The sequence below is a fragment of the Felis catus genome, chromosome A1 (genome assembly GCF_018350175.1).
Source record: "Felis catus isolate Fca126 chromosome A1, F.catus_Fca126_mat1.0, whole genome shotgun sequence".
NCBI classification, from domain to species: Eukaryota; Metazoa; Chordata; class Mammalia; order Carnivora; family Felidae; genus Felis; species Felis catus.
The window spans coordinates 56,530,948-56,819,305 of record NC_058368.1 but is presented as its reverse complement, the minus strand read 5'-3'; the positions used below and the strand labels follow the sequence as shown (position 1 = coordinate 56,819,305).

Genomic DNA, 288,358 nt, shown 5'->3' with positions numbered 1-288,358 from the left:
AGTGGAAAACTTTAAGCAGAAAATGCAGTGATAACATATCAGAAATTAACCAATACATACTTGTTGAATGTATGGAATATATATTCAAAATTTAAGAGAAATGGACAAGATTATGCAATAAAATATGTATCTGCTCATCATTATGAGAAAATAAGACTCAAGCAAAACCGTTTAAAAAAACACTAAAGAATAGTTAATGAGACTCTTTAATGGAATACAATTATATTACAAAAAATACAAAATTATTTTGTAATCAGTAATTACAAAAATACTACTAAGCTTTGCTATAATGGTGAAGAATCTTAATTATCACTCCCACAGTACATAGCTATGGGGTGGCTGCAGCTTTGCTCCAGGCAGTTGCTGGGCTTCAGGCTAAGATTGTTTCAGACTGCAGTTTTGTTCCATTTTGGGTATGATTGGCATGTCTCTTTATTCCAGAACACAGGAAAAGAAGTAGCACCTATATAGTACGTGAAAATTCTTCAGGAAGTGGAAGAGTAAGAACTGATATAAATGTGTCATACTTAATACTGTCTGTGGATGCTGTATAACCATGTTTTTTCACATTGGCCAAAACTAGTCACGTGGTCTGTCTAAAGTTAGTAAAACCGGGAATTATGCTGTACCTCCAGAAGGCATTGCAAATCACCTACCCCCAAAAGGGGTGCATACTTTCAGGTCTCTTACAAAGAAAAAGAGTGTGAATTATGAATAACAATCTACCACAGATGTATTATGACATACACATTAAGCCATTTTAACTTAAATAAAACATATCAAGTGACTGAATTTTTATCCATGACAAGATCTATGGAGATTTTTTTAACAAGATATATCTTTGCTAATAATTTTCTGTTATTTTGTATGAACAGAAGTTGTACGCAGTTACTTTGAATAAAATGCTTAGAACAATGATTTAGATTTATTTATGGTTAATATTTTGTCAAAAAACAGATATTCTCTTTTTGTACGTAGTGGAAAGGTAATTGCCTACGAGTTTAATGTGTAGGATTGAATTGGACATCTTCCACAGGCTGACTGGGAAGAATAAAGAAAGGCCCTTTTCTTTACCTGTCTGTAAAAACGGAATTTCCCAACTCATAATATTCTCGACGCTATGTTGTATAATTCCTAAATTATATAAATATTATTAATTTGTGGATCCACCTTTTTACTGAAATACAAAAGCAACCTTCAAAACTCACTTATAAAATCAATCTCTGGATTTAGTGCCTATTTCAGTTTGGGAAAGTTTAAGATGTCAGTGTCTATAATTATAATGTATAAATAAAGAAAAAATATATAAAGATCATATATATATATACATGGAAAAGAAAAAAAATTGGATACTTAGGCAGGTATTTTTCTCTCTCATTCATAAACAATCATCATGGATGTCACAGCTCCTCAATCCCTGCCTCAATTCATCTTTGTGAACTTGACTTCTTTTTTCTAGAGAGAGACAGCATGCTCACAAATGTGGGAGATGGGCAGGAGAGAGAAGCAGGTTCTACACCCCGAGCAGAGCTGGTCATGGGGCTTGATCTCATGAACTGTGAGATCCTGACCTGAGCCAAAATCAAGAGTCGGATGCTTAACCAACTGAGCCACCAAGGTGCCCTTAATTTGACTTCCTGGACAATAAAAGGTCACTCCATTTTGTGGATGTACTATAATTTAACCCATCAGACCCCCATTGATGGAAAACTGAATTCTTTCACATCCATTGCTATCATAGGTATTGCTGCTGTAAATAGCCTCGTGCCCTCATTTTGCACGACGTGTTTGGTATAGCTTCTTAGAAGTGGAGTTGCTAGGTCAGATGGTAGATTTGCAAGATTTTCCTCCACTATGGTAGTATTTTGCATCTTTATTAGTAGTGAATGAAAGAAATGATTTTCTTATGCCCCTTTCAAGGACATACTGTACATGTTTAGATTTTTATATCTAACAAGTAAAAAAAAATAGTAGCCCAATTTTTTTAATTTTCTGATTAAAAAAATTATTTTTAAAAATTTTTGATTTCTGATTTTCAGAAGCCAGATTGAACATCTTTTCCTATGGTTAAGAGCCACTTACATGTATTTTTCTCCGAACTCTTTATGTATATCTATAGCCCCCTTTTACAGAGCTGTTGGCTTTTTTCCATTCTGTTGTGTAGAATCCCTTTAAACATTAGTTATCTTCTGTAAGATATGAATTTGGAAATTCCTTGTTATAGAATTTGAATCTGTGTTGGACCTGAAACATAGCTCACAGGACTGAAAGTATTCACTTTTTTTATGTAGATACAGTATTGAACTTATCTACTAACATTTTGCCTCTGGGATTGTGAGCAATGATGAAACATATCTTGCTGGTGCCCTTTGCCATGAGCTTCCTCCAAGCCCATGATGAAAGTCAAGGTTCCCACCTTTCTGTCAGCAGTTCTTAGGCCATATGCCATTTTCTGCCTCCCCTCCAGAGAACCACTCAAGCCTGTGCTGCTCCTCCCTCTCTGGGGATGGAGGCAGTAACACTGAGTGCCCCACCTGTTCCCTTTCTCCATTCACCTGCTGGCAGGGTAATCCTCTCATATTGCACATGTACCATTACTGTCCATTTGTGTCTTGCTTTTGTTTAGAATATTTTGTAAATGTTTTTGATTTATTAAACTGTTCTTTTATGGTTTCTGGATGGTAAGTCACAGCTGGGAAGACCTTCCTACTCCAAGGTTATAGAGAAATTTATTCATGTTTTCTTCTAGTACGTCTAGAACATCATTTTGACATTAAAATTTTGATCCAGTTATAGTTTGCATCAATGTATTTTTGGTGTACTTTTTTCCTTCACTTACGATATAACTAATTCTTTTTCTTTCATAGCTTTCTCAGGTTTTTGATAGTTCCAATTGACACACTAGTCTCACAGACCATCTCTTCTCTGTGTTCCTATATTTCTGGACTTTCTGCTGTTCTTATCTTCTTTCTTTAAAACATCAAATACTTTATTACATATATTTTAGTTGATGTTGCAATATTTAATTATAATTTTCACCAATGATGTGACAAAAGTTAAACTTTTTCATCTTTTTCCTTAATACATTCATATTTAGAGGTGAGATTTGTTCTTATTTTGCTGGTCACATTTGTAGCCAATGAGTTTTCATTGACTATTATTGTAGATTCCTGGACAGCAATAATAGGATTGATTCAGAGTGGCTTTCCAAGCTTCCTGAGTTAAAAGATTTCCTTTTTGTTTCTGCAAAGAACTTAAAAATACAGCATCTCTGGCTCTCAGGGATCTCTTAAAAAAATCTTGTACTAATAGTCCTGGCTTTCCTACATCTCACAGTTTTTGCTTTACAAGATATGCCTTCAGTTATAGAAGTTCTATTTGCTGAAACTGCTATCTCAGGGAAATAATCCTCACCACAATTTTTAAGTCTCCCCTCTCTGCTTCTTTAGAAATTCTACTATATTCAATATTGGTTCTAATTCCAATGCTTATCTTCTGCTGGGACCCTCTCTTTCTGGAAGTCAATGTGGTGAAATCTTATAATAATTTGCTCTGATTAAAAAATAAGCTCTGGTAATGCAAATTGTATTCAATGAGAAATTAGCTCCTGTTCTCTGTTAAAACTTATTCTTTTTTTTTTTTAAGTTTACTTATTTATTTTGAGAGAGAGTGACAGAGTGGGCACACAAGCTGGGGAGGACAGAGATCCAGAGAGAGAGAATCCCAAGCAGACTCCATGCTGTCAGGACAGAGCCCAAATTGGAGCTTGATCTCAGGAACTGTGAGATTAGTGGAGCCACCCAAGCACCCAAGAATAGGTTTTAACAGGGGCACCTGGGTGGCTCAGTCAGTTAAGGATGTGACTTTTGATTTCGGCAGGTCATGATCTCACAGTTCATGAGATTGAGCTCTGTGTCAGGTTCTCTTCTGACAGCATGGAGCCTGCTTGGAATTCTCTCTCTCCCTATCTCTCTGCCTCCTGTCCTGATTATGCACATACTCTGTCTCCAAATAAATAAAGGAACTTAATAAAAAAACCACTCTACCCTTAAGTGGGGGTAAACTAACATTTCATCTCCTCTCAGGTAAGCTGGAAGATAATACTGCAGACAGACAGAACCATGGGGCAACTGGTATCATTCCCACCTCAAATTGGGAAGTGGATAATTGAGTAGCCATAATTCCAGTATTCTCCTAGTTTTGGGTCAGCTTGGATATACAGAACGGATATCAACTAACTGGAAATATTTCTGGAATAATAAATAATCTGGAACTTTCTACATTGATATTTAAACCAAACTAGAGAGATGCCATCACATGACTTCAGAAACCAAATATACCAGGGGTGCCTGGGTGGCTCAGTCAGTTAAGCATCTGACTTCAGCTCAGGTCATGATCTCACGGTTTGTGGGCTTGAGCCCCGCGTTGGGCTCCATGCTGACAGCTCAGAGCCTGGAACATGCTTTGGATTCTGTGTGTTCCTCTCTCTCTGCCTCTCCCCATCTCATGCTCTCTCTCTGTCTCTCAAAAATAAATAAATGTTAAAAAAAAGTCTAATAAAAAAAAAGAAAAAAATAAAAAGAAACCAATTATGCCAGATAAGATTTAAATTGAGCTCAGGCTCTGGAATTCCCCACCAGTCACTGTGTAGTCTCATCTTAATAATTGCATTAATCTCTATTAATGGAGTCCAATATCATATGTGATTTAATATTTTACATCTCATTGGGTTAGGTATTATCTCTAGCAATTTCTGAGTTTCCAATTTCTACATTTCTGATATAGATCTTTGCTCACTTCCTGGCACATTCCCATGGAACTACCCCCTGACTTGCTGTGGACCTCTGCTTTTGGCAACATTTGAACAAATTTGTTGCCTGTGGATTTTTTTTCCTGATCCTAGTTTCCTTTTTTAACTGTGGCTATGGTTCTTCTTAATATTCTGTATGATTACCTGCATGCTCCCACCAGAACTGGAATTCTTCTCAGGGAATTGGAGAAGATACTTTACATTCCCTGAATATTATTTCTTCTCTCTAAAATTAGGAAGCTCAAGCTTCATAAAATAGAATTTAAGATTCACTAGTAGATTCTAATAAGATTCAATAGTATAAGCAGTTCATCTAAATATTTTTTATTCATTTTACATTCTTCTTTTCCAGAGAATAGTTATTTTTTAATATATTTCTCCAAAGTTCACCATTGGAATAGATAATAAAAATTATACATACCTTAGTTTCAAAAAAGCATAAAGGTAACCATATTACCTTTGACCTTGTGAATAACAAAGATGAACATACATAAGCTGCTTCACAAGAAAAAAATTCAATGTAGATTCATTTATGCACTATAAAGAAATTTACGAGGGTATCTAATACAGATATATTTTGACAATGTTTGCAAATAATAGTATTTTGTCTTTGAAGAAAGATGTAATTACTTTAAGAAGTGTTGCACAGATCCTAAGCACTTTTTCAACGATGAACATGCTTGGCTTGAAGAGTAAGATAAGATCAGATCAAATATTTTTTGTTCTGCTTTGACTCACACTTGTTTCTTCTCAAATTAAACCTAATTTTAGTTGGCAGGATCCTAGCTATTACTGTGTCATCTACTGTGACCATTTCCATCATGATTTGCAGAGGTCATTTGTATGATATTTGACTCTACTGATTCTAAAGTTATAAAATTCAACACCACATGGACACTTTACAGTCCACGATAAAAATGGAATTTGGAACTCCTGATGTGTGGCAAAGGGCAGCTAAAAAAAAAAAAGGAAAGGAAAAGAAATATGCCATCCTAGGAAATAAATTTTTATAGGGAGATAGCATTTTTGAATATATACTGGTAGGTAGAAGAGAATGAGATTAAGACTAAAAAGTAACAAAATGAAAGCATAGTAAAAACTAAAAGAAATATGGTGTAAAAATTGGTATAAAATAGTCCATCTGGAAATGAAATCCCCCCCAACCCCCATTTCCTGAAGAGCTGTGAAAAGGGGTGTGAGGAAGGTGAATGGAATAGATCAGCAGGAGTCTACAGGTGACCTGCAGGGTCTTCAGGATGGGGTGGAATCCCAGTGGGTAGTGAGTGAATGGTATCACCAGCAAGGGCGGAATGTGTCATTGACAGCTTCAAAAGAAACCTGGAGGAAAATCATATGAATTGTGAATTTGTGTAGTGGCCTTATGTCATGTCTTTTGGCCACCCAGCACATTTTTTACGTACTTCCTGTGCTTGAGAATCTTCTTCTCTGATGAGCCCTGGATACCCAAGACAGAAACCAGAAAATGTACTTGCCCAGTGTGATTGCCATTTTGGTGTGTCCCTAATTACCCAAACACTAGGCGCTGCTGAGAAGGTATTTTGTAGATGTAATTAAATTCCATAATTAGTTGACTTTAAGTAAGAGAGATTATCCTAGATAATTTGTATGGTCTGATTCAAAAAGGTCTAAAAGCCAATCAGAGGCTTACTTGAAGAGGGAAATTCCACCTATGAACAGCTGTTTCATCTTGTACTCTAGAGTTTTAGCCTGTACCCTCTGACCATCCATCCTTTAGATTTTGGACTTTCCCTGTCAGCCATCACAATCTTGCAAGCCAATTTTTTGCAATATGTCTATATTTTTAAGATTTGGGGTAGTTTGTCATGCATCAATACTGCCCCCGTTTAAGAAAAGCATTGCCTAACTTTCCTCATAGATTGACTGTCTTAGGGCAGTCACTCAGGAATAAAAAACAATTGAAGAGTATTCTCTCAAAAAGCACTCTGGATTTGGAAAGGTATCTCAGAGTACAGTTGTAGAAAAGACAGATACTTTTATTGGGCTGCCCAGTTTAAAAAAAAAAATCTAAATAAGAAAAGGCATCCTCTTAGGATAATTGCTCACCTATTACTATCATTGAAAAATTAGAAATAATTATCCTCCACAAAAATAGCACTCCAGATGAGGATAAATTCTTTAATAAGGAGTTTCAGAGAAGTCTATTGTTCCTTTCTAGCTGGTTTCTAAATCTGCCATTCTTGGGGTTTCTAGATCTGCCATTCTTAGCAATATAAACCTAACTCAGTATTTGGTGTCTCTTGTTGTACAGTAATTTTTAATCTAATTTTGGTGAAAAATCATTTAAGAATGTAAAATCTTTTCCTGATAAATACAAACGGCAACAGTGAATTTACAAATTCCCTGCTCATTTTGGAAAATATTTCCTACCTAATAATTGTACATTTAAACCTGAGAAATTCTAGTAGAATATAAGTTTTATATGTATAATGTATATAATGTATATATGTGTGTGTATTTATATATATATATATAAATATGTATATATATGTGTGTGTATTTATATTTATATATATAAATTTATATATATATATATATATATAAATACACACACATATATATATATATATATACACACACATATATATGTGTGTGTGTGTGTGTATTTCAAATAATCTTTTTCAAATAATCCATTGATGAATATTTAGGTTGTTTCTAAACCTCGGCTATTGTCAACAATGCTTCAAAGAACATAAATAAGCAGCTATGTCTTCAAGATCCCATTTGTCATTTCCCTTGGATATATACCCAGAGTGAGGTTCCCATATACTGTTTTCCATTGTGGCTGCACTGATTAAGATTCATACCAATAGTGCACAAGGGTTCCCACTTGTTAGTTTTTTTGCTTTTGTTTGTTGCCTTTGCTTTTGGTCTCAAACCTAAAAAAAAATCACTGCCAACACTAATAATATCAAGTAGTTTATGTTTAAACTCCTGATGTTTTCTGTCAGGAGTTTTATGGTTTCTAACTTCAAGTCTTTGATCTATTTTGAGTTGATTTTTGTATGTGGTATAAGACAAGAATCCAGTTTCATTCATTTATATGTAGTTATCCAGTTTCCCTAACATTTAATAAAGAGACTATCATTTCTCCACTTTATATTCTTGGCTCTTTTGTCAAAAATTAATTGACCATATAGGAGTGGGCTTATTTTGGGGGTCTCTAGTCTGTTTCATTGATTTATGTGTCTGTTTTTATACTATACTGTTTTGATTACTATAGCTTGGTAATATAGCTTGAAATCAGAACTTTTATTGTCTCTAGCTTGTTTCTTCTTTCTGAAGATATTTTTGGCTTTTTGGGGTCATGTGTGGCTCCATACAAATTTTAGTATTATTTTTCTTCTGTGAAAAATGCCAATGGAATTTTGATAGGGATTCCATTAAATCTGTAGATGGCTTTGGGTAATATGGTTATTTTAACAATATTAATTTTCCAATCTATAAGCATGGAATATCCTTCCACTTATTTGTATCTTCTTCAAGTTCTTTCATCAAAGTATCATAGTTTTCAGTATACAGATCTTTCACCTCATTGATCAAATTTATTCCTAAGTATTTTTTTAATGTTTATTCATTTATTTTGAGAGACAGAGCAATAGAGAGTGAGCAGGGGAGGGGCTCGAATCAAAGAACCATGAGATCATGACCTGAGCCAAAACAAAGTCGGAGGCCTAACCAACTAAGCCACTTTTCTTTGTTAGTGCATGGAAATGCAACTGATTTTTGTATATTGATTTTGTATCCTAAAACTTTACTGAACTCATGTCTTGGTTTTAATATTTGTATTTTTATTTAGTGGAGTCTTTAGTGTTTTCTATATATAATACGTCATCTGCAAATGGAGACAATTTTATTTCTTCCTTTCTGGTATGTGCATTTTTTTTCTTGCCTAATTTCTCTGGCTAGAACTTCCAATAACATGTTCAATAAAAGTGGTGAAAAGGGACAGCATTGTCTTCTTCCTGATCTTACAGGAAAAGCTTCTAGCTTTTTACACCTGAGTATGTTGTTAGGTGTGACCTTGTCATATAGGGTCTTTATTATGGTGAGCTTACTTCTAGCTATAGTCAGTTTTTGAGAGTTTTTATCATGAAAAAAATGTTGAAATTCTCAAATGCTTTTTCTGCATCTATTGAGATAAACAGAGGCTGGTAGAATTGTGAAGAGAATAATAACAAGAACTTAAATTGTCTATAAGAGATTGTTTGTAGAAATAGCAATCTTAATGTCTCTGCTACTGAGTACTCAGGAATTTTGAAGCATGGTAAATAAAGTCTAAATCACCTTGTCAAATATCTATATAACTATGAACAGATTGTTAGTGAACTGTGGAGGTTAAAGGTGTTATTGTGAAAAACACAGAAGGAAATGAGAGACATATTATTGAAAACTGAGGGGAAAAGGATCCTCATGGTGGCAGAAAGGTTGGCAGAACTGTGCCTTTAGTTATGGGGAAAGCAGAACCTGTAAGTGTTGAACCTGAGTATTTAGTTGAAGAAATTCCCAAACAATGTGTTGAAAATATGAGCTGGTTCTTCTTGCTTTTTATAATAAAATTTGAGATGAACGGATAATCTTAAGAACTTGTAAACAAAAAGGAACTAGGACTGTTATTTGGAGGGTCTCAGCCTAGCTTTATTACAATGGTTGCTAAGATTAAGGGACTTATTATCTAGAAGAAGAAGGAAAAATGAATGTAGGGCTGGTCATTGACAAGATTAAGTATGTGACTCATACAGCCAATCATTCATCATAGTGAATCAAAATTATAGGTGAAAGGATCTTGGAATGGCCTCTGGAGGAGACTCTTGCCTAATAGCATGTACACATTTGTGCATACATGCATGCATGAACACATACATCCACATATTCATATATAGCATTATGTTATACATGAAACATAACATACTAGAGAGAATCACAAGGCTCTTAAGAATATTGTATGAAAAACACAGCTATATTTCATTAAAAGGAGCTAAAAGAGGACAAAATAAAAGAAGGATGTTGGACTCCCTGAATTCTACATGCAAGAAACAGGCTAAATAAAACTATTCAGCTGCAAGCACATTGTACCGCTGATTAACTAGGAAGAATGATTCAGAGGATAGAGTTAAGAATCAAAGAAGATTATTTCCAGGCTTTGAAACTAGATGGAATTTGCCTAACTGGATTTTGAAATAGTTTTGAACTGGTAATTCCATTTGCCTTTCATTTTCTCCCATTTCAAACAGGAATGTCTTTGTTATCCTATGCCTATCCCACCACTGCCTTGGAATATGGTAAATGTATATTTTACGTGAGAAGGACATGAAGTTTGGTGACCAAAGGGTGAACTGTGGTAAGCAGAACAATGACTGCCCAAAGATATAAAAATTCTAATCCTTAGAAATGTGAAAATGTCCGATTACACGAAAAAAGGTAATTAAGGTTGCAGAAGGAATGCAAATTGCAAATCAGCTGAAATACTGATAATAGCCTGGATTATACATTATACATTTACCTAGCGTAATCACAAGGTTCTTTTAAAGTGGAAGAAGAAATTGGAAAAAGAATGAGAGATGGAAATATTAGGAGGATTTCAGGCCCAACTTGCTTGTTTTGAAGATGGAGAAAGAGGATAACAAGTCAAAAAATAAGTATGGTCCCTAGAAGCTGGAAGGACAAGGAAATAGATTCTCTCTTAAAACATACAAAAAGAATGGAGCTCTACGAACACCTTAATTTAAGTTTTTTAAATATTTATTTATTTTTGAGAGAGAGAACATGAGTGGGGTAGGGGCAGAAAGAGAGGGAGAGAGAGAATCCCAATCAGGCTTCATGCTGTCAGCACAGAGCCTGATATGGGGCTCAATCTCACGTGTAGTCATGACCTGAGCCAAAATCAAGAGTCAGCCACTTAACCAACTAATCTATCTAGGCGCCCCCACAAACACCTTAATTTTGGAAAAGAATGACCCTTTTGGACATCTTACCTCCATGACTATAAGATAACAAATTTCGTTGTTAAGCCATTTAAATTTGTGCTTTCTTTTATTTGGTTTGGTTTTGTTTTTACAGCAGCCATAGAAAATCAGCATATACAGCGCTGCAGCTAGGGGTCAGACACATGGTGTATGTAGCCTCCAGCATACAGATTAGCTTCCTTTACACTTCAGTTTGAAGGTAAGCAAGGTGAGGGGGTGGGAAGTATTCAGAACCTGCCTGTGGTAAGGTTAGAAGGCAGGCTTTGGTCTTTAGAAACAGGAGCGATTGAAGGCTATGGTGTCAAGCCCAGCTCCCGTGTTTGGAGACAGTGTCTATGCCCAGTTGTGGGTCATTGTGGTCTTCATGGAACAGTCTTCTGGTGACATTTGGGCATTGAATCTGGCTGTGGAGCGCTGAAAGCCCAAAAGCTCAACTTGCTATCTCCCTAGAGATTCCTTGACCTATTTAATATCCTTTAAAAATCATTTTTTGAACTAGCTAGTGTGCTGTTTTTATCCAATTAAGAATTTTGACATACACAATTTATCAAGGCAGAAGCTTCATTGGATTTTTGAGAAAGAAACTATATTTTAGGATTAATGTGGAAATAAATGCTAAAGAATTGGAGAAACAGGGTAGAGAGCACTTTGTTTAATAATCTGTGCCCTTCTGTTATTAACTCCTGAGACATGGAGAGTGCCAAATCAGTGTTGCAGTGAATGAACTAGGACCTTTATTTCCTCTCTGGGCAAATGAAATGCTAATTATCTTGGTGTTTTAAATTCAAGCAGCTTATTTTTTCATTCACATGTGGGAATTTAGGCAAGTATAATGTCATGTAGGGAAATCCTCTATATTTTATAAAAGAGGAAACATACTAATGTCTCCTTTACAAGAATAGACAACAGAAATCTTTCTGATTATGAAACTCTACAGAAGTATCTGGTTTTACCCATAAATTTATTCACTTATTAAATTACTTATTTTTGCAGCTGATATTTATTGGAAATCTACTGCCTACTTGACTATGATGATATAGACTAGTGGTAAGGAAGGCCTCTGCCTTCTAAGAAGTCTACACTGAGAGGAAAAGGCAGGCATAATGAAAATAGTATGGAATACATGCTAATATATAGTATTGAAGGGGCACAGGAGAATGTTTGGTTAAATCTAACTCCAAGATATGGATGGAAATTCTTTAAAACAAAGATGATATTCAGTCTTAGCTTTACTGGATAGAGAAGACAAGAGGAGGAAATCAGAATAGGATGCATTTCTAAAAGAGAAGTTGCCATGTGCAAAGCAGGAGAGATAACAGTGAGGTATAATATATTCACAAATGATGAGCAGGCCTACATGGATGAAGAGAAGGATATGCATTTGTATGTATATGAATGTGTGTGTCCCTGTGTATGTGTATTGTGGGTTGAGTTTATGAAAACATTACACAGGTCTGTTAAAATAAGATTGTCAAAGAACTTGTATCTCATGCAGTATCATTTAGATTTGAAAACATTTAATCATAGGAGTAAAGAGATAACAATTGTGCCTGCTGGAAATGTGGAGAATATAGTGAAGAGGAGAAAGAATGAAGGCAGGCAAGTAACTAAATAAAGCATTAGCTCTAGTTAGAAATAAGTAACTAAAACTAGACAGTGGCATAGAAAGAATATGTTAAATTTCTAGGCCTTGAACAATTAGATAGGGAAAGGTGATTAGGAAATGAATTGTGGTAATTTCTTACTGGAAGATAGTGCATTTAACTGAGGGAACTTCATGTGTGTTTTCATTAACACTCAAATAAAATAACACAATTTCTCTGTCCTGTTTGCATGGAGTAAGTTGAGGATTCTCTTGAAAAATTCTGAGCATTCTGAAGGAGTGTTTTCATGTACTGTGTGTCATTTTTTACCTCTCATAGTGATGTGAATTCTGGTTTCTCTTTAATCACCATTGGCCACATCATTACTATCTCTCCACACTGATCCACAATTTGGATTCATTCTATCCCTCACTATTATTTAGTAAAATTCAATCAAAGCAGACCCTAATCTGATGTTTCTAATAAATAACTGAAAACACTTATATACCATAATCATTATTCAGAACAAAATCCTCAATGCTTCCAAAATCTGCCATTATGAATATTTCCTACCCAGAACTATATCTTATTTCCCATCTGAATGGACCCCATCCCTAGTTGTGTCCCTGCGTGATTTTTTTCAGAGAAATAAAATATTCCTGTAAAATTTAAACCTTCTTGCAGATGTATTTTCTAAAACTGAAGCAGATATTATAAAAGATAATCCCAGTGTAAAGTATTTGCATTTCATCAATTTCCAGGCCACCAAAAGGCAAGAATGATGAGGTATAACTTGATTTCCATCTATGAAAAAGTAAGAGCTTTCACTGAGTTTAATATTCTTACAACAAAGAAAGGGTAAGACAAATACAGATTACTGATTCCATTTCTGGAGACTGAGAAAATGTTTCCTAACGTTTCAAAAACAGACATTTTGTTTCTCTTGAAACTCAGAATTCAGAAATATTGAAATCTAGTATATACATTCTCCCCACTAAGAAAAGGAAAAGAAAATAAGAAGTAGGTAAATAATGGAGATGCTGTTTCATCCCTTGTCTGATGGGCCACCAGGTGTAGATAACCAACTAGTTAAAAATATAAGTGAAGAGATTAGTAAAGGAAAGATATATATTTGGTAATTACTAATAATATATACAGAATTAGAAGGTGTGGATCCAGACAAATTCATCAAGTTAAAGGCAGATTTAGTGTGAAATTAAAAACAAACAAACATGAACTTAAGAAAACTCTAAAATTTAAGAGGACCCAGTTAAAAACAAAAACAAAAACTAGACAATTAAAGTGGCTTAGAATGAGCATACAGACCATTGCAAGAGAAAACAGCGGAGTAGATTCATGTAGGAGATATTCTGGGAAGCAATTCATAATACAAGTACTCTAGAAAATTTTACTAGGATAGGCCCAGGAGAAGTGTAATTATGTTTGATAATTAAGAGCCATCAATGGTCTTAGAATGCCATGTGGAATGGACAATGATGGACAAGATAAGATCAAATGAGAACATTTAGATAACCAGGAAATATGAACCAGAAAGGAGGGATTTAGAGTGATAATCCCATTAAGATATTCTTATGAAGGGATGCTGATCAGTCTTTGAGCCACATCTTAGCTGAAATTTCATCTAGAACTGATCGCTTCAAATTCTTGGGTTTAATAAACATGAATGATTCTTTATTTGGAGGTTTTAATAAGTAAAAAAAGAGGAAGGAGGAGGAGGAGGGAAAAATATAACTGAGAAAAATAGTTCCATCAAGTAGAATCAATTTGAGAAAAAAAATGAGAATATATCATCTAATACATAGGTAGTATGCATATTCACAAGTCTTATGCAGAGTTCTACTAATCCTATCTCTACATTAAGATAAATGTTTTAGCAGGAATGCTCTATCCTGGGCAATGTTTTATAGATGGCTCTTAGCACTAATTGCAGAAGATTCTTAGCCTTTCTGAGTACAACTAACTCTTCCAAGTTCTTGAGTTGAAGGTTAGGCAAATAATCAGTTATAGATCATAATTTTAACAAACCTAATCTGCTGGTGCTCAAATATATATAAATAAAAGCATTTGATAGGTATTTTTATGATAAACTTCCTATATTATTGTTCCATTAGAAACAATTAGATTATTTCTATGTATGGAACTGATATGTTTTGCTTTACTATGATGTTAGAAGAACTAAATACAAATTTTAATTTTTTGAAAATAATTTTTAGGAGATGTGATCAATATATTGGTATGCTTTCTTCACAGTGTACAGATAAGTGAAGTTCTGCTAGTCCTTTTTGGTACTATTAAACTTCCATATATTTTATAGTTAATTAATCTTGCTTGTATTTATGGATGACTATAGTTGTGATTGGGAAACTGAATTATACAAAACAATTTAATTTAATTTAATTACATATTTCTTTTAAAAATTTAGTATGAGGCTGACTTGAACTTGGTTGTAGGTTCAGAATAATGACGCAAATGTAGAGAGAAAAATTCAAAATACATGAAAAAGAGCTTTTTTCAAGATGGAGGCAAGTAGATTAAGAGAGGTCAACATTAAAAAGTATTTCTACTTTGTACACAGATTCAACAAGGGATAGGAAAATGGACTTATCTAAGAATGCACCAATACTTCATTCATTTTCTGATTTTACAAAGATAAGGGCGGAAAAATACCAAAATGAAATCTTGCACGCTTTAGTCCTGTTACTTCCTAGGAAGTGAGGCACCATGATCTCTCCATTTCTCCCCAATTCCAAAATTTTTATGGTTAATATTAATATTAATGTGATTAAATATTCCCTCTTTCTTTGGTGGATAATACTAAGAAAGTGGTAGTTTGTGTATTGGGACAATATAAGTTATATTTTTATGAAAAGTCAGTGTCTTCTCAATTTCTTCCATTTGCAAGAAGTTTTAAACACCAGGAATGACCCAACTGCTAAAGAAAAAAAAAAAAAAAAAAAAAAAGTCAAGGTGTGTCAGGGCAGCTCAGTTGGTTAAGTGTCTGACTTCAGCTCCAGTCATGATCTCACAGTTTGTGAGTTCAAGCCCCGCGTGGGGCTATGTGCTGACAGCTCAGAGCCTGGAGCCTGCTTCTGACTCTGTATCTCCCTCTCTCTCTCTGCCCTCCCCATCCACCGCCCCCCACTCACACTGTCTCTGTCTCTCAAAAATAAATACACATAAAATTTTTTTTTAAAAATCAATATGTTATTTAAGTTTAGCCTCTTAATTACATTTCTGTAAGTACTTTAAAGTACTTGGTTTGAATATGAAAGACAAATATCATAATTTAAAAAATTATTAATGGTATATGACCCTTTCTGTGGATGAAAACCAGATCCATTAACAACCTTTTATCATTCAAGAAAATGTTTCCTTTTCTTGAAGTTCTCCTTTCTTAATCAGTCTGAAATTTGTTATGAGTAAAATCTCCAAAAGCTGACCATGTGAAAAAAAACCACTTGAAGAGCTCCTTGGCAAATCAGTACAAAAGCTCAAAATCATCACTTAGCATTCAGGACATCAATTTATTGTCCAGATTTTTTTGTGACTTCACCACCAGGTAATTTCTATGTTCCAAAATAAACTTTTTTTTTTTCTTGGTAATCCTATGCACTTTCCCCTTTCCTACATCTCTGTTGCTATGCTTAAGAAACAACAACAAAAACAACAACTGCAAAACAATTTCAAATTTAAATTTTTTATCAAGTTTGAATTTAAAAAAAATCAATTTTTTATATTCTTAGGGAGTTTTTATTTATGAATAATATTGTTTTTACTATATATTATTAAAAACTTCTTAGTGTTTTTATTGACCATAGATTCTATCTCTATTTCTCTATCACACAGAGAACATAACTCAGTGTTTCCTGATGACCATTCAACAAATATCTGTTGAATAGATTTCAAAAGACTTCATTTGGAAGAGAGGATATTTCAAAACTACTAAAATATTTTAAAAGCAGTTATAAAATATCAGTAAAAATCTATTGTGTATAATATATATCATATTTATAATATAGATATTTATAAACTTTTATAAGCATTCATTTTATTTTTACCTCAAGGAAATATAGCTCATAGTTTAATGTTGGGTGACCTGAATTAGTAAGTAATAAAGAAATAAATAACCAGGAAAACAATAATCATTTATTTCAGGTGGTGTGTTTTTCTGAGTCCATGGCCAAGGGCCATATCTAAACACGGCTGTAAGATTGGAATATAACAAAAAGTTGGAAGATTGGAATATAACAAAAAATTGTTGTTCAAGCAACCTCCAAGCAACTGAGAGTTCCAACATATATTAAATCTATTCTACCTTATGATTAATCATATGAAATTGAATCAGAAATGATAGTTTAAATTTGTTTTTTAAGGCTTCCTATTCATATCAATATCTATATGTAGATGTTAAAAATGTAATGAGGGGGCGCCTGGGTGGCGCAGTCGGTTAAGCGTCCGACTTCAGCCAGGTCACGATCTCGCAGTCTGTGAGTTCGAGCCCCACGTCAGGCTCTGGGCTGATGGCTCAGAGCCTGGAGCCTGCTTCCGATTCTGTGTCTCCCTCTCTCTCTGCCCCTCCCCGTTCATGCTCTGTCTCTCTCTGTCCCAAAAATAAATAAAAGTTGAAAAAAAAATGTAATGAGGACTACTGCAATGTTTAATATTTAATTTGCTGACGAGTTGCATTAAGCACATAAAATCACATTGCATTATACTGTTCTAGAGCATACCATATACCTGTCAGAAGTATATGGAGGCTACCTATTTCAAAGTATGTATATATGTATATATAGGTACATATATATTTAAAGTATGGGATGATTTTCTCTTAGGCTAAACACATACATATTACTAGATTTATTGGTTCATGAGAAGTTTAAAAAAATATATTAATGATTTGTGATCATCGTAAGTCTTAAGAATGCAACTAAAATATTTATAATACCTTATTCCACAGAAAGCATAAATGACCAGGACTGATAAACCTAAGCAATATATTAACAAAAAGTAAGTATCCTGTATTTAAAAAAAAATGACCTAATTTACTCATTATCTACTTGATATATACATTACATTCCATGTGTTCTGTAATAATCAGGTAATTTGTAAACTGAAGAAGCAGAAGTTGATTGCAATTTTCCATATTTCAAAAAGAAAAAAAATGGGGGTAGGAAATCACCAGCAGAAATGTTATTAGAAATTAGCATTGTTATCATGATCTTATGAACACAAAGAGAATAATTTTTTTAATAGCTAGATCCTTAGAACATCTAAATGAAAATAGAGGACTTGTCATTTTGACACGGAAAACTTTTTGTCAGAAATAGGTTACTGACAGAAGACTTCTTCCCTGGAGAGCCCTAAGAATAAAGCAGACATTTATCTGAGAAGATCTCATTTTCCCAAGGCAAACAGGCAGGAATCAGATGATTTCTTAATATTCCTTTCAGGGCCTCATTTTCTCTTTTGTAAGGAAAGACAGGATCTGATGGGGAGATAACAAATGAAAAGATACCTTTAAACTACATCCTTAGAGGCACATGGAAATGTTTAAATAGTCAGAAACTGTATCTATAAGGCCCTATAAAAGTGGAAATGCAATGTATATACAATGAGTTTAAAAGTTGCATTCCCTTAAGTCAACTTTGTCAACATGTTCAAATTAATATGTTTTGAAAGTAATTTAACATGTAACTAGCAAAGTCATAGAATTGCTTTTAAAAAGTGCTTCTATGTATGGAACCTATGCAAAGTATCTTTCAGTGGAGAGATTTTATTCTTAGACCACATAAATAAACTATGTTGTAATTACCCAAGGACAGTAGAGAGAAATCTATCAATATTTTGGTGGCAAATGGCATATATAGCAAACAGAATGAATGTCAGAGAAAATCTGATTCACTAAGAAAAGAATTATGAGTCCAAGAGAAAGAGTCAAAATGTATTTAAAGTCTTTGTAACTGAAGAGTTAAGAGATTAAGATAATTTGGAAAGAATGGATATTAATCTGGAAAAGTAATTTATTACTATTTATAGCAAAATGATGTAGAGTAAATGTATAATATGTAGACTCCATTATATATATATATATATATATATATATATATAGAGAGAGAGAGAGAGAGAGAGAGAGAGAGAGAGAGAGAGAGAGAGAATATATGTGCAGTTTCCTCTCTCTGTAAGTACATATGTAGATATTCAAATATTTTTGGACTATTGGTAAATATTTTTGACTATTGATAAAAGGTCACCTCATGTCTTTTCTTAAAATGTTTTATTTATTTTTGAGAGACACAGAGAGAGAGAGAGTGAGAGAGAGCAAATGGGAGAGGGGTAGAGACACAAAATCCGAAGCAGGCTCCAGGCTCTGAGCTGTCAGCATAGAGCCCGACATGGGGCTCAAACTCAGGAACGGTGAGATCATGACCTAAGCCAAAGTCAAGCATCTGAGCCACCCAGGCACCCAGGCTACATCATGTCTTACTTCTTTTTCCTAATTCTGTTCTATTTTAAAGACAAGAGTTAGTGGTTTAAAAAAAGTCAACTATAAATGTTTAATTGGGTAATTCTGATACTAATCTGTTGAAACATGAGAAAGTAATTCCCTGTGGAATTAAAAAAAATACTCCTAAATCTAATTATATTGATTTCAGTTTTTTTCTTATCTCTCTAAATGCAGCATACCCTCCTTTTGACTACAGAACTCTTTGGTGGCATTGCATGCCTTACAAATGCAGCATTATTAAGAATTTAATTTCAGTTGGGAAACAATTCATAGACCTGTTAGGAAAATATAATTATATCTAACCATTTACAGAGAAGTTTATGAATGATATTTGTTTCAGAATCCATGTTCTATTATAAAGGAATAGTTTGCATTTTATCATTCAAAAATGAGCAAAGATTGCAATAACATTACTAAATCCATAATTGGTATTCAGGAAAAGACATGCAGAGGACATTTGCTACAAGGTCAGTTGAGTCAAAGAGAAGCATATTATAGAAAAGTTAAATGTATTAAAGGATTGACATGTCTTAGTAATGAGGAATGATTTCATTAATCTCTCCATTACAGTAAGCAGAAAGTTCAATCGCATATTCTGCATGAATTGTTTTGGGATTTTGTAGAAAATATTATCCTTTTTCTCCCCCTCACTTTATTTATGAGTTTAATTTTCAAAGCCATCTGGGGGGAAGAATAAAAACATCTTTCCACTTATTTGTTCATAGGAAAAATGGTTAATGCAAGATTATTTCTATCTCTCTGGACTGAAGGTATCATAGTCCTAGGATATGGCTTCCACTATTATTTAAGCATAAGGCCAAAACCTGCTTCACTGAAGTCTCTAAAAGGGGATATGTCATTACTAGAAGCCCAGTGATTAAGAATTAATATGATTTTCACTTACTAAAATGTGACATATACTTACAGGAAAAAAAAGGCTATCAGTAATTATGTCAACAGTTATTTTCAAAGGATTTAGATAAACCAAAAAAGACCCATTTGAGATAAGGATATTAATTGCAAAAAACATAAAAATAATTTACTCATCACCCTTAAAAGATCCTTGATGAGGAGAACTTATGAGATAGAACAATATAGAAACTATAGGTTTAGGAGGAACAAATGACCATGGCATAACGTACGGGCTGGAGTATGTGATTAATTTATATTCAGCTTATCTAAAAGAGTATGATAACTTCAAAATAATGACTGTTATTCACTGTGACTCCATTTCTACAATGCCAAAAGATGATATAAATGAGTACAACATCACATAACATTTTAAATATGAATACTAAGTTACTTCCTTATTTTGAAATCTCTACCTATGTATTTACAAATAGTTTTAGTGATCAATATTTTTATCAAAATATATCTTTGGAATGCCTATCTAGGTACTTTGGCCATCTCCACATTGTAAAATTTGACAGTATTACAAGATGTTGTAGAGAATAAAATGTTCTTACTGTTGTACTAGAGGGACTCCATAAACTAATCATAGTTCAATTTTCTCTTTCCTTCTTCCTTCTTTTTCACTGAACTCAATGTTTTATTTTTATTTATTTTTATTTTTTTAAAATTTTTTTTAATGTTTATTTATGTTTGGGACAGAGAGAGACAGAGCATGAATGGGGGAGGGGCAGAGAGAGAGGGAGACACAGAATCGGAAACAGGCTCCAGGCTCTGAGCCATCATCAGCCCAGAGCCCGACGTGGGGCTCGAACTCCCGGACCGCGAGATCGTGACCTGAGCTGAAGTCGGGCGCTTAACCGACTGTGCCAACCAGGCGCCCCTGAACTCAATGTTTTAAACAAACTTACTTACGCTATAGATCACTATCATATTATGTTTTCCTTGTTCAACTTTGCTTATATTGTTTCTTCATAATTACATGTGTATTTGCCTTACTTCCATATATTCTAAACAAATGCCAAACAGTTTTCAAAATCATGCCCATATGTCAACTCCTTCTGACTTTCTTTTATTTTTACTGGTGAGTATCCTTTCACCAGATACATACTTAGAAAGAAAAGGTCAGCAGGACAAGAAAGATGTCATTAGTTCATCCCAACTCATTTAACGGCAGGAAGCCTCAGAATATATCATGTAGCTGGTCCAATTTTTTCAGCAACATTTTTCAAAGAGACTTTTTCCTATTATTTAGTCTTGCTTCCTTTTTGTAGATTAATTAACCATATACTCGGGTTTATTTCTGGGCTTTCTATTCTGTGCCATTCATCTTTATGTTTAATTTTAAGCCAGTACCATACTGATTACTATAATTTGTAAAAAAAAAAAAAATTAAACTTGACCACTTTCTTTTATCATACACAAAAATAAAATTCAGAATGGATTGAAAACCTAATGTATGACCTGAAACCATAAAACTCTTAAAAGGAAAACAAACAAACAAACATAGGCAGTAGACCCTCAGAATGGCCTTAGCAATATTTTTCTGGATCTGTCTCCTCAGGCAAGGAAGACAAAAGTAAAAATAAAGTATTGGGACTACATAAAAAGAAAAAGCTTTTGCAGAGCAAAGGAAATTGTCAACAAAATTAAAAGGCAAGCTACTGAATGCAAGAAGATATTTGCAAATGATATATTTGATAAGTTAATAACCAAAATACATAAAGAACTCATACGCTCAAAAACAAACAACAAATAATCCAATTAAAAATGGGCAGAAAGTCTTAATATACATTTCTCCTAAGAAGTCATACAGATGGCCAACAGATACATGAAACAGTGCTCAACACTACTAGCCATCAGGAAACTGAAGCCACAATGAGTTATCACCTCATATCGGTCAGAATGGCTCATCAAAAAGACACAAAATAATAATAGTAGGCAAGGATGTGGAGAAAAGGGAACCCTAGTGCAGTGTTGGTGGGAATAGAAGTTGAAATATGGCATGGAGGTTCCTCAAGAACTATCATGTCATCCAGCCATTCCACTGAGGTTATTTATAGAAAGAAAATGAAAGTGCTAACTCAAAAAGACATCTGCACCCCCCATGTTCATGGCAGCATTATTTACAATAACCAATATTTGGAAGCAACCAAGCCAAAGTGTCCATAATAGATTAATGAATAAAGGTGTATATATATATATATATATATATATATATATATATATATATATATATATCTCATATATATAAGATACATAAGATATATAAGAAATATATAAGATATATGTGTGTGTATCATATATATATGATATATATATATATATATATATATATATGATATATATATAAGATACACACACACACACACACACACACACAATGGAGTATTAATCAACCATAAAAAGCATTTTTACCATTCATGACAATATGGATGGACCTAGAGGATATTATGTTAAGTGAAATAAATCAGAGAGAAAGACAAATACCATATAATTTCACTTATATGTATCATCTAAAAACAAACAAAAACAAAAAACAGAAAAGGACTCAAATACAGAGAAGAAACTGGTGGTTACCAGAGGGTTAAGTGAGTGGGGGAATGGGTAAATAGGTAAAGATTAAGAGATACAAACTTCGAGTTATATAAAGAAGTTATGGGGACAGCATAAGGAATATAGTCAACAATATCGTAATAATTTTGTGTGGTGACAGATGGTAGCCACACTTACCATGGTGAGCATTTCATAATGTATGTAAGTGTCAAATCACTATGTTGTATACCTGAAAGCAATGTAGCATCGTATGTCAATTATCCTCCAATAATAATAAATAAATACAAAAATAATGACTTAGTGAATTAGTTAATTTTTAAAAAGGTATAATTTAATTCATTAAATTCACCAAAGTCCAAGATTTGGCTTTGTAGGTTCAGAAACACAAACTCGCAAGTATTTCAGAGTTAATTAGATTCAGGCATATCATGTCATACTAACAAAGCTTATAAAAATGGTTAGAAAAGTCAGGGTTTCAGTTTGATTTACTATGTGAAATGCAGTTTTAGAGTAGACTGAATACTTATGTGAATTTGAACATACTCCACCGCTGTTGTAATGGCAACTGAAGGCAATGGTCTGAAGGATGCCTAGCAAGCAAGTAATCAAAGTAAAGAAAATTTTATTAGTTGAAAAGTCTGACAGTAGCACTTTCTAAAATACTACAACAGTCATTATAATAAGAGATATATGTGTCAGGCTAATTGAGTACTCACCAGCCTGACTGGGTAGTCTGCCGTTAAAGGACTTAGATGGGTCTACCACTGTTCCTCTCTAAGGCTCTCCTTCTTTGTTTCTCTGGATAACAATCTCCTTTTTAATGTCTACTTATTGTTTTCAGAGAAAGAGAGAAAGAGAGAGAGTGAACATGAGTGGGGGAGGGGCAGAGAGGGAGACACAGAATCTGAAGTAGGCTCCATGCTCTGTTTAATACTGGACTCTAATTCATGAACCTTGAGTTCATGATCTGAGCCAAAGTCAGACGCATACCAATTGAGACACTCAGGCACCCCAACCATCTCCTTTTTAAATGAATATATTATTTCTTTAGAGGGTTTAAAACAGTTTCTCTCAACCTTTCTCTATAAATTACTAGAATGCAGGAGAATAATGAGTAGATCTCTGAGTTCTTCCCCAAACCTGCTTAACCAGACTCTTTGATTATTGGGCTTCAAAACTGCTGTTTAAGTAAACAACCCCAAAATACTCTTAATTCTTACTGAAGACTGGAAAATATAAGGCTTACAAAATTACTTGTTGGCTTTGTACATTTTTATGTATATATCTTGTATCTCCCCAAATCATAGGCTCAATGAATGTAGGAAGAACTATCTTAAATCTTCCCATTTCTGATTACTAAAAAAAACAAAAACAAAAAAGAATTATGGATTTATGATTTGTTTATCAAATGTCTACTGACTCAAAATACACTGAACCTTAAATCTATTGAATACTAATTGTAAGCTATTTTCAAAAATTTTCAAAGTCCCTTTCTTTGGATCTAAATGTGCATGAAAATAAATGAAGTTAGTTTTAATTTAAACTGACTGGTTAAAAAAAAGTCATAAAACAAAACAAACAAAATCCAACCCAACTACAGCAAGAAAAGACTAGGAAAAATATCCAATATTGTATTATATCTTATTATATTCTCAATTTTAATGTTTTATATGTGTTCTTTTTGTACCTTTATTTTTTTCTGGTTATATATGGTCAAAGAATTTTAGCTGTCTTTTACTAAATTCTCCTTTCATCTTGTTTTCTACACCCCAATTTACTGTCAAATTCTGTACAACCATAAACATAATACTTGTCATTTGTAGAGCAGTCCAGACAATTAAATTATATATAATTTATTACATAATAAACATAAAGTTTAAAGTCACTGGGGAAATTTATAACTATACATTGGCAGAAGCTTAAAAAAGCTAGATTCTAACTGGAGGAGAATATGAATATTTATTTATTGAATTAGGGATGTTGATTTTAATCACTTTTAAAAAATATTTGTATGCTTATCAAATTGATTTTATTTACCTGCTTATTACTTACTTATTTTTTCCCTTTCAAGGTAGAAGTATACTAAAACAAACACATGCACACACACACACACACACACACACACACACACACACACACACGAACAATCAAACAAACATGTAGTGAAAAAGAAAATTCAGTTGTTCTGCCTCTATCTTGTCCTGCCTCCAGAATCAGGCATCTAAAACATAAAAACATTTTTAACCTGTTGCTTTTACAGGATTTCCTTTACATTTTTAAAACTTTATCCTATGTTGGACACCTGGGTGGCTCAGTCAGTTGGGCATCTGACTTCAGCTCAGGTCATGATCTCACAGCTAGTGAGGTCAAGCCCCTGAGCCTGCTTCTGATTCTGTGTCTCCCTCTCTGTCCCTCCCCCACTCACACAGTATTTCTCTCTCTCTCTGAAAAATAAATAAACATTAAGAAAAATAAACCTTTATGCTATGCTACTAAATATTGATATACTTTTTATTAGTTATAATATACAAATATTTTATATCTCTTTCTTCTGCTTTCTGCACCCATTCTTCTAATATTATTATGTCACAATTTTTGGTTAAATTAATAGTAATTTTAACTAGGACAACTGTAAATATTTTTCAGTGTGATTATATTTCCTTTTTCATCCAAAGTCTAATTTCCTTTATAATTAATATCTGGCTTTCTAAAAAAACAAAAAACAAAAACAAAAAACAAAACAAACAAACCAACAAAAAACTTAACTGAGTTGTATAGAATCTCTGAGTTTCTCACACACTGATCAAGAGTACTGCCAATTAACTCTCATTATGTAAATTACACACAGTCAGTAAGTCAAATAACTGGTCATCTTTATTTATGTTTAATCCTATTTTCCTCCTGTATGTCATTATATTGTTCAAGTATATTTTCTAGCAGTTTCCTGATATCAATTTTTCAGGAGAAAAAATTTTAAAACTTCGCACATCTGAAAATATCTTTACTTTAACCTTGTATGTTATCATTGGACTGTGTCCAGAATTCAAAGGTGAAAATTATTTTCTCTCAGATTTTGAAAGCATTGATCTATATTGTCTTCTAAATTCCAGTATTTTTATCTAAAAGCACGATCACATTTGAGCACTGATGAACTTTATATCAACATTTTCCAGCGGGAAATTTAAGGATATTCATTTTGCCCAGTTGGGTTAAAATGCCCTGTTACTACACCCTTCTACACATCTATTTTTATTTCATTGTATTTGCCCTTCATTAAGAAAAACATCCTTTCTGGGGCGCCTGGGTGGCTCAGTCGGTTGAGCATCTAACTTTGGCTCAGGTCATGATTTCAAGGTTCGTGGGTTCGAGCCCTGCATTGGGCTCTGTGCTGACAGTCTGGAGCCTGCAGCCTGTTTTGGATTCTGTGTCTTCCTCTCTCTCTGCTCCACCCCCACTCGCGCTCTGTCTCCCTCTGTGTCAAAAATAAACATTAAAAAAATTTTTTTTAAAGAAAAATATCCTTTCTAGGAAATTATCTTTCCTGCCACTTTGATAATTTCCTCTTCTCTGTTTCCCATGTTTTCCTCTCGATACTGTACTATTTGGCTGTTAGATATCCTCCAGTAACCCTTGGATACTCATCTTTTTCTGTTACTGGCCCATTATCTCTATATTTGCTGGACATAATTTCCAAAAGCTCTTTTAATGTTTTCTGGTTGATGTTATCTGTAACATTTTCTTGTTTTAATGACACAATATGATCTCCTGTGGCTGATTATATTAATTAAACTTCATAGGAAGATTTCTTTTGTTTTCTGTGACCTCTTTGACTTCATCCAGAGCAACTTCTTGCTAGACATGTCTCCAGAGGCAAGGGAAACAGAAGCAAAAATGAACTGTTGGGACTTCATCAAGATAAAAAGCTTTTGTAAGTGAGGGAAACAACAAACTAAACTAAAATTAACCTATGGAATGGGAGAAGATATTTGCAAATGAAATATCTGATAAAAGGTTAGTATCCAAAATCTATAAAGAACTTATCAAACTCAATACCCAAAAACAAATAATACAGTTAAGAAATGAGCAGAGTACACAAATAGACATTTTTCCAAAGAAGACATCCAGATGGCTGACAGATATACAGAAAGATGCTCAACATCACTCATCATCAGGGAAACAGAAATCAAAACCATGATGAGATACCACCTTACACCTGTCAGAATGGCTAGAATTAATAACACAGGAAATAACAGATTTTGGCGAGCATGCTGGGAAAGAGAAACCCTCTTATAGTGTTGGTACGATTGCAAACTGGTACAGCCACTCTGGAAGACAGTAGGGAGGCTCCTCAAAATGTTAAAAATAGAACTATCCTACAATCCAGAAATTTCACTAGTAGGTATTCGCCCAAAGGATACAAAAATACTGATTCAAAGGGGCATATGCACCATGATATTTATAACAGCAGCATTATCAACAATAGCCAAATTATGGAAAGAGCTCAAATGTCCATGGACTGATGAATAAAGAAGATGTGGTATATATGTGTGTATACACACACACACACACACACACACACACACACACACACACACAGGAATATTACTTAGCCACGAAAAAGAATGAAATCTTGTCATGTGCAACAACATGGATGGAGCTAGACAGTGTTACGCTAAGCAAAATAAGTCAGCCAGAGAAAGACAAATACCATATGATTTCACTCATATGTGGAATTTAAGAAACAAAAGACATGAACATAGGGGAAGGGAAAAAAAAGAGAGAGGGAGGCAAACCATAAGAGACTGTTAACTGTAGAGAACAAACTGAGGGTTTCTGGAGGGGAGGTGGGTGGGGGATGGTCTAAATGGGTGATAGGTATTAAGGAGAGCACTTGAAATGAGCACTGGGCATTATATGTAAGTGATGAATCACAATTCTGCTGAAACTGATGTTACACTATTTGTTAACTAACTAGAATTTAAATAAGAACTTAAAAAATAACCAGGATACCAATACTAAAACTATATAATTTTATTTAGTTAGGTTGTAGAACTTAGATATTTATTATATTATTATTTTAAAATAATTGTTGAGTAGACAATGGTTGGAAAATAAAACAAGAAGGGAATGCAAGCACTATTTCTCAAATAGAAAACAAACAATTTGCACCTGAATTATGTTTGTTCCACATAAAAATGTACATGGCTTGGTTCTACTTCAAAGAAATTAAATCAGCATCTATGGGGGAATAAGCTTATTAAAAAGAACTCTTATGTGCACATACACAACACACATATATAAAACATCATCTCTGAGATGTGTTCTGTGTGTGTGTGTGTATGTGCTGCATATTACATTTTAAGAACCATTGCTCTGAAAGAACAGTCATTGAACTCCCAGGAACCAAAGAAAGAATAAATATCTCCCCAAGTATTTCTTGGATTATCTATCCAATTGAGCATAATTAATAAAAATAAAATGATATGAAGAGAACAAATAAAACCCAACACGTCTTAAACATAAAGTATAATAATAATAAAACAAAACTCTGATGGGATAATCTTAAAAAGCAGAACTGATTCCATCCAGTGACCAAAGGTCTGAAATAAATACTTCCTTAGTGTACAATTATTCAACTAAATATTGCATTAAAGAATATGGAAATCTGTCCAATAGTGAATTTAAAAGTCACCACTGAAACTGCTGGCAGTGGCTTAACTTGGAAATTAAACATTTTAGCATTATCTATAATAATAATGCCCTGTGAACCTCTGAATTTCTGAAGAGAGCTACATTAATAGCTTGAGTATCTTTTAATTGTAACTGTCTGCTTTTAAATTTTAATAATGCAATCTCTTTAAGCACAGCCTTCAAGTGTCCCCTTGCTTAAGGATGATGTTAAAGTTTCTTTTGTCCTTCACTTAATATAACTTGGATAATGCTTTGTGAAAAGGGTTAATCTAATTTTAATTAAGTTTATTTAATTAAGCTTCAACGCGTTATAAATAATTGAATATCTAATGGAAGTCAGAGCTGCAGAGAACCAAATCATTTTTGTGACATGCAATACTTAATTGGAAATGATATAGCGTTCAGGAAATGAATTGTTGTTTGAGAGATGACATGAAATGCTGTATAAAACACCTTTAGATCAGATCTCAAAGGTATTTTTTTTAATTCTAAAGTTCAAACTAAGTGGTTCCTGAAAAAATAATTGGTTTTATTAGGATATATTTTAATCATTTAAATTTTTGTTTCAGAAAGAAGCAAAGAGAGACAGGTGAGGTGAAAGCCAGATCACTTAACAATTAAGTGACGCTATCATAATGCATCTAATTCAATATATATAGTTGAGATATGTTACTGAGCATTTTAAATCAAAATGTATTTTAATGTGTTGTTGTTGTTGTTATTTTAATGTTTTAACAAGGGTAACAGTTGCCAATTAAGATCAACTTTTCTACAATTACCTCTAAGCTCAGTTTCTAAATATGCATATTTATTCAGCCATCCCGAAAAATCCGTGGATCTAAAACTAAAACAGAGTCGCATATGTCGGGGACAAATTGGGAGTTGGCCAACATAGGTGCATTAAAGAAAATGAAACTTAACCTTACCTAATACAAGTTGCAGGAATTTACAGCTTTTCTCAGAAATCAGCACAGGACCCAAGCCAATCGCCAAATGCCAAATCTGTTCACTTCATCTCTAGGCCTTGCCTGTTCCCTCAGCCGCCCTGAACCAAATAAGGAAGACCACCGGGCAAAACAATTACCTGAACACGCCAAATGACTTTCACATTAACCCCATAAAAACTTTCTGGTCACTGAGCAGCTCAGAACTCATTGTTCCTGCAATGTTAAGTTTTCCAGCTTGCAGGATGAAACCTTTGCAATGAACTCTGAACTCTTTATGTATGTATGTATGTATGTATGTATGTATGTATTTAGCTTTGTTTTACTTGGTGAGCAGGGTTCGGTTTTTGACAAAACAAATATTGACTTGATTCATCATAGCACTTTAGAATGATAAAGCCCAACAACTGATATCTCAACAGCTAGACAATTATTTGTGTATGGGTTTTGCATACCTGAATATATTCCATTTCATCTGGTCTACTAAAACAAATTTTAATAACTGGTTAACTGTAAAGCAGCTGTTCAGTAGGTAAAATTTTGAGAATTTCTTTTTAATTAGAAAACATTTTGAGTTTTGTGATACACTTTTACTTTAAAAGTGGATGTATTTATAATAATGCAATCATTATGAACAACTTTCCTTGAGAAAAATAATAATTATAAAATTTCTTGACTTAAAAAAAAACTTTGTCATAATTCACCTGACCAATAAAGAATTTACAATAAAAAAATTTCATTAAAAATGTTAGAATTAGCGGTACCTGGGTAGCTCAGCCAGTTAAGCTTCTGACTTTGACTCAGATCATGAGTGAGTTTGAGCCCCACATCAAGAATCCCAAGTAAGCTCTGCTGACAGTGCAGAGCTTACTTGGGATTCTCTCACTCTGCCTCTCTCTCTCTCCCCCTCCCCTACTTGCACTTGCTCATGCGTTCTCTCTCTCTGTCCCTCTCTCTCTCAAAAATGAATAAATGACCTTTAAAAATGTTAGAATTAATTCTGTAGAACACAGATTTTATATTTATAAAATATATAAATGCATAGTTAATCTGGATGTTATATATGAATTTCAATATTCTATGTGAATTTAGTACCAACCTGGACAATTTCAGTGTTAATGCCATCACTATTTCCATATTTAACAATTTTAATTGGCAATTTTTAAAGGAAAATTACAAACTTTCAAAGGAATACTGGGTAGTCAATATTTGTCAAATAAATCAATTTGTATTTTTTTAATTAATACATTTAGCTAATAATCAAGAAAAACAAATATACTATTAACTGTTTAACTGTTTGCTATTAGTGATTGACAGAATACTGAAATTAAGTTGAAATGTCAAATTAATAATAGTTGTTTATTTGAATAGGATAGAAATTTATGTAAAATAATCTGTACTGCATTTTGGAAAGGATTTTTTTTAAGAAAAATCATTCTTTTTCATGAAGACATAGTGACCATTTAAAAATTATTTTTCTACTTACAAATTATGTGCAATATTTTTATAATGTTGCTGTGTTTGTTTTTACAGAGCCTATCTCTTTACGGTGCATATTTACTACAGGGCATATGTACTCTAGTATTTCCAAGAAGGATACTATCATTTTAATACTAGTGACCATTTTAAAACATCAAAGGTTAGAGTGGTTAATTGAATTTCGTTTAGCTAGATGAGATTTTATTCATTATTGAATGCAATCTCTTTAATTTATGCATTAAAAGGATACTCTGACAGGATGTGACCTGTTAATGAAAAAGAAAAGAACTAGGTAAAATCCAGATTGAAGATAACACTCAAAGTCCTGAAATACCAGGCCATTGCTCCTTTCTTAAACACTTTAGCTTTCTTATGGTGTCAATCAATTAAAACCTAATAACTGATATAGAAGTCAGAATACTATATTTTAAATGTTCTATTCAAGTTTCATCAAATCCCACATAGCTTTCACGTGAAAAAGCTAACTTTCATTGAGAAATACACAAGGACTTCAATCTAATAGAATTTGGCGTAAAATAAATTGTTATAATTTGAAAGATTCTTCTGTTACTGATTTAACTAATTTTCTATGAACGTGATTAAAAGTTACTGTTACCACACAATACTATTTATTCCTTAGTAAAGATACTAAAGGCTCTCTTTTCTTTATTTTTTACCATGCAATCTGAAAAATAAATGAGAAAATGACTGTACTTTCCAGACCAACAGGACTTCTCATCAATGTTTCAGTTGCTCTATGCAGCACTATAAATATCCTCACAGCAGAGATTAAATTAAGAATCTGAAAAATGCAAGCTAAAAGGACATCAATAGTTTTGAGAAAGAAATTTCAAATCCTAATAACAAAAATATGCAGTACCACCAGAGTAAGGAAAACTATAAAAACAAAAACAACAAAAAACTATTTTAATGAAAATTTTATAAAATACACAATGTTTTATGTATTGTGAATTTGAGAGACTATGGTCAATAAACAAAAGCTGGACACAAGTAAGTGAGTTAAGAGGCCAATTCCCAGTCTGCAAATTGCCTACTAGTATAAAAAGGGGATGCCATTTTATATGGATAATATAGAACATTATTTATATCCTATAAAATAACATATAAATATATAGGAACATATATAGGTACAAATCAACCAATTATCCACATTTAAAATTTAAAATAAGCCAAGAATCACATATAACTTCATAGTCACTGGTCATGCTTCTAATATATTATAGAGTCAGAAATAAATATACCTTTCGACATTAAATTGCTACACTACCATTATTAGAAAATGACAGAATTGATATTCCATTGTTTGACCATGAAACTCGCTTTTATAATCATTTTCTTTTTGATCAATACTTTCCTCTCAATCACATGGATGCATTAAATCAGACAAAAATAAGAGTATATTGGCTTGCACTTAAGTGCTTTATTTATTATATTATTCAGGTTACACTAGGGATTTTCAAATCTGATTGGTCATCAGAATAAATAGACATTTTATTCCAAATTAAATTGATAATATTCTACTTTAACATATTAATATTAGAATAGCATAATATGTAAATATTTTTTAGAATGTTGTGTTCAGGTTTATGAAGTTATATAAAAAAGCTTTCATTGAGAAATACACTAGAATTAATTTAATCAATCCAAATATATGTACATACATACATGCATTTAACTTTCTACCAATATTTAATTTATTTCAAAAATATTCTCTTCTGCTTTAAGCAAGGAATACTCTGCTATATTAAATGAATATTCATATGTATCTGAATTTGCTTAAATATAGAATAATGTGGAAAATTACAGAACTATATGGAGTTTGTCATTATATGGATTTATCATTATAATTTAGCTTAAATGTAAATATTTTAGTCTTTTTAAATAATCTCTAATGATTGAGACTATCTAGGAAAGAAAACATGTAACATTAATCTTTTAGATTAAAGAGCTGTTCCCAAATTTTCAGTGTTACTCTTTCAGGATATTAAAAATATTTTATTTTTCATTTGTGATATAATTTTTTCCTTCATATACAGTCTTCTAGTTCATATGGACCTGGATGAAAAAGTAGAGAGATGGGCCAATCTGGCACAAATATGGTACCCAGTCAATCATTCAACCATCTGGGCCCAATGCAGTCCTAACTGAGTTTCTGTACCTTGAACCAAAGGGGACCAGCTCATAGATTATAATTAACAGTGGGAAGAGAAATTCTTATTTCCCATGTTGCTTCCTAGTCTGGGCTATTGGCCATGAACCTAAAGCACGGGCTTCTTATTCTGCTCATTTAAAATGTGGAACTTCTAGCTTTTTTCAGATATTAATATAGTTTAGTTTAAGAAAATTATGTTCCTATACTTTGGTTGTATTATTCAATTTTGACCTCCATAGAACATGAAATCTACTTTATATATGCAAATATGTTTTCTTCAATTGTGAATTTCATGTTCATTTTCTTTTAAGAGGGAAATCCTTTTAGATTTTGGCAGCCACCAACCAAGACTTAATATAGTAAAGATATTCTAGAGTTGTAGCTTCATATATTCCAGAACAGGTACTAGCTGGAAAGCAACCAGGTCCATCCTTGCCATCTGTGCATATTACAATCCTCCTATGGATGTACTCCTCAATTTTCATTTTAATGTGACTTCAGCATGTGGCTTGTCCAATTTTTATATTGATCAGGATATTTACTGACAATTCCTCACACAAATCTGCTCATATTTCTTTAGTATTTAGCTTACTGGGGAAGAAAAATGATTCATTAAAAAATTATACATATGTATATAGTGAACATTTCATTGACCTTGAAATGATGAAGGCCGAGAATCTCACAGAACAGGAAACCTACTTTACATATGCAAATGTAGTTTTTGAATTGTATATTTCATGTTTATTTTAAAGATGAGAGACATATGCCTACTGCTATTTGAGTTTAAGTGATCTAATGGTACCCAAATATCAGGCAAAACAATACTGACTTCTACAGGGTTAATTATTTTCTTACAGTTATTGTAAGAAATATGATGGTAATAATCAAATTAAGAATTTTCCCCTTACTTTGCATTTCTATATCAGGTTCAGTATTTTTGTAATGTTCATTTATTTTTGAAATAGAGAGGCAGAGAGTAAGAGGTAGAGAGAGAGAGTCCCAAGCAGGCTCTGCGCTGTCAGCACAGAGCCTGATGTGGGGCTCAAACTCACGAACCGTGAAATCATGATTTGAGCCAAAGTCAAGAGTTAGATGTTTAATGGACTGAGCCACTCGGGTGCCCCTCAGATTATTTAATTAGAGCTCAATAATTATAAGCTTCCATACTTACTGAGGTCATAGAAAGGCATATGTAAATAAAAATACATTCTATTTAATAAATTATGAGAGCATACATAGTGGAGACAGTCTGCTTAGTTTTAAATCTCGTGTCAGCTACTTACTAGTTCTGTGAATTAGACAAGTCTCATCACTGTGCCTTGATTTACCTTTCTATAAAAATGAGAATTATAATAATAAACACTCAAAGGGTTGTTACAAGAATTAAAGTAACAACATATAAGGCCATTACACTAGATGTTTATTAGTACACAGCCAGTAAATACTTATTGGTCATCGTCCTCATAAATTCCTGTAGGGGAATACTATGAGGGTGTTGAAATTTCAAAAAACAGTCTAAGATTTATAACAAATTAGACATTTCCCAAAGGAATAATGAATGGGTATGGTGCAGAAAGAGGCAAGACCACTTTTCAGAGGTGCCCTGGGGCTTGATTCTACCTTAAAAATGAGGTAACATTGCTTTGCTTTTAAAAATCCTACAGACGCCAAGATGTAATAAAACACACAAAACAAAACAAAATAAAAATGTAACTTGTCTCTTGTGGATCTTTTTAACCAACTGCCTTTTTATTCTTTGCGCTGTATTTTCAGATAGAACTACTTCAGTGCTTTGATCTATGTGTCTGTTCAATCATATATTTCCAAATATATAGCTTTATCTTTTTACCAAGTTTTAAATATTGTAGCATGACAACAATTTGACCATTATGTTAAGAAATAAATGCTAATATCTTAGTTTACATTCAAGTAACTAAATATTCCCTTAATTAGTGCTTATATCAACCAGTAGCATTCATAGATTTTTATTGTTTCTTTTAATATTTGCTGAAGTTGAAGCTCTTCTGACATTTGCTGAATGTGCACTTTTCCTGATTTACATTTACCATGCAAAGTAAACTGAAATCACTATTTTCATGTGGGTATTCAAACAACACTATTATGTACTTTTATTTGAGATAAGCACTCTGGTTGTTTCTGGTTATGTCTCTCTGATGACTGCAGGGAAATGAACTTGAAATTGTGCCAGTATCTTACTGGTATAATTTTTAAAAGGCAACACATTTGAGTAATAGGCACATGGCCATGAAACTAAACCTAATTAAAGTCTTGTCAGTTACAACAAGTCCTGGCTTGATCTATAAAGTCAGATAACACCAGATTTGCAAACCTGTACAATGTCAGGCAGGTGTTAAATCCTGACTCAATATTGACCGAGATTGAGAAAGTGGTTTTTCATTGTCTCTAAGCGCTTATTTATTTTTTTAATTATGTGAAATGTCTAATATAGAAAATATGTAATAATATGTATAATTCTATGATGTAGTTTTGAAAAATTTAGATAGGTATCCTTGATGACTATTTTATAAATTGAAGCTAGAAACTAGGGATAGTGTTACAGATATTTTACTTATAAAGGAGAAGTAAAAACATAAAGAAGAGCAATGTATATTCAGTGGGGAAAATGGGCAGGACTGTTTTGTTTCTTAAAGATATAAAAATCTAGGGGCATCTAGGTGGCTCAGTTGGTTGAGCCTCCTACTCTTGATTTCAGCTCAGGTCATGATCCCAAGGTCACGGGATTGAGTCCTGCATTGGGTTCATGCTGAGTATGGATCCTGCTTAAGACTCTCTCTCTCTCTCTCTCTCTCTCTCTCTCTCTCTCTCTCTCCCCCTCTCCCCCACTCACTCTCTTGCTCTCAAAAAAAAAAAAAAAAGAAGTAAAGATCTCTACATATTTCCTTTGTGAATTTTTTAGAGAAATAAACATAAAATATTATTTAAGTATTTGCTTCAAAACTAACACAACTAAATGAGTTTTAGGAGCGCCTGGGTGGCTCAGTTGGTTAAACCTCCTACTTTGGTTCAGGTCATGATCTCACATTTTGAGGGTTCAAGCCCTGCTTCGGGCTCTGTGCTGACAGCTCAGAGCCTGGAGCCGGCTTTGGATTCTGTGTCTCCCTCTTTCTCTCTTTGTGTGTCAAAAATAAATAAACATTACAAAATTTTTTTAAATACATACATATATATATATATATATATATATATATATATATAATGTATGTACGTACTTTTGCTGCCAGATTCCTAGAAGAAAATGAAACACTACTTAGAAATGATATCAATTTTAAGAGATAAACAATATAACTTTTTCTAGCATTTTAAGACATATTTTTAGCTGTTAATGTAAGAATGAGTAAAAACTGTTTCCAACATTTCTTACGTGCTATATTGTCATACAGAAATAGCTTCTAAAGTGTATATGTTGCTTTTCTTTGGCATCTTAATTCCTTATTACTAATATGATTCTTTTAGAAACTCAGGTTCATAAGAAAAGAAACCCAGATTCATGAGTGAATTAAGTAATATTTATTATTGTGTATGTACTATGAACATAAGCACTCAGAAATTATTCTGAATATACAAAAATGGAATATTTTCCTCTTGCTTGTTTGGAATCAAGGTCATAACAAATAAAATGAATACTGTAAAGTCTTAAATTTCCACAGACAACAGTCCAGATGATGACAGGATGTTTGTCAGACTGGGCACCTATGAATCCACAATGCCCGCCCAAGTGCCCAGCCCAACTGTGGTACTTAATGTAAAGTTGTTGTATAAATGGATTATATACAGTCTTTAATATATTCTTAAGACAAGTGTTATGGACTGAATGTGCCTTTTCCAAATTCATATGTTGAAGCCTAATCCCCAATATGATGGTACTTGGAGGCAGGGCCTTTGAGAAGTACCTGGGACATGAGGATGGAGCCCTTATGAATGGGATTAGTGCCTTTATTAGAAAAGAGAGGGGAGGTTGCTTTCCTCTCTCCTCTCTGCCATGTGAAGATCTAGGGAGAAGACGGCTGTCTGCAAATCAGTAAGAAGGCCTTTGCCAGAACTTAATCACGTGGACACCCTGCTTTCAGACCTCCAGCCTCCAGAACTGTGAGGAATAAATTTCTGAATGAAAGCCTTTCAACCTAGGGCATTTGTTATAACAGTCTAAACTAATGCAGACAACGTGAGAATAACAATAATTCTTGGGATATGAAAGTGTTACAATAATATTCATTTTTGAATATTGGAAATCTACTCTCAAAAGAAGAAGAAATAATTTGGGGGGAGGTGGAGATGTTGCTATAGTCATCTGTGATAGTCACTTTGGAGTAATATCCAAGGATAATAAAAATAATAAATTGGAAACAGATGAACAACAAAATTGTCCAATCTGAACTAATGCAGAGTATAAATAATTAGTATAGCTGTGCATTTGGATATCTGTTAAATTTCAGTCCCAGTAGTCTGTAAGTCTTCAGAAGTCTTCAATCACAATTTTTAATGTTTAAAGTTTAAATTTTAAGCCATTTACAAAATTGCAAATGTAAGCTGTTTAGCTAAAATATTAGGCTATTTTCTAATTTTATTGACAATTAATTTTATGATAAACTGACATAGACAAGTATTGAGATGAAAAATAAGCCATCTAATATATCTATTTTTCTACTTTAAGCATACATTTTTTTAGTCTTTAAACAATCGGTTTAAGATATATTTTTGTGTAGCTGACTAGTCAAATACATAATTGACATTTCAGATCTATTATGAAGAAAGAACTCTTATCTTTCTACTAAAACAGAGCATATAAGGAAAGTAAAGTTTAATTTTAATTACTTCTGAAATGAACAATGTTTTCATGATTAGTGGTTCAATAGTGTATTTTGGTAATTTCTTTGTTTCCACCATAACATTTGCCTATTTTTCCATATCGGTAGTGATGTTTCTTTTATTATTTTTTTGAGATTTGGAATTTTTGTCTTAGCAGGTTAACCTTCTTACCTTTTATGAAACCTTTTTTTCCTATATTGTGTTTATAAATACTGTTCTCATAGAAAATGCACTGTGGTAGTCAGTCTTTAAAATGATTCTCAAAGGCCTTTCTCTGCTTTGTGTTACACATGAGTTTGTATACTTTTCTCTTTGATGATGAACTGTATCTAAGGTCTCATTTATAAAGTGTAGGGCAAATAATAAAGTCTCACTTCTGAGATTAGGTTACAAGAAGACAATTCCTTTTCTTCTCTGTCTCTATCTCTCTCCCTCCTCTCTCTCTCTCTCTCTCTCTCTCTCTCTCTCTCTCTCTCTCTCTTAATCATTCCTTTGTGGAAGAAGGCTTCCACAATGGAGAATCCCCCATATAAAGGAACTGGGGATGTCTCCTGCTAAGACCTAAGACCTGCTAAAAGCCAGCATCTTGAAAGGATATTTTCCACCAATTGAGTTTGATCTGACAGTTCACCTGATAACTTCTCTGCAACCTTTTGGGAGGCCCTAAGACAGAGACATCCAACTAAGCAGCACCCAGAAATTCTGTGATAATAAATGTTAGGTGTTTTTAAGTCACTAAAATTAGGGGAAGTTTATTATATAGAAATCGATAGCTAATACAACTAACATCCTGTAGAATAAGTTCAGAACCTTATTAAATGAACAAACAACATGTAACTTGTGGTACATTACATTTCTTTTTTTTTTTTCTCCAATGTTTTTTATTTATTTTTGGGACAGAGAGAGACAGAGCATGAACGGGGGAGGGGCAGAGAGAGAGGGAGACACAGAATCGGAAACAGGCTCCAGGCTCCGAGCCATCAGCCCAGAGCCTGATGCGGGGCTCGAACTCACGGACCGCAAGATCGTGACCTGGTTGAAGTCGGACGCTTAACCGACTGCGCCACCCAGGCGCCCCAATACATTACATTTCTATAGATATTTTAGAATCAGCTTTTCAATTTCTATAAAAATATTAGGTTTGAGTTAAATCTATACATAAATTTGGCAAAATTTGACATCTAAACAAATATTTCAGTCACTCATTATTTTACTATCTCTTCAGCAATTTTATAAGATTTCAACACAGAAGTCTTACATATTTCAATTTAGATTTATTTACAACATGTTGGTGATATTGCAAAAGCAAATATTTTGTTTACATGTTCTGTCTACTGTTAGTATATAAAATTGATTTTTGGGGTGCCTGGGTTAAGTGTCCAACTTTGACTCAAGGCGTGATCTCATGGTTTGTGATTTCGAGCCCCATGTCAGGCTCTGTGCTGACAGCTCAGAGCCTAGAGCATGCCTAGGATTCTGTGTCTCCATCTCTTTCTGTCCCTCCCCAGGTTGTGCTCTCTCGCTCTCTCTCTCTCAAAAATAAATAAACATTAAAAAAAATTTTACTTGATTTTTATGCATTAACTTTGTTCTTTGGCCTTGCTAAGGAATGCTTTATTTTTCTGATATTCGTGTCTTATGACATTTATTCCTATGAGTGTTACATTTACCATACATTAATTTTTTGGGGAAGATATTTTTTCCTAACAGTATTTAAAATGAGTAGAATTTTATCTGATGTATTATCCTCTTTAAACTCTTTGGATTGTATCTTTATAATCCTCTTTCAGGCTTTCTGATAAAACTTTTACACTTTTTTGGGGCGCCTGGGTGGCTCAGTCGATTGAGCGTCCGACTTCGGCTCAGGTCAAGATCTTGCGGTGTGTGAGCTCGGGCCCTGCGTCCGGCTCTGTGCTGACAGCTCGGAGCTCGGAGCCTGGAGCCTGCTTCCGATTCTGTGTCTCCCTCTCTCTTTGCCTCTCCCCCACTTGTGCTCTGTCTCTCTCTATCAAAAATAATTACAATGTAATAAAAAAAAATTTAAAACTTTTAACCCTTTCTTTTTGCATTTATCTACCATCCCCGTAACAGTGAGAAGGAAAAAGTAAAAATACAATACAATACAATACAATACAATACAATACAATACAATACAATAAATAATAACTGAATCTTTTCCTCTTTAGGGCGGAGGAGTATAATAAATATTTAGGGTGTTTGTTTTGTTTTGTTGAGAGAGAGAGAGAGAGAGACAGCACAAGTGGAGGAGGGTCAAAAGGAAAGAGAGGGAGATAATCTCAAGCAAGGCTCCATGCTCAGTGCAGAGCCCGAGGTGGGGCTCTATCCTATGACCCTGAGATCACGACCTGAGCCGAAAGAGTCAGACACTCAGCTGACTAGGTCACTCTGGAGCCCCTATGAGCATTTTTAATATAAATTCTTTGTGGACCAGAGTAGAACAGAATTCAAATTTATTCTGCACGTTTTTTCATCACCTATGTCTCCCACTAAAAAAGTGAAACTTAAAATAATATGAACTATTAGTAATTCACTTTTGTGTCCCTAAGCATCTAATGTATTCCTATGTAATTAGCCTTTCTCCTATGTTCATACAACATATACATAACAGGAAGGCAATCTGGTACCATGCTGTTCATATCTTTTTACTAGTTTTTATTACTATTTTCTCCTTCAGCTATACTGGCCTATTGAAAATTGTCACTTATTCATTTGCAGACATCTATCTTTCAATAACAGAAAAAAAAATTACATGGCAAAATTCATTTTGATAATAGTTTCACTATTTTGAAAATTTTAGCAGTTTTTATATTCTTGTGGTTTGCAGTTCCTTTTGAGTTTGGTCATATTGTTTAAGAAAGGCTTATTCCTCTACCTGCACTTTGCAACTTCTGCTTTAATCCTGAGGTATAAATAATGGGAAAATGTAACAAAAACCATAACAGTTAGCTACTTTATGGTGGCAGTATCTAAGTTTTTACAAAAGGCACTGAGATCTTGTATATTTTGAAATTCTTTTTTTACCCCCAGATCATTCTCTTATACTTTTGGTTCTGGAATTAAAATTGTACCAGTTCCTCTTATAATCAGGGACTGCAGACCTACAAGGTCAAAGTACATTTGTGTGCAAGCCATGCTGGACACACCAGAAAGGCAAAGACAGATCAACACACTTCATTCTTGGCTCATCAAGATAAAGGTTAAATTTATACTGTATAAAATTAGAGAACTCCTTGGTGTGAGAGAGGAAAACACAGAATAAACTCTGAGCTCTTACTACAAAGAAGAAATGACACAGTCAATAATTGGGCATATTGCAAATAAACTTTAGAAGAGGAAAATGGCTGGGAGTTATTGTTACACATCTGGCAACAGAGAGAATGGGGAAAATATATCAAAGATACACTGAAGAAATGCAATAATTGTAGAATTCTGATGCTGGATGATATTGTAAGAAAACATGTCTGACTAACACATAAGCTTAAAATATATGTTGCACATAAAACAAATCTCTTTATCTCAAAGGGTAATCCTTGACTTAAACTTTTATTTTCAGTTAAGTATTCTTTTGCATTTATATGTTTTATAAGTTTGTACATAACATGCACATTCGCTTGAGTTTCATATTTCTATAAGAGCTATAAACATAGGCAACTTATGGCAGAACTTTTCTATTCATGTAACAACATCATTCAAAAATTGTGTCAATAATGGGAGATCAACAGAACTTCTCTTTAAAAGATGTCCATAAATAAGAAGGAATGGAAATGATTGCATAGAAACAATCATCAATACATAAAACTGATGACTAAGAATTAGGACAGCATAATAAAAAATGTTATGACTTCAAATTTAACAGCATGCAAATTTTAAATAATATTTTACTAAACAAAAAAAGTTCACATTTAATACTTTATCTTCAGGAAAAAATATGTATATATTTCATTACATACATAAATGTATAATGATGTATTTCAAAGCCTCTCTTATGATTATATTTAGTGTGACTAAAGATGGGCTACTTTTATCCAGGTTCTTAGCCAAAATCTTATAATGTAATCTTGTAATCTTTGCTCATTACAAAATATTGTGAAGCCCTAATCTTAAAATAATGTATATACACATATTTTTACACAGTAGATTACTGTAATGACTCAAAACTGGTAAGAAAATATTAAAGAAGATGTAAGAAGGAAAATACGTTTGAGACAATATGTTTACGACTTTCCATTTGGCTGATTCACTTTCTTTAAAATGGATGGTTTTCTATTATTATTTGAATTGATTTAAAAAAAATTTACTTATAGGATGTGTCTAGTATATTTTGAATAACTGGCCAGATGACGGAGTTGAAAGATTTTATAAGGTTTTTACATTAAACTTTACAGCAGAGAGGAAACATTTTCATTAATGCATCTGTATGCGCGCTTGCCACTTGAAAACATCCCAAGATGAGGCTTCAGTACTGCTTGAAATTTGCACACTTCTCTGAGAGGAGTAATACAATGCCTAGAGGAATGACCTATTAGGTGATGAAATAGGTCAAGCCATTATTCATACCACAAATATTAGTAGTTCAAGAAAAAAAAATCCCAATATTTTTATTCCAGATAAGGTGAAGTAATATATGCTGAACTTATTTTTTTATTAATTTCAGTTTGTTTTATAGAAAATAAATTTTGTGGATTTCTATCATTATAGAAATAAAAGACTTCAAGTTATTATAAAAATATAGATACTAAATGTTAAAAAAAAGTCATCACTAATTGTTAGGGACTTTTTAATTCCTCCTTCTTTTAGTGATTTTACAAGATCCTTTTGTAAAAATCACAAAAAATATGTACTTATTCTGCTTTATTTTACCACAGTACTCAAACTAAAACTACTTAAATGAGTTTTTAGCACATTGTTTTACGTGATCTTGCATAAGGATAATATATAGTACTATAAAAATAGTTCATTTTTATCCTTCTAACTAGCTCTAAAATGTGTAAAGTGTCATAGTAAGAATTAAATGGGAAGGAGCATAGATTCTAAAATTAAAGGATGTGATATTACTTTCATATGGTTGGCTCTGATTTTGATGCTGGTCATGGGCCAGAGAACCAACCAGTTGAAAAAAGTATGAGAGACACAAATTCTCAACTTTTGACTGAGACTATCAAGAATACCACTATAGATTTATAGTTGGAGTCATGTTTGTAGGAGTGTGACATAAAAAGGAACATTTTTACTATGAGGACAAAGATACTTCTCATATTGGTCTCTTAAAAACATACTCTCGGGGCGCCTGGGTGGCTCAGTAGGTTAAGTATCCGACTTTGTCTCTGTCCATGGTCTTCCAGTTCGTGAGTTCAAGATGCGCGCTGGGCTGGGTGCTCACAGCTCAGAGCCTGGAGCCTGCTTCAGATCCTGTGTCTCCCCCTCTCTCTCTGCCCCTTCCCTGCTCATGCTTTTTCTCTCAAACATGAATAAATGTTAAAAATATTTTTTTTAGTTAAAAAACATTCTCTTGACTTTTTTTTTTACTTCTCATTTAGTTGTCCACTATTCAAATGCTATTGTTAACTCTGTTTTTGAAAGCACCAAATATCGATTATGTTAATTCAAGCCATCATTGTTACATGCTTCTATGAGCATAATACACCTTTCTCTATATTTCTAAGAATTTTGTGCTTTACTCATAACTTATTTTAGGCAATGTGTTTAATAATGCTAATGAAAGACATGGGTCACATTGGGAAGCCAGTGGGACCTAATGATTTCCTCAGAAATCTGAATTTAAAATTTCCTACTAGGTTTTCTTTTGATGGCTATTTCTACATCAAATTTTAATAAGGATGGACTAGCATAGTTAAGCTTTTCATGTGGAATTATTTTACTGATTTTAAAAATGTCAGTTAAGAGTTATAAAATAAGAATTATAGAAGCGTCTCTAAAATTTGAACATAAAGATTATAATTTTTTCAGATTTTTTTATATTTCTTTGTTTTGCTGTAAATGATTCAAATTATAGCTGGGGCTTTGAAGTTTGAATTATCACTGACACATTTTGGAATATGTATATATCCCTAGACTCTAAAATGAAAATTGAATTTACTCATGGATGTAGTACTCAATAGTTCTTGAAATACATTTGAAATTCCCATGAATGTGGCCTCATTTCTAGTGCTACATTTGAATGAAGGCTTTAAAGACAAAGTTTTATTATGAGAATTGTCTTTATTTCTTTGTTCATAGTGATTTGGCTAGAGAAAGTGGGACAGACTTTTTTCTCTCACCATGTCTAAAGAAAAAAGTGCAGAAGGATCTGTCCTCACATGTGAATTTATAGGAATGTTCTCTCAGAATTTTCCACAACCCTGAATCAAATAAGTCAGCAAACTCAAGTTTTCAATTATTACCATGGGTGAATTTCCTTGCAAGAATTGAGTCCTATGCTAGTTTGACTATACAAATCAATTCTGACAGTATTATAGTATTATGTTTCTGAACACTTTTAAGTTCTTATTGTAGTGATGTCAAGGAAAATTGTTCAGATATTTTATTCTTTTCATAAAGTAAATTGATGATACAAGGGCTCCCCCCCTTGCCTAGGGAAATTCCACTGACAATATTTAACCTTGATGTATTATTAATTTATCAAGATCCATCTCCTTTTCTTAAAAAAAAAATTAAAAAAATTAATCAGTAGATAACAATTGCCCACTAGCCATGATCTTTGTAGCATTTCTCTGTGTTTTTGGAGCTCTTCCTAGATTACTAAACCCAGGAAAATTGGCTGTTTCTCAGATGTAGGTCACAACAGTGCTGTGAAATCATCCCAAGATTTGTGATCTCACTAGCGTCACAATGGGTTCAAAAGGGAATACTGAGTCCACTCAGTGGTCTCCTATAACATACCTTAGTTTTAGAAATAATAAGAAGTAACAACAGCAAAATGGTCTTAAATCCTGATTAAAACCCTATATATAATACAAAGAACAAAAAAAAAACACCAAGTCTTCTACGTATAAAAGTCCTTTTCACCTTTTAATACTGTTTGTAAAATTCTTGATGACAAATGGCTATATATTTGATGTTTTCATTTTTTGATGGCACAGCTATCAGAACAAAAATAATTCTCTTAAACACATAACATTTTTGCAAATACATAGTTTGCCTTGGCATCTACAAGCAAAATATTTAAACTGAGGCAAAATACTACAGTCATTTCAATGGAGCATACTATACTGCATGTTGCTGAAATCTCCCCCTAAATCTTGCTGATAGAAGACTCGAATGATATGAATATGAGATCTCTTTTCAGGTACTTGGACTTTTATGATGTATGTTTTCTGTACAAAATATTATTAGCTGTGGTTTGTTAACTTTTTCTCAACACATGAAATGTTGTCTAGAAATAAACCTTCTTAGTAATGATATATATTGAAATGATACCAAAATTAATGAAGTAAGATTAGATGATAGCAATATCTTAAAAGGAATAGACATTTAGTAAAATTTATTTGGGAACTGAAATTGCTTATTAGCCTAGTTATTTAACTAAACTTAGCAAAGCAACCCAACACAATCATGCAAAAATCAATGCTATAATTGTGAATTTGGGATATTGTCATTCTGTGATTTTCCCTCCTATGACTATTTCTACCTAAGTGCCGATGTGAGTAAGTAAAAAAAATATATAATTAGCTCCCATGATTTCAAGAGTAATTGAGAGTTTGTCATTTGGAGGTCTGTGTTCTTGAATGAAAAAAAAAAAAGAAGGAAGAAACAAAGGAAAGAAAGAAAGAGAGAAAGAGAGATATAGAGAGAGAAAATATTTGTTAGTACTTTGAATCTGCTATGACACAGATCCACTCTTTCTTGTCTAGGTTTAGTTAACAGCCTAAATATCACTGAAGGCACAAACACTTCTACAAAAAATGATCTTTATGTATAGAGAGGAAATGAGAAGAATCTTAGACAAACATAAATGTAAGTTGCTAGGTGTCTTAACCCTTAGTTACATTGTTTTAGCATTGGTATCTAAAGAAATTCATTGTTTTCTATTACTAAAATTACATATATGCATGTATTTAAAGATATATATATATGTTTAATAAGAAAATATGTAATACTTTTCACGAATAATTTTTATTTTAATGCATATAACTAAGTTAGAAATCCTTTCTGCTTGAAACTTTTAATTTTTTTAAATGTTAATTTATTTTTGAGAGAGAGAGACAGAGTGCAAGGGGAGAGAGGCAGAGAGAGAGGGAGACACAGAATCCCAAGCAGTGTCCAGCTCCAAGCTATCAGCACAGACCCCCATGCAGGGCTTGAACCCACAAACTGTGAGATCATGACGTGAGCTGAAGTTGGATACTTAACCAACTGACCCACACAGGTGACCACTGCTTGTATACTTGAATATAAATAAATGTAAACAAAGGAGACTAATCAAGAAGTTGTGGTAGTGATGCCATAGTTTTAACTATTTAGATCATTAATGACTTTCTACTACTGATGATTGGTTGAAAAGTAGGAAAATGCATAGAACTAAAACTAAACCTTTCAATTTCACTTTAAGTTTCTTCTACATCCAGTTACTCAAGTAATAAATAGCAGACATTTCAGAATTTTCCATGTCCTTTGAGTTACAGATTGCTTCAGTTTTTGTGATATCTCACAAGGTTGTAATTTTCATGATGCAACATACATGGGTTTATGTATAGGAAAAAAGAAACAAGGAAATAGGGAGTAACATCTTTTTAAATACTTAATATTTTGAAAAAGTCTTTTGAATTCATTGCTGTTTTACTGTTAAAGCATATATGGCTCTCTTCATGAAACATCATGATCATTGAGATCTTTCAAAAATAACTCCAAATTATATATTTAATTACTTCATGCATTGCTTATTATTTTAGTGAGCTTTAACACAGCTAACTCTGAAGTAAAAAAGAAATTTGGTTTAATACCTGGAGTAGTATAGCCAGATGACACACATACAAGGAAGATCCCCCTTAACAGATTTAAAATCTGCCTTGGTAGCTTGTTTTCGGATTGAGGAAGGAATCTTATAGGAGATTTATGTTGGTAGCAGTGCTATATTTGATTAAATGTGAAACCCTAATATTCATATTGGGCAACATTTATATTTGATTAGATGCTCAAATATTGCTTTTCATGTCTTGCTATTATTTATGCTATCATTTTTATGATATTCAATGAACTGATCAACATGGAGGGAGACATTACTTAGTGAATGACTAAGTATGTAAGAAAAGCATGGGGTACAAGTAGCAAAAACAAACAAACCAACAACCAAAAACAAACAGATTTTATCCAAAAGGCTTTACTTTTCTCACCTGACAAGAAGATGACATTAGATAATTGCTAACATTAGGTGAGGGATCTGAAAATTGTGGCTCTGTGGGTCTCCTGGTTTTCCCCTTATGGTCACAAAACAGCTATGTGGGTGTAGCAACTTTAAGTATTACATATTTATTCCACATTTAACATACAGAGGGGGTCTTGGTGACAGTGGAAGTACTTTGTGTGATGTTCCCTACTCTTTTCAGGAAGTAAAAGGTTTCTCAAGAACTTCTAATCAATATCTGCTTGTATTTTATTGGCAAGAACTGCATCAAAGTCACACTCCTACAGTATGGTCTGGCCTTTCTAAGACCAAAGGAACTCTTCACAATACCTCAATAAAATCTCAGCCCTAATATCACTGAATAAGGAAAATAATTCTGTGGCTGGACAGAGATACTCTCTGTGCTGATGTGTATGTGTATGGAGGTGTGGGGGTTGGGGAAGTGAGGGTGTGGGAGTGGGTGCACATACACCTTTATTAATCATTTTAGGAATTTTGAGATTTTATTAAATTAATGAGTTCTCCAGTAAGTCTTTAACTTCGTTTTTAATGCATAAAGTTTATGACATATATTATTGGCTCTTGACTTCATAGGTCACAGATTGGACCCAAAGAGATAAAAAAGCATAAAGCCCAGAGAAGTGGCAAGAATGTGCTAAATTTAAGAATGAAGTGACAACATAGATAAATGTAGATTATAGGAGCAATCACTTATTTTTTGCTCCATGAAACAGTAAAATCTATTTTACTAGGTGGTCACATTAGGAAATTACCTATAATTCATTATTCATGTGCACTTTGGAAGGAACTTTTGTTACTTTCACCATTTTAATGCAATTGGATTAATTTGACTATAGAAATTTTGCTTGTGAAATATCACTTAATTTCATAATTTTACTGCTCCATCCTAAATAGGCGTATGTCTAATAAATTATTCATCCTTCCATATAGAGAGAAGAGAAATCAAAAATTAAACTCTTCATAAATAAGTGTTTTTCTATTGTCTTGAATGCTTTTCTCTCTAACTCTAAAACTTACATGGATGTAAACATTAGTAGACTCTGCATAGATGTTTTAAAGATTCTTTAAATTATGAAAATATAATTTCCCAAATGATATTTTTTCTTTAGTCCAGATATTATCAGATCTGTGGAGGCAGAAGAGACTGTTCTGAAGAGATGAAAGGCTGCATTTATAAATGCTTTATTTTAAAGTCAAATACAAATTTGAAATGTGAATACCAATACTACTTATGACAGTCTGGTGAATTGAATTTATTGATTTCTTCATATGCTGGTCCTTTTTTTTAACTAGAATATAATAACCACCTTGTACTTACATTCTACTTTTAGTGTGACAATTGAGACTTGATCTAAGCACTTAGCATATAGTAATTGCTAAATCTGTTTCCTTCATCATAATTTTGAAGTCCTTAAGATAAAATGGATTTAGTTGACCTAAGCTTTGTAGAAGTGGAGGGGCACCACTCGTAAGTGTGCTTTCTACTCAGATTTCTTTCCTTTTTAGAGCTCTATTCTTGACATTCATCTTTTCATGCTATATATATTATTAGGCAAAACCTCTTCCCTCCTTCTATGCATCCATTCCTATCCGAATGAATTGGGATAGAAGATTTCGAAAGCTACATGTATATGAACATTGTATTTCAATTATATAGAGTTTAAAGAGGTCTAATCCTCTCTTTCCTATGAGATAATTTTAATATCGATATTTATGCTTATTATCTTGAATGCAAACACATGTTTTCTATAGTAAATATCAGAGTTTATTTTATAATAATAATACATTGGTTTCCCTTTTCCTTAATTATTCCCTCATGTGAAGTGAAGCAATGACATCAGATGTCACCCTATGTCCTAATGTAATATAGAAAAGGAATCACAATTATACAATGATGGGGGCTTATGTATACATTTTCCCTCCTGTCCCGAGAAAGGAAGAGAAACAAAATCTTCTTAAAGTAATTGTTCTCCTGGGGTAGAAAAGGGAAGAACGCTGGGTTCTTTATATAAATAAATGTCTCCATGGGGAAAGTTTACCATCAGCTTTTTTAGCTCCTTTGAAATATACACCTAATTGATACGTATATACCTAATATAGCCTAAATATATATATATACCTATATTACCTAGAGTGAGGCAAACTCTTCTGAAGGTCTCTTAATATCTAATCATTCATTAACATTTTAGGTATGTCCTTTGACTCAAGTCTCCTATTTCTCAGAAAGCTCTGACCTTGCAAAAATATTAAATCCTTTTCTCTACTCCCCAAAACTCTACTCTTTCCCAAATTGGACCAGCTTGTCACTCTTACCCAATTGTGTTTACTTAGAAAAAGGCATCCATACACTAATGAGTAAACAAGTATACATTAAGAAAAACAACCTGGACACCAGAATCACAGATAGTCAAAATTCTTGAAAGTATTAAAAGAAAGCAAAGAAATAAAACATTGTAGCCTCAAACCATCCATAATCCTACAAATACTAAAACAGCAAAAATATTTTCTAGTATATAAAATTCTTTTACATCTTCTAAAAAATATAAGAATTCTTATTAGTCTTGTGTTTTCCAAAATAAAGCAAGAAAAAAAAAACAGAAAATGGCACCTACTCTTTCACATGATAGGTCTATTCCATTATTCTAATCTGTTCCAATCTATACAGGCAACATTGCTTTCCATTATATGATGAGTTTCATCACTTTTTTTTCTTCTTAAGTTACCAAAAGGAAAGATGAGTCATCATGTTCTAAACGAGAATTCAGCAAAATAAGGCACTGTGGTGGAAATATGATTAGCTGTGAAAGCAACAAGATGAAAATAGGAGACAGAGGCAAAGAGAGAAGAGAGAATATTAAGTAACACTATCAAGTAATATTTTGATACTAATTTATATGTAATGGCCCTTAATTGATGATGTATATAACCTGCATTCCAATGATATAGATCTCAGAAAGTGATATTCAAGAAATGTAAGAAAGATTACATAGCACAGAAGTTCCCCAAATCAACCCTGACCCCTTTCAGTCCCAAATGTTGTTTTAAATTCTGAAAATTTCTCTACCTCCAACTAGGGAGCAAAGCAAACTCAAATGTTTAGTAATCTCTTCCCATTTTGTGGGAATATTGAAAACAATTTCTGAGGAGTAATGGATTAAATTTGGGTCTGGGAAAATGAGATGCTTCATTCTGTTTGCTATATGAATGGATCAGTGTATTTTGTATTCTTATGGATAGCATTACATCCAACAATTAGGTGGAGTAAAGAGGTATTCAGGCACCTAGGAAGTGAGGGCAAAGTGCAATTATTCTAAAGAAGGACACCTACCAACTAAGCTGTGGTTTCCTTTCTCCACTCAGTATATCTAGAAAAGTATTATGTCTAAAATATGAAACATAGCAAAAAGTAGCTCTTAATACTAAAAGCTAAGTGGTTAAAGTAGTTGGGTATTTAAGAAATGTTCCCACCAGGGCGCCTGGGTGGCTCAGTTGGTTAGGCGCCCTACTTCGGCTCAGGTCATGTTCTCACGGTTCGTGGGTTTGAGCCCCACGTCAGGCTCTGTGCTGACAGCTCAGAGCCTGGAGCCTGTTTCTGATTCTGTTTCTCCCTCTCTCTGGCCCTTCCCCGCTCATTCTCTGTCTTATTCTCTCTCTCAAAAATAAATAAACATTAAAAAAAGAAAGAAATGTTCCCACCATATCAGCAAATTGGAGGTCTGGAAAAAGCTGTTTAATATGAGTGAAATGAAAAGAAATTCTATGCAAATAGATTATAAGAAAAAGGAGATGATCAGGGAAAGGAAGAAGAAGAAAAATAAGCAATTTTGGATGCAAGTAACATAAAGAATCAGAAAGAAATTTCTCTCAAATTCTTTAAATTATAGGGCAAGTTGGTAACAATGTGAAATCAAAGCTACAAGTTCAAGATGAGAAAACAACAGAATGAGATAAAAATGAACATTAGGGGCGCCTGGGTGGCTCAGTCAGTTGAGTGGCCGAACTTCGGCTCAGGTCATGATCTCGCGGTCCGTGAGTTCGAGCCCCGCGTTGGGCTCTGTGCTGACAGCTCAGAGCCTGAAGCCTGTTTCAGATTCTGTGTCTCCCTCTCTCTGACCCTCCCCCGTTCATGCTCTGTCTCTCTCTGTCTCAAAAATAAATAAACGTTAAAAAAATTTAAAAAAATAAAAAAAAATGAACATTAAAACAAAACAAACTACATTGAGAAACAAAGTGCCATGCTAGGATTAAGAAAATAAGTAGAAAGAACAAAGCACTGAAAATATATGGATGGAAATAACATTACTTATATAAAGAAATAGCTGAGGGGCGCCTGAGTGGCTCGGCCCATTGGGTGGCCGACTTAGTCTAAGGTCATGATCTTACCATTTGGGAGTTCAAGCCCCACGTGGGGCTCTGTGCTGACAGCTCAGAGCCAGAAGCCTGCTTCGGATTGTGTGTCTCTCTCTTTCTCTGCCCCTCCCCTTCTCGTGCTCTGTCTTTCCCTCTCTCTCAAAATAAACATTAAAAAAATTAAAAAAAAGAAAAGAAAGAAGCTGAGATAATAACTTTAGTGAATGCAGTAAAAAAGATAAAGCAATCAGAGAAAAGCTAATAGTTATGAGGAGCAAAGAGGATCCAAAATAAGGATTATCACTGGTAACTCTGAAGTAGAGATCTCAACACATACTTCAGAACAAATTATCAAATAAACTTTTACCTGAAGAGCACAGAAAATTATGAGTTTATGTTAAATAATCCTAAAGAGAATGACATATTCTCTGTTAAATTATTTAACTTCAGAGATTGAGACATACTTCTTAATCCATCATGGTATAATAAGTAAATCAAATACAAGGAGGAAATATTAGACTGATTTCAAAATTGGTCATTGGCAGAAGATAATAAAAAATGCCCACAAAGCTCTGAGGAAGGTCTCCAATCCAAGAGAATTGTATGTAACCAAAATGACATTGAAGTATAAAGGCCATAAACCCTAATGTTAAGTGTGAAAAAATTCATGAATTCTTGTTTAAAGATATATTGGTAACATGATCCTGTTGATTAAACATTGAATCAAAATAAATAATTTAGAAATAAGTAAATGAAATGGTAATAAGAAGTCACTCCATTTAATTCTTGAACTAAAGCTAAAACACACTGCTTGAATTGGTGTTACAGAAAGGATGTTAAGTGATGTACTCTGGCATATAAAAGTATAGCAAATAGTAATTGGAAAGGGATATTGAGAGAGTTAATACCTTTGTCTTTCATAGAAAGAAGTCAAATGATAGTCTAAATTTTAAAAAATTATTTAAAATAAACATGATTCTGGACTCTTGTTCTATATGGTCAGTTTCTTAATCTTAGAAGAATCTTTAAACATTTATATTTGTTACCACACTTCAGAAAAATTATTTAAATTATTCTTAACAGTTTTAATTCCTTGACATTTTGGGTTTTAGCTAAATATGTAAATTCTTTTAAGTGAAAAATAAGAAAATATTTAAGTTTAATTACTTTAATTGAAAGGGAAATATTTTATTTTATTTTTTTTAATTTTTTTTTACATTTATTTATTTTTGAGAGTCAGAGAGAGACAGAGCACAAGTTGGGGGAGGGCCAGAGAGAGAAGAAGACACAGAATCCGAAGCAGGCTCCAGGCTCTGAGCCATCAGCACAGAGCCTGATGCGGGACTTGAACTCACAAACCGTGAGATCAGGACCTGAGCTGAAGTCGGACACTTAACCGACTGAACCATCCAGATGCCCCAGAAAGGGAAATATTTTAAATGGAAGGTTAAGTAATGCATGCATTGATGAACAAATTGTTCATGTGTTTATCATATATGCTTTCACTAATTTCCTCTTATATGTCCTTCAGACATATTTATAATTTCAATTATTATAACATTAAAACATAAACTTCCTTTCACTATTCTATTCTGCTCTTCATGGAGTAAGTAATTTGAATAATTATATATGTATAATTATAATCATGTATATTATATATAACTATATAACATATATATTTCTATCATTTATATTTGATTTGTATTATTTCAAGTTGCACTATTTGTATTTATTTTCTAAGAGAAGCACAATTATTATTTTATTTTACTTTTTATTTTACTTCCTATGATTTGCTATTAAATCTATCCTCGGGGTGCCTGGGTGGCTCAGTTGGTTAAGTGTCTGAATTCAGCTCAGGTCATGATCTTACACTCCATGAGATCGAGCCCCACGTTGGGTTCTGTGCTGACAGCTCAGAGCTTGGAGCCCGCTTCGGATTCTGTGTCTCCCCCTCTCTCTGCCCCTCCCCTGCTCATGCTCTGTCTCTCTCTGTTTCAAAAATAATTAAAAAAAATTTAAAAAATCTATCCTCTACTTATCATTGAAATACATTAGTAAATTTCTCTAAAGAACTTCACATTTTCATATTTAGTCTTTAGAAGTGTAAGATTTGGAAACATATTATTTTATTTCATCAATAAATACTTGAACACTATTATATGGCAAGCATTGGGAGATCAAGGATGAGAAAGCATGACATGTCCTTAAGTTGCAAATGTCTAAATGGTGGCGCATACAACCATAAAAGAAAAATCACAATGTAGTGTGAAAGCTAAGAACATGTGTGGAATGGTGATCAAATAGAGGATGCAGTAATTAATCTGATGAGAAAGGTTAAAGAAATCTTCCCTAACTAGTTTATCCTTGATTTGCCTTATGAAGACAAGAAAGGAAAGAAGATCCAAATTAGTAGAAAGATATGGAAAACATGGCTATTATCATGGAAATGGACCTAATTCAGAATTATGAGAGGTGAGTGGTAGAAAGGGGACACTTAGGCAAGGCCAAATGATAAAGCTTCTGGAATAATATGACAAAGAGTTCAGTGTTTCCCGGATAGGCTCTGATGAGCAAAAGTTGTATTTAGCCAAGGTAACGACATGGGCAAACTGGATTTTAGAACTCTCAGTGGAGAGTGCCTTCAAGAAGAGAAGAAATGAGAGAAATGTGGGAGGCTGCTCCAATAATCTAAGTGAATTACAATCAGAGTCTGGATTAATGATGTAACAACGAAGGAAAAAAATTCATCGTATCAGCACTCAAGAATATGGAATTCAACGATGCTAATTGGTGTAGGGGGGTGAAAGCAACGAGAAAACACAAGAAGTTTTGTGATCTATGGGTGGAAGGATTATTAAATACAGAATTTACAGAGTTTGAAAAACCAATGAGACAAAAGAACGACAAATAAGTAGTTCACTTAAGACCACTTAGTACGGGTATAAAGCTTGAATCCCTAAGGAGATATAAGGTAATTATGTATGTAGTAACATGAAAAAGAGCCACATATGTAGTAACATGAAAAAAAATATGAGAAGAAAAGGTAAGCAGCAATTAACAATTTACACTATAGAATTTTATGGGACACAAAACAGAAATACAACCCCTGGCAAAGTTTGCGTAGCATTTGTCATTAATACTGGAGAAAAAGCTGACAATGCTTTTTGAGGTAAGAAGTGGGAACAGTTATAAGGAAGTAAAAATCGATAGTCTTAAGTATTATAGCAAATTCAAGTAAGATAATAGTAAGATAATAGTGATATATAGCCTCACTTGATCAAAGCAGTTCACTGAGGATCTTTAGCAGAGAAAATGTTCCGAGTTCTGGGACAGGTATTCGTATGATTTGAGTAGTGAATGTTGCATTGAAAAGGAGACACAGCTTGCATAGAATATTTAGCAGACTGATTCTAAAGGAAAAGGAAAATAAATTTTTGTAGATAAAGGATGATATAGTGTATATCTGTGTGTGTGTAAAGGGAATGAGTGCTTTTGGTTGGTTTGTTTAAAAATGAGTGAAGCGTAAGCTCATTTATAGGCAGGAGGAGAGAAAGTATCTAATAAGTATGCTAATATTTATCAAAAGTAGATTATTAAGAAACTAGAGAAAAACATCTGTACACATTGATAAAGTAAGCAAAAATTCAGCAATATGTTATTTTATAGTTAAGGGAAAATTAAAGAATTTTATGTACATGATATATTTTTAGGTTTTAAATGTACAAGGTATGCTGATCTAACTCTCTTGATGAATTCAATAATGGACATATTTCCTGGTATATTGAGAGAGGAAACAGAAGCAATATTCTACCGCCTCTGTAATTGTGACAACATACCAAAGTGTTTATTAGTTCTTGGATGCAAGTTGCTGCAGATTTTTGCTTTTGTGAGCTTTCAGCAAGGTAGACCTACCTTAGTGAGTATTTAAATACCATATGGTATTATAATGTTAAAACTACTTCATTGTTTTAATCCCTGTATATCTAAGGAATCATACTAGTATATAAAGTGAGTGAATTAGATGTTTCACATTTATTTAAAGTAAAGGAAAATAGCTTATTTGACAATTCTATGTACAAACGACAAACAAAATACAGTTGATCCTTGAACAATAAGGGTTTGAACTGCATGGGTCCAGTTACATGTTGTTTTTTTTTTCCCCCATAAATACAGTATAGTACTACAAATGTATTTTCTCTTCCTTATGATTTTCTAGTAATATTTTCTTTTTTCTAGCTTACTTTATTGTAAGAATACAGTATATAATACATATAACATACAAAGTATATATTAACAGACTATTATGCTACCAGTAAAGCTTCCAGTCAACAGTAGGCTATTAGTGGTTAAGCTTTTGGGAAGTCAAAAGTTATACACAGATTTTCAACTGTGCATGGGGTCAGCATCTCTAAACCTAGCATCATTCAAGGGTCAACTATCTACATATTGTCATGAAGCTATTTTATGTCAGTTATTTATGTATAAAATTTTAAAGAATTGTACTCCAAGGACCTATATGATTTCTCCTTTTAATTTTATGGAAAATTAGAATGTTAAAATGAAGTAGATTTTTATTTATTGTGTAATATATTCTGTTGATATCAGAAAATTCATTTACTTTTTATTCATGAAACTTTAATGCTTAATCTAATCTAAATATGCATAACCATACTATATACATCAAAAACATGCAATCCCTTTTAAACAGTATCTAGCATTATGATTCTAACACTACCTTGTAATGAACATATGTCATAACTCTAAAAATAACTGAATTGGAATCAATAATAAAAAAGCAAAAATAAAATAGAATACTTTAATTTAAAATTTATAGCAAGAAGGCACATAATAGAAATGCATATAGACTTCATATATGTGTGTGTGTGTATGTATATGTGTGTGTGTGTGTGTGTGTGTGTATGTGTCCCCAATTAATCCCACTCCATCAAGACTAAGAATAAAATGCACCACATTTTAGAAAGGCATACTGCACATATAAAGGTAAAAACTGTTGTTGGATCTTACATCTCAAAAGCAACATAATTACCAAAACAGAAAAATATGTAAAGATAGGCAATTTATTTTAATGATAGTAAATTCTGGAACAATTATAGAAGCTTCCTGGTAAATACAGCAGCAGAAAAACACAAAGAAACTAGATATTGGCACCAATTATGCCTCACAGGAATATGAGTAGGTACACCATCAAATGTACACAATTTTTAGAAATTTCTATTAACAAAAAGGGGATTTTTGTGTAAACAACTATATTATTCACTTTATTGTATAAAGCGAAGGGCCAATATGACTGTTTCTATTGAGAAAAACTGCCAAGATACCAAGTCCCCAAAAAGATAATTGCATGTTCATACTATAAATAGTGGTATCAGCCTGTCCTGAAAGAGCATTTCTTCTTTCAGGACAGGAAGAAGAAAAACATAAGCCATTCCCTTTCCTACAGATTCCACTTTATATATAAATATATATTATATATATATATATATATATATATACACACATATATATATTTATGTATATACGTGTGTGTATATATATATATATATATATATATATATATATATGTAGTCATTCTAAAAACTAGTATTGTAGAACTTGTCTTCATGCTCATTTTAGAATTCAATCACATACGATTTTTGAGGAACTTTTCTCAGAAGGTATATGTGTTCATTCCTTATTTCATCTAATTTCTCAAGGAAATGATCACATTTGTATCTCTCACTTCAGAAAATACAGGAATGTGTGCAAATTAGTTTTCTATACAGAAGCATACATTATCTCATCCTTGTATTTAAAGGATATATTCTTATACCCAAATAGAGAAGAGCCTTACATAAAACAATTTCATTGAGCTTTTTGTTCTGTGAATAAAGCCCTGTGGGGCAAAAATCATCAAGATCTGTTCACATTCATTCAAATATTTATTACTCATCTTGTTTACTTTTTAAGGTAGAAGAATATGGTGGATATTAAAATAGTATCAAAATGTGGCTCAAGTCCTGCGATTCCAACATTATGATTTAAATGAAAAGCAAAGTCCAGGAAACTATTTGGTTTTGTGATATTTCATATCATTTTATGTGGGAAAGGAAGCATGAAAAGAATGCTGTTTGGCTTCAGAATTTCTAGAAGAAATGTTTATGTTCATTGCAGATTGATAGAGGCTAAATATAATAGAATATGGTAGACAGTTGTGGGAATTTTTTTCTCTGCAGATGCATTATGTCTCGAAATATTTTTGTAAGACAACTGTCTGGAGAAGCCGGAACAGACATCAGCAAGTCTAAAACCTAACAAAACATTTTTTTAAGTTTATTTATTTATTTTGTGTGTGTGTGTGTGTGTGTGTGTGAGAGAGAGAGAGAGAGAGAGAGAGAGAGAGAGAGAGAGAGAGAGAGAAAATACGAACAGGGGAGGGGCAGAGAGACACAGAAAGAATCCCAAGCAGGCTCTGTGCTCTCAGCACACAGCTCAACACAGGGCTGGATCCCAGGAACGGTGAGATCATGAGCTGAGCTGAAACCAAGAGTTGGACGCTTCCCCGACTGAGCCAACCAAAATTTTAATTTTAATTTTAAAGGAAATAGAAGAGAGAATAAAACTCAAGATACCAGGGCAGTATCAAATGGTTAGTAGCAACAAAGTGAAACAAAAGCAGAATGTAAGTCACATTCGTTTTGCGATTCTGTTTCAGTGCACCACTAACCATCAATTGTATATGAGGAACTAAATATTGAAGTAAAACTGACTAACTCTTTGGATACTGTTTCAATTATACAGGTACACCTGTATCAAGGTACACCTGGCCTGACATACATTTGTGATACCTTTTTTATGCTACATTTTGGAAAAAAATATTATAAAAATGCATCTGGAACTTTTAAGGAATATTATACACATTCTGCATTAATGTTAGCTTTTCTTATAACTCAATAATGAGATTTTTCAATGTGAAAAATCAATGCAATGTGAAAAATCAAGTCCTATGTATATTAACCACACATAATCTAGGGCATCTTACTGCTTTAGATATAGTATTACATTAGTAAGGACTGTAAAGGATAGAAGTATTTACTGCTATAGTTTCTGTGTTATGAAATATGCAATAACTAATAAGGACTTTCACACCATAATTAACATCTATGAGTAGATCTTAAGTTTGTTATGTTTAATGAGACTCACTCTAAATTCTCCTCTTTCCTTTCTTAAAGTATGATTATACAATAAAAAAATACACAGTTAAGCTCCAATGCCCACATGCTACACTCACACACAAATCATATATATGTGTGCATGTGAACATGCACACACACACACACACACACAAAGTATGAAATTGAGTGAACCTCATTTACAGCAAAACCATGAGATTCCACATCAAATGAAAAATTTCTCAGCTCTGTATGAGAGAAAACTATAAGTGGAACTCCCTATAGGCTTTATTAACTCAATTCATGTCTGGATCTACTCCTTTGCTGTTTTCTCTCTCCATGGAGCTGCTTAGATGGGGCGTTTCATTTACATAATCAACAATTCCTATGGCTCACTCTTACACTCAGAGCAGCTCTGTGGGGATGTGCTAGAGGTGCTGAGCCTACGAACAGAGGAATAAATAAGAGAAAAACAAGTCTAAAGTCTGCCTTTATCACTAATTGGAAAGAACGTGTGCCTGCACACACACATACACACACACAGCACTCTTTCCCTTTCATGCCACGAGCACACTGTTCTGTGGCTTCTTAGGTAGCAAGTATGACCTAACACAGTGAAGCTGGTTCTGAGTCTTGGGTTTCAGATACTGGCCCTGCCTTTTGCTAACTGCATGATCAAAAAGAAATCTCTAAAAATAGTCTTTCAGTAACATTTTGTTTTTCATTTGATCCTCAGAGAAATTTGCGTTTGGTATTACCTCACACTTCCACATTTGAGGAAACCAAATTTCAAATCACTTATGAAAACTGACCATGGCTCTACATCAAACAAGTGACATAACTAGTGGTGAGACTTAACTTATCCATATTCCTTAATACTCCAACTCAGCTTTTGTATAAACTTGATTTTGTAATGACATTTTTCACATACAGTGAAGGAGGTTTAGAGTTTTATAAAGCTTCGTTAAGTTTTTAGTGTGAGAAAATATTGACAGATCATGATCAATAACATTTAGCAACTCCATATCACTGATTATGTTTATTAGCTTTCAGAGGAAAGTGCCTACTAATGAGTATCAGCAGTGCCTCCAAACGAAAAACTGCAATCTTTTGCTAATGATGATCCTATGCACGAGTATTTCCTTATAATGTTAAGTAAGATTTATCAAAGAACAAAATTACTTCCCTTAGCCCTTCCTTCTGCCCACCGATGAACCATTTTGGGAATGACTGCCTGACCTGTATGAATCATAAGCACAGAAGGATAGGAAAAGAAAGAAAAGAAAAGAAAAGAAAAGAAAAGAAAAGAAAAGAAAAGAAAAGAAAAGAAAAGAAAAGAAAAGAAAAGAAAAGAAAAACCAAAGTGGGTGAGAGAGTTGAGTGAAGCAACCAGGTGCAGAGCCGCGTCCATTCCCCCAGCTGTGTGTGTCATCTTCATCAGTCCCCACGGGCCGCCTGGCTTGCAGAGACCTTTCTTCAGTACCAAAAGTACAATGGAATAATACAAAGTTTGGTTTTGCTTTTATTAAAAGAATAGAGAGCATCATAATATGAAAGAAGACATATTGGATCCGGTTCGTGTTTCCATAATAAAGGTGCTGAATAAGAGGGCTCCTAACCTTCAGCATTTTACTTTTTCAGCATGAAAGAACACTTGCACGGAAACAGCTTGTGTCGTGTTGTTGATTTTGTGCCAGAGGAGTTGAGATTGATCTCAGCACACTCTGTGCCTTTCTCTTAACCAGCGGCAATGATCTTTGAAAACCCCAGAACATGTCTACTTTACTGTGAGTCCTAAGCTTTATTCTATTAACCTTTAATGAAATCAATGAATCATAAACTTCTGAAATTATTGTCACAAGGAAACCATTGTGTAACTAAAGCCATTATGGATCCGTGCATTATTCTTGTTGGCACAAAAAATAAAATTGTGCTTTTGTATATCCTTAGCATCTGAATATTTAATAGATGCACAGAAGGATAGTTTATCTTTAAGCCATCTGAGTCTCAAATGTGACCCCAAATTTTTTTTTCAGAAGGCCTCTCTCCCATTTAAGTTTTCTAAATATCTCATAATCCATTTTCTCAAGACATACTCTAAAAATGCTGATTTGAATAAATCTTATGACACAAATGGAACAAAAATTAATCTACACTTAATATTTAAAATGAATTACTGAAGTAATTTTTTAACATTTATTTCTTCATTTTGAGACAGACAGAGCATAGGGGGAGGGGCAGAGACAGAGAGGGATAGAGAGAATCCCAAGCAGGCTCTGTGGTGTCAGCCCAGATCCCGACACGAGGCTCAGTCTCACGAACCGTGACATCATGACCTGAGCTGAAATGAAGAGTGGGACACTTAAATGAAGAGTGGGGCACCCAGGTGCCCCCCAAATGGATTTTTCAATGTAAGTCTAAAAAATACTCTCAGAAATTTGAGAATATATTCCAATAATTATTGAGTTCATCCATTTATCTTGTTGGGGATTCCTTATTTAATGTGGAGATAAACCGACATGGCCCCCTGCTGTGTTTGTCTCGATAGGTAACTTTCTTAAGATTAGACCCTATATATTTCAGTTTTATTGCCTTCTATATGTGCTTTCTTTATCTATACATGAAGATAATCTTACCATCTTCTTTAATTGGGAGGAGGTTTCTATGTATTAAATGAGATATATATGAAAACTAAAATGCACTGAAAGCTCTCTAGGTGTGTCAATTTAGTTTAGTGTGATTTCCATCCTTGCATTTATTTAAAAGTTGAAAAGAAGCAGAGACAAATATGTTATGCAGTGTTCAAAGTTTCTTCCTCCCCATTCCTCTAGCACTTAAAACTGCCAGGAAACCCTGCTAGCATTCATTTTCTTTGTTTCATGACATTTGTGGAGTGACACTGCCTGTTAATAACAAGATTTTTTTTCTTTTTTTTTTTTGATTTGAGTAGTTTTCATTTTCTGAAAAGTTTACTCTTAGTTTCTATGCTAGGTATTATAAGAATAGAGAAAAATAATTTATTGTTTCTAATAGCTTATATGATATAGTACTCAAATTAGGAATACCATGTTAAAACTTTATTTTACACATTAATTTAGAGATTTCCTTGTGACAACTGCCATGGGAGGTAACTTTCATCATCACAACTATAGATAAAAAGAAGAGGGTGGAAAAAAATGACACTTGTCACTAGAGTTACAATAGGGTTTTTAGTTCAACTTGTAAAAAATAACCCTGTTACAATGTATTCATACTTCCACAAAAGTTACAGTTTTCTAAGTCATCATCAGTGCCTCAGCCAAGCTGTGATAGGAAAGCAGAGGCGATATATGTGATAAAATAATTATTATAGAAATTAAACCTTGCAGAACAATGAAGAAGCTGTGAGAATAAAGATCCACTAGGAATAGTTGGACCTGAAGTTGTCCTGAAGCCTTGGCATACAGGAGTGGGTTAGTCTATGCATACTGGAGAATCTGAAACCAAGTACATCAAGCACACTTTACCTGGCCCATTTCCTATTATCACCTCTTCAGGCAACTGTTTCTTGGTAATACTATCTAGCACTGATCCCCTCATAGTCACCATTTTCCCCCATATTTAGACTTTTTTTTTAAAGGCACTATTGCCATCTAAAATTATATTACATATTTATTTCATTGCTTGTTGCTAAACTCCACAGTCATTAAGCTCTTTATAAGAGAGGATTCCTTATGCTAATTTCTCTGTTGTATATCTGGTGCCTAGAACTGTACTTGTAACTATTAGAGCATAATACTAAATATTAAGTATATACAAATATGAGTATATATATATATAGAGAGAGAGAGAGGTTTCCAAGCTTGTACATACACATTTTTCACCATAAAATCAACCTCATAAATTATATTTGGTTTTCAAGAAGACTTAATAACAATTATTTTCTAATATTTCTCTTTAATTTTAATAACCATATTTTTGAATTTTGACAATATGGAAAACTAGTTATTTTGAAAAAGTTCTACTTATCCCACATCAAAAAACCCTGGAAAGGTTAATAGAATATTTTTTAAAAAATCTCTATATATCTAGTAAGTGCTTATCACTAAAATCAAGAATTTATCTATGCTATTTGTAATTAACAAGATTTTGTAAACCATTCATTAAACTACAGTATCATGGACACTGAGGTTGCCTCCTCTTGCCAGTGATACCCCTGATTAAAAGGTTACTACTGAAAACAAAAATAATTTTGTAGAGAAATTTGATGACAAATTTAAATAAGTGTGTTCTAAAACACAATATCAATGTATACCTAATCAATTAAAAAAATAAAAAAAATTTAAAATATGCAGAGAATACATGTAACATTTACCTTATATTGAGCCATAAAGCATGTTTCGAATTATTTACAAACATGTATCATACAGACCACATTATCTAAACATAGTTCAATTAAGTTCAAAGTCAGTAATAGTAAAATGATCAAATAATAACATTTCGATTTGTTTAAAAAGTGTCTTTTTGGGGGTGTTTGTGTGCTGTTCTAGGAGATTATGACCACAATACCATTTATGTGGAAAAATAACCTATGTTTTTAAAGTCAAAGGAAAAAAATAACCTTTTATATATTTAAATGAAATGGTTATAAAACATTTAAAGTAAAACAGTTTCAACTTACATCCTTATTTAGTGTTTGATACGGTGATTAATTACTGGTGCCAGCGCAAAACAACATGTAGGCATTAATTAACAGAGGAATGTTTCTTCACCATCTCTTCTTTCATGTTTGTATAATTTAGAGGCAAACAGCTTGACCTGATTTTCAATAAAACTTTGTCATCTACTCTTCAAGAAAATATATTGAATTCTTACTATGTAACAACACTGTGTCATACACTGAGGAAACTGAGATGAAACAAAGCTTTGACTTTCAAGAAGCATAGTGTCTTACTGCAGCTTGGGCAACTCTATAAGGAATAAGAACAATGCGATCATCATCATAATAAAATAACAATAAATGTCAGTAGCTACTATGATGGATGTAAACCCACAATACTGTGGTATTTTACAGAATGGGCTCCAAACAAGTATGTTGAATAACGATTGTCTTCCGTCAGTAACACTTAAATGAATGTGGGTGGGAAATAGAGTATGAGTAATAACGTAAATATATAAAATATTTCTCTTTCTCTTTTCCTTTTTTATAGATAACTTACCAAGCAGAAAGAGGAAAACAAGGCCCTAGTACAGACAGGGTTTTGTTTTGTTGTGTTGGTTCTTTTTCTCATCAGTTTTTCTTTGTTTTCCGCCATGATTCCCCTTATAGTTCCCTTGACTAGTATGTAAACATGTATTCCACACAAGATATGATGAAATTATTACGTGTTAGGTGTACAAGTTGGGTGGGATAATATAGGTTAAATAAATGAGGTTTTCCTTTCTTTTGTTTTATTTTGTTTTTGAGGGTGAAGTGAATGTGGGGCATCAAAATAGCCGCTTTTGATGCACTGAAGGTATCGGTGAAAGATTTCACCAATGTGATACTGTTCAGTCTCACAGCACATTTCAGATCATTTTTTTAAAAACGTATCTTTCTGAATGTTTTTTTTTCACACTGAAATATTTTTAGGTCAGAGAGAGTGATGGACATCATTTCTTTAATTATAGATAGCACTGTTTCCTGGACCCAGGAAATGACTTGGATATCAAAAACATCTTTAGTACAAAGTTCAGCATTTCTGTCTGCTTCTTCCTGTACATTTTTAAAGCTGATTTTTGGGTTCCAAGAATAAAATAAAAATATGTCAAGACAATAAAATACTGACAAGGAAACTGAAATAGGCGTCAGGTTACCTCACTGAGCTAATACTGGTAAGATTTACTTACACCTACACAATAAATATGGATTGGATATGTGTTTGCGCTTTTCAATTAGATTTACAACTTGAAATACAAATAGTACAACCAAACACTAATATGATGTCTGTGATCCCTTTTTACTTTAGAATTGTCAGTAAAAATAATTTTAACTATATCTGCGTCTTGAAAGCTGAAAAAAATATTTCACAAAAAAACATTAGTAGAACCTCACTCCAAAGACATTGTACATAATGAGAACTTCAGCCAGCCCAATTTTAATTTTAAGTGATTACCCAACAAATATATCACATTATTGAGATGCTTTCATACATTCTTGTTAAAAGGGCACACACTTAAGCATGGACTTTGCAAAAAATCCAACCTTTCCCACTTAGTTTTTAAGCAAATTCCTTCCAACTACATTACATTAACTCATAATTATGGTGATGGCTTTTTTTTTAATGTGTATTCTGAGAGATGGGGGAGGGGCAGAGAGAGAGGGAGGCACAGAATCTGAAGCAGGCTCCAGACTCTGAGCTGTTCGCACAGAGCCCAACACAGGGCTCAAACTCAGGAGCAGTAAGATCATGACCTGAACCAAAGTTGGACACTCAATCGACTGAACCACCAGGTGCCCCTATGGTTATAGTTTTATTGCTTAAACTCAACATCATTTTTATCACAGAATGACGAGGATACAAAGATGCAGTTTCATGATATCAGCAAGGAAGAAAGAATAGCACAATGATCTTCAGATGAGACATGTTTCTGATTTTGTATTTATCTAAGAAGGATAAGTACAAAATACCTTTGGTGGAAGCATTAGGGAACCTACAGATTAACAGACTGGGAAATTATTAGAGGTTAGAAAATGAAAGGTAGACCAGAAGACTCATGAGATAATAAAGGGTAAAAAATGGACTGTAAGCCAGCAAAGGCAGCGAGGATTTCATGGCTTAATATTATAGAGACAAAAAGAAAAAAAAAGTGCCAGAGAGAAGTGAACTATCCATTCTTTGCCTCTTTTATGTGCAATCATTTCTGCACTTATAATCATCCCAGAAGTTGTAGCTAAGAAACCTACAAGGAAACGCAGTGGGTGGGGTTTGGAAGTCTTACATTGCTAGAGAAGAGAATTGGAATACAAAAACGTCTAAATAATAAGGGTAAACACCATAAATTGTCTATTGAGTCTCTTAGAGGATTGCATTGTATCAGTGGAGACTAATCAGAAAAACAACGATCCTAAAAAAATTGAAACACACGAAGTGCTCAGTCTCTGATCAAATTGAGGATATCTAACTACTGTTCCACATGCCTGTTAGAGAATAGGATAAGTTTTACCTCAGGGAAGATATCTAGAACTTCTATAATTCCTTGTGGAAAGTATACGGTAATCCATGGAAAATTTCCAGGGATCAGTACCTACAATTATAGGTTATATATAGGCAATATAACCAGAGTCATAGAAAACCCAGATCTAGGAGTTTCCAGATTATGGACTAACATAGACAGCTATGATAAATATATTCAGGAAAATAGAAGAAAATTTCACCAGAGAGTAGGGAGTTAGAGATAAATGAGAATCCTACAAATCCTAGAAATTAAAAATAAGATGATTGTAATAAATTAACAAAATATTTTATACCACCGAAGAGAGTGCTTGTTGACTGGAAAATAGATCAACAGACTAAAGTAAAGCGAGGAAGAAATTCTTAAAAGATATAAAACATGGAGTAATGCAGTATCTGTTAACTAGAGTCCCAGAAGAGTAAATAAAAAGAGTAAGGCACAAAAAGCATTTGAGAAAGTAACTGATGAGCTTTCAAAACTGATGAGCGATCTTAAGTCAAATACAGAGAAGTGCTATGACCCCACCACAAATAAGATAAATAAAAGAAAAATCTTACTCAGACACTGCAATATAACTAATAAAAACCAAAGCCAAGATAAAATGCTAAAAAGTGCAAGAGAAAAAGATTTATTACCTACAAAGGAATAACAATAAGACTGACATTTAACTTTTCAACAGTATCATGGAATCAAAATATACTGAATGATATTACCAGAGTGATTTACAAAACTACAATGAGATACCATCACCTCACAACAGTCAGAATGGCTAAAATGCATACAGGTTTCCACCTAGAATACTATGAACATTGAATATACTCAAGATGGAAATTGAACTAAACACAGGAACTAAACACAGGAAGAGCAATATAAAGGTAATTCTACAGATTAAAGATCATAACATTATACTATGAAGTACTTTCTATCAGTACATTTAAAAGTTTAAAATAAGTGGAAAATATTAGTGAAACATAATTCAACAATAATGTCACTAGAAGAAATACAGATTTATTAGATATATAAATTTAATATGTAATCAATTTTTTCTGGTATTTATTTTCCCCCCTCTGGCACATAGTTGTTAACACAATATACACAGAGTAGTGTCTCCTTCATGCTCACCAGCTCCAATCAGTTTAGTATCATAAATCTAATAGACCACGGGGGCATTCTGTGGAAGGAAAGACATTCAAAGTTCCAAATGGACTCAATTACAACCTACAACTAGAGAACTGATATATTGCTAAGGAGGACAGTGAAGGTATAATGCTGGACTTGCCAGCTAAAGTAAACTGCTTTTGGTGGTCTTTTAAAAAAGGCATAGAGAAAAGGTATGCCCCAGGTGAAGAAACAAATGTCACAAGATACACTGATTTGCCTCAGCAATGAAACGTAACTGGAACAGTAACTTCACTTGGAATCACCACCAGATAAAGTTGACAATAACCTACTGTCATTTCTAAGGCCCAGCTGTCTTCTGCAAAGGCCAAAATAAGTGAGTTCAATCAGAATGTGATGGGAATCACCACTCCTGCCTCTGACAAATTCTTGATGGTGGCAATAATCTCTGAATTCCTTCCATGAAAATGATATTACTCTGTTTTAACTCTTTTCTGAGTAGAAGTAGTTCCTGTGGCTTTCATTTAGCCCTTCCTGTTGGGACTAGAGTGAGGCAAGCAAGAAACTTAGTGCACAAAATTTAAAATAACACTCATTCTCAGAATGATGCATATTTCTCCTTAAATATTGTTTCCTAGGCTGCTTATTTATCTTGCTCTAGTTCCTGGCCCTGCATCAAGCCTTCATTCCACTGCCCAGAAGAAGACTGTGCAGATTCTGTCAGTGGCTAAGCATGCTTATTGTAAGTAGGCATTTTGCAACAGTGGGTCCTGACACCAAATTATTCCCTATGAGAGAGTTGAGTGAAAACTGTATTGTTCACCTGATGTCCACAAGGTTCTGTTCTGACTTGTGGAGCAGTAACTATTTGGATCTCTACAATTAGTGTCAGTTCAGAGTCCGTGTCCAGAAATATACTGATTATTTTCCCTTCCCGAATGTGCCAAGTGAGGTACCACCTTGGGAAATGGCTGTATATGCATTTTTAAAGTTGTGCAAGGAAGATAGTATAAATTGCTGTCAGTGTAGAAGGTTCTTTTCTTTTTTTTTTTATTTTTTTTTCAACTTTTATTTATTTTTGGGACAGAGAGAGACAGAGCATGAACGGGGGAGGGGCAGAGAGAGAGGGAGACACAGAATCGGAAACAGGCTCCAGGCTCTGAGCCATCAGCCCAGAGCCTGATGCGGGGCTCGAACCCACGGACCGGGAGATCGTGACCTGGCTGAAGTTGGACGCTTAACCGACTGTGCCACCCAGGCGCCCCTAGAAGGTTCTTTTCTTAAGGGGACATGGCCTCCCCTTCATCAAGAGGCTTGAGGTCTATCAATTAAGCCTGGAAAATGAGAGATGTGACTCCCTATTTTGATGATTCAAGTGAGACCCCCTTCTCAGTAGACCTAGAGATTTCCTGCTTCCACAGATCAAATAAAACTTCAACAGACTAGCATTTCAGTTCTTCAGACACTATGATCAGATAGCTCATACCAAACATCTCCAAGTCAGAGGGATTTTTCCACTCCTTTGAATCAGTTATCCATTACAGTAACCATGTCCACCTTAACTTTAGGGATCATGTGACAACAATCAATCCCTTTTACCCAATGACCATATCATCCCAATAATAATTATTATGAAAAATAATAGTTATTAACTTTACTAAAATATTAGGGTCAGATTAAAGCTTTCAAGTTATCAGCCACCACTGTTCCTTTTATTCACATCAAATTCTGAATTTGTCTACAACAGAGAATACAAAAGAAATACAACACATTTAGTATTTAAGCAAAAGCTCACCAACCTATATCAATCTGGAAAAGTTCAATGTGTGTTAGTGTACAACCTGAATTGGGAATCCTTTGGGAAGTAAGCCTGTTCCATTGTTTTACCTCACATTAAACAACTACATACTACTCTGCTGACTTCTATCAATCCATGGGTGTCTTGTTTTTATTTAGATCAACATGTTTATTTTCTCACTATTACAGTAATTTTTTATGTTATTTTATTGTATTTTTTTAAATTACTGATTTTATAAATTACACTGTGCGCACACACACACACACACACACACACACACACACACACAGATGCTTAAAACACTACAGGTGCATAGAGTTTACAAGAACGGCCACTCTGACTGCAGCTGAGGTACACATGCCTACATACCTTTATAAATTACGGAAGCATAAAAATCCTCCCAACTATAATGAAACATATGGAAATGTTTTCCTTAGCGTGAAAATTTCTACTGAAGCTATTCTCCTGCCAGCCCCTTTTTCATGATATAATTTTTGTCAGAGTTTGTTAAATGAACATTTTATTAAAATGAATTATATAAGTAACTTTTAACTGAATCTTATGGCTTTTAAAACTCTCCTAATAAAGTTTGTCACTCAAATTTTTTAAAAGATCTGGAATTGTGTAAAAGTATTAAACTACATACATTTATACTGTAAGTGCATCAGGTTGTAAAATTTACCCATTAAATATATTACATATAATATTGGGTACAAATTTATTATTAAGAATTTTTTTGTGTAAAAACATTTAAATAATACTCATACAACTACTCATAACTTCAAAATAATCAGAACATTGATATTATATAAGCAAAACTTTCTGATGACAATAAAGCCTTTATCAATGAATCCATGCATGCAATTCATATATTCACAAAGTCAAATGGTACATTTAAAGGTTTTACACCATTTAAACATCTGTTTAATATAACTGAGGCATGAATCCCATATAAATATAACTGAGGCATAAACCCCATTTGGTCTATCCTACCCAATATTAAAAAATAAATATATATTACATAATATACAATATAATGCAAATTATATAATACATATTATATAATATATTATATGTTACATATAACATATATTATAGATTGTATATACTAAAGAAAGAATATGTATTCTATATTAAAGAAACAAAGAAAGAAAGAGAAAACAAAAAAAGAGAAGAGAATGGGAAAGAAGAGGGAGGAAGGAAGAGAAAAGGAGGGAAGGCAGAAAGAAAACAGTATTTACTCTTGCAGTTCAGAACCTAAGTTCTGATAACAATACTGGCTCCATTTTCTCAGATTTTATCTAAAGCTCTTGAATTACAGGATATGCACAATTCTCTTTGTAGTATATCAAATTAAAAAGAAAAAAATCCTGTGGAGATTTAAATTGAAATTGAAATGCAAACATAAATATACATTTTAAAATAAAGTACTTTGAAACCATTTAAGAAAAAACAAATTCCCATTTTTTTCTCATTCAGTGACAATATATTTTAATGTGTTCAATGAAATAAATAATCACAAATCCACATACTTAATATTAACTTACTCCCTCAGTGAAATAAAATATACCCCAGTCAAAATGTTAACGCAAGTAAAATACCTCAACTATGACAGAAAACCAAACAATTTGTGTATTTTGAATTGCTGAAGTAACAAACTGAAAACCAAAAGAAGATACAGATCGATCTCTCTCTCTTTCTCTCTCTCACACACACATACACACATCTGTGCACACGCACATGCACACATCTGATAGGCAGGACCTGTAACTGACTAATTAACTAGCTATATAGTAATATCACCTCCAGATCTTCCTAATTCACTGTTGTAAAATCAGTTCTCTGTTTTTGTTATTTCGGTGAAATTCTCATGTATTAAATAAAAATAACTCTATATAATAAAATACACAATTTTTAAGGTTATTTATTTATTTTGAGAGAGAGAGAGAGAGAGAGAGAAAGAGTGCAAGCAGAGGAAGAACAGCGAAGCTCCGCACCAGCAGCAAGGACCCCAACATGGGGCTTGAACTCAAGAACTGTGAGATCATGACCTGAGCCAAACCAAGAGTCAGATGCTTAACCGACGGAGCCATCCAGGTGCTCCTAAAATATACAACTTTAATTTTGTAAATACTGCAAACTTCAAATTTTTTTCTTGTTCATTACCACAAGTGATTGTGACCATTTCAAAAGAAAAAGAGATTAGAAGTTGATAAATGTAAGTTAAAGGCCTGCTTCTACTTTGTCAGCTGTATCATCCTTAAGAAGTCATTTTGCATCTTGAAATTCAATTTTCTCAATTAAAAATAGGAATCACAGTAATTCTTTAAAATGCCTACTTCAAAGGGTTACTGTGGAACTTAATTATTAACACTCACTAATACTCCCTCACTTACTAGTACTAAACTGATTTCCTGACCTATATCGTGTTAGGGCCTGGAACAGTTTCAGGTGCTGCTCTGAGAACATCTGTGCATACCCCGGTCACATTATTGTTATCTTCTCTCCCTGCTTTGTAATGAAACCCTTCCTAGGTACCCAAAACCATTGTTTTTGTTTGTTTGTTTGCTTGTTTGTTTGTTTGTTTTAAATACTGTGTTTCCTTAGCACCAACTTGGGCAACATGTTTGACACTTGATTGCAGTTTCATCAATAGGATATTCAGGGAACTTTTTTTTAAACCTCTTAACAGAATTTGGACGTATCTTATATTCATTTTGTGCTCCTTGTAACACTGAGGGCCTAATAGGCACTCACTAAACATAAAAATGGGCAAAACTGAAATAAGTAAATTTCCAATAGTATAGTATATAATATTTTACACAATACAAATTCTGACACTAGTTTATATTGAAAGTTATTCCATGTACTTTGTACTAATTAAAAGCTATTCTATGTACTAACATACTAATAATATTATACCATGATATACCATTATACCAAAGAAGCTTTTTAAAGCTTCTTTGAAGACCATTCTCTACAAGTCTCTTGCATTTTTGCATGTCTTGTCAACAGAATCACTGACTGCCTTTTTCGGCACAAGTTTTCCAATGATGTTTGTAGAGTGAAAGCCTTTGAAGACGAAAATAAAGTCTCTCTCCAGAGAAGTATATTTAACTGCTGATTATAAAAAAAAAAATCAGGTGTTCTAAGCTTAGGTTTCCTCTCTTCATCTCACCCAAGAGATGCATGAGAAATGAACTATTCTCATTTCTATCCTAAATCTCTTGCATTCTGCCACCACCTACAGACTACCTTGTTATCTTGTCATTAGGTAAAATTCTCCAACTTTCACAGTCCTTGATAAAGTCTATGTTCAATATGCTATTTTTCAATAAGCAGAAGCATAAAGTCAATCATAGAATTTTAAAATGAGATAACATGGAGATCAGTTTTCCAACTCCCTTATATTACAAGTGAAAAACTTGAATTTTAAAAAATAATTGGCTTTCTTAAGTTCATGGTGTGCTAATAGGAAGGTAGAGACTAAATCCTAGATTTCATAATTCCTGTCAATGATATTTTTCTGCATAATTACAGACTGACATCTAATACACATTTAAACTTGCTTACTATAACTCTGAAGTGTAGCTTGTTTCTGTCCACTTTTTCTGAATGAGTTTATGAGCCCTGTATTAACCTTCACTAATTGATACTGTACAACAATCTTATCTCAGTGCTTTAAAACAGTTTGGTTTTGTGTTGTTTTATCCCGTAAAACTCATGAGTATAGTGGAAGTGCTTTGACTCCGATGGGTTGTCCAGACCTTGGGTCTGGTAAGGGTTGGCTCAGCCTCATGGGAGGCTTAGATTTGTTCCCAATGGATTGGGTTTGACTTCAGTTTGCTTACCTAGGCTAACCTTTATGTCTCTTCTCATTTTCATTTCATAATCCAGGCTGAAAGGGATTTACCATGTGGGACATGCCATTACAGAAAAGGACTAAGCAAGAATAATCAGAAAAAAACTTTTAAATGCACTCATATTAGCAATGGTCACATGTGCTCAAATTCCATTGTCCAACACAGTTCATACAACCAAGACGAAAAGTTCATAAGCAAAGACAATAGAATGAGAAAGCACAGAAAGGGTAGGAGGAAATAAATGATTGCAACAATTGGGTAAAATTTTAAAAAATACCATATACACACCCAAGATTTTAACTATGATTTTACAATTCATACAGAGGAATACATCCTTTTTAGATGTAAATTTAAATGAGCTTTGACCACACAGAGCAGTGAATAAACTAAAAGCATTGGAAGTTCATTTGACTGAGTTGCAAGCATATGCCTCTCATGTATCTGCATGCCTATGAGTGGAGGCAGTGACTCTCTTTATTCCAAACTATTTTTACAAGGATAGTTAAATAGCAAACAGTGTTGGAAAATAAGAGACAGTGTCTGAGACCCAAGCTGGTTTGTATGTTTTCTAGTATAACAAAGATAACCACCCTCTGGGCAAAGGTCAGGCCAATTACCTATTATAAAAGAGTCATCTCCCCAGAATACATGGTTCCTCCCCTTTAATTCAACCCACTGCATGTGCAGGCATCAGGCAGTCCCATCTGCGTCACCCCGTGGAATTGGAACATACAAGAACAGGCCCAAGTACAGATATTCTGACCATTGATGTACTATGATTAATAATCTATTGTCTACAACTCAAGTTTCTCAGGTTTTCTACTGTCATCCATGAAAATGCAATAGGCTACCTTGTCAGTGAGAAAGTAGAGTAAAATCTCATACACTTCACTGTTGTTGACAACTGTAAGTGCCTCTATAAATTCAAGGTTGTTCTCAGCTACAGAAAACGTCAGCACAGCGCTGGTCATGTTAGTTTCTGAGATGCTGCACTCTCCACACAGGCATGGATTCTTTGTTTTTCCTCATGTTCACTCTGTACATAAGCTCACCATCCAATTTTAGAAAATATAAACCACTGAGAGAAGGAATCACTTTGCTTCCCATGACTAAATGTATAAATCCAAACTTTTCTCCTTCCCTTATGTTTCCCTTTTACCTCATGTTCAAATGAAAGAAATATTCCATTTTCTGTGTCTTTCAGTTCCTCTCCCTGATCTTTCTCAAAAGCATTTGCACATTTTATTAGGATGCTCTAGCCATTTAAAACAACAAGAAAAAACTCCTTTACTGAATTTTCCATCCTAACCACAATCCTTAACTATACAATGTACCTTCACACAGGTATATATTTTAAAAAGGTTGGTTAATTAGCCTTCTGAATTTTATCATCTTTTGATGATTCTTGAATCCACCCTCAGCCATGCAACAAAAATCTTCTCTGTTAACATTAATAACTTATAGGACAACATAACCAATTCATATCACATGATTTCTAAATTGTATTTCTCATAAACACTGACCACTTAAAACTTGACTCCTCCCTCTTAAGACAGTTTCTACTTTTTGTATTATGACCTTATACTATCCTGGTATTTCTGCTACTTCATTCACTGCTCTGTTTCATTCATTGTTTCCTCTTCATTTACTAGACCATTTAAGAGGAAGATCTTTAATACATAATCATATGAACGCTTCCAACTCTATCTTTTCTTATTTATTGAAGTCACCAACTGTTATGCCTTCATATTACATTCTCATAAACAATAAAGGAGTGATCCAGCTAGTTTCTCTATATCCTTACCTGCATTTGGTGTTATCCCTGTTTCTTACTTTATCCATTCTGATAAATTTTTAAAAATTTATCTATTTTTAGATAGAAATCCTTTGCTGTATATATGGATTGCAAATGTTTTCTCTTAGTATGTAGCTTGTGCTTTCATTCTCTACACAGGGTCTTTTACAGGTAACAGTTTTGAATTTTGATGAAAAACAACTTGTCAATTTTCTTTTTATCCACCATTCTTTTGGTGTCAAGTCAAAGAACTGTTGACTAGCTATAGTTCCCAACCATTGTCTCTGAAATTTTTGGCAAAAATTATTATTTTATATTTTATATCAGTGAAATGAACAAGACAGAGTGGGCTGGGGCTAGACAGCATCTCACTTCTCCTATCATTTTTGTTGTTCCCATCTGGAAGCTGAGCCTACCTGCCTACACTACAGCAAGGTGGCAGTGTGAGCTACCCTGTCCTCCCCGCTCCAGTGCTGTCAATTAGATCCAATGGCAAGCTGACCCTACATCCATTGGGAGGCAAAGAATTGGTGCCTGTGGTGCCTCATTTTGGGGAGGGAAGTGGAGAAACCAAAGAAATTCCACTCTACCCATTTGCAGCCAGGCATTTTGAGTCAGCACTGAGGTGGAGTCAAATGGAACCAGCTTCCTGCTGAAAATGCATATGCACCCAGCCCTCAACTAAACCTTAATAGTAAGACTACTCATTAAAAAATAAGAATACCTCAGATAAAGAGAGAGGAAATACTTATGGCAATTATATTTTATTTTATTTTTTAAGTTTTTAGGTTTATTTATTTTTGAGAGGGAGAGAGAAAGAGACAAAGAGAGCGAGCAGGGGAGGCAAAGAGAGAAAGGTAGAGAAAGAGAATCCCAACCAGACTCCATGCTGTCAGCACAGACCCCAATGCAGGGCTCGAACTTATGAATCACGAGATCATGACCTGAGACAAAAACCAAGAGTCGGATGCTTAACCAACTGAGCCACCCAGGTGCACCAAGGCAATTCTGTTTTAAAAGTAAGGATAATAGTGCTTGCATTGTTAGCACATATACTAAAACTGGAATGACACAGAGAAGATTAGCATAGCCTGTTTACAAGAAAAAAAAAGTGAGAATAATAAAGGTAACTGAATGTAAATAAAATTTCTACACTTCACTCTAAGTAGTAAAATGTTTTTTTGTTTTGTTTTGTTTGAGAGAGAGATGGAGAGAGCATGAGCAGAGGAAGGGCAAAGAGAAAGGGAGAATCTCAAGCAGGCTATGGACTGTTGGCAAAGAGCCTGACAAGGGGCTCGATCTCATGAAACATGAAATCATGACCTGAGCTGAAACCAGAGTGGGACACTTAACTGACTAAGCCACCCAGGTGCCCCAGAAGTAAAATTTTTCTATCAGTGGATTGTGATAAGTTTTATCTGTCTGTTTTAATAACCAAAGGAGCCAGTAAGAAAATGATATAAAACAATATACTCAATACTATAAATAAATCGAGATAGAGTTCTACCAAAAATACTCAAGTAACTCACAGTAAGGCAATAAAAGGGAAACAGAACTGAGAACTAGAAAAAAAACAAACAGAAAGCAACTAATAAAATGACAGATTTAAGTCCTAGCATATTAATAATTACATTGAATATGATGGTTAAATATAGATCCAACTATATTTCATCTACCAAAAACTCATTTCAAATACAATGATACAGTTATACTGAAAGCAAAAGGATAGAAAATGATCCATCATTCGGGTATTACTTTGGAAAACAAAGTAAGGCAGGGATGGCTATATGTGATCAGATAATACAGACTTCAGACCAAAGAAAATTATTAGGGATAAAGAGGGACTTCATATGTTGATAGAAGTATCAATTCATCAGCACAGCATTATGATCCTAAATATATATACACCAAATAACAAAGCTTTAAAGTACATTAAGCAAAATCTGTTACAGCTGAAAGGAGAAATTAAGAAATCCACACATATACTTGTGAATGTCAACACAATCCTTTCAGTGATTATGGAAGTATAAGACAGCATATTAGGAAGGATATACAATAAATGAACAGCACAATAAATACTAGTAATCACTTTCTTATGATATTACTTAAGAAAAAAATGTGTATTTAATAAAAATACAATTCACCAGTATAATTATATATGATGTACCTTTAAAAAATAATGATGCTGAAAGTATTCTCTGAGAGGTAAGAACCAGAATGAGAAAAAATACTTGTAAACAAATAATCTTCAGACATGTAGGTAAATATAAAATAAACCCTGTTTCTATAAATGATAAAGATGATGATGATGATGATACATTAAAGCAAAGTGCAATACAGTATACACATCCATGTATGTGAATGTCTGTAATATTTATGTGTATGTGTACATACATATGGTAGAAATCTGCATAACTCCTCTTAGAAATTAGCCAATTTTCATCACATTGAGCACTTTAAATATACTTTTTTGGGGGCATCTGGCTGATTTAGTCAGTTAAGCATCAACTGTTGGTTTTGGTTCAAGTCATGGCCTCACAGTTGGTCAGTTCAAGACCCACATCGGGCTCTGTGCTGACAATAGACAGCCTGCTTGGAATTCTCTCTCTCCTTCTGTCTCTGCACCTCCCCTGCTTGCTCCTTCTCTCTCTAAATAAATAAATAAATAAACTTAAAATTTTTTAAAAATATATACTTTTCTCAATTTTTGATAGATAAAACAGACAAAAATGTAGTAATAGAGAAAATTTCAACATCATAATAAATAAATTTATTAATCTTTTATGGAACACTTCAATTAACAATTAGAAAGGAATCTTTTACGTTTTATTTTCTCTTGAATACGATGTTTCAAAAATTGAAATTTTTGAAATTTTGAAAACTGACTCCACAACAACTCAAAAAAGAATTGCAAAGATTTGGTATCATGCATATATTTTTAAAGCACTGCAATTAAATTAGAATTACTTATTAATTATTTTTTTCTTTTTCAAATTTTTATTTAGATTTTATTTAGTTAACTTATAGTATAATATTGATTTCAGAAGTAGAATTTAGTGATTCATCACTTACATATAACACCCAGTGCTCAACACAAGTGCCATCCTTTTTTTTTTTAATTTTTTTTTTTTAGTGTTTATTTAATTTGAGAGAGAGAGAGACAGAGAGACAGAGTTCCAGCTGGGGAGAGGCAGAGAGAGAGGGAGACACAGAATCTGAAGCAGGCTCCAGGCTCTGAGCTGTCAGCACAGAGCCCACTGTGGGGCTGGAACTGACAAACTGTGAGATCATGACCTGAGCCGAATTCAGACACTTAACCAATGGAGCCACCCAGGTGCCCTACAAGTGCCATCCTTAATACCAATCACACATTTAGACCATTCCCCTCCCAGATCCTCCCCAACAATCATTTGTTCTCTATAGTTAAGAGTTTCTTCTGGTTTGCTTCCCTCTCTTTTTTTCCTTTTCCCCTATGTTCATCTGTTTGTTTCTTAAATTACACATACGGGCGAAATCATATGGTATTTGTCTTTCTTTGACTGACTTCTTTTGCTTAGCATAATACATTCCAGCTACATCCCCATTGTTGCAAATGACAAGATTTCATTCTTTTTGATGGCTGAGTAATATTTCATTGTGTATATATACCACATCTTCTTTATCCATTCATCAGTCAATGGAAATTTTGGCTCTTTCCATAATTTGGCTATTTTTGATAGTGCTGCTATAAACATTGGCTACATGTGTTCCTTAAAATCAGTATTTTTATATCTTTTGGGTGAATACCTAGTAGTGCAATTGCTGGGTCATAGGGTAGTTCTATTTTTAACTTTCTGAGGAACCTCCATACTGTTTTCCAGAGTGGCTTCACCAGTTTACATTCCCACCAACAGTGCAAGAAGGTTCCCCTTTCTCCACATCCTTGCCAACATTTGTTGTTTCCTATGTTGTTAATTTTAGCCATTCTGATTTGTGTGAGGTGGTATCTCCATGTAGTTTTGATTTGTGTTTCCCTGATGATGAGTGATGTTGAGTATCTTTTCATGTGTCTGTTGGCCATCTGGATGTTTTCTTTGGAAAATTTTTATTCATGTCCTTTGCTCAATAAATTGGAATTTGCTTTGGGGCTCCTGGGTGGCTCAGTTGCTTAAGCGTCTGACTCTTGATTTTGGCTCAGATCATGATCTCACATTTCATGGGATGGAGCCTTGCATTCGGCTGTAAGCTGAAAGCATGGAGCCAGCTTGGAATTCTCTCTCTCCCTCTCTCTCTGCCCCTTCCCCATTCACATTCTCTCACTCTCTCTTTCAAAATAAATAAACAAAATTTTAAAAATAAATAAATTAGAATTTCTTTTGAAGATAGTACAAATCATAACCATATGTTGTGAGTTAAATTGTGTCCCCCTCACCCAAAAGACATGTTGAAATCCTAATGCCAAAATATCTACGCATATGACCTAATTAAGTTAAAACAATGTTATTCTGGATTAGGGTAAACCCTAATCCGATGACTAGTCTTCTTATTAGAGGAGGGAAATTTGGACACAAACATGCAGAAGGTTGGACAACATGAAGACACAGACACACAAAGAAGAATGGCATGTGAAGAAAAAGGCAGAGATTAAAGAGATGCATCTATAAGCTAAGGATCACCAAAAATTTCCAGCACCCACCAGGAGTTAGGAGGAAGAATGGAACAGATTCTCTCACAGAAACTCCAGGGTGAACCAATCCTGCTGACACCTGGATTTTAGTTGCCAGTACTGTGAGATAATCTTTTTTGTTGTTTTAAGCCCCCCAGTTTATGGTGACTTATTATGACAGCTCTGGAAAACTAACACCATACTTTTGGATATGGTAAACACATGATGGATTGAACAAAAAGTTGTAATGAAAGTTTAAAAACACTAAAACCAACAGCTTCTTAATAAAATTCAACTGCACATGGGAAATTCACCAAGACAATATACTAGATCATAAACAGATTTTCAATTAATTTTAAGGGATTATACATACATACATATATGCTCTAACTGCAACTATATTACATTAAAAGCCTATTAAATACCTAGGGGGCACCTGGGTGTTTCAGTCACTTAAGTGTCTGACTTTGGCTCAGGTCATGATCTCACAGTTTGTGGGTTCAAGCTCTGTGTCAGGCTCTGTGCTGACAGCTCAGTGCCTGGAGCCTGCTTCAGATTCTGTGTTTTTCTTTCTCTCACTGCCCTCCCTGCCCCCTTGTACTCACTCATTCTCTCTCTCTCTCTCTCTCTCTCTCTCTCTCAAAAATAAATAACATTAAAAAAGAAGATACACAGGATAACCCTAAATATTTGGAAATTAAGCAAACATTTTCTAAAGAATCTGTTTGTCAAAAAGTCACATGAAGTATTTTTAAATAAATCGTAATGAAAATATAGCATATCAGAACTTATACTGCACCTAAAGCATTCTAGGGAGGGAAATGTATAATTATAAAAAGTCAAATCACTTATTGCAAACAGTTTAAAATTATATATCTAAATTTTACGGTTAAAAATAGAATAAGAAGAATAAATGAAATTAGAAGTAAGCAATAGAAAGGAGACAATATACCTGAAGTAAGCAATAGAAAGGAAACAATATACCTTTGCTTCCCCTTACTGAACTTCTGAAACTCTAACTGCTCACAACAAGCCCTCCAGGATCTCTTTATCACTTGCCTCCTGAAAACATAGCCACTAATGCATAAATCTTTTTACCACCCATCCTACCTTCCTGAGTGCTGATTATGAGCCTCTCGGGAGGAGCCTTCTGCAGAGTGTGTAGAACTCTTCTGTTTCTGGAGGTGGAATGAGACCAGGAAGTCTTCTTCCCTGTGGGGAAACAGGTTCAATAATTCCTTATATTTACATAAATGGATTAAGAAAGCTTAGGGCAGAAAGCCGCCACCACAGGACAAAAGCGCCCAAGGTTAGTTAGGAAGATAGTATAATGGGATCCTGAGTAACTTGTTATGTCATGTGCAGGGAATTACTTTCCATCTGGCACCAATATACTTTGATCACAAACCCCACTTGCCCCCCCAGACCCTTTGTTTCTTACACACAAGTTAACAATTACTTTCTGATTGTCTTCTTCATGTTCACTACATGTGTTAAGATCTTGTTTTCTTCACGTTCACCACATGTGAAGGATCTTAAGTGCTCAATAAGAGCTCTCCTGTTTGGGACTCTCATCTCCTTCTGTACGTTAGCCTCTCTCATATTCAATTCTGTGTCTACTCTCTTGCTGGACAAGAGAGAACTCCAGACTCCGTCTGCAACACTTCCCTTGTGGGTCAACAGAAAGATTTATAAAATTGAGGCAACACAGAGCTCATGGCCAGGGCTGAGAGAGATGGCATTCCTGAAACCATCTGTCAAAGAATATGAAGCTAGAAGGGAGAAAGTTAAAACTTTACAGATTTCTCTACATTGAAAAAAAAAACCTGGGGGTGCCTGTGTGGTTCAGTGAGTTAAGCATCTGACTTCAGCTCAAGTCATGATCTTACGGTTTATGGGTTCGAGCCCCGAGTCAGGCTCTGTGTGACAGTTCAGAGCCTGGAACCTCCTTTGGGTTGTGTTTGTGTGTCTTTCTCTGCCTCTCCCCCCACTCACACTCTGTCTCTCTCTCTCTCTCTCTTTAAAAAATAAATAGACATTTAAAAAATCTGTGCAGCATACCACTGAAATCCAAGGGAAGAGCAGACATGGCAGTGGACATGAACAGAGTGACATTTGCATGCTGTCTCTTTTTTCATCTCCAAATATTTAATTTTATTGATATTAAAAATATGTATTTTGAGAGTTTTTAAATTAAATATCCATAATAATACAGTTATTTTGGAAATTATACCAAACTACTTATTGAGAAACATCATTGTTATTTTATCTTGTGTGATAAATCTATCATCTTAGTTTGGTTGTAATATTTAAAGCCAACAGAACATGTGTATCCTGCACAGTGCTGAATAGTGGTGGTCAATAAATGTCCACCACTATTAATTAAATGATGGCGTAAGCTTAGAAGAGATTTGTTTCTCAGGAAATAAATTGTTTATGTTTTGTTTTTATAGAGAAACAAATTATTTGTTTCTCTATAAAAAATGAATTCACTCTTTTCCATTCTCTGATCTACTGATCTACTGTCAGGGTTCCTTGTGTCTAAAATAAATGAAATCAGAAAGCACTGAATACCTGTTACCTTAGCCCATTCTTCTTAGAACCCTAGAACAAAGAGGAGGTGGAATGGATTTATAGGACAATAGGAAGATATTTAGTACAGTTCACTATGTAAAATTTCAGGATCTACTCTTGGATTTTTTTCTATATTGAAAGTCTTTTTCTACATTGAAAAGCCTAACTCAGAGGAAGTACCAAGTTCCAAACACAACTATATTAAGTGTTGATATTAGTTCAGCTAAGACCCTATCTGAAAATTAAATGTCAGTCACACATAGTGGTTTTTATATAAGATTGTGAAGTAAAACAGGGATGATGATAACAAGAGAGTAATATGGAATATAGTTCCCATATTGTTCCTACCTCTGATGCTGACATAATTACTAATAATGTCTGCCTTTTTCCATTGCACGTTCAAATGTCCCCTTAGTATCTAACATTTTATAACATCTACTTTACTTGATCATGTGTTCCATGCCTTTATTCATATAGCATACAATTCCTTGTGTTCTTGTATTTATTGGATTTCTGAAGTTTTTCTTTGACTAATATCAGGCAAAAGAATAATAAGGAGCACCCAAATTAATCTCATTTTGTTACAAACACTTTGCTCCACATTAAAGTGCAAAAATGTTCACAATCCTCCACTTTACCCCAAATGCACACATCTTTGCATTGTAATGTCGCAGCTCCTTTCAGCAATAAAATGAATCTTTTCTTTATCCTTTTACTATGGGCTAGACTTTGGATTTGTTTTGGCAATACATATATGAGAATTAATATTGTGTGAGGTTTGAATCCAGGCCTCAAAATACCATACAAAAATTGTATGTTTCTTCCCTTGTTCCAGAAATTTTGTTGTCATTGGAACAAGGCTTCACTAGCCTAGTAGAGGATGAAAAACTATGTGGAGAAACAGATACTCAGCCAAAAGCCAGTCAACCCTACAGAAGCAGAGCTTTCTTGCTGAGAAGTCAACATCGAAGCTGATTTCTAAAGACACATGAATGAGCTCAGCTGACATCAGAATTACCCAGTTGAGACCAACTGCTGATCATGTGAACAGTGAGTTTAAAATTAGAATTTTTAAGCTTGTAAGCTAATAACAGTATGATATTATTTCATTTTCTCTTATTTTATAGCTTATTTCTCAGCCACATGTCTCCAGCTAGCACCATAACTCATTCTTCAGCATCAGTAAATCATTCTATTAAGCCCAGTCTTTATGGGTAAGGGAACACAAAATATGACAAATGAACTCCATACCATGAGTGCATTGCTATACTTCTTTGGTCAGATATGATATGTGTGAAATATGTTGATGGATAAAGGATGGCAAAGTTTCATGTGTGGTGGTGTTAGAAGAGCCTTTGAGGGCAAAAATGGCAAATCCATACTCAGAATGTGATTCAATATGTGTGAGAAGAGATACCTTTCATTTGTATTGTGTTTGGAGTCCAATGTAATTGACCTGCCACCTGGTAGTTAGCGGGAATCCCACTGAGATAATGCCATATCAAGTAAAATGATGGCCAATGATGGCCAAGAAGTGTAACATTTACATTAACCAGTGAAGTTTGCATCAGCCAAGTAAACAAGTTAAAAGATGTAGAAATCAGCACCCATGCATCTCAAAAGACTTCAGTTGGCATGCTGACTTCTGCCATTCTCTCTATAAATATGGCATTGTTTTTGTTTTATATTTGTGGCTGAAAGAAAGACTCAAATATAATGCTTTCAACTTGAGCATTTTTTTGCCATAATGTCTCTCACTCCATGGTTTAGGAAACCAAAATGGAAATTCTGCCATGTAGTAAACGTATAAATTTTGACTATTCATTTCAGAATTGAGGAAATAATTTGAAGAGGAAGCCATAGTCCCACTGAAATTACTTGGACTCAGGCCAAGATTCCATTTATCAGATGACTGCCACAAATCTTTGCACTGAATGAAAAACTATAGTAGCTTTTGAGGTGGCCAAAGGTCAGCTCACATTCAAAGTCTATATCTAACAACTCCTAAAAGGTTATTAGAATAACCATTACTGTGGACAGGTTAGTGTTCTGCTCAGCAGACCTCAACAGACCTAGGACCGTTCTTGCTATATATGTCAAGCAGTGCTTTTAGAAGCTGAATTTCTATTTAATTTCTAGGTGCCCTGAGATCATTTAACCATTGTCACAAATCCTTGAGCTTAAAACACCTAATTAACTTTATGCCAGTGTAGTTTAATTGTGGTAATTGCATTCATGCTGTCCCTCATGGTTTACTGTTGCCAACTGGCCTGTGTCCCTAGGTTCTATTATCATCATGACATCAGGATGCCTGTGTCTCGTGTAGTATCACCCTTAGTCAACACTGATGTACAGAGAGCTTTTCAAGGGTAAGGGAGTATCTCTCAATAAACAGTGGTCTTAATATTTGGTTATGGAAGGTCCAGCAGGGAGTTATTTTTAGATGCAGCTGAGAAATGTGCACTCAATTGATCCACTTCAACATCCCCATATTCACATATTCCTAACTCTTTAGACTGCATTCACTTCAATATCACAAGGAAATTACAGCGTTTTCATATTATTAATTAATGTCATCATTGAGCCTGCCTTTGAATAGCCCATCTAATATACTATTACTTCCTGTTAATCAAATCAGCACTTTAAAGCTTAAATGCTTTTCAATATATTTGACCAAATCAAGTCTTTGTTATGTTTCCTTTGGTCTATTACACTAGAATCACTTCCACAATTGCTCCCAGTCTTATGCCAATAGAGATCCTAGAAATCTTATAATTTTTTCAATGTCAAGGTGATTTTCTCCTGGATCAGGACTTGTGCTTCTTTAGCAGGATTTTATTAGGTTTGATTGTCATTAGGGACTTGAAGACAATGAAAGGAATAAAAGGTAATGTGGGTGCACCTAAGAATAACTGACCTCAGTTTGTAAAGATAATGCCTTGCATGTAACCATCAAAATGCTGGCATGCAGAGATCAGATTCCTGGGTAGGAGTGGGGGCAAAGGAAATTTAGGAAAAACTGGACATACAAGGTCCTTAAACTCATTATAATTCAGGAGCTGAGGGACCTCTTCAAAGATTTTGGAAATATCTCTGGTTTCTATGCATATTAACTGTATATTGATAACTGCTAAATTTTTGTTCTCTGTGTTTGTTCTCTAGAACTGTACGAAGAAATCAGGTGAATCTGCTATCTTTATAATCACTGTAGTTGCCATAGCAACTAAGTACCACAATGACTTGTTCTCTAAATATTATCCCTTCTACCTATAATTCATCCCAAGTTACCACTGGTGATAATTTGAGCAATTCTGAGATCGCTTCTACTACAGATTAATCCTGTTTGTTCCAGTAATATGGCTTGAATATGTGTTTGCCTTCAATATTTGAACAACCTGACACAAATACATGCTTCCTGGGCTATTTGTAATACCAATTTTTATATCAAGTGCAATAAAGATAGCCCTACCAAATAAGAATTATTACAAAGGATTAATTTACAAAGATGTGGGTGGGGTGAGGGTAAATGCAAGGATTAATGCACGAACCCAAATCTAGCAAATTGTAGTTATCACTGCCTACAAGTATGAAGGAACAAAGACAAGGTGGAGATATCAGAATTTAGAACAAGAGTGTAAAACAGGGTAAGGTATCTTGAGAGGAGCAGTGACCTCTGCCCAAGGAACACAAGAAATTCAAGTCAAACTCACAAGGGGAATTAGGGAAATAACTACTTAGATCCAACTGGAAGACCAGTTGCACAGGAGCACATTGATATAACTAATCATGGAGAGTACCTACTGAGGCAGAGAAAAGAAGGAAATAGGTGGAGAATGAATCTAGAAGAGCAAATGAAAGGCATCGCCTATGCCTTTATAATACCTTTATTCAAAATAAATACAGTTGGAGCTGTTAATAACTGAGATCTTAGGGGAAATTTTGGAGGACTACAGTAAATGGTACTTGAAATAAGAATGCACGGTCGGTATTTTTCACACATCCTATGGAGGTATCGTTACAAATATGCATACAGAAAAATCATCAAACACATGCACACACACACACACACACACACACACACACACAGAGTCTAGAAAAGAGGTATATTCAACACCCCCAAATAGGATCAAGGCCTAGAGTTGTAACATCATTTATTGCAACCTTATTTCAACATTAAAGATATGTTCATATTGTTTCTTTAAACCTATTTCCAGATTATCAATTGGTATCGATTGGTATTGATGGCCAATCGTTTTCAGAGGCATAGGATTACCCAAAGACACGAGTAATACCAGAAATAATGGGAATGTGGGAAATGTTTAAGTACACATGCATTCCATTTCTAGAGCTTCTATACCACCTTCCTGTGAGGCATGATTCTCCTCTTACACTCAAACAAGACTCAACTCTTTTAGGGCATTTTCATTAATGGGGTGTGTTATATCCCACTGTTTTCTTTGGGCCAGCAACCCTTTTAAGAACTGGCAATTGTTTAAAAACCTTAGGCTTAGTCACTTTTTATTTAGGCTTACTACTCTAAGTCTAGAATTATATCTTTAAACAGATGGACATTTATTCACTCAAAATATTTAAGATAGCCATGAGTTATTCATTTTTAATTCTTAACTAGAGTTTAAAAAATAATGAATAGTTCTGCTTTCAAGGCAGAACAAAACATGTATTTGTAAATTCTGGTAATTGCTTAATTAAGTTGAAACATTTGCTGAATATATACATGGTGTCAGGCACTCCTCTTACCAGCAATGATATAATGGTGATCAAAACAGTTAAAATCCCTGCCCTCATAAAGCATCAGTTGTCATGGATACCTGCATTCTGATGAAATGCAAGAGCATCTGGTACCAAAATGGATCCACATACTTTGTCAGTTCTTTCACATGAAGAAGGTATTATACAAAGAAGTAAGTGGGTATGGGTGTTGGGTATTGTGTGGAATGGAAAAGAGGATTCGATGGCATAATTAAGCTTCTATGCAAAGAGAACATAGAAACTACGGAAATAATACGTAACGATGGTAAATGATTAGAAGATTACAATAAAATATTTTTAAAATAACTTATGTGTCCATACTCAGAAAGAAGTTAATTTTTTTGATATCTAGAAACATATATTTATATATCTACATATACATATATAAGTAGCTAGGAAGACAGATATCCAATCATCTATATGTGCAATACAGATAAATATTTTTTCCAAAGTATGACATACTATGAAAAACCATTTACAATAGGATGATTTTACCTTGTAACAATAGCTAATAAATGTTTTTATCTATTTACTTATTATAAACTGTTCTGATTAATATACTTTTTATATGCACATTTACTTCCAGACTCAATTAGCTTCTTCAGCTAAATTCCTAAAATTTAGAATGCATTGTAAATACTACATACTGTAAAACTGCCCACCATAGGTGGATTTTGAGGCACTTCCCAGTGTGGAAGTAATTGGCATTTTTATACTTTTGATTCTTTACAATCAAGGAAAGTTTATATTTCAATTTGCTCACTTTTTCTCATTTGTTTCATAGAAGTTTGTTAGTTTTGTTATATGCCATTTCCTTTCTCATAAAGCCTGTTAAGATATTTTCCACAGACACCTTTTATGATTATATTATTCTTAATATTGTATTTTAATGACACTGTATTAAATAACATAGATTATTTTTTATTCTGTATTAAGTATCCACTTACCAATTAATATTTTTAAATTCTATGTAAATTCTATTTGACCTTAATCATTCATCTAGGGAAAAGTTTATATTAACTGTATATAAAAGTTTTCACCAGCCAGTTGAGTATACTAATTCGCATCAACAGATGGCAAATAGATGTCAGGATATGAACAAAGAGTATAGAAACAGCAATATCGAACCTGCCCTGGCCTTTACTTTCAATATCACATGGGAAAATTCACTTTTTAATTAATGCTCACTCTTAGAGTGGATCTTTTATTGTTTTTCTGGATGCTTCTAGTTATTGCACTGAACTTTCTGTGGGTCACTGAGTTATCCTCCGAACATTATACCTTAAATGACATCAAGAAAATGCTGAATCAGCACTTAAATTTGATCTCTCAATTGAGATAATAACTTAGTAACAAACACTTATTGAACACCTACCTGGAGGAAGCACTATACTAAGTGCTTTATATTTTTATGCATCATTCCAATTTGGTGCTAAAATAATCCACTTTGGTGATACAGAAAATAAGGGCCAGAAATTTAAATAACTTACTCAAATCATACTCTCACTAAAGAAAAGTGAAAGCCTGGCTTTTTTGGATTCTAGTCCTTCTGTTCAGACCTCTTTACTGCACTGTGTGTGTTTAATAACATGGCTTAAGGAGGCAAAAGAAAATCTATATTTAGTAATGTGAATAATAAGTAAAATCTTACTTTTTCATGCCAGGGCTATGCACTACATAAAAGTAGAAATGTTGTAATTTGACCATCTCTACAGAACCTTGAACACTACCTGGTACTTATTACTGGCCAACTTGAATCACAGCTATACACTGAAATTGACTATGTTGTAGGGCTTTGCAAAAGTAATGCAGAGTTTTATTCAGAACACTGGGGTTTAAATGTGTATGTGCCCAGGGGTGCATATGTATGCCTATGTAAATGGTACATAATTTCGTTCAGAAGTCCTGAGTTAAAGCTACAGCACTCATCATCTTCTAACTGTATGACCTCGGATGAATAATAATGCTTCTCAAACTTAACAATAAATCATTTAAAAGGATAGTTGAGAATAACAAAGGTGACAATGGAAAAGAAAGTGGTTTATAAAATGCAAATTAATCTGCAATTACTTGCTGTAATTATTATAACATCTTTGTTGTTTTAAATAGTTTAAAAATTGTAGCCAGGGAATCATCCCAAAGGTGGCAGGAGATACATTTGTTAGGAACAAAAGGCCTTTGAAAAGGGAATAAGATGAGACTCTTCTGTAGGGAGTTTCCAGCAGTGCTAGAAGATAACATCTGTCTAATATTCATAAGAGTCATACAGCCTGGCAAAGAACAGCAAAATGAATGAGTTTGCTAATGAGCACTAATTAACCTGTTTGGGTGGAAAATTTGGTTTAATTCAGCGGATCTACCACATGCTGACAGACTGAATTTAACACTAAGTGACTTTCACTAATTTAATTGATCAGTTTGAATCTCTAAGCATTTTTTGGATCATATGCATACAGATTCCATAACTGGCTACAACCCTAAAAATTTTTGGAAGAAAGATGTTTTCTTGTTGCTTTTGTTATTGTTAATATACATTATAACAGCATTTTTATTTTTCAACTTACAGGGAAAAATACAAAATGCAATTCAAGTAATGCTTGGGGAATGACAATTGTCTACAATTCTATGCTTACAGAGATAAATTGTATTTAATACATATTTCAGATATTTCAGAAGACAAACACCTTTGGTACAAAATGGATTATTTATTCATCTTTGTGATTTTTTTTTTTATTATAAAAAATACATTGCATGAATTTGGTCCATTTGAACTGTAGTATTCTCCAAACTCTGGGTTTTACTGTATCATCTTGTATATTTGCTTCCCTGGAAGGTATACTCAGGATCAGCTATCTCTACAATTTCTGGTATCTTCTAGTGAGAAAAAGCATTTCAAGACTATAGTCTGGGTGTTCAGATGCTCATTGCTCCTGGATGAGTAATTGCCTCCAGGCCTTTTCAAGACAACTTTCACGAGTTCATATGGGTAATTCCAATCCAAATTAAAGACAACAGTCTTTAATGAGTTTTACAAAAACTCATTCCTATTACATGTGTCTCTCTTTCACACCAGCATTGCTGATTATGAAGGATATAGGAGATGATAAAATTATATCATTCCATAATTGCTATTTTTTTTCCTCGTCTTTAATGATCACTTAGTCAGAAGTCACAGATTCTGTGTCAAAGTCTCTCTAGTATCTTTTGTTTATTTGAATTGTATTTCCTGGTAAATTCCTCAGGAAGAACTCGCAGTCAAAGCTTGCACTCTTTTACTTGAAAGTTTTGATGATTATATAATTTTTGCCTTTATTTTATAATCACATGTTCTTCCTAGATGCCCAAGAGATATATTTTTCTTTCAACTATTGAACTATTAGCATTTATGAACCAATATTCTCAGGAACGTGGTATACTATTTCAATAGTACTTTCAAAGTTTTCAGGGAGTTGCATTCTGTTTTATTTTTCTTCATGGAATCCTATCATATGTATGCTACTTATTAACCAGAAACAGTTGTTTATCATCTTTATTATTTGCTGCTTTCTCTCAAATGATTTTTATCTCAATAACTTCTCTTTTCTAAAAAAATATTTGTTTTGCCTTTCAAAATAAGGATTATTACCTATTAAGTTATATTTTATATACATTTTTGTAGAGGTCAAAGTCATTTTTTAATATATCAAATGGAATACTACAGAGAAGTGTGAAGGAATAATCTACAAAACAGATTTCAATGGTAACTAATGCTGAAAATATTTTGGAATATCTTCCTTTTTTACAAAACAACCACATTGTAAACAAATCTCCAGTGGATTATTCAGCATAAAAACACCAAGGTTTCAGCATCATAGCAAAACAGCTGCTAAGTTTAATGTAGTTGGTTTGCTTAGTGGGTTAAAGAAACTATGGTCATTGGAACCGTGAGGGACCTAAACTGATAAAGGATCACCCATTTCCAATAAGCATCTAACAAAAATTTCCTGGAAGCCTAACAAAATAGAACAGCACAGACCTGGAAAAACTGACTATATAAACATTTGTTTGATCAGCTAGTGACATTTATTATTCCTGTCATGTTTCATTGGTTATAATTCAGTCCTGTGGCTAAAACAAGACAGTCTGAGAAATTTAGTCCAACAGCAAGCCCAAGAATAAAAGGATGCAGATTTAATAAATAGTCAATGTATAACTTTCTGGAGCTGACAGAGGAATTACCACCAATTTGGTGACTTACAAAACAGAAATTTATTCTTTCACAGTTCTGGAGGCCAGAAGTCAGAAATCAAATTGTCAGAAAGACTATGCTCAATCCACAACACTAGATAAAATCCTTCCTTGCCTCTTCTAGTTTATGGTGGGTGCTAGTAATTCTTGGCATTCCTTGGTTTGTGCCAGCATAAATCCCATCTCTGCTCCTGTCCTCACATGGCCTTCTGTTTTGTGTGTCTTTCCTTTTAAATACAGTATCCATTGGAATTAGGGCCCACACTAATGCAGGATAAGAGCACCGTAACTTTATTCACTCTGCAAAGTCCTTGTTTCAAAATAAGATCATATTCACAGGTACCAGCGTTTAGGAATTCAACATGTCTTTCTGGGAGACACAATTCAACCCACAATAGTATGATAATCTCTGCCACCTTCAATTGCAACTTTAACCTTGAAATCCTTTCTCGTGAATAACCATAAACTCTCTTTTACTCAAAAGAAGGTATCAAAGATGTTATTTGAATAAAAAATATTCTCAGTTATGAATATTCTCTTCATATACTGGAGTTCCAATTTTATCTTCCTATAAAGATCATATTGTTACATTTTTCAATCTAATGATTACTACAGAGGATGTGATAAGTTCTTTTCCTTACCCATTAATGCCCTGCCAAGAGCATGCGAATATTTTCAGAAGTTTAAAATTAAAATATAAATCAATAAAGCAGTATATTTTTCAATGATAAAATAGTGACATCACCAAATTACATGTTAAAGTCTGGCATCACACTTTCAAGTTGAATTTTGAATTTGAATAAAGAAAGTAAAAACATTTCTGATAGCAAACAAGAGTTAGTCTGGCTAGTTGAGAAACAGTATTATTGAAACTAATTTCACTTGGCAGCTTCTCAGGGATGATTCTTCCCTGTTTGGAAATGAAACCTTAATACTATGACACCATTCTTATTGTGTATAGCTTTTACTTAGTCTCTCTAGATTTAACAGAGTTAACGCTTTGTCTTTACTTCTAAAATGTATCCAGCATTTGTCTTACTACTCATGGGCAATTTGCAGATGACAAATAAGCAGCAGTCATTATTAATTTGAGTGTATATGAAGATTTTCCAAGTAACCCATAGACAGAAAGATTTAAAGTAAATCAATTTCCAAATCCTCAATTTGTGCATATATTATATATTACACATTATATCTCAAAATCTGTATGCCAAATAATAGATAAGTATTTAAGACTTTATGGTGGCTCATTCCTCACCTCTCCTTGTACAAATAAGCATCTCCTATTTTACAAGACAAAATTCTCAACTATTCTGAATCTCACTGATGTGCATTGTACTTGGTGAATGGTAAAACAAGAATATGTGTCATGTTTAAAATGTTACAGTACTAATTGATAGGATAAACACATCTATTTCAATTTCTTGTGTTTTCCAGCTCACTTGCTTGCTTTCTTCTTCTTCTTCTTCTTCTTCTTCTTCTTCTTCTTCTTCTTCTTCTTTTTGCTTTCAAAAATGCTAGAGGAGGATATCCAATTGTAAAATGATACCTAATTTTTAAAACTCATCATTCACTACATAATTTTTCCCAGGGCTTGAAAAATGTTCAAACGAATAAGTGGTATTGTTATAAGAACGTATCTTTCATTCTTAGAGCCTTAATTCTTTCAGCAAGGGTTTCCAGTATTTATAGCTATGAAAACTAAAAATGAAGAATGCATTCATACTGAACACTGTCTCATTCTAAAATTTAAAGACTATTATTTATAGGGTCTCAAATTAAAAAAAAATACATAGGCATAATAAAGCAAACCTGGAAGTTTCATCTAATGAGGGTGTGGGCTGCAGGTAAGAAAAAGGAATGTCTAATGTTCGTGTTTATTTGGCAGGCTGTATCACTATAACCTGATCTAGATTTATTATCTATAAAGTTGAGATGACACTTACATTAATATGACATCACTGAAAATAGTGGGGTAAAAAATTCCAAACATCTACCTCTTTATGAAAGCAATGGAAAAAAAAAAAAAACTAGTAAAAAAAAGTATAGGCATCAAACTTTTTGGAACTCTAGAAACCAACCAATAGTGTACAGTAACCATATGAACAATCGTTTAGGAAAAAAACAGTTGAACCTTGGGGAAAAAAACAGTGTTTTGTGGAATTTTAACTTAACATAGCCCATTCCTTGCTCTTCAGTTCAGTGGTGACCTTGGAAATTCTGCCTGCGTTTCCAGTAACAGCACCAGAAGGAACATAATGGATCTCATTTTCAAAGAACTGTAATTATTTATTTTGTTTGGTGCTTCCTTGAAAGACTGGCTCAAAAGGATTCCCTTTATTTTGACTAAATTGAACAAGCCCAATGTGAAAGCTGAAACTTAGGGCAAGTATGAAGAAACACATATAGACAAATGTTTTAATCAGTTTCCTTTGAGGCAATGGATCAAATTTCAAGTTAACAGCAGAATAAGCACATCTTATTCAGGGAATAAGGGCTTTGAAAGCTCTGACACATTTTGGGAATGTATAAGGCCATGTACATGTCTAGGATTGTGTGCATCCTCAAGACAGTCTTGAGGAAGCCCTACTCCCTTACCTCTTGCTAACTTTGAAGCTATATGAAAGCAGGAATTGAAGGATAAGGCAGAGTTATAAGTGGACTGGCTGTGTGTTGAAGGCATTCCCAACACACACAGAGCCACTCTGATATTTCTTTTGTTCCAAGTATTTAAGTATTTGGCCTGCTCAATCATTAGAATGCCACTAAGCAAATGGAAGCAAGATTTCTTTAGCCACATGTAAACTTTTACAAATTTAGTTCAGAAAAATCATTAAACATATAAAATAACTACAACAGAGGTAAGATAATCTGATTTCACCACATTATAATTTTCAAAATGACCATTTCTCAAAAGAATTACAACACATGAAAGAAATAAGGAAATATGGCCCAGACACCAGAAAAAGTCAAAAGAAACTAAACTGATCCTGAGGAATCACAGATGTTGGGCTTAGTTTTCAGATACTTTATATTTTATTTTTTACTTTAAATTTTTTAACATTTATTTATTTTTGAGAGAGCACAAGAAGGGGAGGGGCAGAGAGAGAAGGGGACAGAGGATCCAAAGGGAACACCATGCTGACAGCAGAGAGCTTGAGGGCTTGAACTCACAAACCATGAGATCATGACCTGAGCCAAAGTTGGACACTTAAGCAACTTAGCCACCCAGGAGCCCCTGTTTTCAAATACTTTAAATCAGCTATTTTATTTTATTTAAATGTTTATTTATTTATTTTGAGAGATAGAGGGCAGGTGTCAGTAGGGGAGAGACAGAGAGAGAGGGAGAGAGAGAATCCCTAACAGGCTCTACTGCTGTCATCTCAGAGCCCATGTGGGCTCCGTCTCAGGAACCATGAGATAATGACCTGAGTCAAAATCAAGAGTCAGAAGCTTAACTTACTGAGCCACCCAAGCACCCCTAAATCAGCCATTTTAAATATATCCAAATAGCTGATGAAAACCTACCTAAGAAGTAATAGAATACATGTCTCACCAATATGTTATGAATTATAAATAATTAATTTTGTCTCACCAAATAGAGAATCACAATAAAAAGATAAAAATTATAAAAAGGAGACAAATACAAATTCTAGAGTTGAAAAGTATAAAAACCAAAATTTGGAAAAAAAAATAACTAGAGTTCAATAGTACATTTAAACAGATTAGGGCAGAAGAACCATTGAACTTGAAAATAGGTCAATCAGGATTACCCAGTCTAAAAAAAAAAAAAAAAAAAAAAAAAAACGGATCTTATGGGACCTATGAAATACTATCAAGCATGCTAACATATGAAGAAAGAATATTTGAAGAGAAAGTAGCTGAAAACTCCTCAAATACGATGAAAAACATTAATGCACACATGCAAGAAGCTGAAAGAACTCTTAAGTAGGAAAAGCTCATTTATCCACAAAGAGACGCATCATAATCAGATTATAAAATGACAAAGAGGGAATCTGGAAAGCAGCAAGAGACAAGTGATTCATCACACACAAGGGACCCACAATAAGACTGACAGCTAACTTCTCATATCAAAGCCATGTAGGTCAATCGGCAGGCATTGTGCAGAAAGAAAACTGTCAATAATAACTCTTTATCCGGCAAAATTTTTTTCAAATTTGAAAGAGATAATCCCCTTCCCTTTGATTATGTCTGCAACTTGGGAAAATGATATTACTCCTTTGTTTAGGTTACACTATATTGTAAATTGACTTTAATCAAGAAAGATTATCAGAGTGCACCTATTCTATTCACAAGGGTTCTTTAAGAGCATAGAATTTTCAGGGCGCCTGTGTGGCTCAGTAGGTTAAGTGTCTGATTTCAGCTCAGGTCATGATCTCGCTGTTCCTGAGTTTGAGCCCTGCATCAGGCTCTGTGCTGACAGCATAGAATCTGGAGCCTGTTTCAGATTCTGTGTCTCCCTCTCTCTGCCCTTCCCCTGCTCATGCTCGCTTGCTCGCTCTCTGTCTCTCTCAAAAGTAAAAATAAACATTAGATAATTTTTTTTAAAAAAAGCACAGCATTTTCTCCAGGATTTGCAGAAGGGACATCAGAGGCATTTAAATCATGAGTAAATTTGATGCAATGCATGCTCTCCATTGCTGAGATGGACGAGGCCATGCCAGTAGGACCTAAAAGCAATTCATAGGAGTGGAGAGTTAGCAACAAAATGAGTGCTGCAGGGGCACCTGGGTGGCTCAGTTGGTTGAGCGTCCGACTTCAGCTCAGGTCATGATCTCACAGCTTGTGAGTTTGAGCCCCGTGTCAGGCTCTGGGCTGACAGCTCAGAGCCTGGAGCCTGCTTCAGATTCTGTGCCTCCCTCTCTCTCTGCCCCAACCCACTTGCATTTTGTCTCTGTCTCTCTCAAAAAATAAGTAAAACATTAAAAAAATGAGTACTTCAGTGCTACAACTGCAAGGAGTTGAATTCTTCCAATAACCCAGTGAGCTTATGAATGGATCTTTCCAGCTGAGAACCTGCCCATAATTATATAGCCAGGCAACTTCTTGAGTTTAGCATTATGAGACTCTGAGCAGAGGACCCAGATAAAGCATGCCAAAATTCTAACACAAGGAAATGTGGTAAAAATTTGGGTTATTTTCAACTGCTGTTTGTTGTACTTGTTATACAACAATAGAAAACAAATGCACTCTGTGTTATACCTTCTTATTACCAAGTCATTAAAAACGATGGAACTATTATTAGCTCACTGAGCTCCATGACATGGACTCCTTATGTGATGCTCTAACCCAAACATGGACACAAGACCCTCCTTGCTTCTTACCAAAGCTGAGACTGCCTGGAACATAATTTTTTCTTCTTTTATTTATTAACCTTTAGGGAACAGATTTTTAATTACCCTATTTATCATAAATAGGTAATACATATGGGTCACAAATCAAAATGTATAACAAGATACATTACGAAAACTTTCCAACCAATGTTACCCTCATGTACACTGTTCTCACTTCTTCTTCACAGATAACCATTGCAATTAATTTTCTGATACTCTTCTAAAGTTGTTCCAAAATGCATATCTGTATAAAAGACTGTTAATCACTAACAATTTCCATTCTCCTGTTCTTGAATAATACTAGAATGTTTGGTTGGGCACATGGCTACAAATAACCTGGAGAAACTTCCTCTTCCAAGAAGGGAAACCTTATGTTCCCTTTGAGGTGTCCTTTCTCATGGCTATTGACAACAGTACTGAAGTCCTAATACACCAAGTTGGAAATCTTGATGCCAGTATAGTTCTTCACTGTCTTTCTGTACTCAAGTATTTACTACACCCTCTAGATTTCGTGTACAAATACCTTTTTCCTTTTTGGCTTACTATCTCGGTCAGGAACTGAAATTTTGCAAGAGTATCTTAATATGTCTTCTTGCTTCTAGTGTTAATGCTTTTGTTCCTTAGACTATTTTGTAGTCATGGTGAATAAAAACACAAATTTCATCTGACTCTCTCGATTCAGTTTAAAAGCCTCCAGTGACTCAAAATTGCTCAGATCAAGTTTTAAAAGGCTTCACAATGCACTCGTGGCTATAATTCGTTTCTTGTCACAACCCACTTCAAACTATTCTCTCTCTCATTTACCTCATGTGCTACTACCACATGGAATCCTATTCTCTATTCTACATCAAAGTCTTTTTTGTCAGTTTTTATATCAGGAAATATATTTTTATTATGCCTGAAATGACTTTTTTATTTATTTTTGTCTTACTAACTGTAAGAAAGGCCATATTTATTCATTCATACAGAAGGGGAGAACATTAAATATAAATTATAACAGTATATGAATCAAAAACCCATATAATGCCCTCCCAGATCAAGAAATAAAATAGACAGTATCCCAGAAGTTCCCAATATTTAGTTTCCTTTTTACAAACTTTCAGCTCTCTCCCACATGTAAAAACTATCTCGGTGCTTTAAAACATTTTGACATATATGTAAACACCCCTAAACAATACAGCTGAATATTATTTGCTCCTCAACATTATATAAGTAAAATTACATTGTATGCATCACTTTGTCAAATGCCTTTGTCACCCAATTATATGTGAGATTTATCTGTATTGTTATATGAAGCTGCTGTTCATTTATTTGTTATATAATATTCAGTCACTATGAATATGTCTTAATTTATCCATCTATTCCAATCTTGCTGAGCACTTGATTTGTTTCTCCTTATTGGATATAATAAACCTTGCTGATATCAACTTCTTGATTGAATATATTCTGTGGAATTGCTGGGCCAAAATATGCATATATTCAAAGATTTTCCAAAGTGGGTGAACAGGTTCTATACTACAGACTAAAATAAATGAAAGCTCCCATTGTTGTTTTCATTTCTATGAGAGTTGTTGTTGGTAGTCATTACAATTTTTCAGTCTTGTGGATTCGTAGTAGCAATGCTTTGTGCTCTTCTAACAATTTGAGATATAATTCACATACCATAAACATAGCCCATTTAAATTATAAAATTAAATCAAGGTTAGTATTTCAACAGATTTACACAACTGTCACCACAATTTTATTATTCTTTTCTGGCTGTCTCACTTTTTAAAAATTATTTTTTAATTATTATTTTTATTTATTTATTAATTTTTCACATTTATTCATTTTTGAGAGACAGAGAGAACCGAGTGTGAGCAGAGAAGAGACAGAGAGAGAGGGAGACAGAATCCAAACCAGGTTCCATGTTCTGAGCTGTCAGCACAGAGCCTGAAGTGGGCTCGAACTAATGAGCCGTGAGATCATGACCTGGGCCGAAGTTGGACGCTCAACCAACTGAGCCACCAGGCGCCCTGATCTTTATGCATTTTAAAGCTACATTTATTTCTTGCAGAGTAGGCTTCCTCCCTAAGTGCCTTGGCTAATTTTTTTTTTCATTTTTAAAGCTTATTAATACAATTTGCATTAAATTATTTATATTTATAAATTATACAATATTACTTTTAAGTTCTAATTTTAAGGTATTTATAATTTTCTATTAAATTTCTGCTCCCTTTTACCTGAAATCATAGGTTTTTTTCAATTCATGAATTTGTTTTTACCATCATTAAAAATGCTATATTTTCTATTCCACAATACAATTTTAAACATTACAAAAAGTTATATCCAAGATTTCTTCTTTACACTATTGTTTTGTAGATTACATATCTACAATACTTGACTCTGTAGCATGATGAACTGAGAATTAACACTTCTTTCCATGTAGAAAAAACAAAACATCTCAACTCTTGTACTGTGCAATTTAATGCAAATATTAAATTCACAAAAGTAAATGGACTAAGCATCAAGATAACATGATTTAAGGTACTAAGGTTCACAGAATCTATTGATTTCCTAGTATATTAAAAATGATTTGTATTAAAATGTTGAGTTCATTTTCTTCAGAAAAATCTAGACCATACAATAACCCTTTAAATAATTGTTCTTTTTTAAATATAAAACATTCATTCACTCCTCTACAGAGAAATGAGTTTTGAGCACAAGGTTGTACTAAGAAATAGCCAGTATTATAATATTGATTTTAATTAGACTAGATTTTGCAAAGATTCACCCAATAAAGTTCTACATTGTTTTCTTGGAAAACTTATGAAAACTGCCATATCTCATCATCAAAAAGAGGAATATATAAAATAGAATTGGAAAAGAAGATGTAACTTAATTTAGCAGTATCTTAAGCAACTATATAGAAAATTTTGGGAAATTTATGATCAGTTAAGAGATTTATTCTCTGAGGGGTTCCTGGTGGCTCAATGGGTTAAGCATCTGACTCTTGATTTCAACTCAGGTCACGATCTCACGGTTTGTGAAGTTGAGCCCCACATTAGGCTCTGTGCTGGCAGTGTGGAGCCTGTTTGTGATTCTCTCTCCCTCTCTTGCCCTTCCCCCACTCTCCATCTCTCTCCCTCTCTCTCTCAAAATAAATAAATAAACTTTAAAAAATTACTAAGAGATTTATTCAGTATTGGGAAAAGAAAGTGGAATATATATTAGTTGACTTTCTGAATTCTTCCTTTCATGAGATACTACACATTTATTAGAATGGCTAAAATTTAAAAAAAATGAATATTGACAATTCTGTTTGTTTCTAAGGATGTGGAGCAATAGGAACTCTCATTCGTTCACTGTTAGTGGAAACGCAAAACTGTACAGCAATTTTGGAAGAGCATAGCAGTTTCAAACAAGGCTAAGCATACAGCTGAACAGTCAGGCATATATATATATATATATATATATATATATATATATATACATACACACATATATATACACACACACATATATATACACACACATATATACACACACATATACATATATATACACACACACATATATATACACACACATATAATACACACACACACACACATATATATATGCACACATATATATTTATGCCTGACTGTTCAGCTGTATGCTTAGACTTGTTTGAAACTGCTATACTCTTCCAAAATTGCTGTGCAATATATATATATATATATATATATATATATATATATATATATATATATATCCAAGTGATTGGAAAACTTATTTCTACACAAAAACCTGGACATTAACATTTATTGTAACTTTATTCATAATCATTCAAGACTGTGATCAACCAAGATGTTCTTCAATAGGTAAATGCATAAACAAACTGTGGTACATGTATAGAATTGATTTTATTCAGTAATTAAAAGGAGCAAACTGTTAAGCCATGCAAAGACATGCATAAATGCTTGCACATGCTAAGTGAGAGTAATTATATGAAAAAGTTACATTCTGCATGGTTCCAATTATATAGCATTCTGGAAAAGGCAAAGATATAAATATGGCAAACTGGATGGTGGTATCTGGGTGATAATGTGTGTTGAGGGAAAGAGGCTGAGTACGTAAAAAACAGTGGATTTTTATGGCGGTAAAATTATTTTATATGATTCTGCAATGGTGAATATGTGACACTCTACATTTGTCAAAACCCATTAGACTTCATAACACAAAGAGTAAATTGTATACAAATTTAAAACATCATTTTTGGAGACCAAGGGATCCTGGGATAGAATACAGATTAACAAAAGAATCTAACTGTATTATAAATGAATAAAATAACTTCACTGAAGGAAGAGAAGGAGAAAAATGTTGGTCTGAGTAACTTTGAAAATGAGTGGAATCTATAAGATTAAAGGTAAGAAGGTCCACAAATTATGTATTTTTGTTGATAAGTTTCCCACAGAGGTATGGTTAACAGTTATGATACAGTACATAATTAACTGAATGGATTATTGGTGGTGAGAGTCAGTCTGTCATATTTGTAGTTGGAGGTGACAGTTCATCAAGGAGAGGGGGAATAATCCATGTGGTAATGGATTAGACTTGGAAATATCAGTATGAAGTCATTTTCAGTTTAATGTAGATATAGATGATTTCATACAGAAATATTTATAGATATGTGTGCATACACAGGTCAATATACACAGATGTACTTCCTGTCTGTTAGTTGGGAGGGTGTACAAACAATGACGACTATTAGCAAAGAGCACATGTGGCTCCCAGACCTTGGTTTTGAATACATTTCTCTTTGGAGAAATAGTTCAATCTAGAACAGAGGAAACAAATCTACAGCATGAGCTTGAAGTAACCTACAGTAGTAAAAGTTAATGGAGTGCTCAAAACACACATATACACACATACTCAAATATCATTGAGGGTATATCAAAAGAACAATGGGGGTCAACCAAAAAAGTCTCCGGTGCCCAAATCTGGAACAATTTGAGCAAGAAAATAAATAATTTAGCACTGAATATAACCCAAAGTATAAAATATCCACGAATCCATATAGATATAAAGACATGACTAAATAAGTAAATAAGTGGAACAGAAGTGAGGCGCCTAGGTGCTTCAGTCAGTTAGATATCTGATTCTTGATTTCGGCTCAGGTCATGATCTTACAGTTTGTGAAATAGAGTCTTGCATCAAGCTTTGTGCTGACAGTGCAGAGCCTGCTTGGAATTCTCCCTCTCTCTGTCCCTTTCCTGCACATGTGCTCTCTCTCGCTCAAAATAAATAGACTTAAAAAAAATGGTGTCAAAGAAGAGACAAATATCCTGTGCAAAATTCCAAATAATTTATAGATTCTCCTCTCTCAAGGAGATTGAACACAACTCCCCCTTCTTAAGTGTAGCAGCAACCATAATGGCTTACTTCCAAAAACTATAGTATAGGAAGCAGAATGATGAAAGAGTAGATTTATAGTGGAGATTCCTGACAAACACTATTTCAATCAAGTGATCAAGTTTAAAATGTAGTTATGTCATGTTGATACTAGGTGCTGTTGATATTATATGATAAGAATGACACTTCTCTGTAGTATCTCTGACTTCCAAAAGATAAACACAGCAAAATTATGAGGAAAAATATCACTCAAATCACAATTGATGGACATTATACAGTATTCATCAAAACTTGTCAAAGTAATAAAAAATGAGAAAGTCTAAAAACCTGTCACAGACAAGAGAATCCTAAGGTATGACAACTAAATTTATATATGTATGTATCTTGTGCCTGTGTGTGCATGTGTGAAGGTATACATAGATAATCACTGTAATAGTGGTGTTCTTATAGTAACCCTTTCATTTAGATTTGGTGACTGTGTATATTTGTGTACTTAGGTAATATAATAGCATAAAAGAAATTTTTAAAAATGAAGTAAGTACCTCACAATATATACATTTTTTGGTTTTATTTGAATTCACACACTGCTTATCACTGCTTTAGTCAGTAACAAAATATCTGGCAATTTTCAAAAACATCTTTGCCTCCATTGCATGAAAGTTGGAATTCTATGACTGACCGTACATTGACTTTCTGTTTAAATCCTACTTTCCATAATGTTCAAAAGATGCTTAAAACATTCCATTTATCTTCCATCCCACCATTATTAAATAGAAAACCCAATAGCAGGGGTGCCTGGGTGGCTCAGTCAGTAAGCGTCCGACTTCAGCTCAGGTTATGATCTCACGGTTCATGAGTTGAACCCTCATGTTGAGCTCTATGCTGACAGCTTGGAGCCTGGAGCCTGCTTCCGATTCTGTCTCCATCTCTTTCTGCCCCTTCCCTTCTCAAGCTCTGTCTCTCTCTCAAATATAAATAAAAAAACATTAAAAAAATAATAATAAAAAGAAAACACAACAGCAGTTATGAGAAAATTTGCCCAACTTATTTTTGTCTTAGTCCTTTTTGTCTTTACCTGTCAGAGGAGATGAAAAAGGAAGGATGGAAGGGAGGGAAGGAGGGAAGGAAGAAAAGAAGAGAAGGAAGGGAAGGGAAGGGAAGGGAAGGGAGGGGAAGGGAAGGGAAGGGAAGGGGAGGGGAGGGGAGGGGAGGGGAAGGGGAGGGGAGGGGAAGGGGAAGGGAGGGGAGGGAAGGGAAGGAGGAAGAAACAGAGGGAGGGAGAAAGAAAGGAAAGATGGGAGGAGAAAGGGAGGGAGTGAGGAAAAAAAATCATGATCTTTCCTATTTAAGTCTTCTAAACACTGGTGTTCCTTTATGTCTGCTGTATTATTATAAAAATATTTCAATGAATTATTCATGTTTGTTAAAAAGAAAATGAGATATTGTCATATAGGTGACATGTATAGAACCATTTGACAGATCTCCCCCCCCCCCTTAGGGAGTTAAATGGTGATATCTTATGTATATAATACAGCTTACTTTTGAAGACAACATTAAAATGTTAAACATTCAAACACGGCAAAGTAAATAAATTACAAACTTTTAATGCCTCCATAGTACAGTGCTCCCAAAATAATTTATAAAAAATTGAAGAGTATTTTCTCAATTTTTTGCCTTTTTCATGCCTGAGTTCTTCAAGGTTCAGCCACTATTTTAACAGTTATAAAATCTCTTGACTTTAAATGTACCTGAACATTCATGATCTTTACACAGACAGAAGTAAAACAAATTGTAAGCACTTTTTCGTCTTTCCTGATCTATCAAAGTCAAGCAATAACTGTCAAAAATCAATCCACACTGTTCTAACTAATCTTCGTATGATTAATTGCTTCTAACTCATTGAATATATTTATGTTCCTAAGTCAGCATAAAAATAGAAGTTTTATAATAGAAAAAAAAATTGACCTACCCTTTTGTGTCCTAATGAAAATACCAGTCTTTTGAAAAATATATTAAATCCTATAGGTGAAGAGAGCTCATATGGATTTCTAAAACATAAATATTGTCACTTTGTTCTATGAAAATACGTACCCTGTCACAAATATTCTACAAGGTCACATAGTTAATGTTCTTTCTGATAGAAGAACATGTTTCTGGACTGCCAGTCTAATGTTCTATTCACTGTATTAAATTGCCATTGTATTATTTGCATTAGTATACCTACATTAGATTTCACTGTATCATCACATTTTCTGATTGTATATTTCTTTTTTTTAAAGTTTTTTTTTCAACGTTTATTTATTTTTGGGACAGAGAGAGACAGAGCATGAACGGGGGAGGGGCAGAGAGAGAGGGAGACACAGAATCGGAAACAGGCTCCAGGCTCTGAGCCATCAGCCCAGAGCCCGATGCGGGGCTCGAACTCACGGACCGCGAGATCGTGACCTGGCTGAAGTCAGACGCTTAACCGACTGCGCCACCCAGGCGCCCCAAGATTGTATATTTCTTAGAGGAGGAAAGAACATGTGGGTTATTTGTCTGCCCAGGCAAATATCAGCTTAGTTGTGTCTTTCCAGGAAATGATAAATCAAGGTTTTGGATCCACATGGAGAATAAATATCTAAAATCAAGTCTTGTGACTTACATTACATTGCTGGCATTCTAATATATGGTTTTGAAATGTAATAAAATAAAACATGATTTTATAATTGGCATATGTAAATTTCCATCATAAGAATTATAAATATTATAGACATGCTTTTAAAAGGATGTATCTGTATCATTGTCATCCTGCATGTGTTGAGAATCCAAACACTTTACACTGGTGTTCCCTTCCCTATCATTTTTCTGTGATTTAGCTCATCAATCTCTCCTATAGCAGGTCTGATCTCTTTCACATATGCTGCCTTTCTGATTTTGACATGAATCTTATTTTACCTGTCTACAGTGCACTAAAAGCCTTTTTTTCTGATGTATTGCTAAAAAAAGGTTAACTCCAATAAACATCTCTATCCAAATTAATAAGCATATTTATATATGCACACACTGGGTCACTTTCACAAGACAACATTTACACAATATGGCTTTTATCTCATGCAAGTGTCCCTTCACATTAGAATAAATAATATCTGTTTAATATATTAAGAGAGATAGGTTGGATAAGAATTAAATGTATGGGGAATATCAGTAGATAAGAGCTAAATGAGAATTTTTAATGATTCTATTTTTTAAGCGTATAAACACAAAGTCTTTATAAAGAAAGAGTAATTTCTCCGGTTATTTTTTTTTTTCAGTCACAGAAAATGTAGTACTTTAATAGAAAATAAAAATGAAATTGATACTTTTTTTCTTTCTATCCTATGGTTATTTTCTTTATTTTCTTTCTAAGAATATTACACAGAAGTACTGAAATGGAACTATTGTTGATTTAACCCTTGGGGAAAGAAAAACAAGATACAATGAGTACAAGTGAAACTCAGTATATACTGAAAGCAATTCTAAAATGATGTATTTTTATAATAATTTTTTCAAATACTTTTTCACAACTGGGTAATCAGACTTTTTTTAATTTTTTAACATTTATTCATTTTTTGTAGAGACAGAGCGTGAGTGGGGGGAGAGAGAGTGGGGGGAGTGAGGGGGGGCAGAGAGAGAGGGAGACACAGAATCCGAAGCAAGCGCCAGGGTCTGAACTGACAGCACAGAGCCCGACACAGGGCTCAAACTCACGGACCATGAGATCATGACCTGAGCTGAAGTCGGACGCTTAACTGACTGAGACACCCAGGTGCCCCAAATGTTTCCTAAAGAAATAAGTGAAATTAAGGCATAGAGTCTCAAAAATTGACAGTTTTTAAAGACAAATGTATAGAGAAATAAGACCTCATCTATCTCACTTGTCAATTTTCATATAGAACTGATATTCTATTATTCAAATAACTAATACATATTCACTGAATTCTCTCACTGTGGCTAACATCATGGGAAGCTACAAATATGCTAGAACATAATTTCTGAAGTCATATTCTAACAACTTTTAATATTCTATAATCTCACTATTAAATTTTTATGGCTACCTCATCGGCAAGGTACAATGGATATATGTACTCAAATTAGTTTAAAGATTATTAATAAGATTTATTTTGGAAATAATAAAATATTCAATGCTATATAAGAAATAAGATTTGTAAAAGCAAAGTTCATTATCTAGCACAGTTGGAAATGTACTTTCCGTTAATTCCATGGTTCAAGGAATGGTGCTGATTTGCCACATTGGGATTTGGTGATTGCAAATACTGTCTTGATGGACACAAAGACTAAAGCCCTGTCATTTGCATGTTGACTTCTTTAGCTGCATTTTTGTGCTGGTTTAATCTATGAATTATAATGATCAGCCATTGACCATAGTTGATGCAGATTTGAGAACTGTGTTTACAAGTTGAATAAGACTGTGGTAAAAATAAATTACAACAGCAAAAATACCACATTCTTTTTCATAGTCTGATATTGTGCAGACGAAAATCCATTTTATTAGATGGTGACATTTAAAAATATTATTATAGTAACAAAATGAATGCTTGTCTCCTTTGCAGTCACATATTCATGATGTTTTGTAGTCTTACTATATCATGAAATGAGAAAATAAATCCTAACTTCAAGTAAAACAATATACTTTCTATAACATATGTACTGGCATCTGTTTAGTTTTGTCTTTTATCGCAGAAGTTTATAGTTATGTTTCTGTTCATAATTTTTGGATAAAAATAAAAGACTAACATTCTATTATGTAAAATATTCTATAGTTTAGGCTGTATCCTTATAAAAATAGAAGGACTATAAATTTATAATTACAGTAATATCTGTTAAGTATCAAATAGATAAATGAAGGTCAAACTATTATTTCCTTTCCATAGCTAAGAAACAAATGTGATCATTTAGGAATGTCTAATCATAGAAAATTTGGTATATAGTATTATCCATCAATTTTTCACAATCAATGCTTATTTTTAATACATCCTGTCTTGAAATAGTTTTAACACTATTTATCAGGTCCAGGAAATTTCTGTCTCCTCACTTCACTTTAGCTTTGGTGTGTTTTAATGCCATCTTTTTTTCTCTAATACTTTCAGTCAAATCGGTTATATTATCTCTATCAATTGAACCAATTGCCAGAGTCAACTGTGGAGTCAACATAATAAGTTCAATCTAACAATTAATTAGCAACTATTTTCTGACTGGTCATTTAGTTTAAAATGATACTTAGTTAAAAATGATACAGCTAGTTTTTGTGTTGACATAATATTTTTCTGAGAATAAGGTAGAAAACATAATCTAAATTTAAACACTTTAATGTGTACTCTTAAAATCTAAATAAAGAGGTTCAAGGTTAATTCCATTTCGCATTAAAGTTCTGACTTAAGAAGTGTTTGAGACCACAACATTTTCCTCTATTATTCACTCCAAGAATACATTCAGAGTCAAGTTTCCAGAAGAACAAATGCTATTTCTGAACACTAGTAATGCCACACAGGAAAACATAAAAGGGAAATCATATGGTATATAAAATTTTAAAAAGGAGGGCACAACATAATCCAGAATGGATCCATTCAACTTTCTCTTTCTATCTCCTCCCTCACAATATTAGGAAACAGATCAGCTATGTTCTTGATATCATTTGCTGTGTTTGTATGCCATCTTTTGCTGTGTTCAAAGGTAAACATAAAAACACATTTCTTAGATATTCCCTTAGGTTTTCCAAAAATAGCATGTAAAACACACTTTTTTTAGGGCTTGCTTTTCTCATCCAGCAATACATTATGGAAATACTCCCAAGTGTCCTATTAATAATAATGACTAGTAATAAACCAGTCTGCTTAATGATTGTAATAGTCCAAGGAATAGAAGTAGCATATTTTATCAACTTTTCCCATATTGACTCTGTTTTTGACTTTATGAAAAAAAGGCTTCAATAAATTCTATGTATGTATTCTAGTTTAAAAAATAACAACTTGCTATAAATTACATTGTCTGGAATGGAAATGAAGGGTTGTTTTATTATTAATTATATTTTCCACATTGCTTTCTAAAACAGCTACTAACTCTTCACCCTTCACCCAGCAACACCTCTCCTTTCACTCCTGCCAAAACAAGGTATTATACAGAAGTATATATATATCGTTGTTGCTCTAATTTCCACCCCTATTATCAGTAAATTTGAATATGATTCCATTTTCCTGTTGGCTATTTGGGTTTGCTGTACAGTCAAATTCCTCTTCGTGTACCTTGCCCAATTGTCTATTGGATTTAGTTATTTTCTTCTCGTCAGTATTAAAGTGTTCTTTGTGGAGTATATATGCCAAAACTTTGTCCGCTTTTTTACAACAGAACTTTAACATTTATTTCTTGGCATTTTAATGTACACACTGAGTTTTAAATTGCATGCATTTCTTATTTATAGTTAACAATCAATATAATGTTGATTAATCAATATAATCAATATAATGTTGGTTAATCAATATAATGGCTCTTTCAGCTTTTCCACCACTCTTTACATATTTTGAAAATAATAGAGAAAACAAGTCCTTATACAAGGTCTTTTCACACCAAGATATAATGCTTGCCACATATCCTGAAGCCTTTACTATTTGTTCACTCCAGGAATATATCTTAAGGTCAAACAGATGTTGACTCTAATTGAACTTGTCATTAGATAGATTAGACCATTTTCTGCATCAGAGATAAGAAAAATAAATTATTAAATGTGTCTCTGATTACTGGTCTTTCCATCAATCACAAAAATATCTTGGCCATCTGATCTTACTCTACCCTCAATCTAGAGGATAGCTCTGAGAATCTCATATTAGTCCATGGAATTCTTGTCTCCTCCATCAACCTGCTTCTTCATTTTCAAAACGTCAGTTGAATGATCTCAAAGATGATACAAATGTATTAAAAGAATGTCAATTAAAATATAATTTTTGAAAGAATTTTTAAATTATTTTTAGTACCAAACATAAGTTTGCTAAAATATACATGATTATTATTTCTCACAGAAAGGCTCATCTTAACAGCATATAGATATTCATTTTCTAAATTTGCACAATAAAATTTGAATTTTTACATTTGGTTTTTATCAATCATTGCAGATTATTATTAGGCCAAATATACCTAAAGTACATGGGTGTACTTCCAATAAAGAAATACAGGCATAATGTAAAAGTAAATAATATATCAACACATCCCACCATGAGCAGGATGTCATGTTTAAGACAGAACTGTGTATGAGGGTCTAGTCATACACAGTGCTCCACTGAGAAGTATCATAAAATATGTTATTTACATTAAATTTGGAAATACCAAAATCCAGAGAAATAACAAAGAGTCTTAAGTTATAAAGAAAATATACTTAAATATGATATGATATATTATTTGACATATTCAGATAAAAGCAATATTATGGGTAAGAAGTAAGAATGGCTGAATATCTTAATGCATATATACAAAATATACACAGACATGTTATATGTACACATCTAATGTATATTATATACACAACATATAAAACTGTATACGTTAATATATTACTTACATATAAGCTAATATATTATTACCAGTAATCAACTTATTAAAATTTTACTATATGAATTATATCATAATTGTATTATATATTGATTACATGTCTAGTACATCTTATGTATATTAGATAATAAACATAAAAATATGTTATTTATTGCTTAAACAACATATAAATTGAACATACATCACAGATTTATGTATATAAAGTATAAACTGAACATAAATCACAGTATTTTAAGATTTATACTAATTGTTTCTTGAATTTCATTAGTGTGATAATATTAATAAGAGACAAAAAAGGCATCCAAAATTATTTTTAGTCATGAGCATATATGGCACATGAGAATATATGGCATATTTCTATCAGAGTATAGCAATTTTATTTTTAATCTAACAGATTAGTCATGAAAATCAATTCATGTGAATAAGTAAAAATTAGTGAATTATTTAATGGCTCCTTATTATAAAGACAGTTCTTATACAGAATCTAAAATAATGAAAATGCATTCAGATACCTAAACATGTAACATTTAAATGAATCTTTATTTGAAGAAATTTGAAATAAATGTCATAACTGTTTCATAAAGCTTCAAGGCATGTTCATTTTGGAAGAGGATGCACAAAGTAAATACTGTGTAAGTAGTAAGTAGTAAGTAGTAAGTAATACTACTATTAAATAGTTGTAAAAATGGACATTTAACCTGCTTCATAATTATGTTTTATCAAGAAGTTATTATATCAAGAATAAGTACCATAAAAGAGACTCTTAACTATAAAGTACAAACTGAGATTTGCCTGGAGGGGAAGTGGGTGGAGGTGGGGGTTGGGGGGATGGATTAAATAGATGATAGGTATTATTAAGTAGGGCACTTGTGATGAGCATTGAGTATTGCATGCAAGTAATGAATCACTAAATTCTACACCTGAAACTAATATTACACTGTATGTTAACTAACTGGAATTAGAATAAAAACTTGAAACTAAAAAAAAATAATAATAAAATAAAATAAAAATAAAATTTTATCCTACTTTTTCACAAAACAAGAGACTCATAAAAAAATGAAAACAGAGTATTTCAAAACTAATAAAATATTTCTCTCAGATATCTGGACCAGAAACAAAGTAGAGGACATTGGTATCACTCTGGAAACAGTTCTTTCAAACTGAAAAGAAAGGTGAAAAGAGCTAATGCCAGTGACAGTCGAGTTTAATCTTATGCAAGCAGAATTTAATTGGATCAACACATTATGTTTCAAAAATTATCTCTCAGGTAAATTCTCTAAATTAAAATTAAATTGAGATACTCAAATAGACTCCTGGTGATGATAATTACATTTTATATGAATATTTAGCTTTCAATGCACAGATATACTTTTCAGTAAATAAAAATGCTTTTATATATCATGTATGTGGAAACCATTTTTGAATGGCTCTAAGAACCTGAGAATCAAGGTTTGCTAAACACATCCATATTGTTCAGATTTCATATATACCTAAGTTTATTGAATACTTATTACTGACATTATGCTCTATGTCTTTGTGTCATATTATCATAGCTAATCCACATTACTACATTCTATTTCTCTTTATTTAAACAGATGAGGAGTCCATGGCTCAGAGAGTTGAAGTAACTTTCCCAATGTCACATAGTTTATAAGACTCAGGATAAGAATCTAAATCCTTCCAAAAAAAAAAAAATCTAAATCTTTCTATCTACCTGCAAGAAAAAGTTGTTCTAGCTTTTTTTCTTTGCCAAGAAAACCCCAAAAGCCTAATTAAAAAGAGGATATAAAAAAGGTCACCGCAATCTTGAGAAAGAACAAAGCAGGAGATATCACATTCCCTGCTTTCAAACTATACTACAATATACAATAGTCAAAATAGAAAGGTACTGGAACAAAAGAAACATACACATCAATGGAACAGAACAGAAAGCTCAGAAAAAAATCCTGCACATATATGGTCAATTAATCTATGAAAAATAAGGCAAGGTATATAATGGGGGAAAAGATAGTCTGTTTAATAAATGGTGCTGGGAAAACTGGACAGCTATGTGCAAAAGAATGAAACTGAACCATTACCTTATACTATATACAAAAATACATTTAAAAATGGATTAAACATTTGAATGTAAAACCTCAAATCATAAAACCCCTAGAAGGAAACAGGTAGTAAGCTCTCTGATAATATTTTTTGGACCAGTCTCCTCAGGCAAGGGCAACAAAAGCTAAGATAACCATATGGGATTACATCAAAGTAAAAAGCTTTTGCACAGCACAAGAAACCTAAACAAAATGAAAACTATACATACTGGATGGGACAAAATATTTTCAAATCATACATCTGATAAAGGGTTAATATCTAAAATATATAAAGAACTTATACAACTTAATGTCAAAAACAGAACAAAAAAATAACCCAATTAGAAAATGGGCAGAGGACTTGAACAGGTATTTTTCCAAAGACATACAAATGGCCAACAAGCACATGAAAAGATGTTAAATATCACTATTCACCAGGAAAATGCACATCAAAACTACAATGAATTATCATGTCACACCTATAAGATTGGCTATTATTGAAAAGTCAAAAAATAATAAGTGTTGATGAGGATATGGAAAAAGGTAAACCTCATACACTGTTCATGAGACTGTAAATTGATGCAACCACCATGAAAAACAGTATGAAGTTTTCTCAAAAAGTTAAAAATAGAACTATCGTGTGATCCAGCAATTCCACTTCCAGGTTTCTATATGAAAAAACAAAACAACAATCCCAAGAGATATATGTACCCCCATGTTCACTGCAGCATTATTTACAATAGCAAAGATATTAAAGTAACCAAATTGTTCATCTATAGAAGAATGGATAAAAATAAGTTTAATATATATATTAAATATCACTCCCCCATAAAAAAAAAGAATGAAATCTTGCCATCTGTGATAACATTGGTGGAGTCAGAGAGTATTATGTAAGTGAAATAAGTCAGACAGAGAAAGATAAACACCTAATGATTTCACAGATACATGGAATCTAAAAAACAGAACAAATGAACAAACAAAACAACAGAAACAGACCCACAGACACAGGAAACACACTATTCATTACCAAAGCAGGAAGGATTGGGGACAGGCAAAATAGGTAAAGGAGATTAAAGAAGCCCAAACTTCTTGGGGCACCTGGGTAGCTCAGTCATTTAAGCCAGTGACTTTGTCTCAGGTCATGATCCCACAGTTTGCGGGTTCAAGACCCGTGTTGGGCTGTGTGCTGACAGCTTAGAGCCTGAAGCCTGCTTTTAGATTCTGTGTCTCCTCTCTCTGCCTCTCCCCTGCTCACACTCTGTCCCTTTCTCTCTCTCTCTCTCTCTCTCTCTCTCTCTCTCTCTCTCTCAAAAATGAATAAGCATTAAAAAAATAATTTAAAAAATAGGCACAAATTTTCAATTATATAATAGGTTAGTCATGGTGATGTAATATACAGTTTACAGAATATAGTCATTAATATTGTAATAACTATATGGTGACAAATGGTAACTATTCTTATTGTGGGGATTATTTTGTAATGTATAAAATATTGAATCACTATGATGTACACCTGAAATTAATAGGATATTGTATTTCAATTACACCTCAATTATAAAGAAAGAAACAAACAAACATTATTCAGCTTTCGTATGTTTCTGATCCTCTCTCCTTTTTCTTCTATTAAAGCTCTTACTACATATATTTAAGTTCTATGGTATTTTTCTTTCTTTCTTTTATATCTGTCCAGGAAATTTTCTGGATACACACACACACACACACACACACACACAAATAATTTAGATGATTTAGAAACCATAGGTAAGGTATCCAAAAAATAATGTAATGCAGGGGCACCTGGGTGGCTCAGTAGGTTAAGAGCCGACTCTTGGTTTTAGCTCAGGTCATGATCTCATGTTTCATGGGTTCATGTCCCACACGTTTGGGATTCTCTCTCTCTCTCTGCCCCTCCTCTGCTCTCTCTCTCTCTCTCTCTCTCTCTCTCTCTCTGTCTCTCTCTGTCTCTCTCAAAAATAAACTTCAAAAAAAATAATGTAATGCACACATTACTTCTAAAATAAATTCCAACAGAAGAAAGTATCTTTCATTTATGAAATCTTCAAGCTTTCCATGTGTGGTATTTTAAAATACCCACATCTTGAAATGACTACAATAAAAAAACAAGACTTAAATATAGAGCACTAGTAATTTGCCTAAAAGGCAAAACACAGTATATAGCATTAGGATGAGGAGATGGGAGTTAAAATACAGTGATGTTTTTGGAGAGGCTGATAAATCTGCTCTGATGTCTCATTACAGTTTATCTGAGAGATTACGGAGTTACTAGGTCATTTCTGAGGTCCTCCCAGGAACTTTCATATATCTACACCATATATTATTCTTTCATCTGCTATAACAAATTTTACTCCATTTACTCCTTTACTTTCTTTCATTTCCAAACTATTTATCTTTTTTTTTTTAGTTTATTATTTTGAAAGAGAGAGAGTGAGAGCATGGGGCAGAGTGAGAGAGGGATACAGAGAGTCTCAAGTAAGCTCCATGCTGTCAGTGCAGAACCAGACACTGGACTTGAGCTCTTGAACTGTGAGATCATGCCCTGAGCTGAATACAAGAGCCATACACTTAAACTTATTGACCTACCCAGGAACCCCCAAACTATTTCTAAAAAGAAAGAACTAGTAACTAAAAGTGAGAAATGAAATCATTAAAACTTGTTGACACTATGGACTATTGTCCATATTATTTTTTCTTACACAGCTTAAATTCTAAAGTGCAAATATTATATTAAAATTACAAATTTTATATTACTAATGGTAAAGCTTTTGTTATCACTTTAGATAAATTAAAAACTATTTAAACAGAAATACTAATATCAACATTCAACAAATACACTGCTTTAATTTTTTCTCAGGAATGTGGTTATGACTTTTTTCACTGACAAAGTAATATTTATCTTCAAGAAGGTAAATTTACAAAGCACACAAATGCTACTTATGAAGGATGAATGAACTACTTAAGTAACTGAACAAAGAGATTGTGATTGTGAAATTCATTTGAAACAAAGTTATTTTATAATGAGTGATTGTAAGAGTCAAGAAGCATCTATAGTTGTGCCAATTCTTTCCATCATATCTGTAGCCTCTCTCAGTGTCCTTAAGAGTCTTATGAGAATTAGATTAGATTACATGTCTGATGTGGTAGAAACTCAGTGCCTTTGGGGCTCCACTAGAGAGATTGCACAAGAGGCCATGGAATCATCATGTTAGAGTACAGCTAACCCTTGAACAGCCTTATGATTCTCTTAACATTTTTTCCTCTGGCTTACTTTTATGGTAAGAGTGCAGTATATAATACATATACAAAATACGTGTTAACTGTTCATGCTTTCATAAGGCCTTCTGGACAATAGAAGTTAAGTTAAGTTTTGGGGGGAGTCAAAAAGTTATATGCAGATTTTCAGGTATATAGGGGTTGGCACCCCTAACCCCTACATTGTTTCAAAGTCTATTGTATTTTATTTCTACTGATCATTTGAGGATTCATTCACAGGTTTTGACTGTTTCATTTTATATTTACCTGGTCTGTATCATGGGAGAAAGAAATCAAGAACATCTTATTTTCTTGTTCACATATATTACCAAGTAAGACACAAAGAATAAGTCATTCATAGTAACTATGAGTGGAATGCATTTGCAGGAACTATAAACCTAACACAAAATACTGACACTTAAAAAATAAAAAAAACTAAATTATATCAAATCAATAATAAAATTTCTCCCATGGTTCCCTGGACATATTTTGAATAAATAAAATCATTGAAAGTTAACAGCCATAATGATGCCATCAACACAAATTCTGCAATGCAGGATCCATCTAGTTATTAATGGACAATATTTGTTGTATTGATCAGGCCATTAAAAGAGTAATAAATGCCAGTTTCCAACATGTGTATTATCTTGGACTTAATTTATAAGCCCCTCAAATCTATCATTGTAATACTTTACCATCAGTTAAGCAAGCAAAATCAAAATATAAAAACTAAAATCACTAAAGGTTTAGGTTTATTGTTAAGGTAATATAGTTCATTCTAGGAAAAGAAAGAATTCAAAAACTTGCAATCAATGAGAGTAGGGTTTCCCAATTCAGGTTTAAATCCAAATTTAATGGGCATTAATTGCATACTTCAAGAGTAAATGCAATTGTTATATGTAAATCTGAAACTGACAATTTTGAAAATACCCAAAGCATCATTCCAGTCTCCTGGGTAAAATCTCAGAAAAGTAGAACTGAAATGGGATGGCAACTTACTTAACCGAAACCTAATTATTGTGTTTTTGCTTCTCTGAATACTGTGAAGTGAATGAGGTGGCAGGAAGTGAAGCTAGTAAAATGAATCTGCGAAGCCCCAAGTTAGCACTAGGTCTCCAACTCTATTAAGGAAGAAATTTCCTGGCCCATGTACTCAATAATGATAGTCTCTGGAGTGACAACATTTCTTTGCAGAAAAGAAAGTGTCAGGATATTATAACTTGATATATTAGCAGCCTGGCACTTACTAAGAAAGAAGAATTAGTCTAAGCAGCTTTAACCTCTGTAACAACCCTGAAGGTAGGTACTATTATAATCACCATTGTACAGGCAAATAAAACGAAATCACTAAGCAGTTAAATGATCTTCTCAAAGTGACACAGGTAGACAGTGTCAGAGTCAAGACTTGAATTCACTGTAACCTGCTCCAAGACTTTCAACCATCATGATTTTTGTCTCTATAAGCATCCCTCCTGTTTTGAATCACACTGTTCTTGTCGCATTTTAAATTTATAGTTAACTAGCACATTTCTGACCCCAGTTTGACTTCCTATAAAGATGTAGCTGTGATGTACCTATAATTCTGATTTAAATGTTCTCATTCATGTGCTATTCACCTTTATTTAATTTATAATTTGGATATATGGTAATAAATACCATTATTTATTTACCACACCAATAAATTAAATATTTCAAATTTCCTGGCTATCTCAAGAGTAAATTAAGTAATGAATCTTTGTGTGGAATAAACATAAAACAAAAAGAATGTCATAACTGGCCACAGATTTCTTATAAGAAATCTCCAGTTTCTTATAAATTGATTTTTACCTAGTAGGTACAAAGAGTATATTTATTAAGTTAAATATTCTTTCAAATGAAAAAAAATTGCCTGATTCAACTAGTTACCTCCAAAGACTTTATATCTTCTTGTTCTGAGTCACATTTCTATGCTGATAATATATTTCCCATCAAAATGTAAGATGGCACCACTCTATGGAATTTTTTTTATTAAATTTTTTGCCTCTTCCCAATGGGGAACAGCTGACTGATGGTAATTTTGATACTCCATTCCACTAGGGCCATCACAAAGAGAGATTATGGTTATACAGATTCAAGCACAGATATGGTGGCTTTCTCATCCTTCTATTTCCTGGAGTCCAATATATCAAAACCAGGATAAAGAAAAGAAAACAGAGGAAACATCTGAGGTTTTCTGAGCATGGGAACTAGAAAAAAAATAGAGTTCAACTGTAGCATCACAATACTAGAATGGGATTGAAAGGATTGAAAACAGAAGCAAATGAATGATAAACCATATTTAATTATTATTTAAAAAAACTTTTTAAAATGTTTATTTTTGAGAGAGAGGCAGAACATGAGTAGGAGAGGGGCAGAGAGAGAGGGAGACACAGAATCTGAAGCTGGCTTCAAGCTCTGACCTGTTAACACAGAGCCTAATGTGGGGCTCACACTCACAAATTGTGAGATCATGACCTGAGGCGAAGTTGGATGCTTAACCAACTGAGCCACCCAGGCATCCCTCATATTTAATTGTTTAGAAGAGATTATCTCAAAGGAGAGAAAAATGGAGATTTGAAAGAGGAATGGAAAGGTCAGAGAAAGGGAAATTTGATTTCTTGAAGACCTCTCCAGAAAGCAGCTTTATGAAGGCAGCAACTCCTTGAGGTTAAAGGCCTAATAGCAAAGGAGGAGTTGGGGTAAACAGGGAGACACAACTACTTCCTTAAACCTCATCCTCTTGTGGAACCTGCAATGTTTAGAAGCTAATTAAGACCTTGAACTCAAAGACAATTTTGTGCATTTTCCTGAATGTGTGTGTGTGTGTTTATGTGTGTGTCTATCTTACAGTAAGATCATTTATGATCATGGGGCCATACCCCTCTTCCATTACATTAGGTTACATTACTTTTCTGTGCTATTAGTGAAAAGAATCTGGGTTTTTGCCACAGAAGTATTAATGGCACAAATAATCAGCAAATTTTTCATATTTGGATGTATTTCCAATACATTTCATGATTTTTCAAGATAAAAAAGAATTAGTAATGTAGTAAAGAATAGTCTATTCTCAAAGTTAGTAGTTTTTATAATGAAAGGCCTGAAATACAGAGTTTGAATGACATTGTTTTGAAGGTATAGGCATGTCTCTGAAGAAAACTCTTTAATTCTCTTTTTTATCCAACTTCTACTATGGTCTCACATAGAGACCATGACCCATTTTTCTCCTTAATTGACAATTTATATCATTATTATAGGCTGGTCATATTCCCTACAGCATGAAATTGCAAAGGGCTTGACCCAGACTCTCTGAGCATGTTTACTTTCTTTCTTTCTTTTTTTTTCCTACTCTTACTACTACCCAAATTAAGTGTTTTCCAAATACTCAAGTTTTTGTATTGTTGGGAGATTTAATTTCCACTTCGAGCTATTTTTGTATATCTGTGATTCTGCAAGAGAAAGGATGAACTTGTGTAAAAATTATGTATTGTCAACTTTTTCAAACTAATATTTTTTGGGAAAAAGGGAAAACAGGGAGCTCTGAAAAGGCTTAATGTTATTTTCTTTTGTCCTCTTTCTTTTCCTCCACCAATATCACCTGTCTTTTTCTAATTTAAAAACATAAAAGGAAAGCTGGAAATTAACTCAGCATGGCTCCATGTTTAGTGATACATTTGAGAGAGAGAATACATCTACATTAATTGTAATAAGTGGACTTCTACATTATCCGAGCCATTAGAATAGCTTATGTATCTATTCCTTTTTTTTTTTCTATTTCATGCTGCTGGCAATTGAAGATAAAGAGGATTTTGAGACGTGGGTCAGCCATCACTTCTGTACTTTTTTTCTATAAAATAATATGACCCTGTTACAGCCATGGATGAAGGCTAGATAACTTTAGTTAACTGGAGGATAAGTAGGAGGGGCACATTTGCTCATTCTTGTCACTTGATTAGTTCCTTTTTCTCTGACACTGCTGCACTGTCTTTGACAAACAGTTACTCTCAATGCAATGGTAGTCCCAAAAATCTGATTTTTAAAAAGAAAGAAATTCCTATTAGAAAGAGATATCGCTACCGCAAGAAGTCTCTGCCATATGTAATTCGTTTTAAGATCAAGTGTTAAGTAAACAACAAGAACTACTATTGCGAACAAAGGCACTACGAAACATTTGCATAGACAGTGGGTCTAGTTTGGCTTTATTGACACAAAAGGCATTGTGTATTAAGGAAAGAATCACGTTTCAGTGTCACATTATCTATCAGAGAACATAAAATGGGTATAAATAGAAAATTCTTCCCTTCCATTAGGAAGTACTTATGGACTGAAGAAAGTAAAGACAGGTATCCTTCCCTTGGAGACTAAGAAAAATAGACTTCTAGAGCCACAGAAGATTTAGCTCAAAACCGGATTTCTCTGAAACATACCTACAAATCAGGAAGATTTAACAACATCTCTTAATACTGAACAATATCTAACAAAATTTGTTTACTTTATTTTGTTTCCCTGTCTGACAAAGGTAGAAAATTAAACCATCTATTGAATACAAAGTCATGTACTACCACTTGAGTGCTATAGTAAAAAACAGAGTTCGAGAAATTAAAATATGAGGAAATAATTGTCTTCATAAAGATTTTATGGACACAGATTGTTGTTCTCATTGTGCTGTAGAAGGCACAGACTTGGGAAAAGTCAATGGCCTCAATTAGGTTTTCCCAGAGTATAGAAAAAGCTGATAATAACAGCATAATTAATTTCTTTAGAAGAGATTTTTTTCAACTGAGTTTTAGGTTATTGAATATATTCACAATGTGAGCTAGTAGCTATACACAGATTCCAAAGTCAATATTGGAAAAATATAAACCACAGAATAATTGGGATTGATTACTTAATCCTTCAGAGAAGATATGTTTATTTAAGACAGACAGTAATGGGGTGGCTGGGTGGCTCAGGTAAGAGACCAGCTCTTGAGCTTGGCTCAGGTCATGATCTCACAGTTCCCGAGTTTGAATCCTGTGTCAGGCTCTGAGCTGACAGTGCGGAGCCTGCTTGGGATCCTCTCCTTCTCTCTCTCTGCCCTTCCCCATTCATGCTCTCTCTCTCTCTCTTTCTTTCTCTCTCTTTCAAAATAAATAAACATTAAAATATTATGAAAAGAGACAGTAATAAATTAAGGATTTGTGCTGTAATGCCTAGAGCAAAGACTAGCAATTAAAATAATAAAAATGGCAATGATAAAAATAAAATAGATACAGCTAAAAAAACAATAGAAGACATAAAAGGAAACACTACAATTATTCAGTGTATTCAAATGAAGGTAGAAAAAATAAACAAAGAGAATGAAACATTTCAAAGTAAATAGGAAGATAACATACCAAAACCTCACTGTATTGATAATCACATTAGTGTAATCAAGGTAAACATTTAAATTAAAAGCTGACATCTTGATTAGATATTAAATACGTAATGTTTCCAGCAGATGACATACAAACATAAAGTGACTTAAAAGTCAAATGACAAGAAGAGATGTATCACACAAATGTTAATCCTAAGAAAGCTGGAGTGGTTAAATTAATATTAGAAATAGTATAATTAAAGGTAAGATACAATATAAGACACAAAAGAGAATGTTTCATTATAGTAAAAAGTTTAATTCATCAGTAGGACAAAATAATCCTCGATATGTATATGTATGTATTTAATAACAAAACTCCCAAAGTACTTAAGGCTTATTTTACCATATCTAAAAGTATAAAAATACAAATCTACAATTACAGTTATAAATTTCATCATCAGTAATTGATAGAGCCCACAGGTTCACATACATACACACACATTTGTACATGTATACCTAAGTATACATATATAAAATAGATGCATACACATATATGTGTACATAATCAATAATACAAAAGATTTGGACATCATCAAACATCTTAACCTAATGATAATAGTAATTAATATTATGAAACACTACCATTCAACTGCAACATACATTTTTATAATAAAATGAAAAAATAATTATTGAGGATACATATTCTTTGTAAGGCATATTAAGTATAAAACAGAATACAGCACACACTACACATAAACCAAGTGTCAATACACTCTAAAGTATGGAATTATACACAGTTTATTTTCTGATCACCACAAATTTGAATTAAAGAAGGTCAGAGGATATCTAAAAATAGGTAAGTTTGAAGCTGGCTTGAGTTTGGTATTTCTACCTTCATTAATCCTTTTTATATGGGCACTGCTCGGAAAGAGATAGGTACTCACTTTTGCTTTCAGTTCTGAAACACATGTTCAAAACAAATTACAGAACTCTTCCCTTATCTGTGGGATAGCAAGACTCCCTGTGAATGCCTGAAACTGCAGACAGTACCAAACCCTCTATATACTAAGACTTTCCTACACATACATATGATAAAGTGTAATCTATAAATTAGGCACAGTAAAAGATTAACAACAATGACTAATGATAAAATAGAATGATTTTAATAATGTACTGTAATAAAAGTTGTGAATGTGGTCTCTCCCTCTCTCTCAAAATATCTTATGTACTGCATTTACCCTTCTTGTGATGATGTGAAATGATGAACTGTCTTGTGTGATGGGATGAAGTGAGGTGAATGATGCAGATACTCTGACTTCTGACCACAATTGAATGTGGGTGACTGAAACCATGAAAAGCGGAACCATGGATAAGGAGGACTACTATGCCAAATATATACTACTGTGCTCCAATGCTAAATGAGCAGCCGTTTGCCAAAGAGCAAATAAAGTTTCATTTTTAATTTAGTGATTGATATTCATGTGCACAGACCTCTAAGCTAGAAAACTGGGAAGATGGAATGGGGTAGAGTAGGATTCAGGTATGAAAACCATTCAGAATTCCCTATAAGATATTGCTACCAAATGAAGGAGATTTAAAACATTTCAAAAGTAATCTTAAATTTTATTGAATACAGGAAAGAAAGGTAAACGTTGATGTTAGTCATTCTTTGAATATAAATTTTTCCCCTTCAATTTACTTTTCATCTTTCTAAGTCCTTAAACAAACCACTAAATAATTCTATACCAACTTTATAATTTATATAACTGGATAATAATACTTAATTTCTTTATCTGGCTATGATTTTATTATTTAATATTCCTTAAAGTTATGATAATGGCTATTTCTAAATAATTCTAATGTTAAAGAAAATATTTCCTTATTAATACCAGAGAAAAATATCCATTAGATTTTTTATGCCTGCAGAAAAATACAAGGCATTATATTAGAAATAAACAAAATTTCTGGACATATTTATTTAGTAGTTAATAGATTTAAACTTTTTTTGAAAAAAAATTATTAAACAACATTATAAGGACCATCCAGAGAACATAAAAAATATTATTATTATTATTATTATTTATAAATCTTTTAACAAGCTGGTTTGAATTTTTTGCCAGTTCAAAGTCTAGATAAAGTCACATGGTCTGATTATAAGGTATCATTATTAAAATCTCTTTTTATGAAACCATTATTTTTGGAAAATTTAATAAAAATAGCTTTATGAAATCCGTAGGCAGAGAAGAAAAACTGCGGATTGTTTATATACTTTTTGAATCTTCATCCATATGTTGAAATATTTAGCCCTGGTCATACTTTCCTGGTTATTGTGAAATAGTCCCATCAGTACATTTAGCCATAGTATTTTCTAGAAAAGCTACTGGCCATTTCCCTATCTCAATATTTAGAAAGCCCCACTTAATTCTGTGTTTGTTAGAATGGTAGTCTCTAACTTCATCTGAGCTGAATGAAATGAAAATTTCCTCCAAATTTACATGAAATGCTTTGTGCTTAATTATAGTGGGGATATAGAAAATTACTTTCATGGAAGAGAACAGTAGTGGCCGAGAATACCAGTGCATTTGGGCATCCCAAACTGGATGACATCCAATTGCACACAAAGAATCACAATTACAGACCGGCATAAACCAAAAGCTAATGTGAGCCAGAACCCTGTATCTAGTTTGACTGACTTTGTTTTATTCAAATTAAAATTTGTTTTATTCAATTTGAAAATGTTCTCAAACCACTGAATGACTGAGTATAATTACTCATTTTAAAAACACATCTGAGGGTAAAGCACACATTTGCTTTTCACATGTTTTATATTTCAAGATATAAATTTTGTATTAAATGAGTATAATTTAGGAATAGAACATGATGAGTGATAGGTATTAAGGAGGGCACTTGAGATGAGCACTGGGTGTTAGAGATAAGTAACAAAGCACTAAATTCTACACCTGAAACTAATATTAGAATATATGGTAACTAAAATTTATTTAATTTATTTTATTTTATTTTTTAGTTTATTTATTCTGAGAGAGAGAGAGAGAAACAGAGAGAGAGAGAGAGAGAGAGACTGAGAGAGAGAGAGAGAGTGAGAGAGAGAGAGAGAGAGAGAGAGAAAATGAGCCTGGGAGGGACAGAGAGACAGGGAGAGAGAGAATCCCAAGCAGGCTCCACACAGACAGTGCATACCCCAATGTGGGGCTCAAACTCATGAGCTTGTGAGATCATGACCTGAGCTGAGATCAAGCAACAGATGCTTAACCAATTGAGCCATCCAGGTGCCCCCACTAACTAAAATTTAAATAGAACTTGAAACATTAAAAATAATAAAAAATAAAATAATTATGACAGATAAGGACAAGACAGAATATGATACAAAATTACAACAGGTGAAAGAGAACTATTTGTAAGTGAGGAATACAGGCAATAGGGAGATGGAAAGGTATGACATTTACCTAGTGGAAGAAGAAAGATTTGAAGAAATTGGTGCAGATCAACAAGACAGAGATAAGGCAGGGGGTACAGATCAGGGGATGGTGGGGTTTGTGAAGAGAATAAAGAGGCAAAAATGTGGGGTAGTATGGATTATTTTAACTGCAGAAGAGTGGCTTAGCAAGATTTCAGTGTTATTTCTGTTTGATAATTAGAGTCTGGGTCAAGCCTGCTACATTCTACTCCTCATTGTTTCGGTCATGGTACATCAATCCTCCTTTGGAGTAATGAGATTACAAAGAGAAAAAACTTCATGCAAATAGAAAAGAACTGTATTTGAGCAATAGCAACATAAGGCATATTTAGTTGCACCTTTGGAGAAGGAATGAAGGAAAGTTTGGATGGAGTTTTCCACATAAAAAAACTGCCATTCATAGGTCAAGAATATGACCTACATTCCTAAATGTGTTGACAGAACATGTGGGCTATGGGAGAGTTTCTGTCTTGTCTTCTTGCTTCTCCTGAATGGGAAGATTTTAGTCACTGTAATGTTAAGTAATCCATCATGTATTTGTGTAACCAGATTTTCTTACTTAGGGTTTTCATGCATCACTCTTCATATGTGACACTTCAAATATTAGAAATGTAGAGTTGGGAAAACATGGATGCTCTCTTTGTCAATACTCTCTTTGGAATTCAGAGTAATCTAGGTAGCCTTTAACTCAGAAGATCCTCCCCACTCTTATCTTTACTTTGAAGGATTGGGACCACTTATAGAGGAGGACTGCGTACAGAATCAATAGCTTGGGATACTGAACAAATAGGTGGTGATCCAGGGTCTATGGATTTAGAAAATGAACATACACTGATGGGGTATAGATGAACTCAAAGCCCCACATGCTGGCCTGAGGTGTGGTTTCATTAGAGACTGTGCACCTAGATACATGCATTCTTAGTTTATTGCAGGGGTGGGTGTTTTAGGAATGGTAGAGATACTAGTTCCCTTTTTCCCTCAAGGGAATATTAAGTAGTGCCCGTTTAGGGGAGGAGAAAATGTTTTTCATCAGAGGAGAAAAGCAAGGCTTCAATCAGAGAAGAAACCCAAAAGTATGAGTATTACAAAAATGTTTCCTTACCCAACATCAAGATGTCCAAGAAGATGAAGACTAAGAAAATAGGCAATGGGACAGAAGCAACATCTGTAAGATATGACTAAGGTATAGCCAGGGACTGAGAGATAGAATAAAGCCATTTTTAACAGTTGTTGTATCTCTAGCATCTAGAATACTTGCAAGAATATAGGAGGCTATTAACAAGTATTTGTACTTGAAATGATGAATGAGGGGGAAAAAAAACCCTCGTATGTTTCTCTCTATTCTTCCCTAAATGTATAATTTATTAAATTATGTATGTGGTATTTTTATTGACTGTGTGTTTAATTTGTGATTTTCCTCATTATAACGTAATTATAGTAAGTCAGCTAAATTGACCACTTTCTGATTTTATTTCTTAAATATTTTTACTATTAACTAAAACTTTATGCCTTTTTCCTCTTTCTATACAATAGAATGTCTCACTTTCCTTTTTTAAGATTTTTATCCCTGCTATATCAAGAATAATGAGAAACTATATTACAAGACACTAGTATTCCTAGTAGAAATAATATCATATATTCAAAGGTTCTTTTTATTTATAATAATGTTTATATAATATTTATTTATATAATGTTTGTAGTGTAAAGCACACATATATTAAGTACACAGCTCAGAAAATTTTTATAAAAACACCTGTGTACCTACTTCTACTCACCCTATGCATATTGACTTGTCCCTAATCTATCATTACCTCTTTACTAATTACCATCTTATTTTGAACACTTTATAGACATAGTAATCTCAATATGTTCTCTTTTCTGTCTGGCTTTATTCAAGTAATATTACTTTGTTGAGATTCATCTATGATGTTACTTTATATTTCAGAATCACGTTTAATTGTATGAATAAAGCTCAATTATTGTTTTAATCTACTCTACTGTTGATAGGGTTAAAATTAAATAAAAATGTTCATTGGACTTGAGAATTCCCTGAGCAGACAAAACCCATTAAGCCAGTCAAGCAAAACTAACTCTAGCTTATTTCATCAATATAGCATAACTTAGGTTATTTCTTGTAAATGTCTCTAATTATCATAAAATAAACTTAAGTCATCCTTTTTAAAAATGATATGAGAGTGTGCCTCGGTGGGTCAGTTGTTAAGCACCTGACTTCCACTCAGGTTATAATCTCATGGTTGGTGAGCTCGTGTCCCGCATCAGGTGAGCCCTTTCTCCCTCTCCTTCTGCCTCTCCCTCTCTCTCTCTCTCTCTCTCTCTCTCTCTCCTCTCTCTCCTCTCTCTCCCCTCTCTCTCTCCTTCTCTCTCTCTCTTTCTGCCCTTCCTGGGATTCTCTCTCTCTCCGCATCTCCCTCACTTGTGCTCCCTCTCTCTCTCAAAAATGATATGAGATAATCGCTTTAACCAATCCCCTGTCATATGGAAACCCCATTGTAATAACTAACCAATCATTGTAAAAGTTAAGCAACTTCCTCATTTCTACTTTATAAGCCTTTCTGTAACATCATGTCTCTAAGCTTCCTTTCAGATTTGGGTTTGAATGTTCCCAGTTCACGAACTGTTCTTACATGCATAATAAACTCTTACTAAATATTGTTTTATTGATCTAGTGATCTTCATTTTGCTATTTCTAAATAGCAATATGACAATAGGAAAAGCAATATGACAATAGGAATTTGAATATTTCCATTTTGAAGCTTTATGAATGTTGTTTTGAACATTCTAATACATGTGTTTTAGTGTATATATTTATGTATTTCTCTTAGAGATATATCTGGGAGTAAATGTTTTTTAAGCCATAGGTTATACATATATTGGTCTTTAATAGTTATTCACAAATGGGTTTCCAAAGGGCTTGCAACAATTTATATTCTTAGAACAATTACATATGTAGTGCACATACTGAACATATTTTACAACACTTATTATTAAGAGTTTTGTTTTTGGGGCGCCTGGGTGGCGCAGTCGGTTAAGCGTCCGACTTCAGCCAGGTCACGATCTCGCGGTCCGGGAGTTCGAGCCCCGCGTCAGGCTCTGGGCTGATGGCTCAGAGCCTGGAGCCTGTTTCCAATTCTGTGTCTTCCTCTCTCTCTGCCCCTCCCCCATTCATGCTCTGTCTCTCTCTGTCCCAAAAATAAATAAACGTTGAAAAAAAAAATTAAAAAAAAAAGTTTTGTTTTGTTTGAATTCTAGCCATTGTAGTGGGTTTTCTTGATAATAAATTATGAAGCTTGAAAAAACGAAAGGTATCTGAGAAACAAGCAGTCCTTGCATTCTAGAATGGAAATAGCAATTTGTTTTCAAGGCAGATTTTGGTTTTCCCCTGTGGAATGTCATTTGCTGGGCCACTAATCACTAAAAGCAGTTCTTATGGAAATACTTTATATGGAAAAATGAGAAAATTTGGTGCTTCAGAATCAGTTATTTGATAATTATTCTATTTTGAAGTGTAATTTGAAAAGCAAAATAACAGCAACATACTCTGTAAAATAGCGCAACTTAGGTTATTTTGAAGCTTAGGTTATATTGAAGCTCTTCAGCTTCAAAAACTCTGATTTACTATATATACTTTGCCCATTTCCCTATGGTTGCTCAAGAATTTACATGTATATATTAACTTATCAAAATCTACTTCAAGTTTCTATTGATTTAATTCCAGTGAGATTCAGAAACATTACTCTTGCATGGCTCTACTTCTCCCCTCTTCGTTTTGGGCTATTAATATTATAAATATTGCAACATTTAATAAACCCAACATAATGTTTTTACTATTATTTTATAATCATGTTTTTTAAATTGTTATTATTAGAGTGCAGTTGACATACCATTTTACATTAGTTTCCCATCTACAAAATAGTGATTAGGCAAAAGACATCACAAGAAGAAAAGAGAGTAATATATACTTTTGGTGTTTGTACCAATGACCTTCTTATTTATCATTTGTAGTTACCACCATTTATTCCTACGAATCCAAGTTACCCTTTGCTGTCATTTACAGAGCCCAATACACCTTTGCTCTCATTGCCTTCTTTGGGCTATGACTGGCCCAACAATTACATCTATCTATCTATCTATCTATCTATCTATCTATCTATCTATCTATACCACACATATATTTATATTTATTAAATTGGTTTTAATTCAATTTAGAGAAATATATGCAGGTATATATACTGTCTCTCATAATTTCATAATTGCCTTTACTAGTTCTGTTTTTATGTGTGTCTGTAGATTTGAATATCTGTCTGGATTTACTTTTGTTCAGCCTGAAGACCTTCTTTTAGTATTTCTTGTAATGTTTCTCTGCTAGATGCAGGATACTTCATTGACAGGTTTTTTTTTTGTTTTGTTTTGTTTTTGCAGGACTTTGAATATACTTTCTAATTACTTCCACTACTTTTTTTTAATGTTTACTTTGAGAGAGAGAGAGAGAGAGAGAGAGAGAGAGAGAGCGCAGGGTAGGAGCAGATAGATAATCCCAGCATAGAGCCCAACATTGTGCTTGATCCCATGAATCGTGAGATCATGAGTTAAGCTGAAATCAAAAGTCAGATGCTTAATCAACTCAGCCACCCAGGCACACCAACTTCCCCTACTTTTGACAAGAGTTAGCTGCTGTCTTTATTGGGGATCATTTGTAAGTAGAGAGTCATTTTTCACTGGCTACTTTCATATGTTTTGCTTTATTATGGCTTTTCACAACTTTTAACATGATGTGTTTGCTTTATTCTACTTGGATTTGTCGATCTACTTGGAAGTGTAGACTAACATTTTTCCTCAAATTTGGGTCTAGAATATGCACTGTCCAGTCATTCTCACATGGTCTTCCTTAGATGTTATCTATTCTAAAGAAATCATTAACTCTGGTCCTTTACAAGGAGGACATATTCTAACTGCATTATGGGGCATATGTAAAGTGGGGCGGACATGCAGGTCCTAGCAAAAACAGAAGAAAAAAAGAAACACAAATCAGATTCTTACGGAGTCCTTCAGTTTCCCATTCTCAAAATGGTCTCTTCTAGTATGCAGTCTCCACGTAAAGAATGAGCCAGCCTTAGCGGCTTTAATTTTCTGCTTCTATAGGTTTGACTACTTCAGACACCTGATATAAGTGGAGTCGTGCATCAAAAAGAGTAAAATATTCAAGAATAAACCTAATCAAGGAGGTGAAAGACTTCTACATTGAAAAGTGTAAAAATAGTGATGAAAAATTAAAACAGACACGAATAAATAGAAGGATGTCATCAAATTATGTTTTCAAAATAACTTTGACCGGGGTGCCATTGTGGCTCAGTGGGTTAAGTGTCCAACTCAACTCAGGCCATGATCTGATTCATGAGTTGCAGCTCCACATTGGGCTTGCTGTTGTCAGCACAGAGCCCACTTCAGATCCTCTATTCCCTTCTCTCTGCCCCTCCCAAGGTCACATTCACTCTCTCTCTCAAAAATAAAATAAAACATTAAAATAAATAAATAAATAAATAAATAAATAAACAAATAAATAAACAAATAAATAAATAAATATTGACCAGTTTCACTGGGAATTAGGTCTGTGAAGCTCTTAAAAAATGTCATTCTGTTAAAAAAAATTAAAAACCCTTATATTCACTATGCCCGAATGTTTTTATTATTACCAAAGATGTAATTATTCCCATTTAAGAACTTCTATTTTATTTGGTTACTGGCAGGATAAGACAACAGCAGGTGAGAACTAATTTTTTTTTCACTTTCTACTAAAGAAAAATGTCAAAAAACGTGGCCCAATCTTTGCTCATCAAATATGTTATGGAAGGGTGAATTTATACATTAGTATGTTATTTAGGAGCATATTAACTAGACTTTGGGGAATCCAACATGTATTCTTAGAGCCTTTGTATATGCTACTAAGTCAGAAAGTCTTTTGCTTATATGGAGGGATTTTCATTGAAAGGAAAGTTAGGTTTCACTCTCAAATATCCTAAAAAGTCTACAATTTTAAATAATGAAACAAGACAAACTATGAACAATAAGAAGGAATGAGCTCTACCATTTTCAAGGGGTTGGATGTGAATAGCCTTTGAGAAGTTTGAAAAACAGTGAAAAAATTGATACACAGGGAAATTAATATTTAAAAAGTTTAGCTGGACACAATCACATAGAAACTTACTAGAACCAAGAAGAGATCCAGTTTGAGTTCATTGTCTCAGTATACGACCTCTTCTAATAAATTATTTGTTGCTATTACATGTAAGTGTTGGTGATGTTTTGTTAAAAAGAGTGCTAAGGCCCAGAGTGAAGTATAGTCTGTCTGCTGACTTTTGTATACAAAGTGGGAGGAATAGGAATGAATTGAGATTATCCTTGAAAGGATCCCACAACATTAGGATGATAAGAGGAGAAAACTATAGCTGAACAATCTGAAACTTGCTCTGGAGCATCATCAGCAGACTGACCATAAACTCACAATTCAGACACTGTCAGATGAAAATAAATGAATATGATGATTTCTTTTTTTTTTTTTTTTATTTTTTTTTAACGTTTTTATTTATTTTTGGGACAGAGAGAGACAGAGCATGAACGGGGGAGGGGCAGAGAGAGAGGGAGACACAGAATCGGAAACAGGCTCCAGGCTCCGAGCCATCAGCCCAGAGCCTGACGCGGGGCTCGAACTCACGGACCGCGAGATCGTGACCTGGCTGAAGTCGGACGCTTAACCGACTGCGCCACCCAGGCGCCCCGATGATTTCTTAATAAAGACTTTGATAATTGATGCTCCAACCCTGCCTACATAACAAAACAATAACAACATAATCAAGGGAGTCACCATATAGATTATTGAGGTATTAAATATATAAGGGGAGGGGCACCTGGGTGGCTCAGTCGTTAAGCATCTGACTCTTGATTTCAGCTGAGATCATTATCTCACCATTCTTGGGATCCAGCTCCACATCAGGCTCTGCACCGACAATGCAGAGGCTACTTGGGATTCTTTGTCTCCCTCTCTCTGTCCTTCCCCCATCTCTCTCTATCTCTCAAAAATAAGTAAACAAACATTATATATATGCATATAAAAGATCATCATAACCATTGTAGTTCTTAGCATCTCATATCATTAATACAGTATTTTACATTGTTATATTCACAATAAAGTAAAAGTCTACCTTTTACTTCTGGTAAGTAGGAATATGAGAGTCTTTTAAAAATATAATTTGTGTTCCTATACATTATTCCAAGGTATTAGGGTAATTATTGAGGCAATATATGTAACTAGCATACAAAGTAAAACCTCTATAAACTATTTTCCACTTGTTTTCCTCCTCTTTCATTTTAAGAAGGCAACACTGAAAACATCAAAGTAAAAGTTTTTTTTAATATATACTTATATTTTACATCATAAAGGATCTCCAAAAGCATCAGATGAATCTGAAAACCATGTATTTTACTTAAAGATGATAATTACTTATTCAAAGTTTGAATAAGAATTCTAAGGGCTAGTTTATTTCCAACAATGATGATGCTGACTAAGCATTCAGAGAGAGGAAGAGCAAATTATAGAAAAATCAGTTACAGATTAGAGTAAGTGTTAACATTAGTAATATAGAAGACACAAGTGTTACATAAAAGAACAAAATTTGAGAAGAAATTCAAAAAGGAGATTTTCTCCAAATTAGATGAATGGATGGAATTGCTCTATGTCTGGCTTATCTTTGCAACTATTTCATGCTAACTACATGAAAGTTAGTCTCGGATTCTTGTCATACTATACAAATTTCTGTTACCATCCATATGGTGTTTTGTGAAAAAAATGCATTATTTATATTATTTATTTACTATATTTTGACTAACAAAAATGTAAATCACCTGAACTTTTTGCATAATTGCTGAGTAGGCAGCAATTGATTTTGAATTTGGGGGAAAATGTGCTGTCATTTTGACAAAAACACTGATTAGTTTTAAAGGAGTTTTTTTTTTTTTTTTTTGCCTTAGTGCCTACCACATACATCTCTATAAACAATTGCTTAGCTTAAGAAATAAAACAGTAAGAGTAAAAACATTACTTTATTATTTTTCCACTCATATGAATAAAAGACATATATTGTTTACATTGTGATTTATTGAAAGGAAGAAAAAAAATAATAGGAAAAAAAAAAGTCCATTGAGTCTACTGACTTCAACAATAACCTAATTGGAATATGTAGTCCCTTAACATTTAATTCCACTATTGCTATGGTTTGATATAGGTCTATCTTTGCATTGTTTGTTTTCTATTTATCCTCTCTAGCTTTTCTTCTTCTGTTTCTCCTTATGTATCTTTTTAAATTTCCTGAATTTCTTAGAATTCGATTTTAATATATCCATTGATTTTAGTTATGTATTCTTACATATTTCTGTGGTGTTCTAGATAGCATGGTATGCATCTCTAAATTTTACGGTCAACTGAGAGGTAACATACTACTTCACAGAAAACAGAAATTTTCAATCATACAGATATATTTCCATCCTTCATGGTCCTTTTATGTTATTTCTATGTCATAGTTGGCATATGTATTAAATCTACAATATTATAAATCAACAAGACAATGTCATAATTTTTTATTTAATAGCTATGTAGTTTTTAAAGAAAATAGGAGAAAAATCTACTCTTTTCATATGTACCTGGCAATTTATCTTTGATATGCTGTTCATTCATTTTTAAAAATATGAGTTTACCATGGTAATATTTCCATTCACAGTTGAAAATGTCCTTCACTATAAGTTTAGGTATAGTAACAAAAATAATCTTAGATTAACCTTATGGGAAAATATATTAATTTCATTTTCATTATTGAAGGATATTTTACTGGATATAGAATTATGCAATGAGTTTTTTTGTCATTTTTCTTTCAGTGTTAGAGTTCTGCAGTTTTCTAGGCTAAGTAGATTTTTTTTAAGTTTATTTATTTTTACTTTGAGAGAGCGAGAGAGCATAAGAGGGAGCATGCGTGCACGAGTGAAGGAGAGGCAGAGAGAGAGGAAGAGAGAGAATCCCAAGCAGGCTGTGCTAATCTACGTGGTTTTTGATTACTAGTTGCAGTCACTGGAAGATTATACCCCTGGTATAATGATATATATTTTTTTCTGCTTGATTTCAAGATTTTCTATTTATCATTGTTTTTCAAGAGTTTGTCTGTTGTGTGCCTACATTTAGTTCTTTGAATTTGTCCCATTTAGGGGTTGCTGAGCTTCTCAAATTTGTATAATTACACATTGCACCAAATTTTGGAATTTTAGTGATTATCTTAAACTTTTTCCTAATTTATAGAAGAAATACATATAATTTATTAAACTTCTTGCCACTATACCTGATATTCAGGAATGAATTCTCATCTCCTATTTGATCCTGGAATCCATGTTTTCCAGATTTTTTGTTATTTTTATAATTTCATTCTCTCTGTTTCTTGTTTCTCTCTCTCTATGCCTTTCTCTCTTCCTCCTGTATCTTTAAAATATCTAACTATTGGGGCGCCTGGGTGGTGCAGTCGATTGAGCGTCCGACTTCAGCCAGGTCACGATCTCGCGGTCCGTTAGTTCGAGCCCCGCGTCAGGCTCTGGGCTGATGGCTCAGAGCCTGGAGCCTGTTTCCGATTCTGTGTCTCCCTCTCTCTCTGCCCCTCCCCCGTTTATGCTCTGTCTCTCTCTGTCCCAAAAATAAATAAACGTTGAAAAAATTTTTTTTTAAAAAATAAAATATCTAACTATTAAAAATGTCTATGATATTGGAGGCATCAAATATTCATTAATAGTTCAAATTTTCATTTTAATAGTTTAATCTCTTATTACATCATCCTTAAAATTAGTATTTTAACCCAAATAAGTTTTCCATCTAATATTTTATCATTAAAAATAACTTCAGCTAGCACCTGTTCTTTTTTAAAAAACTTTTAAAACAATACAGCATATATATGCAAAACAGAGTTTAAGCTTATAGCTTGATGATTTAAAACAAATTGAACAAACCTATGTAACTATTACTCCAACAAAGAAATGAAATACTAATTGCATTCCATAAACGTCTTTTAAGCTTCTTCCCAATTGTTGCTGCCTGTGGCGGATGCAAAGGAATACACTTTCTTTCTTCTTCTTCCATTAAATGTCTCTTTTCTTTTAGATTGGGAGGTCTCTATCATTACTTTGGCCAATATTATATGGCAGAAATAAAGCTGGCGTCAGCTTCTGCACAAGGCCTTAAGAGAGCTGCAGCTTACAGCTTTAATCTTTTCGAAGACTTATTCTTGGAGGCCAGCTATCATGTAAAAAGTCTGACAATTCTGACACATGCATATTATGACAAGTCAAAGCCATGTAATAAAACCCTGGAGAATGAGACTTAATGGGAGTGGGGATGGGCCCAAAGAAAACTGAGTAAAGCAATCAATTGAAAAGTAAACCTTCCATCCCTAGCCAACCCTGCGGAGGCCATGTCAGTGAAAGTTGCACCACCTACTCAAGTCATTTCTGAACTCCTGACCCAAAAAATTATGAAAAAAATAAGAGGCACCTTGAGCCACGTTTACTATGTAGCAACAAATAACTGGATTAAGATGACAAGTACTGGAACATTCCTTGATCCTTATTTCTCACTATCCTGAATTCTATCATCATAGCCTAATCTGGGCTGTTTTTCACTTGTATGTAGTTGAATTATATAAATATGTTTGTGGGTAGGGTTTATTTAATTCTTTTTAGTTATGACATGCACCTGTGTAAGTGTGGGTATGTATGTGTGTAGGAGCACTTTTTTTCATTGCCTAAAATGAACTATATAAACCTAGTAAACATAGTACTATCTACATAATGTGTGTGCATGTATATACATATACACATATATATGAAATGAATATATAAAATGTAATGTCAATTTCCATATGATGAACATTTTAGTTATTCCACATTATGGATTATTATAAATAACACTTCCATAAATATGTTTGTGAATGTCTTTTATTGCAACTTTACATGGATTTCTGTTGGTTATAAATAAGAGTAAAATTGATGAGTCATAATAAATTTGCATTTTCAATTCTAGTAGGCAACAATAACATTTCTTTTTTGTACCAGTTACATTTGTACCAATGTATACTCCCACCAGCAGTGTTTGAGAATGCCAGTTACTGCAAATCCATGCCAAAATTTAAGATTGTTAACTTTATAAAACTGTATCTATTCTGGTATCTCAGTGTGACTAAATTGTTTTTCACTCACAACAAATGAGAATGGTTATCTTTTCATATTTTTATTGGCCACTAGGATATTATCTTTGCAGAGTGATTGCTTAACATCTATCTTTTTTCTATTTGTTCTCTACCTTTTATGTATGAATTCTTTCATATAGGGATTCTTTTAAAAATACATTAGCATTTGGGGCGCTTAGGTGGCTCAGTCAGTTAAGCATCTGACTTCGGCTCAGGTCATGATCTCACAGTTCGTGGGTTCAAGCCCCGCTTTGGGTTCTGTGCTGACAGCTCAGAGCCTGGGGCCTGCTTTGGATTCTGTGTCTCTCTTTGTCTCTGCCCCTCCACCACTCACACTCTGCTCTCTAAAATAAATAAACATTAAAGAAATAATAAAAAAATAAAAAATATATAGTAGACATAAGCCTCTTGTTGGTTATATATATGTGTTGCAAATATCTTCTCTCACTCTACAACTTATCTTTTCATTATGCTAATGGTATCTTTTGATTTTAAATATTTTTAATTTTAATAGGTTGAACAATCATGTCATGTTTGGTATTTTTTGTGTCCTATTTAATTTCTTACCATGAATATAATTAATGTGTCTTCATACATTATCATCCACATATTTTATTTCTTTTGGTTTCACATATAAATCTAAAGACCAGCTTACTGTTTTTTATTTTGTGGTAAACCAAATGTCAGTTTTTACATGCTTTTCATATGGATATCCTTTATTGAACATTTATTGGACCAGAACATTTTATTGAAAAGAATAATCCTAACGATTCTGCAAGGCTAGCTCATTTTAAATAATACAGCCATATGTACTTGGTTCCATTTCAGGACTCTATTCTGTTTCATCGATCTATTTGTTTATTCTTGTGTCAATACCAATTCTCTGAACTACTTTAACTTTAATACATGTATTAAAATCCAGCAGAGTACATTCAACCACTGTGTACTTTTTCAAGATTGCCTTCGCTATATTTGGCTCTTGTATTTCCATATTTTTTAAGAACCAACTTGTACATTTTCACAAAAACACCTGCTTAAATTTTGATTGGGGTTGCATCATAATTTCAGGAGGGGACAGATATCAACTTTATAATATTAATGCTGCTAATCAACAAATAGGATGTGTGTCTGCATTTTAGTTTGGCATTTTCTATCTACTCTCAAAAGCTTTGTATCTTTCTGTAAAGAAATCTTACCCAAATTTTGATTTATTTTTAGCGATGTTGTGATTATGGTGTGACTCTACATGTCACATTTTTAAACTACATTTTTGAATTGTTTATACTTGCTTTTTAAAAATAAAATTGAAATTGCACGGTGACCTTGCATCCAGGATACTTGCTAAGTTCCCTTAAATTCTAACAGTTTAATTGTAATCTTATTAAATTTGTTCATTTTAATTAATAAGTAACAATTACAAATTGCTATTGATTCTACTATCCCACTTGCCTGATATATTTGTCATCATCCCTGTGACATCATTCCAGTTAAAACCACCTACATTTTATCTTGCCTGTTTCAATAGTTTGCCATTAGTATTCTATATTCTCCCTTATTTCCTCTAGTTTCTCTGAACATAGCAACCAGGCTTATTCCTTCAAATTTCAAATCTGAATTTCTCTTTCTCTTGTTTTAAAAAAGTAATGACATAATACTGTTCTTCAGCTTAACACCTTTCCTTTCTGAATTTGTCCCTGAACAACTTCATAGTCTGGTACATGAGTTAATGACAGCTTTGCCTCTCATGCCATATGAGTAGGGTTGCTGTAATATATACAGGATGCCAAGTGTAATTTGAATTTGAGGTAAACAAAAATTATTTTTCATAGTTATTTCATGAGTCATGCTTGAATTTATTTTTTTTAATTTTTTAATGTTTTATTTTATTTTTTGAGAGACAGAACATGAGCAAGGGAGGGACAGAGATAGAGGGAGGTACAGAATCCAAAGCAAGCTCCAGGCTCTGAGTTGTCAGCACAGAGCCCAACGTGGGGCTGAAAACCCACAAATGCAAGATCATGACCTGAGCCAAAGTTGGACACTCAAACCAATTGAGCCACCCAGGTGCCCCAAGTCACACTTGCATTTATAAAAAGTGTTTGTTGTTTACTTAAAATTCAAATGAAACCAGGCATCATTTTATTTCCTATAGTAATCCAACACAGAAGTAACCTTATGAACCCCAGTAACAAATCACCTGCTTGGAAACTATTGTTGGTTCAGGAATGGACCTGTGTGCTAAAATGAGACTGTGATCACCCTGGACATGTTTTTGTGTCTGTCTTTAGATAAATAATTAGTGTTTATCTGTGATTTGTATCTGTAGGGTGATATTAGCCTTGATACTAGCTTGTTTGTGGACAGCTTGGTCTTGTGAAAGTAGAAGAAAGTTGACCAGAGAGATGGAAAAATAAGGAGAGAACAAAAAGGGAGATTACTGTCAGTTCTGTCAGTACCTGAATCCAGGTGAAAATAAATTAAGGTCAGCCAAATAAGAGCAAGCAAAAGCTATTTACTCAGATTTGCTATAGCAAGGAAGTCAGTCACCATCACTTGAGCTCTGGCAGAGACTCAAAGGCAGGCAATGAAGTGAGACAACTTCATATTGGAAGGAAGGGAAATCTTTAGGTTTGTTCTGACTGGAGGATGCTGAAAGAAGCAATTGTAGATCGGCTAATTGGAATGGTTAGAGGTGCACATTTGGCTTTCTGTGGTCAGTCCTAAATTGCACATGGCGACAACAATTAGGGAAACTTCTAGTGATTCATCAAGTCCTCACCATTTTGGGCTAATTATTATAGGATTACTGGATTAGCAGTAGAGATAGCAATCTGGCCTCCTGCTAGTCTGATTTACGGCAGGCTGACTTCCTGGGCTGGTTACTACAGGTGATGGGTTGGTTTACTGGGCAGATTGCTGCAGACTGTGGGTCAGTTTTATTTTGCATATGGTCTATCTATTGTCCAGTTGTGTAATTCAGTCTTTCATAGTCACGTAGGAATCATAGATTTTTCAGTAATGTGAATCAATAAATTCCCCTTAATGTCTAATTTAGTTTAAGTGTAGATAAGACAGAAGTGCCTCAAGAAAAATTCTGATAAATATGAACCTTTAGATGTTTTCTGTTCATCGTTCTTAACATAAAGAGACAAATTACTAACCTGGCTTACAATTCCCTAAATAATTGGCTTCTCCTTCTCTTCTATTCCAGCATCAATCTATCAGTAATTTATAGACTTTCAACCACCCTATTGCCTTTTTTTCAATTCCTGTAATGGATGCAGTATTTTCCTCCCTCAGGTATTTTGTCCTCACATTTCTTTTTTTTTATTTTTATCTTTAATGTTTATTTTTATTTTTGAGCAGAGAGAGAGAGAGACAGAGCATGAGCTGGGGAGAGGCAGAGAAAGAGGGAGACACAGAATCAGAAGCAGGCTCCAGGCTCTGAGCTGTCAGCACAGAGCCCGATGCAGGGCTCGAACTCGTCAACTGAGAGATCATGACCCAAGCTGAAGTCGGACGCTCAACTGACTAGCCACCCAGGCGCCCCTCCTCACATTTCTTCTTCCTGTATTGTTTTACATGCAGCCTCGTGCCTGCCCCAATATTTTTGAGCTCTCAACTAAAACTGTACTTCAGGGAACTTTTTACTGACCATCAGGACAACTTCAGATCCTTATTATACACTATTTTATATACCTGAACTTCTTTTATTAAATACCACACCACACATGTAATTAATACATAAACTGTTTAATTTATTGTTAAATATCTATCCATCCTGTTAGGGATGAGGGCCTAAACTTTTGGTTGACTGTTAACCCTTCCAGATAATTTGCCCCAAATCAGTGATCAATGTATATACATTGAATAAATCAATGGAAGATTTTCCTTACTTCTTTTTAAGTAAATGGATTACATTATGTCTCAAAATGTTTACCTATTTACTGGATCAAAACAGGTATAATTATAATGAAAAATAAATTAAATTGGACTAATAGCTAAAAAACACATTTTCCAAACAAAATAACTTAATAAAATAACAATGTGAATAGCTTTATTAAAAATATGAAAGAACACTAACCACAGAATTGAAGCATATTCTTCCGACTTTGGCTTTTCTATAATACTTACATGGTGTTACCCTGTAATAAGTCATCAACAATTGTGTCTCTTCGTATATCAATATAATAAGGCTACATATTCTATTTTTCATATTCACATATTTGATTTTAAATCAAAACTTTTCTCCAGATTATCAAATATGTCAAAATAACTGTCTAAGCCCAAGGTGGAGTCACTACTGCTGGTGGTGCCATGTCATCAAATTGAAACTTAGATAATTTAGATGACGCTGTAAATGCTGCACTTGACCATGAACACAGTCAAACAGCCAATCCCCAAATGCCAAACCAACACTGGGTCTTCTTATTCCAAACAAGGTTGACTATATATATGGCCCAAGAAAATAGTTTTCTTTGTTTTGTTTTGTTTTGTTTTACTATTTTTCTCTTCCTGTTCTTTTTTCTTTATCCTATAAAAGAGCTTCCTGCCTACTGCCCCATTTGGAAGTCTGTGAAAAGAGACTATTCACGTAATAAAGTATTAAATAAAGTTTCTTTGAATCACCTGAACTGTCTTCTTTAATCATTTTTAACAGTTTTTGGAGATGAGAAATGGGGTCCGAAGCTGACCACTAATGGCCTTCAGGAGGAGACACATAGGAAAGGTGCCTATACACACACAAATATATAGATAATATTTATACATATTTAAAGTTTATATAACTTTATATATATAACTTTATATATATGTATAGCTTTATATATACATATATATAAAGTTATATATGTATATACATAAAGTTACATATATATATAAACTAGATATATAAACTATACATATATAAACTATACATATAAGCTATATATATAAACTATATATATATGTAAACTATATAAAACTATATATGAAATATATATATTATTCCCAGAAAAGTTCTGGGGTCCTGGGAAGGGTCTGGGGTTTAATAAAATTCCCAGAAAAGTTTCTGGAACCTGCAAGGTGGTTACACTGGGAGCCCACATGGGTTGCAACCACTAGAGGACACAAGAAGAAGGAATTCCAATGTCCATAGTGCATGGCAGTTGTTACAGGACTCACAAAGCCTCAAGGACTCACAAAGCTTATGCTGTGTTAAGCGCACAGCATAAGCTGCTGGGGGACCTGGGGAAATACATTAATACAAAAAAATATCAGACTGTTTTGACCATCAAAATCAAAATCTAAGTAGGCACAAGTCAGACTACTAAAAGTCAATATGGTATCTGCCACTAGAAAGAAATCCTCAAGTGAAAGGAATAATAAATCTATTGCTAATGGGAATCTTGGAAGCCAAAACTGCAAACTTGGTGGACATGGGTCAAGCACTTAAAAACTGTGAGAATGCTCTCGACCTAACTCCTACACCCCATGCTAGGATAAGTTGGTCATGAAATGAGTTAGATTTACAATGGGTCACCCACCAATCTCAAGAAAATTTATTCTGTGCAATAAGATACACTTTTAAATGCCACAAAATCCTCATCACAATGGCACATCATCTTAGATATTATTCTGGCTCCAAGAGATCCAAAGATTTAGTTAAAGAGATGAGACCCTCAGTTTTAATGAATTGAATGCTCAACCTTTCAGCATACCTGCTTATCACAGTTTAACAACTGTGACCCTAGAAGCTGTAGATATCTATAAAAATGGTAAAATCTTACTAAAACAATGGTGATGATAGAGAATGTTTCAATTAGAAAAGATCATTCACTTGAGAAGTTCACTTGAAAGCAAGGTTTTCAAATCAAACAAAATGGGACACTTATTTTAATTGGCATGCAGAAGGCTCCAAAAGTTTTCAAGATTCCAAAATAGCTTTATTAAAATATTTATTACAAAAGCTAATGAAATATCAAATACACAAAGTACTACCTAAAACAAAAGACTATAAGACTGATGTGAGTTCTACTATTCCCCTTTATCCTTAACCTGAGTACTCACAGTCTATTAATCCTTACCTGAATTGTCTCTTCACTCTGACAAGATTACAATTACCTGAATTATTTCTTTACTCTGAAGAGACTACAAGGCCATAAATAAAAGTCCCCTAAGTTAGTGCCCTACAACTACAACAGCTCCAAGGCCAGAAACCTAAAATATGTGGGCCTCCCTCTCTGCACCCTCCTAGGGGTCATAATCAAAACACTGACCCCAGAATCAGGGTCTCATTTGCAGTCAACATGAACACTGGTAAAGAAGATTATCCTCCAAGATTTTTTCAAGTCATTTGACACCAAATTGAATGCACCCACATCTACCCTCAAAGGAGGCCCCCATATGGGCCCTTCCGAGGATTGATAGGACTCTGAGGAATTCTCTGGTAACTGCTACCACTTATTCTCTTAAATAATCAACAGGAAACTAAAAGTAAAAATCACAAAAAACTTTGACAATTTCTATTAGATATCAGACCCAAACTGTCTTCTTTAAACCCTACTCACTTCAGAGCTTACAGAAAGGATCCTGGGAAAACTGGCAGAAGCCAGTAAAGTGAGAGAATTCTTACTAAAGTCAATTCCCTTGATATCTGTAGTGCCTGATAGAGAAAGGAAGGTAAAATTTCATGTTATCCTTTCCTTTCTGCATCTAGACTCTTGTGAGTTATGGTTCTGAGGTGCCCATTTGTTGCTGATTATTTCTCTCCCAGGGACAGTTACTACCTTCTTGTTTGTTTTATTTTGTATCCTGAGAATTTGACTTGGTTTTCTGCCTGCCTGGACACATGGGTTGTCAGTTCTTGTATATTCAGGCAACTGAACCATCAGTTTGGGGGCCCAAAGATATAATCAGACAGAAATGTGGGTTCAACTCCACTTGCAGCTAGATATGGCCAACAGAAATGCATATTGCACTTCACTCGAAGCTAGAATTTGACTGATTGTTGGCAGCTCTCAGAATTGTCTGCTTTTCTTTCTTTTGACAATTTTTGAGAGTGGTTCTGGAACTTGGGAGGGTAGTACTTTTTGCATCCTCTTTGGGGATGCCTCTTGCATCTAAGGTGTCATTCAATACTTCTAGGGATATTTACTGTTTGTCTTTGCTAAAACTTGACAAGACACTTAAAAGGATTTTTTTTTAAGTAACTCTATGGTCAGAAGTTGGCCAAGTTGTAAGTTGATATTCAGAGCCTGATAGAAACATTTTAGGTCTTTTTCCCTGGCTACAATGAAATTATGTACCCAGAGGGAAAGAAAACATTTCAAAGACAAACAATTCTAAATCTAGAACATGGAAATATTTTGATTTCTATTTTAGTTAAAGATCTTCTCCTGAGACAAATAAGGAAATTGAAGATAATATATTTGTTTGGTGACCCTTGATATCATTCAGGTTATAATCCAATCTTTGAGGAATTACAAACACTCTTACAAACTGAGAACAACCTGTACAACTTGTCTTATAAATTGAGTCTTTACAACAATGGAAACAAAAATAATCAAAAAATAAAAAAAATACTTATCCTTTTTACCAATTCTCAAACTTCCCCTATTCATTTCAGAAGGCTTGCAGGTACTGCAAAAATTCTGGCCTTTGAAAACAAAAGTCCTTCTTGGAAGAACTTGTATGCTTTCTCTGTGCCTTTGAGACATAAATGTTCTTCCTGGTCCTCTCCGGGAAATTAGCTAATTCTTACCAAAGGGAACAAAAAGAAGAGTCTATTTGGAAGCTAGGCAAATGAAAGAAATCATAAAAGTCTTCTCCATAAATAATAGTAAAACATTTAAGCTTTTTTTTTTAAAGTTTATTTGTTTATCTTGAGAGAGAGACAGAGAGAGAGGATGGAAGGTGCAGAGAGAGAATCCCAAGCAGTCTCTGCCCTAGTCAGTGCAGAGCCTGATGCAGGGGTATGAACCCACAAACAATGAGATCATGACATGAGCTGAACCCAAGAGTTAGACGCTTAACCAACTGAGTCAGCCAGGCACCCCAAAACTATAAGGTATCTTATGAGTTAACCTTAACTTATTCCATTGCCAGAAACATAATCTGGATCAAACTGTTCTTTTATCAACTAGCGAGTTTTGCATTATAACATTTGTGTCATGGCTAAGTTTTTAAAACAAAAACCATACGATTTCTAATTTTTTTTATGTTTTTACTTTATTTTTGAGAGAGAGACAGAGTTTGAGTGGGGGAGGGGCAGAGAGATTGGGAGACAGAATCTGAAGCAGGCAACAGGCTCTGAGCTGTCAGCACAGAGCCCAATGTAGGGCTTGAACTCATGGACTGTGAGATCATAACCTGAGCCAAAGTCGGACACGGAACTGACTGAGCCACCAAGACTCCCCAAAACTGTAAGATTTCTGTTTGTATTTGCATGCTTATCTATGTCTATGGATGTATGTTATAAACGTGTGATATTGTTCCACCTCTGGATGGCACTGCTGAAATTAATTTGTAGAGAGCTCTATTTACTTTGCTTAAAGAAAATTAAGCATTTATATAAATTAAACATAGTCTTAGAAATATAAACACTAACTCAGATATTTTTCAAATTCATGTGATCTGGGGTAATATTTTTTTAAGTTCATTTATTTTTTTATTTTGAGAACAGAGAGCACAAGCAGAAGACAGGCAGAGAGAGAGGGAGAGAGAGAATCCCAAGCAGGCTTTGCACTGTCAGCACAGAGCCCAATGAGGGGCTTGAGCTCAGGAACCATGAGATCATGACCTGAACTGAAATCAACAGTCGATGCTTAACTGACTGAACCACTCAGGCACGCTAGAATAATTTTCAGTAAATAAAAGCTGGTTTAAATTTGTTGGTTTAATTAAACCAGGAATGTCTTTAGAGTCATCATCACTAAATATAATGTGGCCATACAGCTTTTATTCTACCTAGGTTTACTAGAAGTCAAATAAGCTCTTATTACCTCTGTTACAGAATTTATCAGCAAGAAAGATTAAGTTAAGATGATGCCTGTATAAGGTCTTATGAAATTTCCATGAATAATCTAAACATGATTGCTATGATTAAGTATATAAATAGATATAAGTGGATAAAGTTTATAAATGAACTAGTCAACAATGATTATGCTTTATAGTATATCTATTTAAACATCGTTTCTGAAATCTTTTTGGTAAGTTGAACCATTAAAGTTACACTGAGATAAGTTAAGTGATGTATATTCATTTAACATCTAAATCATTTCCAAGAGATAAAGTACAGAAACACTAATTATTGAACACAGGTTTATCCAAATTTGGCTTTCTTTCACAGAGGAACTAAAAATATTTGGGTCTATTAGGAAATATATTTTTCATCGCATTTCTCCACTTTGTCACTAAATTAAATAAATCAGAAGTTTTTAATATTATACTGTAATAGGAACATAAGCATAAGCAGAAAGAGAAAGGAGAAAAGAAAGAAAGAAAGAAAGAAAGAAAGAAAGAAAGAAAGAAAGAAAGAAAAAGAAAGAAAGAAAGAAAGAAAGAAGAAAAGGGAAGAAAAAAAGAAAAAGTTCTATAGTTTTGTAAAAGATTACTTTGAATTATAATTTACATGGATCTAGGGAATATATTCAATTATGAAGTGGAGAAAGATAATATATATCTTGCTTATTCAATTTCTTGTCTGTTATTTAGTTCTTCTGTTTTAGATTTATTGTGCTGGTTTATGAACCACAATTATGTGGGCAACCACATAAGTAGATTTCATTAATATAAATTTGGGGATATCGGACTGAGGCGAAAAAGATATACAACTTGGGCATGTTATAGTTTCTTTTTTTATAAAACTGGGAAAATCTATTTACTTGAATCAGAATTTGCACTGATTTGGAGTCTTAAGAAGTGATGTCATGCCAAAAGGCAAAACACAGTTGTTGCTTCTTCAATTTCCTAGTTGTTATCCTTAGCCATACTTAAAGTAGTTCACAAACTAATTGAAACAGAGAGCAATGGTAGCAACAATTGTAATTTATATGAAACTATAGACTTCTCTTGAAGTATTCCTTTTGATGAGTTAAAAAAAAAAACTACTTGACATTTTGCCACACAAAAGTTAATTGCTCTCCAGTTCCAATTAGAATGACACATAATTTGAATTGAGTTGCTTAATGTGTTGTTCTAAAGAAAAAAAATAAAAAGAAGAAGACATATAACCTGAGGTGACCGTGATTTAGTAGTTCATTGCCACAATTCACACAGAGAGCAATAAAACTAGAAATTCCCTGCCTAATGATGACTAGAGATGTCATTCAGGGTAAATTATTAATTTTTTTGATGCCAAAGTTCAAGAAGCACCATGTGTTCTAATATTGACTAATATTAGCTTTGGGGGAAGTTTCCTAATTAAAGGCTCATAACAGTGAGCCTTAACATTTAACAATAATAATAGTGAAAAATTTGAGTGAGAAGAGGAAAATTTATGCAAAATAAAATGAAAAATAAAAATGTCATTATATTTCAGATTGACTTATTTTCTAATGATTCTTACCTTAGCTTAGCTAATTACAACATATATTGAAAGACAGTAACACACAATTAATCAGCCAGTGCTATAAGAGACTAGCAAAAGAGAGATCAATGTAGGCGGAAGCAGCAAGGGAATGGTAAGGATTAAACTAGACATCAAAAGATTAAACGAAGGCAAAGGCACAGCAAGCCTTTGTGAGTAAGAATACAAATGGAGGAAAACAATAGCAGACTGAACCTGAGCAACAATTGTAAAAATTAGTTACATAAAGAAAGCTTTATAATTTTTTTTAAAACAGAGTTATTCTCTTCAAAGAAAAGCAACACTTTATTAAAGATTTTACTTCAAAAAATATATTTATAGATTTATCTTTCCTTCCTCTCCCCACATAGTCCGTCAGCAACATTACGGAAAATGGCTGAAAACAGCTGGTATCATTAAAGAGTGAGGTAGAGATTCAGACAAAATGACCATAAATGGAGACCCTAGAGTTTAACCTGTACAAAACGATAGAGTAGGTGGCCCTAAGACCTGTGAGGACACTGGCCCAGCTGCTAAGGACCTGATGAGGCAGAAGGTGACAGTGGGGGGAAAGAAGCCCCCACCTTCCAAGCTTGCTCCTCAAAAGGCAGTGTCAGGGCTCTTTTCACCCAACCCACTGTGCTGGGTGACCTTGGATCAGCAGGGAAGCTAGGGAAAGTATCCCAAAGAGCTTCATCTAGGAATAACATAGGCACCTTTCCATCAGAGAGCATGTGTGTAGGAAGCTGGGACAAGACCTACTGAGCAAAACTACTACTCAAGACAAGCATGGAATCAAGCTGGGTTTGCTGGGGGGAGGGCAGCCCCATCGTCTGTGGAAACTGGACACAAAATTGGAAATAGGCAAAGTGAGTGAGAACAAGAGTGGCAAGCAGGCACATTTCTTTAGTGACAGGATTCAAAGTACTGGCTGCTCAGTCTTTCTTGTGACCTCCTTCCTGTAGTTCATCAACATGCGTGTAAGGAAAACCAGAAAGGGCAATACAAAATAAAAATACACCATCCCATAAAAAACATATATATACACACACACATACATACACACACACAATGGAATATTACTGGGTGACCAAAAAGAATGAAATCTTGCCATGTGCAACAACATGGTTAGAACTAGAGTATATATGCTAAGTGAAATAAGTCAGTGAGAGAAAGATTATCATATGATTTCACTCCTATGTGGAATTTAAGAAACAAAACAGATGAACATAGAGTAAGTGAAGGAAAAATAAGATAAAAACAGGGAGGGAGGCAAACCATAAGAGACTCTTAAATACAGAGAACTGAGGGTTGCTGAAAGGGAGGTGGGCAGGGGATAAGAATGCGTGATGTGCATTAAGGAGGGCATTTGTTGGGATGAGCACTGGGTATTATATGCAATTGATGAATCACTAGGTTTTACTCCTGAAACTAATACTATATGCTATGTTAACTAACTTGAATTTAAATAAATAATTTTTTTTTAAAAAGTACCATCATCCCTGTTCCATCTGCCTAAGGGTTGGGGAAGATCTGTCACTGCTGTCTGTGCTGTGCAACTTTTTTAAAAGTAGAGTTTAATTCTATTTTTATTTTTTTCAGTATATTTTAATTTACTGTATCTGATTCATTATGTAATTAATCTGAGAAAAAGATGATTAGATATAATATGTGGCAAGTATAATCTTTGTGTTTCATGTTTCACAGAAAGTATAATATACATACAAAGAAAAATGCATCCCAACATTAAAAGTTCATATGTTTCAAAAATGTTTAAGCAGTCAAATTATGTCATTCTCTTTGGAGTTATTGTCCATGAGAAAATTATTACTAAGATAATCATCTTATTGGTAAAACTCAAACTTAACTCCGTAAGTACTGAATGAATTTTTATTTTACAAGAAATTAGAAATGTTTTTGCTTGTACATTTGCACTATTTTAGGAAACTAATTTATAAAAATGAAGGTGAATATTCTCAAAGACAGTTTTGATTAATTTATAACTTAAATAAATAATCTTTGAACAGTGGCAAAAATAAATAGTCCATTTCTTAAACCATAAATAGTTACTTTTGCTTAGATTGAATAAATTGCACTATGGAGTTTCAAATCACATTTCAGAGATCATGGTACAGAAACAACCATACACAAATGTTTTCCTTTCACATAATTTTCCGTTTGTAAGTGTTTGTTTAAAGGAAAAAAAAACCACAGGCTGCAGTTAAATTTAATTATATTCAAGTCAATTCAAATGCATTATATTCTTCTAATAAGGTTATCATTCTTCTAGGAAATACAGGATGGGGATTTCTAATTGATAAATTTAATCTCTATCTCTATAAAGAAGGAAGGTAATATTATAATGTTGGCAAAAAAATAATTCTTAAATATTAAACATAGGTCAAGGTAAAGAAAGAACTATGAAAAATAAATAACTTTACTGCCTAGTCCATGAATATTATTCACGTGTTTGAATTACCATTCTACCATGGTATCATTTCCAAAAGAATGCAACACTTTTAAGGACATAATTTATTTTAGTTGTATGCGCTCAAATGATAAATTTTCAATCAAAACACCACTGCATTTGTCTTCTTCATATCTCTCAACTCTGGCAATTCTAGCAAAACTAGTAAGTTAAAACAAATGCACAGAAATATATAGTTTATAATATGTCAGCTTTTAATCACTTATTTTCTTGATTTCAGAGGAGCAAATTCTGAATTAACCAAGAGTAATAACACAGATTTAAAGAGAAAACAATATACTGTACATGTATTTTGAGGTTAAAGACATATTCAATATCAGCCTTGTCCAACGCTACTCTTTAAAACCAACCTGAAAAAAATAAGGTACTAACACGTACAGAAGGAATGAATAAAGGGAAGTCCTTTTTGCTTTTTGAGGTCTGGCTGCTTATAGGTGAGCATTTTTCATCAAGTGTAATCATGTTAGCTATAAAGATGGCAATTGGCATAAAGCTATTAGACTCACTGAAATGTGGGAGTGTGTGTGTGTGCGTGTGTGTCTCTATAAATTACCAAATCATCGTCAGTGTCTTAAAGATGTAATTTTCAAACTGTACTGTTACTATACCTCATTAATGTGAGGAGAGAAGAGAGAAACATGAAGAGAAAAGAAAGGAAAGGAAGTATCAGAACACATCTTAGAAAAGGTTACTGTGTGTGTGTGTGTGTGTGTGTGTGTGTGTGTGTGTGTGTGTTTGAGTGTGTGTGTGCATGTGAGAAAGAGAGAGAGAGGCAGGTGTGGAGGAAAGGAGGGAGGGGGAGAGAAGTTTAAAAAGAGGAATTACAGAAACTTCTCAGGGATTGTTCTTTGGGGATTTTGTTTGCTTATGTAATATTCTTCTCTGGAGATGTTTCCCTTAAGAGAATGTAAATAAATATATGCCCAGATTGGTGAGGAGGCCAAATAATTTGAAACAGGCAGATAAATTTGGTGAACTCTCAAAGGCTTTTTAAGCCATTTTTTTCTATGATTCTAATTCTACGCTTACATTAGAAGGGTAACGTACATTCAGAAAATTAAATACTTAAAATTAGGTCCTGTTGGCAGAAATATCAAGAAAACTGTGCTTTCATTTTCAGTATGAATGATACGAAAGAGCTGGAAAACACGTTAACATTTTGAAAGCAAAAATTTTACTCACATTTGGGAGTATGTTTGGATCCCAATGGTCTCATTTCAGCCAAATGTCACCACAGTAAAATCACCCTGGAAAGACATTTGCAGTGAGGAGCAGAGAACTTTGCTGTATTTTAAATGATTGAATTCCACAGGTGGATAGCTCTGGATTTTGTCTTTTTTTTAGAACACATAATAATCTGGTGAAAATTATTCATCACCTAAATATAGGCTTTAACACTGGGAATATCTGTCTGCAATATGCCTTTCTGCCCCCCGCCCAAGAAAATCTATAAATGTTTTCTTCTATTGTCTAGTTCGGAATGATCTATATATTGAGAATCTTTACGAATATTTTAGCTTATACCCTAGGAAACCATTAATGTGTTGCAGCTTTTAAATATTACTATATTTTTATAATATTTTGTGATGTTTAAAAGAACAAGGTAAATTCTGCAAAAATATGGTTAAATAGGTGGAATGATGCTCATTGTTATGAGTAATTAAGCAATTAAAAACCAGAAAACAAGAGCAATACAAAGGAATACAGCAGAATATGAAGGATATACAAAGCTAAAAAACTATTTGCTGAAAATCAGATCCGAATTAGACTGATATGGCTGATACGGTTAAGAGCAGCCATGAAAACAATCAGAACTCTTCCAAACCAACAAAATGAGGCTTAGTGCATTTAGAAGAAACCAAGGAGAACGGCTAGTCTGCCAAATCACACTTTTTGTGAGAGAGCTTTCTCCATGAAGCATTAGATCTAAATGTTAGAGTAGTGAAAATTTTAAGAGCACTGCAGTCTGACAGACTTTTCAAATCCTGGCCTGTATAAAAGTGAGAATATAAATATATTAATTGTTCCTTCCATGACAGTTAAACGATATGCTTAAAAAGTCCAGAAAAACTACTGACATAAAGTTAAGAACTTGTCTGAGGCTCGTATATGTCCCTGCAATGTATCTCCATTGTTGATACTCCTATTCCTTGCCATTAAATCCCTCATGAAATCAAGGTATTATACTAGTAATATTCCACCCAGTTGTTAGTGTTACTCCCTTTCCTTCTTGAAACATTCCCAAGACATGATATTATTACCAGAAATAACCAGATACAATTAGAAATCTGTCCACTTCCTGTTTACTGTCATGTGACACATAAAAATATTTAGGGAATTTCTACACACAAGTTGAACCGAATGCATTCATCAAAGAAACTGAAGAGTGAAAGTGTTTTCATAAAGGTTTATCCCAGGATTATATTTTTTGACAAACATTACCACCACTGATGCTGTTCTGGGAGTTTAAAAATATGATTGATCTTTATGTAAAATATGGGAAATGTAAAAAAATGACTGGAAACCTGGACAGATAAATAAAAAGATTGTTTTCCTTGAAAGTTAAAGAGAAATGTCTCTCTTCTAGCCTATGACAATATTTAAACTCTATTTTCTTAATTCATTTATTTTTGCCTCCCAACATGTGGCTTCACAGTATGCTTGTTAGTGTTGAAAGATGTCTTTGCTAAACCTTTTTAGGGGTGTGAGGAAGAAAGTCTTTAATTAGGAACCAATATAAACAGACTGTCTGTCAATACTTGAGGTGCGCTATTCAGAATAGCTCATAATTAGGTCCTTAGAGAACATGAAGCATTATACCATTATTTTCCAGAAACGATAACACTCACTTTTTTCTGTCCACTTTCAATGTTTTCATTACTTTGCACAACATAGCACTGAACTATTAACATTTTCACATCTATTCAAGCCTTTGCCTTTTGTCTTTCCCCTCTTCATTCCAAGTGTCCCCCTGGTAACAAATTTATAATCCTCTCCAGTTAGTAAATGAACAACTCTTATCTAGTTTTCTGGATTAAAGAGAAAGCTGAGGAGCCTTAGCATAAACTACTCATACATTTTCCTCACAATTCTTGGTCGCACTTAATATGGGTTAAAGCCACAAATAAAGACACCAATCTTCACTAAAGTAACATGTGAACATATGTCCAAAATGAACCCATTCTTTTTTTAAAAAGCAGTTTCTATTAGGAATTCAAAAAGTTGAGCTATACAGAATGAAATTATCATTCAATCTGTCTATTTTGAATCTAGTGAGGTGGTTTTTTTTTAATTGTATGGGTGTCACTGCCAATATAATGCTTGAAAAGGTTGTTGCTTCTGGGAAGAACACTATAAGTGCTGACAACTGAGGCCTGTAACTCCTTAAGCCATTACTTCAAGACAGCTGTTGCTAGTTCAGCAGAGCATTCAAAACATGTTTCTATCAGTGCAATTCTACATTTGTTTACATCATAGGCTTGTGGACGCTAGCTAGGATAACCCTTCTGTGACTAACACGTTTCTGTGTTGAGACTATAAAACCAAAAGCCATCAAGTGTCTGACACATACATGAGGAATAAGTCATTGACCTTGTGCTCATCTCCCACAACCATATTACTTAAAGTTACTCCAAATGTCTAGCATATTTACCATGAGAATCGTTTTGTGAGATGGAAAATAAAATTGTCTTCAGAAAGCTTCTACTTAAATACACAGAAGAAATTTGCTTCCCATTTTCTAACTAAGAAAGCCAATAGAGCTTCTTCAGTTTTAACTATTTTGAACTCTGTATATTACTTCTAGGTAATAATTTTCATTTATAACTATTAATTTTCCTCTCTCCTTTTCTTTCTCCCTTCCCTTATCTCTCTGCAGTTTAGCTAACAAACCTCTCAGACTCTTCCTATCTGTTTTCTTCTTCCAACCTAATTATCTGAGTTCTGTGTGTGGTTGTGTCCCAAGACAATTACTATATCTTATGTCAATATCCCACATTCCTGCATTGTTGATTTTCACCTCAGCACATCTCACTTCCAATATTATTGATCAACAAAATGAGTATCTCCTAAACAATAGTTATGTATTCTCAACCCCCCTGTGGTAATCTTTTTGATATTATTTAATAGGATATTATTCTCTTATCATATGGGAAAAATCTAAGAAATTTCCCTTGGCCTCTCTGCAAGAGAGATTATTAGCCACCTTCTGCTAAATATACCTTTTTTCTTTCTTTTTAAATTTTTATTGTTTTTAAAAATGTTGATGTTTATTTATTTTTGAGAGAGAGAGAGAGAGAGAGAGAGAGAGCGAGCGAGCGCGAGCGCATGATCTGGGGAGGGGCAGAGAGAGAGAGGATGACACAGACTCCAAGGCAGGCTCCAGGCTCTGAACTGTCAGCACAGATACAGGGCTCAAACTTATAAGCTGTGACATCATGACGAAGTTGGATGCTTAACTGACTGAGCCACCCAGGTGCCCTTTTTTACCTTTTTAAATAGCGCTTACATTTTCTCTCCTGTATTCACCCTGCCACCTTCCTCAGTCAAATGGCCATTTTTTGCCTCATATGTTGGTTTTCTGTAGGCTAATGTCATATCATACTTTCCTTCAAAATGTATAGGCAAAAATCAAACACCTTTCCTCCAATTTGTATACTATGTACACAGTTATTTAACCCTACCCTTGAAGTTGGGTAAGGGAAAGACTGCTCTGAGGCACATGATTATATGGGGAAGAAGTGAATTCCGCAAAACATCAGAATTATGTTATTATAGGGGAGAGGGCTGGAAATAGATGCTTAGTAGAGAATCACCAGTGGATAATACTGCTGCAGGGTTGGTAGAAAATGAAATTTAACTAAATGAAATAAACTACAAACCAAAATAATCAACTAAATTATCCTGACTTTTTATTTTATTTTATTTTTAAAATTTTTTTTCAACATTTATTTATTTTTGGGACAGAGAGACACAGCATGAACGGGGGAGGGGCAGAGAGAGAGGGAGACACAGATACGGAAACAGGCTCCAGGCTCTGAGCCATCAGCCCAGAGCCTGACGCGGGGCTCAAACTCACGGACCGCGAGATCGTGACCTGGCTGAAGTCGGACGCTTAACCGACTGCGCCACCCAGGCGCCCCTATCCTGACTTTTTAAACCTTCAGGGGAATGACGATGACCTCAGATTAAGTTAGAGATCTTCATTAATGATGCATAGGGAGAAAATACATGCAGTGTGAATTTTTATGGGTCTGTGAACTTTTTGTGGGAGAAATCATACATGTTTAGATGTGTATTTAGAAATTTAGATGTGTATTTATGAGACATTTAACTCCATAAGGAAGATTTTACCTTTATTTTTTTTGAAACCATTGCTTGGAGGAAATGCATTTGAGAAGGTGTGACTTACTCATTCTTCCACTATTGCCCCCCCCACATAGATGCTATTTGATCAAACTTCAACTTTTCCTCTCAGCTTCTTCTAAAGGAATTGCTCTGTACTCTCATCTTGGTAAATTCTGGTTATAACTGGTCATTTATAGATTTAAGAATGGGATTTACAGAGTACTTTGTTGCAGCCAAATATTCCTAGTGGTTATAAAACTGAGTAATGGTTTGACACGGGCAATGTTGACGCATGTCCGCACTTTCTTCCCTTAATGTTTCTGCTTCTATTTCTTCCAAAACCATAGACTGTTACTTGGTCACTGCTGTTATTCTGGAAACACATTTTCTCTACACTACTCTGCAAGAAGTAGTGCTTTCAACAAACTTGACTTTCACTGTCAGTTGCCAACTGGCAATTTGTTTACTCCCTCACATTATGGCTACCAGAACTTTTAATAGGAGTCACCACCATTTCTAAAACCAATATATAAAACCTGATGGCTTGCATTTATTGTTCTTTTTGGATTTCCTTCTGAGGGAGTTAAAATTTTTAGCCTAGACTCCTATATAAATGAGTCTATGTTTCAGTCCTGGAATATTTAATGGCTATCCATTTCTTTCATTGTTAACTCTTGAACAATATGATGCTTATGAGTGCTGACTTATCATACAGTCAAAAATCTGTGTTTAATTTTTGACTCCCCTCAAATTTAATAACTAATAATCTACTGTTGACTAGAATTCTGCCTTGCTGATAACACAAGCCAGCAATTAACACATATATTGTATGTTATATATTTTACTGATAACTTAAATGTAATGCTATTTTAAAGAGCAACTGACATCCTAACTGGTATTCCCTATCCCAGGGCCGTAAAAAATCATAGCAATTAACCTGGAATTATAGGTATTCTAGGAATTTTCATGATTCATATAGAAAACCCAATACTCTTCTCTGCTGAGTTAGAGAATAAGAGGAATGGTATTTTTACAATGACTATTAGAATGAAATGACTTGGAATGTGTAATTCAACGTGTTTGAATTTGAATTGAAACAGCCACATTTGTATCACAATTTAAGCTTTGTGAAGTGTTCAGAAGTCAATATTGGAAATTTTTTCAAATTATTGCTAAAATAGTTTTAAAAATTATTTTGCTGATAGTATTAAGTAGGTTATAAGTAATTGACAGAAACCAAACTAAAAGGTTTCAAGCTGTTGCACAAATCTTATCCTCCAAAATACATGAATATCAAATCCACTATCTAATCTTGGTATTCACCTGAATGTTTGAAATTCTATTTTCTTGCAATGCAGTTCCTATTTTATACTTCTTTCATATACTTTTTTCAATGTTCATTTTAAAGTTTATTTATTTGCAGAGAGGGAGAGGGAAGGGAAGAGAGAGAGAGAGGGAGAGAGAAAGAGAGAGGGAGAGAGAGAGCTGTGGAAGAGCAGAGAAAGAGGGAGAGAGAGAGAATCCCAAGCAGGCTCTGCACTATCAGCCCAGAGTCCGATGTGGGGCTTGATCCCACAAACTGCAAGATCATGACCTGAACCAAAATCAAGAGTCAGATGCTTAACTGACTGAGCCACCCAAGCGCCCCTTCTATCACACATTTTTAACATGAAGTATTTTTGTAAAATACTATTTTACAAATAGTAAAACTATTTGCTTACACCACCACTTATTACCTATCTCTTGCAATGTGTCACTAAATTTTCTGAATCCTGTTTGATGTCTTCAATATTCAGTTTATTTTCCTCCAGTCATGATTTCTTAGACAGTTGGCAAAAATGATTAATTTTTTTCTTCACTCACCCAGTAGACACATTAATTTCTTCATTCCTCAGTACTCAACTCAAAATTTTAAATATACATATTTTTTCCTTTATTTTCTAAAAGAATAATAGAAGACAGTAACAGGTTTTGGTAAGATTCAAAAATCTCACCAATGTCTTCACCATTTTTTTCTCCAGTAATGTAGCATCCATAATTTGCTTGACTCTTTTTTCCTTTCTCAGTTTTTAGTTTTAAGCACTCAAGCCATCATGAAGAAATAAGAAGTGAGGATGAAGGGATGTTGGGCCTTGACCAAATACTGGAGTCATACTAACCTGGAGACACATCTTTGTCTTGTTAACCACTAGATGTTTAAAATGGGGAAAATCATTTTCATTTTAACACTTCAGTATTCTTCTCTCTAAAAGGCAGAAAATATCTCACTTGAAATATCGTTGTGAGGATTAGAGGTAATTCATTATAATATACTTAGCAAAATGTCTGGCTAAGAGAAAGTGCTCAATAAATGCTTGCTTTTTCTATATTTGTTTATTTTCTTAAGAAGCTCTTCTGCTCTGAAAATCACTCACAGTTTTATTGCCATTTTGAAGCAAATTTAATAATACATGCATATGATAAAAGATTCCACTTTAACAGCTGTCTTCATTTTAAGCACAACTAATTGCAAAAGATCATGAATAATATTGCTAGTCATAACGCAGTATGTTGATGCCATTATATGTATGCCATAGTGCCAGAATGATATTTATGTATTCAGTGTTGGGAAGACAGCTGTGGAGATTGCAAAAGAACCCTCTTGAAGTTAGTGTTTCCATTTCAGGCAAGTTAATTATTCTCAAAGCTTAAATATCTTTAAAATATACTTTTTAAAGAAACACTTATTATTTGGAATAAAAGGGCAAATGTACCTTATATTCTTATACTTTTTTTTATTTTTTAAAGAAATCCTTATGTATTTTATTATACCTATAAGAAAAAAATTGAGGACATTTGATTGGATAAACTACCAGAAGCTTTAAAATAATGAGCTTCAAAAATATAAAAAAGACTGCCATAATAAACAATAGTAAATGTGATTCAATTTTGAAATTCATCTCACTTGACTGGAAAATATATATATATATACTATTTAATGTTTATTCATTATTTTTAGAGAGAAACAGCATGTGCAAGCAGGGGAGGGGGAGAAAGAGAATCCTAAGGAGGCTCCACACTACGTGGAGCCCAAAGCAGAACTGGATCTCACAAACTGTGAGATCATGACCTGAGAGGAAATCAAAAGTTGGATGCTGAGCCACCCAGCTGCCCCTGGAAAAATATACTTTCTTTCTTATATTCTTCACTGAAAAAATAACATTTAATTCTTTTTTTTTTTTAGGTTTATTATTTTGAGAGAGAGAGAAGGAGAGAGAGCACAAGTGAGGGAGGGGCAGAGAATGAGAGGGCCTGAGGGAGAGGGACAAAGAGAATCCCAAGCAGGCTCCATGCTATCAGCTCAGAGCCCCACACAGAACTTGATCTCACATACAAGATCATGACCTGAGCTGATATCAAGAGTCAGATGCATAACCAACTGAGCCACCCAGGTGCCCAGTTCTTAAGACATTTAATTTGACAAATTCATCCCTGGGTCTTTGAATTCTAGAAATCATCCAAGCTAAAAACAAAGAATCGCATTTTTATAATCTATAACCAAAATTAATGGAACAATATTTTTTTAAATATAGACTAATCATTTTGATTTACTTTTCAGAAGGACATGCTTCATTGTAATAGTTTGATATAGCTTGAGAAACATTTTGAAATAACGATGTATGTTTAAGTCAATATGCTTAATGCAACTGACATATATTACTTAAGGTAACATTTTGAATTATATAAAAATGTGAATAACTGTATCTCCTGAAAATTGTTTAGAATGACTCTTCTATTTCAGTATTTCACATTTTTAAAAACACTGAAATTACAGAGTCTCTTGTAATTATTAATTTTGAGGTATATTTGGAGAAAGGGAGAGGAGAAATCTAAGAGTCTATAACACATCAGGGATCACATGACTTCTTTATTTGATATAAGTTTAGTATTAGATTTTTTTAGTGTTTTCATAAGTGTTCTTAAACATTTCCATTCCTAAGTGTATATTCAATTCTTCAGACTAAATTATATGATCCTTTTCTTTTATCTATGATTTCTAACCATAGTGATCAAATGTTGATATGGTTAGGCATTCAGTAACTTGTGTTTTCTCTCCGATTGGTCCTATAAACATTTTTTGTTTTTTCAGTTTTTTGTTTTACTTTATGAATCATCATCATTGTGATCTAACTTATATAACGTAAAGTAACTAATTTTAATTATAGAGTCCTATGAGTTTTGACAAATGCATTTGATAAATAACATTTAGCCATCAGAACATGCAGAATATTTTCATCACTACAAAAAGTTTCTTTTGCAGTCAATCTCCCACATCCTCAGCCCTAGGCAACCACGAATCTGTTCTCTGTCAGTGCAGAATAATTTTGACGATTCTAAAACTTCATATAAATGGAATAAAACAACATGTGTTACTTTATATAAGGATTCTTTGACTCAGCACAATGCTGTGGAGATTCATCCACGTTGTTGAATGTATGCAGTTTGTTTTCTTTTATTGCTTAGTAGTACTTCATATTATAAATATGTGGAAATTTACTTCTTCATATTGATGGTATTTGGTTTTACTTTCTCCAGTTTGGAGCTAATATTGTTTATAAACATCCACATTCAGGGTGTAGAGTATCTATTTTGGTATTTTCTTTTGTCTGCTCTGAGATTAAGGATTCTTAATATACTCCAGGTTCAAGTACTTTTACGAACACCTTTAGAAAAACAGATTTTAATTTTGAGAAAGTACATGTACTATTTGAATAATTTATCACACAGACTATCAGAAAACATTGAAAATAGATATATCTAAAAAAAGTTTGGTTCTAGAATAGAGAATCATTATAACCTAATTTTAAGACACCAAAAAACCAAATGTATAATGTACCTTTACATTTTTTAAGTGTCTTTCAAAGAACAGATTTTTCTTGTGTGTGTGTGTGTGTGTGTGTGTGATTCGTCATGATCTTCGTTTATATTAAATTACTTAAGATTTTTTCCTATGTAGTATTCTAGAAGGTATATGATTTTAGTATGTACATTGAGATCTATGGGAATTTAAAAACAATTTTTGTGTATTGTGAAATAAAAATTGACATTCACTTTTTTTTCCATATGGGTGTTAATTTGTTCTAGTGGTTTTGTTGAAAATATTTACCTTGGTGTATCCATGAATTATCTATTGTTTGTACATTGTGGTTCTATTGCTACATACTATCTTTTATTAATATGCATCTATGCTTATGCCAAAAACATGCCACCTTAAGTACTGCAACTTCTTAGAAAGTCTTGAAATTAACTAATGCAATTCTTCCAACTTACCCTTTTTTTTCCTAAAAAAAGTTCTTTCATTTTCTGTTTGCTACTCTACTTGTTTCTAGAATTTTATACATAAATTTTAGATCAGTTTGTCAGTCTCAAAAAGAAAAATCCCTGTTTTCAGGTGGATGTATTAACATATTAAAAATACTTTATCTGAGAATGACTTCTAGGTTGATATCATGATAAACTGCATGGAATATCTCTCCAAGGAAACAACCATAATACATGTGAATAGAATAAAAATCTAATTAAAATTTTTGAGAATTTTCTTATTGTGATACAACAATTGAAGAAATATTTATTCAAGAAAATCTATTACATGTGGATAAGATCGGCCAGTGTCTGTATCTTTTGAGACAAGACCTGTTGTTTTCCTCCATAGCTCAGCATGATAAACCTCTACTTTAGGTCAATGTAGGCAAGAACAAAGGCAGCATAGAGAACAATCCAGAATTGTTACAAAGTATAATTAAAGTGTTTGACTGTCAACAAAACTTTTATGACAAATGCAGCAAAAGTGGAAAGTGTAAGCCATACACAAGAAAACAACAGGCAAAAATAATTGCCATTGAGAGTACCTATAAGTCATACTTAGAAGATGAATGATTACCTTAAAGAAGCTATTATAATCAAGCTAAAAGAACTAAAAGGAGTCATACTTAAAAAGTAAAAAATGGCACAATGACAATGTGCAACCAAATAAAGCATATTAATAAAGATATAAAAATTAAAAAAGAGCTACCATGAAATTTTGGAGTGGAATAACACAAAAAGCACAATTAAAAAAAATACTAGAGATGCTAAATAGTAAAACTGAGCTAGTGGAAGGATCATCAAACTTGAAGATCGATTAATAGAAATCATGCATCTCAGAATCATATATATTTTTAAATTTTTTTAATGTTTATGTATTTTTAAGAGAGACATGGGGGAGGGGCAGAGACAGAGGGAGACACAGAATCTGAAGCAGGATCCATGCTCTGAGCTATCTGCACAGAGCCCAATATGGGGTTTGAACTCATGAACTGCAAGATTATGAACTGAGCGGAAGTTGGACGCTAAACCAACTGAACCACCCAGGTGCCCCCATGCGTCTCAGAATCAAATGGAAAAATAAATTAAGAAAACTGAACAGAACCTTTGAGAAATGCGGAATTTCATTAAGCACAGTAACATAAGTTTAACTGGAGTTCCAGGAAAAAAGAAGACAGTGTAAGGAACCAAAAAAAAAAAAAAAAAAAAAAATTCAAAGATATAATGGTTGAAAACTTATAAATCTGATTAAAAACATTAAATCTAATACTGAAGTAGCTCAGGGCACTTGGGTGGTTGAGCCAGTTGAATGGTCAACTTTGGCTCAGCTCATGATCTCAGGACTCATGGGTTCAAGCCCTGCCATAAGGCTCTGTTCTGACAGCTTGGAGCCTGGAACCTGCTTCAGATTCTGTGTCTCAGTACCTCTCTTCCCCTCCCCCACTCATGCTCTGTCTCTTTCTCAAAAATAAATAAACGTTAACAAATTTTTTTAAAAAAATACCAAGTAGCTCAATGATCTCTAAGAAGGCACAGAAATCCATATCTAGATTTATTATAGGGGAAAAACTGCTTAAAGAGAAAGGCAAAATCTTAAAAGTATCAAGTAAAAAGATGTCTGGGTGGCTCAGTCAGTTGAACATCTGACTCTTGGTTTCTGCTCAGGTCACAATCTCACAGTTCCTGAATTCAAGCCCTGTGTGGGGGCTCTGTGCTAATGGCATAGAGCCTGCTTGGGTCTCTCTCTCTCTCTCTCTCTCTCTCTCTCTCTCTCTCTCTGCCCTGCCCCTCTCCTGCTCACTTGTTCTCTCTCTTTTCAAAAATAAATAAACTTTAAAAAAGCATCAAATAAAAAAAATGACTGATCATATACAAGGAAACCCAATAAAGTTAACAACTGACACCTCATCAGAAATAATGGAGGCTGGGGCACGTGGGTGGTTTAGTCAGTTAAGCGTTCAACTCTTGATTTCAGCTCAGGTCATGATCTCTGGGTTCCTGTAATCAAGCCTGACCTCGGGCTCTATGCTGACAGCACAGAACATGTTTGGGATTCTCTCTCTCTCCCTCTTTCTCTCTGCCCTTACCCTGATTACACTCTCTAACAAAAAACAAAAAACAAAACAAAACAAAACAACACACACACACACACACACACACACACACCAAAGAATGGAGGCTAGAAGGTTGTGAGTTGACACATACAAAGTATAAAAAACAAATTGTCAACCAAAAATCTTATATCCTGGAAAACTATATTTCAAAAATGAAGACAAAATAAAGACATCCTCAGAATTTTTTGCCAGCTGATGTGACTTACAAAAAATACCACACAAAATTCTTTTGGACAAATAAAGTGATTTAAGACTATAAAGTAATTCCATATGGAAAAAAAAAAGCAACAGAACAGTGGTAAATGAAATTAGGTAATTAAAGAAGACAGTATAAATGTATACTTCTTTCTTTCTTTAACGGATTCAAAAAATTGTAAAAATTAGTATGTATATAATTATATTGTTGGGTCTATAATATATAGACATGTAATATATTTGACAATAACAAGTTGTCAATAACAAAACTTGATAATTGTTATTGTCAAATAACAAAGCACAAATACAATGGATTTGAAAACTATTAGAATAAGGAAATACAACAGATGGTGACTGAATTATACAGGAAGCAATTAAGAGAAACAGAGAAGAGTAAGTAAGAAAGCTAATATAACAAAGCATCTTTTCTAATGTGTCTTGAATGACATAAAATGATATAAAGTAACAATTATAAAAATATGGTTTTGAGTTTGCAGGAAATTTAGAAGACACAATAATATTAGTACAACAAAAAGGAAAGAGGGGATACAGCCATGTAGGAGTAACATTTCTACATTATACTTGTTATGTTAGTATAGATCTAAAACATAATCTGATAAATTAAGAAGTATCTATTAAACCAAAAATCAACCAATCACTAAGAAAAAGATTCAAACAAGTATAGTATAAATATAATTCAAGGAATTAAAACATTATACTAGTAATTATTCTTTTAAGAAAACATAGAAGAGAGGAAGAAGAGAGGAATAAAATAGACATGACACACACAAAAGACAGAAATCAAAATGGCAGAAGCAAATTCACCTATATCAATAACATTTTACATTTCCACCAATAGTATATAAGGGTTTCATTTTCTCCACATTCTTGCTAACACTTAACAAATAATAATATAATTAGCTATCCTAACAGGTGTAAAATGATGTCTCATTGTGATTTTGATTTGTATTCCCCTAATGATTAGTTATGTTGAGCATCATTTTACATACCTTTGGGCCATTTGTATGTCTTCTTGGGAGAATTGTCTATTCAAGTCTTTTACCCATTTTAATTGAATTATTTCTTTTTTTTTATTATTGCATACAGGAGTCCTTATATTTTGGATATTAAAACCAATATTTTGGATACATAGTTTGCAAATATTCTCTCCTATTATGTCAGTTACATTTCATTATGTTGATTATTTCCTTTTCTCTGCAGCAGAAATATTTTATTTTGATGTAGTCCCACTTTTCTAACTTTTGTTGTTCTTGCCTGTGCTTTTGGTGATACACACAAAAGCCAGTGCTATGACCAGTGTCATAAAGCTTATCCCTGTGTTTTTTTTCTAGGATATCCAGTTTCAGTTTTTACGTTTGAGCCTTTAATCCATTCTGAATTGACTTTTGTGTATGATGTATGATAAGCATCCAATTTCATTATTTTTCAGGTGGATATCCAGTTTTCCTAACACCATTTGTTGAAGACTATCCTTTCTCTATTGTGTATTCTTGGCATCCTTGTCAAAGATCAGTTAGCTGTACATGCATGCATTTATTTGGGGCTCTCTATTGTGTTCTATTGGTCTATATATCTGTGTTTATGACAATACCATACTGTTTTGATTCCTATAGTCTTAAAATGTATTTTGAAATGAGGTTATATGATGCTTCTATCTAAGTCCTTTTTCTCAAGATTGTTTTGGCTATCCAGGGTCCTTTGTAATTCCATATGGACTTAGGGTTTTTTTTATTTGTTCTGTAAAAAATGTCATTGTGAATTTGACAGAGATTACACTGAATTTGTAGAAAGCTTTATGTAGTACAGGCATTTTAACAATACTGAGTCTTTCAATTCAAGAACATGTAATAAGCTTCCATGTAATTGGGTTTTCTTTAATTTCTTTCATCAGCATTTTGTAGTTTTCATCATACAAGTCTTTCAACCTCCTTTGTTAAATTTACTCCTAAACATTTTATTCTTTCTGATGCTATTGTAAATGGGATTGTCTCTTAATTTCTACTGTTATTATGTACAAACACAATTGATCTTTTTAAGTTTATGTTTTTTTTTTTTGAGAGAATCTCAAGCAGGCTCCACGCTGTCATTGCAGAGCTCAATTGTGAGGCTAATCTCACAAATCATGACCTGAGCCAAGATCAAGTCAGAGACTTAACTGACTGAGCCACGCAGGCACCCACAGAATTAATTTTTATATGTTGATTTTGTATCATTTAACCTCATTGTACTTATTATTTCTAATAAAGAAATAAAAGGCATCCAAACAGGAAAGGAAAAAGAAAAACTATCTGTTTGCAGATGATTGAATCTTATATTGGAAAACTCCAAAGACTAGACAGATTAGATTTAACATTAAGACCGATTTGTACCATTATTTATATGAGCTTTCTCAGGTTTCTACTGAAAATTTCAGTTATCATCAAAACCTCTCCACCCTGGCTGATCAGAACTTGATTGTTCCTGTTCTGGGTGTCATCTGGGAATTGATTCTTCAGATGATAGCTCCTTAATTGTTATCTTTGCTCAGTAGCTGTTTCTGGTACCCTCCAAGAATCTTGCCTTATACCTGTACAGTCAGTATTCAGACAACGACTCAAGTGATTCTCTACAAAGATCTTTCAAGCCATTTCTCGGAGTAGTTCCCTTCTGTCCAGTATTCTGCCTGCTGGTTCTGGACACCGTAGCATCCTTGCATTCTGACATCTGTATCTAGTCAGAAATCTTCCCTGTTTTGCACATTTCCCCACCTGTGCGCTGCGATTTGGAGAAGGCTTCCAGTAAGAAAGACAGGGTGTTTGTAAAATTCACCTTGTTTGATTATTCCTCTCATTGATTTCAGAATATAAACGACATTTTCCCAATGTGTGAAAATATTTATTTCATAGATTTCATCCAGTTTTTGCTATTGTTGCTGTTGTATTGTTGTTGTTGATGCTTCTACCTTTGTCCAGACAAAACTCTCATCATGTTTACATAAAATTAGAAAAGGACACATTGAGTTTCAATTCCAAATATCCTTACTCAAAATAGCAACAAACATCAAACTTATTAGGAGAAAACTGATGCCACAATCTAGCCCTGAGGTTAATTTATGGTTGGGGCTTGCATAACTCCAGAACTATAGTTGTCATACAACTTAATCCCCCAAAATACCCAGAGTTATTATTACACTTTTGAACATGATAAACTTCAATCTCTGGGATATCAATACCATTTTAGGATTAGGGGAAATGCTCATGTCTTAGAAGCAAGGACAAGTTAAATAAATCATTCATAACTGTAAAGGAGTCATAAATGTTTCTTCTTTCTATGGTGATAAAACATACATGCTTATGTGTGTTCTTGCACATTCGTATATGCAAAAAGCTGTCACTCATTAACACCCTATGCCAAAAAAAGTTAATAAATAATGAAAGTTCTTCTCAGTCCTCAGCCTAACTACCATCATTTTCCTGGTTTTTCAGTAAAGTTAGTTGACTCTGGTTATGACTCTATCAACACATTTTACTGTCAATCTGGAACATTTCTCTAATGACACAGATTTTCATATAAAGCCATCTGCATTGCTTTCTACCAGGCTGCATATTTGACAAGAATTATTTTGGTATTAAATTTAAATACTAGCAGGGCTTACCATGTGTAGTCTATGAAATTTAAACTAATTTTAAAATTTTAACATATGAACTGTAATATATGAATTAATAAGAAATCAGTTCTAAAATAATTCTGTTTCAAAATAATTTCACTTTAAAAGTTCAGACTAAAGCATAATTTAAACTCTGATATATAATCCAAATCTTACTTTGTTCATTTGCATGTGTCCATAGTGAAGGAGAATTTCAGTTATATTTCCAAGGCAATTACGACTAACCTCAGTTTATCATCTCTCTATTACAGTTATTCAAACATTAACCCTTTTGAGAAGAATTTTTATTTAAGGTAAAAATACTACAAATATTAACTATATTATATATTAATATATATTAACATACACACACACATGCCCATGTAAAACAAGCATTATAATATAATCACTAGCATCTTAAAAGTCACTTGGTCCAAAATTCAGAGTCCCTCTCCAGGAATACGACAGCCACCCCTGCTAGATTTCTATGACTCCTTAGAATGTGATGGGGAATGGGAAAGTCTACATTTGTGATGATATCTCTTATGACACGGTGAGTGGGTGAGTTTATTCTCTACCTCAAACCTTTATCAGGTTTCCTTGCTTTAAGAAGTCGGCTCTGGCTGGTTTCCATGGAGCTTTGCAAAGGCCAACTTCCAGGTTATTGGTCTTGAAAAATGAATCCCTTCCCTCACAATACTGGTTTTAAAATCTTCTATAGTACCAACTATTTGTAGCTTTTTACATTTGCAATTTGTTTAATGATTTTATGCTTCAGTAGAGTCTGTAGGGTAAAGCTAATAATATTTCCATCTTTATCTTTACTGTAGCATAAACAATTTTAAGATTTCTATACTGTGTGCACTGTATAATCTTAGAAGCCATTTTAATATTTAAAATTTTATCAAGTTATTTCTGTAATATTTGATGTTCAGCTTTTCTGATTTTTAATATTACAGAAAACATTGTAATAAAATATACCATTTGAGTTATTGAATCAAACCTTTAAATAAAACATGGTGTAGTCACAAAGGGAGGAAAAGAATAAGCAATGAAATTAAACAAATCTAAGCTTAAGTTCTTAGTTCTTGACTACCTGTATGACCTTGGAAACATTTCCCTGCTTAAAAGTATCACTTAAGCTCAAAATTGAAGACCTTTCCTGGATGGTAGGTATTATATTTAAAATATCAAATCACATTTGATGCATAATGAATGTGTTAAATAAGTCATATGCATTATAATATCATAGGTTAAATTCCCAGAAGGAATTCTATTCAACTTTAAATAAACTATTTACATTTCTTAGAGTATTTTGACAAATTACTTTACAAAGATTATAAAATTTTCAATGGTACTTACTACAATGTTCAAATTCTTTTTTCAATTTTGTTTGCATTTGATTATCACTAATTTTTATTTTTCAGAGAGATAGTTGTTTAACTTTAACTCCCTGGATATATTTCTCTAAAAAGAGAAAACAAAAACATAATAGGACTCTTCTTGAAATAAATTGATAATTAATTTTTCCAGAATTGAAAAGATTCATATATCTATATAATGAAATAACGTGTGTGTGTGTGTGTGTGTGTGTGTGTGTGTGTGTGTGCAGCCAGTCCCACTGTGAAAAGATATATACATTTGTGAAAAACTGACTTGACTGAAGCCATTTTAAAAATGCAGAGCTACTCCCTTAACTAGTCTCTGCTTGAAGTGGGCCAAAACTTTCAGAATGGGCAATATGGAAATTATTTTTTTTTAATTTTTTTAACGTTTATTTATTTTTGAGACAGAGAGAGAGCATGAATGGGGGAGGGACTGAGAGAGAGGGAGACACAGAATCGGAAGCAGTCTCCAGGCTCTGAGCCATCAGCCCAGAGCCCGACTCAGGGCCCGAACTCACGGACCGCGAGATCCTGACCTGAGCTGAAGTCGGACGCCTAACCGACTGAGCCACCCAGGCACCCCTGTATGGCAATTATTTTAAACAACTGGTTGAGAAGTCAGAGGGGGAATGGACATCTTGATCATGAAATTGATGGTTGTGGACTTTCTAAAGACAGAATCAGTAGTCAGTCAATGTATGATCCAGGTTGGCTTATCTTGTTAACAACCATAGAAAAAATTTTCCCTTCTCTTCAAATCATGTAATTGTAGCCTTTTACCTCAGAAAACCCTCTGCTTTCCTCCTACAAGCAGAATACTACTTGGGTTTCTACTAGAATCTGTGCTCCCTGAATTGCAATTCTTTAGTCCCAAGTTAGCATTATTATAGCTGTTTATTTTCAGGTTAAAATCTGTATCTATAAAAAACACCATTCCATACAAAAAAAGACGAAAAAAGATGTTAAGAACATAGGACAAAAAAAAAAAAAAGCAAAAACAAAAAACAAACAGAAACAGGACTAAAAACCTTCATCAATGACATATAAAAATATATACAGAAATTAAATAAAGAAAAGACTCAGTGTTGTACATATTAAGTGGTTAAGGAATACATATTGTATGTGACACAGGATTTTGAAAAAATACCTAGTTTGTGTTCATATGTGGATGTTGGAACAGTTGATATTTGTGAAAGGGTAGACAGTGTGGAAAGAGTGATACTGGAGATATTGAAAATAAAGGAATTTCATTTTAAATGGAAAAAGAAACATGTCATTATAAAGAGTTTTATTTTGAAAAGAGAGCTGGTGCAGGAGCTAGACTGATTTTAGTGTCAAGACAGAATTCTTTAAAAATGGGTTGAAGGAACGTCTGAGTGGCTCAGTCAGTTAAGCATCAGACCTTGGCTCAGGTCCTGATCTTCTGGGGCTCATAAGTTTAAGTCCCATGTCGGGCTCTGTGTTGACAGCTCAGAGCCTGGAGCCTGCTTCAGATTCTATGTCTCCCTCTCTCTCTTTTTTTTAAATTTTTTTTTCAACGTTTATTTATTTTTGGGACAGAGAGAGACAGAGCATGAACGGGGGAGGGGCAGAGAGAGAGGGAGACACAGAATCGGAAACAGGCTCCAGGCTCTGAGCCATCAGCCCAGAGCCTGACACGGGGCTCGAACTCACGGACCGCGAGATCGTGACCTGGCTGAAGTCGGACGCTCAACCGACTGCGCCACCCAGGCGCCCCTGTCTCCCTCTCTCTCTACTCTACCCCCACTCACACTCTGTCTCTGTCTCTCTCTCAAAAATAAACATTAAAAAAATTTTAAAAATGGGTTGAATAATAGCATACGTTGTCAAATAAAAACAAATGTGGAATCTAGCTAGGAAAACATTTTAATTAGATTGAAAAACTACAGTGTGGAGGTTCCTCAAAACATTAAATACATAACTACCCTAAGACCCAGCAATAACGCTACTAGGAATTTATCCAAAGGATACAGGAGTGCTGATTCATAGGGGCACATGTGCCCCAATGTTTATAGCAGCTCTTTCAACAACAGCCAAATTATGGATGAACTGATAAAGATCAACTGATGAATTGATAAAGAAGATGTGGTTTATATGTACAATGGAATACTACTTGGCAATGAGAAAGAATAAAATCCTGCCATTTGCAACAACATGGATGGAACTGGAGGGTATTCTGCTAAGTAAAATAAGTCAGTCAGAGAAATACAGATACCATGTTTTCACTCATACATGGAGCTTGAGGAACTTAACAGAAGACCATGGGGGAAGGAAAGGGGAAAAAAATAGCTTCCAACTGGGGGAGGCAAACCATAAGAGACTCTTAAATACAGAGACCAAACTGAGGGTTGATGGGGTAAACAGGGGATGGGGGTAAGTGGGTGATGGGCATTGAGGAGGGCACTTGTTGGGATGAGCGCTGGGTGTTGTATGTAAGCAATGAATCATGGGAATCTATCTCCAAAACCAAGAGCACACTGTATACACTGCATGTTAGCTAATTTGACAACAAATTATGTATGTATGTGTATGTGTGTGTATGTATATATATATATATATATATATATATATATATATATATATATACATATATAAAGAAAACATATGTATATAAAGAAATATATATATATGTGTGTGTGTATATATATATACATATATATAAACACACACACACACACATATATATATAAATATAAAGAAAACATAACTGTCAGGGGAAAAAGCTACTATAATAATAGGGAGAGCACCCTAATTTCAGAAATCTGCAACCATCTCAGAGAATTTTTGTTTATGAGGTAAAGGAGGTAGTAAACTGAGATAAGGAGAATCTTTGAGGGGAAGCTGGACCAGCACGGGGACCAGTGCTCATATGATAGGGAAAGATAGGATTCAGTAGGTAAAAAGGGAGAGATTAAGGCTTGAAAGTCCCTGGGTGGGGAAAAACACTTTTTGAAAACATTTCTTTTGGGAACATCTAACCTCTAACAAACTCCCTCAGGCATCAAGTTCCTCTTGAGAATGTGACAGACACTACCTATCCTCCCTCAGGTTTCCCTCATGAATTTGACAGAAGACCTGACTAAAAATAAGTAGACCATAAAACATATGACCCACAAGGAATAGTACGGCCATAGACCACTCCTCATATGATGTTAACGAACCAATCAAAAAGTAATGACTAGGCATTTAGAGTTACCTAGCCAATAAGGGTAGAAGCTGAGAAGGAACAAGGGTGAAGGAAAGGGGCCAACAAAAACCCTATAAAACAAAGTCCCTTGCCTATAGTTGCAGGCATTCACTTTTGAATGCCTCCCCTCTCTGTAAAGATAGTTTTCGTACTATTCTTATTTTCTGATCTTATACTCTAATAAACTTTTGCCTGCTGCTCATTTTATTCCGTGTCCATCTCTTCATTCTTCAAAGCAATGAGACAACGAACCCGCGGTATTGAGGTAAAAAGTTCGGTAACACTATCTGACAGGAAAAGGGTTTCCCTGTGGTCAGCTGATTCTTAGGGGAGAACCTTATGAGGGGACATATTCCTTTTTTTTTTTTTTTTTTACTTTCTCAGGTTTGGAGAAGAGTTCAGAAGCCTGTCTCTTTCCTGTAGGAAAGAGACAACCTAAAGTTTGGTCAAAACAAAGTGGTGGGTAACTGCGAACCTGTGAAATGGGCAACTGTGAACACTTGGTCTATGTCTTAATTGAAAAAAATTGATGCTTCAGGACACATATGGAGTACTGCTGGAGCAATTCTTCAGAAAAGGGAGTATGAGATCTAGTTTACAAGAGGAGAGAGTAGCTTTTGCTAGAAGCAAGGCCCTTTGATCTACAATAATAGGAAATAAGGAAGGATTTTTGTTTTGATTTTTCCTATTCAACTTAGTAGTGGCTATCTTTATTTCTAAAATCTATTTTGTTTAATTATCTACATATTTTTTCATGAGAGTTAGTAGTAAGAATGTTTTTTGTAGATGTACTAGAAATAACATTTTTGCCCTATTTCTCAGAGTAATTTCTAATATTCGTTAGAATTTTTTTTGACATATCAGTTAGTCATTATCCTACTTTCAAAAAATACTCCTTTGGGTATTTCATATTGATGCAGAAAATTACATATTTATAAATACTTAATTTGTATATTTAAGAAATGAAAATAATAATGATTTAAACTTCAGCTTGTTTACATATTCAGATCTTCTTTTAAATCTCTAGTGAGGTATTATAGTTTACTCTGGTTATTGCTAATAGCTGTCATTTTTTTCAGTTTTATTATTTGTTTAAAGTAAATCACATATATCAACATCACAAAATATGTAAAAATTCTATTATATAGCTCTAGCACTATAATGTTAAAAAAAATAGGACCTTTCATCTCACATTGGTTTAGACTGAAACAGATGAATGAATGTATAAAGAATAGCTCCTGTTCCTAAAAGTGCTGCTATAATTTTTAAATCTATAAAAGTTTATTTGTTTCTCTATTATCAAGTATAGTAGAAAGTAATGACTGATCTTCTCTTATAATACCTATCTCATATAGCAACTCATTGTTTTCTTTTTCCAGAACATTTCCCTTTATGCTAGTTTGGGGTGGGACTGGCAATCATAATATCCCTATTCTTTGTTCCAGATTGATTTATGTAATTCACATACAAATGAACATATTACGTTAATATCCTGGTCAGAGAAATTGATTCAAAAGTATTCTTCTCCCTGGATTATTGCATTTGTAATCAATGGAAGTGTCTTACCCCTGGAGTAACAAAACGGTGCATATGGGAATCAGTGACTGTAAAAGAGCATCTAAATTGCCATGTGGAGAAAATGGGTTTGTGATAAGAGAAAATGCAGGCATGGCAAAGAAAATTTCAGAGGCAAGAGATGGAAACTGTCTGGTTTTGGTTTTCTTATTTATGTTAGCCAATATTTTTACTTTGCTTAATTTATTTTGAATTTTGATTTTTATTATTTTTCAACTGGAAGAGTAATTAATATTAAACCAATGTTTTGTAACACGTTCTTTCTATTCATGGAACTCTACTTGAACTATAATCAAAGTCATGGTATGCCCACTGACCTTGTTTGAAACAAATGGGTAAATGGAGTAAGAATAACATCCCTACCTGATGGGCCAGGTCATAGTTAACATATCTATTGAAGTTCCAATGCTTCAGAATATTACTTAAAGTTTTCAGAACAGCAAAACTGCTAGATAAGCCCTTGGGAATTTTGATAATAGAATCAGATATTTAGAATAAATATTTAATTTGACTTATTTCTTTGTTACGCTGGTATTTCTACTTGAAACTTATCATTTATCTTCCCTTTATTAAAAACAAAACAAAACTTAATACCATTGGAAAATGTCAATCAGTCTTTTAATGCCATCTTTATTAAAGTTTTATTCTTGAGTTGATTATTTGGCAAAGATTCCCGATGCTGCAAATTGCTAATTCATTCAAAACACCCTCTCTGTAACAAAATGTTAGTGGTTATATTCATTAAAAAAGGAGTTCCAGTCTTTTGAAACTTATAGTCACATTTAAAAAGTGTGGCAATTAAAAATGCTGGTCCAGATCATTTTAATTTTCATAGTAGTCATTGATCAGAGCCTTTCTTTCAGTGTTGTTAGATCTTATGGAAATATAGCCTGGTAAATACCCTACTGTGTGATTCTGTCATATCCATGTATTCTAACATATTGATTATATTCCAATAGTGAAGAAAGTTAAGCTCCATTCTAGATCATCTAGATGCTTTTCAGAATAACGTATTCATTATTCCTGTGATTTTTCTCTTCTAGGCAGCTTTTGGGAGACATCTTCACACTAAATCCATGCAGACATTAAAGAGTGAATTTAACCTTAAGATTGAGTTCTGCTTTCAGAAAAAAAAAGATACTTATTATATACAGTTGATCCTTGAACAGCACCAGTTTCAACTGTGTGGGAATCCACTTATACCTGGAATTTTTACAGCACAGTACTGCAAATGTATTTTCTCTCATAATTTTCTCAGCAACATTTTCTTTTCTCTAGGTTACTTTGTTTGTTGCAAGAAAATAGTATATAATACACATAACTCACAAAATATGTGTTAATGGACTGTTTATGTTAGCAGTAACGCTTCCAGTCAACAGTAGCTTATTAGTAGTTAAATTTGGGGGTAGTCAAAAATTCACACTTGGATTTTCAACTACATGGGGGTCAACAATCCTAACCCTCACACTGTTGTAATTGAATGCTTAAGTATTCAAAGTTAATAGAAGTGATAATGCTTAAAATTTACATTACATGATTCAATAGCTAAGTACATATATATTTAATTTCAAAGCACTAAAACATGGGGAAAGTTTCCTAGGCAGTTTCTTGAGAAGGTAAAGACAGAGTGAAGCATTTCACTTTTTCAATTGCTGAAGGAACAAAGATATATGGATTAAAGGTCCTATTAATAATAGAACTCATGGCCTTCTTTTTCCTAAATGTCTCTAAAATGACATTTATTTTTATATAATTATTTAATTTTCATCATTGTAATGCCTCTTCTGGCCTTGGTATCATATTCAGTGACTTGAAATTACGTTCTTTCTCAAAGTTGTTGATAGAAAGACCTAATCCCGTTTTCCACAAATATTTTATGAAACACTAATCGGTCTACTTAGGAAAATGAGAGTTTTAGATATTCCCATCCCCACTTGTCCTTTGCTATTTATAGAAAGAGTTCAATCTCTTTAAGTTATAATGCATTTCTAAGGTTATCCATTTCTAACTGCACTTGCGTCAGACTTTAATCCAATTAGAGTCATTATCAAATACTATTTTTACAAAAACAAACTTTCATTCATCACATATGTTATAGTTGTGACTTTTTGATAGATCATTCTGGAAGTGAATTACAATTTAATAAGTTTGGCCCTTTCCACCACAGGCAATAACAGCAATAAAATGTGTATAAACAAAACATTGTTAGAAATGACAGCTGTATCATGGCATTTCTTACACAGTCTTACTAAAGATATATAGTACAGATAATCAACATATAGAGACATTCTGAAATTTAAATAGATCTTATTGCTTTTTTAATTTCAATGAGAGACAAAAAGGCTGTCTAAAACAGTAATTTTGTTATAAAATAGTTTCAACCGAGCTTAAACCAGTTTGTGTGTCCCCTAAGACAAAATTGGACAATGTGCAATTTTTCATTTCCAAGACAGTAATTATAAAATATATTTTATCCTACTTTTGCTATGCTAATTAAATCATGGAGTATAATTAGCACTATAGTGATTAAGGTGAGTCTTTTCTTTTCTAAAATCATGTCCCATCTTTTACATTTAGCTCACTTTTCTGTTGCTTCCGTTAGTTAAATATCTCTTTCTATGTAAAAAAAACGATTTTTACTACTTTCAAAGACTGTACAGAAACCTATCTAAATGGGATTAATCAAATAATGCATTAATGTGATATGTACAACATTAATTCTGATTACCATAGAATGACAATATTTACAACATAGTAACTTAATTAGTTGTATATTAATTTATTATGGAATTAATATATGATTAATTTATACATTGATTTAACGGTCTTTACATTAACTTCGGGAAACGATATATCAATGTTTAAGGAGCATAAGGGTCATACTGAAACAGCGCTAGCTCATTTTAACACACTATGTATGTACGTATTTATTTATTTTAATGTTTTTTTTATTTAGTTTTGAGACAGAAAGAGCGCAAGCAGGGGAGGGCACAGAGAGAGGGAGACACAGAATCCGAAGCAGGCTCCATTCTCTGAGCTGTCACCAGAGCCCAAAGCAGGGCTTGAACCAGGAACCACAAGATCATGACCTGAGCTCAAGTCGGGTGCTTAACCGACTAAGCTACCCAGGCGTTCCTTAACACACTTTTTAAAAAACTTGTGACACCTTCCCCTAATGATTTTTCAGTCTATCTTCTAAACAATATTGTCAAACTTTACATTCTGTAGTTTGTTGGACAAAAATAGTGAGTGAAATGAAAGTTTTTAAAATGTTCTCAGACTGCAAACATATCTTGCTCTTGACTATTCCTACACCAGGGACAAGGTGTGCTGATCCTTTGAATTGCCTAGGCTTGCATATCTCTCTTAACAATACTGGTCTAATTATGCCTGTTAGTATATAAATACAGATAAATTGTCTTTGGAGAGATCACTTTCACATGAAGATGAAGAAAGTTATTACAGAGAGATGTGGCTTCTAAATGGGTCTTCAAGGTATTTTTTTTCTCTAGAAACCATAATTATAAGAGAAAGACATTACATATAACTATAAACATCAACATTTAAATTTTTAATAATTATTGAGAACTTAATGATGTGCAGAACAATGCCCAAATCACTTACATATATTAACTCAAGCATGAGGTCCTTTGAGGTAGGCACTATTATTATTGTGATTGCATAATTAAGATAATTGTACCACAGAGAAGATAAATTTTGTGTCCATGTACAGATAGCTAACGAGGTGAGGAGTCAGACTTCTAATTCAAGTATGTGCCAGAGAATGCAAGATTAAGGATAAAATATTGTAATTTTTTGAATTTTGTTTTGTAAGTTAGTTTTTATTTTCCATCATTGAACATATCTGAAACAGTCTCTTAGTTTTAAAAGACTTTTAAAAGAAAAAATAAACACCTCTTATCTTTACTTGTCCTGAGCTCCCTTCCCAGAGACAAGAAATTTCAATTCCTTATGGTATTTTTTCTTATATTGCCTTCATATTTTTATTACTATATGCACACTTTAAACCAAATTAATCGAGACACTATTTACACTGTTGCCAAAAGTCTAGGAAGGACTGATGTATTGGATTTGATAATACTGTGTAGAATCCAGTGATGTGATCCAAGTAACTTTTAATCTGTTAAAACACAAACCCATGTATAAACTGTCTTTAGAACCTAATAGTGTAAAGACAATCAAGGTATTGGTGAGCACTGAATCTATTTTACTATCTGGATTTCTTAGAAATATAATATTATAGCATTATTTTGATCTTTGCACATGATCATAAACTATTATCTCTGGTCTTGGAAAACTTGCTCTCAGTATATGCTCCAGTCAATGATCCACTAAAAAGCTCCTATCGTTTGTACATAAAAACATTTTCTCTTGTTTTCAGGAAATTAAAATGCCTGTTTTGTGACTTTACAATTATGAAAGGTCTGTGCATTTTTATCTGCTTACTGAAGCAGTCAAAATATATTTCATAAATCTCTAAGTAAATTATTTTCATGAACCTGTGTTAGACAATACTGTCTTTTTTTTTTGGACACCACATATAGTTTTTCTGGTGTATTGAATAAAGCTATTCATAAATAGGAAAAATTGGACAATTTTCGTGACTACGTTAGCACAATTTGTAAAGAGGATATATTACCTACATTCATTTATGAGCTGAAAAATGTGGCTTCTTAGGTTACTTTGTGAGGTGTCAGCCATACATGTGAGGACTACAGGAAAGGAAAAATTGTTTGGAGAACCGCAAGTTTGCTCTGTTCCATGAGTTAAACTGTTTTTTTTTTTTTAAGATGAAATTAACCTATTTATATTTATCAACATGACATATGATTACACTAGGGTTTATCATATTATATTATGCTATTTTTTGTCCTATATCTTCTTTAAATCTTTCTTTCTGAACTATTCTCTTTGTTTCATTTTGCAGTATACAATTTTTCCTCTGATACTTAATAAAGTTTGGCTCTTATGGTTATCTTTATTATCACCAAGTTGCATGACACCTTTAATAGTATGTCTCTATAGATGCAATTTGTAATTATCACTAAGGATACTTACATTCTCCTCTGTCACCTATGTTTTGCAACTATTTTCCTTCTTTTCTTTTTGCTATTCTATATGGTAATGTTGCTGCCTTATTTGTCCACTTTAAACATGTTTTTGACATGCAGTTATTTGAAGTGGACAACTATAAAACTCCCAGATTACTTCCCCCCTACCCCAATTTTTTTTTAATTTTTATGGCTTAAATATTTGCATGTCTGCTCTGTCACTTTAATTCCCACATTATGTCACACTTAAATATATTCAGCTAAATATATACAGTAATCAAAACCAGTATTTTGTATTATGCTTAGTCATGATTAGTTGCTTGATTTATTTCTGGAATAATTTCTTCACGAAAAGTTCATGTATAATATTCTTGGAGTTTTCTCTGGATATATAAATGTAAATTGGAAGCTCTTTCAGCATTTTAAAGATATAATATCATCGTTGAATAGATTCCATTATGAAGTAGCTTGGAAAACTATTCTCAATACATTACTCACTCCCTGTAGAGAATGACCTGTGGCAGGCGATTTTATAATTCCTTCCAACTAGACAGAGTATACTTTCCCACCATTTTGCTGGTAGTGCTCTGGCCAATTGGATATTTATTCACCTATAAGACTAAAAGTAAGCCTGTAAATGTGCTTATGTGATTTGTCATGGCCTCTTGTGCTTGATGCATCATAGGAAGAACATGCTTCATGTAGCTGCTGTTGTGCATGACAGGGCTCTAGAATGAAGATATGAAGGAAATCTTACCAGACTGGAAGTCTGCAGTTCAGACTTTCCCAGATGGTAAACCCTCTGAAACGCAGCTGACCTATAAGGCCAATACAGAATGGTTGCAATCAGCCACCCAAATTGTGAAAGTTGCATATATAAAATTGCAGAAAAAATTAATACACATTGTTTCTGTAAAATTGTCATCATTTTTTCTTTTTATTGAACTTTTTTCCTCTTGTATTTTCTAACCGTTTATAAGATTTTTCATTGTCTTTTATGTTACTCATTTCCTTTTACATATTGCAAAATTATTTTCTTTATATTTATCCTTACTAGGACAGGGTGAATTCATAGACTACTGTATCTGCAGATGGATGACTTTTAACAGTATTGGGAATTTTCACCCCTAATCTGTTTAGCTATTTGTTTCTTTCCTATTCTCTCTATTCTCCCTATTCTGTTCTCTCTTTTCAACTGTATTTCATATATCTTTTATAATATTTATTTCTGTTTTAGTATCACTGTGTGTGTAGATATGGATCTTTTTTTTCTAGATTCCACATCGTGAATTTCCTTGTAATTATTTTCTAACATGTTAATCTCATTTATATAATTATTAATTTCTATTTTAAAAGATCCATTTTACTCTTTAAATAATGTCCTGTTCTTTGCTTATATTCTCTAACTTTTTTTTCCAAATCCTTGAATCATGGTTATTTAATGTGCATGTCTGGTCACATCAATATCATTATCTTCTATGTTTTTTTAGTTTTATAGTATTCTCTAGTGTTTTGGTCAAGTAACTCTTCTTTTACATGTTTTTTTTTTCTTTGAGTGCTGGCCATTTGGTATGAAAATCTGTAGAGTTCATTGTAATGCTCTGTCAGTGCTGTCTCTGTGTTGCTGTTTTCTTGATCTTCTGTTTCTTTTTCTGTGTCTGCTTTTCCTCCTCCTCCACTTTCTTCTTCTCCTTTTCCTTTTTTTTCCCCCTCCCTCTTTAGCTTCTTCTTCATCTGCTTCTTCTTGTCTGGCATTTGATGTGTCTCTAAGTCTCTAACAAGAACACTACACTGGAACAACTGGTCCACTGCTGACTGAAGTGAAACTTCTAATCCTATTTAACAATCTCATTTTATCCACATGCTTTTGATAACTCTTCTCTGTTATATCTTCATGTCTCTCAAGATCTTCCCATAGTTGTACTCTTCCTTGTCCTTCTTAAGATAGTATCTCAAGGGTTTTTTTCCCCTTCTACTACTTCAGTCTTTCTTACTTATAATCTGCTTTTGTCTCACTCACTCCTGTCTCCATATAGTTCTATTTCATAATTTTCCTTCACAGAGAAAATTATATCATTAACTGTTTTTGAAGAAATGGTAACCTGTTTTAACAAAATCTAAACACTTTATGGAATTATTTCAACATTTTTCTGTTGTATGTTCATGATCTCTTGATTTTTTTTCTGTATTTCCCTTATAGTACCATCATATCTATGCATGCTCATTTATTTTATTTATTACTAATTATTGAATACAATAGATTTTTCCAGAACACCTATTTGAAGCCAATTTGGGATAATCATGAAGACGAAGAGCTGGAGTTGTCTGTCAGTATTAACAACTCAAGAGTACACCTTTTCCAAATTATAGACTTAACCAGATTGTTTTCTCTGAGTTGTCTTATCTGGGTCATTCTTCTACAAATGTGCAGCCTCTGTTCTGACCAAAGAAGGTGCTAGGGATGTTCAAAAGTTCAGGCTCATGTCACTCTCTGACTTATTTCAAGGAAAGTGATTGTTTTTCTTCAATCATTTCATGACAAGCTTTTATCTTCATAAAGAATATTTTACTGGTTCTTCCTAAAATTCCTTACCTTGAGACTCGTTTTGACACTCCTTCCCATTTCTCTACTTCTTCCTTCTTAGATTCTACCTAATCTTAACACTTAACCTTTACCATAACCTGGAGTCTTTGATTTCATTTGTCTTCTATGGTTACTAAAAATGAAATCTCAAATTTGTCCTTTATTTTATCATTCCCCTTTGTTGTTTTGTCAAGATAAAAGATGATGACTAAAAGGCATATTCACATCAGAAGTCCTATTAATAAATCACTTTATGGTTTTGAGTATTCATATTAAAAGTGAAACCAGGTAATTCAAAATATAGAACTAACAATTTTCTTATGAGTTTGAACTAGTTTTTGAATCAAAGACAAAGTAATTTGTCAAACTGTTTATAACTTATACATTTCTGTGCCCTCAAGTTACTAAATTTTTGCAATTTGATTCTTGCAGTTGCAGGTAGGAGACATGCTCAGGTTGTCTTACTTGAGGAACACTTATTTTGAAGGTACTGAAAAAGAGAAAAGAGTGAGGGAAACTGTTTTGCTAGTGAAAACTTCAGATATCCTAGAGAACTAGATTTCTCTTTGTGATACCACATCAATAAACTGTCATAATTGCAAGTTAGTTCAGTCATGGCTATGCTTTGTGCCCTCAATGATTCAACTACTAATGTCTTCTTTACTCTCCACTTGATTTAACAATGTCTCATTGCTGAGAAATCTCTCCATAGTCTCTTAGGTATATCATCCTTCTTCATGTCTCCTGGCTTCTTCAACATTCTGCTTCCTGAATCTCTTGCTCTCTACCTCCTATCTAAGATTATCTGAAGGTTGCTTTAATCAGTTATTTCATTCAAATGCCACCATTACCGATGGAGAGGCAGAACGGGCATCCTGACCTGTATTTTCATAGCAGGAAACAACCCATAATCACAACTCAAGAATGTAGATTTGTGAATTTTAGCTTTGTGACCTTTAACTTCGTTTTTTTTTTAACTTTTTTTTAAATTTATTTTTGAGAGAGAGAGCAAAGGGGCGGGGGAGGGAGGGAGACAGAGAGAATCCCAAGCAGGCTCCATATCGGCAGCAGGCAGCATGAAGCCCCATGCGGGGCTTGAATCCATGCACCTCAAGATCATGACCTGAGCTGAAACCAACAGTCAGAGGCTCAAACGATTGAGCCACCCAGGCTCCCCATAACCTTGTATGTTTTATACAATTGTACTGTCTACATTATAATATAAATATCATGCCACTTGCAAAACTTAAAGATTATTTTGTATTGCAATTTATTTTCATGCTTATATGATAAGGATGTAAGATTACACAAAACAAGTCATATGTGCCAATAAATGTGGAATTCCTCATTCCTTTTACTTCTTGAAGAGTTCCCAATTTATTCAATAGTAAGTAGTATTTCACCCTAACAAATAAAAGTACAATTTAACCAAACCATAGAGTTAATCTGCCTTCAAAAATCAGAGAAAATGATGACATATACTTGGATTAAATTATTTTTGTTATGATTTATCATAAACTAGCTGACAAGCAGTTCAAAGATGTAAGACAAAGCTATATAAACAATGGAGTGTACAAGGTTTGTGGTTGTCTTCCTAGGTGTTTTTCTATTTTAATGATCAGTAAAATCCATGGTGAGTAAGCAATCCCAAGGCAAGAAAGAGTGATTGCTAGAAGCTCTCTGCCTTTTCTGCCAATAAACTGGAATAGGACGTGTGAGATGTCAAGGATCTACCTCTGGTTATGCAAATCCAATATTTTGCCACAGTTATATTATTCTGGGTTCAACTTTTTACGCAATATCTAATATACAACAGTTATGGACAAGGCTGAGCATAAGGCACTGCCATCTTTGTCAAGTCAATAGAATCCTTATGCTAAGTTCATCCATTAGAGAATCGAATGAATAGTCTTTTAGAGAACTTGTCCCTTGACATACTCTGTGTGTACAAGATGGTGCTAGGCCTTCATAATAGCAATGATGAAAGGAGGAAATGCTTCTTGTTCACAGGACCTTTCTGTTAATAATGTGGTGCTTTCTCATCCTTGCTTCTCTGAACTTTGTTATGTCCTAATTGAGTCTGATGATGATAATCAGCAGTTCCATCCAGTTTCTGTATATGCACTTGCATCTGCTCTTCCCTAGTCTGGAGTTCTTGGTGATGATATTCAACGTGCTGTAACCTCTATTATCTGACTGCAGGCTTGTTCATCAGCCCTCTTAGCTCCTCCGATACCTCCCCGGGGGCATGCAGAACCATGTTGTTTTCCTGTACAACAACAGCACCATTTCCATGCGTGTAGAAATCTCTCTCCGTTAGTGTCATTCTGTTGTCTTTACACAGGATGTTAGGAGAAAAGGATTACAGGCCGCTAAACCTATCTGGTTTTTCCATTACCTTCCTTCCTCCTGTGAGGAAGATTAAACATCTTTTTCCTTTAATCTTCTTACCAGAAAGGTGGCTTCTTAAACTGTTTATTTCATATTGTTTTTTTTTTCTTATGTTTGCGTACTAGGAAACTCTATGATCCAAATTAACCAAGTATGTATCTAATTATGTAAAATGAGCTATTAGAATTCAGAAAATCTGTTTTCTCCAGTTCCAGTTACTTATTGCTGCATGACAATCCACCCTAAAATTTAGTAGGCTAAAACCAGAACCATTTATTATTTCTAATGATTCTGTAGGTTAATTGGGCACAGTTGGGCAATTATTTTCCTTCATGTGATGTTTAATGAGGCTACAGTCATCTGAAGGCTCAACTGTGCTGGAATGTTCAAAATGACCACTGCACACATCTGGCAAGCAATGCTAACTAGACATTGGCTTAGAAATGAGCAAGAGCTATTGACCAGAGATTCGTGTTTTCTTGTACCTTCACCAAGTATTTTGAGTTTCTCTTAGCTTGGTAGGGGAGTTCCAAGCTTGCAAAAGTGGAAGCTCCTGATTTTTTAAGGTCTTGTCTCAGACGTTAAGCGATATCACTTTTGCCAAATTCTGTTGATCAAAGCATGTCACAGGTCAAGCCCAGAATTAGGGAGAGTGAAAATAAACCCCACCCCTTAATGGGAGAAATGGTAAATAATATTTCCTTCTTCAATTCACAAGTCTCCCTTAAAAAGATCTAATTCCAAAGACTATTGAATCAATTTGGACCATCCTCAAATCCAACCTGATTATCAAATTTGGAATAAGTTTATTGTTTTGATTCTTTTTTGAAGAGTTCTAAGATTTTAATTCATTGTGGTTACATGAAGATTTAGAAATAATAAAGTATGTCTGTTTAATCTTCAAATATATTATATAACCAAAATAATTTAATTAAAATCAGGATTACATTTTTGAGGCCTAGAAACTGATACTGTTAAAATTAAATTAGAAGAGATATAGTTATTCTAGGACTCCCTAAAATTGGTAATTTCCTATAACATGAAAGGATGTTTAATAATTTGGGATATTACTGCCAATTTCACACTCAATAGGAAATTCGGTAAGCAAGGAAAGCCAACATATTTCCCACCTGTTTTTTGGAAATATTCAGGGAAGTTCTCTTTTATAATTGGTAATTATAAATTGGTAATTGGTAATTTCCTATAATCATGAAAGGATGTTTAATAATTTGGGATATTACTGCCAATTTCACACTCAATAGGAAATTCGGTAAGCAAGGAAAGCCAACATATTTCCCACCTGTTTTTTGGAAATATTCAAGGAAGTTCTCTTTTATATAGTATTAATCATCAGAGGGACCAAAATAGAAAAGGAGAAGGATAATTAATTTTAAAAATAGTAAGTGAGAATATTTTCTGATATTGATCTATTGGAATGATTAAAATTTATATTTATTTTATTAAATAAGAATTAGCTTTAGGAATATGAGTGATAATGAATATAGGGAGTATAAGTCTCTTGAATATAGGTATAATTATCACTATTGTATTACTAATTTTTGAGGCTTCTTTTGCTGCTATCACTGTCAGAACTACTTCCTCTATCACTGTTACACCCACACACCTTGGATTTACACAAGTATTAACAACTTTGGAAAATTCTTAAAAATAGACTATCCTTTTCTAAAACTTTCAAATTAATTTCCTAGGCCTCTATTTATTTCAAACATTTTATGTGAACAAAATTATATAGTATGCTACTTTTTGGCATTGACTTTATTCACTCAGCATAATTCTCTGGAGAGTCATCCTTTTGGTACACATATTAGTAGTTATTTCCTTTCTTTACTGCTGGTGCTATTCCATGGTATGGATATACCACTGATTCCACAGCCATTCCCTTGTTGAAAGACAGCAGGATAGATCCCAGTTCCTGGTTTTAATGAATAAAAGTGCTACAGGTATTCATATGTAGGTATTTGTGTCAATATAAGCTTTTATTTCATTTTATTTTTCTAGGATAGACACCCAAGAGTGCAATGGTTTTATCATGTAATAGTTATAATTTTAGCTTTTTAAAAATATTGCTAAATGTTTTCCTCAATAAGTTTTTAACTATTTTTTTTTTTGTAATTAGAGAGAGTGTGTGTGTGTGTGCAACTGGGGGAGAGGGGTAGAGGGACAGAGAGCGAGAGAGAAAGAGAAAGAGAGAGAATCTTAAGCAGGCTCCCTACTCAGTGCAGAGCCCAATACTTGGCTCGATTCCACTACCCTGAAATCATGTCCTGAGCCGAAATCAAGGCTCAGACACTCAACCAACTGAGCCACCCAGGTGTCTCGGCAATAAGTTTTAAATTAAATAATTTTTTCAGGGTGCCTCGGTGGCTCAGTCAGTTGAGTCTGATTTCGGCTCAGGTCATGATCCTGCAGTCCATGAGTTTGAGCCCCACATTGGGCTCTATGCTGACAGCTCACAGCCTGGAGCCAACTTTGGATTCTGTGTCTTCCTCTCTCACTCTGCCCCTCCCTTCCTCATGCTCTCTTTCTTTCTCAAAAATAAAGATTAAATTAAATAATTTTTGAAAAGTTGGATGCGGCAACTGATATTTTACGTATGACAATAATTGACTTTGTAGATAAATATAATGAGAATACTTAAAGATCTTTGAACTTAAATAGCTTTGTCATTGCATTATTTTATTGTATACAATATTTAGTTTAGTAATCTTAAATAATTACGTCATGAAATAAAGTTTTTGTACACTAAGCACAAGGGGTTCTGGAAGCTAATAACCTTTATCATTATTTTCCTTATTTTTAATGACTTCAATTAAGAAGAAATAAAAAACAAGTCCCTGCAATAATCAGCTTGACCTTGAGCAGTGATAGAGGTAATATAATTTAAAATTATGCAAAAAGTATTTGTATGTCAAATAATATATTAAAGCCTTAATTATAACTAGGATTGGTTCAAGAAAATAAATAAAGGTGCCCTCAATTTTTATAAGAATCTTATAGTTTCTGTACAGCTAATGGCCTGCCAAGAAGAATCTAAAAGCATGTTTAAGTATGAAAACATTGAACTTACTTTGAATAAAATACAAACCAGGAATTAGGCTAAATCTGGAATAATTAGGAATCTGATTTTCCTTGTAGCTTACTTAATGTTTTTCCCCCCCAATTTGTACTATATGTTTTACCAGGCTATAATAAATAACCAATGTAGCCAAATTTATTTGAATTTATTTTTTTAATGTTTATTCATTTTGGGGAGACAGAAAAAGAGCGTGAGTGGGGGAGGGACAGAGAGAGAGGGAGACAGAATCTGAAGCAGACTGCAAATAAAACAGGGAACTGTAGCTAAAAAAATGATCAATGATCTTATGCTATCATTCTGGTGAAAAGTTTTTAAAAATTGCATTTTCAAGGACTATAAACCTACTAACCTGGGAATACTTTATGTAAAGTTTTAAACTATAATTTCAAGAAACCCAGGGGCGCCTGGGTGGCTCAGTCGGTTAAGCATCTGACTTCAGCTCAGGTCATGATCTCGCGGTCCGTGAGTTCGAGTCCTGCGTTGGGCTCTGTGCTGACAGCTCAGAGCCTGGAGCCTGTTTCAGATTCTGTGTCTCCCTCTCTCTCTGACCCTCTCCTGTTCATGTTCTATCTCTCTCTGTCTCAAAAATAAATAAACATTAAAAAAAAAAAAAGAAACCCAAAGACAATGCTATCTACGAACATTCACACCATGAGTTTGGTCTGAATTCTATTAGCATTCATAAATACATGTGTACACATATATTAATACGTGCATACACATAAACACACATACGCACACATCCACATATACACTTTAGTTTTTAGCTGTAATAAATGGTCTCTTCTCTCATGCAGAGATCCAGTGTTTCTGTCAAAAAGCAGATACTTGCTACATGGAACAAAAAACGCAAGCAAGATAGAATTTTATGTTAGTTCCCTACACTGCAAATTTCCCACAGAGCAACAGTGAGGATCAGAGGCTTACCTAAACATGTAGTGGGTTTGCACACAGGAGATGAACCCCAAAATTATGGGATTCAGAGATTACAGAGGGGTACTGCTACCCCCTCTGTCCATCTCTGAAAATAACAGAGAAAACCTTATCTTAATTTCTATAATGTAAAGAAGTTATCCTTGGGTAAGGTAGGAGGAGATGTCTAGTTTTTCACAACTGTGAAGTGCAAGCAAATGTTTCTGGAGGTGGGTGGGGAGATGCTCTCCATCTTTATTATAGCTTGTTAATTTCCTTTGCCCAGAACGGGTAGAATATTCAGGAATAACAAACAACCCAAGAAGAATTTTCTCTCAAAACATTCACTTTTTGATCTTACGTGGTTCTGGTCCCTGGCACATTTTCCCAGGCACATGCCACGCTGTCTACCATTCTGATTAATGAAATCCACACTGTCTAGTACCATGTCTGTTCAATTCATCCTATGCAACACTTATTTAATGATTTGTGTGATCCTTGACTTTTTTTTCAACCATGTCTCGGATATTCCATCCTTGTTGCCTAGAGTTGTGCCTGAGACTGTGAAGATTTTGAAATTTGACCCTACTTCCAAGCTAAGAAGTTAACTTGTCAGTTTTATTACATATACTGAGATACCACCCGTCTGGATCAGAGAACAAACCATATTACTCATAGAAAAGTAAAACAAAACACAACCAGCCAAAACAGTACCTTGCATTTGTTCACGACACCTAACAGCCCACAATGCAGCTGAAAGCCAGAATTTCACGTGCGTGCGCACTCAGTTTAGACCACAGGGGAGGAAATCTAAAAGTCCAAGATAGGTCATATACCACCTGTGAACTTATTTGTCCCTATTATTCTACTCCTGGAGAAAATGAAAACTTATCTTTACTTCTATGATGTCAACAGATCTTCTAGGTTTTTACAACCTTGCAGATGTAAAGATAGAGATACACTCTATATTTATTAAAGCTTGGCAATTTTCTTTATTCAGAACACCTAGTGATGTAGGAATACTGAGGAATCCAGGAAAAAAAAAATTCTCTCAACACAATCACCTTGGATAATAAAATTGCTTGCAGAAAGTTAGGGGAAAATATATCTATGATAAAATTCCATTTCTAATTATATGAAGGGCTAAAGTCCAAAGAGCCTTTATAGTACAGAAAAGTTCATGTGTCGGATAAAATACTTAAAATACTAATTGGTAAAGCAATTATAGGAGATGTATCAATTGATGAAATGCAAACAAAAATACGTTAACATTGTTAGTCATCGGGATAATGCAAATAACGTGAGATACCCCAAGATACCCACAAAAGTGGTTAATTTTAAGACTGGAAGTACTAAGGGTTGAAGAGACTATGAAACAAATTCCAAACTTTTCAAGTGGTTATATAAAATGGTGCGGCAACCACTCAAAAACATTTTGGGATTTTTTTTATAGGAAAAAACATTTCTTATAAAGTTAAAAATAGTTTACTCAACAACAATAAAAACATGCTTGGATATAAAGAACTGTATGTGAATGTTCACAGAAGCTTTATTCAGTAGACAACATTGTGAAATAGTTATAATGCCCATTAGTGGAAAGTTGAGGTGCATCTATACAATGAAATGCTGCTTAGATAAACCTCGATAAGTGGGGATGTCAGATTGAAGACCCTGAAGTAAAAATACCTTGAAAGCATGACCCGAAAAGTAAATCTATACCTATGGAACGTTTTATCATGGTACAGTATATCATGAGTCATAAAACAAGCTACAACAAAGTTAAAAGTATGGAAATCATTCATTCTATGTTATCTGTTTACAACCTGAGACTTTGAGCTTTGGGAAGCTATTCTGGATGAGGTAACCAAAATTTCCACTTTTTAAATATAATATTTAATGAGGTGAAAAATAGGAGCAAGAATTACAATAGAAAGTACAGGAAAATAAAACAGTTATTTTTTATTTTATTTTATTTTATTTCATTGCCCATAATTTTAGAGGGAAGGAATGGTTACAAGAGACAGTCAAAATATGGGCAAGGCCATGTTCTTTACTGGAAGTGAAAGCGGTGGGAGGTTGTGCCTGAAACCTTGATATTCACCATGAATTTGAAGGTAGCTCCCAAACAGAATGGGTCTCAGTAAGCTAAGTTTAATGGGTCACTTTGATATATTTTGAAGCAAATGAGAATCAAAAATTTAAAAAAAAAGAATCAAATTGAAAAGTGTTAAGAGACACATGAAAATACAGTGGGCAGTGGTGAGAGCATTGGATTTTGTTGTTATGAAAAAATTTTTAAATATATAGAAAAGTTGAAAGAGTGCTAATATAAAGACCAACACACCCAAAACATAAATTAACTTGCCGATGTTATGTCATATTTGTTTAGTATATTTTAATAGTTGTGAACATACAGATATATGTTCATGTATGTACACACAGGTAAATGTATATATGCATACGAAAGTGTGTGTATGTGTATATATATATATATATATATATACACACACACACACACACACACACACACACACACACACACACACACATTCCTGAACTATTTGAAAGAAAGTAGCAAACACCAACTCCAAGCATGGCAACATGCCACAACTTAAATATGTTTTTGACAGAACTCACTACAATTGTAATTAAAAAACCACATCCAATAAAACAAAGAAATCTTATTATGAGACATTATAATATGTTGTCAGATATCAGAACCAATTTTCACCCAAAATATACTTTAGAGCTGTCTTTTTGTTCAAAGTCTAGACAAAATTGTTTATATTATGTCTTTAGTTTCTGGTAAACTAGAAGATACTTACACCACTTTTTTCACAGTTGCAAATTTTTGGAGTAACCAGGCAAGGTGACATATGGAATATACAGGTCATATATGACATATAGATTATATTAGTAGAAAACTAACCGTTACTCTTTCATTTATTTTAGGCTTGTATATTCAGATTTAAAAAGTCATGACTTGGGGTGCCTGAGTGGCTCAGCTGGTTGAGCTTCTGACTTCAGTCATGATCTCACAGTTTGTAGGTTCGAGCCCCACATCAGGCTCTGTGCTGACAGCTCAGAGCCTGAAGCCTGCTTTGGAGTCTGTGTCTTCCTCTCTCTCTCTGCCCCTCCTGCCTCTCCCCTCTCTCTCAAAGGTAAATAAACATTTATTTTTAAAAAAAAATTTTTTTTCAACGTTTATTTATTTTTGGGACAGAGAGAGACAGAGCATGAACGGCGGAGGGGCAGAGAGAGAGGGAGACACAGAATCAGAAACAGGCTCCAGGCTCTGAGCCATCAGCCCAGAGCCTGACGCAGGGCTCGAATTCACGGACGGCGAGATTGTGATCTGGCTGAAGTCAGATGCTCAACCGACTGCGCCACCCAGGCGCCCCGGTAAATAAACATTTAAAAGAGGTTAAAAAAGGTGTTTACTCCATGACAAAATGGATTTATAAACATGACCAAAAATATTTTTCTTCTTCCATAAAATTGAAAAAAAAATTTATACAACATACAATTCATCTGTAAGAAAGATGTGTTAGTGAATGGCAAAGTTTTTATTTTGAATAATAAAGCAGATAAAATTTATTTTCCACAAAGGGGGAGAATGGAAAGATACATTAATAATGATAAGCTATTATTAATTAGGATGTACAGCATTTTCTTCTAAGTTTGAAAACATTTTACCCAAGTTTTCAGTAATACTTAAGTGATGCTGAATCCACACAAAATATGTAGAAAATATTCTCTACTATTTCCAATAATTGGCTTTGAAATATTCTCTACCAAAGGAAGCAGTAGGACAGCTAAGAAGCATTTCTGTAACTTTTTTTAAGCAGTTCCCTCTCCTAATGACTATGTATTTTAGAGCCCTCCTTCTTCTTTTTATTTCATGTATATATATATATATATATATATATATATATATATATACACACACACACACATTTATACACATCATGAATTGATTAAAGAAATAGTGGGATAGTATTTGTTTTCTGTTTTATTTTACATACATATTTATACACACACACACACACACATATATATATATATATATATATATATATATATATACACATTTATATATCCAATGGTAAACATATAGAATTTATTTCAGTTATCTAGAATTCCATTAGTTTACATTATGTATGATTTTTCTGTCCCACGATATATTTGAAATATTGGAACCTCGGAATGTTATTTTGCTGACATCTACACTAGTCCTAAAAGTAACACCAGCCCACAGGGTTTAAATACAACCACATTTAATATCATGTATTCAACAGCCTCGATATGCTTTATTTTGTCATCATTACAGGAAGCCACCAATCCACTTTGCAGCAGTAAAATGGATATATTACTTTGAAATATTATCATTTAAAAAAACTGTTTCTTTTTCAGATGAATTAAACTTAATTAAATCTTTAAAAAATAGAAACATGTTAGCATTACATCAGTGTAGGCAGATGAGAGTGGTAGCTTTGCTAATACAGTACGTCTGTTCCCTAGAGTATCACGAGGTATTGAATAAAAAGCTTTGTCAAAACACTGTCACAAATAAGAAAAATGGGATTATGGTGAAAACATAATGTTATTGTAAGGCTTTACTCTCCTGGAACATACTCTCTACATTTGTCACCTGGCAAACTTTTACTCCTTTTAAAGGTTCAACATTGCTAACCTTGTAAAACTCCCTGATTATACCAAGTGGCTCCTTCCTTTCTTCCTTTGCCATCCAACTCAAAACCAGCCCTGTTCACCTTTGTAGCTTGAGAAACTTACTGAATGAAAGCAATCATGAATTGATTAAAGAAATAGTGGGACAGTATTTGTTTTGTTTTATTTTATATTTTGTTACTGCATGTAAAATCTTTAATAAACAAAATAAAATTTCAAAAAAAAATTTAACCTAACAGCATGTAAAAGTCATTATGAAGAAAGTACAAATAGTTAATAAAAATAAAATATATGAACTAATATAATAATCAAATTGAATGCAAAACTTTAAGAATCCTAAGTTAAACACAGAACACATTAATATATTGATCACTGTCAAATATCTTTCCCTCATTCTCAGACTAAGTATCAAGTCTCAGGCCCTACAACTAACTCCATATTTTCATCCTAACACATATGACAAAGTCTTGTAATTTTTTCTACTAGTCTCCTGTATCCAAAGGGCCATCTTTAAAAATGGCACATTTCTAATTTATGGTTATACATATAAATTTATTTTGAGCATAAATCTCTGCATATTTCATACTGACAATTAATGCTGAATGAATGAAAAAATAAATTAATACATGACTATGCATTATCACTAAGTAATAATGTCCTTGTAGAGCCATTTTGCTGTGGGTATTTTTATGAGACTTCCCATTTAAAAGAGATGAGAATCTAATAAATTGACCTTTTTAAACCAACTTCTACAAACTTGGTGTTTTAAATCACTTTTTAAACACCATGTCAAAATTGCCTGGATCTTGTAATTTTCATTCTATTGAATAGACTACATGAATTTTGAGTCTAGCACAAAATCATGTGAGTTATACAGAACATACATTTGTGTGTGTGTGAGTGTGTGTGTGTGTGTGTGTGTGTGTGTGTGTGAGTGAGTGTGTGTAGGAAGAGAATAAGAACAGCACTTTTAATCTACTGAGAAATTTATAAATCTTTATGGAGGGTTTTTTCTATTAGTCTTTTTAAATTTTTTTTTAATATTTTATTTATTTTATTTTTTTTTTTAGAGAGACAGAGACAGAGCATGAGTGGGGTAGGGACAGAGAGAGAGGGAGACACAGACTCCGAAGCAGGCTCCAGGCTCTGAGCCTTCAGCACAGAGCGCGATGCAAGGCTCCAACTCAGGAACTGTGAGATCATGACCTAAGCTGAAGTCAGATGCTTAACTGACTAAGCCACCCAGGTGCCCCCCGCCTTTTTTTTTAAATTTTTTTAGATGTCTACTAGTCTCAATATAAATCTTACACATTTTATCACTTGATCATATTTCCTACTTTGCTTTAGCAACCAGGTAGTTAATATAAAAACATTGCTTCAAACTCTAAACATTATAAATGGATATGGGCTGTGAATTCTCCTAATGACACCTCCTTTTTTTTCCTTGACCATGTAGTCTTCCAACCAATAAGTACATTTATTTTTAATTAAAAAAAAATTCATGTTTTTCTATGCCAGTTTAGATCACCTTGTAGACCAAGTTGGTTTTGTGACAGTAGGAATAGTAGTGGTCCAGCTTGCCATAATGTTCTGTCCTAAGGTGATATAATCCAAGGTGTGCAGTATATTCTTTCATGTGGTTATGTACTATGTTAGAATACATGGAAATATTTCCTTTTTGGCCCTTCTTTTATTTTTATGATCCAAGCTTCTTTTATCACAAATTTGGGGCACTTCTGGGTCCCTCCCTGCTCAGTGTTTAATTAGTAGGAAACCATTTGCCTTGCCAACTCATCACTTAGCTGTATAGAACCCTCGATGAATTTGCCAATGGTAAATCTTCTTAGCTATCCAATTACAGATACCTATATTCTTGTACTTGAATTAAGACTATTTTTAGCTGTTCTGAATTTTTTGCCAAAATGATTAATAATTTGTCTCTCACCCTTTTGCCATTATTTTCCCCTGGCAAAGGTAGCTTCATATCCCTATAAAGGGTTTCAAAGAACAAATGAAGCAATTAAATGAATGATTATATACATGGAGCTTATTTGTTGATGCCTTATTGATTCCTCTTAGCACAAATAATTTCCATTGCCCCTCTCATACAAGATACAACTTACAGTTTGCCATTAAATGACCACCATTTTGTGCCTTACTGCCCTTGTGGGAGAACCTGTTAGCAAAGCGAAATGGCCTCAGGGCAGAAACATCAGACTTTGTTGAGTGATTTTCTTAAGCAAAATACATTAAAAAAATGACATGAGTAGTTGTCACTAAACTCTTCTGTGGCTTGGATAAGGAGTCCTGTTCCTTTCATTAGCTGTGCATCCTTGAGAAGTTGGGATAGTAGAACCTGAGCCTGGGCATTAGGTGTAGCTTGTGTGCTATGTGGGTAAATTGCTGCAAACTGTTGCTGCCAAGAGGTCAGCAGCACAAATTCCAGACTCTCTACATCCCTGTCAAGACCTAATGTCAATCCAGCTGATGGCACTGCCAACTCTTCCCCACTTGTTAGCAACTGAGGAGTAGCTGCAAGACCTGGTTTCTACCCAATGAAGGAGGAGCTGACATTTATCTAGGGAAGCAGCAACAACTTCCATAAAACTGCAACTTGAAATTTAGAAAACTTCACTATAATCACCTGATTAGGAGACTAATGTGGGTGAATTCCTTAATAAAAGAAATTTAATTTCGGGAACTTCATCGATGATGCTAGGAAGATAGGAATATCTGGACTCAGAGAAAATGCACACATCTGAAAAAATATGAATATTATGGAGAAGCCAGTATAGACAAATAGGTCAAGTGTTTTTGATAATTTAGGTACAGTGCTTCTTGTTTAATTACATTATCTCATTCTGCTAAGTTCCTATATAATTGCTACTTTTGTTTACCTAAATCCACAAGGGTAGTGACTATTCTTCTATTATAAGATAGGGCGATAACTACTCTTAAATCCCTGCTATGCTGCAGGGAATGTCCCTGAGACAGGCACATAGTTCAGAAATACTAGAATCAGAATTTAAACTCTGGACTGTCCGGGTCTAAACCTCACGTCCTTTCTATGAAACTAAATTGCCTCATTTTCCTGATATATCATCCTAACGTATTCCTGTGCCTGAAACCAAGAATTTCTACACATATAAAGTAGCAGATGTAGCACAACATCTTGAGACTCTAAGGCAAGTCTGAGGCAAGAGATGGATTCTGGAATGTTTACTCTTTGAATAAGATATCATTGACTGTTTTTTGGAAAACAAAAGTGGAGGTGGTATACAAAGGAAAAGACTAAAAGTATCTGTTGTAGTGTGAAAATAAATATAAAATGTTTAAAGAACAAAATGTGAACTATTCAAATTTCTAGGAATGATGAAAACAAGGGTCTTACAATATTCATCAGTTTGTCTCTGATTCCAACTATGACATCCAAGGCAGCAAACTGAAAACTCAGAGCTAATGTGATGGTAAGAGCTGGGGGCTAGGAGCACAGTGGACTCTTCAAGTCAGTTTCTATTTACAAACCTTTCCAAAAATAATCCACTGAATATTACTCAGCATATCTACATCATGGAGTGATGCGGCTATATCCTCTTCCTTTTATCATGGCTACATCCTTATATACAGAAAAATAAAACAAAACAAAACCAAAATTCGAATAAAAAAAACCCACCTTTATAATAAGCATCTGAAACTGAAGGATGGGACAATGAAAGTAGCAAGTAAGTCATTATTCCATGACTCTGGTTTGATATACCCTACCTCCTAAGATACAGTTAGCCTAGTTAGAGGAAACACATATATATCCATTCATGACATCCCAGATTTTGATCCCATGCTGAATGCTGATGGCACTTTTGTGTTGTGCTCCTGGAGAAGGGATGGTATGTACTTTGTGTGCAGACGGGGGAAGTGGTACACTGAATAACTGCGAAAAAATTTTCTGCCACACCCTCTACCCATGCATAAAAATTAGGTCTAATTGTGTGAATTGTGGTAATACCAGAGGAGATACATTATCTTTCCACTGAACTCAAAAAGTGCCACATAAGTTGCTCTGTCAATTAAATGTGCCAACTTGTGGCTATGCCACGTTACCTTCTCTTTGTCACATGACAAGTTTTAACCAAATTGTGACTACTCTCTTAAGCTAACTCTCTGAGTGAACAGACATGGAGCCAAGACAGTGGACCCACCATGGACATGCAACATGAGTAAGAAATAAACTGTTTGTCATAAGCCATTGATATTATAGGATCATTTAATGCAGCATAATTTATGCTGAATGAAATAGGGATATGAAATGAATAATAAAATGTACCAAATGTATGAAAACAGTATAAAAAATTATTGTGATTTTTAAAAACAAGGCCATAGAAGAAAAGTACCTCAATAAAGAATCTAATCAGTAAGTTAACAATAGTTTAATTTTAGATTTTCACATTACATTTAGAAAAATTAGGTCAAGACTATAAGAAAGAATATATGACTTTGAAGCTAAAATCAGTAGCACTGAATAAATGTATAACTAAATATGTGATTATCTTCAATTCATGATGTTTAATAAACCCATTATGATTGGAATACACAGAGGCAAAGTAAAAAAATTATTAGTTAACTCAATGTGCATATGATGTGATTTCTAGTAGGCTAACATATATATGAATGTTCATGATTAATTTAATATAACAGTTAAAGTGCATATTACCAAGATAATGTCAGTACTTTTGTAAAGTATTCTAAATATAACCTTATCAGTTTTATTATTATATAGAAAGACTGAATGTAGAATATTATCTTTCCAAAATAATAATGATATAATGATAGTAAAAAAAGGAATATAAAATTACTAAGATTTTATTACATTGCAATCAATTTTCTATGTGCCTCAGATGGATTATTTCATTAAATATCCTTGAAGACAAATGATAAAATTGGAATTATCATTACTTTATAAAAGGGAAACTGAGGGGCCAGGGCCCACACAAATTATAAAAGAAAGTGTAGAGATTTGAACTAAAGTAGTCTGATTTCAAGTCAGTATCACCTGATTTAACTACTGCTTTATATACGAGTACATACACACACACACACACACACACACACACACACACACACACACACCCCATATACCGGGGAAATAGATATAAGATAAGTGCTCTAGATACTCCCAAGTGACAAGGGGAGAAAATAACTATCACTAAGCCATAGCAATTCTGAAATCCAGTCAGGCATGTGTTGTCCTTTATTTAATTATAGGATAGCTTCACTGGAAATTACACTTGGGAAAGATGTTTGTTACAGTTCTTGGCTTAACCCTATGAGTCTTTTACTCAACTTCTGGTTAAACCTTTCCTTTACATAAAACACCCCTTGCCTGTAGTTAGGTAGTTTCTTCAGTCTTATTGTCCACAGAGTAGGAGGGTCCAAAAGCCTCTGTCCACTTGGTGCTGTTCCTGCTCCTTTAAGTTCAAGCTGATACAATTCCTTTGAGGGCTATTTAGGTTGCTTACAAATAAATGAATGCTCTATACTAGGGGTTAGCAAACTATTTTCTGTAAAGGGCCAAAAAGTAAATGTTTTTCATTTTTCAGCCATGTGGTTCTCCATCACAACTACTCAACTCTTCAGTGGTTGTGCAAATGCAGGCAAAGATAGTATATAAATGGATGAGTGTGGCAGTGTGCCTGTGAATCTTTACTCACAAAAATATTCCTTGGGCTTGTTTGCTCCTTAGGACATAGTTTTCTGACTCAGCCCTCCCACCTCCAATTGTATAAAATTAGATGAAAACCGCATCCACAGATTTTCTTGAAATGAGCCACCTCTTGCTTAAGTCCCTGTCAAGCTACTGTAGGGCAATGTCCTTACAATTTGGATGACCTATGATTTAACAGAGAGGCTTAAGTTTCTTAAAGAGCCTTTTTTTTCCTACTTGAAATAGTCTATGCACTACTGCCTTAGTTCTTTCTGAGTTCTTAGCTAAAGGTTTTAGATTAATCACCTAGGCTTCATATTGTTGCCACCCAAATCAAGGGGAGAGAACAATGCCTTGGATTTAATGTTGTCTACAAGTCATTATCTTCATTTTAGCATCTTCTGCCTTTCGACTGACAATCAGCATCGACTCCCTAACCATGCTGTCCGCTGATTCTAGTCCCAGCCTTTGAGGCAATTCGCCTCTTGCAGAATGAGGCAATGAGGAACCACCCCTGCTTGCTTCTTCCCAACTTGCATACTCATGGATAAAACATATGTTGTTTCTTTAAACCATCGAATTTTGGGGTGACTGTTTACGCAGTAATAAGTAAGTGGGATAATATCTAATTCAAGATATCTTTGAAGATCTTCTCTTCATTTCTCTAACATAAATTAATACTGATAAAAATTATTAGGTAAATTGGAAATTTCATTAAATGTAAATACTTCAGGCAATTAATCACTGGTGTATAAAAGGCTACATCTTCTAAGAAATGTTTCCCTGTACGGAAACTGGATTCATCTTTTGTTAAATTTGTAGGAAATTTTCCATGATTCATTCCTTCAACAATGTGGTATCAACTGGCTGGTAGGTTTTAATAGTTTCTTGATTGTAACTCATTGAGCACAAACATGGAACATTAGTATTTTAAATGCAACACTGTGTGTTATGGATGATATACATGTTCCTAAATTTTAATAGAGTTTTCTCTAATTGGTAATTCAACTAGTTTATTAATTTTTATTGTTTAAACTTATAAATCTATAAGTTGAAATAACCTATGTCCTCTCCAAAGAAATTTAGTTCGTCACAGAAAGAGTATGTTAGTATAAAAAGATCTCCTGACCTTTACTAAATAATGTAAAGAAAACCATCTCTGAATTTTTATAACACTGTATTAATTGTGATTTAGAGTTAGATAAAGTTTCATTTTGCTTATGAGATATGCAAAATAAAATTTTATTTCTGTTACTCAGTGTGATCCAGAAACAAAAGAGAACAGGGCCATGATAACAAATAATGATTACTTAAGACACTTCAAAAGTTCTCATTATTTGCTAGGCATTATTACAAGTGCTATATACATCTATTTAGAATATTAATCCTCACCAGGTGCTTCTGAGACAGCTTCACTCATGACCCCATTTAATAGATGAGGAGACATAAGCATAAATATAAGCAAGAATGAGAAGGCTAGGAAGAGGCAGAGCCAAAATTTAAACTTCATTAACCTCAGTTAATTCAGTTAAAGTAACTCAGTTAATTCAGTTAAAGTAACTCAGTTAACCTGGGGTCCATGATCTTAACCATATTATTTTGGTTAAACAATAATTGCATTACCTACACTTCTATTATGGTTTATATGCTTTAAAATGTTCTCATTACTTGTTTTAATTCATGTCTCAAGACACTCTTTTGAGACAGTTACAGAAGGTATGAAAATCCCAGTATCTTATAAAAGTGAAAGTTTAGACTCACAATAAGGTTTTTACAATCTGTAATGGTTGATCTTGCCTCTCAACCATCTCCTGCCTCTAAACCACAATTCTTTTCTTTTCTTTTTCCTTTTCTCTTCTTTTCCTTTGTATTTTTTTAAGTTGGTTTCACGCCCACCATGGAGCCCAACACAGGGCTTGAACTCACAACCCTGAGATAAAGACCTGAGCTGAGATCAAGAGTCAGATGTCTAACTGACTGAACTATCCAGGTGCCCCCACACTGCTTTCCTTTTAACACATTCTCAGATCTGTGATCATTCTCATCTTTTTTTATCCATACTGTTTTTAAGCATTACTTTTCTTCATCTTACAAGTTAAAGTAAAATAAACTCATGCATGTGTGCATGCACACACACACACACACACACACACAAACACACACACACAAACATATACCATCAGCCTTTGAGAAAGAAGTTTTCCTTTTTTAAATTTTTTTTAACGTTTAGTTATTTTTGAGACAGAGAGAGACAGAGCATGAACGGGGGAGGGTCAGAGAGAGAGGGAGACACAGAATCTGAAACAGGCTCCAGGCTCTGAGCAGTCAGCACAGAGCGTGACGCGGGGCTCGAACTCACATACCGCGAGATCGTGACCTGAGCCGAAGTCAGACGCTTAACCGACTGAGCCACCCAGGCGCCCCGAAGTTTTCCTTTTTTAAATCTCCTGCTTGATGAGTCACAAAATGCCATTGGCACTATATTACTAGGTATGAAACCATAATCTGTTACCAAAACTCAACTTGGTGACCTCTTATTTTTTTTTCTTCTAACTGTAACTAACTGGGTGGACCACATGTTTGCTATTTGACGAGTAAAGTGAGTAATGTCATAAAACATCTTCTCGTAGTTGTTTGCATACTTCATTAACAAGGTGGTAATTTATGTAGTGATACATTTTGTCATGCTAATATTTCATTCAACTTTGGTTAAATCAGAGAAGATTAATGAGAATGTGTAGATAATAATATAAAATTACATGTTTGGCTCTGAAGCAAAACAATTTCATCTTTCCTTTTTTCATATAACCATGCAACATATGAAAACTATAAAGTATTTGGTGGATACATACGTGGAATTATCCCTGACATGCTGCAAAGATATCTCCATCTTTGTGAATCTTCTAATTTGCAAAATTAGATTCTTTGGTTTTCCACAGGCATTTAAAGGAATTCATTTTAACACTATTTCAATCATTTATCTTTATTGATATTCTTTGCAAATATGACTCATTGATTTGAATGTGGTCAAAGATAAAATGTATTCATATGAACCCTGTGGCTGCATCATTCATTCTGTTTTCCAGTATGATCAAGTTTTTAAGAGGTGGACTTTGGTGTCAGATATTTGGATTGATATGTTGCTTTGTTATATACCTTCTATGTGACTATGGAAAAATTATTTAATCTTTCTAAATCTCAATATCTAAAGCTGCCAAATGAAGTTAATAATGCATGACTCATAGAATGGGATAATTTAAGTGATCCTCAATTGAGGACCACCATAAAGAAAATAAGTTGTAAGGATTACCTGGGATAACTAGAATTCTAAGCACATAATCTAGGATAGGTACAAGGCTAACTAATTATATTAAAAAATTTAATATGCCATGAGAGACCTATTTATTATGCTGTGGACTCTATTATGCCCACCTGAACCCCAACATGATTGTATTTAGAGGTCTTCTAAGAGGTAAAGTTAAATGAAGTCACAAAAGCAGGGTCCTCATCCAACAGGATCGTTTGGCCTATAGGAAAAAAAAGAGATCCTCTCTTTCATTCTCTCCACACACTCTGAGGAACGGCCAAGTGAGGACACAGGAAGAAGGTGGTTGTCTGCAAGCCAGGAAGAGAACTCCCACCAGAACTAATAGTGCTGGCACCCCTGGTCTTGGATGGTTAATCTCCAGAACTGTGAGAAAATACATTTTGATGACGTAAGCTGCTTCACCTACTTTTGTCTATGCTTTTGTCTATGTTTTGCTGTGGCAGCCCTCACAGACCAACACAGATTTTGGAACCAAGAGCCAGGTACTGCTATAACAAATGCCTAAAAATATGGAAGTGGCTTTAGGATGGAGTAGAGGCTGGTGGAGTTTTGAAGGGCATGCAGGTAATATGGACATTAAGGGAAGTTCTGGTGAGGGTTCACAAAGAAAAGAGGGGGGGCGCCTGGGTGGCTCAGTTGGTTAAGTGTCCAACTCTTCATTTTGGTCCAGATCATGATTTCCATGGATTATGGGATCAAGCCCTGAGTTAAGCACCACACTGACCGCGCAGAGCCTGCTTAGGATTCTCTCTCTTCCTCTCTCTCTACCTCTCCTCTCTCACTCCCTCTCAAAATAAAAGTATGCATTAATCTTTTACATTAAAAAAAAAGGAGAGCTGGAAAGAAACATCCTATCTTCTTATAGAAGAAGTTATAGAAACTATTAGAAACCCTGAGAAGATACTCTGTTGGAGAACTAAAGGCAACAGAAAAACATAAGAGAATACAAAATGGGCCTACTGTTTATGTTCCAGAGGATTTAGGAGATACTCAAAAGTAAAGTAAGATTGAAATGGCATTGGTAAAAAGAAATTTTCAAGTTGAATGAATAGCATTCTAATAAGAACAAAGGTATGGATGTATAAAACTGAATGGCATTTTTGCAGTACGGCAAGACATCCAAAATGGATTAAGTATAGATTGAATGAAAAGGAAGAAAGTAAATTATGGTAGAAAATTTAGCTTAAAGAGAAATTATAGTGTTTTTTATTAGTTTCAAGTTTTTGTTTGTAAAACTCAGCTCTACAAAATATCCAGATGTTCAGGGTGCCTGAGTGGCTCAGTCTGTTAAGTGTCCAACTCTTGATCTCAGTTCAGGTCATGATCTCATGGTTCATGAATTTGAGCCCCACATCAGGGTTGGTGCTAACAGTGTGGAGCCTGCTTGGGATTCTCTGTATCCTTCTCTCTCTCTCTCTGCCCCCCCAGCGCTCGCTCTCTCTCTCTCTCTCTCTCTCTCTCTCTCTCTCTCTCTCTCTCTCAAAAATAGACATTTTAAAAAGTATCCAGATGCCAAAAAAGCATTAAAATGAATTAAAATTAAATGTTGGAATGCCATCAAGATTCCCTTTCTTCTTTTCTTTCTTTCTTTTGCATATTCCAAGTTTTCATCTTTGTTTTCAAATGTTTTTGATTAAGTCTTCAAGAGTCACAGGAGGGTTAACATGTAGATTTGGCGTTTCAAATTCAGAGTCTGATTCTATAGTGTGAAGTGAATTCCTCAGGATCATTTTGGTAGACAGAAGTGGGATTACTGGATCGAATGGTAATTCTATCTAAAAATTTTTGAGGAATCTCCATACTGTTTTCAATAGTGGCTCCACCAATTTAATTTCCCACGAACAGTGCACAAAGATTGCCCTTTCTCCACATCCTTGTCAACACTTCTCTCTCTCTTTGATAACAGTCATTTTAATAGGTGTGAAGTAATAGCTCATGTGGTTTTGATTTACATTTCCCCGATGACCAGTGATACTGAGCACCTTTTCAAAATCTGATGGCCATTTGGAAGATTTCTTTGGTGAAATGTCAGTTCAGATCCTTTGCCCATTTTTTAATCGTTTTTTTTTTCTTTTATTTTTATTTACTTATTTTATTTTTTTTACGGATTTGGATGAAATTCTATTTATTTTGGATATTAACTCCTTATCAGATATATGGCCTGCAAATATTTTCTCCCATGCTGTAAGTTGCCTTTTCATCTTGTTGATTGTTTCCTTTGTTGTGCAGAAGCTTTTTAGTTTGATATAGTCTCATTTGTCTATTTTTGCTTTTCTTAACTATGCTTTTTGTGTTATAGCCAAGAAATCATTGCCAAATCTGGTGTCTAGAAGCCACGTTTCTACTAAGAGTTGTATTGTTTAAGGTTTTTTTTAGTCTTTTATCCATTTTGAATTCATTTTTAAAATATGTAGTATAATAAGGGTCCAGTTTCAATTTTTTTGATGTGAATATTCAGTTCATCCAACACTATTATCAGAAACTATATTTTCCCCATTGTGAATTCTTGACACTCTTGTAAGGCTTCAGCTGACCATATATTTGTGACTATTTGGGTTCTCTATCCAGTTCCATTGATTTATATGTCTGGTTTTATGCCAGCACCAGACTTTTGATTACTGGAGTGTTGTAATATATTTTTTTAAATCAGAATAATGCTTCCTCTCCAAAGCTACCTATGTCCTAATCCTTGCAACCAGTGATTATGTTACTTTACATGTCAAAAGTACTTTGCAGATATGATTAAAGGTTTTAAGATGGAAAAACTGTCCTGTATAATCTGGATGGACATAATATAATCACATATGTCCTTATTAAAGGTAGGCAGAGTGGACAGAGTTGGAAAAAAATTGATGATGAAAGGAGAGACAAAGACAGAGTGAGGGAAAGAAAGGTTGACAGGAAGAGAAGATTTGGGGTTTTTACACTACTGGCTTTGAAGACAGGTAATGTAGGTGGCTTCTAGTAGCTGAAAAAGACAAGGACACAGATTCTCCTGTAGAGCCTCCAGAAGAAATGCAGCCCTTCTGGGGCACCTGGGTGCCTCAGGCAGTTGAGCAAGTGACTCTTTATTTAGGCTCAGGTCATGATCTCATGGTTTGTGAGCTTAAGCTTAAGTCTCACACTATCAGTGCAGAGCCTGCTTGGTATTCTCTCTCTCTCTCTCTGTCTCTCTCTCTCTGCCCCTCCCACATGCACTCTCTCTCAAAAATAAATAAAACAAAAGAAATGCAGCCCTGCCAACATGTTGATTTTAGGAATCTCACCGTAGAAATATATCTGTATTGTTCTGAGCCATTAAGTTTGTGGTAATTTTTTATAGCAACAAGAATAAAGTAATATAAGTATTATTTTTGACAAACCTACCCCAAGTGGTTCCCATATATATGGTCTCCATACCCTTCTAAGAATCAACAGAAGATAAAAACAAAAATTACATAGGAAAGAAAATCAGTTTCCAAAAACTGATCTTATTTGCAATAGTAAGTGTACAAAACATTAGGTTTCCAATGTAACACAAATCCATGTAGACAAATTCGGATTTAATAATTAAGGGAATTTTTGACTCTTGACTATTATAAGCAAAATTTGAAATTATTAAATCAAGAAGTAAGTTTTTTTTCATAAGATAAAACTAGTAATCAAACAGGAATGAGATTGGAAGCTAAAAAAGACACAGGATAGGGTGCTATCGTCAGGATCCAAAAAGGCCTGGGGTTTGCATTAAAATAGAGACAAGTGTACCTATAAGCAAAGGGCATTTTTTTAAATTTTTTTTTTCAACGTTTATTTATTTTTGGGACAGAGAGAGAGACAGAGCTTGAACAGGGGAAGGGCAGAGAGAGAGGGAGACACAGAATCGGAAACAGGCTCCAGGCTCTGAGCCATCAGCCCAGAGCCCAACGCGGGGCTCGAACTCACGGACTGCGAGATCGTGACCTGGCTGAAGTCGGACGCTTAACCGACTGCGCCACCCAGGTGCCCCAAGCAAAGGGCATTTGAGTAAACATTTGAAACTGCATTCACACCCCTTGACAATTAATTGGTTGAATGAGATATAATAAAGAAAATATAGAAATGACTTTTAGGTTTGTAGTTGCATGTGCTGTGTAGCTACCTAATAAGAAGTTTGACAAGAAAGAATATACAGGAGATAAATCAGGACTTTTATATATTTTGTGTTTTATTGGGTAAAGGAATAATTTAATCAGATTCTGTACAGGACAAATTTAAAGTGCTTCATGATATAAACATCTTGGTGTCCAACTGAAAATTGGAACTACTGAACCACAGGAGAAAATTCTGGAGCTAGAAATTTGGGATTTTGGCAAAAGACTCACTGCTTTTTAGTAAGCTTAAAATATGTTTTTTTTGTTTTTTTTTTAAATCTCTTATGCCTTTATAGTTTTGGATAAACAAATGGTAGAGAGGGATCTGGCAAGAAAAAAAATGTTGGGGAAAAAGATTATTTTGGGCATAATTAGTTGGATATGTGTAGTCTATGTAAGCCCATTTCCAATATTTTAAAATATTTAAATAACTTAATAAAATGCACATTGGAAGCCAAAATTGTAGTGATGGATTCATACAGAAATACGAACATCTTTACTGCACACTAATTAATAAAGAATTTAATTAGGAGGCCCTACAAGGTGTTGGCTAACAATTTACTCTTGACCCAGCCAAGGATGAACAGTAATACAACTTTGCACAAAATATTTGACATTTAGTATCACTGCACTTTAGCTGACAAAGAGTACAGCTCAACTTCTTAAGACATCAGAGTTCAGAGTTAGTCCTATGTATCTATCTGTACATTAATTTAGTGTTTACTGGCATTGCACACATAGACATTGAGGATCAAAGAAAACTCCATATGTTTCTACATATTTTAATAGGACTTAGTAAGATAAATGAATACAAATAATTGCATATCAAAGCAAGCAGCTGCATTAATTCAAGATAATGTTTATGATTCACTCTGCATTATCAGTTTCTATGTTTGTCAACACAGCAAATTACAGGCCTGAGGACAATTTATGGTTATGTATTACTCTCCAAACTGTTATTAATGCAAAATTCCAGAGTGCACACACTAAAGATTTTGTTATTAGTGGAACAGAATGAAACAAAGATATTTATTGTTATTTATGTGATTATGACTTATGGGATACATTTATAAATTTATGTTGATGAATCTACTACAGACTCACGGTACTCCAGACTGTGCTATCTCTTACCCAAGTATGAACTTCAATGGGAGGGGTCACATTATTTCTCATATTCCCAGTGTCTCATCCCTAATCTCATAGACTGCAAATGCTTAGTAAGTGTTTATGTAATGTACAAATTAATTTTAATTGGTGATGGAAATACATAACTTTTTATTTACTTTTCCATTTTCTGAGAAAATGATCCAAATGTGTTTTACTTTCCCTTTCTAGGTAGCCAATCTCTCTTTATTCCCCTCCTTCTCAGAGACTGCTCCCTATTTTACTGGGTATTCCACTGGGTATATAACTGGGTTTATGATGTGAATACTGATCTTCAAATCCTCAATCTCTCTTTCAAAAGCACTTTTGTCTCAATTAAATGTTCCTCATATCTTTATAGGTTAAAGGTTAGTCTCACTCAATACCCACCTGATTTTTTCTTGCATTTTTCTCATCAGTTATTTCTACCCTTGCAGACATCTCCTATCTCTCCTCTTTAATGGTCTAATCAGTACTATACCAATATTCTACCACTTTCTCCTTTACTTATGACTATCCACAGCATTGGCTTTTATCTATTTCCCACAAACCGAGCTCAGGGTCATTCCATGTGCAGATTACACAGATAGAAACTCTCCTCCTACAACTCTTTTCACAGCTAGCTCCCTTCCCAGCTTCAAGTTTCTAGGCGGTGTCACCATTCAAGAAAGTCATTTTTTAGGCACGCCTGGATGGCTCAGTGGGTTAAGCATTCGGCTTCAGGTGGGTTAAGCATCTGACTTCAGCTCATGTCATGATGACTCAGAGTTCAAGCCCTGCACTGGGCTTCTCTGCTTCAGATTCTCAATCCCCCCCTCCCCCTCCCCCACCCCCTTCCACCTTGCTCCTGTTACATGTGTTCTCTTTCTCAAAAATAAACCTTTTTCAAAGGTATTTTTCAATTATCTACATAAAAGTAGGATTCTATTCATCCAAGTCTTTTGTTTTTTTTGTCATACTGTTGTTTTCATGTGCTTCATATCACATATTGATATCCAAAATGTTGTTAATATGTAATTTTACTACTTTACTTTCTGGAAATGCCTCCCAACTGTCATGTAAATTCCGTTAAGACACATACATTATTCATATTATTTGCCACCATATTCACAGTTTCTTGAATAGAGTCTGACTCAAGTAATTCTTCCATAGCAAGTATTTCTAGAATGAACACACTTCAGGGAAACGTCATGACCTTTGAACTTACTACATATTCACACTTCTAGCTTGTGACCTTATTGAATAGAATTATATAGTATTATGATAAGAAAAATGTTAAAGGCCATGTAGTTTAAAAGCTCACCTGTGTTTGGACCAGTGCCCTCTATTCCTCCTCATCACTGGTAATGCAGATTCTGTGTGGTTTAAATCATGTGACTTGGAACTCACATCTCGTGGTAGTGTTCCTCTTACCTGTTTCCTAACCTCTTTAAATAGCAGCAACAACCTACAGCTCAGTTCTTAATTAACTTACTCATAGATATCTGGTTTCAGACCTCTCTATAATAGTGGGGGGAAAAATCAATGCAATATTCCTCAATATATCTATTTTCCCATCCACTCTTCTGCCATGGATCATAACAACTACCTATTTTTACTCCAGGTTCTCTAATCACTGTGCTTTCTTGGTTTTCCTTTGATCGTAACTCTCCTCATTAGCTTCATTCTTTTTACTCAAATCTAGACATTTTCCAAAAGTCAGTCTTCTCTCTGCTTGTTAGCTCTCCCTCCCTCCTTCTTTTACATGTAGCTGCACTTTCCCTGGCAAGCCCATCCACTGCTCCCACTGTCTGTGCAAATGCTTTCACAGCCAATATCTCTTTTGAGTTTTCCTTATGCAATTTTCTACACGTTTTTCTTATATTATTGATTTACGGGCATTTCAATTTGAACATCTTACTAACACTGTTTAAAATTCTCGGGGAAAATACAAATAAAAACATCAAATAAAATTCTTAGGGAAACAGTTCCAGGATTAGACCAAATAAATATTACAGCAAATAAACTGAAGGGAGATGAGCATAGAGTTAACTACTTTCATATTTGGAAAAAGCTAGTTAAGAGAATTGGCTCTAACAATAAGAGAAGGAATTCAAATGGTTATAATAGTTAATAATTATTAAGTACTTTGTGCTTTGAACTTTGTCCAATAACTTTTTGAATCCTAAAATACAACTCATCAGAATATCTGGCAACACAATAACCCTGGTAGCTCATTCATTAGATACTGGAGTGGAGTAATATAGACAATCAAGTGGTTATACAGGTCACAGATTTTCCTTTCTATTTTCATCAACCTCATATGAAGGCTGCCCTTATATACTTGTAAATGTAGAAATTCATTCACCAAAATTCTAGGGTCAGGGATTGGAGGGAGAAGTTTCTTTTCATGAGACAAATAGAACTATAAAAGTATTATACTGGGGCGCCTGGGTGGCGCAGTCGGTTAAGTGTCTGACTTCAGCCAGGTCACGATCTCGCGGTCTGTGAGTTCGAGCCCCGCATCGGGCTCTGGGCTGATGGCTCAGAGCCTGGAGCCTGTTTCTGATTCTGTGTCTCCCTCTCTCTCTGCCCCTCCCCTGTTCATGCTCTGTCTCTCTCTGTCCCAAAAATAAATAAACGTTGAAAAAAAAAATTAAAAAAAAAAAAAAGTACTATACTTCCCCTGAAGTTACATACCTTTGAAACAGTTTTATTTGCGAAAACAAGATTTTTTTTTTTTTTTGGAAAAAGATGATCTGACAACAGTAAAGAAAGAAGAGAGATCAAAGAAATATGTACTGTGAAACCTAAGAGGGAAGGTAAGATGCCAAAAAAGGATTTTTATTTTTTTAAGTTTATTTATTTATTTTGAGAGAGAGAGAGAGAGAGAGAGAGCGAGCGAGCAAGCATGAGCAGGTAGGGGCAGAGAGAGAAGGAGAGAGAATCCCAAGCAGGCTCAAATCCGTCGGTGCGGAGTCCAGTGCAGGGCTCTAGATCACAAACCGTGAGATCATGACCTGAGCAGAAACCAAGAGTTGTACGCCTAAACTATTAAGCCACCCAGGAGCCCCAAAACACATTTTAAATATTTTTATTTTGATGGGGTGATTTCCCTTTTCTGTTAACTCAAAAAAATATTCAAGAGTTTTGGAATTATATAAGTGCTTAGATATGTTGGTAGGACAAGAAAGACCTCAAGGGGATCCAGTATTATTCCACTTACAAAATGACTTCTCTTGAATCCACCTTATTCCCAAAGCCACCACCTTAGTGTGATCCCTCATTATCATTGCTTTTATCTCTTTCAGTCTTCCTGTATGCAGTATCTTTTCTCCAATTTGTCCTGTATATATGACTTAATCTTTAAGTGCTACTAATAATACTTCTCTGGTTCAGCTATTGATTCATCACGTCCCTTCTTTTCTCATCTAATCATATACAATTCCTAATCCAGGTACTGAGGACAGTGTATAATACAACATTAGCTTCCCTGTATTATTTACTGCCATTCCCCAATGCATTACCATATGTAATGGATCAGTCAAATCAGGCGAGTTATTATTAAATATTTCTATTTTTTTTTCTTCCAACGTTTATTTATTTTTGGGACAGAGAGAGACAGAGCATGAACGGGGGAGGGGCAGAGAGAGAGGGAGACACAGAATCGGAAACAGGCTCCAGGCTCCGAGCCATCAGCCCAGAGCCCGACGCGGGGCTCGAACTCACGGACCGTGAGATCGTGACCTGGCTGAAGTCGGATGCTCAACCGACTGCGCCACCCAGGCGCCCCAAAATATTTCTAATTCCTTCAGTACACAAGATACTCCCAATATTTCCTATTGTCTTTTTCTAATACATTCTTTAATTATATCTAAAATACTACCTTTCTGATTACTTCAAGTATATATGAATTTTCTAACTTTTGAAAACATAATAGGAAGTTTTTGTGATTTAGTAATAACTTTCAAAAGTTGATTGTGTTAAGTTTATTTATATATGTATTTCCTTTATAAGGTTGTAAGCTACCTGAGAACAGTTATTAACTTATGTATAGTCATTCAAAAATATTTATCCAGCACTCAATGGGTGCAAACAACTCTAAATAATGTTTCAGTAATCATTTCATACAAAAGGCTTCTCCCATCACAGACTATGGACCCATTCAAGTGTGTACAAGGAGCGCTTGTGTCAATGGCAACATCAGACACAATGTCTTAAGCACAGTGAATATTCAATGTTAATATATTTACGTAAACATTCATAGGTGCATATGAATAGATTTTGATTTGAATATATATAGGGTAAAAATAGGCTGTAGGCTTTTTCATTTATATACTTTTATGTTCTTCCTTACTTCAAGGTTTATCTAGCTTTTTTTCCTCATTTTTATTCACTATTTCTATGTATACCATCTACATTATAGAATACTAGAAGTTATCCAATAAAGCAAAATGATATAATGAAATCAGTCCCTTCCATTCAGTACCCATAATTATTAAAATTGTTGCATTCAAACTATTTCAGATTTTTTTTCTAATTTAGGCTTTAAACCTATCCCTTCTCATGCATAAATTTTATTCACGGCATTTCAAGAAAATAATATTTTTGTCAAACTACAGTATCTGATTTAGGTAAATGTATGAAGTTTAGCAAATGGATTATGCCTAGAAGTGTCCAGACAGCAAATACTTCCTCTAAAATGGAGATTTGCTGAATTTTGTACAATTCTTACATTTTCAATTGGTGCACTACTCTGCTGCCAAGTCTTCTGTAATGTAACCTCATGGGGAGTTAAAAGGTAGGAAAATGGCACTGAGGTGTGTACTAAAAGAAGCTGTTTCTCCTTTGGCAGTCACTCTATAAAGCAGATGCCAAGCACAGATGGTGAAGATGTTCCTGGCTTCCACCACTATCTTGACAGTCCAAATGCAGTCAGAGATCACTGGAGAAGGGTATATGCCACACCTCCCAGCTGAGACAGCAAAACCTCCAGTCTCTTTCTAAATGCTTTCTTCAGAACATCAGGTTCTTGTTCATTTGATTTTTGTTAACATGCTGACAGAGTAAATTGAACAGGACTATGTGAGTAGGACAAAAAGAAGGGGGGAGAATAATCTCAGCACCCTTTGCAGCAATTGTATTATAAAAATCACCATGGCATTTTGGCACATTTATATAGCTGAAGGAATTATTTATTTTGAATGTACATTTTATTCATCTCTTTGTCCTGTCTTCAGTAAAATAGATTGAAAAACAAGCCTCTGAACAGTAAGTAGTGCTCTCATCATACTAAGGATGTTCAGCTCCTTAAACTGATGAATTATATAGAAATGAAAGGATTCTTAATTGAATGCCACATTGAAAAGGAAACAAAAATATTACCCCTAATTTCCTTATTGAGAGAATTTTTTAAGTAATATAGAAATGGTTATTTTTATTTAGTTTTCTAAATGTTGGACTAAATTTGATCTAAAACAATCTCACAAGGGAAGAGACCATGCAGATCAAGAAGTTCTGGATAACTCTGGATAAGTGGGGTTAAATTAATTATAGCTCCTAAACCATAATTATTTTTAATCAGATATGACAATAAAAATGAAAAACATTGGATAATTTTTTTTTTCTCAAAAGTTACACTTGTGTCTGAATTCAACTTTATTGAATTGGTTCTTGACCAATAAAGACCTCTTGACATAGAGGTCTTAATGCCCTAAACATTTTATTCAGGTTCACAATTTTTTTTCACCTGATTAGGCAATAATAGACTTTCTTTGATGTTCTAACCAAGAAAATTTGAAGTCTTTTTGACCCAACAGTTTTCATTATTCTATGTATTCAAGTTGAATGGTTAATACTTTTGACTCTATTGCCTCTTCACCCCTTTATACATACTTATAAATCTTTCTTGTATAAATATACTTATCTGATTATTAAAATCCCATCTGCAAAAGTTTCCCTATATAAGCCCTTCAGCAAATTTTGAATATAGAAAATAATCTTCACTGTCCATTAATTTGATAGCCTACCATTTGATACCAACATTGAAAACATGTCTAAAAGTCTGCCACTATTGCAACATATGAATCTTGTGGAGAAAATGTGTTTGTCTTACTCTGATTTGAAAGTCCAAACTCCTTATTTTTAACTGAGAAATCTTCTGGGATATTTTTTTTTATTAGCTGAAGGCTAAGTAACATTTTGATTTTTACTTTATGTGCTAAGTTCAATGTACTTTACGTAAATCCCACAGAGATAAGATCTGAGAATAGAGTGCTTTATGTGTTCTTAACCCTACACCCAGATCTCTTTCAATAATTCACATGAACCCAAGAATAATCTCAAATTAATAGTAATGAATGCTGTTTATGGCAATTAGAGAAGGGCACTTATTGAAACAAGGTAATAACAATGTAATAAATCAATTACAGCAATATAACTCTTACTGACCCATCACAAGTTCTTCTTTCTAACTATTAAAGGACACATGACAAATAGATGAACAATAAAATCAGTTGCTGCTGGAATTTCTAACAGAGCTGTTTTCCTCTGAAGGGATGCTTCTTTAATTTGGATTTATGAACTGGAAGAGAAAATTAATCCCTAAAGTATTTAGACTGTGGAAATGTGGAGTTGACATGAAGAAATGGTTGAAGAATTGGGGAAAATCCTGGGTTATCAATTTTGTTCTATACAGGTTTTCTTATGGCACTGACAAAGAGTGATCACTGAAGAACAAAATCTAATTGTCTAAAATCTTAAAAGTACTTCTCTTACAATTACTTTTCACAAGAACTGAAATACTCCTGACACTTTTTGCCACCTGTATCACTCCATTCTGCTATCCCTTATTAATGTTCAGCACAAAGGGTGAATGATAAATCAAAGTGTGTGGAGAGTAACATTATTCTTAAATAGTGCTAAGTAAAATGTGAAAATTTAATAATATTAATAATATATTTTTAATAATTTGAATTCTTTTTTTCCCATTTTTATCATTAACTTGGCCAATCAACATAACCCAAAATCAATATTTCTGTTGAAAAGAAATTATAAACCTTAATATAAATTAGAATATGCAACAATGAAACATAATTCGTGTAAAACTGAAAACCATGTTTTCTTTTAGGTAATTCAGTAAAAACATAAAAATAAATATGTACACATATGTGTGTATATACATATATATATGTATATATATAAATTGCATATATGAATATACATATGTAAATGTAAATGTGCGTGGGGGGTTCACACATATGTATCACTTACTATCACATAAGTTGACTATTTCTTTCCAATAATGAATGCCCAACTGGTTTCAAAAATGTTATATACTTAGTTGAGTATGATTATTTTCTTTTTGAACTTCTAATTCCAATTATTTTATTTGAACATTATTGCTGTTTAATTGTGTCTAGTGATTCAGGAACTGAAATGAGCCCTACGTTATAATATTTTGTCAATAAAAAAGACTGGGTCAAAATCACATTACTGTTTGAATGAAAGGAAAGAAGATATAAGGAACAAAAACAGAAGTGGAGAGCAGATGACACAACAATGAGGAAAAGTTTTTGTTATAAGGTAAAAGTAAAGCAGCAAAAGTGTTTGCTATTCTAATGTATTTAATGAACCCATTCCATGCATATTTCACCGCAGTCCATGCAAAGTACTATGGTTTTGAAAAATTTTAATTTTAGATAGAGAATATTTATTCGACAACATTGTGAGGAATAAATGAATTAGAAGTAACAAATGCTGTTACCATTCAAGGGATGTAATTGGGATTAATATGGTGGAATTCTTTTTATTCATTTTTGTCTTTTCCTTTGGAAGACTTTTCAGCCATCTTTCCATTCATTTTTATAAATGTAATCCACCTTGTTCAATCTCACCATCCATCTTATGTCCCTAGGAACATGCACAATTCTGTACCTTGCTTATAATGCCTGGAAAACTATATTGCCCAATATATTAGTTTTCTATTGCTTCAATAAAAAAATAATTCCCCAGGGGTGCCTGGGATTCATCCGACTCTTGATTTCAGTTCAGGTCATGATCTTGCAGTGAGCTTGAGCCCAACATCGAGCTCTGTGTTGACAGTGTGCAGACTGCTTGGGATTCTCTCTTTCCCTCTCTCTCTGCCCCTCCCCTGCTTGTGTTCTCTCTCAAAATAAATTAATTAATTAACATTATTATTTATATATATCTATATATTTAAGTTACTTAAAAAAATTGCCCCAAACATAGCACCATATAACAACACAAATTTATTATCTTACAGTTCTGGAGGTCAGAAGTCTCACGTGGATCTCAACAGGCTAATGTCAAGGGGTCAGCAGCACTGATATTTTCTGGAGGCTCTAGCAGAAAGAAATTCAAAGCTCATTCATGTGTTGACCGAATTCAGTTCTATGTGGTTTCAGAGCTCAGGTCTCTGTTTCATTGCTGGCTATCTATTGGAGACCACCTTTGAGCCCTTCAAACTTCTGCATTCCTTTTATAAAACACTTATGTTTCAGAGGCACCCTTATCTTGCTGCCACTTCTCTGGCCAGTTTTCTATCATTATATCTCTCTTCAGGGCCAAGGAAAGATTCTCTACTTTTAAGAACTCACGTGATTATATTGATCCCTTCCTCCCAGATAATCCACAGTAATCTCTTCATCTTAAATCCATAACCTTGATCACATCTGCATTGTCTTTTGGCCAGGTAACATAACATTACCGCATATCCTTAGGGCATGAACTTCTTTTGGTGGCAGAGGGGAAGTGGGATCCGCTACACTATTCTGCTTACCATACCGTCTTATGGATCTACTAATAATTTTACCATATTCTCTTTATTAGTCTGCCAAACAATGTTAGCAAATATTATTCTAGGTATTTGCCTTTCCAAGCCAAACCCTAAACATTTTCAATCTCCTTTACCTCATCTAATGTGGCAAAAGTGATCAGAGAACTTGGCATTTGGTTTAAGATTTAGATTCATAGAAACTAGCCAGATGAAAATAAGCTGTCTTCACCTAGTCACATATATGACTGAGTTAATGCACAATCCTTTCTATCTTATATTAGTTATTAATTTTACGTGGTATATTTAAGAACAGAGAATATTATTTTAAGATTATTTTAAGAATATTCTTTATTGTGAATATCAGAAATCTCCCACAAGTATAGAAAACCAGGATGCAAAGAATATATAATTAATGATGTTTACCAGCTAAGGAAGTTGTAGAATGATTAAGATCACTAGTATATAGTGTTAGTCTGGCTTCAGAGAACAGTTCTATTCCTAAACTGTATAACTTAGGGCAAGTTACTGAATTCCTCTAAGCCTTAGTTTCTACATCTATGTGGACAATCATAACATCTAATTCATAGGGTTGTCATGAGAACTGAGTCAGTACATTTGAAATACAAGGTAAATAAAAATTCAATACATGTTATTTTTGAAAAAGAATGGCACTATACATGAAGCCAATTTTTACATCTGTCTTTTTGAAATTTCTGAACAAATGAATAATTTTCTTAAAATTCATATATATTTTAATTTAAAACTATGATATTAAAAGTAATGCATTTTATTACTACCTCTTTGAAGTTATGATACTAATTATAAAAGGGCATTTCCATATATCTATTGAAAACTTTCTGTTAAAATCCCATGGGTTTCTAATTATCAACTTTGTAGATATTAATTTTTAAAACAACTATTAAGTTTAATTTCTAAAGCAAAGTAAATTGCACATATTTATTCATTATATAACAGATCCAGGAACTTCTACTTCTTTTTAACATTCTTTTGCTACAAAAATTATTTCCACTGTACTTTTGTCATCAGGAACCTTCTTTAAGAGTAATTTATTTACCTAAAAAGGCATGTATAAAGTAATGGCATTGGCTTCCTGGAAAAATAATATGGATAGCTTTTAACATAGTGGTATAGTTTCAGGTGTTTTTGAAAAGACACCAATATATTTTGTAAATTAACTCATGGGTCTACTTATCCAAAATAATATAAATGTTATTTCTATAAATTAATCATGTTGCTTTCATTAACATATTTAAAATATCAACAAATAAATCATTAGAGCCCTGGAAGTTTTTTTTTAAATATAGTGATATAAACTAAAACATTATTTAATAACTTGGAGAGCATAATCTTGAATTATAATTACTTTAAAAATATTTTGTTGAAGTACAAGAAACATAATGAAGAATGTACCAATCTTATGTGATGATCTCAGTGAACTATCACTTCATCACTTATGAAGCATAAGTGATATGACTGAGCACCTTTCATATGTATAAATTATATTGTATTTTCCTTTTGATGATTTCTTTGTTCCAATCTTTTCCCCACTGTATCCTTACATTCTTAACTTTTTGCTATGCATTTGTAGGTATTACTTATATTTCCTGGATATAATCTCCTTGTCAATTGTAATAATTGCAAATTTGTCTCACCCTCTAGAGTCTGCACTTTCATTTCCTTAAGGTTTGCAGTGGACAGATTCTCAGGCAATCCCCAATGACTACTCCACTTCTTGGTGTCCATGGCTTTAGATGACCCTTCCCATTGTATGCAGAGGCTGTAACTTGTTTTTAACCAATATAATATAGCAAAGCAGAAAGGATATTATTCCTGTGGTAAGGATGCATGGCAATGGAGTTAAGATGTTACTCCAGTGAATATGTTAAGTTATAAAAGACACTTGAAGCAGTGTGGAATACATCATTTCTGCTGGCTTGATGAAGTGAGCTGCCATGTTGAGGAAGCCCATGCGCAATAAACCAGATGGCCTTAGGACTTGAGGAAAACCTTCAGGAAACATCCAGCAAAGAGCTAGAGCCCAGCCATGCAGTTGAAATCCCTAAGAATGAGATTTTGACAATGACCTGAATAAGTTTAGAAGTTTCAAATGTCTAGATGGCTTCACAGCCCAAATGCACTCAATATGTGTGTATGTGCACGTGTGTGTATTCATATGAATGAAAATTGTGTACAAATTATGTGTATGAGTATAGAAATTGACAAAATGATATTAAAATTAATACGGACATGAAAAGCAGAGAAATAATGAAAACAAAATTAAAGACGTTTGCTGTATATTAATTTATAATTAATATAAAATATTATATTAATATTATAAGATATATATTTAAACCAATGGAATAGATTCAGGATTCTAAAGAGATGCTTATTTAAATGTGCCTTCATACATTGAAAAAGCAGAGCAGAGCAATGCAGAGCAGTGCAAAATGCACAGCCTTTTTAAACCCTGGTACTGGATCAACTAAATAGTTCTATGAAAAACAATAAACTATGAACTCTACCACCTACCATACATCAAACCAATCCTAAATAGATAATTTGCAGAAGGTAAAATAATACATCTTCTAGAAAAGAGAATAGAAACAAATCTCCAGGATCTTGCAAAAGCCAATAATTTCTTAAACAGGACATAGAACATGAACAGTAAGGAAAACATAAATATACTGACCTGAGTTGAAAATGAGAGCTACTGTTCATTGAAATATATCACTATATTCATTTTATATTGTTATGTAATGAATTACCACAGATCTAGTAGCTTACCAAATGCATATTTAGTCTCTCTGGGTCAGAAGGCATGGTATAAATGCTAACCTCTCTGCTCAGGTCTTGGGTTAAAAGTCTCGTCCTGTCTCAGAAATATGTTAACATTCTAAGCAATAAAGAAGAAAGGAAGGTATTTCTTCTTTAGCATTCTCAGTTTCTCTTCACAGGCATTGATTCTTCTTTTATGTCTCTTATGTCTAGATCTCTCTGCTTTAATGTATCTTAAAAGTGCTCTAAGGCTCACCAAAAGAGAAAAAAAGGAAGTTTCATCAAGGGCACTGTCACTGATTGATGTCAGTGATCCAATTTAAAGAGTGTTGCAAGGTAGACATGTTCAATAATTTTTTGCTGATCATTCAAATATTTTTACATCCGGTGACACAAGTTTTTTGTTTGAAATCAGAATGATGTGAGAATTGCGTTGGTTCTCATCCATGTATGATCTCTATGAAACTGGACAGAATCTAACATTCTTTCTATTAGCTGTAAGATCTGTGCCTCCTCTGTTTGAATCTGAGTGGGTCCTAAGAATTCTTTGACCAACAGAACATGGAAGATGTTACAATATTGCCAATCTCTAGACTCATGATTTAAGAGAATGGCAACCTAATACCTCTTATTAGGTGTTGAAACCCAGCTTCCATTCTCTAATAAAGTTTATGCATTCCAGTGGAGAGGTCCTTGAGTTTCTAAGCTGAACTCTGAGCTGACAACTAATACAAAGTTGCCAGTTTTGTGAGTGAGCCAGATTCAGGAAATCCTCTCGCCTCAGTCAGCCTCCCCATCTGATGCCACATAGAACAGAGATAAAGTGTCAAGTGAAGTCCTTCTTGAATTTCTGACTCATAAAGTGTTAAGCAAAATTACATTGTTGCTTTAAACCACAAACTTCTAATGTAGTTTTTAATACACCAATGAATAACCTAAACAATCAATGATCCAGAATTTTCTAGTGTTTTTTTTTTTTTTGGTTTGTTTTGAGAGAGAGAGAGAGAGAGAGAGAGAGAGAGAGAGAGAGAGAGAATGTGAGCCAGCATGAGTGGAGAGAGGTAGAGGGAGAGAGAGAGAGTATTCCAAGCAGGGGCTCAATCCCCCAACCATGAGATCGACCTGAGCCAAAATCAAGAGCTGGTCACTAAACTAACTGAGCCACCCAGGAACCCCACGATCCAGAATTTTCTAAATAAGGTAGAGTACACTCATTCTTCCAAAAAAGGGACTATTAAAAAAAGGAAAAAGAATTCAGATTAGAAAAATATCTATTCTGGGCTGAAGACATTCACTTCTTTCACAAATATCTGAAAATATTTTTATACCTGAAAATATTTTATAATACAAGTTATGAAATATTAGTGATATTTATTGATAAAATAAGCAATAATGATTATAAATACAAATTGGGAGTAATAATTTTAGAATATTTAAGCTTATATTACAAAAAATAAAAATAATTTAAGTCATTCCCATAAATCTATAAAAATGTGAAGACAAAATGAACAAATAATAAACTGAAGAAATGCACCATTACTATTTGCATTGGCAAGATAAATTTTAATAGGATGGCAGAACAATAAATATTATCACTGGGGAAATGTGAAGGGTTAATTTCAGCAAATCTTCATATTTTCTTACTGGAAACCTTTTAGAAAACAAGTTTTTATTATCAACAAAAGAAATGTACTACTTAAATGGGAAATATGTGTAATATCAGCTATTAGTTACATTGGTCCTTTAATTTTCTTTATTTTAAAAAAAATTTTTAATGCTTTATTTATTTTTGACCGAGAGAGAGAGACAGAGCATGAGCGGGGGAGGGGCAGAGAGAGAGGGAGACACAGAATCTGAAACAGGCTCCAGGCTCTGAGCTGTCAGCACAGAGCCCAACACAGGGCTTGAACTCACAGATGGCGAGATCATGACCTGAGCCAAAGTCGGATGCTCAACTGAGTGATCCACCCAGGCGCCCCATACATTGGTCCTTTAATTTTAAAAATAACAACAGTTATTACAGGATGTCCATCCTTTTCCCTTGTTCTGAAGAGCGTATTTAATTTTTTTGGCATCTCTATTCTTAACGACAATTTTCTTCCCTGGAAAAACCTAGGTAGTCTACTCTTCTCAAACATGGTTTTATAGTAACTCTATGCTGCCAACATATTTTTATTCTTGTATATAATACTTATGCTAAGTGTCATATATCTTCTCATTTTATATCTTAATTATATGACCAGGTACAATGAATACAGAAAATCCTGTTAATAATGCTAGAGTGTATCTCTTGTCCCATCTCCATGCTGTATCTCCAGGAAAACCTAATGTTCATTTGTGTATACTTACAGATTTTTGTTTGTTTTGTTGGTTTTACAAGTTGGTATCTTTGGGGCACCTGTGTGGCTCAGTTGGTTAAGGGTCGACTTCACCTCAGGTCATGATCTGACTGCTCCTGGGTTTGAGCCCTGCACTGAGCGCTGTGCTGACAGCTCAAAGCCAGGAGCCTTCTTCAGATTCTGTGTCTCTGTCTCTCTCTGCCCCTCCCACGCCCATGCATCCCCCCCACCTTTCTCAAATATAAGTAAACATTAAAAAAATTTATGGAAGTTGGTATCTTTGCCAAATCCACAAAGTACATAGGACAAATAACTAACTTTATAAAACAACTCTCAAAATCTCCTTTAATTACTTTGAAGACAGTACTTATTCCTTGCAATGATAATAGTCTTGTCAAAATATATTTGGACTGTCATTTCAGAAGACTCTTTTTGCATAAATCAAAGACTTTAAAGAGTATTTTTGCAGTGGAGAGGCCAAACTAGACACTAATGGTCAAACATGTACAATGTCTGTAATAGCAACAAAGAGGGTTTTACTGATAATTTTGAAGACAATTTCAAAGGATGCAATTTCATTTATAAATCTAGAAAAAAAGGCTTACTTTGTATGGAATATAATTTATTAAAAAATGAAGACAGAAGATATATAAAGTATAAATAAAAGTGAATGATATGAAATAATAACTTTAAGTGTATGCAATGATGGCAAAATTATCTTTGTTCAAACTGATGCTTGATGAAAATTAGCCCAAATAAAAAACTTACATTCTCCAAAAGATTCAAAGTGAATTACTTCCATGTTTCTCATTAGTATTTTTTCCATTAAAAGGTTTTATTTTTTCACTTGAATTCAGATGAACACAAAGCATATAGAAACTTGATGTTCTGGAGGATTATCAAACCCCAAATGTGATCTAAAACTGCATTACAAATAGAAGCTTTAACTGAAGTGTCAGACTCCTATCTCTGATTTGGAAATCCCTTTGGCTCATCGTGAAGGTAGTTGCTGTCATAAGAAACTAGATGTTTGAAAAATGCATTGCAATTCTGCTGGAAGGTATTCTTTTTTTAAAAACTCCTATATCCATAGTTCACAAGAAATGTCTCAAGCCTTATGAATATTTTAAAAGTAAGCATATTCTTTGCTTAAATCTGTTTATCTTGGGATATGTTAAAATTTCTAAAGATCAAATCTGGAGATATTTGCATATAATTGAACCTATTTTTGGTCAGGTTTTAAGTAAAAATAACAGTGATATTAAGTAGATGGCCTTAAATTACTTTTAGATATACACATCCCATACTTCTTGCAAAAAAAATTAGCTATTATAAAATTCAATATAGCATTTATGGCTTTCATATCACTTTCTTTTTTTATTTTTATTTTTAAAGACTTTTTAAAATGTTTGTTTATTTTTGAGGGAGAGACAGAGAGAGAGAGACAGAGTGTGAATGGGGGAGGGGCAGAGAGAGAGGGAGACACAGAATCTCAAGCAGGCTCCAGGTTCTGAGCTGCTAGCACAAGGCCTGATGTGGGGCACAAACTCACAAGCTGTGAGAACATGACCTGAGCTGAAGTCGGATGCTTAACCAACTGAGCCACCCAGGTGCCCCTCATATCACTTTCAACATTAAATCAGAAATATATTCTAATGAACAAATTATGTTATCATTTAAACACTAGGAACCAGTTATTATAGTAACTAGAGAGATACATGGGACGCAATGATTAAACTAAATTATTTGCCCATTATTGCTTGATACCACACTGAATATATTAGTGCCCAATAAATTTTCGTCCCATGAATCAGTCCACCAAATTAAATTAACTTTCAATCACGATTCAAGTATTTAAGAATGGAATAGTTATCCTAAGTGAACATATAACCAATGCAAATTATTATGGATTTAAGAAGAAAGCATTAAGCTCTATAGATAAATGGTAACATTTTACATTGAATATGGTTATGTAATACATTTTTAAAAATTATTTTAGAGAGAGCTGAGGAGAGGGGCACAGGGAGAGAGAGAAAGAAACTTAAGCAGGCTCCATGCTCAGTGAAGAGCCTGATGCAGGGCTCAATCCCATGACCCTGGGATCATGATCTAAGCCGAAACCAAGAGTCAGACACTCAACCAACTGAGCCACCCAGGTGCCCCAAAGTAATATATTTTCAAATCACTTTTTCTAATCTCTAAATTAATATAAACTTCAATAACCCACTCATTAATTTATTCATTAGGTCAATCAGTAAAATATTGTCAATTTTTAATTACATATATATTGAACTTATAAGGTGCCAGACATATTGGTAAGTACTTCTGTCCTAGAGTTAAATAAATTCATTCTCTGTATATGATGAACTAATAGGCTAGTGTAATTATTCCCTTTTTTTTAATTTTGGACATAGTTGTGAATCAGAAGCTGCTAGTTATGTAGAACATGGAAAATGAGCAAAACTGCATGGAACAAAGACTGTGGCTGTAAATAAATAAATCACAGGGATGTATAGTACAGCATAGGGAATATAGTCCAAAATATTGTAATAGGTTTGTATGGTGATGGATGGTAACTGTCTTATCGTGCTGATCATTTTGTAACATATATAAATGTCAAGTCACTATGTTGTATACCAAAAATTAATATTGTATGTCAACTATACTTCAATAAAAAAACTTCATTACCAACAACAAATTATAAAATCACAAAAGAAATGACACTGAGTTATTCTTTGATCAAAAAATATGCGGGGCGCCTGGGTGGTTCAATCGGTTAAGCATTCGACTTCGGCTCAGGTCATGACTGCATGGTCTGTGGGTTCCAGCCTCGTGTCGGGCTCTGTGCTGACAGCTCAGAGCCTGGAGCCTGCTTCGGATTCTGGGTCTCCCTCTCTCTCTGTCCCTTTCCTGCTTGTGCTCTGTCTTTGTCTCTCAATAATAAACATTAAAACAAATAAAAAAAAAGAATATGAATTTTCCAGCTTCCTTAATTCCCCACGAAATCAAGAATTATATACGAGAAATATGAGATAGCATGAACAAAGACATGGAGAGATTTAAAGCATCATCCACTCATTGTTCTGAAGTGTCCTGATGTGGCAAATGAGATAGGAACATTCTCGAAGACATGTGAGAAGCTAACTGCTTATTTTAAGAGAGCATTACAAATCAGATTATGGAGGTCTTTCACATGATACCCCATTTAATATAAGCCCCACAAATCTATGTGTTGAGGTAGGTAGACATAAGACTCTTTCATTCTTTGAAGTAGAACAAATTCATGCACATTGGTATCCTGATAATTTCTCAGATAGGTTTTAATTATAGTATATCTGGAAACATCACTGTTCTTTCTGCAATTCAGTGCTTCCTTCAAGGAGACGGGCCTACAAATCTTCAGCCTAAGCACAATACACCTTGCTTACCTGGCTAAGGAACTAATTGTTTAAAACAATTTTAATGTAAGAAGGAAAACCATAAAAAAAGACTACACCATGATAGTGCTATGAATGAGCAAACTACATTTTAAAAGACAAATCTTGGGGCACCTGGGAGGCTCAGTGGGTTAAGTGTCCATCCATCTCTTGATTTCAGCTCAGGTCATGATCTCACGGTTTGTGAGGTCGAGCCCTTGGTTCAGCCTGTGTTGGGCTTCATGTTGAAGGCTCTGTGATGACAGCATCATGTCTGCTTGGGATTCTCTCTCTCTGCCCCTCCCCCACTCACACTTGCGCTGTCTCTCCCTCTCTCTCTCTCAAAATAAATAAATAAACATTAATTTTTTTAATTCTTTAAAAAATAAAGAAGCCAGATATAAATGATTAACAATATATGATATTCTTTATATAGAATATAAAAATAGCCAAGACTATTCCATGATGTTACAAGTAAGTATTCATATCCTGGAGGGAGTATTTAGAGACTGAGAAGGAGCAATGGAGGTCACAGTGGCACTAGCAATCTTTGTTTATTGATCTGCATGCTGGTTACACTGGGGCATTCAGTTTGTGTAAATTTAGTGAGCTAAACATTAATTGATTATATGTGTAATTTCCTATATATTTGTTAGATGCAAGAACAAAGGTTAAAAATTATAAAACGGAGAAATGCCATGTTCAACCACACAAAAAGCTTTGAGCCCAGATCTCTGAGTTCACGTTCTTTCCTCAATTCTGTGACTAATAGTTGCAAAACTATGAAGGTTATCTACCATTTATTTATTTATTTTGAAATAGAGAGACAGCAGAGGAGGGGCAGAGAGAGAGAGAGAGAGAGAGAGAGAGAATCCCAAGCAGGCTCTGGCCTGTCAGCACAGAGCTCGATGCAGGGCTCGAACCCACGAACTGTGAGATGATGACCTGAGCCGAGATCAAGAGCCAGACACTTAACTGGCTGAGCCACCCAGACACCCCACAAAACTATGAAGCTATCTAAAAACAGGAACAAAGAAAAAAAAAGACTGCACACTGAAGCAGAGGATGGCACCCACTGCAGATAAATCCACATCTGTACTTCGTGTGCTGACATTTGACAGAATCTTGTTTAAATAAGGAAAGTTGTCACATACTCTACAGTGCTATGTATCTGAGATAAGTACTAAATGTAAACTTGAATTAGATTTCAGTCAAAGAGCTTTATGTCATCACATATCCTTCTATACAAGACTAAAGGTATATAAAAGTGAAAAATTACAATAGTTTCTGGAAGATGACACTCACGTAATAAAAATGCTTTTTTACTTTACTCAGTCTATTAAAAAAGCTACTTCACAATGTCAAAAGAATTATTTTTGGTGTAAAATAGTAGTATGATAATATCTTAGGTCCCAGCCATATTTACTTACAGAAGAGTATATATTATCAGATAATAAAAAGCTGATTTTGTCATCTTTACAACTGATAATAATCTTTGCTTTTGAATTGATTATATAGATATTTAAATAAAATAGAAAAATGGCAAGGAAAGGCATGTGGCCACCCGGACACATGCTGCAGAAGCTAGACAGAGCATGCAATCTTGGTGTGTTCAGGTGATAACCCCTATTTTCAACCTGCTAAACGAGTCATTGAAAAGTATTTTCCAACCACATGCTGCTGCAAACTACCTGAAGAAATTAGTTTACAGATGGAATGGAATAGCTACAGAAACAGGCAGGAATGGTCTGTAAACATGAACTCTTTCCTACACCTCCTCCTTTCTAAATGCGAGGGAGAGAGAAGATACATGGTTGGCTTAATTGTAGTGAACCACAAGAATTATTGCTGACACTTCTACCTCCCCCCCAATCCAAACACCCAAAACCTCACCTTAAATGGCACCTAGTATTGTAACAGATTTTTCTTGTCTTTTATTAAAAATGTTTTATGTCTTTCTTGTTAAACCTACATGTCTCTTAGTCATAGATATCTGATTTCTGCTAGCCTATTTAACATTAGTGTCTACTTTCATTTTTGCTACTATTATTTTTTTCCTTCAAATATATATAAAATGGGGGGGGGGTAGGGGGAATTAATCAAGTAACTTTAAGTAAATGAATATTGTGTGCTCTCCTGCCAGTATCTGTATCACCTATATTGTCAGATTAGATTTTTACATGGACTTGTCCAATGGTTTGCATTTAGTAAGAGGTCTGATTGAGAATTATTTGAGAAGGAATTATGAATTCTAAACCTATAGTGTCTTAGAGAATGTTAATCTTGAAATAAATCAGTAAGAGTGGGGCTAGTAAAATGATTTCCATTTTTTTTTCACTTCAACTTTGAAATAACCCCTGTTCTACTAATGGGATTGCCAAACCCTGTATTTGTTTTGTTAAGGATGAGCATTCTTTCAAATATAAATCCATGTAAGTCAAGGAACAACTGTAAAAGAATGTCTTTGTACTTTTATATGACTTTGTATATATGCAACTAAAATGAAATACATGGCTTCCTTCAAATTGGATTCATGTTTTAGCCTGAATTTGGTTTTGGCAACTATTAGAGAATAAGGCTTCACTTTGAACTGGTCCTTTAAGGTACAGAGTTGGAAAATGAAAAATATCTTAAAAAAGTAATCGAAGTTTTAAAATTTATGAACCTCAAGCAATACAATAGTTGAAACTCAAGTATATATATTTCTATTCCTATACCAATATATTATATATATGAATACTGAAGCTTTATTACAGTTTTGTAACACACATATATATCCCCAAATCCTCAGTCTTATATTATAGTCTTTACTATACTCACTCCTTATATCTCAATATATGTTAGAGGATGCTTGCCAATTTCCATAACAATTTTTGGTTGTTGGCTTCCAAATGAATCTATTAAATAATTTGATAGCAACTGATATCTTTACAATTTCTAAAATGGTTAAATATGTATTAAATGTATTAAAACTGTAAATATGCTCTACAAAATACATTAATTATATCTCCTTTAACATACCTAGTGGAATTTTTCATTTTCCATATAACTTTTAAACATCATCATTTAGATTTACACAGATATTTCATATTTTTGGTGATATTCTAAATTGTATCAATCTAAAATATTATTGTGCTTCTAGAATATCAAAAGGCAACTAAATTTTGTATAATAATATATCTAGTGACTTTGTCACTAGATATATGATTCTAATTATTTATATGCAGACATTTATGAAATCTCTGGGTACACAATCATATTTTTTGAGAATAGTTTTTAAAAATTATATTTAAATATTGAGGCACCTGGGAAGCTCAGTCATTTAAGCATCTGGCTCTTGGTTGCAGCTCAGGTCATTATCTCATAGTTTGTAAGTTCAAGCCCCATGTCAGTCTCTGAGATATGAGCAGGGAGCCTACTAGGGATTTATTCTCTCCCTCTCTCTCTGTCCTTCCCATGTTCATGTTCTCTCTCAAAATGAATAAACTTAAAATATACATATATATTTAATTTAATAACTTGGTTTATGACTTATAACTTATAAGTTATTATTTATAAATAATTTATAAATGCAAATATATAAATTATATTTTGGAATATAATGTAAATAAGATTATAAATAAGATTATAAATATATATAATTTTAAAATAATTTAATTTTAAAGTAACATGAATATGTTTTTAATTTTTTTGAGGTAGCTTTGGTGAATTGTATTTTTCTAAAATTTTTTCTATCTCATGTTCTTCCAAATTTATTGGATATATTATTTATGAAATATAATCTTATTTCTTGTTGTCTGAAGCATTTCTACCCTGTCCCATTTTTATTGATCATATTTGTTGTATACTTCTTCTCCACACTGTTCTTGATCTTGCCAGATAATTGTTATTATGCCTTAGATTCACTGATATTTTACATTATTTAAATTTCTCATACGTTGAGCTTGTGAATTTTCCATTTCAGAGACTCTATTGTTCAGCTTCCAGTTCTCTACTCATTATAATCATGCTTTCCCTTAAAAGGTCGATTTTATTTATGGTAGTTATTTTACAGCAATTGTCAGCTAATCTATCATGTCTGTCATTTGGGGACCTGAATTTATTTCTTTTTTCCTGTCATTTCATCCGTTTCTTCTAAAGTCTAGTATTTTTTTATTGGTAATTTGGCATTTTGTATTGCACAAATATCCATACTTTATTTTCTACATTCAAAGAATATTATTATTATTATTATTATTATTATTATTATTATTATTATTTGGGAAAGATAACTTACTTATAACTAGAGCTAACATTTTGAGGCTTCTTTTAAGTTTTATTTTGTAGTCTTTCCTCAAGAGTAGTTTAAGACCTACTGTATATCCTTATCCTTTAGATGGCTCTGCTGAATACATATGTTGAATCTTATATCCTTATTTGGGGAGTAGGAATTCATAGTCTCTCAGCTATGAGTAGTCTCTGAAATATGTTCATCAACCTTTTGGGTTTTCACCATATGAATATGAATATTGGTATCCAACAAGAGACTAAAGGAGATGCCATGAATGTACTTGTAAATTTTTTCTTGGTATATCTCTCCGTTTTGTAATTTTTCCCTTCAAATCACAGCTGCCTCAGCTACCAAAAATTCTTATTTCTTGTTCAACTCACTATAGTCGTTGTGCTTGGCTTGGGTTACTCATTTTTATACCCTGCCAGGAAAGCCTTTTCACAGGACACTTGAGGTTGTATTAAAGCTCACTTCATTTGTTTTCTATCAATTGCAGAGCACAGTCCTGTGCTATTTGCTTTCCTATTTTCTTGTATATTTTCAGTATCCTTCCTATTTAAAAATGAAATGAATGCAACTAGGTGCAGCCCCCCTGGAAAACAGAAAAGATTAAAAATAGATCCAGTAATCACCCTACTGTGTATTTACCCCCAAAATACAAAAACACTAATTAAAAGGGATACGTGCATCCCTATATTTATTGCTGTTTTGCAGCATTGTTTACAACAGCCAAACTATGGAAGCAGCTCAAGTGTCCGTCAACAGATGAATGGATAAAGATATATGTATCTTCTTTATTCAGCCATAAAAATAGAATTAAATCTTGCCATTTGCAAAAACAAATGTTGCTAGAGAGTATTATGCTAAGTGAAATAAGTCAGTCAGAGAAAGACAAATACCATATGATTCCACTCATATGTGGAATCTAAGAAACAAAACAAATGAGCAAAGGGAAAAAAATAGAGAGAGACAAACCAAGAAACAGAGTTTTAACCACAGTGAACAAACTGATGGTTACCGGAGGGGTGGTAGGGGGGATGGATGGGGGAAACAGGGGATGAGTATCAAAGAGTACACTTACCATGATGAAAAAAAATACATTAAAATGCTTAAAAAATAAAAATGAAAATGAAATGAGAAGTCTTGTACTAGGTACTCCAACAAGGCTAGAAGTTAAAGTTTATACTTGTCTGTTTGGTTGTTTTTGAAAATCCACTATGCCATTATTTAGAGCTTCCAATATTTTTAAAAATATGTTTCTTTAAACAGGAGGAGAATGAATTATTTTAACCACCACATCATATAAATCTATTACCTGTAGACTATGCACGGCTGGTATATACTTTCTGTTGATTCTCACTCAGGTTTGGCATTTCTTATTTCCTTGTATCCTTTGTAATATTTTATAGCTTACTGGCCATTGTCTTTAAATGATAATTAGTATTCTCTGAAGTCAAAGGGAGTTGCCTGTTCCCTCTCTCTTTTCCTTCCTTTCTGCTACCAGAAGATTGAGAAAATCCTAAACCAAATTGAAGATGCAAAAGTCCCTGACTCACCCAGGCTGAGTGAACTCATACAAGACAAGGTCACGTCTGCGATCATAAATTCCCCAAGACAATTTTTTTTTATTATTCTCTTCTTTTCCACTTTGTGGCAAGGAAACTCTCCCTGCATTTCTCAACACTTATTCACTTTTACTTGAAGATTAGCTCTTTAGCTCAAGGTAAGGAAAAGTGACAAAATTTGGGGCTGTAATCTCTATCTTTGTTCTGCTTCAACCAGCAAACCAAATATAGATGATTGAAGTATGGGTAAATGCCATGAGGGCAAATGTATCCCTCTCTCTCTCTCTTTTTTTTAAGTTTATTTATTTAAGAGAGAGAAAAAGAGAGAGAGAGAGCACAAACAGGGAAGAAACAGAGAGAGGGGGAGAGAGAGAATCCCAAGCAGGCTCAAAATCACAAACCATGAGATCATGACCTGAGCAGATATCAGCAGTCAGACAATCAACTGACTGAGCCAGCCAGGCACCCCATGGGGGTAAATGTATCTTTAATAAACAGTTTATTTTCCCCTTTTCTTACTATAGGTTTTATTTTTTAAAAGACAGGAAAAAAAAAAACAACAAACAAACAAACAAACAAAAAACACCCAGGGGTTTCCTACTATCTTTTTCAAAATACTAAAGATCTCAAATATCTAATTTATATACTTTTTACTGTTTATTTTGAGAGAGAGAGAGAAAGAAAGAGACAGGGTGAGGGGCAGAGAGAGAGGGAGAGAGAGAATCCCAATCAGACTCCTCATTGTCAGTGCATGTCAGTGGGGCTCCAACTCACAAACTGCAAGATCATGACCAGAGCAGAAGTCAGACACTTAACCAACTAAGCCACCCAGGCACCCTGCTATTTTATATTTAATACAGCATATTATTTTTGCTTTCACCTAAGCAATTTAGCTTCCACTATTAGAAATATAATCCCTTGTGAATACTTTTAAGAATTTTAGACTTTTATTCAAAATGTTATTCTAAAGGGATTAAAGCACTTTGTAATGTCAGCTTAGTTCACACTTGAGCATGATGGAAATTGAGGGAATACACAAATGTTTTAATTTTGATTATTTAACACAGAGGGAATTAACGTTCCATTGACTGCTTTCTTAATATGCAAGCATTAGAGCTATTGAAGTCAGATAAACATAATTTGATATTTTATAAATGGCCTAATAATAATATCCAAATGGATAATATTCATCATTTTGAAATTGATTTAAATTTATCAAGAGTGTTATCCAGTAAACGGGTATCCATCTCTGAGATTATTTGAATTTATAATGTTAATACAAGATATCAGAGCCAAAGGAGAAGTAATGTACAATGATGATTTGACATCACTCAGGCTATTGATTATATAGGCTATGTCTTAAATACTCATATATATTTGAACAAACTGTGGCTTTATTAAATTCAAACATATGGCAATGGACTGACTCAGCAGCACAGATTTCTACTTTCCAGGGTAACACTTGTATTATAGGATTATCATACAGTCCATATCCCATTAGAAAATATTGCTGTTAGAAATATTTATTTTGAGATAAAGGTGTTTCTTCTTGTACTTCCCTAATTCCTCCATAAGCCAAATCCTTATATTTATAATAGTACTTAGTATTCTAATATTGAGTTTAATCCACAATCAACATGAACTGAACAAACACTATTTGGGGCATTAAATGAGGTATTGCTTTTGGTACAAAAAAATTCTAAAAGACCAGCATTCTATAGGCAAAATGGATTGGAAAGTGAGTAACTTACTTGAATTCTTTCAGGAGAAAAATGTTTCATTGGACTTTAAGTCCATCATCATTCAAATTAATTGAACCAGGATAACCATACTTATAAATGCTGGAAAAGGTCACAGAAAAGAAAATCCTTCCTATACACTCATGCCTGAAAGTGAGCATTTCCCTAGCAGCAAATTTTTGTTATGCTCCACTACTTAAGATATTGTTAGGGAATGTTAAAAGGATTTGCCATGGTAAGTCCACATGGTTAGAATTATGGTATGAGGAAATAGCATATCCTAGAAACCATGTTAAAAAATAAAGCCTTTAAGATTTACAAGACCCCATTAATAGGACATAAAACAGGAAGCAAGTAACATTAAAATTTAAGTTGCCTAAACATCCACCTCCAGATATGAAAGGAAGGTTAATTTATTAACCTATATCACAAAATAAATGGAGAATCATAAATGTGTTCCGATAAAATGTTTTCCCTTCTAAAAATAAAAAAAGCCTGTACAAATAACAAATATATTTAATTTAAACAAGTATTACAAAATTCTCCCCTATATGGCAATCTTTAAAGAACTCATTTTGTTAATAGGTGAAATGCTAGGAAATAATTTAAAGTGTTATTTGATGGTTGTCACAAAATATGATCAGTTTATTAAACTTGTTTTTCGTTCATTTCAGGAGACTGCCTTAAATAATATTATTCAATCACAGAAGTTTCAAACCCTGACTAATTGTATCTTGAAAAATACCTCAAATCGGGGCGCCTGGGTGGCACAGTCGGTTAAGTGTCCGACTTCAGCCAGGTCACAATCTCGCGGTCTGTGAGTTCGAGCCCCGCGTCAGGCTCTGGGCTGAAGGCTCGGAGCCTGGAGCCTGTTTCCGATTCTGTGTCTCCCTCTCTCTCTGCCACTCCCCCGTTCATGCTCTGTCTCTATCTGTCCCAAAAATAAATAAACGTTGAAAAAAAAATTTAAAAAAAAAAAAGAAAAATACCTCAAAATCCAATAAAATTCAGTGTTTATATTTAGATAATTTGAGAAAATATTTAGATGGTAAATTCTTTAAAACAAAATCCTAACCAAGAGTATTCATGGTTTGTAATAAATTTTATTTATTCTACCAGTGAGATATGTTTGTCATTTGTAAATGGGCTTGGTTAGAATACTAACACTTATTTCATACCCACAGAAATACTGATGGGGTTTCTTTGAGAGTTCAGAACTTACTCAAGTTCAGGGTACAGTGGTGAGGAGTCATAATAAATTGCACATTCCCTTAACTCATCATCTGGAAGTTTGCTGAATAACATAAACAAGTCCCACTTTGTGCAGATTCAATACAGACAAAAAGACAAACACATGATTTTACATTTGAATTGACATTCAAATATCAATATGAAAATACATTAATATCCAATTAGACTGTACATGATTTGATTCCCCTACTCAAATACAACACATGAAATGGAAGATTTGAAGAGAGTTTCTTAGCTGTTCTTTCCACTGCATACAGGAGAATGGCTTCCTTAGTAAGAGAGACAATGTAAACTCTACTATCATGATGCAGATTTGAAGAAACAAGGAAGGCATCTGTTGTTCTGTCTCATAGGTGTACAACTGCATTTCCAGGGAAACCACAGACTTGAAATGGAAACTACTGAAGGCCAGTAAGCACACTACCCAAATGTGGAGAAAATTGCAGTGGAAGGACTACCCAGGGTTCACAGAAGATTTCACTGGTTTAAATTAAATCCAGGGACACTAGAAATCTGGTGTGTAAGAATTCTTTCATTACCACTAACAAATGGAAGAATTCTTTATAGAAATCAGGTTTTGTGTTCCTAGGCACAGACTAGAGCATGATTTCCAGCCCCTGAAAATCTGTGGTTAGGTAAAAGAGACATGCCCTGAAATATTAAATATCACAGAATTACACACAGAACATATATATCACATTACAGCACATGTAGTTATTTTTTCGTGAGAAATATCAAAAAATTATATCCCATAAAATATACAGATAATTATTTATAATTTAACAGTAAATTCTGTACAAAAGTGTGCTTTCATATCTTACGTATGCATATGGTTTTAAATTTTTAAAAATATGTATTTATTGTTTAGAGAGAGAGAGAGGCAGAGTATGAGTAGGGGAGGGGCAGAGAGAGAGGGAGACACAGAATGTGAACCAGGCTCCAGTCTCTGAGCTGTCAGTACAGAGCCTGACATGGGGTTCAAACTCAAATACCACAAGATCATGACCTCAGCTGAAGTCGAATAATTAACCGACTGAGCCACCCAGGCACCCCACATATGGTTTTAATTGTACATTTTCAGGGCTCACTGTTTCCCAGATATTCATGATTATATCTATATATATCTATAAATAAACTTATCTTTAGATGCCTATTCAAAATCATCTGTAGATGGTTTGAAACAAATTTCAAACTTTATGTAAACAAATACTTGATCACTTCTCCTCCCAATGACTTATTCAAGTGGTACCCTCTTCAGTAGATGCCACTTAAATCACACCACTGTGCAAATAAAATATTGTTGTAAATTTGACCTTGACCTTTATCTTTCTTTCACACACCATATCTGGTACATTAGTATATTTTCTGGGATATATCTTCATAATGGTCCTGAAAGGATCTCACCTAGATTACAATAATAGTATCAAAAGTGGTGATCATCATCACTAAGTACTTTCCACATTTTGATGTGATCAAAACACATCATCACCATGACAATCATTTGATCACAATGAAACAAAATCCAAATCCTAGCTTTTATGTAAAAGAACATAAAACAAAACAGAAACCAACATAAACCTATATTAACTAGCCCGAAGTTTTTCTTTTAAGTCATTTCCTATCATATTATTCCCAGCTCATTCCTTTTTTTAAAAATTTTTAAAATATTTTATTTATTTTTGATAGAGAGACAGAGCACAAGTGGAGGAAGTGCAGAAAGAGAGGAAGACACAGAATCCGAAGCAGGCTCCAGGATCTGAGCTGCCAGCACAGAGCCCCAAACGGGGCTCAAACTCACAAACATTGAGATCATGACCTGAGCTGAAGTTGGGCACTTAACCGAATGAGCCACCCAGGCATCCCATTCCTAACTCACTCTTTAGGAAGACTTATTTTTTTGCTCTTCTTCATTAATAACAAATTAATTAGCACAGCAGTAAATTTTTCTTGCTCTTCTCCATTCCAGGAATGAATTGCTCTCCAACTCGCTTCTCACCTCATTCACTGTCTGCTCAAATGCCACAGCCTTCCTGGACTATTCCTATAAAAATGGCCCCACCACCATCATTCTTCATCTTCTTATCCTGTCATGTTACTTCCTAAAATTATATTATGTGTTGTTGTTGTTGTTGTTGTTGTTGTTAGCTTTCTGACTGGCAACTAGAATGAAAGTTCCACAATGGCAAGGATTTCATCCATGTTCCTATGTGCCATATCCCCAAAGAACAGTGCCTGGCTCACAGAAAAGATTTTTTTTTATTTTGTTAAATTGATGAATAAATGATGCACAATTGATAATATTCCTCTCTAAAGAATTTAAGATCAATTTTATCCAAAATCTTACAGCTAAATATTTAGGGAACTATGAATTAATGGCACGGTAATAATTAGAAAGAGCTTGAGTCAAAATAAATGTTAACTGTAACCATTAAAATTTGGAAATAAAATGTTCACTTGTAATTCAGTGTCACTACCTTCCCATTTTTCTTTAAATAGGAATTAGACAATTATACTGCTTAACATTTATAATTAATTGTTTTGTTTGATTGTTTTAAAAACAGCTGTTTTGATGTAATCTAAAAGGGTGGAGTAAAACACAACCTACTTCCCTGGAAGTAGCAAATTATGGTTGAGGTACTATATATATATACAGGAGAGAGAAAGAGAGTAAGAGAGGGAGGGAGGGAAATAACGAGGAAAAGAAAGAACGAAAGAACGAAAGAAAGAACGAAAGAAAGAACGAAAGAAAGAAAGAAAGAAAGAAAGAAGGAAGAGGATGGAAGGAAGGAAGGAAGGAAGGAAGGAAGGAAGGAAGGAAGGAAGGAAGGAAGGAAGGAAGGAAAGAGAAAGGAAGGAGGAAGGAAGGATGGAAGGAAAAGGGAAGGAGGAAGGAAAGAAACTATTTGCCTTGTAATGGCATAATACTTTGTGTTTTGTAAAATTATGTGGTAAAATGAAGTTTTATTAAAAGTATTATGAACTAAGTTGACCAGGGGTTTAAAATCCAGAAAGCTGACAAAATAAGAAAATATACATACTTAGAGATAGCCAAAGAATGACGAGAATATATTCAAGAAAACTTATGGACATATTTCCAGTAATTACAATAACTTCTTCATAATTTCCTTCATAGTAAGCCATTTTGAATGATGTTCATGATGCATTTGTTGAAACAAGCAGGCAACAAAAGAGCATGTATTGTTTGACTTTAACTTTATTACACTACACAAGGCACATTGTCCTTGTCAGCCTTATCAATTACTCTATTAAAATTTATTTATTACATTGGTTTGCAACCGTGTCTCAGAAACATGTGCTGGCAACTTTTCACTCAATTCATGAGGTCCTACTTCTAAAAGATCAATTACCTTATTATATTTTCTAGACCATTACCTGGGATTGAAGTAAATCTCACAAGATAATTACTTAGCTTGTCCTTGTACTATTAAATCTGAGTTTATTAACCTTTCTTAACACAGGAGAGAATTTACAAGATTTGTAGAGATTTTTTGATAACTGTTTGTAAAAATGTCTTTACTAACCTTTCATATCTTGTACAGGGTCTCATACATATTTTCAGTATGCATTACTATTTTATCTGAAACATAGGAAATTAGTACATTTTCACACACCTAATTTATAAGCATCAAAGTTGTGTTAATGAAAGATAGTATAGCTCTTAAAAGTATAGTCTGCAAGTGAAGTACAAATTAGTCTATCATGTTCAATATTCTCTAATAACAGCAAATGTGATGAGAAGTTAATCCAATGACAAGGATGTTCCCTCCTTTCCTTGCAAGATTTGTGTTTGTACTATTTTTAGTACATTAATCTTTTGCTATCTTAAAACGCTAGCCTGTTGACCATACTATATTCTAGCATCGAATTTTTCTTTAATGATTTCTGACTCAAGAGTTCTGAAATTTAGATGAGAAGTTGATTGCTTTGGGGTAAAGAACATTACAAGTATGTGATTAATTTATGCCCTAAAATATAAAAAAAAAGAAGTAAATGGAAAAAAAATGGGGCTTTTCTTATTTGATTAATTAAAGTGTTAGACACACTTTTATAAGAAGAACTATAGAGATGAGAAAGAAACGTTTGGTGTTCAATATTATTCTCAAAGATCTCGCCAGTGCAGTTTAACAGTGAATCAATGAAGTACACACATGGAAACAAAGGGGAGAAAATGCAAAATTACAATTGCTTGCAAGTAGGATTTTATCCTTGAAAGCCCAGGATCAAGCATTAATATATCTAAGATATTAGAAAATTCTATACAAAACCACATGACCTAATTAACACAAAAATACCCTTTCTACAACAAAAATACACAAGTAGAAATATATTTTTAAAGTAGACAACAAAAATATAACAAGAGACATCCAAAAATTATGATAGAAGAAACACTTTACTAAAGGTCAAAGTAACACTTTATGTAAAATGAGATATTTTGCTTTTGGAAAGGAAATCAATAGTCAGTAGAATCTCATTAATGTTATTTGAGCATAGTTTTATGCAATCTTTTGGAATGTTAGCTTTATTTATTATTAAAATGAAATAACCCTCACCTTTGATCCAGCCATTCTACTTCTAAAAATCTGCCATACAGATATGGCTGCAATGTGAAAAATATTTATGCAAAAATAACGTATCCAAATCTTTTAATAGAATAGTAAAAATTTGAATACATCTTAAATATCCAAGAAGAGGAGACCACTAATTACAACATTTATGAATCATTGTCTCAGTTAGTACTATAACATGGTTGGATAATATTTCTTAAATGATTATGCATATGTAAAAATAAAGATACACATATAAACAGAATAATATTCATAATGTTATCTCAGTTATGAAAAAATATATAAAAGTGTATTATGTAAATATATCCCTTTAGTGGAGTAAAGCTCATCAAAATGTCAAACATGATGATTTCTGAAAGGTCAAATTTCACATGATTACATTCTTTTATGTCCTTTAGTGTATGACTTAAATTGTGGATGCTATACACCTGTCATTTTCACAAAATCTCTTTTATCAATTAAAGGGAAAAATTAAAGTGGAGCTAAGAATGTATTTTTGTTTATATGACTATTACTTATCAGTATATAAATAATTAACGGAAAAACACAGAACAATATGATTTTAACAGTAATATATAAAATAAGTGATGCATTACTTTTAAAATTAATATTAGGAATTTAGAAGTTTTTCTCCTGAAATTATTTTGTCATTAGAAGCTATTTAGTAATTTATTATTATTTTATAGAATATTGTGTAGAACTTATACGTCTTTAAAAGGTACACATAAATCATACAGATGTATTAAAAATTGTCTTTAAACATATGGGGAAAAATACTGCTGTGAAAATACATGAAGAACTGGATTTTAACTCTATTTTCTATACCTTTAACTAAAGTCTTGATTTGGAAATAGACATTCATTCAGATGTGTTTAACTTTTGAAAAAAAAATAGAAATACCTGTTTAATATGAAACTATGTAGTAAGATGATATACATTTCTATTATTTCTATACATGCTTTTTCTGTACTTATAAACTAATTTTGCATTTTTTTTTTAAATGAGGGACTAATCACATTATGGTGACAGAAACAGAATACTTTCATTATTCCTCATTTCTACATTTTTTTTTAGTTTTCGTCTTAATCTGTGCCCTATAAAAATGATACATTATCCTCCACTTTAATATATAATAATTTTAGTCTCATAATTGAATATCCATTCATTCAAACATTAAATGAACATGTATTTTGCATCATCCATATACCCAACACTAAACTAGGCTCAGTCATCTGTAAAAAAACAGAACTGAAAATTCTTAACTTTGAGACAAATCCATAATCCAATAATTAATATATACTAGATACATTAATACTATAAATAAACAGTATTATTGTTGTACAAAACTCATGATAGGGAGTAACAAATATATTTTCCATCGCAAGAAATAGAAACCTTCCTACAGAAAATATCTACAATTGGATGTAAAGCTTGAAAGATCTAATTTTTCTCCTAATCATAGAAAATGTAAGGTGTTACTATTATACTAATTCAGGTGGAATTATTGTGATTTACATGTTTTGGAAGACAGCTACTTTTGAATTTCAAATAAAAAGCTTAGTGAAAAAGTTTTATCTCTTTCAAGTTGTAGCTCTCTAAACCTGTGACAAAGATTTAAAAACCGCCCTCTGGTGACGTCTGAGGACTTCCTCTGCACCATCTGTGCTTTCGAAATGTCAGCACTATAAGTATCCAATACTGAGAACAAACTGCAAGGAGCTCACAGAAATAGGACTACTAACTTTTATCAGATTCAGCCCACTGCTTGCCATAGATGGCAACAGAAACAACCTGATGTCCTTTACTTGATGAAAATGGTCTTCATCAGAAACGGCTAGAAATGTAGGAATTCATAGAAATGTACTAACACAGTATTAAAAGATTTTGCATAAAAATTAAATTACATGTGAAGTTAAAATTTCATTATTACTCTTTTGGCTGAGATACTATAAGGAACTCAATAAATCTGAATATAGTTAAGTCTATTAAACTTTGAAATGTTTATTACTGACCAAATAATGTAATTTGCTTGTATTTGAATTCAATAATATTTACAAATGATTTCATCAACAAAATGACATAATTATGTTCTGTGTATAATTTCATAGCTAGTTGATAAGAAAAAATCCATAGACTACTCAATCATGTCTTATCTCAACCTTAATTTTTCTTGCAATCAGAATTTTGACAATAGAAAACTAAGGGTTTCTGGAAGGGAGGTGGGCAGGGGGATGGATTAAATGGGTGATGGGTATTAAGGAGGGCACTTGTGGGGCGCCTGAGTGGCGCAGTCGGTTAAGCGTCCGACTTCAGCCAGGTCACGATCTCGCGGTCCGGGAGTTCGAGCCCCACGTCAGGCTCTGGGCTGATGGCTCAGAGCCTGGAGCCTGTTTCCGATTCTGTGTCTCCCTCTCTCTCTGCCCCTTCCCCGTTCATGCTCTGTCTCTCTCTGTCCCAAAAATAAATAAACGTTGAAAAAAAATTAAAAAAAAAAAGGAGGGCACTTGTGATGAGCACTTGGTGTTGTATGTAAGTCATGATCAATCACTGAATTCTAAAATCTACACCTGAACCTAGTATTACACTATATGTTAACTAAGTGGAATTTAAATAAAAACTTGAAATAGGAAAAAAAAATAGGCAAAGGGAAAATAAATAAATAAAAACAAAAAACAGGTAAAGGGTCTGAATACACATTTTTCCAGAGAAAACACACAGATGGCCATCAGGCATATGAAAAGGTTTTCAACATCAGCAGTCATCAGGAAAATGCAAATTAGAACCACAATGATATATATCCCTTTACAATCTGCCAGAATGGCTATTATCAAAAAGACAAGAAATAACAAGTGTTGGCAAGGGTGTGAAGAGGAGGGAATCTTTGTGCACTGTTGGTGGGAATGTAAATTGGTGCAGCCAGCATGGACATTTCTCAAAAATTTTAAAATAGAACTACCATATGATCCAGCAATTCTGCTGGGTATCTATCTGAAGAAAACAAAAACACTGATTCAAAATGATATCTGCACCCTCACGTTCATTGCAGCATTATTTACATAGCAAAGATATGAAAACAACCTAAATGCCATTGATAAATGAATGGTTAAAGATGTTGTACATGCAGTGGAATACTACTTAGCCATAAAAAAAGCATGGAATGTTGCCATTTGGGACAATATGGATAGGCTTAGATGTTATCATGTTAAATGAAATAAGGCAGAGAATGTCAAATACAACATAATTTCACTTACGTGTGGAACCTACAAATCAAAACAAACGAACAAAACCAAAGCACACCTAGATTCACAGACACAGAGAACAGATCTGTGGTTGCCTGAGGCAAGGTTGGGGTTGAGCAACATTTGTGAAGATGGTGGTCTACAGGTACAAACTTCCAGGTATAAAATAAAAAATCATGAGGATGCAATGTACAGCACAGGCAAGAGTCAAAAATATGGTAATAATTGGTAACAGATGGTAACTAGACTTACTGTGGTAAACATTTTGCAATGTATACAAGTATCAATCACTATGTTGCACACTTGAAACTAATATAATATTGTATGTCAACTATGCTTCAATAAAAAGATCAAATGTAAAACAAAAGAAAATTTGTGTTAACGACCTTATGGGATTTAAAAAATATATTTATTCATATACCTATAAACAAATTTCAAAATCTATCATACAAATATCTTCATACAAAAATATATAAGCTAAAGTATGAAGATTGTGGTGGTTTTATGCCAACCATGTGTTATAAACTTTTAAAGGTGTACTTTTTTTCAGAATTAAACCTTTCCATATGATATAGACAATGTTCTCCAACAACTGCATTACTGTATCAAAAAAGAGCAGTTGTATTTTTGGTTTTGTTGTAGAGTTAACACGTTCCCAACCATCAACTTGAAGAGTTGTATAACATAACAATGGATGAATAATTAAATTGTGAGTTATAAACTGTCAATTTCAGTAGAAAGAGCAGCACTGCTCTTGATAATAAGTTTAACTGTTCTTTTTCCCTTTCAAAACTGTTAACCATGACTAATATGCTTTTTTTGGTGCATTACCTAGTTTAAGGATTTGTTGGTATATTCTTGAACAGCTTTAGCTATTTGCATTGCTTTGGGATACAAATTAAAGTTGTCTGGTGCATATGAATCCCCAACTGATGAGAATATTCTTTACTTGTTTCCACCCTTGAGGACAGTAATTACTTGTTTTAAAGTCAGGAAAAAATGAGTAAATTATAAATGAATCTTTGCACTATAAAAATGAATTTAAATCAAAAAAGGGAACATCAATATTGATCTAACATAAACATATTTATATTAACAAATTTTAATTTAGCTATATGATAATCTCTTGATGTAGCCAACAAATCACTTCTCTAATTATACAGAAATGAACTTTCAATAAGTATTCTTTCCTGGATGACATGACATTGATTCACTATAGATAACTGCTGTACAATCAGTTACAAAATGTTCAATAATTAATATTTTACCTAATTTATGCTGTTTATAGCCAAAGTATGAAGAGTTTGAATTTTTATATTCCTAATATTTTGGTGCAAAGAAGAGGCGACCTCTGTGGATTGTCAGATTTAAGCATAAGATCACATAAAACCAGTATTATAGTTACTTAAAGAGCTCAGATTGATCACTATTCAAAATGTGAAAGCAATTTAATTTTATATTGCATATCTTCTAATTCTCTATTTTCTCTTTATTGCTGAAAAAGGTATTTCTTATAATGCCTTCAAGAATGGGATTAACTTTTTTTCTCCCCAGTGGGCTATAAATATAGATTTCCTATAGTTCTTAATTGAAGTAATTTAGGCCACCTCTTTTCAGATGCAGACTTATTGTTCCCTCCTCCTGACTAGGTGACACCAAGCTAATTAACTCTTTTGTATTATAATCACTTTCCTGGCTTTTTTGCACACTACTTGTCATACAACAGTGTAGAAATAAACACACTGATTTTTTACTATTGTATACTAGTCGACCTCGATGAAAAGACAGTTTATAGTAGCCAGTGAAGACAATGGTGAACAAATGAAACTGACATTTATCAATAAACATGCAGGCAATGCATTTAACTCTAAAACTATTTCCAAACAGGTATGGAAAATTTTATTCTTGTAATTACCAGTTTTTCAGGAAAAGGGGGTTTGCATCTTTTGGCTGAGGTGCTGTGATGAGTATACATGAGCTAATTCAGGGCAAAAACACAATGGCAACTCATCAAGAAAATGAAGTAATAAATATTGCATTGCCAGAGGTTGGCGTATTATATATAATGCAGCAAGTCGTAATAGACAAACCTCCTTTAGAAGAACAATCGCATACTCTTGATAAGAAATTTAATGCAAAATGAAATTAAAAACAAACTGCACAAAGACAGGACACCTTAAAAACGAGCTGAAACTTTGAAGATGGAAAGATAAATTCCTAAATTTGGGGGCACTGGCTTGCGCAAGAGGTGCAAGGCTTTGTGGTACTCGGTGGCCGAAGCCCCGATAGAGATCCCACCATCGTTGTGACTTGACAGTTAGATGACAGAGCAAGAGCTGACCACGACAGCAGAAATCTGAGATGGGAATCTCAGAAAACAAGAACCCCAATTTATCTGTTTAAACTTGGCCAATTCACTGGCTGAACCCTGAATCTCACATTTATAGCATTCATGCTGCCAAATTAAGGCTCAAAGAGTAAAACCAAGATTTGAACTGCCATCCATGACAAGTGAGCAAGAGTTTTCTATTTTTTCTTACTAATTTAATTTCCTACTCAGTACAATTATTACCACTCTCAAAATCCATAGTCTATAATACTTAACATCACAATGTTCAGAATACAATTCAAAACTGTTTAATACATGCAGAGCCAATGATATACAATCAATGGAGATAATGTAGATGTTGACAATATTAGGCAAGGACCTAAAAGTAGTTATTATATCTATGCACAATGAAGAAAACTGTCCTCAGAATGAATTAAAAGAAAAAAAAATTAGCAGAGAAATACAAACTTTTCTTTTCTGTTTTGACGTTTTTTTTTTTTTTTTTTTTTTTTGAGAGAGAGGGAGCGGGGCAGAGGAAGAGAGAATCCTAAGCAGGCTCCATGCTGGGGCTCGATCCCATAACCTTGGGATCATGACCTGACCCCAAATCAACAGGATACTGAGCCACCCAAGTGCCTCATAGAAACTTTTTTTTTTAAATTGAAATATAGTTGGCATACAATGTTATATGAGTTTCAGGTATACAACACAGTGATTCATCTGTATCTGTAATTTTTATTAGTAAAATTCTATAATGTTAACTAATGGGTCTTTATCAAATATGATGAAAGCCTTGATTGAAATAGCCACATTTTATAGAGGTTTATATTTATTTATTTCTATTTTAATGAGTTCCTTTAAATTTAAGAAAGGATGTGGTATTTTTTTAAATGTATGCTAGGTATCTACCCTAAGGACTTGGTAATTTTTTTTCATTGTATCTATTGATTTGTTGAATTATTTAATATACTGCCTCTAACATTATACTGTTGAGATAAACGCTACTTGCTCATAATATATTATCTATAAAAATACTTCAGGTTACATTTCCTAATGTTTTACTTACAATTTTTATATGTTCATAGGTAAGAAAATGTATTTCCCATATTATAATCTCCTTATAAAAACAGCTTAGACAATTTTCTTCTTTGTCCATGGTCTAGAAAATTTTCATTACTATTATGAATATCAGGTCTATAAATATTTAGAGCAATTTTCCTTGTGAAAATATCTGGAATGTTACATTTTAAGAGGTAAGAAATACACTTTCAAATATCTGTATTTCTATTGTGAAGTTGGACTATTTAGATATTTTATTACTTTTGAAATCAATTTTGATACTCACATCTTTAAGATGGCCATTTTATACAGTTATCAAATATTAATTGGAGTCAGAAACAGTCTAATGAATTTTTAAATTTTCTTTCTATATGTAGGTATTTTCTGTGATCCATTCCTACTTTCAGTCCATAAACTACCAATGGGCATCAAGAATTCATTACCACACTAGCACGAAAACAGTGCAATTTCATACATTGGCTCTAAGGCCCTGGTTCCCAAGATCTCTTCACCTCTATTGGCAAAGGTCAAGAGGGAACACCAGTTCCTACCTCTCCTTAGCTCTAGAACTTATCAGTTTTACCACCACTAAATGCCTTGTATCAACAATGAATGATCTATGTTCTCTATTGTTGTTTTTACCAGATCCCAACTTTTGCCTTATAGTCTAATCACCACAAAGTTCTAGAATTTTCCTATTCTGTTTCACTTACATCTCCCAAACTCTTGACAACCTACCACTGTGTCCTCTGAAATTTATGGTTCATAGTTAACAAATTCCCTATATCCCCAGACTCTTCCCTGTTTAGTATGTAATTGGATCCCAGCTGTCTCCTGAGAATATCACTTTTCCACATCATCTTAACATTTAGCTATTATTTTCTCACAAAACCCTCATAGTGGCCTATAGGAGAGGTTGGTATCTTCCTTCACCTTTTTTTTTGCTATAAACTATTTTTCTTCTCTTCTTCCTAATATTAACCAGTTGTGAATATCATTTAATCAAAATAGAAGAACTAACTCACCCTACTTTGTTGTTCAGTTCTGACCAAAGATACTCTCTCTCACTTCACAATGATTCTATTTTACTGGCTCACTTTTATTCTTTGTAACAATACAGATCCTTTCAACTCAATGGCAAACAGCCTAGATGGATTACAATTGACCTTATTGATAACAGTAATATTTGAATAAACTTAAATGCAGGGAAGAAGCTTTCTATTAATTTTTACCTTTCTAGTTCCCTCCTTTTAGTGTTCTCAACAATTATTTAGCCTTGAAGAAACATCCAATGCCTTTGATAACCTCATTTCCCTCATTTTTGCTTAACTTTCATGTTTAGTTGTTATAGTAATTCCCCTGCCTACACTCTTAACACCTTTGTCCTCTCTTGCTACATAGTCCTTGCATAGCTACAGCACCAATTTTGTTGAAGGTGAGAGTCTTAGCTTGTGTCTACCCATCAAGGCAAAGCATGAATCAAGTACTTACAGATAGATCATTAACTGTGTAAAATGATCCAAGAAAAGCGGGTATTGATGAGTATAAAATCTCAAAGGAAAAAACTTGTGTTTAAAGATGTATTTACACTTATGTTTCCACTTGGATAAGTGTAACTTGATCCTGTGACTATGAGGAACCATGTAAAACATGCATCAAATCATTTATCTGATAGATGGAAGAGGGGACATTTAACCACCAACATCCATCGTTTATTAGTCAAAGACTTCTCCACAGGGATAAATCCCTCCAAATTCCAGGTTGCCCACCAAATCAGTAGTGTATCAAACTGATTCTTGCAGACATTTCAAAAGAAGCCACCCAGGACGCAGTGCAAAATTTATGTAGTGTAGATGAGATAAGGTGAGGCAAGGTGCTTTTAGCTAATATGTGCATGAAGTTGAATCCCAAAAAAAATAATTGATTGAGCAAAATGCAAAGATAATATAGGAGTGGGGAGTGGGTATCATACATTTTTCCCCTAACCTGTTCAGAATTTTTTATTAAGATCATTATGAAGACTACCATAGGTTATGTTGTTTTTAATTCTAAAAATAGAATACATATGATTAGCAAAAGAAGCTACTTCCAATTGCTGCAACTAGACTCACTTAAATTAGTATTATCTCTCTCCCAGTGAACACCTGGGATTCCAAACATTTGTTTCTAATCCCATTATGTAGAAATTACAGTAGTTCATTGTGGTTATCCGGCTTCTCTAACCTTCAATATATTAACTTGTTTATTCTCCTCTTAGTCTGAACACCAAATGATCAGAGTTTCAAATTTCAGAGTACCTCTTCCTATGTCCAGTGGCAGCGGTCCCCCTCTTGGAAATCAGACCTACACTCTAACAAAGTTTAAATTTTAGGAATACAAATTCTATAAGAAAGAGGAGACAATTTTTTCCTTCACTTGGTCTTAAGACTGAATGTGGTACTTCCCTTCTACAGCCATTAACACATCGCATCAAGTGTTTATTCAATGTGTATATTGCAGGCTGAAGGACAGATCCTTGAGCACTGCACAGGATGTTGTTACATGCCAATATCTGAGTGATGGATTATGTGGTAGAAATATTTGTTCTTTATTTTATTCTGTTTTGTCCATCACTTCTTCTCTGTTTTTTAATAGGTCTCTTTGTCTAATTCAATGATGTGAGGGATCATATTCTAGGAAATAATGACATCTATAAACCTTCAGTTGATGATCTAGTTAGAAGCACGGTAAGTAAGGAAGGTAAATCCATATTCAGAGAAGGTGAGGATTCTAGTAATGATAAATTACTGTCTTCTCACCGGTTGAAGGAGTTAGATGTAATCAATCTGTTACCAAGTGACTGCCTGGTCTTCTTACAACATATGATATTGAGGATTAAATGCCAGTTACTGTTAAATGTCAGTCTCTGCTATTAGAATGTAAGTATTTTGGCAGCAGTAGAAGCTGGAACAGCCTTGGAAAATGGAGTCCTATGCTTTCAGACAAATGCATAATTTCAATCACTATCACCATTACCACCATGTTCATGAAACTATTATAGCAGCCCAGGGTTGTCAAAGATTCTGGCTAGCATGTACATAAAAAATCATCCTTTTACTTGTTTGTTTAGTGTCTCCTCAGCAATAAATGTTTTCTGCTTCACCTTAACATAAGACATAAAAATCTTGTGTTCATCTATATACTTTGAATGTGAAATTATGATCTAGTTCCTTTTAGATCACTGACCAACCAACTGAACCATCTTTTCTGTCTCTGAGTCAGGGCATATACATAGTTTTGGCCACTTCTCCCTTCATACAAAATAAATGTGTACATTCACTACAGATAGTGGGAGGATTTTGTTTTCATGAGTCTCCTTCAAGACGTTCTTGAGTAGGATTTTACTTAACCTCAAAATATTTTGCTAAGCCACTTGCATTATAGGCCTTTACTTAGTTTTCCTCTTTTCTGTCAGTTCATTGCAGAAAACCCATCATAAGTACATGTCAACATACGAGGAGAGGCAGGAGTTCAAAAGAAGTATAGGACATGGAAGTCTGGGCAACCTGCTCATGTAATTTATGCCTTCCTGGCCTTCTTTGGCTGATCTTGAAAGTTACAATTCAGTTTTATGCTGTAATTGCTGCTCATTATACATGGCCATTTTATTTATTGCATCCAGCAATACTTGTGTCATGATGGGTGGTTCCAGTTATAAAGTCCTTTGATGCCCTATAATCAGCAAATTCTTGCTCTCTTGTAGGGTGAATAGAACACTAAAAAATTATTTTCAAATTATCAGTAGTTCTCTTCTGTGGAAAGCATGACCTTCTATGCTGTGATAATTCTGTTGGACCTTGTCAGACATTACGCAACATACTAGTGCTATACTATCATTTGTCAGCTGTGTCATATATTTTCAATAGCAGAGAAACTTTAATCGTATGCTGGAGCTGCTGAAGAGCTCTCTTTCTTTAGGACCCACTTAAACTTATCAGTCTTTTGAGTCACTCATTAATTGTTTTGAGCAATATATCCTAGTATCCTAGGTATTTCTTCTAATATTTAAGAGAGACTTGTTCTATGTTTCTTTCTTGGTGGTAGGGAATACAATATGCACAAAGGTGTCTATCTTAAAGGGGATATCCTGTCCTGCCTCATATGATTGGATATCTAAAAACTTATAAATGCAATTGGTACCTCAATCTTTATGCCATTTATCTTTACCATCAGGTTCACTTCTGTTTTACTGTTTAATCTACATTATTCGCAACCCCCTGCTTGTCAGATTCAATGAGTGTCATTGATGAGTGGACTTAGTTGGATTTTTTTTATGAATGACAAGATGATCGAGTTTTCGGTGGACCATATCATTACAGAATCAGGATGGTTAATAAAATCTGGAAACAGGACAGTGAATGTGGAAAGCTCACCTTATCACATAAAAGTCAGTTGTTTTGGGTCCTACTTATTGTTAAAGATGGAAAAAAAAACAAAAAACAAAACACCTGATTTGACAGACTGAAATGCCAACTGCCTGACACTCTGTTGAGCTCTGACAAATGAGAAACAAACAAAGAAACAACCAAAACAATGACAATATCAACAACAGAAAAAGAATCATACAGAACAAACTGGTGGTTGCCAAAGGGAAGGGGGTAGGGGATGAGCAAAATAGGTGAAGGGGATTAAGAGGTACAAACTTCCAGTAAAATGCAGAAGTCATGGGGATGAAAAGTACAGCATAGGGAATATAGTCAATAATATTATAATACATTTATCATGGTGAGCATATTATAAGGTATATAATTGTTGAATTACTATGTTGTACATCTAAAACTAATTTAGTATTATGTCAACTGTACTTAAATAAAAATTTTTAAAGACCTGAAGAAAAAAGATATCTGAGTCACAACATCTGGTGTTGTGACTACCACTTGACTAAGTTTAGTAGAGCCCACAAACGTCATGATACATTTCCCCGTTAAGGATCAAATAGGTAAATGAATTAGAGAATAATAGTATCTACGTACCTCTGTCTTTTTTAACTTTGTGAAGATGGCATTAATTTTTGCAGCTCTTCCAAGGATAAAGCAGTACTTTGGATTCACTGTCTTGGCTGGGGCCTGGAATTTCAGGGGATTTCAATTGGTTCTTCCTCCTACTCTGACTCTTAACCTCAACTCCAGGTAACCAAGATGAGGGTTTTTCATATGTTAAATGTATGTATGCTATTTATAATCTGAAAGACAGGAAGCATGATATTGGGTCTATAAATGTACCAGATCCACTTTGGAATGTTCTTGGGTGCTATTCATCATTTAGCATCCATAAATCGCCACTTTAACCCAGGGGGCAGTGATTGCGATTACATTTCGGGTACCCTGACATCAGAAGCAGCTTAGATCCTAAAGCTAAAAAATTCTTAACATTTGGATATTCCTTCTCTCCCAACAATTAATTATTATGGTAAATCATCATAGTCCCATAAGAGAAGAAGTGGAGAAATATTTATTGTGTATACTTGCCACACCCTTACTTGGTCTTTCTTTAAAGGGTCTCATTTTTCACTTTAACTGGTAAGATTTGGGGTTGTAAACTGGCTTAGGTTAATAAATTTTTGCACTGAGTATCTCTTGTCAGCCTTATCCAGCTGTTAATCTATCCATTCTCTAGGAACATCATAATCCATTAGTAATTACCATAGACTCCTGAAGGTCAAGGTAACTTTGTTACCCCTCTGTTCCCATTATAGTAATTTTAACTCTTCCTCTGTATATAATCACTGCCACCAAATATGTGTCTTTCTGAAATCTTGTGCCCATTGAGACCAGGGAACAAAGTTCTATGATAGCATCTCTTACAGTTAATCATATTTTACAGAGGACACAAACGTTAAACCTTCCAAAGAAGCAGGTGCCACCTTTCCTAGCACCTTTCTCATTGCCTTGATGAATTGATGGTCTTCTGTGCCTTCCAGAGAACATAGGTAGTAGAATCTCTGGTCTCAAAATAAATCCCATTTTAACATTCCCATTTTTACGATCTTTCTCAATTTTTTCTCAGTAGTCTGTCAGGCACCACATCTCCACCCATTTATTCTAATTAATCATGTTTAAAACCTAAAGGGCCATTAGATAGGTTATTGGAATCAGTGCGAAATACTGTACTAGAATGTTAAGACTAAACTTGTGAGAGAATGCTACCTGTCAATAAATTCTCTCCTATCCAGCATTTTGTCATCTCTTGCTTACCACCCTTAGCGGACACTTTGACACTGTACCCTTAGTTTCATTATCACATATTAGCCAAGAATAGCGACCTGGTTAATGATCTGAGGGAAATGAGAGCACCTTAAGGACAGCAAATGTTTCGATAACTTACTTCAGATGGTACCTACAGAAAGTTTGAGGAATTTGATTAGGAAAAAAAAGATACCACCACAAGGTGGCAGGAATACACACAAGTTTACTCAGTGACTTTTTTTTTTTTTTTTTCAACTTTCCATAGGGTGGGAGGAGATGGAATTCCCTCAGAACAGGAGTCTTTCTATTGAGATTTTCTTTCTTGTGTTCACTTTCTCTCTCTCTCTCTCAATCTCTATCTTCCATCCTCCCTCCCTTTCTTCCTTCTTTTCCATCTCTTTCAGCCCTCTTTCGCACAGTTTCTACCCAAATCCAGCTGCCTAAAAAACATTTTCATATGAGTGCATTCTAAATCTGCATTGCTGAAGATAAATCTCCTAAGCAGCAGTATGGTCTAAATGGATTTAACCGATGAATATTATTGTGCAAACATATTGTTGCCCCTTCCTGAGTCTTCTTTTTTCTCATTTAGGGCATAGCTACATCTGAGCCATTTATTTAGAATAATCTATTTGATAATGTCCACCACTCAGGTATATAAAATTGAATGGGTTTTTTTCTCTTATGTTTTAGTTTAGTCCTTAGTAATATTCAACATTATCTTAATAATAGCTTAATGATAATAACATGGAGCTATTACAGATCACTTAGAAAATATTATAAAAGAGTAACAATAATTCATAGTTCTATCCCCCAGAGAGAAACAGGTTAAAAATTTAGTTTCCTTCCAGCTCTTTGTAAATTATGTTTAATATGCTTCTGTATATGTATGTATGTATGTAGGTAGGTATGTGTGTGTATATGTGATGCATGTTTATGGTCTCTTCCACCAAAAATTTGTATATACAAATACAAGTAATCTTATTTTTGAATAATATAGACTGACAGAAAAGTTTCAAAGATAATATAGAGTTCCCATATACCCTGCACCCAGATTTCCTTATTGTTAAAATGAAATATTACTATGGTAATCTTTCAGAACTACTGAACCAATATTGATACTTGATTATTAACTGGTCCATTATTATTAATATTCTCTAAGTTTTTACTTAATATACTGTTTACTGTTGTGGTATATCATCTATGAATACCACGTTACAGTTAGCTACCATGACTCTGGAGGCTCCTCAACTCAGACTTTCTTTTCATTTGCTTGATCCTTTAGAGTGTTCCCAACTTGGGGTTTGTCTAATGACAAGCAGAAGGGGATGATATATTTTGAAATACATATTTTATTGTTATAAAAAATTTATATAGTTTTAAAATTTGTTTTACCTGAATTCTACCAGGATATTGCCTGTTCATAAACTTCACCCTCTCTTCTTTATGTTTTTTTTTCCTGTGAATCATCTGTGTATATCCTTTACTCATTTTGTAATCATTTTGTTTACTTAAGTAAAATTTATAAAAGCCTTCTGAATAATTTTAGGTTTATAAAAAAAGTTCCAAAGATAATATAGAAACTTTTGCCATTCTTTCACTCATTTCCACATGCTGCTGATATCTTACATACCAGGATATATTAATCAAAAGTAAGAAACAAATGTTAGTATATTGTTACTAAATTCCAGACTTCATTCAGATGTCATCCAATTTTCCATTAATGCTTTGTTTTGCTTCAAGAATGCAGTATGACATTGCATTTAGTCATCATGTCTCTGTATCCTCTGATCTATGACAGTTTCTGTGTGTTCTAGTTCTCTCTCTCTCTCTCTCTCTCTCTCTCTCTCTCTGCCTTTCTTTCTCTCTCCTCACTCTTATCCCTCAAAGACTTTGGGTCAAAATAATCATTTATAGATGGTGTTTCGTTTGAATCTCTCTATGAGGAAGTGAGGAAGTATAACGTTCATTACAAGACCATTTTTCTTATGTTTAATTAACTTCACATTAGGTTGTTATGCCTCTGTTTTGTTTTAGCAGTTTCAACTTAGTAAATTATACCTAGGAGACATTCACTTTTCTTTTATCACTGTTTCTATACATGTCCACGCTGACTCTCTCTGTCTAATCCATTAGTGGCACCTTAATGGTACCTTGAACAGATTCTGTATCTTGCCAGCCATTCTGTTTTTCAAACACAGTCTGGCCTAAAGTTCAGTTTCCATCCTCATTTGAAGCTTACATCCTTCTCTCATTCCCTCGTGAAGACCTGATCTGGATCTCTGGGTGCTGGTGTTGGGAACCTTAGTGCTATTATCTGATTATAAATTTTCTTTTCACTCCCTCTCCAAAACTTAGTTGTTTGAATGCAAAGAGCAGAATTGTATGTGGCTCTTCACCTAATTGGCCATTTAATGGTGTTCTTTCTTCAGTATTACTGATTCTCAGGTCAACAGTGACTAATCATCAGTCACTCAAATCAGCTTGGTGTGGCTCAAATCAGCTCAAATGCGGATTCCCTCATGGGGAAACCATATGTTTTTAGATAGTTTTGTGGGGTTACTTTCTCTGGTTTCCTACACTCTCTGTTTGTCCTTTTACCTCCTTACCTCATCTCCTTCCTCTGAGACTCTGACCCAAAATCACTTGCTCTTCTGATCATCTCTCCCTCTATTTTTGCAGGTGATGTGGTGGTTGGTGTTAATACAGCTAATTTAGATATAAAGATCAATCATTAGCCATTGTCTAAGTAGATGTTCAACTGCAGAATGACATAGCACTGCTCTGTCTTCCTTCCCTTCCTTCTTTCTCATTGCCATACAGGCATAGGGAAAAAAATGGGAAGCAGCTCTGGGATAAACGTCAGGCTTTTAAAATTGGAGCTGAATGCCATCATGAATAATACCAGTGTTCTCTTTGTAAAGAAAGATACCATGAGCATGGAGCAAATAAATAGTGTCTGTCACAGACATGAATCTGGCATGTATTCATCTGTGATACTCTAGTCCATGATAGGGGAAATCAAAGATCATACAATATGTTAAAAACAACTAGACAGAATGGAGCCTACAATGTTTTGTGAGACAGTTCATAATTAATCTGTACAATGAACTTAGAATTTGAATGGTATAACACAGTAACAAAATTCACAGAGAACAGAATTGGAAGAATTATGTTCTGCCCTATATATTATGATTAGTCAGCTGTTTCTTTTTAATAAACCTAATTAAATTTTCCCTCTTTAATTTCCCCACCTGTCTGTTCAGTAGATAAGTATTATATTCCATGTATTACCTAAAACTGCAAAGAAATAACAATAATGATAATAATCATTGATGTCAATATCATAATTTATTGAGGACTTCCATTTGAGCAAACTCCCATTAAAACAAGGAAATGTTAAGTGTAAAAAAATACATAGTGTGCATGTGAGAATATTAATTCATATACTCACCTGTTTTCTAGTAATAGCCTCTCATTTATTTTCCTACAATATTTTAGAAAACATTGGTTTGCCTTGAATATCAGTATTGTAGGTAATTTTAATTATACTGGCATTATTACAACTCACAGTAAAAAATATGCACTCTGGACCTTTAAGTGGGAAGGAATAAACCAACCCATAATGATCCTTGAGGTTCAAGATATTTATTACCTCTCCTTTACAAAATCACAGTGCAAGATGACAAATGAGCACCATGCAAAGAAAACATATATTTGAAATAAACTTTTTAATTGAATTACTTCACGGTTCCGAATAAACCATTTCATTTGAAATACAATCTCAATTACCACAGCACCCAGTTACTAATATATCAGCAAAGAGTCAAGTAAGACAGTACATAGCATGATACTGAAAGTACTTAATTATTTTCATTTAATGATACTTCTGTAATGGGACCCTGTGGAACCTATTCCTCTTATCCCTGCCAACTGTTATATTGGTTCTAAATGAATGCACCGAGTGATACTATTTGATTTAATTTGTCAGGGGTAGTGGTGAACCCAACAGCTAAAATTATGGAGATACTCTTTGACATACGTGATCTGAAGACAAGTTGGCTGTGACATCTAATATACAGCTTCGGCTGATCTGGCTGGCTAAGTGCCTCTTCTGCCGTCACCACTCCATTTGCTTCTCTCATAAAATGAAGTATTTAATTCGACATGATCACATCAGCTAGAAGAGGATCTAATTCCCCATTTAGTGTCTCCAAATAAAAGTTCCCTTTCTGACTTCAGAGAATCTTGACTATGACTTGTAAGACACTCTTCAAATTAAATCTGAGATGGAATTATCAGTGACATCCATTAAAAAAATACATAATTGGTTCTCATTTCATTTTATTCTTCCCTGTGTAATCAGGTATAAAGAAGAAACGTATTTCAAGCCTGATTGATGAAGATGATGATGATGATGATGACGATGATATGCTTCAATTAGTGTTTTTTTGTCCCCAAAGCACCATTTTGTACTTTTCCACACTTTAGCATATTCACAGATGTATCCATTAGCACTGAAAGCAAATATGAGGAAATCTATCTGTCTGGACTGAATATGAAATTTGGCAAATTTATTGCTGCCATTAAAGTCAGTTTTCTTAAGCTATACCATCAGAGTGCCAGAAAAAAAAAAAAAAAAAAAAAACCATCAGCGTGTTCAAAAGGCACTACACACTTAGAGTTCCCTATTTGTGCTAGCCTCCTTTCTTACCCTCAATACATCCTTCACCTTATTGTTTCTGATGCTATTATCATAATCATATGAGCAGGAATTTTCTGCAAAGCTCTTTGGTGCAAACTCCGACACACAGCAGGGATAATTAATTTACTCTTGGGAATAATGGGCACAGGTCTCTGCCTACCACTAATTATTGGAAATTCATCATCATTTGCAAGACAAATATTTCTCCTTTTATCTCCATATTCTAGTCCCTATTCTTCCTTCTACACTCTCTGAGAACAAGCAGATTCAACCTTCTTTTTCATACAAAACTCCTCAAATATTTGAATGCAGCCAAAATGTCAAGACAGCATTTTTAAAAATTTTTGTCTGCAAAATCACAAAAGCATCTAGCTCATCTTTCATAGTTCTTACTCTTACTGAAAATAAGTTACTATTTGACTTTTAGGTACAGGAGTTTATTTATCCAGACACAGGAGATGCATCTTCACTTCAAAACTCATAAAGCTTAATTTAAAAAAAAATTGAAATGAGATGATCTCAAGGTCCTGAATTTATGTGCTTTTATAGGATATTTCAAAAGCACACAGAGAAAAATTACTTTTATTTGGTAATTACATCATATTCAGAGTTTAAAACTATGACATATTTGTATTCCAGGTAGTTGTTACTTGCATCAATCACCTATCAAGAGATATTATACTTGAGTATTTATTCATCCATAAAATGTTAATTTGCATTTAATTTGATGGAATGGCTAAAGCACATATCTCATACATATTTTAAAGGATACTGTCACTGATCACAAGTGATGGCTGAATTTTATTATGTGTAGAATATTATATCACCAATACATGTTTCTATAAGAAATTTATTAAACAAAATAAAATGTAGAAGTGTTGCAAATTATACACATTTAGTTACAAGAGAATTAATAATCACTCTGAAGATTTTCTCAGAGAAGAAAATGTATAACAAAAGATAACTCTACATAAACTGATAGAAAATTATACAATGATTTCATTCTTCATTTTTGAATGTGAATATTTTGTGATATTACTAGAAAATGTAATATTTTTGTGGAAGTAGACAAAAGTCCAGACATTACTTATGTACAACAACACAAAAATAACGTCTCTATACTTACATTAAATGGTATGAGAAGGTAAATGACTAAGCTCAAAGGAAGAGACCTCTTGTGATAAGGAAGAAAGCTAAGCCTGTGATAATGTTGTATACAGTCCAGTTTCTGAATCAAATTTCTCATGTTTCTAGCAACATATGTAAATTTGGGATATATGTTGGATTGCTTGTGTCATCTTAATAACTTTAATTCAGTCAATTGAAAAGAAAGGCAATTTCAAAGCAAGATGTGTGTGTGTGTGTGTGTGTGTGTGTGTCTGCGTGCAGACATAGATAGCAAGGTATGATATATATGTGATTGTGTATGTAGATATAGATACAGACATATAAATGTAGATATGGTATAAATATGCTCATCCTATTTTCCTATATATTAGCATAATTTTAGTCTAAATATTAAATACCTAAAGATACAGACTGGTTATATGAAACATCCTGATTTCTTTGGAGGTTTGTTATCTTTATAGAATAATCTCATTTGGGTATTTCACTTTTACAATAAAATTCACATACACACATTTTCAGACAATTTTCTAACATGTTTAATATTATAATTGTAATCACTCTCTAGTGTAAATGAAGATTAATTAATCAAACACATTAAAATGTTTCTAAAGACATTATGCTTCTCATGACAGTAATTATTGTTGAATTGGTGATCTTCAAATATTGGTAATGTCTTAATTCCTATAATATATTTGTAGAAAACAGACTAAAAATATTCATAACCTGTGGTCCATTTTATTGGGTGATTTTAGTTATATTTTAACACTTGAAATATTTTTAAACGCATATGGCTTTATTCTCTTACTTTTTCTTTTCCATTCTATGGCCATCAAGAAAACAGTTATTTTTGCCATCATAATGAGGATGCATTGCTTCCAAAATTTGACCACATGCTTAGCATATGAAAACGATAAGCTTTAGTGGGAATATACTACAATAATACATATAAGTATATATTATAGAAAAATAGTATATCCAATTATACGGACCTAGAAAAAAATATATCTATTAGGTAAAAATAGCAATCTAAATTGTTGGATATGAGGAAACTATTCCTAATATGAACCATGAATGTCACCAAGTTACACATCAAGATAAATGTGGAAATTACTGACAGACTAGCTACATAAACACACTTTATATCACAAGCCAGATTATAAGTGCTAAGTTTTGAATATTAAGATGACAAGACAAGTAATATTGACATGTTTTGAAGAACAGAAAACTGAGGCTAGGAGATGTTAAGTAACTTGTCCAATGGCTCACTACTAGCAAATGATGGAGTCAAAATTTGAATCTGGGACTTCATTACTGCAGTATACAGAACACATTTTCCAAGACAGAGAGTGTGTGGAAGGTCTTCTGGGATATCAATGATTTTTCCAAGTACTACTAGGACTTCAGACCTCAGAGAACACAAAGAAGTAGTAGTGTTGGGTGTGGAAGGATTATTCTTGATGAAGACAATGAGTTAAAGTGTTTTGTTTGTGAAGGAGTGAAAGCATCCGTTGCATATGTGAGAAGTTTAACAGCATTGATATTCCTCTAACACCTCGATGTATATTTTTCCAATTAATCACATGGCAAAGTATATATCAGGTAGTGATAACAGAGATTTGACAAGTGTGGCATATTGTAAAAACACATAAATTATTTTCCACAAATCCTTATTCTGTATATTAAATGCCACCTTAAACAAAAGAAATGTTCAGAATGTTACTTAAAATTTGACATTTTAACATATAGCCAATGATATTTGTCTAGATGTGATTGTTATTACTACTGTCAGGCAAAGTATTACAATTTGAACCATCAGTCAGGTAGCCACCACAGACAGCTGATATGCTCCAAGGGCTTTGCCAAAGAAATTACAGAAGTAGTAGGAGAGAAAAGATGAAAAGTGACCACACAGTTTTATCTAATACATACTAAACACATTTTAAGGATTATCAAAACCATATCATCCAATATTTGAACTTTACAGAACAGAGCTATTTTTTTCTCTCCTATCCACACATAAGGGCTTTGTAGGTACATCAGCATTTTAATATGAAATAAATTTTGCAATTCTACTATATTGCACTATTTTTTAAGTTTATTTATTTATTTTGAGAGGGGGAAGGGACAGAGAGAGAGGGAGGGAGAATCCCAAGCAGGCTCCACACTGTCAGCGCAGAGCCCAATTCAGGATTCGATTTCAAGAACCATGAGATCATGACCTGAGCCAAAATCAAGACTTGGATTCAATTGAGTGGGCCACCCAGATGCCCCTATGCTGCACTATTTATAAGGTTTAAAGATAAAAAAAATGAAATGGTGTTTTTAGAGGCTTTGACTACATATGGGAAACTGAAAATCATTACTACTAAAGTAGTTTCAAAAATATCTGTCTCCCTTCATTATAAAACATGATATAAATGTTAGTTCCAATTATTTCTGTTTTCTTACTCAGATACATGTTTCATGGCTTCTGGAGCTAATATGTGTCTTTATCATTACAACTACAAAAAGTGATACCTTACATTGTGTCATTGCAACTACAAAAAATGGTATCTTACATTTTACATTACTAAATTTAGTCATTTACTAATAGAATTCATATTTCTTTTTTTTTCTTTTTTTAATATATTTTTATATGAAATTTATTGACAAATTGGTTTCCATACAACACCCAGTGCTCATCCCAAAAGGTGCCCTCCTCAATACCCATCACCCACCCTCTCCTCCCTCCCACCCCCCATCAACCCTCAGTTTGTTCTCAGTTTTTAACAGTCTCTTATGCTTTGGCTCTCTCCCACTCTAACCTGTTTTTTTTTTCCTTCCCCTCCCCCATGGGTTCCTGTTAAGTTTCTCAGGGTCCACATAAGAGTGAAACCATATGATATCTGTCTTTCTCTGTATGGCTTATTTCACTTAGCATCACACTCTCCAGTTCCATCCACGTTGCTACAAACGGCCATATTTCATTTTTTCTCATTGCCACGTAATATTCCATTGTGTATATAAACCACAATTTCTTTATCCATTCATCGGGACCTTATGAAGATAAAAAGCTTCTGCACAGCAAAGGAAACAACCAACAAAACTAAAAGGCAACCAACGGAATGGGAAAAGATATTCGCAAATGACATATCGGACAAAGGGCTAGTATCCAAAATCTATAAAGAGCTCACCGAACTCCACACCCGAAAAACAAATAACTCAGTGAAGAAATGGGCAGAAAACATGAATAGACACTTCTCTAAAGAAGACATCCGGATGGCCAACAGGCACATGAAAAGATGTTCAGCGTCGCTCCTTATCAGGGAAATAGAATTCATATTTCAAACTTGACTAAAGATGGTGGAAATTATCTTTTGTACTTCTTATATTTGTATATATGTTCTTAATTTAACCTGAGGAAAACTTACACAAATTCAAATTACAGTAGCATCAAAACTGTTTCATTAAAAAGAATGAAATCTTGCCATTTGCATCAACATGCATGGAGCTAGAATATAATGCTAAGTGAAAAAAGCCAGTCAGAGAAAGACAAATACCATATGATTTCACTCAAATGTGAAATTTAAGAAACAAATGAACAAAGAGGTGGGGGAGAGAAAAACCAAAAACAGGCTCTTAACTATAGAGAATAAACAGATGGTTAGGTGGCTAGGGGGATGGGTAAAATTGGTGAAGAGGGTTAAAAGTACATTTATCTTGAAAAACAATGAGTAATAATATATGGAATTGTTGAATTACTTTACTGCATACCAGAAATTAAAAACACTGTGTTTTTTTTATATTGATAAATTTATAAAATACATTTATATTTATATTGATGCCTTTAAGTTATATTCTTTCAGCGTCATTTTTACCAGACAAAATATGAGAAGACAAGAGAGTCTTTTCACTTTCATGTTTAATTTTAATATTTTTATAAGCAAACAAGAGTCATAGAAGTCATTTGTTAGCTTAAGATGAACACTACCGCAACCTTTATAAAATGTCAATGTTAGCAGGAGAAAGTCAACATATGATACAGTTAAAGTGTGTGTGTGCATGCATGTGTGTGTATGTGTGTGTTCTTTTCACTTGAAAAAACATGCCATTGCTTTCTATAATTTTAATCCAAGCATACAAATAAAGCAGGAAAAAAATAATATATTTTGAAAACAAGTTTATATTTGACAAGTGTCTTTTATATAATTTATTTGATTTTATCAAAACTAGATTATGTTTTGAAATTATTATAAGTAAATACCTTCTGCCCAATGAAAATATAGCTACAGATTGTTATATTTTAAAGGCGAAGAATTTTTGGTGATATTTTTCTTTTAGAAGGTACTGTTAAAACTTAGTATCAAATACTATATATGTACATACCTCATAACATTTTTATGTATAACACACACAGACAAACTTTTAAATGACTTATTTATAAGTTATGCAGCAGGTGATTACACCTAGAACCTGTTATATTTAAGGTGATTAAAGATATAAGTATTATATTTAAACTGTATATCAGATCAGATTACATAGTTTACTCATGATTATCTTTAAATATTCTAAATGGAGAAACTATTACCTTGGTTAACAAAAGGATGAAGAGGATTTTCAGGGCAGTGAAAATTTTCTGTATGACACTATAATAACAGATACATGTCATTGTACGTTTGTCCAAACCCATAGGATGTAGTACCTATGTATGAACCCTATGTAAACTATGGACTGTAGGTGTTAATGAGGAGTATAGGTTCATCAGTTGAAACAAATGCACCACTCTGGTTGGAGATTTTCATACAGGAGGCTATTCATCTTTCTGAGCAGTATATGGGGAATCTTGTCATTTCCACTTTCTGTAAACCAAAAACTACTCTAAACAGTAAAGTCTTTTAAAAATTTTAAAGTAAAATGATGACTAAATCACACCTGATTTAAAAATAATACACATCATATTTTTGAGAGTCAAGATAAATGCTACAAGTAAGAGTAAACTGAATATTGACTTATTTTTTAAAACTCAACCAGAGTTGGGGCACCAGGGTGTCTCAGTTGGTTCAGCATCCAACTTTTGACTTCAGCTCAGATCATGATCTCACAGTTAGTAATTTCAAGGCCCCCATCAGGCTCTGTGCTGACAGTGTGAGGCCTGCTTGGGATTCTCTCTCTCTGCCCCTCCCCTGCTTGTGTTCTCTCTCTCTCAAAATAAATAAACTCAAAATAAAAATAAAAACAAGAAATGGGCGTTTGGGTGGATCACTTGGTTAAAAGTCCAACTCTTGGTTTTGGCTCAGGACATGATCTCACAATTTCATGAGTTCAAGCCTCTCATTGGGCTCTGTGATGACAATGCAGAACCTGCTTGGGATTTTCTCTCTCTCTCTCCCTCTCTCTCTGCCCCCCCTCCCCACTCACACTGTCTCTGTCTCTTCCAAAATAAATAAACTTAAAGAATTTAAAAAAATAAAAACAATAAAAACCAGAGTTTATTTTATTTTCAATAATAAAGAATATTTTATAAATCATCAGATCCAATTCATTTCAGACAGTAGAAGGGTCTTGGTAATATTAAATATATTGCTATGTCTTTTCTTAATGTTCATTATACTTTCAATCCAAGTTCCATCCCAAAAAGGACAAATCCCATTCACTGGCATTATGTAATGTATTTTTTCAAACATCAAACGTAATTTTGCAATATGGAGTTTGTCAAAAATTCCATAGGTATCTACAAATTTGCTATAATAAAATTTGTTTTGCAGGTTAACTTGTTAATATAACATGTTTTGAAATCTATCATTTTAAACAAACAACCCAGATGCCGGCTGTTAGTTAAGCATGCAACTCTTGATTTCAGCTCAGGACATGATCTCGCATTTGTGAGATCAAGCCCGGCCATGAGTTTTGTGCTGACACCATGGAGCCTGCTTAGGATTCACTCTCTTCCTCTCTTTCTGCCCCTTTCTTGCACACTTGTGCACATGCACTCTCTCTCAAGTAAAACAACAAAAATAAAAAATAAAGAAATAAAAACAAATAACCAATAGAAAATTTGACAGAATACAAGAATATTTCACATAAGTCATACCTAAATAATCAATAAGCATTGAAAAGTTGGATAATACCATTAGCCATTATCAACACTGAAATTAAGCCCAAACATTTTACCATCATATATCAGATAACAGTAGCAGAAAGCATGTAAATTATGAACAAATAATAGCTATTTTTATTTTTATGTGTATAAATGTTTCTGTCTGTCTCTAAATAGTGTCAGTTGTCCTACTAACTTATATTTTATAGTCTTTCACCATGTTAGGCTTCTTGTTTATTTCTAGCAATAACCTTATAAACTCTCCCTGGATTATGGCAGTGATCTTCCAAATATTTGCCTGGTGTCTGATCAGTCAATTGTCCAGTGATGTCAGATTAATATGTAAAAAATGTTTTCCAAAATATATTCCATTGAATCTTGGTCTTTTTTGATGCACTGTGGGAGAAAAATGTTAGGTAGTATAATTTCAGAGAGTACATTATTTTATATGGTTTTCTTGAAGATAGATCCATATGAATTTTAGCAAAATACAGCTCCTCAGGAATACTGCAATTAAACTTTTTAACTGACAATTTAGCAAGTTTATCTTAGCACCAATATCTTTGTTCCAACCAAGATAAATTATTACTATTTTAACTACTTTTCTGAGGAGGATGTTATAAACACAATGAAATTGCTCTATCTTGAATTAGTAATTTTGTCTCAGAGTGTGAAGCAGTGGTTTCTAACATATTTATAGGATTTCAAGGCAATGGAGTTACTGCCAAGTAGCCACAAATACAGATGAATAATAAATATTGTCTGTGTAACTGAATAGATCATTTTTTGCATATATAAATTAATTTCCAAATATATACCTGCTTATATTATTAACACACCATTATAGCATGCTATTACATATATAGCATTTTAATATTACATAAATGTTAAAATATAATTAAAATCACGTGATACTCCATAGTACATTTCGTTGCTACAAAGAGTAAAAACTACTTATGAGAATAAAAGGACTAAGTTTTTGTTTTTGTTTTTGTTTTCAACGTTTATTTATTTTTGGGACAGAGAGAGACAGAGCATGAACGGGGGAGGGGCAGAGAGAGAGGGAGACACAGAATCGGAAACAGGGTCCAGGCTCCGAGCCATCAGCACAGAGCCTGACGCCGGGCTCGAACTCACGGACCGCGAGATCGTGACCTGGCTGAAGTCGGACGCTTAACCGACTGCGCCACCCAGGCGCCCCAAAAGGGCTAAGTTTTGTACATCAACTAACCATAAACTGAATGTCTGTTCCTTTATTAAACCACAAGATAATCCACTATTTCCATGACTGTAGACAAATCATTGAACCTTTCTGAAACCTCATTTATAAGGTTACTATAAGCAGTACATTTGTTAACATGGGTGAATATTTCTGCAGAGTCCATAGCATCCAGGACATAACAAAATGTTAGTTCTCAGGGCACCTGGGTGGCTTGGTTAGTTAAGCATCTGAGTCTTGATTTTGGCTCAGGTCATTATCTCACAGTTTGTGGGGTTGAGCTTCACCTCAGGCTCTGTGAGGACAGCGCAGAGGGAGCCTACTTGGATTTCTCTCTTGCCCTCTCTGCCCCTCCCCACTAATTCTCTCTCTCTCTCTCTCTCTCTCTCTCTCTCTCTCTCTCTCAAAATAAACATTAAAAAAATTGTAAAATGTTAGTTTTCTCATTCTTTCCTTTTGTTTCCCAGCTATAATTTTATTAGGTTATACACTTGTCTTTTTCATCTCTACATTCAGGGCATATATAATTCACTATATACTTTGGAATATTTAGGATTTCTCCAATCAGTATTTGCTAAAGTGAGCTGATTGTAAAATTGGGATAGCAGAGTCACAAAAAGCCATTATAGAAACAAAATATATAGCCAATAATCATGTTACTAAGATGTATATTTATGGAATTTTAATTTTTGTTTATTAAATATAAATATTTCTTCTACTTTCCTTTATTTTTCTATTTTTATCATTGCTGCTGATGGAGTCCCAGCTGGCAAGAAATGTGATGTTCCATGTGCATTTGTTACAGATATTAGAAACAGGTACAAACCTTACCTGAGCACTCACACTATTCACACCTCCAGATTGACTCAGAGTATTAACATTACATCTTCACACTCTTAGCAGGAATATATCTTTTAGTCTAAGACAAATGAATTTGTCTCTCTGAGAAAGTGAACTACATATATTCACCCTTCTCTGCCTGAGCTGATGGAAAGTTGTTTGATACAAACTATATACCCAAAGGAAATCTAGGAGTCATGGGAGTATCATATAGTACATACCCCCAAAAGCAGATTGTCTCAGATAGGCTGACTTTTCTATTGCAGCAGATGGGCTAAAAATTGAAGATTTCTGTGAAAGTTCATAGTTTATTATCTTTACCATCAAAAATAACTAAGAACAAACATGTACTGCTAACATCAGAGTGATTAGTGTTCAGGACTCCTGACTGCAAACAATGCAATCCTCTCTGAGCTACTTAAGCAGAAATAAAATTCATTAAAAGATATTTGGCAGCTTCCAGAAACTCTGGTAAGGTCAACAAGGCAGACAGAGGCAGCAGCAATGCCCCATGTTTATTTCTGTTCCAAAACCTGATCATCATTATCATTTGGCTTTTATGGCATTCAGTAATTGGTATCAGAAACTATTGTTGCCAAAGGATATTCTATCACAGTGGTTGCCAAAAGACTGATTTCCTTTTAGGTATCTAAGAGTGCTTGACTGCATTTCACTGGTGTAACTTTAATTAAACAAATGTGTTCTACTTGTAAGGGATTCTGTGAATGTAGTCTCTCTCATTCCGTTTGAAGAGGTAAGACTCATAGCATGGATAATTATCAAGATGTAGAGAGAGTATGTAAAACATATTAGGTAGCTTTAAATAACAGATGACCTCAACAGAGTAAAACCAAAGAATGCATAGTATGGATTTGATTTCTAGGAATACATGCTCTTTTACAAAACAATGAATGTTTCTTTAGAATGATGAACAATTTACTTCAATATTATATCCAGCTATTAAGTGATTAAGTATTTATCAATTGTGACACTATAATAACTATTAGTGGCCCAAAGATATATAGATACCATTCTGAACTATTGTCAACATAGCACAGAAAGTAGACACACAGTTTTAAGTTTATAAAAATAAGACAAGTCTATAATGATAGTATACACATGGGCAATCACAGGAGAAATTTATATGTTCATGGGAATACCAGAATTATCTTCAAAAATAAAATACTGGGGACATGGGATCTTGTGACAATGAAAACATAAATGTTCTTGAGGGGGACAAAGGGACAGAAACTATGTTTTTTGCTTTTGTTTTTCAGGAGAAAGATACAGTTGAATTTGGAAAGAATCGTACTGTATCTAGAATGTTTTTACTCTGAAATATTCTTTATCAGATATTAATATAGTCACTCTTGCTTTCCCATTTTTAAGTTAATATTTTCATGGTGTACACGTTTTAATTGTTTTATTTCAAGTACTTATGCTGTTGAATTTGAATTGAGATGTTTGTAAGCAACATACAGTTGTCTTGGTATTTTTATTCATCCTGACAATCTTCATCATTAGATGGGCTCCAAACAACAAATGCAGAGATTTAGAGAACCATGAAAGAAAAAGACACAGGCATGCTTTCACCTCAAAATTCCAGTTCCTAATACCTATTACACAGTAAATAGTTTCCAGTGTTGCTCTATTTTATAATTCCTCCTTCTTAAAGATTGAGAATGGCAGGAAATGACACAGAGCAAGAATATATTATTCATCTATCAAATTATTGTCAATGGCTACCATATGAAAGAATGTGATAACTGTTGGGGTAAAAGTGATAAATAATAAAAACCTATACTGCTGTCAGAAGGCTTACAGTCTAATGGGCTATACTCTCAGCACAAGTTCTACAATGTAGGACTCATTTAATTATTTTAAATATATACTTCTATTTTCAAGACTGGTCCTAATAATGAGCAAAGAGATTGGGGTAGGATTATCAGTCATCTCATCTGGAGAGATGAAGAACTCAGAAGTTCGAAATGAAGAATTTAAAACATTTACTATTACAGGATATATTTTCTTTTTATCTCACTTTTTGGTTATCAAATAGTCAAAAGTCAAGATATTTTTTACTTCTTAAGTACTCTGATAAAATTCTATTGAAAACTTCCCCTGATTTAAACCATATGAAGTTTTACATTAAATGAGTTAAAATTTCAAAACTAAAATATCAAATATCTCAGTCATATGCTTTAAAATATATATATATATGTATATATATATACATATATATATATACACGTCAACCTACTTATAAAAATGTGTGTCTATTTTTAGTGTTTGTACTGAGTCTATACCTATATTAAGATTCTGAAAATATATGACCCATGCTGATATTTATAACAATTAAAATTATAATTTGAATGTTTTTCTCTAGTGCTTAGGAATGTTTGATTATTGTTTAAAAAATAATTAAAGCATAGAAAATATAATTTATGATTTTGATATTCTGATGCATTTATTAGTAAAAAGCTCAGGGTCTTTTGCTAATACTCTGCTCTGACTGTCCTCCACCTAGCAGACTCCATACTAATTCCTGGTCTTTGAAGCTATTTGCATGGATATAAATCAAAAGTTTGTGCCAAAGATTGAATCCATTTTAGAAAATATATCAGGTCAGGGCGCCTGGGTGGCGCAGTCGGTTGAGCGTCTGACTTCAGCCAGGTCACGATCTCGCGGTCCGGGAGTTCGAGCCCCGCGTCAGGCTCTGGGCTGATGGCTCAGAGCCTGGAGCCTGTTTCCGATTCTGTGTCTCCCTCTCTCTCTGCCCCTCCCCCGTTCATGCTCTGTCTCTCTCTGTCCCAAAAATAAATAAAGGTTGAAAAAAAATTTTTTTTGAAAAAAAAAAAAAAAAGAAAATAGATCAGGTCAAGGCTCATTTAAAGTTAGAAAAACAAAACAAAACAACAGCAACAACAACAACAAAACACTCCCCAAAGTCAGGACCTTCATTCTGTTCCTGGGTGCAACCCAAGCACTGGAAGAGTGGCTTGCAAAGAAATACTTGATTACTATTCTTTAAATTAAATAATTTAGACTTTTAGGCTGATGTCTCATGCTACAGAAATATTTATCAGAAAAGTCTTATATTACCAATTACTTTGTATTTTACAATGGAATTTAATCTTGAAAAGAAAATCAACTTATTTTCTTTGCATTTATAGCAAATGGAAGCACTACAATTTGTCTACTAAAACTTACCTGAATCTCTAATACTTGAAGGCACCACAAAGATAATCAGTATCCAACTAAGGTCCATCAATGAATTTCATAATTTTGATGATCACCCAAATTATATTTATTAAAAAAAAAAACATTTGGCAAAGTACTGTAATTAGTCATCCTCATTCATTGATTTATGAATATTTACATATAACACATTTTATCTACAAAATAATTAGCATTTATATGTTCTATTTTATCCCTAAGCATACTATATAATCTCAGGGAACATCAAAGACCAATGTTATAAAGAGTTATAGTATAAGCCAACTCATCTTATAATGATACTTATTTCCCTGATAGACTTGCTATTTGTTTGTTATATTTTAGCTTTGACCAACATGTAAATTTTGACAAGAAAATTTTAGTTTTTAAAAAAATTTTTTTAATGTTTATTTATTTTTGAGACAGAGAGAGACAGAGCATGAGCGGGGGGGGGGGGGCAGAGAGAGAGGGAGACACAGAATCAGAAGTAGGCTCCAGGCTCTGAGCCATAAGCCCAGAGCCCAACACGGGGCTCGAACTCACAGACCGCGAGATCGTGACCTGAGCTGAAGTCGGACGCTTAACCGACTGAGCCACCCAGGCGCCCCGACAAGAAAATTTTAAAACAAAATCTATATTTAATATATTCTTAAAAAACACAGTTTGACTATATTAATGATAAAGTCACTTAGAGAATAAAAGACTCAAGTACTACAGAGGACAATATGCTCTACAGCTAAGCGAACAGCAATGGAGAACTTTTTTTGGATGTAGTCATGATACCAGGAGGCTGAATGACAGTTTAATGGCTTTGGGGACCAACAGCCTTGACAGAGCCTCTGAGATCTGTCAATCAGGGATGAATGGACAGTGTAAAGATCTAAAGGCCATGGGAATAAAGAAAACAAAGTAGAGAGAGACTTGTCTCAGGAGAATGACAAAGGTTTCTGAAACACGCAAATCAGTAAAAGAAGCAGCAAGTAGATAACTGTAACAATTGCCTCATAACGAAGGCAGGGATAACCAACTAGGTTATTAAATGGTCCTAATTTATAGAGAGTCATCTACCACCACAGGAGAAAGTTTGTGTTTAAAATTCAGCAGGCTAAATTCCTAGGGAGTGAGATGTTTTTATTTCTATAGTTGAAAGTTATCGGGTTTTTGTATCCACTTTCAGAACAATTTTTCTTTTCCATTTGATACTTCACACAACTGAAAACAGTAGCTTCAATTCTAATTACAAAAGGAAAAAAAATCTCACTACAGATCAAAGCTGAAAGAGCTAAGTCGGTTTCAAATGAACATTTTCCATGTACTCCATTACAGCTAAGTACTTGAATCCGCCCTTTATTGAAAGAAATCTTTTCTATGTTTAAAGTTTCATTAAAAATTCTAGATATTGCATATATTTAATTTTAGTATTTATCAAATTATATAAAGGAAAATATAGTACAGACATAATAGAGTTTAGAAATTTACACAAGCTGGAAGGATTACCTCTCACTAAAATTCTTTCATGGAAAAATGTCACAACATGGGTCCATTTCTGGGTTCTCTATTCTGTTCCATTGATTTGAGTGTTTGTTTTTGTGCCAGTACCATACTGTCTTGATGATTAGAACTTTGTAATACAGCTTGAAGTCAGGGATTATGATACCCCCAGCTTTGGTTTTTGTTTTCAAGATTGCTTTGGCTATTTGGGGTCTTTTGTGGTACCATAAAAATTTTAGGATTGTTTGTTCTAGTTCTGTGAAGAAAGCTGGTGTTATTTTGATAGGTACTGCATTGAAAATGTAGATTGCTTTGGGTAGTATTGACATTTTAACAATACCTATTCTTCTTAACCAGGAGCATGGAATATTTTTTTCCATTTTTTTTTGTGCCCTCTTCAATTTCTTTCATAAGCTTTCTATATTTTTCAGTGTATAGGTTTTTCACCTCTTTGGATAGATTTATTCCTAGGTATTTTATGGGCTTTGGTGCAATTATTAACGGGGCTGATTCTTTGATTTCTCTGTTGCTTCATTATTGGTGTATAGGAGTGCCACCAATTTCTGTGCATTGATTTTATATCCTGAAACGTTGCTGAATTCATGGGTCAGTTCTAGCAGTCTTTTGGGTTTTCTATATAGAGTATCATGTCATCTGTGAAGAGTGACAGTTTGACCTTCTCTTGGCTGATTTGGATACCTTTTATTTCTTTCTGTTGTCTGACTGCTGAGGCTAAGACTTCCAATACTATGTTGAATAACAGTGGTGAGAGTGGACATCCCTATCTTGTTCCTGACCTTAGGGGGAAAGCTCTCGGTTTTTCCCCATTGAGGATAATATTAGCGTTGGGTCTTTCATATATGCTTTTTATGATCTCGAGGCATGATGCTTCTATACCTACTTTTTTGGGGGCTTTTATCAAGAAAGGATGCTGTATTTTGTCAAATGTTTTCTCTGCATCTATTGAGAGGATCATGTGGTTCTTGTCCTTTCTTTTAGTGATGTGATGTATCACACTGATTGTTTTGCAGATATTGAACTAGCCCTGCATCCCAGGTATAAATCCCACTTGGTCGTGGCGAATAATTTTTTTTAATGTATTGTTGGATCTGGTTGGCTAGTATCTTGTTGAGGATTTTTGCATCCTTGTTCATTAGGGAAACTGGTCCATAGTTCTCCTATTTAGTAGGGTCTTTGTCTGGTTTTGGAATCATGGTAATGCTGGCTTCATAGAAGGAGTTTGGAAGTTTTCCTTCCATCTCTATTTTTTGGAACAGTTTCAAGAGAATAGGTGTTAACTCTTCTTTAAATGTGTGGTATAATCCTCCTGGAAAGCCATCTGGCTCTGGCCTTCAAAATAAGGAACAAAGGAATTCACCCCAAAAGAAAGAACAGGAAGAAATGACAGCCAGGGACTTACTCAACACAGATACAAAAGAGATGTCTGAACTAGAATTTAGAATCATGATAATAAGAATACTAGCTGGAGTTGAAAATAGATTAGAATCTCTTTCTGCAGAAATAAAAGAAATAAAAGCTAGTCAGGATGAAATTAAAAACACTATAACTGAGGCACAATCTCAAACAGATGCCACGGTGGCAAGTGTGAATGAAGCAGAGCAGTGAATCACAGATACAGAGGACAAACTTATGGAGAATAATGAAGCAGAAAAAAAAAGAGGGAGACTAAGGCAAAAGTGCATGATTTAAGAACTAGAGAAGTCAGGGACTCATTAAAAAACAACATCAGAAGCATAGGGGTCCCAGAAGATGAAGAGAAAAAGGGGTAGAAGGCTTATGTGAGCAAATCATAGCAGAAAACTTTCCTAACCTGAGGAAAGACACACACATCAAAATCTAGGAAGCACAGAGTACTCCCATTAGATTCAACAAAAATCGATCATCAACAAGACAAATCATAGTCAAATTCACAAAATACTCAGGCAAGGAGAGAATCATGAAAGCAGCAAGGGAAAAAAAAAGTCCTTAACCTACAGGGAAGACAGATGAGGTTTGCAGCAGACCTATCCACAGAACCTTGGCAGGCCAGAAAGGAGTGGCAGGATATATTCAGTGTGCTGAATCAGAAAATTATGCAGCCAACAATTCTTTATCCAGCAAGGCTGTCATTCAGAATTGAAGGAGCAATAAAAAGTTTCCCAGACAAACAAATATTAAAGGAGTTCGTGACCACTAAACCAGCCATGGAAGAAATTTTAAGGGGGACTCTCTGAGGGGAGACACGATGAAAATAAAAAGACCAAAAGCAACAAAGGACCAGAGAATACCATCAGAAACTACAGCTCTACAACAAACATAATGGCAATAAATTCATAGCTTTCAGTACTCACTCTAAACGTCAATGGACTAAATGCTCCAATAAAAGACACAGGGTGACAGAATGGAAAAGAAAACAAGATCCATCTATATGTCGTTTACAAGAGACCCACTTTAGACCTAAAGACACCTTCAGATTGAAAGAAAGAGGGTGGAGAACCATCTATCATGCTAATGGTCACCAAAAGAAAGCCAGAGTAGCCAGGTTTATATCAGACAATCTGGACTTTAAAATAAAGACAGTAACAAGAGATGAAGAAGGACATTATATCATATTTAAGGGGTCTATCCACCAAGAAGACATAACAATTGTAACATTTATGCTCCACATGTAAGAACACCCAAATACATAAATCAATTAATCACAAACAAAGAAACTCATTGATAATAATACCAAAATAGTAGGGGACTTCAACACACCATTTACAGCAATAAATCATCTAAACAGAAAATCAACAAGGAAACAATGGCTTTGAATGACACACTGGACCAGATGAACTTAACAGATTTATTCAGAACATTTCATCCTAAAGCAGTGGAATATACATTCTTTTCCAGTGCACATGGAATTTTCTCAGGAATAGATCACATAGGGACACAAATCAGCCCTCAACAAGTACAAAAAGATCAAGATCATACCTTGCATATTTTCAGACAACAGTATGAAATTCAAAATCAACCACAAGGAAAAATGTGGTAAGATAACAAATACTTGGACACTAAAGACCATCCTACTAAAGTATGAACAGACTAAACAAGAAGTTAAAGAGGAAATTAAAAAGTACATGGAAGCCAATGAAAATGATAACACCACAGCCCAAAACCTCTGGGACACAGGAAAGGCAGTCATAAGAGGGAAGTATATAGTAATCCAGGTCTTCCTAAAGAAGGAAGAAAGGTCTCAGATACACAACCTAACCTTAGACCTTAAAGAGCTGGAAAAAGAACAGCAAATAAAACCCCAAACCAGCAGAAGACAGGAAATAATAAAGATTAGAGCTGGAATCAATGCAATCAAAACCAAAATAAAAACAAATCAAAACAAAAACAAAACAAAACAAACAAAAACAGAACAGACCAATGAAACCAGAAGCTAGTTCTTTGAAAAAATTAACAAAATTGATAAATCCCTAGCCATTTTGATCAAAAAGAAAAAGGAAAGGATCCAAATAAATAAAATCAAGAATGGAAGAGGAGAGATCACAATCAATATAGCAGAAATACAAACACTAATAAGAGAATATTATGAGCAATTATATGCCAATAAAATGGGCAATCTGGAAGAAATGAAAAAATTGCTAGAAAATTATAAACTACCAAAACTGAAACAGGAAGAAATAGAAAATTTGAACAGACCCATAACCAGTACAGAAATTGAATTAGTAATAAAAAATCTCCCAAAAACATGATAGAGTATTCTTGGCTACAGATTTTTCCCATTTAGCATATTGAGTATATTATGCCACTTCCTTGTGGCTTGCCAAGTTTCTTTTGAAAAATCTCCAGTTAGCCTTATGGGTTTTCCTTTTTAAGTTAAGGACTTCTTTTGTCTTCTTGTTTTTAATACTTTTTTTCTTTATCATTGTAGTTTGCAAATTTACTTACAATATGTCTTGGTGTGGGCAATATGTCTTGGTGTGGGCCTGATTTTGTTGATTTTGATGGTAGTTCTCTGTGTCTCCTGGACCTGGATGTCTGTTTCCTTCCCCAGATTATGGAACTTTTCTTCTCTTATTTCTTAAAATAATTTTCTTCCCCCTTTTCTCTTTTTTTCTTCTTCTGGGACTCCTACAGTATGGATGCCATTATGTTTGATGGAGTCACTGAGTTCTCTAAGTCTATTTTTGTATTGCATAATTCTTCTCTCTTTTATTCAGCTTCTTTTCTTTTGATTACTTTGTATTCTAGGTTATTAATGCATTCTTCTGCTTCTTCCAGCCTGCTGTTCCTTGCATCATGGCTGTTTCCAATCTCACTTATTGCATTCTTCATATCTGATTGATTCTCTTTTGAATCTACTATCTCTATGCAAGGGTCTCACTGATGTCTTCTATTCTTTTGTCAAGCCCAGTTAGTATCCTTATGATTGTTGCTTTAATTCTACATCAGGCATTTTACTTATACTGGTTTCACTTATTTCTCTGTGACCTTATCTTGTTCTTTTATTTGGGATAAATTCCTCCATCGTGGCATTTTATATAAGTCTCTGCCTTCTGTTTGTTAGAAAAGCCAGTTATATCTCATGCTTCTTCTTTGATGTGGGCTCTTCTCTCCCTTTAGTCGTGGAGTTTGTTCTGTCAGTCTTTAGATTGATAACTGGGGTTTTTAGGATAATTTGACAGTTATCTAGTTGTGTTTGTGGGGGAGGTGAGTCTAGGCTCCTCCTACTCTACTGCTATATTCCTATTCCTATCAGCACCATTTTTCTAATAGCATTTATTCATTTTGTGTCTCTATCATATTTTTATAATGGTCACAATATTTCAAACTTTTTTTATTAATTTTTTTGTTATGCTGGTTTGTAATCACTGAACTTTGATATTACTATAGCAAATGTTTGAGGCACCATAAATAATACCCATATTATGTGGCAAACTTAATAAATATCATGTGTTCTGACTGCTCCACTGACCTGCTGTTCCTCCATGTCTCTCCCTCTCCTCAACAGTCTCTATTTCCTATGATAAAAAATATTGAAATTGAAACACTATAATGGCTACTAACTCTTCAAGTGAAAGGAAGAGTCCCATGGCTCTCACTTTAAGTCAAAGGCTGGAAATGATTACGTTTAGTGAGGAAGGCAGGTCAAAAGCCAAAACAGACCAAAAGCTAGAGTGCCAGCTCTAACTGTGACAGTTAGCCAAGTTTTTAATGCAAAGTAAAAGTCCTTTAAAGAAACTGAAAGTGCTATCTAGTGAACACAAGAATGATAAGAAAGCAAAACAGCCTAATTGCTGATATGGAGAAACATTTAGTGTTCTGGACAGAAGATCAAACCAACCACAACCTTCTCTTAAGCTGTATCCTAATCCAAAGAAAAATCCTAATTCTCTTCAATGCTATGAAATTTAAGAGAGATGAGGAAACTGCAGAAGAAAAGTCTGAAGTTAGCAGAGGTTGGTTCATAAGGTTTAAGGAAAGAAGATGTCTCCAGAACACAGAATTGAAAAGTGAAGCAACAAGTGCTGATACAGAAGCTGCAGCAAGTTATCCAGAAGATCTAGCTAAAGTAACTAATGAAGGTGGCTACACTAAATGAAAAATTCTCAATGTAAATAAAACAGCCTTCTATTGGAAGAAGATGCCACTTAGGACTTCATAGCTAGAAAACAGAGGTCAATGTTTGGCTTCAAAGCTTTATTTTTCTATTTTTAATTCTTTTAATGTTTATTTATTTTTGAGAGAGAGAGAGAGAGAGAGAGTGCAGGGGAGAGGCAGAAAGAGAGGTAGTGGGGCGCCTGGGTGGCGCAGTTGGTTGAGCGTCCGACTTCAGCCAGGTCACGATCTCGCGGTCCATGAGTTCGAGCCCCGTGTCAGGCTCTGGGCTGATGGCTTAGAGCCTGGAGCCTGCTTCTGATTCTGTGTCTCCCTCTCTCTCTGCCCCTCCCCCGTTCATGCTCTGTCTCTCTCTGTCCGAAAAATAAATAAAAAAACGTTGGAAAAAAATTTTTTTAAAAAAGAAAGAGAGGTAGACACAGAATCTGAATCAGGCTCCAGGCTCTGAGCTTTCAGCACAGAGCCCAACACAGGGCTTGAACACACAAACCATGAAATCATGACCTGAGCCAAAGTCAGACCCTTAACCGACTGAGCCACCCAGGCGCCCCTGGCTTCAAAGCTTTAAAGGACAGACTACCTCTCTTACTAGGGGCAAACACCACTGGTGACAAAGTTGAAGCCAATGCTCATTGACCATTCTGGAAATCCGAGGGCCCTTAATAATTATGCTTTATCTCCTCTGTCTTTACTCTAGAAATGGAACAACAAAGTCTGAATGATAGCACATCATTTTACAACACGGTTTACTAAATCTTTTAAGCCCACTGTTGAGACCTACTGTTTAGAAAAAATATTCCTCATAAAACATTACTTCTCATTGAAAATGCCACTGGCAATCCAAGAGTTCTGATGGAGATGTATGACAAAACTAATATTGTTTTCATCCCTGCCAGCACAACACCCATTCTATAGCCCATGGATCAAGAAGGAATTTCAACTTTTAAGTCTTATTATTTAAGAATTACATCTTTTAGGGGTGCCTGGGTGGCTCAGTCGGTAAAGAGTCTGACTTTGGCTCAGGTCATGATCTCATGGCTTGTGAGTTTGATCCCTGCATCGGGCTCTGTGCTGACAGCTCAGCGTCTACAGCCTACTTCTGATTCTGTGTCCCTGTCTCACTCTGCCCCTCTCCTGCTCATGCACTTTCTCTTTCTTTCTTTCTTTCTTTCTTTCTTTCTTTCTTTCTTTCTTTCTCTCTCTCTCTCAGAATAAATAAAACATTTAAATTTTTTTTAAAAAAGAATTACATTTTTTAAGGCTCTGCCACCAAAGATAGTGATTTCCTCTGATGGATCCTGGAAAAGTCAATTGAAAACCTCTGAAAAGTCTTCACTCTTCCAGATGCCATTAAAAGCATCTGTGATTCATGGGCAGAGGTCAAAATACCAACATTAACAAGAGTTGGAACACATTGATTCCAACCCTTATGGTAACCTTGAGGGGTTCAAGATTTCAGTGAAGGAAGTCACAGCAAATGTGGCAGCATTAGCAAGAGAACTAGAGTTAATGGATGAAGAGTTGCTTCTTATTAAGAATCTGCTCCTGGTGAAGATTCTATGAAAATTGTTGAAATGACAGCAGGGGCAGGGTTTATGATGACTGATTCCAATTTTGAAAGAAGTTCTACTTTGGGTAAAATGCCATCAAACAGGATCACATGCTATGAGACACTGTTAGTGAACTACAGAATCAATGCAGCAAACTTCACTCAGGTAATGGTTAGCATTTTTTAGCAATAAACTATTTTTTAACCAAGGATGTATTCTGGCTTTTTGGACAAAATGCTATTGCACACTTAATGTAATTACAGTTACAGTTTACACTTAACTTTTATATGCAATGAAAAAAAAATATATATATATCATTTGACTCACTTTATTACAATGTATGCTTTATTGTGAGGGCCTGAGACCGAACCTGCCTTTTTTCTGAGGTGTGCCTATACAAAGCTTAATAGGAAACTCAGAAAGTAATAAACACATTAGTGTTTTGGCAACTTCAGCTATTTAAATAATTAATCCATTCACAAATAAGAGGGGCAAAAATAGCACTGATACATCATTTTCTTTTATTAATTACTTACATTAATCTTTTATAATCTTGATGTGTTCCCTTTGTCCTAGAATTGGCAAATTTTAGGCATGCTTCCTAATATCCTTAGAAGCTATTGATGATTGATTTTGTAGTAATACAAAAATAAATGATGCAAGATCCTCATGCTTTCAACAACAACAACAACAACAACAAAAGCCTAGTATTTAAAATTAAACTGCAATTATGGGGTGCCTGGGGTGGCTCAGTTGGTTAATTGTCGACTCTTGATTTAGACTCAGGTCATGATCTCAGGGCCAAGGGATCAAGCCCCATGTTGGGGCTCTGCACTGAGATGAAGCCTGTTTCAGATTCTTTCTCTGTCCCTCTCCCACTTGCATTCTCTCTCAAAATAAAGAAAATAGATTAAAAAAATAAATCAAATTAAACTGCAATTACATCAATAATAAAATCATCAGTTAAATTACTTTAAAAAATTAATGTTTTCCAGTAAGCTAAACTTCATACCCATCTTTTGAGTTATTTTGGGGGAGGGTATTTTTTACAGATAAATTTCCTGAATAATTTCTGGGTCAAGATATATAAACATTTTTACAAAAACAAACAAACAAACAAAAATGTAATGTTTTTCCAGTAAGCAGTCATGTCTTACCATTCTTGACTATGTACTACCCATATCCACAGTATGGACTGCTATTTCTCAGTCTCTTATCCCTGTTCTTTTAATTTTGGTAGCCATTCACTATGGATGATTTTAGTTTAATGTTTCCTTCCCTCTTCTTTTTTTCTTTTCTCACTCTTATTCTTAGTGGTTTTATCAAACCTCACCTCTCCCAAATACATTCTGAAAAATATGGTGTTTTAATCCAACTCTGATCCTACCTACACTGATCAAGAGGGCTGCAGAAAAATAAAACTATAGTAGCTGTTCTCACTCTAATAATCATAAGCTGCAAATGAATGGTTGATGGGATGGAATGATTATGAAACTCTTCCTCAGTCCATGTACTTGTACTATCCCAAAACATCTCACATTTTCTCCCCAAAAGTTACTCTCACCTGGTGATACTCATCTCTGTCTCCCTGAGATAAATCAATCAAAAGAGAGCTTTCAAAATCTCAAACCACTACCCATGTCTCACCAGATAGGTCACCAATCATTTTTATTAGACTACAACATCCTCATTCATGGCACCTTCCATCACCTTATCCTGATTTCTTCCCCTTCCTCACAGCATTTTCATCACCTTCCACCATAGTGAATTTACCTAACCGTGCTGTTTCTGGTTTGTCCCCATCCGCTCTATCTTCCTACTACCCAGAGTAGTGCCTAGTTCATAGTAGACCCTCAATAAATTTTTGTTGAAGTAATCATTTGTATAAATAACTTCCATATCTACACTTTAAGAACTCACTTATGTTCTAATTCTCAAGTTAGGACAGGCCTCAAAGGCAGATGAATATGTAAGAATGCTGAAAGGAAGTGAGAGATTTTGCCATGGGGATATTAAAGAGAAAAAAATAGAGGCTAGAATTAATATAGAATCCCTAAAACATACCAGGCATGTTAAGGAATCATTTGCAGACTTTTTCAAGTGTGATTTAGTATGTGGAAAAATGTACTATAGTTCAGGTACAACAAATGAATCTAAATTAAATTAATTACATTGATATTGAATATAATCAAAACAAGTTTCCTGAAGAATAGCCATTAATCATTTAATTTAGATCAGTAAGTGAAATTACTTTAAAGCAACTTTTACTTACTGTTTACTTAATATTACCACATAAATTTCATAAAATGTTGGCTATATTTTGGGACATGGATCAAGACATAGTATCAAATAATTTTTTCTCTTATAATATAAGCTGGAATCTGTTAAACTCTAAAATCCCCAACAATATGTAAGGAAAAGGAAAAATAGACTGATCTTTACTCCTGTCTTTGTTTTTCTTCCTACCTATTTATAATATCTCTTGGAATTCTGATTAAACAATGTATCTTAAATTATTCTTAGGTCTTAATAGTGAAGGTTTTTAAATTCAGAGATATACAAATTAATTATTGTATTGACAATTGCAATAATCGGTTCACCAAAAACACTTCTACATTAATTATTAAACATATGGTTTGTTGATTATTTTACTTACAATAACCAATAACAAACTTTAATTTATCCAAAAATTACTAAGATTGATATTATCAAAACTACATATTCTGAATCAGTAGTTCTGAGATAGGACTTGAGATTCTGTATAGTTAGCTCTTTCGGGACACATATGGTCCATGGGCCATATGTGAGTAGCAAAGGCCTGTTACACATTGGGAGATGTTTTTCATTTTTTTGTTTTTTGTTTTTGGGTCTTTTTTAGAGAGAAAGGGAGTGCATGAGCGGGAGAGAGGGGCAGAGGGAGAGACAGAGAGAGAGAATCTTAAGCAGGCTCCACTCCCAGCTCTGAGCCCTGTGCAGGGTTCAATCCCAAGACTCTGGGATCATGACCTGAGCCTTTGAAATAAAGAGACAGTTGCTCGACCCACTGAGCCACCCAGCCACACAGAAAGGTGATTTGATATATCAGAAATTCATGAATAAATTTAATATATATGCATTATATTAATAAAATATAAGATGTATCACGAAAATTCATATTCACAAGTAGCAATTACTTCCAACTTTGAGTATATAAAAATGACATCTTTCCAACAGACATCATTTAGCTTCACTGCAGAAATTGTGATTTTAAAAAGATGTGCGGAAAAAACATGGTAGTTACTGCAAATATCTAATATCACGGTAGGGTAAAATGTATTTCTATGATTAATTTTAGTTGAAACTAATAATAAGAAATTTGTTTCTCTAATAGTAATATTGACATTCTCTAGAGATATTTGAAAAATGTGGAAAGAGAACAATAACAGCATATATTTTTATACCTTTAGAAATTCCTTTAACATCAGGTGTATTAATTACTTAATTAATGCAACCTACAAAATAACTTCTGATCTTACTGAAGGTTTCACCTAGGCCACAGAATGTTTGTCAGATTGGGACAAAAATAAATCATTTATGTAAATGCACACACAGGATATTCACTCAAGATAAGAAAAATAAGACAGCAACATAATAAACCTTTATTGTGTTTAAAATTGTACTATATATGTCCATCTTATGCTAAATAGTAGCATCTTATATTATAATTTACATAAAAAAGGATATAATAATGCAATCATTTGTCAATTATTTTGAGTAGCAGCTGTGAGTTCTTTTCAGGGCTTAATATATAAATGGCAATGTTTTTTATCAGCATATGTCTGGTTTTAATTAGACATACCTTATTTATGGGAATAAATGCATTTCTTTAAAAATATGTAAGATCTAGTTCACAGAATAGCTCAATAGTCTATAAATAACCACAGTTATTTTATTTTGCCTTCACTTTACAACACAAATTTTATACCTCTGTTTTGTAATTTTTTAAATATTATGACAATAGACTGTAAATAAGTCAATAGGTTATAATCTCCTTTGCATAGAATGTTAACATGTATTTTTACTATTACCAGAAGTATAATTTTAGCAAATAGAAATATATCGATAAATGATTGTACATTGAATGATGTTAATTTTCACTTTCTCCCCCTTTATTGTACAATGTTTAATGTTTCTATTTGCCTCCCTTTGGAGAATACTTTATTTCTCTAAGCCATCTCCCAATTTATTAAATAACTTATCTTCTCAATCACCATGGCATCTCAGACAGTGTGCTATGCAAATTTTCTTCAGGGCAATGCTACATCTTCAGCAGAATAAAAGTGTACTGTATGTATCCTTTAAATTATAAAGCCTGTAAAAAGTGTGTTTTCTTATGAAAAAAATCATTAGTTAAATAATGATAATAATTATTCTTTGGTATCTGGCATAATATAAGAATTACTTATGTATCTCATTTTAATCTTCAGTTCATACTTAATCAAAAAATATGCAAGTCAATAGAATGAATTCCTTTATATTATTCTATCAAGAAATATGGGATTAAATGCATTATAATAATTTTTTTCCAAGTTCAAAAAAAGTCCTGACTCTATTCTATGATCAAGATAAGTGTTCAGGCACTTATTACATTAAAATTAGAATATTTATCACTGAGAATGTGTTAATCATCTCTCTTTTTACCTTCATTTTACAAATACATTAGCTGAGACAGATGGCTGAATTGATTTAGTGAATAATCATTCATAGTTACAGCAAAGCTAAAATTATATTAAATTCCAGACCTCTATTTATGCACTTTTTTTTTCTCATTACACTTTAGAAGATAGAAATACATAGTTTATACTTACAGAATTTAGTGCAAAATTCTAAAATAATGAGCACAGATTGTTTTTAATCCTAGATTTTATTAGCTATTTGTACACCTGATTAAATGGTTTTCAAACTGTATCTCTTTTTAAAAAACACAGCAGGTGTCTTGTCTATAAAAGTATGCAAAACCATTCTGATGTAATGCCCAATAAGAAATAAGCACGCTTTAAATACTTTGAACATAATGGCCTGACAGTAAATGTTTTTTCTTGTAAGAATTCATCTTCCAGAAACTGTAGAGTGTTAACAAATTTAAAAGGAAATACATTTCGTGCTTGTCCTTCACTTTAATGGTATACTATTCTTACTTAATCACCACTATAAAAGAAATTAAAGTCTAAATAAAGTCAGGAAATGAGTTAACTTTATAGTTTGGTTCAACTGGGAGAACAGTTATACTTAGCCTTGTAGATATTATTAGATACAATCTATGAGGACATTTTCAAAACCTTGAACTAATATTCCAGTACCATCCTAACTCAATTCCACATAAAACACATATTTTATGACTTACATTTGTATTGAAAACTCTTATAAATTATAAAAAGGGTTAACTTTTATGGAAGAGAAGTTGGATATCCTCTTATATAAAATCATCTAAAACTTCACTCTATTTAGAAAAACAAGTTTATTCTCCTTTGACTAAACCTAAATTATGAACTATATATCTTAATGGGAAAATACTGCTTTAATAGCATATTTATTCACATAGAAATAAAACAGGGCACTGCTAGATTCTCATTAAATTATTACTAACAATAAATGTTACTTCCAGAGCTTAGATAAAATGAACAGAAAACCAAACCACAGGTGTAGTTAAAAGCTAAAAGTCCTGGATAAAAATAATTATGAAGACTTAATATCATACAGAATTCCTATCTGGGGAGTATTTAAGATTTTTCTTAGTCTTCTATGCTCTCTATATCTTGCATTTCTTTTCTTTCATTTTGAAGTAATTGAATAATGAACTGCCTTCTCATTTCCTTCCTTTCTTCCTCTTTTTTTCCTTTCTTATCCTTTAAACACTGTTATTCATTTTAATTTGTTTTTGTTGTAATTTTTGTTTTTGGTTCTTGTTTTCTCTAAAACATGCAAGACTTACTTTTGAGGTTAGATCATATGTAATGTGTCAATACTTAAAACAGTTAAAGACATCTCCTTGGAACATATGTATTTTACACGCAAATTTGAAATAAACATTTCTCAAAAGGTTGATGAAATAGAAGATTAAACTGCTTCAACTAACCTAATATTTGAAACTAAGTAAGTCATCATTTTATGTCAGCCACAGGTCTAAATTAACCATTACTGGTTTGGTTAACATTGAAGAAAAAACTGATTCAGAGATATAAGTAGGCACAAATAGCATTTTATGCTTGATTTTTTTTAATTTCCTTAATAATACTTACTATTAAATCTTAAGAAAAAAATAAATTACTGTATCTTATGTTTTCTGTTTGGCAACAGGCAGTCTCTGGCTAATTTTTTGTAAGATTTCATTTTTTTGGACACTTTCAAGTTCACAGCAAAATTGAAAAGTAGGTACAGAAAGTTTTCATATAGCCCTTGCTCTCACACACCCATAGCCTTTCCCACTGTCAACATCCTCACCAGAATGATGCATTTGTTACAACGTATAAACCTATATTGTCATATATTAATCCTGACTTTTGGAAAGCAATCTTCATGTTGGTAAGTATATCTATCACATCTTTTTAACAGTCCTAGGCTAAATAAGGCTGCTCTGGATTAGTGAAATTAAAAGCACTAATAGTTGAGAATGAAGACTCAACCAAGTGATATAAATGAATCTGGATCTGGGAAGTGACATGTTTTATAGGCTGAGACACATAACTTGCCCAGGAGACTGAATGAGTAAAGCTTCTGAAGTTGCTCCTGCTAAAGAGAAAGCCTGGCCATGACTCCCTTTCTTTAGTTAATCTGTCCCTGCTTTCATTTGGGAAATGGTATTAGGCTTATTCTTTCCTCTACCTGAAGCAAGTTCACTATCTTTAGCTGACATGTTATTTTGCTAGTTTCTCACTATATTAGCACTTCCACATCAGCTGAAGGAAAAGTGGGCCTTAATGGTTTTCCCTCATGGAGGGAAAAATGAAGATGTCTTTCAGCCACCTCTAGCTCTATACTTTAGGATGGCCCACTGCCATTCAACAACAACAACAACAAAGAAAAACAACAATAACAAAGATGTCCTGTGCTTGTATCATCTAGCTAGCTTTTTAGAGAATCTTAGTCAGGTTGGGATTACTGCTGTAGCTATAAAGAGTATATTATTTGCCATATATATAGGCATATGTATACATATAGTTGTGTGTGTACATGTATAGACACACACTTTTTTTTTCTTATTCTTCTCCTTCCTTCTCCTCTTCTTCCTCCTTTCTTTCTTATTTTAATAGTAATTTTTTGATGTTTATTTATTTTGAGGAAGAGAAAGAGAGAGAGCATATATGCACAGGGGAGGGACAGAGAGACAGGGAGGGAGAATTCCAAGCAGGCTCCACGAGGTCAGTGCAGAGTCTAATACAGGGCTTGATCCTTTGATTGTAAGATCATGACCTCAGCCTAGATCAAGAATCAGATGCTTAACTGACTGAGCCACCCAGGCACCCCTTCCTTCTTTTAATGTTGCTTTATATTGAGGGTACAGGTAGGCATTTCAAAATACTTTTCAAGGATTCAAAATAGAGTTAACTTCTTCATTTCTTTGCATTTCTTTCAATTTCAAGCAAAAAGAGAAAAAATTATTTCTTTACCCGAAGTAGGTTAAAAATAACCAATTTTGCTTGTTTGTTTTACATAAATTGGTTTATAAGATCATGTTGGCTTATTCTTTTTTTTTTTAATTTTTTTTAAATTTTTTTTAAATTTTTTTTTATATGAAATTTATTGACAAATTAGTTTTCATACAACACCCAGTGCTCATCCCAAAAGGTGCCCTCCTCAATACCCATCACCCACCCTCTCCTCCCTCCCACCCCCATCAACCCTCAGTTTGTTCTCAGTTTTTAAGAGTCTCTTATGCTTTGGCTCTCTCCCACTCTAACCTCTTTTTTTTTTTTCCTTCCCCTCCCCCATGGGTTCCTGTTAATTTCTCAGGGTCCACATAAGAGTGAAACCATATGGTATCTGTCTTTCTCTGTATGGCTTATTTCACTTAGCATCACACTCTCCAGTTCCATCCACGTTGCTACAAAAGGCCATATTTCATTTTTTCTCATTGCCACGTAATATTCCATTGTGTATATAAACCACAATTTCTTTATCCATTCATCAGTTGATGGACATTTAGGCTCTTTCCATAATTTGGCTATTGTTGAGAGTGCTGCTATGAACATTGGGGTACAAGTGGCCCTATGCATCAGTACTCCTGTATCCCTTGGATAAATTCCTAGCAGTGCTATTGCTGGGTCATAGGGTAGGTCTATTTTTAATTTTCTGAGGAACCTCCACACTGCTTTCCAGAGCGGCTGCACCAATTTGCATTCCCACCACATGTTGGCTTATTCTTAAGAGAACCACAAAAAAAATTGTGAATACCAAAAACATTTCAACAATGTTTTGAGGTACTGATAGTGTATAAAAGTAAAGCATATACAGACAAAATTAATTGCAGGTACTATATAAAAATGAAATAAGTAAAAACATTTGAGAATTTCACACTTAAGAAATATTTAATCATTAATAATTTCAATGCTTTACACAGAAGTACATATGCTAATAGGCCTTAAGCTCACAAATATACTGGGATATTGATAAAATGGGTGATTATTGCTTTATTTTTTAAATCTGAACTTTAATTCATTTTCCTTTTTTAATATTTAATTTTCCTATCTAAAATTCTATTTGGTTCATTTGCCTCTAATTAACATGTGATTATCACTTATTTATTTATATATTTTTGTTTTTACTTTATAGCCATTGTACTATGAGATAATTTATTCTGAATTGCTTCTCAGTAAATTATGCTAGGTACTTTGTCTTAGTCACAATGTCCTAGTTTAAAAAATTCTTACTTTCTTAAATATCCAAGACAATATTTTATGGCTTTGAAAATATGATTTTGTTATATTTATACCAGTATTTCTATGAATATGAGACTTCTAAATAAAAAAAGAACGTAATTTAAGGTGTTTCTCCCTATGAATCATGACTGAATTAAATAAAAGGAATATTATTTTACCTTTTAAAAACTTTTAAGATTTAAATTTTTTTTCAATGTTTATTTATTTTTGAGAGACACAGCACAAGCAGGGAAGGGGCAGAGAGAGGGAGACACAGAGTCCGAAAGAGACTCCAGGCTCTGAGCTATCAGCACAGAGCCTGATGAAACTTTTAAGATTTTTAGAATATATAGTTGCCAAATATATCAAATAAACATATGAAATAAATAAAAGATTTAAAGAATAGATGCATATTATCATAATATAGATATCCTAAATGCATACTTTCTGTCAAAAAATATATCATGCTTTATTGATCTATTTGCTACTTTATAAAACTTTCATTAGCCCACACTGGTTTGTTAAGACACAAATCAATCTGGTTGTAATCAACTAGTTAGCAATATTAGTTTACATTTAATAAACAGATATAGCCAATTATATTATGTGTCATACTATAACACATAATTACATAATTATCTTTATTCAGAAGGTATATATTTAATTGAAAATTACGTGTGTGTTTCACTATTTTTTAAATTCTGCTCAAACTTAAGTGTCCAAATTCATAAAAGGTAAGAGAGTATCGATCAGTTTAGTCACTTTTAGTTGTTTTATTGGTAGCCACCGCTCAATCTGACTCTCCACAAAGCAGTAAATAGAACTCTACAAATATTTTATACACATGAAGCCACTTCTGTGTCTTTCACTCACCTTAAAACTCTATCCTTACAGTCAATGACAGAGTCATAACCCAGATTCGAAATTCAAAATGAAATTCAACAAGGCAAAGAAAATATCTAAGATCAGTTAAGTACATACATGTAATCCTGCTTTGTTCCCAGACTTTTACTAGTTTCAAGTCTCCTCTAGGGTCAGGCTTAAGTTTGCAAATTTCTATCAAGAAAAAAACTGCAGGTCAGATATGGCCTTTATAGTATGCCATATGAATGAGTTTTTACAATTAGGCCCTGGAGGAGAGTACCTATGTCATTCTTAAAACTTTTTCTCTTAATTTCAGTGTAATCAGTGTTATTAGCAAGTGTTACATTAGGTATATTAGTTTCAGGTGTATAATATAGTGAGTCAATAATTCTATACATTACACAGTACTGATTCAACAATTGTATACATTATTCAGTACTGTTCATAGTAAGTACAATCTTAATCCCCCTCACCTATTTCGCCATCCCCCCACCCATATCCTCTCTGGTAACCACCACTTTGTTTTCTATATTTAAGAGTCTGCTTTTGTTTGTTTGTCTCTTTTCTTTTTTAATTTGTTTCTAAATTCCACATATGAGTAAAATCATATGGTATTTGTCTTTCTCTGACTGATTTATTGCACTTAGCATTCTACCCTCTAGATCCCACCATGTTGTTGCAAATGACAAGATTTCATTTTCTTTGTGGCTGAGTAATATTCCACAATATGTATGTATGCATATGTGTGTGTATAATATATGTTACATATATATGTGTGTGTATGTATATACATTCTTGTATTAATTGTATAATTGTATTAATTAATTAATTGTATAATTCTTATATTAAGAAAAATTTCTTATGTAAAAAACATTATACCACAAGGAACTAGAAAAAGAAGACAGTTATCTGAAATTTAGGAGAGGAAGGAAATAACAAAAAAAATGAGAAATATATAAAACAGAGGCCAGAATAATAACATAACATTGAAAATAATGACCAGTTTTTCTAAAAAAATAAACAAAATTGGCAATGCTTTAACTATAATAACTGAAGAAAAAAGAGAGAAGATTCAAAAACCAAAATGGGAAATGGAAGAGAAAACAATAAAATGGGACCAAAGATATATATAATGAGATAACAGATTAGTATAATTATATACTAACAAATCAGATAACTTAGGGGAATAAAAACATAATTCTTAAAAATACACAAGTTACCAAGATTGAATCATGAATACTGAATCCAAGAAACAGGAAATCTAAGACCAATAACAAGAATGAAAGTTGAATTAAGAATCAAAAATCTCCCAATACAGAAAAGCCCAAGACTATATGGTTTCAGCAGTGAATTCTATCGAAGATTAAAAAAAAAAGTTAATGATAATCTTTATCACAATCTTACAAATAATGGAACAGAGGGAACACATTCAAAATCATTCTATGAGGCCAGTATTATTACCCTGATACCAAAGCAGGATCAAAGTCCCAGTGCAGCAGGCCTGTCCCCCAGAAGTCCAGCACAAACAAACCCCTGAGGGCAAACGGAGGACAAAAAGTGACAAGAGATGATCTCCAGAAATAAACACAAAACAAGTAATAAGATGGCAATACATACATATCTATCAATAATTACTTTGAATGTAAATGGACTAAATGCTCCAATCAAAAGACAGAATCAGAATGGAGGGGGGGAAGAAAAAGACCCAAATATATGCTGCCTGCAAGACAGTCATTTTAGACCTAAAAACACCAGCAGATTGAAAGTGGCAAGGTGAAGAAATATTTATCACACAAATGGATGTCAAAAGAAAGTTGGAGTAGCAATACTTAGATCAGACAAACTAGACTTTTTTGTTTTAGGATTATTTTTATCCTGATTTGGTATCAGAATATCTGTCTTATCCACAGTCTCCACAGGGCATTTTATACCCCACAACCCAGTCCTCATGCCTTGGATTCTTCCCACAGTATTCTACTTGTTATTGTTCAATCTCTTTTCACACTTTACTGCCTTTGCTCATTTATTTTCCTACGGGAAACTTCGCAAGGTTAATGAGCAAAACACATTAATTTAAATTCTGCAAAATCAATTGATCACTACCCACTTTTTCAATGACTCTAGGAAGGATATATAGTTTGTGGTAAATAAAACTGAAAGAAGAAAGATTTAAACCAAGCCAGGAAAGATGAAGTTTGTATCACCTTCACATGGTTAATTATTTTCTAGGAAATATTTTTTGGTTTCATCATAGAATAGTAACAGCAACACAACATGACTGATTCTATTTAGGGAAAGTCATTGTAACTATGTGATAATTATTTATTCCTCCTATCTTAAAACAGTTTAATTTTATCCTGCCATTGTCCTTCTTCTGTATATAGTTCAACCTATGTTAGTATGTGTGTAAATCAATAGGGAAACATGAAAAATAATTACTTCAAGTTAATTCCACTTATTAAATATTTGCCGCACGTTGAGCTCTGTGTGAATCATGTTCCTCCTACGTTAGGCTTCTGAAAAAGCCAAAATTATCCACCACCTGTACAAAAACCACAGAGAGTGCATTTAGAGTGTTAAATTCTTTGCTGAATTTCATTTCACATATTTATTTTTCTTTTACCCTCATTGATTAACCTAAAAAATTTCATTTGTGTTTGTTTTTGCCATAGCATGCATTTTTGTAAGCCATTTTAAATTCAGTTGAAATATAATCAGGAAGAAATAAATAATATTATGGTTCTCCTTTATTCCCAGGCAATGTATTTGTACAGAATCTCCTAAATCATAGTACCTTGAAATGAATTGAGGCTACAACAACATTTGCAGCAGAAAAATAACTACTACTATAAAGCCTTAATTAGCTAGAACCTATAATTAGCCAGCATTCATTAAAGATTATTTGAATTCACACAAATGGTGTATATATAAGTAGCCATGTGCACTTAGTTTAGGAGAATATTTCTGCAAGACTATTTACTATAAAAAGATGAATACACACAGATATAAGCAATTGTAATTGTATTTATATGTAAGTGAGCACATGGTAAATGTACATAGAGAGACCAAGCAGCTAAGCCATTTTGTTATAACGGAAGGACATCTATATTACATAAAACACTGTATTCATTGTCTGCCAAACTGTTTTTTGTTTGTTTCAGTTTGTCTGTTTTGTCATTCTGTGACAAAATTACAGGACGGCAATAATGGCATAGCAACCAAAAGCTTAAAGCCTTTCTCAGGAGAAAGGAGACACTACTTTGTGATAACAAATGCTTATTCTATTTGTGATTTACCAAGTAAGACTGATGTGAAAAAAAAAATTCTTTCTCAAAGTGACAAATATCTAAATTCCCTAAAACTATTCAAATATATCAAGTGTTTATTAAATATTTAGTAGCATATTAAACATTTTTTAACAAAAATTTAGTGATAGTTTATTAGCACTTCTAAAAATGTTGACTTATCTATAAATTGGAATAGAAATAAATGTGAAGCCCATTAATTTCATAGCTGAGCATTATTTGCACGGGTTTTGGAGTCATCAAACTTCAGTAAATTATCTTTTATGAGACTTCATTACTTTATTTATCTGATATTTTTTTAATATTTTTTTAACCTTTATTTATTTTTGAGAGACCAAGACAGAGCATGAGTGGGGGAGGGGCAGAGAGAGAGGGAAACACAGAATCCAAAGCAGGCTCCAGGCTCTGAGCTGTCAGCACAGAGCCATGTGGGACTCAAACTCACAAACCATGAGATCACGACCTGAGCTGAATCAGATGCTTAACTGACTGAGCCACCCAGGCACCCCATATTATCTGATGATATTTAATTCTTCCTCATAAGGGTTTTCACAAATCCTGGTACCTTGAGTTTTTTAATGACCTTAAATATAACACTATCTACAACAAATAATTTAGACATTATAAAATTCTTTATAACTACTTGTTTTTATATCAAGGCAACTTGCATATTCATCTTGTACAAATTATGTATATTCCTTTGTAATTCTACAGCAGTAGTTTATTTACTCTGAACAACTTGCATAATGATATCTATAATCATATGTCTTCATCCATTTGAATTACATGTTCTTACCTCCAAGGGGTGTGGTTGGAAATTAATCTGTGCAAGTGGAACAAAGAATGTGTAGTATGACTTGGTCTATACTTTCTGTTCTTGACTGTACCCTGTGCTAGCCAACTGAGATGGTTAATCTTATGGTAACTTGGCTAGGCCATATTACATGGGTATCTGGTCAAAAAAATCTCTGGCTGTTGCTATGCAGGTGTTTCTTTTAGATAATATTAACATTTAAATCAATAGACTTTGAGTAAAGCAGAGTACCTCTGTAACACAGATGGGCCTCATCCAGTTAAAGGCATTAAGAGAAAGCCTGACTTTCTCTTAGCAGGAAGGAATTCTGCAAGCAGTTGGCCTGTGGGCTCAAACTGCAACATCAAGTCTTCCCTGGGTCTCCAGCCTGCCACCCTACCTTGCAGATCTTGGACTTACCAGCCTCCTCAATCACATAAAGGAACGGCCTTAAAATCAATCAATCAATATCCCACGGCCCTCCCTATTTCCTATTCATGCTCTGGAAAACCCTTACTAAAATAACAACAAAACTACATATATTCATTTTGAAAACATCTTACAAGGGAAAATGTTTGTCATTAAGGTAAACTTTGTCCATCTACTACATGCTAGGTATTGTGTTAGGGGCAGCCAAAAAACAAACAAACAAACAAACAAACAAGTAAAATATGGGTCATACTATGAGATGACTAGAAAACTGTGTGGGGAAAAATATATGAAAACAAAGTATTTAAAATAAATAGTACTATATTTAATCAGAGATGATGGAAAAAGGAGAAGAAGGAAGCCCAAACTATAAACAAAAGTTGTTAAACAATGAACCATAAGGTAGGAAACATCTGGAAAGATGGAAAGAAAAAGCATAAAGGTTTACGAACACCATACAAGATATTAAATTTTATCCTATGAATTAGGGAATTCATTGAAAGTTTTTAAGCTTAGGTATCAAATGTGTGGGTTTAGATTTTTATTTTGATCACTCTGATAATATTATAGGTGATGAATTTCCACAGGGTGGGAACAGAAGACAGAAAATTACCTGGGAAGATGGAGGTGTAGGAGGACACTGGGCTCACCACATCCTGCAGATAACTTATTCCACCCACACCTGCCTAAATAACCCAGAAAACCGCCAGAAGACTAGCAGAATGGATTCTCCGGAGCCAAGCATAGATGAGAGGCCCACGGAAGAGGGCAGGAAGGGCGGAGAGGCAGTGCACACTACAGGGACTGGCGGGAGGGAGCCAGGGCAGAGGGGCAGCCTGCCAGCAAAGCAGAGCCCCCGAGTCTGGCTGGAAAAAGTGGAGGGGCCGGACGGAGTATGTTCGGACAGCAAGCAGGAGTTAACATCTGGAAGGTTATAAGCTAACAGCTCTGCTCCGAGAGCAGGAGGGCTGGAGGACAACAGGAGAGTTGCTGAGCCCCCGACAACAGAGCGCAGCTTGGTGGGGAACAAAGGTGCTCACCAGCGCCATCTCCCTCGCCCATTCCCCAGCCAGTTTGCTTGCACCACGCAAACACTCAACGCTGTGCTTCTGCGGATCCATCACTCCAGTGGGTCTGACTCCCTCCCAGTGCCACAGGGCCCCTCACAAAGCAGATCTCCAAAGGAGAAGCGAGCTGAGCCTGACCCTCCCGCCCCCGTGCACCTTGCCAATGCACCCCAGCTAATACGCCAGATCCCTAGCACCACAAGCCTGGCAGTATGCAAGTAGCCCAGACAGGCCACGCCACCCCACAGTGAATCCCGCTCTTAGGAGAGGGGAAGAGAAGGTACACACCAGTCTGACTGTGGCCCCAGCGGTGGGCTGGGGGCAGACATCTGGTCTGACCATGGCCCCGCCCACCAACGCAAGTTATTCAAGACAGCACAGGGGAAGTGCCCTGCAGTCCTGCACCACTCCAGGGACTATCCGAAATGACCAAATGGAAGAATTCCCCTCAAAAGAATCTCCAGGAAATAATGACAGCTAACGAACTGACCAAAAAGGATTTAAACAATA

At 33.8% G+C, this 288,358-nt stretch overlaps 2 long non-coding RNA genes and 1 other non-coding gene across 4 annotated transcripts; 2 read left to right on the top strand and 1 right to left on the bottom strand.

Annotated features, from left to right (window-relative positions):
• The first annotated feature begins 75,246 nt into the window (after positions 1-75,246).
• LOC111556984 lies at positions 75,247-75,354 on the top strand. Its single transcript, XR_002736698.2, has one exon. It is a non-coding gene; the product is annotated as a U6 spliceosomal RNA (small nuclear RNA).
• Positions 75,355-79,564: 4,210 nt separating this feature from the next.
• On the bottom strand, positions 79,565-211,413 carry LOC101091991. The gene is made up of 4 exons (XR_006595952.1): positions 211,331-211,413; positions 154,740-154,825; positions 148,417-148,481; positions 79,565-80,072 (listed from the first exon to the last, which is right to left on the bottom strand). It is a non-coding gene; the product is annotated as an uncharacterized LOC101091991 (long non-coding RNA).
• On the top strand, positions 196,859-231,721 carry LOC109498786. Of its 2 annotated transcripts, XR_006595951.1 has the most exons (6): positions 196,859-196,979; positions 207,904-208,076; positions 210,470-210,632; positions 217,838-217,982; positions 225,936-226,030; positions 231,188-231,721. It is a non-coding gene; the product is annotated as an uncharacterized LOC109498786 (long non-coding RNA). The 2 variants fall into 2 exon arrangements; XR_002155688.3 differs by lacking the exon at positions 225,936-226,030 and having other exon boundaries at positions 231,188-231,718.
• The last annotated feature ends 56,637 nt before the right edge of the window (positions 231,722-288,358 follow it).